Source organism: Malus sylvestris, chromosome 10, assembly GCF_916048215.2.
Source record: "Malus sylvestris chromosome 10, drMalSylv7.2, whole genome shotgun sequence".
NCBI classification, from domain to species: domain Eukaryota; kingdom Viridiplantae; phylum Streptophyta; class Magnoliopsida; order Rosales; family Rosaceae; genus Malus; species Malus sylvestris.
This window is the reverse complement of record NC_062269.1, coordinates 36,492,345-36,747,798: the sequence shown is the minus strand read 5'-3', so window position 1 is coordinate 36,747,798 and position 255,454 is coordinate 36,492,345. Positions and strand designations below refer to the sequence as shown.

Genomic DNA, 255,454 nt, shown 5'->3' with positions numbered 1-255,454 from the left:
CACAATAAGATCAAATCTATTAATATGTTGTTGATAATCTAATGAATATTGTCAAACTTTCAGTATTTCGAAATTTCTGTCATATAAAGTTAATTAATAGCAACTAGTAGATAATTAAGAAAGAAAAAGCTGGTGAACGCACGCATGATGATAGTTGGCCAAACTCAATGTAGACCTTAGCATAACACACACACCTATAAACGGTTAGCAATCAACAAACAGTCAGACAAAGCAAACGTTAACAAACATCGTTCATGCATGAATTGATGATTGCTCATTGTAATTCAATGTAAATTCGAAAAAAAATTTGAACTCAAAACACAATAACTTTTTTTTTGTCCAAATACAGTAAATTAGAAAGAAAGACTTTAAATATCTTTTTTTATTATTTCTTATATGTATAATTTGTTCAAGATAACATGGATTCCCATTATTGGAGTGCACAGTACAGCCCATGTTATGACTTAACAGTCTTAACTGTACAAATTTAGGCCGCAAAGATCCATTATTTTACCAAAAAAAGTTGATTCCCAATTGAAATCACACTCCCTTTAGATCCCCTAATTTAATAAAAGGAAAACTAATGAAAAGGACTTTAAAACTTTGAGTTTTAACGATAAGGACAAAATAAAGGGTAAAGTGAATAGTACCAGGATTGACTTTTTAGTGTAAAAATGTGGTTTTTCGTTAAAGTTAACAGTACCGGGTGCTTTTCGTTAAAGTTCCCTTTAATAAAATCTGCCTCAATTTTCAGCTACCACCGACATTAGTTGTCATCTAATAAGAAACAAGTTAACCTACCTCCACATATTTGACTTTGAAAACTTTTTTTTTTAGGACCAGTAGTTTAGTTACAGTAATTTATTTTTCCTGCTAAAATAAAAATGACTCATAGAAACATTTTAGTATCTCTCTGGCCGGACTAGATCTCTCCCTCCAATTCCCCTTCATTCCCTCTCCTTTTCTCACACTTACCACTTTATCTTTCTTTAAGAAGTCAACACAAGATGTTAACGTGTCTTAATCGTAAGCATTCAAATAGGAAGAGAGGGAAGGGGAGGGACAAGAGAGAGGAGAAAATCATACACTCTTGTGACTACTGTTTGTACCAAACTTGACCAATCCCGAAACTACTGAGTACCGGTCAACGTTATACCGTCAAAGACCCAGAAGAGTTTCCCTCCAACCAGGAGGCCAATCACAGCGCGGCACGTGTCGACATCAGAAGCCAATCATAGCACGACACGTGTCAACATCAGAAGCCAATCACAACACGACACGTGTCAATGTCTGAATGAAACTAGAAACTCTCTTCTATAAATAGAGATCATTCTCTCACAATATTTCCTGTCATTTGTACTAAATCATTTACTAGTACTCACTAAATAAGAGCTTGAACATACGTACTTGTGTAAACCCTTCACAATTAATGAGAACTCCTCTACTCCGCAGACGTAGCCAATCTGGGTGAACCACATACATCTTGTGTTTGCTTCCCTGTCCCTATCCATTTACATACTTATCCACACTAGTGATCGGAGCAATCTAGCAAAAGTTACAAACTTAACATTTTATGTTGTACCAAAGTCCCACTGATTTTGTGCATCAACAACTATCATTCTTACGATTTACCAACATCAAAATCGAAACAAATTAAAGCATGGAAAAATTTGAGAAACAAGTTAATTTTACCTGATTGTTTTTGCAGTTATTTTAACTTTTGGTGCTAAAAGTTTAAGCATTGAATATTTGTACCTAAGAAATTAAATATTGTGTTATTAGAGTACAATGTGATTGCATAATTTGAAATCAATGAGAATCTACCAATTTTCAAATTTACCAACTGTAGGGAAAAAAAATATACCAAGAGATAAAAGTTCATAAAGAAACACTTACGAAATTAAATTCTAGAAGAAAAATGACTCCACATGTAGTGCAATAACAATTGTTTATGATTTGTGTTTTTTGACATTTGCTTTTGTTGGTTTGGTATTTTCTTGTGATTGATTTGAATGTTCTGCTCATCGTCGTTGATTGATAATTAAATTTATAGATGCGTTAGAACATAAACTTTAAATGTTTTTAAAATGTAATGGAATTTTGAGAGGCATATTTACAAAGAACCCATTAATTAATTAGTGTTTTGAAATGGTAAAATTGTAATTGAAAGTTAAGCAGGAGGGTTAGTGCTAATTAGAATCCATCACAAAAAGGAGAGCACCAACAAGTTATCCTCCAAAAATCAAGTACAAGAATAAAAGGCCTTTCCCACCACCCAAATGTCGAGTTGAGAACTTACTCACCTTCCCAACCAATCAGCCTTTAAATAAAAGGTGTCTTTTGGGGGGTGATTTATATTTAATTAATTCACTTGATGCAAGGACTTGAGGGCAATATGAAAGAGAGATTTTTTTTTTCTCAAAAAAATTTACAAGAATTCTCTCCTTTTTTTTCTTTGTTCCCCTTCCCTCTCCTCTATTTAACTACTTATGATTTCATCTTGTAGAGAGATAAAGAAGAAACAAGAACAAAAAAAACTGTGAGAGGAGGGGAGAGGGAATCCTCATCCCTAAAAGAAATACTAGTTGGTGGCAGTCGATCTACTTTTTCGTGGACTAAAAAAAACTACAGAAGCATTTCAATTTCTCTAGCTTTCATCGTGTAATTCATATGTGTTAGGAATCAAACTCAAGACATGTTATGTAAAATACGAGCCTGAAATTCGTTCTCGACCACTAGACCATCTATGGTGGTTATTTAAAAGGAAAAGGGATCCTCGGCGAACCCCTTCCACAAAATCCTTCTCATCAAATCAAACAATTTGGGCTCTTGAAATTTGATCCAACGACTAAAGCTATTATAACTTTTAAAGTGGATCCGTGTTTTTAACCGTTTAATCCAATTTCAAATGTCTGAATTGTTTGATAAGGATGATTAGATGGAAATAATCCACAAAGGATTCCTTTCCATTTAAAAGATTTAATTAATGGGATTGAGCCTTATTGGTCCGTACGGATCAGGATGTGTCTCTTTCCTAACGATCCTTATCATGTAATTAAATATTTTTGTTCTTTTTCTTTAATGATGTTTGGTGTATATATAATGTGGCAGCAGTCTATGGGTCAACTATATGAAACTATGATCTCTTTGCTGGAAAACAATTTACAAAAGGGGGAGATCAATTATTTTGATTTATTGAGCAACCATACTTAATCAAAGGGATAAAAAGTTTTGCATTAATGAAAAGAAAAGGAATTATAATTTACTTAATATAGTCTTTACTTTTGATTTAGGTACGTATATTTTGGGGTAACAAATGGAATTGATGACATAAGTAATTATATAATATAGTGTTGGGGATGACAATTTAACCCGTCAACTTGGTTCTCGCATATAACTAATTCGAACTGTTCAGTTTCAAAAATTAAATTTTGGGTATTTTACGGTTATGAGTAACTACCAGATAAATTTTTCAGTTTTGGATTCAATTCAATTATAGTTATTGTGGTATCCACCTCGAACCCATATTTGAAACCGAACTATTTTCATTTATAAAATATATATATATTATATAGAGAAATGAGTTATAAATAGTCATCCATTATTAAATATGATAGTTCGTGCTAGTAATTATATGCTTATAATTATCAATAACATAAATTAATATTATTTTATTATATACATTTTATCAGTTGTATTAATAATAGTAATATAGTTAATCTTATTTTTATTTAAAATTCCCTATTTACTTAATAATATAAACAAATATATAAATATCATAGTGGGAAAAACCGTTTTTCTATGGAAATTTGTTATCCGACAAGTTCGTTTACAGGAAAAATCTATTAGGGGTTATTAAGGTTTCAAATTCAAAAAAAAATAAATGGGTTCGAGTATGGAGATGACACATATGAACTCGATCCGACCCGTTGTCATCCATACTCTAATATGACAGGAACAATTATATTTTTATAATTGTGTTTGGTGAGACAAGCTTACAAGACCCACATTCTCATATATGCACAAATCTACGAAAATCCCATGTAGGACAGTCAAGTTATTGTACTTTGGAATGGAGTGGTGTTATTTTTACCGAAGTGCATTATTCGTGTCCGTTTATGTCTTTTTATATGTTGCTATCATGTTTCGGTATGATAATGTAACTAAAATGAACGTAACGTTTTCACTTGTCAATAGTATTACATGTTTACTTTTGCAACATACATAAACTTTTTTAATAGGTAGACAAAAAAAACATCTACTACGTCGATTAAGCTAATTTTAAAACATTATAAATTTTGATTTTAATGAAGTTTTCTTTGAGAAAGAACAACATTGTAGCAATGTAGGCCAAAATTGTTATAGATAAGGAGGTATTTTTTATTGTATAATGTTACAAATAAATTTTGTAGATTTTAAAATTTTGAGAAGTTTTGCATTACATACTGTCCTGCATGGCTTAAATTTTATATATTGAGATTTGAAAAACCCGAATACTTGGAGTGTATAATAATGCCAAAATTCATAAATATTATACATGCATAATAAAAAATCATGCTTGATTTTGACATGTGGATTTATCTTGAAAGTTAGAGTCAGACTCAAAATTGTCACTTCCTCTTAGAGTTGTTATATTTAGGTCTAACAATTTTTTGTACGACCCGTTGATTAAATACAAAGTGATATGAAAATAACAAGTTTTTTGTCAATATTTTAACGAGTTTAGCCGTTATTGAGTTACCTATTAAAGAGTTAGGACGTTATCAGATCACCGATAAGATATAATTTGCTAGATATAAACAGTAAGCATGATAATTTCTTGGATGACCCATTAACTCGACACGAAACGACGCCACTCGTTAACAAATCGAGTCGCTATCGGATCACCTATTAATAACTCATTAAAATAACGTGTTTAATACAATACGACCCATTAAAGACAACATGTATAACACAAAAACAACATAAACAAACACGACTTCATTGTAGTGCACATTTGGTATCGGGAAAGAATGATAAGAAAGATACCACGCTGGATTTGTCCGGGAAGGGTTTGAAACTAGAGTACAACGTATATAGTTTATCCAACCCTTCATTTCTAGGCACTAAGGTTCAGTAGTTTAAACACATTGTATAATCTTTGTGCTTAGCTAATATCGGGTTGTCAATTAGGCCGGAATGTCATGTGAGAAACATGAACCGATTTCACCTTAATCGAAGATGTAATCGACTATGCATTCGAACAAACAGGCCAAAATGGATTCATTACTAAGTTTCATGCGACATTGATATTTTCTCAAACTTAACTACCCAGGTGGGTACCGGGTACCGGATTTTGCTGCGGCGGGAAAAGCCTACGCCATTCGCAAGGCCATTTTGGCTTGTATATCGCTCGGCTTTAACAAAATCATCATTGAATCTGACGCAATGGTGATCATAAAGATGCTCAGGAAGGAACTGCCTTTTGATTTTAGTCTGGATTGTATTCTTGGTGATATTGAGGTTCTAGCACGCAGGTTGACGTCAGTGGTGTTTGCCTTTGTGTCTAGGGAGAGCAATTATGCGGCTCACTCAGTGGCCAAGTATGTGTTCAAGCTAGGTAAAGAGTTCTTTTGGGATTGTATTGGCCTGGATTTTTTGTTCAATACTCTTGCTAAGGATGTAAACATTTATATTCGTGTTTAATGCATCTCTATCTTTCGGGAAAAAAAAAAAACTACCCAAGTTACTCACAAAGTGACTCAAGATCAATGGACTCATCCAATTATCTGAATGTTATGTTATCATATGAAATTGTCTTGATACTATTAGAGCACCGCCACCCATGTTTCCGATGGAGGCAATTTGGCCAAGAGCTTGTGCCCTTTTAGCTACCCATGCAAGAATTGTCTTGGCTTGTGTCTTTGTAGCTGCCAAATTGCAGCAGTGGGGCTCACCCACAAGCACAACCTAACGTCCTTGTAGACCGTTGGATTTCCAATGTTTAAAAAATTAAAAATTAAATGTTGTCCCACTTGGCACAATCTAATGCATTTAAACAAAATTTAGTAAATCAATAGCATGTATTAATTCGAATGTAAAAAAATCTAAAAAGGTACAAATGTTTTCAACAATACACTTATAATTAAACACACTTAACAAGCCTACAAATTTCAACCATCTTCTTCATTTGCCTTTTATTTTAATTAATTATGTTTGTTTGTAATGTTATGATCTGTTTTGTATTTAAAGATAAATTACGGAATTAGATAAAGAATTTTATTTTCAAATAACAAACTTGCTAAGTACACACTTAAGAGGCATAAAACATAAAAAAAGGGGACAATTTCATTGTCCTTATGGGCCTTACCCTTACTTTGTCACTGCCCTTCTACCAACTACTTATATTATAATTTGTTGTGATATTTTTCGATATTGTATTTAGGTCTAGCATCAAAACAGTACTAGGCATGGAAATCATAATTCATACCATTGCCAAAGTGATGGCAAGGACGGTAGAGAATAATGAAACAACTATTTCTTTACTTAATTTCCCATGATTAAAACGGAACCATTCGCACAGTGTCATATGCTTTTCTTTATGTCAGACAGCTCAGTAGTTTACTATTACAAATTAGACATTATTTTTTTTATAGAAAATGTGAAAACTAAGGAAAATTGCCAGTTGCACATAAAGCTGTTAAATTGGGTTGTGTTTATTCTATTCGTGTCATATTCGTTATCTTAACGAGTTTTTAACAGGTGTCATTTAGTAATATGATTTAGTGGTTGTCCTCTTTACTTGTAAGTCAGAAGTTTTAGGTTCGATTCTCGTCAAAAATGAATTTGAACCACATTATTGTTAGCCCATTGTGAGGCCAAGCCCACCCCCTCCCCTTAGTGTAGATAATATTGTTTGTTCAAAAGAAAAAAAAAACGAGTTTTTAACAAATGACCCGATATCGACACGATTTGTTAATGAGTCATGTTGTTTCGTGTCGGGTTAACGGATCGTAGAAGGAATTATCATTTTTAATGCCTAGATCTGGCAAATGATACTTTATTTAGTTCTTAACAAATAACCTAATAACAACTCCATTTGTTGATGAGTTCTTAAACGGATAATCCGATAACGAGCTGACTCGTTATCATATTAACACAAAAATTTGTTATTTTTGTATTATTTTATATGGATTAACGAGTCATATAAAAATTTGCTAGATCTGGTTGCACACAACACAAACACTAGTTATCCAAATCATAGTAGTATGCACAGTCTCCTCCGACAGTAATTACGAAAAAACGAAATTAACGTACATGTTTAGATTAATTAAAAACAAAAAAAAATTGATTAATTTATTAAGAGGGCGTGTTCTCAGAGTTCCATGCTCAATCACTTGCCGGGTAAAAAGAAGCCAACATTAATTTAATCCCCCAAAGAAAGAAAGTACCCACTTTATGCTTCTGCACTACTAATTCCTTTATGGAACCGGATCCCCTCCTCGTCCTTCAAAATTAAACCCATTAATCAATGAATTCGGACCATTGAAATTTGATCAAACGGCTACAATTATTATAATTTTTAGACAGATTTCTTATTTGTAGCCGTTTGATCAAATTTCAATAGTCCGAATTCATTGATGAGGGGGCTTAGTTTTGAAGGATTTGGAGGAGATCCGGTTCCTTCCTTTATCTAGCCCCAATTATAAAATTAAAATATAATTTACAAAGAAACATATACAATTTCGTACTAAACAAAAGCCAATCTCATATACCATATACTATTAAACAAATGTAGACTTGGGTTTAGCAAAATTGGCGAAAACAATGTGCTTCATTTTTTGCACTCAAGTTTACTGCTCTAAATGATATTGGTACAATTCTTTTGTGGTTTGTTAAAAAAAATCAAATAATTATTTTATTAGTTGATAAAATTTTGGATAATTACCACACGAGCCAAACAATTTTACATTTAACCACTCGAATTTCATGTTATACTGTAATTTGGTTCCCTAACTTCACGAGAACCATTTTTTAAGAACTCATATTTTTTTTTTCTTGAATGAACTCTATTCGAGTGAAAGAAAAACCGTAACAAAATGGGTACGTGTTCTTCTTGCATTTTATTGCCATTATTTAATAAAAAAATATGTGCGAAAATTGGCGAAATTATAAGTTTGAATCGTAAACTACTGATTTACATGAGTAACTTCACAAAACTGAAAAAGTTGAACTGCATGCAATTTATCCAAGTTTTTCATAAGTTAATTAAGCAAGCATATGATATGAGGAAGAAAAAAGGTTGATGAAAAAAGCTTACGTTAAAGGAAGTGGAGATGCAGAAAAGTTGGATTATTTTGAGGGATTAAGATTCTCTCTCATCCTCTTTCCATCAGCTCTCATTCATTTCTCTTATATTCTTTATTTTATTTTTCTATTTTTATAAAAAATTAATATAAGATGTTGACGTAACTTAATCGTGATTGTTATAAAAGAGGAGAAAATGAGACGAAAAAAAAAAAGAGGAAAGTATTCTTCTTCTATTTTGAGTTAACCTAAGCAAAGCCAACTTGTGTGTCCGTGTGTGAGTGACAGACTTTGTGAGTGACACGCTCGAGAGAGAGAGAGAGAGAGAGAGAGAGAGAGAGAGAGGGTTTGAAGAAGGAGGAGGAGGAGGAGGAGGGAGAGAGAGAGGAGGCAGGGGCGCGTGTCGATGTGTAATGCATCAATACATATGCGTTGGGGTGAGATATCGATGAGTGGATGAGAAACAGAGACCAGAGCACGTGTCACGGTCTTCGTGAAGCAGTAGCCCCATCGTGCAATGCATCTTCATATGCTGCTGCTCCTGACTCCTGATGCTGCTAGTACTGTTGCTATTGCTTGCTAGTTGCTACCTGCAGGTGCAGGCACAGGCAGCTGCTCCTCTCTGCACTGCATCCAAGCACTGCTTTGCTTTCCTACTTCTGATGACTTCTGCTTTCTTTCTTTCTTGCTTTGTACTTGTTTCTTTTTTCACTTTTATTGACTGCATTTGTACCCCCTTGCTAGTGTTTTTTATTTTTCACGTTGGAAGATCAATTATTTTTGGTGGTGTGACAGCGAACTCCTCTAGCTTTTCAGACCAAGAGTATGATAGCATGAATCTAACCCACCCTATATATGGTTTAGTACATTACACCGTCAATACTCTCAATTAGATTGTTAACCACATAACATGTTTGATTATTTGACAAAGGAGTACTACTTTTAGTGCTACCAAAAGCCACAATGTTCTCCTTTCAAAAAGGAAAAGAAAAGAAGCAACAATGTTCTTTTCTGATTCCAATTCATAAACAAGGAAGCGAAAGCCAAACTATAATTGCAATCGCAATTCATTTGAATGTTCTATCATCGAAGCTATATATATCATGATAACATTTCATTTACTTGATCGCTTTAGCCCTTTTAGTTTAAAGAAAACATGTGAGACCATAAAATATGATTGCATGAAAACATGTCTTTTAAGTACATAATTACCTTTTTCGGTTCTCCCAAAAGAAGAGATCAGTTAAGTATCAAACCTAAGAGGAACTCTACCCCTAAAAAATGAGCAGGCTCAAAGGCCATTTAATCCAACTAAATGAATAGTAATTGACTGCAATGAACAGTACAGAGCCAAGTGCATTTTATTAAAATATTATTAATTTTTTTTATAGAAAACTTCATTTTAATCCTTGGCAAAGATGACTTTTTGATTAAAACCATGAGTACGATCAAAATCTAATTTTAGTCCCTTGATATATTAATAACCTCATTTATTAATTATATTTTGATTTTTTAATTATTTATCTTTTTCTTTCTAATTTTTAATGTATTAATTTTATTTCATTCTAATTTTTATTTTCATTTCATTCATCGTAATATATTTTGTTGTGAACATTTAGATAAACTAATTTTTGTTATACAATATATTTTGATGTACTTTATCTTCTTCATTTAGGTATATTAAATTCATTATAATACATTTCGGTACATACATTTAGGTACACACATTTTGGTACATACATTTCGATACAAACATTTAGGTACATTAATTCAATATAATACATTTTCGGTACTAACATTTCAGTGCATACATTTCGGTACATACATTTAGGTACATTAATTTAATATTAATACATTTCGGTGCATATATTTAGGTACATACATTTAAGTACTAACATTTAAATATATTAGTTCAATATAATATATTTCGGTACTAACATTTAGGTACATTAATTGAGTCTTTCAAGTTTGAAGAATGTTAAATAAAATTAATAAATTAAAAAACTCTTTTTTGGTCAAAAAATAAATTAAAATTTGTGTATTAATAAATTTAAATATTTAATGGGAGACATTAAATAAAATGCACATTAATTATTTTAAATTAAGGGCACATTAGGGACTAAAATCAATATTTAATCTAACACCAGGTTTTTTAAATGGACATGCGGCTTCATTGCAGCAGTTCACATTTTCGGGGGTCGGAAAGACTCACAGAGACATTTTAGCCTCTCCCTAGCCATTTTCGTGTGATTCATTAGCGTCAGAAATCCAACTCAGAACGTACCGTGTGAAATATAGGTTTAGAATTCGTCCCAAACCACTGGATCATCCCGTGGTAGTTATTATTATTTTTTAGAAAGGCCATGTATTCTGCTGTCCAAGGGACCAAGAGAAAAAAAGAGAGCTCCAATTAGTTTAATGGGGCATGCGCCTGACTAATTGGATTGATTATCTGTTAATCACAATCTTAACAAACATGCTCAATCATGTACGCGCGCACAAGCTTACTCATTAATTAATAATATAAAGTATAAATATTCTCTCCTAAGCCCTAATAATATCTATGTGGGATTGTACGAACTTCATACTTCTTTTAATATCCAAATTTAGTCTTAAATGGCTTTCTTTAGGAGATACAAAGTTGTACAAACTTATATCGTGTGACTTACAATTACAACACAATTTAAATGGTCCGTCACAGTTTTCTCGATCGCAGTTTTCTCCCTCCCTTATACTATAGGTCCTTTCGAGTATAAATGGTATGTCATTTTTTAGAAGTCTGGCTCTACCGTTGATTGAATTTGACATTTGCACATAAATTGCACCTTAATTTGATCATATACTTAAACTCAAATAATATGCAACTCGCACCAATAAAATATTTTAATGAAATTGGATCAATATCAAATTTTCTATAAAATAAAAGAGGATAAGTGAACTAAAAGAAAAACATCTTTGTTAAAATACAATATTGAAATTCTAGAAGAGGTTTTCCTTTTGGGAAATATGTGACGGGCAAGTGAAAGCAACATGTGGTATAAAAAGCTAGAAAAACAAAATACAAAGATAAATAATTAAAACCTCTTTGTTTATGACCGGTTTGTCTAGTAGTATTCAGTCATCGCTTGATTAAAAATTTACAATTTATGTTTCACCTCATACAAATACACAAACAATACATATAATACACATTTAGCGAAATAAATATTAAGTTACAACCTATTGCGAGGTTTTATAAGCACGTTGTAAAAATATAAATAAAACGTCTGCCACGTTCAACCCTAACTAGATATTTCCAGTTTGGTAGAGAGCAATCTGTTCACTTGTTTTACAAGTGGTCCAAATCCAAGCTTGGGAGTTGACTGCTTCCTCAGCCTCAGGGGATTTTTTCTGCTTTTGTAGTCAAAATTGGACCATGCATTTGCCTGATCTGATGAGCTTTGGTTTTGCTTTCAAAATCATGACATTTAAGAAAAAGTCAAATTATAACGACAGAGATGCATAAATAGTGGTTATTATTTCAAGGCATAGGGAGAATACACATTTGACGTAACGTATAGGAAGAGCAATCCTTTTAGGGGAAACCCTACATGCTTAGTTGAATTTCACCTAAATGTCTGGGAATTGACCCTAGTGGATAATGGTTTGTTAGATTTGCTTAATTTTGATAAGATTTTATGCCCCTACAAATTTTGACCCAGTCCACAACGGATAAAAGTTAGTCTAGGATAACAGGGCTGATGTTCTTCAAGAGCTCACATCAGCAGGAAGATTGACACTGATGTCTGCTAATTGTATTGTATATGTATGTGGTTTTTGTATCTTTAGATAAATCACGTAAAGGGAAATCATTCAAATATATATATTAGTTGAATTTGTGAATGAAGCAAGCTAGTTAAGATGGTATGTTCGTATTCTGAACAACAATTTTATGAATTAATAAACGAGCATTGTCACTTGAGGGACAAAATTTTTAGCAAACGGCATGTAAATTTGAATGCTTCCATTGCATGGCAATAGGCGCTTATGCACTTGAAGAAACTATATCCCTTATCGGAGTATTTTTTTTTTTTTTGTCAAAACCTTATCGGAGTATTAATTATTAATAATTTTATTACATGTTATGTTATCAAACTGCTAATATTTTTTTTTTAAACAATTCTCACAATTAACAGTTTTATTATACAGCCACTTAGTATTACGGTTTAATGATATTCATCTTCACTTGTAAGTGAGAGGTCTTAAGTTCGATTCTCGTCAAATGTGAATTTGAACCACATCATTGCTAGCCCATTGTGAGGCTAATCATATCTCGTATCCCTTAGTGTAGATAATATCGTTTGTTCAAAAAATAAAAATAAAAACAATTTTAAAATACAAGCACAATATGTCCGATTCTTTTTTTTTCTTTCAAAAATACGTCCGACTCTTTGATAAGCAATATTTTCTTGCTTGTATACTTTCATTTCATGTACAAAGCAATTATTTCATTCTATGCATGCAAAGTCGAAGTTTTAAGTGCGATTACCATCTTCAATTATCGCTTGTATTAAAAGTGGTTTAACCTTTTTATTTACTTATTTTAATAACATCACTAGGAAAAGGTTTACAATATGTGGCCACTCTTCCCAGTTCCAAGTTCTCACCCCTAAACCATCATTTTCCGTGGTTTAAACTCCCACTTAAAAGGTCAGAGATAACAATTAGTTATCAACAAATTCGACAACCTCATGATTACAATAAAATGTGCACCAATCAACAAACTCCATGACTTTGATCATTTTTCATAATTTATTTTAGGGTTAAAATTTGGTAGGTCAGAGCTTTCCCATGGTCGGATTATGCAATTTCTAAACACACAACCCCCACCCCCCCTCCCCAAAAGGGGCCAGTATCTCAAAAAAGGCTTCAAATACTCTTATTGGGCTAAGTCGGGCAGGAACCGCCCAACCCGGATTGTTTTGGGTGGAATGGATTACAAAAATCCCACACATGATACTGCAACATGTACGAAAATTTGACAATTTGATCCAAATTTGGGAAGAGATAAAAGTTAAACAAAGTTGACATCACAGTAATTAAATTGAATGACAATTATGGTAAAACATTCATTTAACTCAGATCATTCGCGCTCTAAACACCTCTTTTCATATCCCGCCTAACCTTTTCCATCTCTCTTCTTCTACTCTTATTTCTCTCATCTATCTCTAACAAAAACTTTGAAAATTAAAATGATATTTTTAAAACTAAAAACAAAATAATTATCAAACGGAACTCTCGTAAAATGTTACTCTTTTGGTTAAAATGGGATCCCACAAAGGCCAAGCAAACAGCAAACGAAAGGGAAAAAACTAGCTCACTAGGCACATACAAACGGCCTTCGGCCTTTCAACTTCAACTAGTTCATCGATCCGAAGACTGAAGGATTATAACCGATATGAGAGGGGGTAGATTCAAAGGAGCATCCTACATCAATGGAGAAACTCAACTTAATTAGTCTGAAAATCTGCCGCAGTGTTCTTTTTCAAAAAAAGTCTTCCATTTTTAGAAAAAGTCGATGAGTAATCTTTTCATCACAACTAAGTATATTGTATTTTTGTGAGATGTGATCAATTAATGCATCGAGTCACAAATGATCTTCATTACGAAGAACAATGTTATCACACGTCACCTACACAAATGTTTGTGAATGCAGACTGCTGATGCAAGAGAGGCTCACATTACATCAACGATGCACACCGATGCTAACAGAACTTATGTTCAAAACTTCAAATATATGGGGGAAGGGGGGGGGGGTGGTTTTCAAAGATGCATGATGAACTTGCAAGAACCCTAATTTAGCACCATCAATTATAAACCGGCCATATGCAAGTTAAATAAAACCAATCTTTATATATAGCATTTTCCAAGTTTAACTGTCCTGTATCAAAGGAAACCCGCAAAAAATGTAGCTCCTAAATCTACCAATATAACCAATGAACAAAAATATAAACCGGGTTGGTTAATTTTGAATCTAAATTCATGCATAGAAACCTCTAGTACTTTCCCTCTTTCACAATATACAGCTTGCAACCAAAACGAATTAACCTAAAAACTTCCCTTCAAAAACCCTAATAACTTCCCGATCGGCCTTTTCCAGAATGCCCATATTTGTTGCACACAAAACTTCATCGTTATCAAACTCTCATGCTTTGTAATTATAATGGACGCAGAACTTCACCTCACAAAAAGCCTACCTGCCCTAATCCTACGCAGAAACTCATCAACAAGCAGCAGAACGGACCCTGAAATCGACGATGAACATCGGTACACAAGTTTGAAGGACATCATGTTGAACTCACCGCAACACAGCACGACAGTTCCGGAGGAAAACGACTTCGAATTCGACCCTTCGAACATAACAATTCGGAACAAGCTGGTGAAGAGTGCAGCTTCGGCGTACGTGCAGTCAGCTTTGTTGGCCACCAGTCGGAACCAAAACTTCATTATGAGCTTCTGGGAGAGGGCATTAGGGTCACGCTGGTATGCTTTTGTTAGGAATCCTATAGACGCTTGTTTTCGGCCTATTTTGCAATTTTTAGCTTGCATGGTTGGGAATGTGAGGAGTACGTTGAACAATATTCCAATATCTTGAAGCTATATAATTAGTTAGCAAATATGATTAATTGATTAATTGATTAATATTGATGTTCTATAAGACGACTTTTTTTCCTTTTCGGATTTTTAACCGATAATTTCTGCCTATTTTTTTCTTCTAGGGTTTCAGTTCCCTTTGTATGTAACATTATTCGGTTTGTATTCTAATTTCTGAGGTACATTATATGTAATTGTAATATACTTCTGACGGTTTGACATAATGCTTCTTAATTTACTTTACAAGTTGAAGATTCGAGCTTATTCAACTCAAAAATACTTTCGTCAAAAATATTTTCAGTCATTTTAAAAGCATGGTTGTTTTTAAAATGACTGAAAAATACTTTTGTCAAAAACGTTTTCAGTCAACTAAAACAACTTTATTTCATACAAAATAAATTCCACAACAACTTAAATTAGTATGGGAAGTAAACCTCAAACGTAAAATTGACACAATTGAAATCATGGTTGTTTGTATACAGAGGAGGTTGAATTGGTGGATTATCAGTCACATCCCATACAGACATGCCATTGGAAATATTTTTCCTTGTAACCGGAACACAAATGATACATCACGTGTTTTTATACAAGTGGTGGGAAATTGTATTTTTTAAGTTATTAACTTTTTAACACACATATCCCACCGTTCGTATAATGACACATGGTGTACCACCTCATGTTCCTATCACACTGAAAAATCTCTCCATTCATTGGCTGAATTAAACGGGAATATTTCCAGGTATTTTGTCTTGGAATGGCATGGATGTACATATATAGTCCTCGGGTTGCCCCCCCCTTGAAAGTTGATGGCAGCAATTGCATGAGTGCAAGGTATGCCTGTGACTGTGAGGTCATACTTTCTGCATGAACAAGTCCTTTCCACTATAAGGCCATGTTGGATTAAGACTGATCCTCTCCAAGTACTGTTCCACCAACCATTCTTGCTTCATGGTCCTGTTCACCCAAACTCCAACATGTGTGATGATCCAGCAAAGTTTTTATCTGAATACTTGTTGAATTCACCATCTTCCCAGCCTTGCAAAACCAAAGCCAATCTCCATTACATTATGCATCAACCTTGTATCTCTTATTCCTTGGGAAATGTACATTCCACAGCCATGAATCAGAGAATGTGTCCTTACAGCCTTCTTGAACTGCTTTGCTTCTCTAAAAATATCAATCAAACACTCAACTGCGGGTTCTTCGTATCAGTCTTCTCATTGAATTCTCGATAAGTAACATGCTATATGCCTCATTCCTCCTCTTCTCAATGCAGACTATGAAGACCATCACCGCTGTAATCAGGCTCATGTACAACTTCAGCATTAACCTCAACATCTTCTTTCATTTCCCTAACCTCCTCATTTGAATTCCCTTACTTCTCATGACCTTGCCCTCCTCCTCATTCCGTCAAGAACTGCATCTTCTTGTCCATCGAAATCTCGATCGACATACTGCATAAACTCCCTATGATCTTCATCTTCAGGTACTCCTCCTCTACAAAGTCACTATCATCTTCATCATCCAAGTGCTCAGATTCACCCTCCTCATCCACTTCAACATCACCACGTGGATCCTACATGACACTTTTATTTTGTCTGCATGTCGAAAATTTGGCGAGAAACACTCCCCTAAGGTGGGCTCCGCATGTGCCACATCAGAATTTAACACGAATCGTAACGACAAGTTGGACCAATGTACGATATTGGTACGAAAACGGGAGTGGTTGTATGAAACTGAAAAGATTGAAAAATGTTGTGTGACATTAAAATTAGGCTAAAAGTTGAAGGGCAAATTACCCTTAGCTCATTGCATATTCAGATTTGGGCTTTAAAACCATCTCAGGCATGGATCGAAAAACACTAATCCAACCCAATATTTCCTGACTCGGCCCAGCCCAGAATTCTCACCTCCTTCCCCAATCCCGCTGGCGCCGATTTTTCTCGGGCGTTTCCCACGCGCCCGCAGTCGGCCGTTGATTTTCCCGGCACTTTCCTTCTCGCCCACAGTTACGCCGCCTAATCAAATCAAATAAATCACCCCAAAAACCATCAAACAAAACTTACCGCTCTTTAATTCTTCCCAATTGAAACTTACCCTCCTTATAAATACATTTCCTTCCCAGCTAAGCTAGCAGAGATAACAAAACCAAAAACCCAGATCCCAGAATTTTCCTTCTCATTTTATCGGTAAACAAACAGGGTTTTATTGAGATTTATAGGCTTTTTCTCACAATTTTTGTTGCATTAATGGTTGGGGCGAAGGGAAAACCGAGGCGATGGGTTTGGGTCGTCGGGGCGGTGATCGCCGTCTTCGTTGCCGTCGCCATGACATCCGTGCGTGCTCCGAAGATATCGTTCTTTGGACGGTCTAACAAGGCTTGCAATTGTACTCAGGTGTGGTTTCTTGCACGTTCTGTTTGGTTGCCGAGAAAGTAGAGGGAAAATTTCATGAGAAAATTGAAAAGTTTGTTTTTGGTTGTGAAAGTTTTGAGCTTTAAGTTATTGGTCATTGTAAGTAAGATGGTATGTTGTTGAAATTGTTTAATAAGAATTGTGCTGAATTTAAATCCTGCTTTACATTGATCAGATGAATGGTTGGTTGTTTGAATATGTGCAAAAATTGGACTTGATGTTAGTGAAAGTTTAAATTTTAATTCTGTTGGTTGTTAAAATTGGGATTTTGTTATGATCTGTGTAGGAAACGCATAAGTATAGTGGGATAGTGGAGGATTGTTGTTGTGATTACGAGACCGCAGACCATCTTAACAAGGAAGTTCTGCATCCATCACTACAAGAACTTGTCAAAACACCGTTCTTCCGGTATTTCAAGGTTAGATGATTTGTATACATTGGCTCGATTTGCATGTTTGAGTATCAATTAATCGAATATTTGATGCTTTGCTGCTGTATACGATTCTTGAAATTTATTATTAGCACTCGGTTGTTCTGCTGTGTATCTGATTTGTGGATTTGTATTAGGTTAAGTTATGGTGCGACTGCCCTTTCTGGCCTGATGATGGTATGTGCCGTCTGCGGGATTGCAGTGTATGCGAATGCCCAGATAGTGAGTTCCCCGAGTCATTCAAGAAACCCTATCATGGCCTTCCAGTGGATGATCTTGTTTGTCAGGAGGGAAAGCCTGAAGCAGCTGTTGATCGTACACTAGATAATAAAGCTTTCAGAGGATGGACAGAAATAGATAATCCCTGGACAAATGACGATGAGACAGACAATGGTTTGTATCCTTGCTTTTCCTTCTCAACTTAACAGTTATGTTTCGTATATGTTAGCTTATGTTTGCGGTTGAATGCCATTCCTGCCAATTGTATCTTCTTTGAAAATTTTAAAATATTTTATTGTGTTTGCAATGATTAACTGCACATTTAAATTTGCAGCTGAGATGACATATGTGAATCTTCAACTGAATCCTGAACGATATACCGGCTACACTGGTCCATCTGCTAGAAGGATATGGGATGCTGTCTACGCAGAGAACTGTCCTAAATGTAAGATATTTTCTCCTTTTTTTTTTCACTCTAGTGAATGTAACTAAAATGTTCTTGTCTATTGTTTCTAGACATGTAAGTTAGTCGATAAATGCTTATTAAAGCTTCTTAAAAGTTGCTCTACTTGCACAAGTTTAGTGGGAGCTCTTAATGAGCCCTTTTGTTGGACTATTGCGGGCACTATAATCATATAACTTGGGTTCGCCGGGATCTTTTGATATCATTGTGTCCATTTCCGGTTGTACTCCATTCTACTTTTGGTGTCTATTCATTAGCAGATTAACTTCTGTTGACCGTAATTATGTTACGTAGTGGGTTTCGATCTTCCTATTCAAAATGTTTGCATGTGTTTTTCAGTTGACTAGTATGCTTATTTTTAAAATTACAAGTTAGCAGTTCTTCTGAGATATATTTCAGTTTATACACTTAGTGTAAATATTTTGGACAGTTGCACTGCATGTTTCATTGTATTTAAGACTAAGTATCGTGTTCATTTTCAACTTCATCTCTAGATCCATCTGAAGAGTTATGCGCTGAAGAAAGAATTCTGTACAAGTTGATATCTGGTCTTCATTCCTCTATTTCAGTCCACATAGCTTCCGATTATCTCCTTGATGAAACTACACAGACGGTACAAGTTCTGATATATCATTTCTTTTAAAACTTACATTTTATGCAGACAACACAGTTTCCATGGTTTCTGAAACATTTCATACTGTTTTTATGTAAAGATCTTACTTCTTTTTCTTCTTTCTAAAATTTCTGTTTCAGTGGGGTCCAAATCTCTCATTGTTGTATGATCGGGTCCTAAGATACCCAGACCGTGTCAGAAACTTGTACTTCACGTATCTCTTCGTTCTCCGAGCAGTGACAAAGGTGGGTGTAAGCTAGAATCCTTTTCAAAGTATTATGTTATTCTTACTGGCAGGGATACTGAAGCATACTGAGTCTACTGACAATAGTTTTCACTTTACGTTTTCATATTGTTTATCTTTCTGAGACAATAATATCAATCTTGGTCAAATGCATTCAGGCTGCAGATTACTTGGAACATGCTGAATATGACACTGGTAATCCTACTGAGGATCTGAAGACACAATCCTTGGTGAGACAGCTACTCTATAATCCCAATCTACAAGCTGCTTGCCCTGTCCCATTTGATGAAGCTAAGCTGTGGAAAGGCCAGCGTGGACCTGAACTAAAGCAGAAAATACAGAAACAGTTCAGAAACATTAGGTATCATAGCTTTTCTTTTGGCCTTACTGTCTTATATATAGTGGTTGATCATGATTATCATGTTCGTAGAAAATGTTGAAGGTATCCCAAATTTTTAACTGGCATCATGTAAGTAGTGCATTGATGGATATGAGTGTGTGTATGTTTTTTGGGGGCGGGTGTCTTCAGAACCATATCATTTAAGTGACTAATTTAAATGTTTGCATTATCATTGTAGTGCATTGATGGATTGTGTCGGATGCGAAAAATGTCGACTTTGGGGGAAGCTTCAGGTCCTTGGTCTTGGCACCGCACTTAAAATCCTCTTCTCTGTTAACGGTCAACAAAACACTGTTCAAACTGTAAGTATCTCGTTAAAAGCTAATTCTGTATGGCACTCGGTTGAAGAAACATGTTTCCTGCAGTGGTATTTAGTAAGGTCTCAAAAGTTTGCTAATGGACCCTTCTTTTCCCTGAGTCTTTTGCCTTTGATTTAGAGCTATTTTATGGTAACCAAGATTTTTTTGCTTATCTGATCGACCCTAATTATGGTAGAGGTTAAGATTCTAGTTGTGATTTTATGGCTTATCTAATGGATCCTAATTATGGAACTCGCAGTAAGCCATGTCGACATCATTTCCTAGTTTGTTAAAAATGACATATGGCACATACAAACTTACCATCAACATCAAGAGTGATTTTTGTGGGAATGGACCGTATGGTCATCTCTGTGACTCCTGTGTTGCGGACCGCAGGTGCATCTGCATCCCACATGAAGATTCAAATACTACTTGTCATTTGTACATAATTTGTAGGTGTAATCGAGTGTCCGACACACTCTGTATTTCAACTGAACTCTATTGTATTGTTCTTCAGCTGCACCTGCAAAGGAATGAGGTGATTGCCTTGATGAACCTACTAAATCGGCTCTCAGAATCTGTCAAGTTTGTTAATGAAAAGGGATCATCAACCGAAATGCTCGCAGAAGGGCAGGTTTCTTCACCCACCACCCCAAATTGCCCCTTGCAAAGGATGTGGGCGTCAATGTTTAATACACCATCCCCAAGTTGCCCGTTGCGAAGGATGTGGGCGTCAATGCTTAATACACCAGCCCCAAGTTGCCCGTTGCAAAGGATGTGGGGGTCAATATTTAAAACACCAGCCCCAAGTTGCCCATTGCAAAGGATTTGGGCATCGTTAAATCGTAGGTAGGTAACTTGATGTTCAACATGTTTGATCTCCCTTCCTGTTCTAGCTCTTCGATTTTTGTTGTTGCTAAGCGGATTACCCATGTTTTCGCAGGTAAGGAGAACTAATTGGCGAGACATCGAAACATAACATCTTCAAAATCGTTTAAGAAACAGCAAAGGGATATAGGTGTTTACACAAACGTAAAGGAAAACAACGTGAGCATTGTAAATTTTGTACTTCACTGAATTTTGAACTTTTGAAATACAATTACCCTACTTGACCTTCTTGCGAGGTAATGCCATTGTTATACTTATTAAGTACCATTCTTGTGAGGGCATGTTTGCGCCTTCTTTTGGAAGGTCTAAAAGCACTTTCTAACAATCAAAAGCACTTCCAGGTGGATAAGTGCTTCCAACTGAAGCAGTCCCACACATGCCCTTTGTTTCATCTGCAACATGATTATTGGCTCGTTTGGATGTGCTTTTAAAATACTGAAAGCGCTTTTAGAGAATATATTTTTTGGTTCCAAAAGCACTTAAAGTGCTTTCTGCAAGAAGCACCAGTTATGTGCTTCTTCCAGGAAGCACTTTAAGTGCTTTTTAAGCATTTACTTGTATTTTTATTAAGGATTGATTCCAAAAACATTTTCACTAAAAGCGCTTTCAGTTATTTTAAAAGCACATTCAAACGAACTCTATATATTGGCAGTTTTGTTTCCTGCTACTGGAGAAATTTTTCGAAGTGTCCAGTATTCAAACGGGTACGTGTCCAAAGCGTCTAAAGAAACCCGACACTTGGAAAAATCCCTCCTGTTACTGGCATTTGATGCACTCAAACAAGATACATTCTGACAAATAGCATTCATCTGATCCACATTTGAAGTAAAACCTACACAAAACTAGACAAAGGAAGCTCCCTTGCGATTACCAATTTTTACGAACTGCTGCTTCTGCAACCGTTATGACCAAAATAACCGGGCATTTTTCGGGCATCGTTCGAAATTTACATTCGCCATATGAGATGATAAACTTTTGTATCCTGTGTTGTGCCTAAACAAACCGAAAATCGGGAACTACGCTTCAAGGAACTTTTCTGTGCATATCCGAGAGTAAGCTGCTAACAACAGTATCAGTGTCTAGCGGGGGTCTTTAGACGCTTGGGGGGCCGCATTATCTCCTTCTTCATATCCTCCGGAGGTTTCAGGTCAATAAATGGCTGCAACCATATTCAAAATCCACCAAGAGTGAGAACCAATTGAAAGGAAATCATCATTATACGTAAAACTTAAAACCAGCAATCGTGACATACATCAGCGAAATTCCTTAATCGAGAAGATTAATGAGAACTAAGCAATTTTTTCAACGCGTAATAAGTTTCCGAGATATACTTCACACCATAGAACGGGAAAACTATTCACCGTAGACCTACCAAACTCCAACCTACTCTATATAGCATTATCGCCTTAAGCCAAGAGTCAACAACGCGTTACTAGCCAAGCCCCATGCGGACCAGTCCCGATGGGAGTGAGTCTAGGGATGGAGAGAGTGCTTATACTGGGGTTCGTTCTAATCAAACGAACCCCAGTTTCATCAGAATACTCAGGGAGCAAGAGTAACATCTCCCCGCCACCCATTTCAACTCCATTAGCAGGACAAGGTGGGGACGGAAAAACTGACCCTCCCTTTGCTTTGTTGCCGTTCCTAGACAAACTGTTTAATTCGAATATACAGATCACTTTATGAGGGAAATAGACCGTACTGTCAAATTAACGGATTCCATAATGCTTAAACATGCATAACGTGTTCATCAAATGAGTAACAACAAATCGAAAGAAACTTGTAAATAAATAAGAGCGCATCGTATCTGACCTCATCCGATTTCCTTTGAAGTTCCAAAATCTCTTGACAGTATGCAAGGCACTCTGCATGGTATGCAGCAGCTAACTCTTTTATCAAAGCCTTTCTTTTGATGATGCCATTCACTTCAAAAAATAATATGACAAAGGTTAGGTTCTTTCTAAAGGTTCATTACAATGTCAGTGCTCGGAACCCACAAGGAACAAATAACAAACCCCACTTTAACCGTAAATGGCAAGAACAGCGCATTTGATCTGAAGTTTTCGAAGGAGAGATAGCACTTGAATTGGGGAATGAATTTCAACATGTGATTTGGACGCATGACAAATTATGAGTTCGTTTGGATGTACCTTTAAAATAATTGATAGCGTTTTTGATGAAAATATTTTTAGAAACAATCTTCAGTAAAAATGCTAGTAAATATTGGAAAACCACTTACTGTGGTGTTTCTTGTAGAAAGCATTTTAAGGCTTTTGGAACAAAAAAAAATTTCTTTAAAAACACTTTTAGTCATTTTAAAAGCACATTCAAACGAACTATATATCATCAGTTATTGAAGTATCGACGCATTTTCTGAGCTTCATATCAAAACCATCACAAAGAGATTGGGAAAGATTACAGAACTCTCAATCATAAATTACATGGAAATATGTGAAACATAAGAACAAGGATTCATCTTTGTTCCTACATCCTACAGGGAAATACATTACTTTTAACACAGACGTAGTTACACAAGAAACCCCAATCACTGACCCGATATTTCAAATATAAGAAGAACTCGCCCGACATAAAATTTAACAGATTGACAAACTCTAACACGTAAACCTTAACTAAATCGCATTATACAACCTGCAAAAACCCAACTTAGATTCTGAAATTCCACACCTTTCAATAAACCCAGATTGCATAAGTAAATAAATAAAAAAAAAAACAGATGGAAAAAATTCAGGTACATAAAAAAGGCATCTTAAAAACATTAGTTGCAGAAAGAGAGAGAGAGAGAGAGAGAGAGAGAGAGAGAGAGAGAGAGAGGGTTACTTCGACTGGGATCGAACGGGGGAGGAGGAGGGGCGGTTTGGGTGGAGGGTTCCTGAGAGGTCGCCTGGGAAGAAGATGGAGGAGCTTCTTCTCCTTGTCGCTGCTGCAGTTGTTGCTGTTCTTCTTCTTGACCCATTGGGTACGGGGTCCCTTTCCCTCTCGGAATTCCTAGAAATCCTCTCCGGCCAAATCACACTAATACGAATAGCTCGGAATTACCAAAGGATGTTTATGTTTATGTTTGTAAGTACAACATCGGTAAACAAGTTAGGTAAGCCGACAACATTGTACGGCGAAGGTGCCACCCTGACCCTTCTACATCTCTTCTTCCGTTTGCGGTTTATGCCATGGACACGGACACGGACACGGACTCACGACCGTTTCCTAGTATCCCCTGGAGTCTCAAACATGTTGTGTTTGTTTGGGCCTCTCACCTGTCCTTTGGGCTTTTTGGGTCAAATTTTTGTCATTTAAAAAATAAGAATTTTTATCTAAAATGATGATACGATTGATTTAACTCTTTATTTTGATTTTTAAGATTTGAAATTAATAGAACTGGTTTCCGAGTTTGTCTATTGTCAAGCATTTTTGTAAAAAATTATGTTAATAAAGACCAAAATGATAAAAATGCTCTCAATTTAATAAATAATGAGCCAATGATTTTTCTTTTCACAAAAAGAAAAAATAATAGAAATTTTTCACGTAATGATCAAAATAATTGACGATAAACAAAATCAGAGATTACTATTGATTTCAAGGTATCGTTTGGTATGCAGACGGGATGAGACGGGACGGACGGAGAGGGAGCAAAGATGCCCTCGGATGGAAACAAGGAGGAAGAAGAAGGAGACATAGAGGTTATAATTTTGTGTTCCACAGATGTGGAACGAGTCGTTCTAGGGGGTGAGGCAGAACAAAAATTCACCCAAAATTCGTCTCGTGGAACAGTGCGTTCCACAATTTTAGGCGCACCAAACATGGGACGGAATGCCTCATCCCACTCTGTTCTGTCTCGTCCCACGTACCAAACGGTACCTAGGTATCGTTTGGTATGCAGACGGGACGGAACGGAATGGGACGGGACGGGATGAGACAGGATAGAACGGAACAGAGAGGGAGTAAAGATGTCTTCGGATGGAAACAAGGAGGAAGAAGAATGAGACGGAGATGTTATAATTTTATGTTCCACATATGTGGAACGAGTCGTTTCAGGGGGTGAGACGAAACGAAAATTCACCTAAAATTCGTCTCATAGAACAACGCGTTCCACCCGTTTTAGACGCATAAAACGTCTCGTCGCACTCCGTTCTATCCCATCCTAGGTAACAAACGGTAACTTAAGGACTAAAGTGAGCAATTACGTAAATAAGATGGAACATATTGGCCAAAAAACCGAAAAAAATAATTCCATGTAAGAGTAAAACCCTTCTCCCTTTCCCTAAAACCCTCGCAGACACACATCAAGCAAAATCAGCAGAACCGCCGGCGCCAATTTCCACCATGAGCCTAATCGCCGGCTCCTACGAGAAATTCATATGGGGCTTCAAGCTCAGACCCCTAAACCCTAGCCCCGATTCTCAATCCCTAACCCTAACCCCTCTCTTCTCCTACCCCTCCCACCTCTCCTCAATCACCTCCGTCGCCACCGCTGGTTCAGCCGCCGCATCCGGCGGCACCGATGACACCGTCCACCTCTACAACATGTCCTCCGCCACCTCCCTCGGCTCCCTCCACGACCACTCCGCCACCGTCACCTCCCTCTCCTTCTTCACCCCTCCCCACCTCTCCTTCCCCCTCAACCTCATCTCCGCCGACGCCGAGGGGTCCCTCTGCATCTACGAGGCCGACCCCTTCGTCCTCCTCAAGACCCTCAAGCCGCACAGGAAGGCGATTAACGACGTGGCGTTGCACCCGTCCGGGAAGCTGGCGTTGACGGTGGGGAAAGACGAGTGCTTGGCGATGATTAATTTAGTGAGGGGGAAGAGGAGCTTCTATTGCAGAGTGGCCAAGGAGGCAAGCTTGGTGAGCTATGATTTCTCTGGAGAGAAGTTCTATATGACTATGGAGGAGAAGGTGATGGTTCATGAGGCTGAGGATGCTAAGTTGCTTTGTGAATTCGAGAATTCGAAGCGGGTTCTGTGCATTGAACCCGGTGAGGTGAGTTTTCGGTTCCGGGTTAAATTTGTATCCTTTTTGCAATTTATGGTCTGCACATTGATAATGTGAGTAATCAGTCTTTAGTGTTATCTGCTGATCATAAGCACTTATGCTAGAACTTGTTTTATTATAAGCACAACAAAAGTTTGGTTAAAAGTCCAACTGCTTCCAGGAGAAGCACCTCTTTTCTGAATTGCAGGTGCTTCTCTAGAAAGCACCAAGCCAAACACTGCCATAAGCGCCTTTGGTTATCTTAAGAGTGCTTCTAGCCCTTCCAAAGGCATTCCCAAATTGAACCCTACACAAAGCTATATGTGTGTGTTGTATATGGGGTAGTTCTGTTGGGTTCAACCCATGGGGGAAGTATTTATTACCCATTATTATACTGCCTGTAAACTTCCATTTGTTTAAAGGAATTGCTCCATTGCGTTGCTTTTTGGTAAGATCTTTCACCTTTCAGTTTGCCTAAGTTTACATTTTAATGTTTGACAGAATGGAATTTTATTTACCGGTGGTGAGGACCGGAGTATTACAGCTTGGGACACAAACAGTGGGAAAGTTGCATATCGCATTGAGGGTGCACATCCTACCCGTGTGAAGGGAATTGTTACGCTTACAAGCAAAGCTGGTGCTGAAGTCAATGAGGATCCCTATCTTGTGGCATCTGCCTCGTCAGATGGGATTATACGTGTTTGGGATGTTCGCATGGCTGTTACCGAGAAGCCAAATCCATTGGCCGAGGCTAACACAAAATCAAGGCTTACTTGTCTGGCTGGATCATCTCTTAAATGTAAGATTTCTGCTTGTGTGCTTGCTTGATTTAACTTTATTGTTGGATGTCATGTACAGTGAATTATTAGTTGTATTGTTCTAGACAGTTGGATTTGCTTGTGTTGTACTGTAGTACGAAAAAAAAAATTAAATGATTTTTTTTGAGTTTTTAATAATTTTTTAATAGAAAATGGGTCTCGGATCAAGCCACGTCAACAATTAACTGAGAAATTAACAGAAAAACTGATGGAGGTATGACATTGACACAAATTCGTAAGATGAGGTATGACATTGTCAATTTTAAAAGATGAGGTATGAAAGTGTCGTGACACCAATAGTTGAGGTAGTTTTTTGTACTTTACCCTAATCTTTTTCTCCCGAACAGTTGGATTTGCTTGTGTTGTACCATAGTACCTATCTTGATTTTCCAATTTACCTGCTCCGATGCTGCAATGTGAATATGCGATTATGTTTATGAATGTAGAATTGTTCTGTAATTCTTGTTTCAAGTGGCCAGTTCTCTTATTATTCTCTCGTTCCTTCTTGTACAGCATTCAAACGGCCACAGGTTGGAAACAGCGTTCCAGAAGAGAAACACGATGCAGAAACATAAGTTATAACCAAATCAAACTAGCTGACCAACGGAAATTGGCTTGACGGTCTTTGTAATGGCTTCCTGTGCGTGTGCCTGTTTGTTTATCGGCGTTGCTGAGAAACTGGAAGCATGAGAGTTGTTACCGAAAGTGGCGTTGGTTGATCCAACATATCAATTTTGCCTTGGAACTTGTTTAGATCGATGTTAAAGCATTTAATCGTGAGCTTATTATCTGTATTTCTGGATTCTGTTTGAGTTTTGAGTAAAACTTTATGGAAGTAAAATCAAAACTTAAATGTGTTTAAGAATTTAAGTGAAGGCTAAAATGTTCCTCCAAATCCAATGTACAAATCGGAATTTATGACTGTTTCCATACACTATCTCTGTCTCTTGCATCCTTGATTTCCCACTCCAGGTTTCTTAATATGCCATATATACCGTCGGATCTCGGATGAGAACGGTCCGCTACTCGGAATTCATGTTGACGTCCGTTTATCTCTACCCAGCTCAGTCCGGGAGTTTTCTTCAGGCCTATGTTTCTGAGGGAACTCCTCATCTTAGCAACTCCATCCCACTTGCCAGCTGCAGCATATATGTTGGCAAGCAATATATAATTTCCGGGATTTTTCGGTTCCATGGTTATAAGCTTCTCAGCAGCGAACTCTGCAACTCCAGTCTCCGAATGCAACTTGCAAGCGCTCAACAAAGGCCCCCAAACCCGAGCATCCGGTCTGAAAGGCATAGATTTTACTAGCTCTCTGGCTTCGTTGACATGTCCGGCACGCCCTAGCAGATCCACCATGCAAGCATAGTGTTCATGGCTTGGTTGGCAATCGTATTTTTCAACCATCTCCTTGAAACATTCCTTTCCTTCTTGAACAAGACCTGCATTTACACAGGCTGTCAGTACTCCTAGAAAGGTTACTTGATCTGGCTTCAAGCTCGAGTTCTTCATTTGGTGGTACAACTCGAAAGAACGAGACCAGTCTCCATGCTTAGCATACGCGCTAATCATAGAATTCCACGTGATTACATCTTTAGTGTTGATGTTTTCTTCGTCAAAAAGCTTCCGGGCCATCTCTATGCATCCACATTTCGCATAGCTGACTAGAAACGCCGTATTAACAGATGAAAGCGAGTTGAGGCTGAGTTTCATTGAGTACCCATGAAGGTACTTTACATTCTCTAGTGCCCCAAGGTTCACACAAGCAGGCAAGATGTTAATTACTGTAATGAAATCGACAACTAATCCATCAACTTTCATCTTGGCGAAGAGAGAAAGCGCGTCAAGACTCTGATCATGGGATACATATCCTTTGATCATTGCACTCCATGAAACCACAGTCTTGTTAGGCACCAAGTCGAAAATCTTTCGTGCCGAATTCAGATCATCACAAGCACAGTACATGTCAATAAGAGAATTGTGAATAGAAACTTGATAATCTGAACCATTTCTTATCACATGAGCATGCATTTGCTTGCCCCAATCAACAGCTCTTAACTGCGCAATTGACGAAATTGCAGGGATTGCAGTGAATAAATCAGCTCTAACCCCTGATCTTCCCATGCATCTCAATAGCTCAAGTGATTCCTTAGGATGCCGATTTCGAGCATAAGCTGAGATCATTATGTTCCAAACAACAGAGTCCTTGTCAGGCATTGTTCCAAACAACAATTCTGCATATTTCAAATCACCCAACTTGGCATACATAGACAACAATGCAGTATTCACAGACAAATCCTCACACAAATTTCTCACAACCACCACGCAATGAACAGCCTTTCCCGCCTTCAGTGAGTTCAAATCCACACTTGATCTCAGCAAGTTAATCACAGTAACTGAATTAACCGATTCAAGCTCAAGTTTCTCCATTGCTTTCCCGCTTTGCGAAGCCTCAGAAATCGAAAAATCCAAACCACCCTCCCAAACAGACATTTCATCAACCACCTCTCCTGCATTCCCAAATCCACCATACCTTCCATACATATCAACCAAAGCAGCACCCACCAAATCATACGAATCAATACCCAATTTCACCACATGCCCATGAATCTTTCCCCCAATTCTAGCATCCGAACACGATTTCAAAACAAAACGGTAAGTATATCCATCTGGGTAAATTGATTTCATGACCATTTCGTTGTAAACCAAAAGGGTTTTCTCGAATTGACCAAACTCCGACAGCTTTCTAATGATTGCGTCGTAAAGAATCGGACTTGGATCGGTGACAGAGTTGAAGACCTGTTCGGAACGACCGAGGAGGCCGAGGTTGGCATAGCGGTCGATGAGTTGGGAAGAGAGTGTTGGGTTTTGGTGCAGGCCCTGAAGGACGAACCTGGCGTGGATTTGCTGGAGCTTTCTGGGTTCGGTGCAGAGGCTGAAGAGGGAGGAGAGCGTGCTGAAAGGGGTTGTTTGGGTAGCGGGAAAGTGAAGGCATTTGAGGCGAGGGCTGTGGAGAATATGTGGTGACCGTTGAAACATGTCAGGCAGAAGTGAGGCCAATGGGCATATTCTTGGTGTGCTGTAAAAACTGCCTCCTGCTTCACAGCACAGTAAACTCCTAATTTTTTTAAAAAGATTTAATCTCCATTTTTTTAATTTTTAAACAAAAATTTCATGGCTGAAAATTCGAAATATTTCATGTTCGGGAGAATTTTAGAAAATTCTATTTATTTAATGGAAGCATAAGGAACACATAAAAAAACACATAGCCACACAACACAATATATCAATCTTAATTAGTTAGAAAATCCGTTATACTTATATGTGCGAGAATGAAATTTAAAATCGGGTATATCGACGAACACAACTATCTTAATCAATGTGACATCACGTATGCACGTACCGATTTCCAGATAGAAGAGGTGATGATGCTTTTTGAATAGTTTGAATCAAGTGGAAGTAATTTAACATCAACACTCACACAAATTATCAAAATCTCAAGCGATTTCAAAATTGTACTTGGAAAAATAGAAAGGGGGATCTTTTTTTTTGTCCTTTTCTTTTCTCCTCTCTCTCTCTCTCTATATATAATTTATTTTTTTATGAGGAAAATTTCTCTGTATCCTTGTACTATAAGATGAATGAAAATTTATTTTGGGTGAAATGCAAGTTGGTCTCTATTTTTAAGTAACCTACATGGAAAATGCTACAGATACTATATTGGTGTACCATTTAGCGTGACAGATGATGTATACTTGACACATCAATTAATGAATTCATCACATTGACTAGTGATTGTAGGAATCATTTGCCATATCATGCAATGCACCAATGTGGTGTAAATATGTGGCTTCACAACGACGGTACGAATTTTCTATTATCCTTCCTAATTTTATGAAAATTGATATCCCTTTGAATGAAAAAAAAAAAACAAAAACATTTAACAAGTTTCATGGATTCCATTGGCTAAAAAAAAACCATCATTTGAAATTTCGTTTTAAGACATGTTCAAACATGGATTTGCCTGCAATATATTGGTTGGTTCACGTTTCCAAAACCCATCCTTCCTATCCCTATTTTTGGAACCCTAATCATCCTTTGAGCCCTATATAATCTATGTCACTCTATACCATTAATTCCCAATTGAAAAACGCAATAATATTGACGATCAATTCCCCACACCAATGATTTGCTAGTTCCTTCAAAACCTCTCTTCATTCTTCTCCTAAATTAATTAAAACCCTTCACCCGAAAAATCTTCCAAAAAGAAGAAGACGACGAAGAAGAAGAAGGAACTAGCAAGTGATCTTCAAAATAAATCTTTATACAAAGAGTTTGGAGAGAAATAAAATGGGGAAGGGGTTCAAAAGCATGCAGAGTTGGGGAGAGGTTGCACCGGCGGCCATTTCGACATCCCACAACAGAAAATCTTCCAACTTTACAAAACTAGAGCCCATAATCGAAGAGGGGTCGGAAGGGAGCTTCCAAGGTGTGCAGAAGGGGGTGTTCTTCTATGCTCTTCCTTTGTTCCTCTCTGGATTTATGTATATCTTGTTGTTCAATGAATTTGTGGTTTGACATATATATATATATTGGTGCATGAAAGCATATATGTGGCGCTGGGTAACCATCGCGTTCACTTCATTGTCTCTTTTGATTAGTCTGATGATGTGCTCACCAAGCCTTTTTTTATGCAAAAGTAGAAGATATGAGATATCTAGCAAATGCATGCATGTCATGTATTAGGAAGAAACATATTGAAACAAACAACATGTTGCAATGTGAGGCATGAAATGGTTTTTAGCCAAATATTTTTGTAATAGTGCCATTAATTGAAAAAAGAAATTGGCTTCCCACAAGGTACAATATTTCTTATCTCTCTCCCCTCTCAAAGCCTTAAATATTCTGGTCATAAATGAATTGGTTAACCTAATAGATTCTTTAAGGAAATGAAGAAATTTTTTGTCCTAAGGTGAGGCGACAATAAAAATACTATGAGGAAAATTCATTCATTTCAGTCCCATAAGATAGTAGAATTAATTCTTCTAATCCCCCAGAAAAATAAAAATCGTACACTTCTATCTTCATTTTTTTATTCATCACACATTGAATTTTATGACATATATACCATCCAATCAATCCTAGACACGAAACGAACCATAATGATGACTTGGGATATATACTACATTAGTGATATATTTTTCTTCATCAATGCTTTAAGGTGCATTTGGTAGGCGAAAAATAATACATGGAAAATAATTTCTCATATCTTTTCTGGAAAAAAAATTGTATTTTTATTTCGTACTAGGGATAAAATTGAAAAAGAAAAGTACGAAGAGTAATTATGGGCATATTTGGTTTTTCAACAGTTAATGAGGATAATATTGTCCTAAACAAATGTGATTGATGTTCGAAGTGCGTAATAAATGACGGGAATAAAGAGTGGGGAATATGCAAACCCTCCATCCCTCGTGGGTTTTATTTTCCCACCTCATTTTTCGGCATTAATTACGTTTTTTTTTCTTCCAAGCCTGATTTACTAAACATAGGAAAACAAGTGGTTTTCCATTCCCAAACCAATAAATCGATTGCACAAACACACGAGTAAAACCCCTAAATGGCTACCACACGCACAAAACTACAAATGACATCAATGCAAATATGTCACTAAACACGATAGACTCAACATATCCAAATCAGCATATACACCGATCGTCACTGAATAGAGATGCGACATAAAGTTATCATCGAAGAGCAAGACCATGTAAAGTCATGTTAAAAGACAAGACGACATACAGTCATCATGCGATCAATACTTTATACAATAACAAAATTTTAAGATTGAAATGCAAAATGTTATCAATTCATGAATTCAAAGAATCTGCCTTTATACTTCCAATGTGAATGCCATGAGCATGTACATTGCAATGAAATTAATCAATCTGCTATGATACATAATCCGGATCCATTAGCAATTAATCCTAAATATCTTCTGAGACGAATCTACCCTCGATCTTTCAAATCTATTCCATGTACACCAGTCAACAATCAAACATCATATCTGTACAATAGGAAATAAGAAACACAAGAAACAAACACTGGAACCAGAAACAACGCCCTCTTTGAAAACGGTAGAATTTCAACGTTAATCTGAGATCCAACTGGTCCTGCTTCTTCAACAATTGTCTCCAGCTCTGGACATTTCGAAGATTTCTGATGAGATATGAAAAGGGTCGGTGCAACTTCACCCCAGTTGTGCATGTAGCTCACCTCCTTCACCATCATGATCTCTGTGAGATAATACAGTTTCTCCAAATTAAGCACCTTGAAAATACAGAAAATGATCAATAATCTTGTAAGATTACTGAGAGAGAGGTGGAGAAATTGAGTTTGTAGGAATTGATTTGTGCAACGTTCTATATATACTGAAAACTGATCCGAGATTATGGAAGGTGGGAGCTGGCAAATGACCATGGTGGATCAATCGTAGGGTGACACGTAAGGCATTAAGTTTGAAGAAGTCTAGGAACTTTCGAAAATTTGCAAATTTCTCGTTTAACAACGTCGTAATTTTCACAAAGCCACATGTTAGAAACCGCGTGCGATGCCTCAGCTATTTGGAATTATACAAGTGTTAGGTACACAGGAAAAGTCGACGGAAGGAAATCTAGAAGACTACAAGTTTGTAACACAACGATTTTGTATACATATCCTTTCTTTTACAATTTGCCTATCATATGGCGGTTTTTTATTGTTAGAAGTGTTTCTTTCTCATGTGAAAAGTTTGTAATTCGAGTGATTAAAACGTATACATATTCCTATTTGTACGAAAAAAATATAAATAAAGTTTTTGGGTACTTGGCATATAACAAGCCATGAAGTTCACATTGTATTCTATTGACATTGTAACTTTAATTTCTCACTTTATATATAGAGATAAAAAAAACGAAATCCCCTAATTGCCAAATAAGATAGAGCTCAATTTAGAGCATTTTAACACGACGGCTAGTCAAAATTTGGTTAATTTTACTCAATGACACACAAGTTGTTACACCTCACTCCCAATTTAATTTATATTTTCACTAAGTTTGAGGTTATCTTGCTTTTAAAATTATTTTTGGGTCTTAATTGGTGAGCCCGTGGGGCCCACCTTTTTTTTTTGTTCCCCGGTCACTCTCTCATCTTCCTCTCACTTTCTCTCATCACTCTACAACTCACACTCTCTCCCTCTCACCCGTGTTCTCCCTCCTTGCACACCCTCATCTCCCTCTTCATCAATCACCACAACAACAACAAAACATCATCACTATCACCCTTGTGTTCTCAAAAACCATAAGGCCTTGGGCCTTTCTCCCTTAGGGCCTTCGGCCTGAGTAACCCAAAACCCCAAGCCCAATTCCTAAACCCAAAACCCATCTACCTAAATCCTAAACCCTAAACCCATTGCCCTAACACATTAACCTAACCTTTAACCCTAGCCCAAGTCGTTACTAAACCCTTTAACATTTTAAACCCTAAACCCTAACCGGCCCATACCTTTTATGGGAAATAATATTCCGCCAGGGAATATTCTCTGGAATATTCTAGAGATATCATGTTGACATTTTACGAAATTTAACCAGGACCTTTCTTAGGGTAATTCGACGTCCTGAATCCGTTTCCGACGTCTGTTTTCCCAAATTCAATTGTTATAATAGACTTTTATTAATTGGACCATTTTTGTGCTTATGGGCAATTATCTGTGGGGTTTTCTTCTTCATTAGGTTGCATGGCTTTTCGTTGGCGAAATACTGTGAGTAGACCCCTTCTAAAAATACATGTTTTAATAGTAGAAATGCATACTTGAAAAGCATGATTTGATGATTATGTTTTATGAAACGTTTTGTGAGATAACATGCTTATTGAGGCTATTTTGAATTATTACTATTTTTCCTATAACCCGTGTTCTTATAGAATATCTAATGGATGACAATATGATATTTAGAACATGTTTAGAACACCTCTTAATAGTATAGATGATAGATGACTTTATACTATGAAGTTGTTTTTCAATATACATATGTTCAATGGTTTTGTACTTACCTAGTGGTCCTTATTCCGCTACGGGACGTAGGGATAGATTTCGGTCCGTCCCGGGCGACGGTTTGGTGTTGGCATAGGGCCTAGAGTGTGTTTCCTTTGGCTATTTATCACAGGGACAGGGAGCCGGCATGGGGCCTGGAGTGTATTTTCCTCTGACTGTCTGCTCAGAGACGGGGAGCCGGCATCGAGCTTGGGGGTTATCGGACATTCACTAGTGATTATTATATATACAAGTTATGATTTGAGACATTTCACGGCATGCTAGGTTTCGAAAAACCTATGTTTATCATGATATATGTGTTTTCATAAAATTTGGGGGTTAGTACATTGATAACTGTTTGATTACATATATATATATATATATATATATATATATATATATATATATATATATATATCAACTTGGTCCACTCATGTTTGTTTTGCGCCCCCTTCAGGACTTAGAATCGAAGCATACAATCCCGACGTCCAGACACTTCCGCATCAACATCTTTGAGTTCTCTCGGTGTAGGACCCATTCCTTTGTTAATTCAATTTTTATATTAATTCTTTTAGTGTTATAGATTAGATGTGTGCTCTGAACAGGTTCCTTAAATGCATATTCTCGATTCTTTTATATTTATAAGTCTTATATATCCCTTGTTTTCAACATTTGCACTCAATAAAATAGCTTTCGTCACTCTCAGGTGTCGGCTAGCACGTGCCTATCCTAGTCTTCGGGGAATATCAGGATCGGGATGTGTCACAAGTAGCCACTTTTATAATGATAATGCTTCTCCAATAGTTCTATTAATTGAATATGTAATTGTTTTTTATTGAGATCGAAACATTTAAGGGGGAGAGATAATTCACAAATCTGATTCATAGATCGGTGAAAGATTTAAATTTAAGTTCAAAGTAATAATGTTCTTATGAATTACGAGAGTTAGGGGGTAAAATTTGAGTCGTATTGTGTTCTTGTCGTGTTAGTTTGATTTCTTTCAAGCATGACATATTTAACTAATCATGTCAAAACTTTAACTTTAATCTCTGTGAGAGAGAGAGAGAGAGAGAGAGAGAGAGAGAGAGAGAGAGAGAGAGAAAGAGAGAGAATTCAGCAATGAAAGAATCGTTTATAATGTGCAAAATGTATCATCACTTTTTTAGAGGTGAATAAACCTCAGATTCTAGTCTGCGAATGGATCCATTCGACATACAATTTTGCCTCTAATGGCCATATCACACAAGAGAACTCCCCATACAGATTAGGCAATCTGTCTACAGAAGATGAAGTATGTCATTAAAGAAAGAAACACTGGAAAGAGAAACACCACTCGTTTCGGTAGAATCTCGAAGCTCTGGTATTCAGATCCTTCTTCAGCAATGGTCTCCAATTTCGAAACGTTATTCGAAGGCTTCTCGTGGGGGATGACAAGAGCCGGTGCAACCTCACCCCAGTTGTGCATGTACCTCATTTCCTTTGCCATCAAACCCATATCTTACTAAATTTATAATTCTTGAGGTGGAAGGTAATATTATATATGTTCTCTTGCAGGAATTGTATGCTCATGAATATTATTGTGTTGGAGAAAAAGGACTTGGTGAAGCATGGTATATATAGGTGAAGGTTCGTGAAGGAAGAAGGGTGCAAAAATAGGAGGGTGGTGGGTGGCCCTGCTGCAGCAATCAGCGGTTGACAAGATGCCAAGTCATGTGATGAGCAAAACGATCGGAGAAAATGTAGGAAACGATAGATTTCAATTTTAACAGTTAACAGCGTATGCAACCCTGAATGGCAAAAACATGTTACACCTCACAAGTCGTAACAAATAAGCGCGTAATTGCCAAATTGGTAAAATTACGTAACCCTAAAACCGCTTGTATGGGTTATGCACGGACACGTGGACGGTGTAGACCCAAAGTGCATGCATCTAGCATGGCATTCGTAGATTAATTATATAAAGGAGTAATGTTAAGTAGATTAACATTTTATACCAAATTTGTAAATTACATGATGTATCACCAATATAAAATAAATACATTAATCAATACTTAAGTAATAATTCAATTATCAACAATCACTTCATATAATTTATAAAATTTAATTTAAATAACCACTTCGTACTATGGTCTAGTAATATTCCTCTTTACTTATAAGTGAGAGGTCTTATGTTCAATTCTCGCTAAAAGTGAATTTGAACCACATTATTACTAGCTTATTATGAGATTAAGCCTACTTCTTCTTCTTTAGTGTACATAATATTTTTTATTAAAAATTAGTTAATTTAAATAAAAGCTCTCCCGAGCATTATCCTTATTCAAGGACATGGAGATTTTTCTCGACCACACAATAACTAAAGCTAGTGTTTGTGAGTTGGCTCGATCAAATAATTTCAGTATATTTTTCTTACACTTGTTGGTGAGTTGGCTCGATCAAGTACTAGATTATTTAAGTACATACATGTGAAAATGATGCTATATTAAAAATTTTGGGCCACATTTAGGAGAAAGATAGTGTTTTTCACACTCTCGTTAATTTTTAGTCATTGATCTTTTTCAATTCATTCGATCCGACGGTCGAAAATTAAAAAGAGTGTATGACAAGTAAAAATGAGTATGTGGATAACACTATCCTTGAGAGCATGGATCTCCATCAATAGTCAGAGATGCATTATACATGATATTACTGTTAAGTCTTCACGTGGTTTTTAAAATTGAATTGATATAGATAATTAATTAATTCACTAAAGTTAAGATATATTGGAGATGGAAGTAAATGATTTTTTTCTTCTTCAGGAATTAGAATAAGGCATTAGGCATAATTATGTATTCTTTCATATTCTCCCATTTTGAAGAGAATTGGAACTAATAAGTTTTTTCAATGAATAATCTGTCTTTACTTTTAAGTTGGCCACATTTTTATCACTTCCTTTTTTCAACATATTTTAAATATATTAGTTTTCCATTCCAATGCAATCTTAGAGACCAAACGATCAGGGAGTTATTGGTTTTTCTTTTATCTTCAATAACATTAGAGACACTAAGAATTATACTAATTTTTGGTTACCAACTGATGTGGAAGTATTTAATTGATGTGAATAAATTAGTTGCAAAGTAAGGTTAAATTAAAAAAAACAAATGAAACATCATATGGTATCTAAAAATTTAGTGCGAGAACCTCGAACATATTTCTGAACTAAGTTTGTTTCCATATGGTTGCGAATTATTGTAGCTTGTGAAATAATTTCTTATCCAAAAATCTCCGCACAATTATAGTAAAAAATGAATTAAGGCAATGGGCAAAATTAATAGAGGGCAAAATTAATAGAGAAAATAGGCTGGGGAAGGGGCACAGATCAGATTATTACAAATTAAATACTGCTTAATTTGTGATTTAATTAGGCTTAACTAGGAGCATAAATGACATAACCAGTTTACAATGGAAAAGGCTTGTAGCCAAGCAATGAAAGGATAAATGGAAGCATACACTTTTGGCTTAAGCTTAATAAAACGGTTGAAAAGAAAAATTAATTAGCTAATGGATCCTAAATATATTTAATTTCTTTTCTAAGCACAGTACTGGCATGCAATTGTAGGGCGAGTGCACGATGGAAGGGGCTTGTCCATCACTTGCAAGAAGCAGGCTGCCGAAAAGAATGATGATACCGGTGAAGAAGGCACCTGAGAACACACCTCTTCATAAATCATATTATCGCCCTCAGATTCTTCCTCGTGTATTGTTTCCAAAATTTGCACCCTGCTAGAATTTTTAAGTAGTGGAAGAAAGCGAGAAGGTGCAACCGCAGATAATGGGGTCAATGAGGAAGTTTCAGCAGTGTTGGCCATTCTGTTATAAATATAATAAGTAGGTCGGACCAGATTTTAGAACCTCAATAGGCTAAGCTTAATTTGCATATGAATATTGCAGAGGGGGGAGGAAGGATAAGTTGTGGGTTTGGTATGCCATGGTCGGTTTATATAGAGGTCCTGATGTGGTTGGAATTGAACAGGTCTATTACTTGATCATGCAGTAACTAATTTTGGATAATGGATGTTGTATATTGAAGTTGAAACTTTTCAACTTGCTCCATTTCCTTTTTTGTTTTGTGGAAATAGAAAGCAAGTTGCTTTCCAAACAAGTAGCTCACAATTACCTTCCTACTTCAATACCATTATCGAATACTTCTAGATATTTCTGAGTTTTTTTTTATTTGTTTCATTGAATTTTGGGTACGATTGTTGGAAAATAATTTTTTGAAGAGAGTGTTGGAAAATAATTAAATTAGGACACTGTTTTTTTTTTCTTCCGTAAGTTAGGAAGTTGGTTTGTTTTTACGTTAGGGCTTTTTTGATATTTTATGTACATGTTTTTTTAGTGGGAAAAAGATTATGGTTTATTCCCTGTTTTTTATTAGGGTTAGATTGCTACTCTATTTGTTTCAGAATTAAGTCTTTATAAATACAGCTTGTAATTTAGTAGAAAAATGAAGCCTTCACACGATATTCTTCTTTCTTATGTGTCTTTGAAATAAAATTCAGAGTTTTGCAATATCAGTATCTCTTTCTTTTCATCATTTCATCATTTGTTAACAACGTTCCTTTACAATTGACTACACTCTGACTCAATAGTGTTGAAAGATCGTCGTGCTTAACCTAAATCTGTTTTGATTAATGCCTCATATATATATATATTATATAGGAAAATATGAATTCACGTAGTATAATATATTTGGTAAGGGATTAAACTTTCGTTAAAGGTCGTGCAGGTTAGGACCTATCATTGTCTTCTCTCCGCCGCCCCATATGAACTGAGCAGCCTGAGCTCAGATGTGATTCTTCAACTAGTACAACTTTATTTGAGGAAACATTACTATAATTAAAAGAGAGAAAATCATAACATGTATTGACTGTAACTCTGTAAAATTAACACGCACATGCATCTTCCTCTGCAAAATTTAGAACATCTACTGATCATGTATTGCATGGAATTAGGGTTTGGGGGATTGAAAATCAGATGTACACTTTGCTGCCAAGTTTAGAAACCGCGTCCATCGCTTGGTAAGCAGATGAGCACGAGTACTTTATGAATTGAATGGAAATCTTGAAGCTATGTACGTACTCTGTCTTCATCAAGTCAGGTCTTTTTAGTTTTTATCCACATAAGTCATTGGAGTCATTTGACAATTTGGGTAAGGGGGGCCCGACTGATGTCCGTTCTCGATCACACAGGCTTATTACAGACCAACATGCTGTACCAATTTCTACAACTTTATTTTAGCTTTTCGCATTTATTGGTGCCCTACTTCACACGGCACACGTACGTCAAGATCGTCGTATGCAGAGGCAACCCAAAGACAAGGCGAACAAGACATATGTTTTGAGTCTCACTTTAAATTAGACCTCATTTATACCCTTATTATATGTCTTAAAATTTTCCTCATTAACGAACAAAGTTATTCAAATAGCCAGATAGATGTATTGCATTTCTAGACCGCATTAGTGAACCACATTATGCAACTAATAACATCATATTATGATCCATGGGTGTTGGCACATCACGGATCATTCACTATAATATGGCCCCTCTGGCATTATTATCAAATTACTTCACTAACATATTGTTAAGATATATTAGTCATTGGTCACACTACAAGTTGATCTGTTACTGATCCGGCGGCCGACATATTAAGCAGGGTTTGAAGTACATCAGTAAATTCCTTTCTACTATGCTTACAATGCAGTGTTCTCTATTCATGCCGTCTTAGGTCATCATTCCTTTGTTTTATCACGATAAATAAGGCAAATGCCACGTCCAGAAAAAAAACTAATTGGAAAGAACCAGCAGAAAAAAGGCCCTAAATGTCTGATAGGATGCAGACGAAAAGGGAAAGAGCATGGAAATTGTTAGAGCAAGAATATGAGTGTGGACCATTTGACACTTTTCTCCAAGAGTAGTGACTGTTCATGAGTCGGATAAGAAGCAATTTATAAGCATGGAAGAGAAATAATGTATGAACTTTGACCAATGCCCGATTATGCTTGGCAACCATGTGTAGTGATTAGAATTTGAGAACATCCATATATCCCTTTCCCTTTGAGCATTCTTGTCCAAATTAGCACTTTCTAGCATGTGATTTGTAGGACCATGTATAAGTTCATCTGTATGCTTTTTTGCTTTGCAATTTTCTCCAAGGATGTATAATTGGGCTAAGGCTAGCATTTTTTATTTAGGATCATGTGCTATGGCTGGAAAATCAGGCTGAGCAATCGATCAAGTTCCAATTAATTATAGATTGTATCACAATCATCTAAAATGTTCTTCACTTGAATAAAAATTTGAGAGTTGTATTACGGCCAGTCGCTCACATTTGTAATAAAAAATTTAAGAAATGTGTTATAGTTAGTTAGTTGTGCCAACAATACTGGCTCAACCTTTAGAAATGTCATAAAACCATAGTCGAGTACAAGAATTTCTACATTCATGAGTCAGGGTTTCACTCGAAGCAAAACTTTCAAAAAGTTGATTAATAAAATGAATGTTGGAAAAAGTTCCAAACTCAAATCTTCTTACTACATAATGATACAAGAATTGGAAAGGATATCTATCCCATCAACAATCAAAGCGAATCCTCCTAATGTAAGAGGATTGTCGTACGAGAACCTCACCTAGCATTTTGACAGTAGATTGAGTGTTGGATTACACACAAATCAGTGGTATAATGTAGGTAGGGGAACAAGTAGGTTTCCCTATAGAGGAATACAAGCATTATCCTTTTTTTTAACTTTCTTTGCAAGTGTGAGCAACTAAGCTCTGAAACCCTTTTGAGTTTGCTGAAGTTTCCCACCACACCGGGAAGGCATATGCAACTACGATAGCGGCCATCTCCTCCCCACCACTCCTCCTGAAATGGGATGGGATCACTACTTTCGTACAGCTATGAAGGTCGAGGGCAATAAGACGATTTGAAATTGCCTGTAGCTGCGAACTCAGCTGTATCTTTGATTATAGGAGCAGAATCCGTTTCGAACTGAACTAATACTGAGAGTGCGCCTGGGCTTCTTTTTTCAATTGAGCTCAAGGGCAAAGTCCTCCTTCCTGGTATACGACGCCTTAGGTCAATCAGACCCACTGCTTTCAGACGGGCTTGCTGGTGTGCTTGTGTTTGATGGATTATCCTGTAATTAATTGGAGCTTGAAAGTAGGTTTTCCCAGGTAGCCCTTAATCAAATCATATCCTACTCTATACCGGATGAAAGATCTGATACATGTTCAAAACTAATCAAACTCCAAACAATTATAATCACTAATTAATCATGTTTAAAAGCATGCTGTTACATAATTTCATGGGCTAAATAAACTGATTATCCTGATCATTGTCAACCTAACAAACACGGTACGTACCGCGTACTGGTAAGTACCATGAGTGGGATATTTTCCTAACTTGTCAACTGATAGGATTTTTAACGTCTATGCAAATAGGGTCAAAATCATTTGAAATACTTGCCAAGGATATTATAGTATAGATGCTCATGTAAGGTCGTTCTCCTCAAGGACTATTTGGATAATTTATGTAGAAACAATTCCTAATCAAATACTTAGAATTAAAAATTGAGAAAAGAGATTATGAAATTGAGTAATATTAAAAACGAATTCTAATTAAAAACTAATATGACAAAAGAAAAGAGTTTTAAATACCTATTTATAAAAGCACTAGGGTTCCACCATCACCTAGCAATCCTATGTATTTTTACCAATTACTTAATCTACACATGTCACTTTGAAGGTTAGGTTTTCCTAATTTATATTATACTTGGAACCTCCAACATAGAATGTATATCTAACATGCAACCCGTCCGGACGTTCAGATCAAATCTGAACATGAGAGACTCATTATGCTTTATGAAAACCCTTTGAAAAATCATGCAACCCTTAAGAAGTGGTGTTCATCCTAAGTGAAATTACAATTATTAATCACAAGAAGCCAACGTCAATTTCAGGGAACCTTCTGACCAAAATTGCATCAAATTACTTTTCTAAAGATCCTAATAGTGATCAGGCATTAAGACAATTAGATAGTTTTAATCACGGTGATTAATAATTTAAAGCATGCATGCAATCAATCATAAGCAATCAAATAAAAATCACATATTCATGCTAATGGTCAAGGCTTTGCCCTAGCAAAAGAAATTAGTTACGCATATTCATAATTAAAATCATAGAAAATATTAGTAAGAAAATGATTGAAAACACCTTAAAGTAGAAAATCTCCAAGAACCCTAGCAATTCTCTCTGTCTAGCATAAAAGAAAGCGTAGGAAAAACTAAGAACGGTAAAACAATATATTTTCTAAGCCATCACACAAACCCTAAACATAGGTCTCTTACTCCAATTAGGAAACTAAATAATAATAAAATATCTTAGAAAATAAAGTCCTAATTAAACTAGGATAATCTGTCAGCTAACTGTACAGCCATGTTTTAGCATCAAATATCCTCCAAATCCGGCCCATGAGAGCTTGTTTTGAAGATTAGGACGTTTTGAACACATCTCTAGAAGGCCACGAACCCATCCGATGTCATCTTGGGCTCCAAAAACGTAATTCAAACCCAAAACGTCACAATTTCAGCACTGCGCATCACTCCTTTATTTTATTGTCAGAAAATAACCGTTTGGTGGAAATATCTGATATTTTGATAAGATCAAGTTAACTGACTCATGAACGTCTTCCAACTAAAATTCCTCCATTTGACCACATTTTGCTCCAGATGAAGTTGAAAGTCCTATATTATAAATACAATTCAAAATATCAAAATTCTTCCAAAATATTAACCAAAATATACTAAGAATAGGGTTAAATATATAATATAAAATCTACTCATCATCAACCCAGATGAATTTGAGCCAGCCAAATGGTTGGACCATTATTTTCTCGGAAGAAAGAAATTTTCTCGAGAAAATTTTGTCAGCATCACTGTGCCCAAGTCAGGCCGACTAATCCGAAACGTGGCACGGCAAATGGCTAATCCGGTTGCGTGTGGGAAAAGTGCAAATTTGGAAGCCATCGTTCCCAACAAAGACCCTATCTCTCGCAGATATCTGACTCCCACCCAAGAATCGACACCTACCAATACATGGGTCCGACGTCAGCCCTAACAATTAATGTTAAAAGCAAGTGGCGGCACTAGCTATTAAAACATGATTTAACATTCTTGGACTAAGACCTGTGGGCTTAATTACTACAAACCCTAACAAATTTCATCTATATAAGTTTGCGTTCTTATGCTCGTATGACGGCAATACCTTTTTCTTCAACACATTTCCCTCTCAGATTTTCTTCTCTTCGCTCTTTCTTGATCACTTCTAAGTTCTCAATCGTTACTATAGTTTTCTTCAACTTTTAGTGAAGAAAATGGCGAATTCACGGCTAGCAAGGTTCGTCACAGAAGTTGCGCCACCACAGTTTGTGAGTGTGATGAGGCACAGAACTTCAAAGGTGTTGGATACAATCTATGAGGAGGAGAGAGAAAATGCTCATACCCCAAACAATTCTCTCACGTCATCATCATCCAACGGTTTTGCTCATTCCTCTTCATCATCGTCATTGTCGTCGCCGTCGTCGCCACCAAGTTTCGCTTCTGCTTCTTCCGCCAGAGCTGAGTCGAAGTACTTTCTGAGGAAGGTTCGTAGGTCTTTGTCGGTGTTTGGACACTAAACTTACACCTTTGAAGTTCGAGCAAATAAACCGTGAAGCTCGCTAGGTAGCCTTGAAGGCGTTATTTTGTGACAAGTATTTGAGTTGCAGCCGTGTTTTTTAGGCCCTATTTTATGCCAACAGGATCCTCTCCGGATGCTTTTGGTGAGGATCTTGGAGATCCGTGAATCGTGTTTATTTATCGTACATCGTGCAATCAGTTTTTATCAAGTACTGTTTATGTTTATTTTTAAATAAAAATATTTAAAATGATTTCTGACCTCACAATGTACGATGAACGGACACGATTCATGAATCTCTGGATCCTCACAAAGAGGATATGGACTTTATTTTATGTTCTCTCTTTTTCTTTTTTCGGTTCAACAAACATGGTCATGGAGAATTTTAGCGAGATGACCAAACCAGCTGTGCTGATGAGAGATTGTGAAAGGACCTTTTCTATTAGGCCAATGGAGGAAATATAAAATATAATACAGAAATTGAGAGGCAATATTAATTATGCTGTACAGAATCACTAACTATTTACTTTTCCATCAATCAATGTTTCATATATATTTGCTCCTATTCGTTTTGAGAAATATGAGGACTAATGCATCACATCCTCACACGCTGATTAAAATATCAATGTGAGACTCTTGAACATTCATGTGCTTCTTTCACCGACGTGGGAGTACTCGTTAACCTTAGCTCCGTATCAAACTATACGTGACTGCAAGGCCCTGCTATGTCATCTGAACCAACCATTTACGACTAAGAAGGTAGCAAAAATGTTTTGTTGATAAAATTACCCCGCCCGAAATCTTCTCTCTTAGGCAGAACTTGCTTCAATTCAAGGATGCTCTATTTCATTTCCTTTCACCGCTTTCTCTTCCGCGATGTTTCCATTTCAACAGTCTCCTTCAATTTCTCCAGAGCTGTCACATTGAGAAAGAAAAGAAAAGATATGATAAGGAGGCATTGTTGGTCTAAAGTCATTCGACTAAATCTAGCTGGTGTCCATGTAAGCTCAAAACCATTAGAGATAACACGTAAATTCGATGGAGGCCAAACATTGTAATGGTGGAAGCCATTAGAGCGAACACCGATATGATTTAAAAACCATTGACCCAAGTATAGTTCACCCAAACCAGTGTATTTATTTGTTATAAAAAAAACTATGCAGTGCAGTTAATCTATATAGACATGAAGAATAAGCAAAGCAATTACCAGAATCATAGATAGAGTGGAGTGGTTCAATGTAACTAGAAGGTACAGAGTATTTAGGGCGAGAATTATTCTCAGCTTTGCGTAATAGCTTGTTGAAACGCTTAACCTGCAACGAAAGGAGAAAATTACAAATATCCCAACTTATAATCGATAGTTCAAGTAAATGACATGTAAGCTTAATCTGAACAACGAGCGATAGTTAACACCTAAATGACTTTCGTTCCAACCATGCGCTGGTGTGCAAGATCAGCGAGTAATTTGTTATGAGCTAATATATTCGATCAAATAATAGGACTAAAAAGGGCAGCAAAGTGAGCCAAACAAACCCAAACTCTGAGCAGGTCGTCCTCTGAATGATTTTACTTATTCGAGCTCAAGCCTGCATCTAAATGAAAGGTAAAGTACATATGATCATTGGGAAATTGATTACTCACATGGGCCAAACCAAGGTTAATATTAATCACCTTTTTCGAATAGACCTCGGTTGATATATAAATTCGTTCCAAACTCAAAGCAAATATCTACTTTACATGACAAGCTCACAACGAGTAGACACTGACCAAGTGGCCCATTTAAGTTGTAGTTGGACATAGAAGAACGAAGGAAATACAAAAATAAGAGAGAGAAGAAAAACATGGGCCTTGATCTGAAATGCACGTTGAGGTGGAGATTAACAAGACAATGCATACCTCATCTTTACACAACAGTGTGAAGCTACTGTTGTGCGAAAGCGTCAAATATAAAACCAATAAGCTAATATGGCAAAATGTGACAAGACAAATAATTCAAATGACACAAGGATTTATACTGGTTCGGCGTAAGCCTACGTCCAGTTCAGAGACAGTGAGGAAATTCCACTAATATCAAAATGGAGATTACAAATAGAGTTGAACTCTCAAACCCAATATCTCATATACACCTAATAGCTCTCGCTCATACAAAGAACAAATGGAGAAGAAGAAACACATATCAAATTCTTCTCTCCCAAAAGCCACAAAATGTAGCACAATATCTTAGAACGAATGATGTCACAAATGGAGGATAGAAAAACAGTAACCCACCTCTTCTTCTCTCTAATCTACCATTCCCAACCCCCAAAACCAAAGGCATAACCAAATGCTTTAATATAAACAAAAGGAACAAACATCATAATTGCCACTCATGTGGCCACATCATAAAGGAAAACCTCCTAATGATGTTCCCACATCATTATGTCCTTCATTCTTTTGGTTTGTTTAATAGCCGAAATGAGAGTTGGCTTGTTGTCCACTTGGCCACTAATTTGGCCACTATCCAACAGCTACGACCAGTTTGGCCTGCTCTTGCTGTCCGACCTGCACGGTGTATGAATGTCTTTGCGTACGGAGGCATATCATAATTAATGACATTCCTCACCCCTTCAACATCCATTCCATAAGTCATTGAATCAGATGAAACGAGTACTTGAATCTCCCCTTTCCGGAATGCCTTCAATGCCTTGCTGCCATAATTAATCAAATATTCACAATCTTATCCCTTTAAATTTATTAAATATCCAGGAACTTACCTTCGTATAGATTGGCGTTGAAGGCGTGAATACTCCTTAATCTTGAAAGGTAGATGATCAAAAGAGTTCAACAATGTGCATAGACGATGAGTCGACTCATCGCCCACTTGAAAGGCAAACAAGACAATGTGTGCATGATATGAGCTTAGAAAGAGGCTTTGCCATTACATCAAATAGGACACCACTCTATTTATCCTAAACGCTAAATTGGTAAAAGTCGCCCTTACGTACAAAAACATATACGGAGCCAATCTCATGTGTTTACCAATAGAGTAAAGATGGAATACCAGTTTGTAGGACCGTAAGTTTTCTGGAAGCTGATAACACCATTGTCCGGTTGTCAAGAATAAAGGATGATGCAGGTCAAGCTGAGCAAGCTTTCTTGGATCCTGGTTTAGCGTGGCTGAAATAACCATCTTCACAAGCCTGGGTAGGATTAGTGGTTGAGAATGAATTTTAGACACGACACATTCTAAATTTGATTCTTGGTGCTGTGAATCGCACGATGATAGTCAAGAGAAGACCCTGTGAGCCAGCACCCAGCAGGGTGGAATGCCGTGGCAAAACTATCAGCCGACCTTATTTTTAAGGGTTTATTGGCCAAATCTGGATCGATTTTCTTTCAATTTATTGGCCAACTCTGGGTGGTGGTCGCATAAAGATTATCGTCGACGTTGACTGTCCTTCCGGCTTCGGCTTGGGGGCTCCACCATTTTGGCGGGCCATGAGACCGATATTTGATTTTATTCTAAATTTTTACAATTAATTTTAGTTTTTGAAATGTTTTGTTGGTAATTTGCCGGTGATAAAACACACCATCTTCCGGGAACGAATGTTTCAACAAGAAGAACGACCTTCAAATCAACCTATAAAACTGGAAAATTGTGAATTATAACCCACGATTTTCATTTGCTTAAGAAATAATAAGACCGGTTCCAAATCGCTAATAATTTTTTTCGATTACCATCCACAACAAATCTCACAAAAACTCAGAAATTGCATTTTTCTAAAAAATTGTGAGTTACAACTTACAACCCATGGTTTTGGTCGGTTTTGCAAAAATCTTCAAATCCATAATAAAACTTTTTTTCATGGTGTTTGCGCATTCTATGGGTGGTGAAAAGAAATATATACATTCTTGATCCAGACTCGTAACCGTTTAAATAGGAAGGGAGGGAAGGGTAGAGAGTTTAGGAGGGAAGAGAATCCTAATCCTATAAAATTTCCAACAAGAAATGTAACGAGGTTCTAAAATACATGTACTACTTACTATGCCTATGATGCACACTGAACTTGAGACTCCAGCACAACTCTCGCAGCTTCTACGGCCACTTGGCCACCAACGTAGTGTTGCCGGCAGACAGGCATGTAGACGTCAGCCCCGCCAATGAGTTCAGTCTGCAACTCCTCCGTCTTTCTTAGTGTAAAGAAAGCACGTTTCCCACAAAGTTCGCATCGAGCAGTTAACTTGGTTACAGAGTCAGCAAGGGGAATGATATCTAGCACAGAACCAAAGCTCCTCCTGCCATCAAATTTAGAATTAGAAGGGAACAACATTCTCCGAGTGACAAGGAAAACTGGTCATTGCAAAGTCACGAGAACGTCAACTGGTGGAGAAATCAAACAATTACCTTAAATAGTCACCATCTAGTCCAGCGACTATCACTTTTTTACCATCATGATCAGCAGCTTCAGAGCAGAAATCATACAGGTCTTCAAAGAATTGAGCTTCGTCGATACCAATCACATCTAGCTGTCACCGCATATTGGTTATGAGTGGATAATATGAATCATACATGGCAAAAAGATGTAATCATTTGAAACATGAACTTTTGTAATCATTAATCAAATAACGGAGCTCAGATACCTTATCATATGCCTCAGGGGTAAACTTTTGTTTGAACGATGATAAATCTTTCAAAGGCCAGCATGGCAACTTGACCCCGTCATGTGTCACAATTGAATCCAATCCATATCTTGTATCCTTGATCGATTTGATTATAGCAACATTTCTGGCAAACGGTTAAACAAAGGAATTAATGAATGATATGCAGGAACTAATCAATGATATATAATATTCAAGCAAAGATTTGGAACGATCAGCCCTTTGCTTACAAAGAAATCAGAAACCATTACATCACAAGAAAATCCGTGCAGATACTTGGAATGTGCAAGTATATAGATAATGTACAATATCATTCAGTGAAGCACTGAAAACCTAAAGGAGAAGAGTCAGAAGACACTCGGTTTCACGTATCAGTGTCATGCATGGGGTACATGTACTGAAATCTGAATATAAACAATATTCTCTCTCTTACATGCTTTTCAGCTTCCTAAAAAATGAAATTTCTCGCTTATGACACCGTTTAAATGACTTTGCATGAGTATATCACTGCATATTCAACTGGTGTTTCAGACAAGACCGAGAATACCTCTCAATCATGAAGCTCTTAGATAGATATTTTCTGTAACATGAATTAGCTTCCCTTTACCGAGGAGCACAGGCTGAATCCTTTAGAGAGAAATCAACCAATTTAACCATTTCATAAATCTCTTCGGATTGTTTGTGATATGTATCAGCCTTGAGAAAGAAATGGACCTCCTTTTGAACCTCTATTTTGCTATAAGCGGGTTCCTTTACTAACCCTGATTCCTTCATCATATCCCTAATCTTAGAAACATTGTCCCACAACCCAAAAGTGGCATAAGCATTAGACAAGACCACATACTTCCCAGCATTCTCTGATTCCAATTTGAAGTACTTCTTCAATGCAAGTTTTAACAAGTCTCTATCTCCATGAATTCTACAAGCCCAAAGAAAAGCACCCCATATCACTGAGTGCTCCTTCTAAGGTGAGTTTGAAACAAACTCATAGGCTTCTTCTAACCGCCCAGCACGTCCTAAAATGTCTACCAAGGCTGCATAATGTTGTGCTCTTGGCTGAATTCCATAATCTCTTGTCATGGAAGAAAAGTATTCCCTGGCAATCTGGCATCGTCAACTAAACCTCCATGACTACAAGCAGAAAGAACTGAGATAAAATTAACATAGTTTGGTCTGAAACCTTCACTCTTCATCCTATGAAAAAGATCTAGGACCTCTACAACTCTTCCATTCTGACCATACCCGGATATCAAAGCAGTCCAGGTAATGGCATTCCTATTTTGAGAGGTATCAAATACCCTATGCCCGTCAGATATATCACTACATTTACAGTACATATCCATGAGGGCACTACTGACTACAACATTTGTCAATTTGGCACTATATCATGACACCGTGGGCTTGCTCCATGCTCCAGTGTTGCTAAAAAGGCATACGCTCTGAAGACCGAAGCAAAGGTATATTGGTCAGGGATCAAACCACTCTGTCTCATCTTGTTATAAAGACTCAACCCCACATCCTCAAGCCCCTTTTGCACATATCCTGCAATTATTGGGTTCCATGAAACCAAGCTTTTCTCAAGCAACATATCAAGCAAACTGTGGGGCAGTTCCTAAATCCCCTGATTTTGCTACAAAATCAATAACTTGGTCTTCAGATATTCGCTAAGAACAAAACCCACAACAATCATTTGCGCATGGATTCGCTTCCCCTTCTTATACTCTTTCCCAAATATTTTCTGCCAATCTTCCCTAATAGCAGAGTCCCTTGAGTGTTTTATCCAGTTGGGTATGCTTTTGAGGCTTGACCTGAAAGCTGGAATATCTTACTGGTGATATATGTACTCAATCAAGAGACCCGAGACATCGGTACAAGACACAGAGACTGAATGTGCACCCCAATTACATGTAAATGAAAAAAAAAGCCGCCAAACACTTACATTTAATTCTAATCTATTCTCTTCATACAAAATTTCCATAAAACTCAGCATACAAGCTCTGAATTGGCAGTTGCAGAAAAAGGGAGCCATTAACTCACATGGAAGAACAACTCACATTCAATATACAAATTAAGAAACTTCAAATTTCTCCGGCATACTACAGATATCATCCAAACATTCAAAATCTTAATAGCCAGCCAAATTATTCCTCTTCATCACAAATGGAAATTCGTACTTTTGTTTTTTTTTGTCAACATAAAATTTCAGACTTCAAAACCAAAAAATGCAACAGAATAAGTGGGGGAGTCAAACCTGCCGTCGCCTATCTCGGACTGAACTTTGCGAAGAAGCGTGGTAGTCTTGCCGGCGAACATGGGGCCGACGATGACGTGAATCTCACCGGAGCGCTGGTGAGATTCCGCCTCCATTTGCAGACAACGGACGTTCTGAGGTGAAAAAATGGATCTTTTGGGGAGAAAAATATTGGGTTTCGGGAGGAGAAGATTGGGTTTTTGGAAAAGGGTTGGAGGGCTGAAAGAGCAAGACTTGGAGGAGGAGGCTAAAGATAGAAGGGCGAAAGGTGTGGTCTTGGAAACGTGAGGGGCGGAGGAGATGAAGGCCTTCATTCTCGAAATAGCTAACATAACATCTACTTGGGGTGGGTGGAGAGACAAGGCCGGAAGGAGATGGAGAGCGAGAGAGAGAGAGAAGGGGAGGGTTTTAGGGTTTTGCTTATTTCAATTTTATTCGAGGAAAAAAAAAACTAATTTGCCGTCGGAGAATGCTCTACTGCCGCACTGCGACTGCCGGAATTTTTTTTTTGGAGGGAAGGAAACCTAGGCAATTAACCGGAAAAAGTAACCTAAAGACATTTCCAACGATGACTCGTTTTAGCCCTCTCATCCTTCAATAAATTAATATTTTTATGAACAACGCAGGGTTAAATTTCTTACAATCTCTAATCGAGGGCCAAAGGACCATAAGGCTCATTTTAGCCTTGTCACAAAAACCATCTTCAACTAAGGGTCAAAGGGTTATAGTATGAAATATGAAGAATTGAAATAAAATGAGATAATATAGTATGGAATGGTGAAAAATATGTAAGAGATGGTGTAGGAAAAAATTAGAAATTAAAAAAAAAGTCCAAAAAAAAAAAAGTGGGTTGGGCATAAATGAACAATGTCAAACCATATCTTATACCATCTCCAACCGATGGAGCCAAAGGGCTATATGCCAAACATAGCCATTTGACGAAAAATCATCTCCAACCGAGGGGGTCAAAGGACCATCGGCCAAACATAATTTATTATTTTAATTGAATTAATATGGTTACTTAAATTAAACTACCATATTAAAATAAGGTTTTCCAACATATTTTGAGTATCACTTGTCGTCAAATGAATAAGCCTCCTAATTTCTTATCTTTATATAATCTTAATAATTTTTTGAATATGATTTCGAGTGACATATGTCACTAAAGTAGGTAACTCTCCAGATTTCTTATCTTTATGTGATCTCAATAATTTTTCGGATAGGATTTCAAGCGACACGTGTCGTTAAAGTGAGTAACTCTTTAGATTTCTTATCTTTATGTAATCTTAATAATTTTTCGCATAAGATTTCGAGTGCCGTGTGTCGAGATATAATTGGTTGTGCAAATTTTAAATATGATTCTTATTTAGGTGACACTTCTTATCTTTAGCTTCCAATGTTAATATATTGGCTGGATATTGGAGTAGAATTCACACACCTTTAAACACCTTCACTTGTTTGAGAACTGCCCCTGACACTATCTTCTGAGACCCATCTATAAGCCCTGCAAAGAGCTTCATTTTCTTTTCGGGTCCAAGCCCTTCCTTTCATTGTAGATGTGACCATTTGAAAATTATTGAAAAAAATAAAGGAAAGATTATTGGAAGAGGTAAGAGAACATAATGTGAAGAATTGAAATAAAATGAGGTAATATAGTATGAAATTGTGAAAAGTATGTGAGAAATGGTGTAGGAATGGTTTAGGTATTTATAGGAAAAAGATTAGAAATTTTTTTTTTTTAAATTTGTCTAAAAAAATTCTAACGGTAACCTAACAGCAACATGACGTCAACTAGTTGTTGCTAGCTAGCGTCATGCTAACGCTAGGTAGCTGTTAGTATTCAAATGGGCTGAGCTGAGAGTTGGTAAAATGTCAAGCTTAACATTATGGCGTTGAAGGGTCAGCAAAATGTCAAGATTAACATTATGGCGCTTAAGGGTTAGGCTATAGGGCTGACGAGGCTGGTTGCTCTTGGCCAGCCATTTGGCCAATTCTCTCATTTTTGGCCAGGTGGGGACCATGAGTCATTTGGTCTAGCCCTTGGGTGGAGATGATTTTCGTATAAAAAAAGGGGCTCTTTTTAGGCCTATGGCTATTTGGCCAAGTCGGTTGGAGATGGCCTAAGTGTTCGAAAATGATTTATTTTTTATTCTAGTGTAAATATATTGGTGTATTAAAAAAAAGGTAAAAGACTGTTTACTACTCTTGTTGATGCACAAAACCGGAGGTCTTAGAACAATGTAAATCCGACCGTGAATCTGCATTTAATGTAAATAACACAAGATGTATCGTGGTTCACCCCAAGGTTTGGGCTACGTCCACACTGATATTGTATTTCTGAGGGAGAAAGAGAGAGTCTCTGTAATGAATATGAGAGGCTCTGAAAGTGAGAGCTTGAGGGGATGATGAGCCTTAGGAATTAGTCTCCCCCAATTATGAGGGTAAGGAGTCTTTTTATAGAATAAGGGCTCCTCACTTATTACATATTTGCCCTTCTTTTATTACATAATTACATTTAAGTCTCCCGAGTATTTGTACGAGATCTAAATACGGAGGCCCTAAGTACGATACAAACAGTAGTCCCCCAAGTGTTCAGTCAAGAGAGTCTTTTAGCTGAATACTTGAAATTAAGTTCATGTGTAGGCCGAAGTAACTAGATGTCGTCTTGAACTGGTACTTGATATGAGGCAGTGCTCAAAGTGAAATGATGTTCAACTATAAGTAGCACATGTTGCAAAGCTGCTCAGCTTGTGGCTTATGTTTCTTTGGTTGGCTCGGTTTGTGGCGCTTGAAGGTGAGGGGGTCCCTTTTATAGAATAAGGGTTCACTCCTCAATACATAAATGATGGGCTAGAGTTGATGCTCGCGGCGAGGCGGTTACTCAGTAGGCGGCGATGCTCTCTAATGGTGGTGAAGGAGTCCCTTTTATAGAATAAAGGATCGCTCCTCAATACATAAGTGATGGGCTAGGAATGATGCTCACGGCGAGGCGGTTGCTCAGCTGGCGGCGTTGCTCTCTAATGAAGGTGAGGGGGTCCCTTGTATAAAATAAGGGCTCGCTCCTCAGTACATGAATAGTACATGAATAATGGGTGCTCTTTAATGAAAGTGATAGAGTCCCTTTTATAGAATAAGGGATCGCTCCTTAATACATAAATAATAGGCTAAGTCCCCCAAGTATTTTTCATGAAGCCTAGTTGAGGCCCAATATATGGTACATAATGTAGTCCCCCAAGTTTTCGATCAATAGAGTCTGTTGGCTAGAGACTTTAAATTGAATCCATGTATGGGCCGAAATGGCGGTTGTTCGGAGACGGTATTTGTATACCCTGCACTGAAACTTTGTAGGTGAAGCTTTGCAAGTGAAGCTTTGAAGCTAGAGCTCTATAAATGAAGTTTTCGAAGCTGGAGCTTTTGTAAATGAAGCTTTTGAAGCTGAAGTTCTCTAAATGAAGCTTTTGAAGCTGATTGACATTAGTGAGGCCCATGAATGTTTATGTTGATTGACATGAGTGATGCTCATGGATGTTGTCATGAGTGATGCTCATGAATGTTAACATGAGTGATGCTCATGAATGTTGACATGAATGATGGTCATGAATGTTTATGTATGATTGTCATGAGTGATGCTCATTAATGTTTATGTATGAATGACATAAGTAATGCTCATGTATAATTTGGAGTACTTGGCGTACTTTTGATCACCTGGTTGGTGGCATAAATGAGAGTGGGTTTTACATTTCATCACCTGGTTTGTGGCATGAATGGCTAGTTGCCAAATGATATTAGAGTACGGGTTGTACATTTCATCAATTGGTTTGTGGCATGAATGGCTAGTTGCCAAATGCTATTAGAGTACGGGTTGTACATTTCATCACCTGGTTGGTGGTAATAGTGGCACGTTGCCGAATAATTTTGGAGTACTGGCGTACTTTTGATCACCTGGTTGGCGCTAATAGCGGTGGTGTGCCGAATAATTTTTTGTAGTACTAGGTGTACTTTTGGTCACCTGATTAGTGCTATTTTGGGCTTATGGGCCTTCGTTCTCCACACAACATTCCAGCCCATTTATTTTGGGCTTTGTCGTTTTTTTTATTACCCTCTGATAGGGTTTATACAGATGTCTTCGACAGATAAGAAAAATAAATTACATCATTCAAAAATAAATCCGACCCTTTGTTTTGCTTTTGCTTTCGGCCTTGGACATGTCGATTAATGACATGATTAAGGGCAACAGGGGTAATCGTGACAGAAATAGAAAACATCGTGGTAGGGGTTCTCGTGGCCTCGGTGGAGCACGTGGCTCCTTTAATGCTAAAGGGATGGCCTGGATGCTTTCGGCCTGGTTGCTTTTCTTTTGCTTTTGCTTTTCCCCATCTTTGTTTTTCTTTCTTTTGGCTTAAAGATTTCAATCCCCAACTTGCAAGCATCTTTACCATCTGACACGTTTTCACCCAAATCGGGTGATTTGAGAAATGATGTATGGATTCGGTGCGCATAGTGATAGGACATGTGCCGCAAGCTCTTCTCTTTGCCCACCACCGCCAGATCTGAGCTACTTTATTTGCCCAAGATAATCATGTTCACAACATTTACGTTGTTGTTCAGCTCGAACAACCTCGAGCCGTAGCCGCTCTCTAGTGTTTGGCTTGCTGGAAAGTTTAAGAAAATCCTGAGCAGTGATGCTCATGAAAGCCTTGGCAAAAACAGCACCTTCTCCATGGCAGTCCACCAATCATCCCAACACGGTCCTTGCACAAAACAGTTATGTAGCTAGGTGCTGTGTGTAACGCCCCTGCCTCGAATTTTTTTATTATATTTCGGCAAATAATCATAGTAGGCCCAACTAAAAAAAAACATAGCTAATTTATTTTCTTTCATAACATCCCTCTAAGTCCAAATTACTTACTATTACAAGTTATCCATATTTTCTTAAATGCCAAACATACCTTTAATTTAACAACTGAAATCATTATTATTAGTCATCGTTCTCCAAATCATTCTCTTCATCCTACATATATTCGATAATAATATTCATTTACCAAGATATATAATCTTGCTTCCAAATTAGAACTATTTCCATCTCTTAGATCAAAATCCATCTATATACTAATTCTCGAATACTTAAACACATTTAATTTTATGGCTGCATCTAACGTTTTGTTATACTGCCTACGTACCCTCAATAGGGATCAAGTCATTCGTAGTTCATCAATTCAAATTTAAATAAATTATGAAATTCCAACTATTTCTAAAAATTCTCAAAAAATACAGAAATGAAGATATCAAAGAGTAGAGCAAACTTTATACCTATGGCCAAGCCCAATTTGGCCTGGAAATGCTCCAATTTGCCTTAAACCCATTGGAACCCTAGAATTTAGGTGTCCCCGATTTGTTATCTTCGGTACTCCGCCGCTCCAAACAAGGCTTGGGCTTTGTTCTAGGACTCAAGAGAAGTCTAGGTGGTTGTAATTTAACCAAAACATTTCAGATTTTGATGGATTTCGAGCAAAGAAGGTCGCGGCACCGGTGTGTTCTTTCCCAAATTTCAAGACCAAATTACATGATTTTTTTGGGTGTAATAGGAAGAGGGAAGATCGTGGAGAGGTTTCCAAGAGGCGGTTTGATGCAATTCACCATAAAAAGGGGTGAAACCCTATCGAAAATGTGTATGGCGCCGACCGGGTCGGGTCACCAAGACCCGGGTCCCGATCCCCCGTGTCTCTCCTCTCTCTTTTCTCCTCCTTTCTCTCTTCTCTCATTGGTCACCTCTCATCCTCCCCTTTTCTGATTGGCTCATCTCTCTCTCATTTCTCTCCTTTATCTTCCATCTCCACCGCCTAACTTTCTTACTTTTAATCTGGGCCACACACGTGGCCTTCTAGATTTGGCTCCAAAAATCTGGAGCATTCTAGTAATGGTAAATTTACAATTTTATCCCCGACTTTAAATGTTAATAACTTCTTCATTCTAACTCCGTTTCACGAATGGTTTGCGTCTACGCGTTCGTGAGGTCGAGCTTTATTCAAAAATATAAATTTTGACCTCGAAAGGTCTACGTATTTTAAATAATTAAGGTCCAAACTTTAAACCTCGTCACTGGTTTAATTTAAAACTAAACTTACACAAACTATTATAAATTCTTGAAAAATCATATAAAAGCTAAAAAATACAATACGTTGATTAATAGAAATTCTGACAACAAAACTTTAAAAGTTCTTGATTAAATTCTTCATAATCATAAATCGATTTATTTTCGATTTTCTCCACATATTCATATATTTAAAATTTTCAGGGTATTACATTCACCCCCCATTAAAATAAATCTCGTCCCCGAGATTTCAATCGTCAAGTCACGATAAAGAACTAGTAGTATTTCCACCATTTCTTTTATGGTGAATAAAATTATAACCTCCACCTACGATTTTATTCAAGTTTAAAATAAGTAAAACAACGAATTATAATCGTGATTATTACTCTCATTCTCATATCCCCAACACATTCATTGTCAAATTTAGTGTAAAAATTCTAACCATACCTATTGGTAAAATAATTATCCACATTAAGCCAAAATTTTTCCAGGCCTTCATTGGTTATACACAGCCATTACCACAATCCCTCTTCTAAATTTTTTTACCAACATCAGAAAATACCCATTGGCAGCATAAATATTATAAATTTCCAGCCATAACTATTCTCGACCAATTAAATACTGAAATTCCAAATCATCCACTAGTAACCTAGTAGGACTTTCAAGCCAAATCTTTATAATTGACAAACCAAATATCAACAATTTCAACCAAATTCTAACCACAGCTCGAATAATTTAGTGAGTTACATGTCCAGGATACTATCTATATGTCAGCAACCAAAGGAGAAATTTTACATTTTACTACTCATAACCATACGAATATATATATGCTTCAACAATTTGGTGCGCAACATCAATTTCAACAATGTTAACTTATAACCATGGCAACTCACCAATCAAATTTATAATTCTACTTTCCCATCCATTCCTTTCATAAACAATTTCACATCTCACACCACCAAAAATTCGTGGATATTAAACAAACTTAGAATTTCATTTCATAGTTTCATTCATACCTACCACCATTCTAATTATATTAGGCAAATCATAACCATAGTTTATAATTTCATTGCCCAATCAATAAATCACAATCTCTTCCATAAATATTAAAATGCCCAACCAAAATTTTCATGGCCATCAGATTTTTTTTTTTTTGAAATTTCGAGCTATACTTATCATTATCAAAACAATTATTTCACCACCATTTTCTTTTACCTCCATAAGTGACTAGTAGGCAGAAAATATTGTATTATACCCGACCAATATACACCACTCTTCCCTTTTTTTTTCTTTTTTTTTTTTTTACATCCATGGCCCTTCTCGCCCAATTTCACATTTACGGGTCATTGTGCCCAAATTTCACATCTACGGGCCTTTTTCGCCCAATCACATGTCCACGGGCTCCTTTCGGCCCAATCACATATCCACGGGCTCTTTTCGGCCCAATCACATATCCATGGGCTCTCTTCGGCCCAATCACATATCCACGGGCTCCTTTCGGCCCAATCACATATCCATGGGCTCTCTTCGGCCCAATCACATATCCACGGGCTCTCTTTGGCCCAATCACATATCCATGGCTCTTTTCTTCTACTGGCACAGGTATAATGCAATTCTTCCATCTACTTGTCACCATTCCACCATCATTTTAGCATTTCACATTTTCATAATGCATAAATAAAATCAATTCAATTCTAGGTTAAACCAAAACCTTAATCAAATGCTCATCTTCAAAGCTATAACATAAATACGATATTTTAAAATTTTCCTACTCCCATTCAATTCAATTCAAAGCATCACAACATATACATTCCACAAAAGTTCCTCATTGTTCAAAGAATTTAAAGGCTAATGTACTATCAATGCAAATAATAATTTCTACTATCACTATCTCATATTCATCATGAAATTGTCTTCACAAGCACAATGCAATCATATATGTATTTCCTATACCATAATTCTTAATATAAATTTGACCCTAAATAAAGGTTAACCCAAAACCTTAATCAAATACCCAACATTAAGGCTATTACAAGAAATGTGACATTTCAAAAATTTCTATTCCCATTTAATTCATTTCATGACGATTTACAATGCATAATTTCCACCTAGGTTCCTCATGTTTCATAGAATTTAGGATATAATGCAATATCAACGAGATCCAAAATTCACATCCACAACTCAACAATATCTTATAAAGGAAAGTAGGATCGTTTGCTCTGATACCATTTGTAACGCCCCTGCCCCGAAATTTTTTATTATATTTCGGCAAATAATCATAGTAGGCCCAACTAAAAAAAAACATAGCTAATTTATTTTCTTTCATAACATCCCTCTAAGTCCAAATTACTTACTATTACAAGTTATCCATATTTTCTTAAATGCCAAACGTACCTTTAATTTAACAACTGAAATCATTATTATTAGTCATCGTTCTCTAAATCATTCTCTTCATCCTACATATATTCGATAATAATATTCATTTACCAAGATATATAATCTTGCTTCCAAATTAGAACTATTTCCGTCTCTTAGATCAAAATCCATCTATATACTAATTCTCGAATACTTAAACAAATTTAATTTTATGGCTGCATCTAACATTTTGTTAGACTACCTACGTACCCTCAATAGGGATTAAGCCATTCATAGTTCACCAATTCAAATTTAAATAAATTATGAAATTCCAACTATTTCTAAAAATTCTAAAAAAAATACAGAAATGAAGATCTCAAAGAGTAGAGCAAACTTTATACCTGTGGCCAAGCCCAATTTGGCATGGAAAGGCTCCAATTTGCCTCAAACCCGTCGGAACCCTAGAATTTGGGTGTCCCCAATTTGTTATCTTCGGTACTCCGTTGCTCCAAACAAGGCTTGGGCTTTGTTCTAGGATTCAAGAGGATAGGTGGTTGTAATTTAACCAAAACATTTCAGATTTTGATGGATTTCGAGCAAAGAAGGTCGCGGCACCGGTGTGTTCTTTCCCAAATTTCAAGACCAAATTACATGATTTTTTGGGGTGTAATAAGAAGAGGGAAGATCGTGGAGAGGTTTCCAAGAGGTGGTTTGATGCAATTCATCGGAAAAATGGGTGAAACCCCATCGGAAATGTGTATGGCGCTGACCGGGTCGGGTCACCAAGACCCGGGTCCCGATCCCCCGTGTCTTTCATCTCTCCTTTCTTCTTCTTTCTCTCCTCTCATTGGTCACCTCTCATCCTCCCCTTTTCTGATTGGCTCCTCTCTCCCTCATTTCTCTCCTTTATCTTCCATCTTCACCGCTTAACTTTTCTTACTTTTAATCTGGGCCACACACGTGGCCTTCCAGATTTGGCTCCAAAAATCTGGAGCATTCTAGTAATGGTAAATTTATAATTTTATCTCCGACTTTAAACGTTAATAACTTCTTCGTTCTAATTCCGTTTCACGAACGGTTTGCGCCTACGCGTTCGTGAGGTTGAGCTCTATTCAAAAATATAAATTTTGACCTCGAAAGGTCTACGTATTTTAAATAATTAAGGTCCAAACTTTAAACCTCGTCACTAGTTTAATTTAAAACTAAACTTACACAAACTATTATAAATTCTTGAAAAATCATATAAAAGCTCAAAAATACAATACGTTGATTAATAGAATTTCTGACAACAAAACTTTAAAAGTTCTCGATTAAATTCTTCATAATCATAAATCGATTTATTTTCAATTTTCTCCACATATTCATATATTTAAAATTTTCAGGGTATTACATTGTGAAGCGTTTCCAACGATGGCAGCGACCCCGTTCAGCTCCTCCAGTTTCTCTGCCATGGCAAGCTCGAGAACAGGGCCGCTATGAATTGACAACGTAAGCCTGCTGTGATTCCAAGACGTTTTTTCCCGATCGCCGGAGTAGATCTTGTTGCTGAAAAGGACGAGCAGTCTTTAGAGCCGGAGTAGGAGAAGAAACTCCGGTCACACCGACACCAATGAAACCACAGCGTTGGAGATAAAGGTGACTAAAGACGACGAGACAGACGACGGCGTTTCCTCATCCTTTGTCGCACACATGCGCTGTTTACTGTAGCAGTAGCTGCGGAGAATTTTGGAAAACCCTGAGAAAATCTGATTTGGTTCGTTGGGTATAATCCTAGAGAGAGAATGGGAAAAACCCAGATGAATTTTTGGGATTTGAATGAAATTAAACTCAAAGGCGAGGGCATTATAGCAATCTGAAAGCAACCCACATCGTAAAAAGTTGAAATTTTTGGAAATTAACCAGAAAGAAGACTGAAAGATGAAGGGTTGAACATCAAGAAAAAATACCCAGTTGAGGAAAAAGAAAGATTCTAGGGGGCTGAGAAAAACGGGAAAAGGATTTATTGGCTTCGTTGCTTTCAGTTTTGACAACATTGAATCTTTGGTAATTGAGACTCTTCATGTTGTGGCGCAATATTCTACCAGGACATTGAATAAAAGCACCCAAATTGCTATTGATGTCAAGAACTCGAAGAAAGGCAAGCACTTCAATGGAAGTTTTTTTTTTCTTTTTTCTGAGCTCTGGGCTGGCCCGGTTTACTCCAACTCTCCCCCACCGAGTTCGTTGCCAATCCCCAAGTTTTCAATATGTCCCAAAAGAACCGTGTCGCTCGAATTGCCCAAGTCGCCTGGGGGACTACAGATTCACGGTGGAGACGAAAAATTGAGAAAGAACCGACATAGCTTTTCGTGTCGATTTCCACAGACGACGCCAAATGTTGATGCATAAAATCGGAGGTCTTGGAACAACGTAAATCTGACCGTGAATCTGCATGTAATGTAAATAACACAAGATGTATCGTGGTTCACCCTAAGGTTTGGGCTATGTCCACACTGATATTGTATTTCTGAGGAAGAGAGAGAGAGAGCCTCTGTAATGAATCTGAGAGGCTCTGAGAGTGAGAGCTTGAGGGGGTGAGGAGCCTTAGGAATTGGCCTCCCCCAATTGTGAGGGTAAGGAGTCCTTTTATAGAATAAGAGCTCCTTACTTATTACATATTTGCCTCTTCCTTTATTACATAATTACATTTAAGTCCCCCGAGTATTTGTACGAGATCTAAATACGAAGGCCCTAAGTATAGTACAAACAACTATCATGTTTCGTGGTTTTCAACATTTAGTACATCAAATTTTTTTCGTCCCAGAGTCATACCTAAAGTGTTAATTTTGGGACAGTATCATACATCTGTTAGTCAAACTGTTAATTCTCCCGTTAAGTGATGAAAGGGCGCCCATGTGGACAATGACTGGGCGCCACATGTGATTAAAAATATTAAAATAATTAATTAATAAAAAAAATCATCCCTTCTCCCCCCCCCCCAACCCTCAACCTATAAGAAGAAGGAGGAAGAACAAAAAAAAACCCGAAGAAGAAGAAGAAGAAAGGGAAAAAAAAATATGCAACCCAGAATGAGGAAGAAGAAGAAGAAGAAGAAGAAGAAGAAGAAAAATCTGCAACCCAGAAGGAGGAAGAAGAAGGAAAAAAAACTGAATTTGCAACCCAGAGGAAGAAGAAGGAGTAAGAAGAAGGAATAAGAAGAAGAAAAAGGAAAAAAACAAAAAAAACAACGGAATCTGCAACCCAGAAGAAGAAGAAGAAAAAAAAGGAAGAAGAGGAAGGAGGAAGAAGGAGGAAGAAGAAGAAGAAGGGAAAAAAAACGGAATCTGCAACCCAGAAGAAGAAGAATGAGGAAGAAGAAAAAGGAGAATAAGGGCAAAAAAAAAAAAAAGAATCTGCAACCGAGAAGAAGAAGAAGGAAAAGAAAAAAAAAACGAATCTGCAACCTAGAAGAAGAAGAAGAAGGAATGAGGAAGAAGGAAGAAGAAAAAGGAAAAAAAAAAAACAGAATCTGCAACCCAGAAGAATACGAAGAAGAAGGAGGAAGAAGGAGGAATAAGAAGAAGAAGAAGAAGAAGAAGAAGAAGGAAAAGGCAAAAAAAAAAAAAACGGAATTTGCAACCCAGACAGAATAAGAAGAGGAAGAATGAGGAGGAGGAAGGAGGAAGAAGAAGAAGAAGGAAAAAAAAATAGAAAACTAGATTTTAGTCCTTAAAAATGATTACTTTTAGATAAATACCGTAAGTAAGATTAAAAACTAATTTTAGTCCTTTGACTCGTGTCCAAATCATCATTTATATTCCACGTCATAATTAATTTCTTTTATGTAATTTTACTATGTTTTGTCTTCCTATATTACCCCTAAATATTGCTATTAAATGGTTCACAATTGAATGATTTTTTTTTAATTCAAAATGAGCATCCGGCATTTAAAGATGCAACATCAAAGGAATTAGAGATTAGGCTTCTTGGAAAAAAAGATTAGGCTTTTGCAATTGAAAACGGGATTAGGCAAACCATTCATGTATTGACTGATTTCTTCACACACATCTTCTAATTACGATTTTCCCCTTTTTCTCATCATTTGTAGTAGGTCTCTCTCTATTGTCTTTCTGTTGGTTTTGAATGGTATATGGCTTGTGTATCTATGTGGATTCCAACGATTTGCAACGAAGAGAATGGGTTGAGTAACTTTTTTGTGGCATTGTGCTTGTGATATTTCTTATTTTATTAGTTTTTGTTGTTATTTTGTGTTGGTTGATTTTATTATCGGGTTTTGATCATTTTTTCAGTGTATGAATTGTTGAGTTTGGAGTTGGGTTTGATCTATTGCATCTATACTCAATTAGGTACGATAAGTTAGACACATTTGATTGGGTACTATAATGTAGATGCATTCGATTAGGTATTATGATTTAACGTTCAATTAGGTACTATGATTTAGGTGCGTTCAATTAGGTACTATGATTATGTGTTTTCAACTAGGTACTATAATTTAGGTGTGTTTAGTTAGATACTAATATTTAGATACATACACTTTTTTTGATGTATTATACATGTGATACCTTAACTTTTTTCATCTTTTAATTTAGGCATGATGATATGAAAAATCTTTTTAGGCACCATAATCATGGAAGAAATCAAGCATAAATTAATCAAAGTCAAAATTAGTTCCTAATAATTTGGAACATTACCAAGAAGGTCGAATAATTAATTACAGGGGCACAATGGGAACAAAAAGAGCCATTAAAGAGTTTAAAAATAACAAAATATGAGTTATAATAATCATGATGACATGGAGGACTAAGATTAGATATCTAATCCTACACCAGGTTTTAATGAAAAATTAATCTAATACAAGGATTAAAATTCATTTACCAAAAAAAAAAAAACTGAATCTGCAACCCAGAAGAAGAAGAAGAAGGAGGAGGAGGAGAAGGAAGAAGAAGAGGTGGGTGATGGGAGGGTAGGCGCGGGTGGGATTTGGGGAAGATGAAGGTTTTTTTTTTTTATAATTTTTTTATTATATTTATTTATTTATTTTTAATTTCCATGTGGATGACACGTGGCACCCAATCATTGTCCACATGGGTACTACATCACAGTTAACAGGAGAATTAACAATTTGACTAAAGGATGTATGAGACTGTTCCAAAATTAACACTTTAGGTATGACTCTGAGACGAAAAAAACTTGATGTGCTAAATGTTGAAAACCACGAAACATGAGGGTAGTAAACAGTCTTTTACCCTAAAAAAAATGTGTTGATCTTTAATATAGTAGAATTTTAAATCGACCTTTGGTTTGATTCTAGTCCCATATGTTTCAATGTTAGGTTTTAAATTTGGAAAAGTTTTGTAGTTTCGATTTTGCAGTGCAGTCCTTGCTTATGTAGATGATGAACTTTTAGTGACAAGATGAAAGTGAATGGCAGAACCAATTCAGTTTTGACTCGCTTTAACATGAAATAAATAAAGAGAAATGTTGATGGCATCAAAACTTTCATTTGCACATATATTAAATAAATATAAAATGAAATAAAGACAAACCAAGTGTTGTTTCAACTTGGTTTGCTCACACGGCCCCACACCACGATTAATCATAGCCAACATAACACAACGTTTATTGACTAGTTTGGAAGTATTTTTATAATAATTGTTCTTATAATTTTTATTGACTAGTTTGGAAGTATTTTTATAATGATTGTTCTTATAATTTTGAGATGAGTAGCTGACTAACTTAGAATAAAATTAAGCTACTCCTCTCAAAATTAAAAAAAAAAAAAAACCAAAACAAAATTAGCTACCAAAGAACACGCGCATTTACACTACTTTAAAATTATAAGAAGACTTACCAAATGTTGGACAGCATAAAAATAAGAAAGAATTATTAGTACCACTCCAATTAAAAAAATGCACTATTAGATTTTTTATATACCAATAATAGTTTACAAAAAAAAAACGTTTGAGAAGTTCAGAGAGAAGACAATGGAAAGATGATTTCTCCAAATAGTTTATTAACAAAGGTTATGAAACGTTTGAATGTTTATCTTAATCATACGGTGATTAAGAAATGCATAATTTTTTTAGAATTGTTATTGGCATTTCAAAAATTTTATTATACACTCCAAACTTTCTATATTTAGAAAGAAAAATACACTTATGAAGAGTGTAGAATGAGATTTTTGGAGTGCCAATAACATTTCCCAATTTTTTAACCTTAAATCTAGTCTAATATTACATAATGAGATTGAAATATTAAAGCCGCCATATTCATTGAATCATTGATTCTCCTTTTTAATGCCATATCCAAAAAAGTCTATCCCATCCGTTAATAAAATTCTCTAAGTTAATTAATAGAGGGTAAAAAGACAATTTAATATTCTATTCACAATTCAATAAAAAATCATAGACATTAAAATAATTTCATATAAAAATAATTTTATTGTTTTCAAATCATCTCTCTATAAAATTCAACGTTTTCTTTATCTCTTCTCCCTCAAAAATGAAAAAAAAAATTCAATAAAAACTAAATTAACCCACATTTATCTCCTTATTGCTCCTATAAAATTTTAAAAATTTTCACACAGAGTGTATGCATAATCACTTTTTAATTTTAGTGTCAAACATAATATTTTTGAAAAATATTTTTTTTTGTATTTTTTATTATCACATACGACGTTTTATTGAATTGGCATCCATTGTGGATTCAACTCCCACCCATTTTTTGATTTCACCAATTTTTCTCCTCGTACTACAAAATAACACACTGCTTATTTAACATTATGTTAGGGAGGCCAAAATTCTAAATTAAATTTTGTAAACCAAATAATATAGTTTTTTTTAATTATTTTTTATTTTATAAAAAAATGACAACTTGTGGTAAGTCATGATTATTCATCCCTTCCAAGGGCCGGGAAGACTCGCAGAGGCATTTAAGCCTCCCCCTGGCCACAAGTCTGGCTTCCACACCAACCAAATAATATAGTTGTAGATAATTGAATTATTACTTAAATATCAGTGTTTTAAAAGGCTCGCCTTAAGGCGCGCTTAGGCGGCCTCTGAGGCTGGGTGTGAGGGTTGGCACCTTTGTTTTGAGGGAGTGGGCAGAAGGTGTCGCTGGCGCCTCTGAGGCATGCCTCGAGGCGTCTTTGTTTGGTTAAAAAATAAAAAAAAACAAAAAAAAACTCCCAAACCCAAAACAACGTAGTTTTGGGTAGGATTTTAACTGCCTCATAGCTTTTCCTTGCATTATAGGTCTCTTTGCCTGTTTTTCTTGATTTCACGAGCTCTTTCTCCCGCGCGCTTTGGTGAAAGCTGCGACACTAATCTTCGACAACCTTCTGTAGCACTCGTCGCAAGCCTTCGGCAGCACCACCGCCACCCCCCCAAGAGATAGCACCGCAACACCCAGAGACTGCGTCGCCGCTAGCACTTCCACAAATCCCGAATTTTTACAACTAGGGTTTCTGATTTTTATTTTTTTATATAATTGACGTGTGTGCTGTCTGAGTGCATCATTATATGTGTGCTCATTGTGTTTTTCATCCTCTATTATATATATAATATAATATATGTGTGTGTCATGGTGATTATTGATTAATAATCTTTTTTTAATATAATATATGTGTATGCTCAGTGTGTGATTAATATTTATGTGCTATGTTCACAAGTATTATAATTAATATTGCCGTGCATTGTAATTACATAATATATAGTTCCATTGATTAATTGTAATGCTTGGTTAATTTTATAATGGATTTGGATGATATTACCATTTAAAATTTTACAAAGTATAATTTTCTATATAATTATATATAATATATAAAATAATATATTAAAAAATTTAGGTTCCGTAAAGCTTCGCCTCATGTCTCACGTCTCACTCCTTTCACACCTCACGTCTAGACGGAGCTATCCATGAAACGTCTTGTCTACACCTTCATCTTTTAATACATCTTTTAATACATTGTTAAATATTAATTAATATATTTATTTTCATTTCATGACATATTATTTAATTTAAAATTTTGATGTACCTAATATTAGGCTTAACGTTATCGCCCTATTAGAAAAAGACACCAGAACGGATCCGCGAAGAGGTGGCCTGCAAAACACCCGATCCCAACTTCCAAGGTTGAAAAAGTAATTCAAAATATCCACAGATGCAACCTTCCTCGTATAGAAACGAAGTAGGCAAAGCCACAGTCCCTCAGCGTGACGTGTCCCCCAATCATCGCCCCAGAATATTCGCTTTTTGGTTAATTACAAAAAACCCCGCGGTGCCATTTATTTCCAATTTTTCACCCAAAAAAGCACAAAACCAAAAGCTCCAAAAAAAAGAATCAATCATCAAATCCACCGTCCACGGCCCTGATTCAATCTCCTGGAGATCTCCGATCCCTTTCGCCCCACAAAAGCTTTCAGATTCTCTGCATGCATCGCAATCCGTTCGATTTTTGTATGATTGGAAATCCGAATTGATGGGTTTCTTGTCGGATCGGACGGTCAACGATTCTTCAACCTTTTCTTTCTCTTTTGCCTCCGAGTCTCCTTCTTCTTTCCCGATTTGAACCGCCGAATCGCGTCTCGGATTCGTTTGTCTCTGCGGATTAAGGATTTCGGGTTTTTTTTTTCGGATTAAAATTCAGGAAGGATGAGCGTGACGAAGTCTCAGGTTTGGCAGCCTTGCAAGAAGAAGAGGTAGTTGGAAGAGGGAGTGCGGACTGGAATTTTGAGAGAGAAATTTGGAAGATTTTAGAGAGAGAAGCGAGGGGAGAGAGAGGGGTTGGAGGAGATGGCGTCGAGGTCGAACACCGGAAGCAGGACGCGGGTCGGGCGGTACGAGCTGGGTCGGACTCTCGGGGAGGGGAATTTCGCCAAGGTCAAGTTCGCGCGCAACGTCGAGACAGATGAGAACTTTGCGATCAAAATTCTCGACAAGGAGAAGGTCCTCAAGCACAAGATGATCGGCCAGGTTTGATTTTTTTATTTATTTTTTCAAATTTTGTTAATTTGATCAGTTTTATTTAATTTAGCGTTTCGTTGCATGTTAGTTGGATTATTTTCTGGGAATATTGGATGACCCGCTGTTTGGTTGCTGAGAAAGTGATGAAGGAATCACGGAAAATGAAAAATATTTTATTTTTTACATATAGAGGGAAAAAAAAGTCAACTTTGAAAGATTGGCGTGCTGGATAGGGTTTGTCGTTTGATGACCTGAACATTTTACTGTTTGATTGCTACTGCTTTATTGACTTTTTGAATTTGGAGAAATTTGTTGACTTTCTTGACTCCGAAGAAATTTAGAGGGGTTTTTGTTTTGTTTTCCGATATCATCAGTTAAGCAAGCAAAACGAGATTAGGGAGATTATGGTTTTTTGTAAACATATTTGAGTTTAAGTTCGACAATTTGCATAGGATATCATCAGAATTGAACTAAACTTGACGAACATCAGAATTGAATCGACATAATTTGCTATTGGCATACCTGTTAGTAGATGTTATGTACCACCTCCAATGATTGAAGGTTGAGTTCAGATTAACTTCAACCACGAAAAACAAACCGATCACATGGTCTGACTTGATGGATTTGCTCGGCACCCTCACCTTGCCTTGCTGATTTCTTCAGCTGCAGCATCTAGATTCTATACGCACAAATCTAATTGAAATTAGAAATCGAACAATTTACACAATCATTTTTCTTTGAGGGTACAATCCTAATTCTGATTTCTGATGAATTGCAGTCATATCCTTTCCTTTTGCAGATCAAACGAGAAATATCAACAATGAAACTAATTAGACATCCGAATGTCATCCGCATGTATGAGGTAGTCAAATCTGATCTTACATTGCTTTTGGATTCCTAATGGTTTATATGTATAAGCTAAGATGAATTACATCTTTGGCATAGACTTATACATGCGTTTAATCATTATCAGAACAAACATTTACAATGATGTGGTGGTCATTGCAGTTGGATTTCTTTCTATTTCTTGTTTTCTTTTTGGTTTGTGGCATAAGTCATGACAACAGTACAATGTCCACTGTCAATATTGTTAAGTGTGGGCGGATTTTTAAAACCGTGATTTATTTAGTACTTACAAATGACTTTTGGATGTATTTATGCTGTAGGTGATGGCTAGCAAGACGAAAATATACATTGTTTTGGAATTTGTGACTGGTGGAGAACTATTTGACAAAATTGTAAGATAGTGCATATTCAATTGAATTGCTGGACTTTCTATTTACTTCTGATGATATATATAATCAGAATCCTTGCGCTATTTGTATTGTCAGGCAAGTAAAGGAAGATTGAAAGAAGATGAAGCAAGAAAGTATTTTCAGCAGCTTATAAATGCTGTTGATTACTGTCACAGCAGAGGTGTTTTTCATAGAGACCTAAAGGTGTGAATTATCGTTGCCCCCTTTCATAGAGACCTAGCATCTACATATGTATATATGATAATTTTTTTTGGCGTAATAAGTTCAGATCTATTGTTTGCAGGAAGTTTGGATCTATAGTTGCCCTGTGTGATGTATATATTTTATAGTGTACCACTAAATTGATTTTGTGGTTGTCAACTGCAGCCAGAGAATTTGCTGCTGGATGTTAGCGGGACTCTTAAAGTTTCAGATTTTGGACTGAGTGCACTACCTCAGCAAGTTCGAGTGAGTGCTATGCTTTCATGTATCCGTTCAAATTTGATAGTCAGGATTGGATGGCTTCTTTTAGCAATACCTATCTCATACTTTTAGTCATAAGCATACCATGGTGAATAATTAGGCAGCCAGTTTCACACGTTCATTTCTTACAGATTGTGTGAGTGATTATCTTATTCCTTTCATTCAGGAAGATGGATTGCTTCACACGACATGTGGGACACCAAATTACGTTGCCCCTGAGGTATATTAGCGTTTGCTCAGACTAGCTAGTTTCCCATTTTGTTACCCTGTTCCTCTTAATGACATTTTTTTTTCTCTAGGTGATCAACAACAAAGGGTATGATGGTGCGAAAGCGGATTTATGGTCTTGTGGTGTGATTCTTTTTGTCTTAATGGCTGGCTATTTGCCTTTTGAAGATTCCAACCTCATGGCATTATACAAAAAGGTGATTCTCTCTCTTTTTCTCATCACTCGTAGACCAACGCATGGCGATGGAGGAAAAACAGACAGCACAGCCATAAAATCGGTCAATATATGGCTCTGTTATCTTTGTCTTACACGATTACATCTATCGTTTTTGTGTGGTCACCAGATATTCAAGGCTGACTTCACATGCCCCCCATGGTTCTCCTCGAGTGCAAAGAAGCTAATCAAGAGAATCTTGGATCCTAACCCCTTGACAGTAGGTCCCTGTCGCCTGTCCTTTTTAACTTTATACAATAGATTTGTCTGTTTTTCGGGCGTTTCAGTTTCTTTACGTTATTATTTATATCTTGCATTTACTGTACAAGCTAATTTCATGCAACAGAGAATTACAATTGCTGAGGTCATTGAGAATGAGTGGTTTAAGAAAGGGTATAAGCCACCTAGTTTTGAACAAGTTGATGTCAGTCTTGACGATGTGGATTCTATATTCAATGAATCAGAGGTAAGAGCGAGTCATTATGTATTATGATTTATTTTGGTTCATGATGCCAGGGCTTGACTTTCTACTCGATTCTTCCCAAGCACAGGATTCTAAGAACCTTGTAGTGGAGAGGCGAGAAGAGCGGAATGTGGCACCTGTCACAATGAATGCCTTTGAGCTTATCTCTACATCCCAGGGCCTGAATCTCAATAGTCTTTTTGAGAAACAAATGGTACGGTTAAATTTGAAAAAACAAACGTAAATTTGTTATTTATCGCACATTGTTGGTTTTCTGTTTGCTTAATTGGCAGGTTTTGACCTTTCCTCTCTAGTTCTGTTTATTTAGTTTATTCATAAACATAAAATCTAAGGAAACAGCTGACATTTCTTTAACAAACCAGGATCTTGTTAAACAAGAAACAAGGTTCACATCCAAACGCCCGGCTAATGAGATCATTTCTAAAATTGAGGAAGCTGCAGGGCCTTTGGGTTTTGGCGTAAAGAAAAATAACTTCAAGGTACAATGGCTATTCTCTTTGCATTTTGATTTTCTCTCTCTGTTACTGGGAAAGTGGGATCGTAACTGGTAAAATTCTTTAAAGATGAGGAAAATTGCACCGTTATGTGACATATCTCCATGTCATATTTTATATCTCAGTTGAAGCTGCAAGGTGAAAAAACAGGACGTAAAGGCCATTTATCTGTTGCAACAGAGGTTTGCCGCTTTCATTTTCATTTTTTGTTCAGGCGTTTCACTTCTTTTTCAAAATTTCCCTTTACTGTTCAATTCGGTTGATGTGCCTTTTAACAAATGGGTTACAAAATGACTTTCTTTTCCAGATTTTTGAGGTGGCCCCCTCACTCTACATGGTTGAGGTCCGCAAGTCTGGGGGAGACACTCTGGAATTTCACAATGTATGTATTGCAACGTTGACACACTCATTGATCTAATAAGTATATTCATCTAATTAAGAGCAATTATGGAGAACTACACCTTGGAAGAGTGTCCCTACAGGATTGGACGTTAATCCCCTACAGCATTAGAGTTACTGCACATCTAGCTGCAGCTTGGGCATTCACACAACATTTGAAACTGCACGTATCTTGCACCATTATTTGTTCTGTGATGTGAAATTTTGTCTTCTGCGTATATTTAGTCGATTGTCTTGTATTTACAGTTCTACAAGAACCTGTCGACGGGGCTGAAGGATATAGTGTGGAAATCAGCAGATGAATCACGGAAGGAAGCAGATGATGGTAAGTATCACCTCCTAATCTGTCTAAATTCTAGGATCCATCACAGCGCAAAACCCTCGTACACTTCTTTCTCCCGCAGGTGCAGCCGCAGCCGCAGGTGCAGGTGCTGTGCCATCTAGGTGATTGACTTCCTCTGCCGAACATGTTGATGGGGTTTCTTTGTTGAATGCTGTTTCTTTTTTTTCGAGTTTGTCGGTGAACATCATCGGATGTCCGTTGTCTATCGAGTATAAACAGTATTATGGGAGTATATACAGTATTATGTATAACTAGTACTTGAGGTTATCTCCTTTGAGTGACCGTGTCATTCAGAAGTCAAATGAATGCAGTACACTTGTTGGGGGTTGGATCTTTTGAGAGAGAAGAAGATTCAACGTCAAGCTAGACTCTCTACAATTGAAAAACATTTGAAAGTTGGATAATATGAAAACATATGCAAATTGTATGTACTTTTTGGAAAGTGTATCCTCCTTGGAGGGTACAGGCAAAAGGAAAAGGATCCGATCCGAACTAGGGATACCGAGATACCGTGATCGTGATCGTTTATTGTATATTGTACGGTTAAAAATCATTTCAAAATTTAAAATTAAATATAAATAGTATCTAACGAAAACTGACCGCATAATGTACGATGAATGATCATAATCACGGAATCCTTAGGATCTCTAGAAAAAAGGATCTAGCGAGGATCCTTTTCCCTGGCAAAAGGTAAATTCCAGGTGTTTTACCTCAAGAAGTCTTGTAAAACCGATGAAGAAGTGGGTCGTAAATTCAAATCATAACTTGTTTGGAAATACGTTTAAATGATTGGAATCAATTTTAGAGAAAATGTTTCGTGGACTGAAAAATACTTGAAGTGTTTTTTGTGCTTGTTGCAGGAAGCATTTCGAGTGTTTTTTTTTTCCAGGATTTACTTGCACTTTTACAAAAAATTGGTTTCAAAATATTTTTACCAAAAGCGTTTTCAACTATTGAAAATACTTCTAAACGAGGGAATTGGATCCCCTCCGGACCTTAGTGTTTAGAGCCTAAGGATCAATTCATCTAGGGCACTGATTGGTGTGTAAAAGAAAACATAGCTGTTGGTTAGTGTGTGCTGGGCCAACGAAATAAGTTAATGGAAACATTTGGATTCAACTTGTATGGCCTAGATAAGTTGATCCTTAGGCTCCAAACACTAAGATCTGGTGCGGATCCAATTCCCTAAACGAGTTCTCAAGCTACTCTGTATGAGGATTGAACCTATCTCATTTATAAATAAAAAAAAATATCACACTAAAATAAGAATTTATATAGCATGAATACACTGTCATGTGTTGTTGCATGCTAACGAAACAATAGTAGCACATAAACACGTACACATGTTTTTATATCATTAACACGAAATACTACGTAACAATGTAACTAGATCATGTAAGTCATTCTCTACTATAAATCACTCGCTTAAAGTAAATCGTATTATAAAAGATTAATAAGATAAAATTTAAGGCCTACTAGGCTGGTCTAGCCAATAAAAAAACACTAGGCTGGTTTAGTCACGTTGTCCAGTCAAATTGGGGCCGGATCCAGCGTTGAGGGCGGCGGTGGATGGGTCCACCCAACTGCAAAGCCGTGATTCAATGCTACCAATCTTCAAACTAACTTTCTTATTTAAATTTTGTCACTTTTTCGTACAACGTGTATTTTGCTAGGAGAGAGGATTTTCGTCGAATTTTCTTTACGAGGATGCAGAGATTTTTCAATCACATCTATTTATCGTATATTTTTGTCAGTTATTATTTATATTTAATTTTAAATAAAAAATATAAAAATTTCTGACATCACGATATACGATGAAATATAATTTGAGGATATTCGGAATCCTTACAAAGAGAATCCGGTAAGAATCTTCACTCTTTTACTAGTACTCATAATTATATTATAATTCTCATTCCCTTTCATAACTTAAATTTTAGGTTATTAATTAAACAGTAATTAATTTTAATAAAATATGCGCGAATAAAACTGAAAAAAAAATAAAATAAAAAGATAAGCGTAAAAATGTTGCTACAACTCCATTTTCTCCCGGCCTAATTAGAATAATAATCCTCGTAAAAATAGGATAGTTATAGTGAAAACAAAAAAGAGATTTAAGCTCATGCGGTGCAGTTTGTTAGAATTTAGAGTAAAAATTGAAAACTTTGTCAACTTTTAATTGTAAGCACCTGAGACCTAAAAGAATAAAGTTAGCCTCACATGTAAGCATCACGTACTAACAATTAATAAAGAGTTTCGTTTTAGCCTCATATATGTGGTTTACATGCTAAAAATTAATTGAGAATTGATATAATTTTCAAGTTTAAAATTAAATCCTAACAAATTTTACCGCAGGAACTTAAATCCTAACTTTTTTTTTTTTTTAAAATCACGAAAGTTATCTTTCGAGTACCTTTCACTGGGGACTAATAAGCCTTTTCACCAAAGCGGAAAAGGAAGTGAGAGTAACGCTTACGCGCCGCACCACACGCATTCGGTACTTGGTATAAAAAAGGAGCTGCCAGTACGAACACTCTCTCGTATCCTCTGCTTTCGAAAAATCAACAGGAGCAATGAGAGAGGAGGTCATCAGCTCCGGAGGGAACATTGATCCTGCCCCTGCTGCCAGGTACCCTATCCTCTCTCTCTCTCTCTCTCTCTCTCTCTAAATATCCGTCTTCGTTTTCCTCCAATTTCTCCTGCTGATCCAATTAGGGTTTTGCATTTGCTTGCTGTTTGGTTCGAGCTGCGAGTGTAGTGTTCCAATTTGTATCAATTGGTGCAGTTAGTGTTAGGATTTTGGTCATATCTGTGACGAATTGGTCGATTTGTGCCTCTGTATGGTTGCTTGGATAGTGGAGATTTGAGCTTCATTTCCTAGTGTTGCGTGATTTTCAGCTTAATTTAATCAAACGTGTTGTTCATTTTTTGGTGAAAGAATTGATCTTTGGTTGATTAGAATTTGTTCTGTGTATTATTGTTCAATTGTGGTTAAATATGTTTGCTTTGTGTATGTTAGTTCGGCTGGGGCATCGTCGCCGACTGTTCCGGCAAATGTGGGCAGTGTAGACGGGTCTATTCATGGACAAGGCTCCAAAGGAGCATCTATATCTTGTGTTGGTTCGCAACCACCGGTGACTTCTTTGAGCACCAGTGCTGGCGGTGGTGGGGGTGGGGATAGTTCTGTTTTTGGATCATCAAGGCTGTCGTGTAGACCTTGGGAAAGAGGCGACTTACTGCGCCGCTTGGCTACTTTTAAACCTTCAAATTGGTTTTCAAAGCCCAAGGTTTGAACTTTTGCTGCTATATCCATACACTCAAGTCTTTCTGTACTTAATTGAGTTGTTAATACTTCCATTTTATTTTAAGTCATTTAGAACACACACACACACACACACATATATATATAGATACATGCATCTATAGTTATGCTGTATGTACATTTAATATATTATTAATATTATGTTACATAAATGAAATACGTTTTTGTTGACTCATCATTTAGTAAATTTCTGCTAAATTTTTTGGTACATTTTGATTCTCATATTAAATGTTATATACAATATATCCCTTGAAGTGAAAATATGGTATTCTTGGACAACTCAACCTTCAACTGTAAGCAGTTGAACATACATTTCCCTCCAGAAATCTTTCATTTCGTGCCTGCAACAGGCTCAGGACAATTTCAAAGCATCTAACTTTTGCTCATTTCTTTCAGGTCATCAGTTCATTGGCATGTGCTCGGAGAGGTTGGGTGAATGTTGATGTGGATAAAATTGCATGTGAATCATGCGGTGCATCCCTTGGTTTTGCTTTGTTGCCATCTTGGACTCCTGACGAAGGTTGGCTATAGCTGTCTTAGGGGATTTCTAGTAATTTAAATTTAAAACAATGTCTTTTAAAATACATGTTTATAATTTGTATAAACCTATTTAGCCTCCATTTTATATTACGGATTACATCGCAACTCCCTAAATATTTCTGAGAAGACTTTCTGGACAGCTTCTGATTCTTTTCTGCTACATATCATGTGCATGGTAGACTTATTATTTATGATTTTACGCATAAAACGCTGTGGTGTTGCTTTTGGCATGTCCATTATACTAAAAAAATGTACGAAAAATTGCTACAGTCAGCTTAGGATGACTTCTTATGTTATTAAGGCATTATATTATTTTGGTTGAAAGTTGTTTTTCAGTCTTCTACATCCATATATATTTCACTTGCAAAATTAACATCTAAATGAGTAGCTGTAGTCCAAACTGTGGGTGCAGTTAAATTCCTTGCTTATAGTTAGGCTTCCTTGTGACCTTGTCTAAGCATCTGAAGGACCCTTTGGTTTGATCCAACTGGATTTGTTTTCTGTTTTGGGGTAAGTGTTTGTTTGGTTTAGTGTGGTCCTGCCAGTGCTTTTAGTTGGATTTTCCTACTGGACTTCTTGAACATCTTGCTCTATACTTCACTTTTCAGCTGTTAATAATTTCTCGTTTCTTATAAAAGTATAATGATGCTAATCTTCATTTTTAGAATATGCTATTTTTTTTATTTGATCAGAAATTGTGTTAAGAATTCAATGATATCTGCATAAGCTTGTCTATTCCTACTTTTAAAAATTTTCTTGTTCTGTCCTCTTCATTTCAATGCAAAGTTCAAAATGCGGGGGATGCCTTTGTCAAGCAGCTGGATTCCGGTCACAAAGCTGCTTGTCCTTGGAGAGGAAACAGCTGCCCAGAAAGCCTGGTGCAATTCCCTCCTACCCCTCAGTCTGCTTTAATTGGGGGATATAAGGATAGATGTGATGGACTTTTGCAATTCCACTCTCTACCTAATGTAGCTGCATCTGCAATTGAGCAAATGTTGGTTTCTCGGGGTCTGCAGGTTGATCGCTTTCTTATGGCAGGGGAAGTAGATTTTAAACCAGAAAGTATACCAGAACAGGAAAGCTCCCGAGATGGATCAATCTGTTTATATTCTCGTGTAAGAGTTATTTATAAACTTGTCCCTCTTTGTGATTTTGTTGTATTGGTCAAATTACACTGAAGTATATGTTCTTCTAATCCAGTTCCTTTCTATTATCAGGCTCAGAAGCTTATAAGTCTTTGTGGATGGGAACCACGATGGCTTTTAAATGCACAAGACTGTGAAGAACATTCTGCCCAATCAGCTAGAAATGGATATTCTCTTGGGCCGACGTATGCCCAGGTCCATCTTTCACAAGAACCTGGACCAAGCAAGAAAGCAGTCTCTGCTTCTGCTAGAAAAGATGCTGGAAAGAGTAAAATGTTGGTTAAGGAATCTAGACGTGATCCCAGATCACCCTTACTAGATTGCAGCTTATGTGGGGCTACAGTTAGAATATTGGATTTCTTAACCATTCCTCGACCTGTGCGATTTACTCCCAACAACATTGATATTCCTGACACAAGCAAAAAATTGGGATTGATACGTGGCGCAAGTGCAGCCAGTGGAATTAGTGGTTGGGTTGCTACTGATGATGCAGAGAAAGAACAGACTGAAGACCGTGACGAAGTAGCAACAACAACTGAGGGGAGCTTGTTTCCAAAAACAGATGTTGATTTGAATCTTACAATGGGAGGAGGTTTTACTTTTAATCGGTTTGGCAGACCAGAAATGTCAGAAAACATTCAGGACGCAGATATGGGAAGGGATCTGATGATTGGGCAACCTGCAGGCAGTGAGGTTGGTGATCGAGCAGCTTCATATGAATCAAGGGGTCCCAGTTCTCGTAAGCGGAGTTTGGAAAAAGGAGGCAGTTCTGTTGATAGGCCACATTTAAGGACACAGCACGCTGATAGTTTTGAAGGAACTGTCATTGATCGTGATGGTGATGAAGTTACAGATGGTGGACAATACTCAGCTGGGCCTTCAAAACGTGCTCGTGATTCAGATATGTTTGATACGTACTGTTCATCTGGTGCTGGTCCCAGTCATTCAATGGGTCTTGATATTTATGCTGATGCTAATAGAGTTGCTTCGTTTCCGCAAGGTAGCGACCAATTTGGAATCCATTCAAATATGGATTCAGCACGTGCATCTTCAGTCATTGCAATGGATACAATCGGTCACGGTACAGATGACGACTCTATGGAAAGTGTTGAAAATTATCCCGGAGATGTTGATGATGTTCATTTCCCCACTTCTAGTACATATGGAAATCTGGACATGAATGATACATCAGAATTGAATTATAGTAATCAAGCTCAGCAGAGTGTTGGTTTCCAACCCGTGGCTGATGTAGTTATTGGGGAAATAGGTGTCAGTAGTACAAATGATGGGGAGGAAATTTTTAACACAGAAACTGTGACTGCTCAGGCCAGGGATGGTATTAGTTTCGGGATTAGTGTAGGAAGTGTTGGAATGTGTGCTAGTCATGAAGCTGAGATTCATGGGGCTGATGTATCTGTCCATAGAGCAGATAGTGTAGTTGGCGATGTGGAACCTAGAACAGAAGATGCTGAAAATCAGGGCCAGACAGGTGAATCTGCCCCAGATCCTGGGCTAATGGATGAAATTGTCCCTGATGAAATAAATAGGGAAGATCCCCATGGTGATAGTCAGGAGATGATATCTCGATCTATAGGGAGGGCTGATAGTGGCTCAAAGATTGATGGTTCTACTAAGGCTGAATCTGTGGAAAGTGGTGAAAAGATTAGTCAAGGCTTCAAGTTTGAGAACAGTGCCCGCCCTTCTCTTTCATGCAATGCTAATGTCTTCTCCAATTATCGGACAACCAAGGAGGTTAAAAGTGCTGGTAAATCTTCATTTACGAACAATTGTGTGTACCAAGAATCAGAGTATGCAGTTGCCAACGGGCTAGGTAAAATTTCTAGTAGGGCAATTATGCATATTTGTCCATCTTTTCTCACTGTTCTTCTAACAAAACCTCTGACAAATATGAAGACATGACTTCTATTCGTTCTTGTTCTTATTTTTGAGGATTAGGATGATTTAAGGCTTTAAAATTGTAATGTGATATTGTGAATGACTCCATCCTAAAAAAAAAACACACTTTTACTGCATATTTTGCATTTATTTAGTTATACCTATAAAGGAGAATGATGTTCTGCTCAGATGTATTCATTTACTATTATTTTGATTACTCTATTTGGTTATCCAGGACCTCCAAAAGGTGAAAGCAATTATGAAGAACCTATGGAATTTGATCCAATTGGCCATCACAACCAATTCTGCCCCTGGGTCAATGGGAATGTTGCTGCTGCAGGCAGTAGTAGCTGTGGCCATGGTACCAGTGTTGATGCTGTTGCACTTTGTGGTTGGCAGCTAACCTTAGATGCCCTTGATGCTCTGCGTTCACTGGGGCAGGATGCAATTCAAACATTACAGTCCGAGTCAGCAGCATCTTTATACAAGGTTTGTTTCTTTACATTTACACTTTGGTGTTGTAGATCCTGCATTTATACATGGTGTTGTACGTACTCTGATGCTAATCAAGTACACCATATGAATAGATGAATGCATAAAAAATGGGGTGGTGCTATCCACACACCTCAATTTCCGGCCGTCGGATCAAATGAATGGAAGAAAATCAAAAGACATAAATTAATAGGGGGTGTGTGGATGCAGCACCCATAAAAATAACCAATCATTTGAACAATTTCTTCTCGTTGCATTATACACATTGATTGCATTTGTACTTGCAGGATGATCACCAAACCCCTAGCCAGAAACTCCTTCAAAACCACTCTATAAGTCGAAGCCAGGGGCAATATTGAGAGGAGAAATGGAGCTATTTCCAATTAAAGGTAAACATTTCAGTAGAACGAAGCTCTTTTGGTAGTCTTGAAAGGATTCATAGTCATATTTCATTAGCAAACACGTGGTTTTATATCTCTGTAAATCTGCATCAAGAAGTTACAGTTTGCTGAAATGATTATAACTACCCACGAGGGGGTGAATATCGTGGGTAGGAAACTCAGTTTCTGTTGGTGCTGGCTACTAAGTAAGATAATTATTATTGTTTCATTACAGTTCTGTAAAATTGGTGCTAACTGCACAGCTAAAATGATCTGCATCTTCTATATATTACAAAACCAACAATCTATTTCTTTGGCGCTTTTTATTTTAATATATTTGTTTATGCGTTCCTCGCAGGATCAGAAACCTCGATCAGTGTCGAAAGAAGATTGAGAGCAAAGTTTCACTAGTTGCAACTGGAGCCGCTCCCCCTATTCCCCCTCTTTACGGCGGTGTAATTTTCATAATCGCCGCAATTTTAGATGCGATTTTGTTCTGGTAAGAATTTTAGAAGCATTCTCATGCAGAGGAGTTAACTTCCTTGTCTTTACTTTCGTTAAAGGTTTTTGTTTATGACTCATCGAACGGACATGTTTGAACAATCATAATTTCCTGAATTTTGCTGTAATGTTGTTATAACGTCTTTAGACTGCACGTTATGGTGAACTGTGATAGTGACTGTCAAGTGAGATTTCTTATGGGCAGTGATGGGAACCCTTCACTTAGCCGACCCCACTTAGTGGGAAAAGGCTTTGTTGTTGTTGTTGTTGTAGTGATGGGAACTCTTCCTTTGCTCCACCGATGAATAAATTTTATTCCGCGTTTGTTCCAATTCGATGTTTTGAAGCATTTTGTTGTTTTGCAAATGTTGTACTCAAACACCACTGATAATTAGGGGAGGCTAGATTTGGGAAATAGATATCCTCACATCCTTGTTTATTTCCGACTCCTGATTATTCCAAAGCCAGAAGTAAACATGGATGTGCAGGGAGAAAAAATGGTCTGCGTGAATCACTTACCTTTAGATTTTCATCCACTCTTTTCACTCTGTTTCCATTGGTATGCAAGGTCTGGATTTAATCCGCAAACAGTCTTTGAAATCCAATCTCAACCAATCAGATTCAACCAGACTGCCAGGTGTTACTCCCTGTCCACCCATACAGTTAAAAACTTGGGAACTTTAACGAAAAGCTTATGGTACTGTTTATTTTAACGAAAAAGTACATTTTTACACTAAAAAATCAATTCTGATACTATTCATTTTACTTTTTATTTTGTTCTTATCGTTAAAACTCAAAGTTAGTTATTTTTATTAGTTTTCCTTAAAAACTTCCCAGCGGATGATATTTCAACAGAAAAAAAAAAAAAAAAAACTCTCTCCCTCCCTCTCCGAAAAAAACCATGCCATTTTCAGCAGCAGCAGCTCTGCAAGGCTGCAATCATCTCTCTGCTGCTCTTCTAAATCTTCTTCTACTCCCTTCAATTCCCAGGCATCATCATCTAATCTAGACACCCAATTGGCTGCAAAACCCAAAAGCCTGCTCCACAAGCATCCTCTCTACACACCCACCCACATTAAACTCTCCCTCCAATTCAAAGAGAAAATCCTGTGCCTTGAAATCATGGGAGTTGATGCAGGCAAAGCCCTCTCCGAAAACCCTAATCTCCGCTCTGCGACTCTCGACTCCATCCGCTCCGTCATCTCCTTCCTCCACTCCAAAGGCATCCACCAAAAGGACCTGGCCAAGATCTTTGGGATGTGCCCCAACATCCTCACCTCCAGCATCAAGTCCGACCTCAACCCGGTTTTCGCCTTCCTCTCTGAAGATCTTAAAGTCCCGGATAACAACTTCCGAAAGGTCATCAACAAGTGCCCTAGATTGCTTGCCTCAAGTGTGAAAAGCCAGCTCAAACCGGCCCTCTCTTACATCCAAGGACTTGGATTCAAAGACCTGAAAGCCCTAGCCTACCACGACTCTGTGCTGCTGGTTTCCAATGTGGAGAGGACATTGGTTCCCAAGCTGGAGTATTTGGAGGGCTTGGGATTCCCAAGAGAGGAGGCTGTGGGGATGGTGCTGAGGTGCCCTGGATTGCTGACCTTCAGCATTGAGAACAACTTCCAAGCCGAAGTTCGAGTACTTTTCGGTGGAGATGGGGAAAGGGTTGGAGGAACTGAAGGGGTTTCCGCAGTACTTTGCTTTTAGTTTGGAGAAGAGGGTAAAGCCGAGGCACATGGAGGTTGTGGAGAGGGGAGTGGAAGTGCCTTTGCCATTGATGCTTAAGAGCCGATGAGGAGTTTAGGGAGTTGCTCAGGGAATTAGGGGGTGGATCAGATGAGCATTGAGCACTGCTCATTGTACAATGTTATCCAAAATGTATAGTTTCTTCTAAGCTTGTAAATCGTTTAGTTAAGAGCGCATTTATCATGCACCCGAGATTATGTGTTTGATTCTCCCTTCTTGACCACTAAAATTTTAATATAATTTTATTTTTACTTTTTACACACTCTTTTAGTTTTTAGCCGTCGGATCAAATGAATTAAAGTAGATCAATGATAAAAAATCAAGAAAGATGTGCGAGGTAAAAATTGGTGAATAATATGCGGGGTGTGGAAAAATTTATAAATTTTAAATTGTCTACATTATGGTTTGGTGAAATTTCTGATCACTAAAATATGATTTTTCATAAAAAATGGATGTGACATTAAATTATTATGACTAGCTCATTGTATGGTTTAATTGAAACTCCTCACTCTTTTAAATGTAAAAGTATCATTGTCTATAAACAATCAGTCTATCTAAAGTCCACAAGTCGAGCAAATGATGAATGGTTCTGGTGATTAAGATCTTTCTACGTGTAAACCCTTTTCATCTAATAAAAATAAAAATATCATTTGCACTCTTTTCCTTAAACCCTAATAGGAACCTTCCCCTTCAAAATAATTGCAACTTTTGCAGCATTATTGACACTTAATTGTGTAAAACTAGGACCCGGCTTCTCTGTCCTCCCAGTTTCTATACACTCTCATCTTCTCTTATTTTTTACGGTCACGATTAAGTCACGTTAACATTTTATATTGATTTTTTTTTTAAATAATAAGATAAAAATTATTGACGTGACTTAATCATGACCGTATAAATAAAAGAAAATGTAAATATATGGAACTGGAGGGCAGAGAAGTCAGGTCGGTAAAACTAAACCTTGAGTAGGAATTTAGGAAGCAAAAGGGCCGTCGTCAATTCGTCACATGGCTGTGGCGCTTACACATAAGCCACACACCTCTCTCCTCCCTTAGGCGTTCCTTCTTCTTCTTCCACTTTGACCCTCCTCTCCCAAAAAAACCCAAAAAACTCTCTGAAATTCTCTCTCTCTCTCTCTCTCTCTCTCTCTCTCTCTCTCTTAAAGTTCGTCCCTTTAAATCGCTTTCAGTTTTACTGCGACAGAGAAAAGAAAAGTATGTTATTTTCGCGGGGATTTTCTCGGATTCAAAGAAGCAGCTTCAATGGGTTGTGTCGGTGTTTTCTTTCCCATCGCCGGGACCCGCAGTTCGTTGCCGCCAGCGCTTACTCTCAGTCGCTGAGTGATTCGACCCAGAAGGTAACTTCGCTCCGTAAATCTCTGAGATTGAAAGTTTTGGGAATGTGTTTGTATTATGTTATGTTTCAGGGTTTTGATTGGTTGTGTGTTGGTAGATTATGGGTTGCAGAGAGTTCTTTTCGTGGGGCTTGCCGCCGGTTTTCCATGTTTCGAAGCACCAAATTCACCAGCAAAGCAGCTCCATGGTTGAGGTGAGGTTTTTGGGTATTCATATTTATGGTTGTTTTTTAATTTTCCCACACGCCCATTTGAAAGTTCAATGTCAAATGTATGAAAGCATGACAATTTCGAGTTTCCGGGGTGTTATTTTTTTTAATTGAATCCTGGCTGAGTATGCAAAAGTTTAAGTAGTTAGTTTATGTGAGATCAGCCTCTTGAGCGAAATGTATGAGATGTTTATTGTTTCTTGTGGCCAATTACAAAGTTGGAAGTAAGTTTAACTTGTTGTCGTTGTCAAGGTTCAAAATTCTCATGTACCATTCTCTTAGAAACTTTAGTTTTCTTTCGTCATAGATAATTTTGTTTGTCCACTCTACCAATGTGCTTACATACTGATTTTCAGGAACCACTTGACCCATTCTCACTTGTTTCCGATGAACTGTCAATTATTGCGAACAGGTTGCGGGCAATGGTAGTTGCTGAGGTATATCTATTTTCTGTCTCCTTGGATTTGATTGATTTTACGATAAGGACATACATGTTAGAGCGGAGGGTTGATCCTGATGGTTTCATAAGATTCAAATGTTATATCATATGATCATGGATCAGATTTGTTCTTTATTCCAGGTCCCTAAGCTTGCCTCCGCTGCCGAATACTTCTTTAAAATGGGGGTAGAAGGAAAGAGGTTTCGTCCCACGGTAATATAAATAGTACTATTTCATTGTTTCACTTTCTCTGTTTCACAGAATATCAAGATGCTGTATACTGGATATTTTCGTGCTATATATTATTTAGTAAATTGCCTTCTGTCTTGTACTCTTAGGAGAATCCGTTGGAATAGATAAGTGGCTGAAGATTATTGTTCTGTGTCTAACATGCAAACTCTTGATCCCAACTTTATGTTTTCAGGAATTATGATTGTCGTCAAGGTTAAAAGTTGCTCAATTTATTCTATACGCAGGTCTTATTGCTGATGTCAACTGCTTTGAATATCACTGTACCTGAACCTCCTACGCAGTTGCGAGAGGCTTTGTCAACAGAGCTACGCGCAAGACAACAATGTATAGCAGAAGTTACAGAGATGATTCATGTTAGTTATATCATTGCTAGTGGTTTTGTTGGTATCGTTTTTATTTTAATATATATGCTACATAGTACATATTACTAGAAAAAAAATCGTTTTCTAGTGTACTAATAACATGCATTGTCTGTGGGGAATCCCTAGATTCATTCGTGTCCTTCCAAAACTGTTTTTAATGGGTTGTTATAAATTCTTTCTGAGTTGCACTTGTTCGAATTAGAACTCCTTTTTCCCCTAAATTTTTGGTAAGCGTAAATGTATCATCTTACCTTTCCAGCCCAGCAAGTTATCTACAGTAATATTATTAACTTAGCATGTACTGTATCAGTGAATTTCTGTGAAAAATCTAGTTACACTTGATAGGAATGGTATATGTGTTATAATGTTTAATGAGTAAGTTGTTGACATTGAGGATATGATATTGTTCTCAAGATTGAAGCCAACAAAAGCTTGTAATGTAACTATTTTTATGTGTCAGGTGGCAAGTCTTCTACATGATGATGTATTGGATGATGCAGACACAAGGCGTGGTGTTGGTTCATTAAATTGTGTAATGGGAAATAAGGTGTGCTTTTGGTTCCTTTAAATTGGTCAAATTGCCTTTTCTTAGAAGAACATAATTCATTTTGACACATTTCTTCTTCTCTCTTCAAAAGTTACTTACATTTTAATCAAAGGTATAGGGACGAATGTGTTTGTTGGAGTTTTGGAGAGTTTCTGTGATAATTTTACATATGTATAAGAGTGTCCATATGCATCACATTTAGCATTTAAACAAGGCCCATATCATGTTCTAGTCGTTGGATGATATCCAACAATCAATATGATAAAGGCCCAGAACATGAAGGAATGGTATGTTTTCTATTAAACCCTATTTGGGACAGCTGCTAGTTATGTAATTTCCATTCCTATAAGAGCTTATTTTGATATCTAAAAGGGGAAGGGGACACATGGCTGCTGCTGATCACCCCTCCCGCCGAATGATATTAATTATTGCTAAACTATTGAACATTTTAATAGAATGTGAGATTGATTGCAGTACTATATCAATTTTTTCCCTTTTTTCTTTCCGTTATTAATAATGATTCTGCTTTGGGAACATACAGAGTTATGAATGGGTTTTGTAAGATATGATACTCATCTTTCCACTATTGAATGCAGTTAGCTGTTTTAGCAGGGGATTTTCTGCTTTCCCGAGCTTGTGTTGCACTTGCGTCTTTGAGAAACACAGAGGTACGGATGGATTATTATGTACTAATATACTGAGATGAGCAATAACACGTGGGACTATATTTCATGCTTTTTGGCTCATATTGTTTCTGATATTAGGGATATGAGAGACTTGGCTACAAAGGTCCACATATTCGATATGCTGTTCTGGCAGACTATGCTTAGAGGAGTTTTATTTCATCCCTATGTTGAAAAAATGTTATTTAGATTTAACGCATAATCTTGATTCTTATTAGCCTATAACTAGAAAGTTTATTTGGTGGGGTCAGGCTGCAGGGAGGTGGGGGTGGGGAGGGAGTGTTGTCAGTTCCTTAATGACTGGGATTTGGGGCTCATTTTGGAATGGTATATTGCCAAAGTCCATACTATCTTCCAGGTCGACCTCGATGCCCTTGCTTATTACTTTTAGCACATTGCAATGTTCCATGTCATGTAAGCTACTACGAAAGATGTGGAGCAAGAATAAAGTATCTTAAGGCCAAACAAGTAATACGAAAGAGAAAAATCCCTGATATATTTTATTCAATCAAATGGGTCAGCTCCTTATCTTGTCAAGCAAGGCAGTTAATTTAGTTTTGCCTCCCCCTTCCTTCTTATGAACTTTCACACTCGGGGATAAACTACTGAATCAATTTTTTCATCACCAAACACGACAACCTTCAACATTATCATCCACCAGTGAAGTATGAAGGTGATCTGCCTGAAATTTCAGCAAGTCTGGACATGGATCCCATACCTTTTCATAGTCATATTCCCAAGTATCACAGACACAAGGATGCACATTCACTTTAGTTGTTTTAACATGTTTTTGCATCATTTTTGTGCATTTGTAGGTTGTATCATTACTGTCAACAGTTGTTGAGCATCTTGTGACAGGTGAAACCATGCAAATGACTACCACATCTGATCAACGTTGTAGGTACACTGCTCTGCTGCTTCTGTCATATGTTTACATTTTTGTTTGCTTTTTTCTATTTGCATGATACATGATGTGAGTAGATGTTTAGGCCATGTAGTGTTTGTAAAACATTGACATCTTGATATTTGTTTCTTTTCCCTTGAGGTAATAAACTACTATGTTATAAAAGTATATCTATAGGGTGGCATTATTAGGTTGGGATTTGGCTTGTCTCGTCTTGTATGTAGTGTGCTGCTCATCTTTATAGTTTTTGAATAAAGGTCGTACCCAGTGCACAAGGCTCCCGCTTTACGCAGGGTCTGGGAGAGGTGAATGTCGGCTAGCCTTACCCCCATTTATGGAGAGGCTGCTCCCAAGTCTCGAACCCGAGACCTACCGCTCATGGGCGAAGGCACTTGCCATCGCACCAAGTGCGACCTCTTTTATAGTTTTTGAATACATGAAAAAATTCTTGAATAATGCCACTTAGGGGTGAGAATTGGGGATTATATAGAGGAAAAAATTTAAGTTGGGGGCTATTACAACTTACAACGAAGCGTGTTGTACAGAGAGCGGAAGTGCGGGAGATAAAATAGGCATGCATTATTCATACTTACAATACTCAATCTTCCATCTGCAAAAGCTTCAATTAGTTGAGTGTGAGCAAATCATTGTTGATGTTATGTATATACACGGATTTTTTTTCTATAGATGTCTTGATTCAGGTTTCTTTAAGATTTAAGTATTGCTAATTATGATCAAATTTGGAATTTGTTGCAGCATGGAATTTTATATACAAAAGACATATTTCAAGACTGCATCACTGATTTCAAATAGTTGTAAGGCAATTGCCGTTCTTGCTGGGCATACAACTGAAGTTGCTACGTTGGCTTATGAGTATGGAAAAAATCTGGTGAGTAAGCTCTTGGAATTCTTTTGTCTAATTTTCTTGACGAGCAAGCGTAATTCTAGGATCTTTTTATGATTTTAATAGTCATGTTCCAAACAGAAGCACATATAGAGAGAAATAATAATTATATGCTCAAACAATGTATATTTTCCGATGGTTTTTTGACATGCATGTTCTATTGATGGGTCGATGTGCGTGTGTGTGTATCAAGCTGACTAATTTTTTTCCTTCAGGGATTGGCATTTCAATTAATAGATGACGTTCTTGATTTTACGGGCACATCAGCTTCACTTGGAAAGGGCTCTTTATCTGACATCCGCCATGTAAGTGTTGATTGGTAATGGAATATTTCTAGAGTTTTTCTATTTAAACACCATCTCTCATCTGACTTCACCCCAATTTCTTTCTACACCCCCTTAAAATTTTAAATTTTAACTTCTGCTCAGTTCACCATATTATTCCAAAAACATCCTTAAACATTAACACCACCCCCACCAACAGATACATGACATGTTTGGATGTGTTTTAGTTGTTATCAATCCCGATTCCAATCGAACATGAATTGCCCCATTTCTATATCAAACCCTAATCACTAAGTTCAGCAGCCACCTGGATTCCTATCAAGTACGAACTCAAGTAAGTTTTATAGGTTGATGTGTTGATAAGTATGAACTCAAGTGGTACAGAAAGATGAGCGATAGAGGAAGATGAAGGTTTTTATTTTGTTTTTAAAAAAGATTAGGGTTTGTGGGGTCTAAATAGATATATGTCTTCTTTTGTCTTTTCATACAATTAAAAATTTAAAACAAATTAGACTTAAGTGGTGGCGTGAACTTAGCTAGGATGTGGTGTTTAAATAGAAAAACCCTATTTCTGTGTTTGAACACGTGAGATTTGTCTCTCTCCTGCTCCTCACTGAGCTAGGTACATCTCATGGCTGAGTTTGGTAGCTTAAAGTGAGAGTATATCTGTGTCTATCAGCTTTAAAATGTTTTGGTTTTTCTAATTTGCAATAACAGTATTCATCTTTCATTCTTTCCTTTCTTTTCCATATTTGCACGCTCAACAAGCTTGCTTGCTTGCATTTTCTATGAAGAAAATGCATGGTGCACTTGACCTTAAGATACTATGTATTTCATGGCCAGTATTTTAGCGTGTTGAAACCAAGTATCAGTTTTTCAGTTCATAGTAAATTGAGAGAAATCCTCAACCATTCTAAATCACGTCATGCTATGTTTTCAACTTTCATGATTGAGAGCCCCCTTACTTTTTTGCTTATTTGTCATAATTTTGTGCTACTATATAATTGTTTTGTAGGGCATCGTAACTGCTCCAATATTGTTTGCCATGGAAGAGTTTCCTCAGTTGCGTACAGTTGTTGAACAGGGCCTTGACAACAACCCTGCAAATATTGAACTCGTAAGTTTGCATAGTTTGCTTCACAAGTTTTATTACTGTACTGTTTTGTTTTAGTGTGATTGTGATGCGATTTCATGATGAATGCGATCTGGTTTTTCTTTTCGTTGAAAGTCTTTCCTGCAATTCTATTATTAGTAGCTGATATTGAAAATTTCTACAGCCAATGGCCAACTTTTCTTTTAAAATTCGACAGTTTTGACTCATTTCATTGGTCAAGAGTTTGGCATGTCAGGTGTTTGGAATTATTTCTAAATCCGTCTTGGCAGACGTCAAGCATGATGTAGTAATCCCTTTAAAAAGCAATATTAAGTAGTGCAAAGACTGAGACTAGTTCTCAGTAAGTGCTGTTGTGGGCTAGTTTGGCATTGTTTCGAAGTACTACCCGTCTAAACCTGTTTCTGTCGTCCAGCTTTAGATAGATCCATTGTGGTCTTAAAACTTTATAATGTCTTAAAACTATATAAGAATGGAAACAGCAACCCTAGTTGCCATCTTTTTATCTGGTTTACTTGTAAGTTTTACCGGGTACGCCTTATATACTGCTTTTGGGCAACCCTCTCGACAACTAAGAGATCCTCTGTTTCCTAATTTTCGCCGCTCTTTAAATGTCCAACTCTAACCAGTATTGTTCATGAAATTTTATTAATGAGAGGTGAAAAGCAGAAAAAGGAAACAATTTTTGAATGAATATAAATGGTTTAATGCAGTCGTTTTAGTTTTATTATGTTCAATTCTTATTGGTTTTCATGGTATATTTCTACAGGCTCTTGACTATCTAGGTAGGAGCCGCGGAATACACAGGACAAGGGAGCTAGCCACAAAACACGCAAACCTTGCCGCAGCAGCAATCGAATCTCTGCCCGAGAGCGAAGACGAGAATGTCAGAAAATCGAGGAGGGCACTCCTAGATCTCACCCACATAGTCATTACAAGAACCAAGTGATGGAGAAGATCTGGCACCATATTGACATTAATAAGGTGTCGAAGTTCAATTATTTGTCATTGCCCTTATATTGAACTTCATTGTCCCCATAAGGACGAGGGACCATTCGGTTTTCTTCATCATATTCTTTCAATCATTTCGTTTTCTTTTCCAAAATTTGTTCCACCGACTACATTTCGTTTTGTAAAATTCACTTTACCCTTAATTGTGTAAATTAAACTCTGGAGTAATTAAGGATGATATCACACACAACGTCCCCAGATTCTGATCAAATGATGTAATTGGATCGTATTCGGCTCGGCTTAAAGAATGAAGCTAGCAGCGACTTTCGTCTCTGATTTCCGATGTTTGGAGGATGCTTAGAGTATTTTGGAGTCTTGTTTTGCCTTTCCTGGTTCTTAAAATGTTTAAATGTTATTCATCGGCTTCTCCGAACGAAAATGGCATGCAGAACTACAGCGTCTAGAGCCTGGTGATCTCTCCAGTTTTCGTTACTGGTGCTCATCTTGTTGATGCTGAGCAAGTGCAAATTTAGATGAAGGTTGTGAGAAAATGGGTTACATAAACGGAGCGAAACACCAAGCAGCCAACTATTACAATCCATGTGTAATCGTTAGTGGTGGTGTACCCGTGTCATATAATTCATTCCTCCATACAGGAGGCCAAGGTTTTGTCCGTGGTTATATGCATGGTCCTTCCGCCGATCGTTTCTTAGAATTTCTCCTTGCGAGACCACCTTTCTAAATGATGATTTTACAAACGTAATCAAAGTTAATAGAACATTGAGTAGAAATATGATTTTCTCAACACGTCTGGACGGTCCGTACAGGACGGGACTTTGTATGAGAGTCAAAAGGGACTCGAAAATAAAATATACAGATACAAAAAACCAAACGCAGTTAATCGAACAAATTAATGTACATATTTTCCACAAGGAAAGGATAGCGGCCGAGTTTTCATACAAAGTTGCTGATGCTTATTCTTCACTTGCAACCTTGGAGTAAAAAATGAGTTCAAAAGGCAATAGTAATTCAGATCATCCACTAAATAATGAATACATCTTTGGAGATGAACACAGCCCATGCATCCTACAGTTCCCACATCATTACTTGTCAGAATTAGTCTGACTGTTCTTTGTTAACGATTAGGGTTAGTAATTTATCCCTCGAGGCGGGGGGCTGTTTTTTCAAAATGGACCACGAGGTTTTAGTTCTCGATAGAAAACCAAATATTTATTTACCTGGAGGATGGTGAAGGCCTTTTCAGCAATATATTTTTGAGCAGATGTTGCTCCTCTTTGTTGCAGTTTGTCCGGGTGGAGGCACAGCCTTGCTTTCTGATAGGCTTTCTTCACCTGTGAACTTTCTTTTAGGCTTGTCAATGGAATTGCATACCATCCACCGTTGGGCCACACAATCTGATCCCCAGTAAACACCACACAAAACAAACCATGTAAGTCAGTGGTCGATCCTCCTATTACGGATTAATCAGAGTTTGATCCGCATGCATAAACGTTTTCAGTTGTGCTTTCAATAAGTTACATATTCGCACGTAAGAAGAAACAAATCTTTATCCGTAAGGAGCCGAGCAGTGCTAATTATTCGAAGTAAATCCAAAGATCTTTACGTACATGGTGTAGCGTCGAAAGCAGCATACGAATGTTGGATTCCTTGCCAGATGACCATAACCTTATGTCTCCATCCAAGAGCTCCAATTCCAACTGTAATAATATACAAGACACAAAGCATTGCCCAAACTTATGCTATTATTATTCCAAGTACAAATTTATGCAGCAGAATATCATGCAAGAAGAGAGAGCTTACATCTTTCTCTGAAGGTTTCCTTTCGTCTTCAGTTATCCGTGTCCTTTCCTCTTCATCCTACCCAACAAGTTGATGTTGGAAAAATGATAAATAATGTATATATAATATACACATAGAATACAGTTCGCCCCGTGCCTTCAAAATTAACCAAAATAATTTACCTCTGGAGATTGAGTCAATTCAACAAGTAGTTCATCTTGCTGCTGATGATCTGAGTACTCATCCACATTAGGCCTACCTGAATGATCCATATATATATTACAAGGTAAACAGCCAATTTAGTCCTTGAATTATCACCTTAGTGAAAATTAGGTCTCTAAACTATTTTTTTAGAAAAATTAGTCCCTGAATTATAAAAATCTGCCAATTACATCCCTAATGTTATATTCGAAGATACTATATTCAATTTTTCGTCAATTTAAGTCACGTTACTTGCATGTGATACACATTGGAGGACAGATTGGTAGTTTTTCGTAAAGAAATAGTGTATGGAGTTAACTTTGAAGGATAAATTGATAGTTTTTTCATAAAGAAATAGTGTAAGTTAACTTTTGAGGGTAAATTAGACATTAAATTCGCAACCTATATGAAATGTTAAGGGCTTATAGACAAGAAAATGATGGTATTACACTCTAAAGCGTGTCAAGTGACTTAAGGTGAAGAAAAATTGGATAAAACAGCTTTGAATATAATAGTAGGGATGAAATTAGCAATTTGTAATGAATTTAGGGACTTATTTTACCGAAAAAATAATTCAGAGACCTAATTTTCACTACGGTGATGGTTCAGAAACTAAATCGTGACTTCACCAATATATAGTTAGTACTCATGCATAATTTGAAATTCCAGGGTTTAGGATTCAAGGTTTCGGGTTTAGTTTAGAGAGTAACAAAAATCACCTTCATCCATCGACTGCTGATTGTCTTGTTGTGTCAAGCTCCCTTCTTTCTCGGAATTACTGTGTGTTTGAAACCTCTCTTTAGCCCATGCTATTGCTTCTTCAATACCAACTGCTTCTTCTCTTTGCTGATCAGAATTGATCTCAATCACATAAGAGCTCATCACTTCATCATCTTCTTCTTCTTCTTGTTCCAATACCCCCACTTCTTTCTCCCGCAAAACGCGATCCCAAATCCCGGATTTAATCTCATGTTCTTGGCAGAGTGAAGAGACTGCTGAGGATGGTGAGGGGAGCTCCAGATCATCCACAGGTAATTTGACGCTTCGACACGAATTGGGACCAACACTAATGGTTTCTGGGGACAAGACCTTCCTTGTGAATCCGAAATTGTTGGAGCTCCTGAGCTTTTCATCATATAATTTTTCCATGACTTGGTTTTCAGTGAAGGAAAGAGGGTTGCAATGCAGAGCTGATGTGCCTTGTTTCTTTGGGCGTTCCTCTGTTGGCTTCATAGTTGATGAGTTCCATCGACATGGTACATTTAGTGGTCTGTAGCAATCAAGAATATGTTTGAGTTGAGAAAACTCATTGATAATTGGATTACTAATTTTTTTGAAATATAAATTGGATCTTAATCTTTTGATTAAGAGTAATGCCGCCACTTGGTACTACAATCTAGTGGTATTCCTCTTCACTTGTAAGTGAGAGGTTCTAAGTTCGATTATTGCTAAATGCGAGTTTGAACCACATTATTGCTAGTCCATTATGAGGCTAAGCCCACCCCTCCCATTTATTGTAGATAATATCGTTTGTTCAAAAAAAAAAAGAGTAATGCTATAAATGCTGCATTTTTGTACTGCGTCTGAATGCCAAATGATGTATACTGCGATAAAATTATTAAGATTTAATTGACGCAACATGTACGCATTGCTTAACAAAAAAGAAAAAAAGGGCTTTTAGATCCAGGTCCATAAAACATAGAGTATTTTTAGGAGTGACTTCAGTTATCTAATTATATGTTTTTATTTCTTTTATACTCCTTTTATATTTTCTAAAAATATTAAAAATCAATTAAAATCTTTTAATATTATGCATTTTTCAACTCCAAAAATATCTAATTAATATCTTATAAACAAAAAAAAAAATTAATATACTAACATAAATCTAAAAAAATTAATATACTAACATAAATCTATCTACAAAACATTCTACCCTAAGTCAAGTAGCAAAATATATAAATGTATATTATACCTATAAGTGAGATATGAAACCTAACCAAAAGGTAGAAAAAAACATAATATACCTACAAGCAAGACACATTAATCTGTGACAGGTTGACTATGAAAAAGAATTTGTCATATAGGTAGATAAATATAATTAACCTATGATATAAGTTGATTATAAAAATTAAAAAAAAATCTATAAATGGGTTAAAACAGGAGGAAGAACAAGAAATAACAAAAAAAAATATATATAAAAAGAGATAATCAAAGAGATAATTAGGAAGAAATTTGATTTTTACAATAAGTTTTTTCTTTTAAGAGATAATTATTGATAATTAAATAATTAAATTTAAAGAATTGAACTTATTTTAATAAATTGGACCATTCATACAATTAGCTTAAAAAATTGGAGTTATATCAAGTTTCCCCAAGAAAAAAGTGCTTAAAATATTTTAACTTAGTTAACTTCACCCAAATGGTAAAATATTTGAGCTATTTTATCCAACCAAAATCTTAAATTTACTTGGTACCAACCCAATAAATCCAAGTCATAAATAAATTAAAACACTAATAATAATTCTTAAGAATAGTTATTTTTTATTTAAAATCCAAATATTTTGGCCAAAAACAAGATTTAAATACCCTTAGTATTTAACCAAATTCAAGGCAGAATGAAAGCAAATATAAAGCAATATCAAGGGTATAATCGTCAAACTAAATAACAGTAGCAAAAACAGTTGGCCGTACCGCGAACTGACACAGCCACTACAGCAAACTACCTGAGCTTCGAAGCGAAGGAGGAGAATGCCACGTCATCTCCGATGACCGGCCGGAGAGGACTCAGCTCCTCGGAGCTCAGTACCGAAGACGAGTTCGATTTCGCCTTCGAGTTCGGCCTCGAGCGCTCTCTCGACTTCCGCTGGCGGCCATCGTCGCCCGATCCAAAAATATCACAATAAAACCCCTCGTTCCTCGCCGGAATTCTAAACGCCGGCAAGCTTCCCCCGCTATTCTTCGCGGTAGAGCAGAAATTTGGCGGCCGGAAAATCTCCTCGTGGAAGGAAGTCGAGCCGCGGGAGAGTTGGCGCGGAAGTACGCTCCGCGGCGGTCCGCCGAATACGTCGGCAAAGTCGTCGGGATCAAGCGTCATATGGGAGTCTTTGGCGGCCGCGGCAGCAAATATAGAGCTCGTGGAGGCGTGCTCAGCGGAGCGCCGCCGCGGGAGGCCTGGCATTAATCCCATGCGCATGCGCCACGACTCGTCCATTTTTCCGGCGGATTATATATACAGAAGAAGGAAGAAGAGATCGTATGATATATATGATATGAACAAATGGAACTTTGTGACAAAGTCTCCTACTTTTTTATATTTTGGATGGGGTTAGTTGGGCCCTCTAATTTCTTTATGAATGTGATGAGTTTTGTGATGATTGGAAATGTTGATGATGGAATGTGTTACTATGAATTCTATGTCGGAAAAAGAAGAGATTTTACATATGAAGTTTTTGGGATATTTTTATATTGCCAATTAATTTTATGGTGGAATTTTAATTTTCTTCGCGGTATCAAAACGGTTGTTTCATGTATGAATGTATGAAGCTCAACGATCACACGTGATCTACATTAACCGATTTGTGTTGTCTACGTGTTAGGCTTGCAAATTCGTCACACTTGAGGAGGTGCACTGAGAGTAATGAATCTCACATCGAGAAAAGAAACGACATTGCATGTGCTTATAAGTAATTGAGCTACCGATTGGTTTTATGGTGAAATCTCAACTTTTTTTATGGTATCAGAGCATGTTGTCTCATGTGTGAAGTCTAATGATCATGAGTGCTCTACATCATCCGATTAGTGTAATCTACGAGTTAGGCTCAAAAGTTTGTCACACGTTAAGGAACTCTAAACCCTAGAACCTCAATTTTCTTCAAAAATGTAATGTGTGAAGGATGGTGTGATGCACAACACAGGCTCATTGCTTCTCTGGAAATTAGAGGGGAATTCGGTTGATTTCGTAGAAAAAAATAATTTCTACACGCTTTTTTTATATTTTCTTTGTACATATTTATGGATTTTTTTTTAATTTATATAATTTAAAAGTAAAAAGTAAATAAGATACGCAAAGAAGGAAAGAAAGAAAAAATCATTTCTTATGGGGTTTGCAATTCATTGCTTAATTTGTCCTCACAAAGATCATCCAAGGTCATTTTTTACCAAACTTTTCTTTTTGGATTTTGGGTAAGTTTTATGCTTATGTTTGTTGAATCCCACTATTTTTGTATTTTCCGAACCTAACACCTTTGGTTGGTAAGTGATTCCCTTTGCAAAAAAGAAATTTAATTAATTAATTTATAACTAATTAATATCAAGTAAGTGAGAACTTAGGATTCGAATTTGGGGGTAAACCTCACAAGCCAGTTGTACTATTTAGATATCAAACTCATTACCAAGTGCGATAAACTTGAAACCTTCAACTTCAAGTGAAGAGTATTATATCACTAGATCATAGAGTTAACATGAGTATGCCCTGTTTTGATATACTGTTTTGTTGCGTAATAAGGGATTAGCTTAAAATGACATTTTTAATACCAACTCTCTTCAATAAAACATAAAATGAAAATGTTTGTTGAGTGTTGACGTAGAGAGCTATCTAGCTTAACGAGAGAACAAATTTGAGTTATAGTTGTCCAATTACATCATTTGTAAGACACTTGTTGTTAAAGTATGATATTCTCTGTATTGTATGATTCTTGTGAATCTCATCGATTCTATATACTATTAATTAATATGAGAGTTATTGTAATAAAAAGAACATACCAAAATTTTTCTCTAACTTAGCTAGTTATTTTTTGAAAAGGCAATAGTAGTTGACAATGTATGCATGGTGGAATGAACAGTTTTGACTATGCTAGTACAAAACTTGGTATGTACAAGTGCAATTTCAAAGTCTCAATTCGGTTTGTGAAGCGTGGACAAAACCCAATCATAAGATACCACTTACTACATGTCTTATGCTTTATGCTAATAATTAAACAAAGAATTAACTTCAAAGTTAATTATCAATCAAGGATAAATTTTTCACTGCATCGGAAACACAATATGACATAACAAGCTTCATAATACAATTAGTTGGAATTTTTTTTCTTCAAGTTTCCAACCAATTGTATTATTACACTTGATGTAGCGCTCTGTGTTATGGGCACATTGAAAAGTCTCTTCCACTCAAGAGTGGAAGGGAAGAGAAGTTTAGAAGAAAAAAAACAAAGAGGAGTTTTAACGAAATACTCATAGTACTGTTCACTTTAACGAAAATGATATTTTTACTCTAAAAAGTCACTTATGGTACTATTCACTTACAACACAATTTTGTTATTTTGATTAAACTCAAAGTTTTAAAGTCTTTTTTATTAGTTTTCCTAAAAAAGGGAAAGTATTAAGTGTGGATAATAATTGACTAATATTCTTGTTCAACATCAAAGATTTGTTGTCATGTATGATTAAAAAAAATCAGTAACAGAGGGAAGGGAATGGAATATTGGAATAAAATAATTAAAGGAAAGCAATCATGAAAAGCACTTTGATGGCCCTTTTTTACGTCTTTTTCCCTTTTTGCATTACATATGCGGTACAACTTAAGAATCTTTCTGAAAAATTTGAGACTTTTGGCCACATGGGTTTATACTTAACATACATGACTGAAAATAGAATGATTATATAGTGCGGTTAACTGCATTTTCTTTAATGTAAACGTGTCTTTGAAGGCAAAGTGACTTACTTACAACGGAAATGCACACCCTTCTGTGTGTCATCTCAACAGGAGCGAGAAGACACGGAAGGGGTCTTATCCGTAGGTACAATAATATAAGTAGTCCTTTTTTAAGGGCCACCTTCAATCCATTTTAATATTGGAGGCACAATAATGTCAGCCTCCTCAAGCTTCATCAATTATGCGCCCCTTAATTATTCTAGTGCTCACTGTAAACAACTGGCTTAAGTTGCTCAAATCAGCTTGATCACACATATGGTCGCCAGTTTTGCTGCGAAAATTCTGCAATGCAACGGCATGTGGGATGCATCGCTGCAGTGGACGTTCGTAATTCCGGTGCATCACTTACACCGGTGTACTGTAGGAGACGTCTTGCTGTTTAGTGTGTCAAGTTCTGCAGCATCGCTTCTTTTGAAGTACCTCAAACGGAAAAATAGTTGAAAGATCAGATGCCATTGTCCCGTTCAGTTTCGTATTACATCGACTAGAGAAGCAGCAATCGAGCCGGCCAGGCACGAAAATATGAAACATCAACGAAAGTAAATTCATCAATCCAAGAAAAACATCTCCAGAAAAAGGAGGAAGAAGAAGCAAACGTACTGGTGCAGACGTAGTGCACACGCGATTACTGACTGTTACGTTGGAAAAACCCGAAAAAACCAAAAGCTACGCTCTGATGATTTTATGCATTATGCATGTAACATATGGACTTTTTCTTCCGTAAGCAGTAACTTGTTCCCCGATGCAAGCAGCATCCAAGGAACTGAATGAAAATATATACCAAATCAAGGCAGTACATACTACATACTATGTCACATCCCGACCCGGGTTCCACCACATCCCGTGCCCGCTCCACCACCGTAGCACGATATTGTCCGCTTTGGGCTTACCATTCCCTCACCGTTTTGTTTTTGGGAACTCACGAGCAACTTCCCAGTGGATCACCCATCTTGGGAGTGCTCTGGTCTCCTTCTCGCTTAACTTCGGAGTTCCTACAGAACCCGAAGCCAGTGAGCTCCCAAAAGGCCTCGTGCTGTTAGGGATGGGAATATACATTTAAGGATCACTCCCCTGGGCGATGTGGGATGTTACAATCCACCCCCTTAGGGACCCGATGTCCTCGTCGGCACACCACGGCCAGGGTTAGGCTCTGATACTAGCACGCCCTGATTTTAGGATCGGGGTGTGTCATACTACATACTACGAAACAAACGTTTGTGCATTCTTAGGGACAAATATACGGTAAAGACCGGACACGTTTCACAACAGAATCCACAAGACAGGCATACTTCCAACAAGAAAGAACTGAGTCTCAGATATTTTACATGGCAGGAGACGACGCGGGCAGAAACTAAACGCAAAGCCAGTGTTTTAGTTCCACAAGTTTCGACAGGTAGCTCAAATAATGCACTAATCAACATGGTAATGCTGCAGAAGTTTAAGAATACGCAGCAGCAGTAAACAAAGGCTACTCACAGAGCTGAATGAGATACTAAGCTGCTGATGCATGCAACAGTAGAATCTTTGGCAGCGGATGGGCTGTCAAGCAGACATTGTTTTATCTCTTCAAATAATGCAAAAGTGAAGCCCCACAACATAGTTGCACTGAATGTCGATATTCAATAATGAGATAGGTCACAGTAAAGAAGAAACCATTCTGTTGCAGCCGGGAAACCCTTTTGGATTGATCGAGACAGAAAAATCAACGGATCCCTCTTCAAAATTAAGTCGCCTAATCTCCGCTAATCAGCTCTTAGGAGTTGCACCATTATGAGAAGTTTGGTTCCATTTCTTGTGGAATCTCATATTCCATTCACTGGAAAAGAAGATCTGCATCAACTTTTAGCCACATAAGCTTCCTTTGTTTCCAAACATTGAAGTACCACACATTTTGGCGCAATAATAATTCAAGCACTCGTTTAAAAGACTAGGCCTGCACCTGTTACACTTGTAGTTTCTATTTGCTAGGTGCTCGAAGTTATTCAGAGTAAATTAAACACTCAAACGAAGCCATTCACCGAAAGCTCACAAAAGCACGTCTCTGAAAGCACCAGCTGTGGAAGATACATGTAGCTCCACTCTTGCGAGGGCCACAAAATTGTGGATTTAGTTTTCTTACTGCGATTGCATAAGGGACACAGAGGCTCTATGGTTAGTGCATACGCCTCTCTTGACTTGTTCACCGGGGTCAAGTAAACGACTTCCCTATCCAAGGCCATACTCTATTACATTTCATGAATATGCAAGATAAGTTCACATTCTCCAGATAGAGAAGAATGCTAGGAAAACACGGAGACAATATACGATTGAGAAACCAATAAAGATAAGAAGGCCCTACCATACTAAAGCCCTTCATGAGAGAACATCAGCAGCAGATGATGCTGTATGGAGAGAAACGATACTTTTTGCAGTCTGATCTCAGAACGGTTCTCTTTAGCTTTGCAAATGTTCCTGATGTTGGTTTGATATGCATCCACGCTCAACAAAACGTAACATTAGGTTGTCTGCCTCTTTGGAGTTTCCATCTAACATCAGTCTCTTGGTCACCTTCTCACATAACTTTAAATCAGGAATAAGATTCCGGTTGAACATTCGACAAGCCACTTTGTATGCTGACAGAGGATCCCCTTTTCTTAAGTAACCACCCATAAGAGAATGGCACGTCTTAGCATCGACTCTAGAAGCTGTTCTCAACACCTTACCTAATAGTTTATCAGCCTCCTCAAGGTTCCCAAAACTACAAAGCTTCTCAATCACTTGATTATATGCTGTTTTGCAATTTTGTCTTAAGAACATCTTCTCCAATAATTGTAATAACTCGTCAACCTTACCCATTTGACAATACCAGTGGATGACTGTCCTGTATGTTACTGGAGTCGGATCCAACCCTTTACCCAGCATCTTCTTCATAAGTTCGGTCGCCTCTTGTATTCGACCATTCTTTCCCAACGCATGGATCACTGTTGTATAAGTGACCGTGTCTGGGTGTTTGTTGCTCAGATACATGTCATCAAGCAATGACAAAGCAGCGTCCAAGTCATCCTTTTGACAATATCCATGAATCACAGTTGTAAAATTTATAACATTAACTGCACATCCCTTACTTAGACACTCCTCCATGAAACGTTTAGCCTCAGTTATCTTCCCTTCTCGGCAAAGAGACTGAATTAGTAAATTAATTTCAACTGGGTTTGGGAAAAAACCCATATTAACCATCTCTCTGACGATATCACAAGCCTCAACTAATTTCCCTTCCCTACGGAACCCATGCATCACAACACTATAAGTGATGGCATTCGGAGTCCACCATTCTTCCTCACTCACTTTCATCATCTCTCTTGCCTCTAATGAGTTTTGACTACGACAAAGCCCGTTTAATAAGGCTGTATATGATACGGTATTAGGCCTGCAACCATGCTTGTACATGTGTTGAAGCATCTTTTTAGCTTGATCCACCTTCCCAAGCCGGCAATACCCATCAAGAACAGCAGTGTATGTTACAACATCCGGAGTGCAACCTTTTGAGAACATTTCATTCACAATTTCTTTTGCCTTATCAATCCTACCGTCCTTACAGAATGAATGAACTATTGCACTATACCCAACCTTATCAAACCTAAGTCCCCTCTCTTCAGCTTCCCTTAAAAACTCAAGAGCCTCATCTCCATAACCGTGCTTAGAAAGCACATGGACAAGATTATTATAAGTGACCTGGTCCGGTAACAATCCACTGTCCTTAATCATCTTCTCCATCAATCCCCTCACTTCTTCGACCCTATTCTCCTTACAGAGGAAACCCATCACAGTATAGTAACTAACTTTATCCGGCGCGCACCCTCTTTTCGGCATTTCATCAATCAGCTCCAATGCATCCTGGACGCGATGCACATCACAATACCCCTTTATCAAGCAATTATAGGTGACAACATCTGGTGTAATTCCAACAAGTTGCATCCTTTCCAACACCCTCAAAGCCTTCTCCAACTTATTCCCCATCACCAAAACATGAATTGCAGTGTTGCACATTGACACATTAAGCTCAACTCCGGCCTTCTGCATCAATGTCAGCACACGCAGGGCATGCCTCAACTTGCCCGCCCTGCTATAAGACACCATCACACAACCAAAAGCTTCAGGGCTACGCTCAATTCCTCTACGTGCCATAAGACGGAGAACCCTCTTAGCACCTTGACACAACTTAGTCTTGCTTAACACCTCAAGCATTGCATAGTACACAACTGGGCGATGCTTATACCTCCACTGCCTATCAGCCCAATAGAAAAACTTCAAAGCAACTCTCTCATCACTCTGAGACTTCAACACGGCGCAAACTTGCCTCGGCTTCAAGCTTCTTAACAAGTTCTTTAATTCCCCTTCAAGCTTAGGGCTCCAACCTGACCTAAACTCAATTAACCTACAAACCTCTCTCACCAATGGATGCCTGAATTCCTCTTCATATCCATCAACTCTCCTAAAGTTTTCGCCTTTTTCGTGAACCCGATTCGACGAATCCAACACCGTTAAATCCCCATCACCACCACCACCACCGTCATCATCCTCATCACCGCTACTCTCTTCTTCTCCACCGTCAGACCCTTCAATGTCATAAAAAATACCAAACTTTTTGCTCTGATCATTATCGCAACCATTCTTCCTACTCCCTAAGAGACTCAAATCCCCGAAATTTTCAGAACCCATTTTCCTAGCTCTATCATACCCATTACTTGAATCTCCCAAACCATCAATATCAAAAGAACGAGCTTTGAATTCAGAGCTAAAACCAGAACCTGGGTCGGAGTTTCTCGAGGAAAACGATGAGAAAAATGCAGCGAGCTCGGCGAAGATCAATGGGTGCCCAGGAAAATGGCTAGTGGGCTCACAGGCAAGCGCCTTTCCGGTAGTAGAGTTATGAGGTCCGACGCGAGTTACAACAGTTCTAACGCAACGGCTACGACCAGAGAGCATTGCAGTTGCTGCAGAAGCTCTGAAATGTGAAGAAAATATGAATGGAAACAATTCGAGATTAATGAGTAGAAATGGTGTTTTCGTTTGGGTGTTTATTGTGCAGGAGGAGGAACAGCCGCGTGGGTGGGCGGGACGACGGCGTATCGATGGTGGGCTATTGTCTCACTCTCAACCCAGGCCCGTCCACAGCAATATCCATATTCTTTTGAGCCCATATCGTTTTACGTTTCCCCTTAAAGGCATATTTAGCGGGCAGATTAGGATGCGATATAATCAATTAAAATGGATTTGAATCTTTATTACCATTTGATGTGAGTAAACAACATTACGGTTGAGATACTATTTGAGATTTCAAATCCAAGGTAACAAGGTGTAGACATCGAAATTTCGGTAAAATAAATGTTGATCAATAATTAAAATTTCAACGTTTATGTGTCACATAAATTTTACACATAGCATGTGACTAAACGAAAAATCAAAATAAATCGGAAAAGTCATCAAACAGGACATGTGTCAACACCTGGCAGAAATGATTTATTTCATCTAATTATTTAAATCCAAAAAATCAAGTTTTGGAATTCTATAAATAGGAGGCCAAGGCATTCATTTTAGACACCAATTCATAACCAATTCACCTTACACCTCAACCTTGAAGCTTTGAAACTCCAAAGCTCCCAAGCAAATCCCGAAGGATCAAGAAAGCTCTCTTCGTTCTTTGTCAAATCCTCATTCAAAAGCAAGCCCCAACGGTCCTTGAAGAACTTCCACTAATTCAAGATCAAGCCCTCCCTCACGGCCCTTGAATAAAGTGTTCATCATTCATCATTCGTTCATCTCTAGATCAAGCCCCGACGGCCCTTTGGATCAACGACGTCAACAAATCCGCACAACTGTTTATCCCAAGATCAAGCCCCGACGGCCCTTTGGATTAACAACATCAAATCCACCCATTACAAAGATAGAATCAGAGGCTAAATTTGTAGAAGAGATTGTAACCCCTAAATCATCAATACAAATATTATTTTGTACACGTGTTCTTGTCTCGTTCATCGCAGGAATTTTCGTGTTTACAAATTTGGCACGCCCGGTGGGACCATCTCTACCTCTCATCTCTATCTTTGACTCCGCAAAAAGCACAAATGGCATCAAAGAAGGCTCAAGTTGTTCTCGCAACCAATGCAAGGAACAAGAGCGTCATCACCGCAGGCAGTGTCACTTCGGGCGTCATAACTCAAAGCAAGGCAAGAGCTCTTTCTGCCGCCTCTTCCACCCCTGCATCAACTCCGCCGAAGGAACAAGAGCACCTGAGGCACGAACCTGTGATCACCCTGGCCTCGTTAAGGGCGCCAAGGAAGGAAAGCCCAAGGAAGTACTCTGGTTTCATGCTTTCCGATGCCGACTCAAGCAGCAATTCAGCCATGCAAGTCATGACTACTGGAGCGACTTCAATTGATGAGCAGCTGGCTTATATGAATGAAGCGATCGCAAGGCTAACACGGATTGTGGAAGAAAAAGACCAGTAAATCGCCGCACTCGTCAACCAACTAGATGTAAAGCCCAACGTGAAAATCGAGCAAGGGGATGGTTCAGTAAAGAAGGAAAACGACGAGGATGAAAAGCCTCTGGTGGAGAAAATCGATGTGAAGCCGGAGCCAGGCCAAACAGAGGTACTCATGGGATCTCTTTCTATCCAACAACTGCAAGAGATGATCGCCAGCACCATCAAGGCACAGTACGAAGGAAGTTCACATGACTCCGTACTATACTCAAAACCCTACTCCAAGAAAATTGATGCGTTGAAGATGCCAAGGGGTTATCAGCCACCAAAGTTCATGCAGTTCGATGGAAAGGGAAACCCGAAGCAACACGTCGCCCATTTCATTGAGACTTGCAACAACGCGGGGACAGAAGGAGATTACCTCGCTAAGCAGTTTGTACGCTCGCTGAAAGGAAATGCCTTTGAGTGGTACACGGACCTAGAGCCTGAGTCCATCAACAGTTGGGAGCAATTGGAAAATGAATTCCTCAACCGCTTCTACAGCACCCGCCGCACCGTGAGCATGCTAGAGCTGACAAGCACAAAACAATGGAGGGATGAGCCAATCGTGGACGACATCAACCGATTGCGCAATCTAAGCCTCGACTGCAAGGACAGGCTCTCAGAGATCTCTTCGATCGAGATGTGCGTCCAAGGCATGCAATGGGGGTTACACTATATCCTTCAAGGCATCAAACCACGGACATTTGAAGAGTTAGCCACCCGTGCCCACGACATGGAGCTAAGTATTGCCCATCACGGGAAGAAAAAGCCGATCACCGACTTCAAGAAGGATAAGGTGTTCTCCTCAAATGTAGACAAGACTTGGAAGAAGCCCCCCAAGGAAGCGTTCACCGTCAACACTGCGCCCGTCAAGATCGCCTCCGCGCCTATCAAGATCTCATCCAAAACCAAAGCAAAGGAGATAAAGAGATGTGAGCCTCCTCGCACCCAAGAAAGGTACAAAAGCACCTTAAGGGAATTGAAGCAGAAGGTGTACCCTTTTCCTGACTCAGACATGGATGCAATGTTAGACGACTTGCTAGAAAAGAAGGTAATCAAGCTACCCGAATGCAAGCGGCCTGAAGAAATGAATCGCATAAACGATCCTAAATACTGCAAGTACCATCGAATCGTGAGCCATCCTGTGGGTAAGTGTTTCGTCCTCAAAGAGCTCATCATGAAGCTAGCACAACAAGGGCGAATCGAGCTCGACCTCGAAGACACGGCCGCAACACATACTACTACAATTGCATTTGGATCTTTCGATCCCGTACCTTTCCAAACAACACTTGACCGTTCCTATCAATGCTCAAGTTGCACGGTACCTTCTGCACAACCATCGCCGGGGGCAAACGAACATGATGCACATACCGAGGATGAAGAAGGATGGACATTGGTGACCTACAAAAAAATAAGGAAACCAAAACCACAAGCCACAAGACCAAAGGTGGAACAAGTGAGAAAGCATCGTCGCCGCAACAGTAGGAAGCCCAAAAGAAATGTAAAAGTTGATAAGCCAACGTATGCTGGGGAACTTATGGAGCAAGAGCCACGCATTCCTATCTCCTTGCACGAGTACTTCCCGAATGACTTCTTCCAGCAGTGCACTATCGCTGCATGCCACATGGTCGAAGTAGAAATGAAAGAACCTTCAAAAGGCAAAGATATCACCATTGAGGGAGAAAAAACTCTCACGCTCGAAGAAGGTCTGCCAACATACTTTAGCATTGAGGAAGCGCTACGATTGCCAAATAAGATGTGAAGAGCATTAGCAGCGGTCTTGGAAAGTCCCAATGACCACGAAGCACAAGAAGGCAAAGACGAAGGCTTGAAGCTTTGGCCACATGAATGTGCCACATGCTGTGCTATCGAGGACGCAATCCACTTCACCGACGAAGACTTACTGCTAGGATCCAAGCCTCACAACCGTCATCTCTTCGTCTCTGGGTACGTAAGGGAGCACAAAGTCAACCACATGCTTGTGGACGGTGGATCAGCCATCAACATCATGCCAAAGTCAACAATGAATACAATCGGCATCAAGGCAGATGAACTGTCCCTAAGTCGTCTACTAATCCAAGGTTTTAATCAAGGAGGACAAAGAGTGATGGGCATGATCCGAGTGGAGATGACTATTGGTGAACTCAAGTCAAGCACGATATTCCACGTGATTGATGCAGGAACTTCCTACGGCTTGCTCTTAGGAAGGCCTTGGATCCATGCGAATGGAGTAGTACCGTCCACCCTTCACCAATGCTTAAAATTCTACCGAGAAAGAGTGAAGGTGATCTATGACGACACTAAACCATTCACCGAAGTCGAATCACATTTCGCAGACGCCAAGTTCTACATGGATGAAGACATGGTGCCTGAAGCTCTTCCAAAAGAGATCAAAACCATGGGTAAAGCAACACCTAAAAAACAGGAGTGGCAAGCCATGCCTAAGAAGCAAGAAGGAGAAGTCATGCCGTCTTCAAACAAGAACGATGGTGTGCTTGTGCTCGTAAATTTCTCGGTGTCTTTATTTCTTGTATTTTATTCTGTTCAACTGAGTGTGATTTGGTGAGGTTGTAATCTGAATCTCGTTTCCGCACTGATAAACGGGCCAAGGCACAACAATTGGTATCAGAGATTCGTTGGAGGTCCAGATTTGTTGTTCACCATAAAATTTTCAGTTGAGCAGTTTAATGGGAGAGACGGTTTTACTCTTGGTAAAAGAGAGTAATGGAAGCCTGAAGAAATGAAAGCCGTGTTCATGGATGCTTAGATCAACTGCGAAAGTTGATGTTGAGGAAGAAGACAAAGGCCTATTTCTTCTTACCTCACTTTCATATTCGTACGAGAACCTTGTGAAACTTGACTGCATGGAAAGATACAGCAAGTTTGGAGCAGGTGCAAGCTTCTTTGGTGTGAAATGATACACAAAAAAAGATGACCATGAATGATGGTGGGCACAAGACTGCTTTAGTTGTTCAAGGTTGGAATCGTGAAAGAAAATTGGAAAGAGGATCTGAGAGAGACAACAGGTTCAGATCCGGTTTCGGAGGCAAGGATCCACAGTGCTACGGTACAAGGCCGGGTTATAGCAAGTTTGTGGAGGAAGACTTCGAGTATGCCCTCTAGGTGCTCGAAACAACACTTCTCCTGGTGATGTTTAGTCTCGAGTGTTGCAGGGGTTTTGCAGCAGGTGGAGCTATAGGATTCACAGGTGATCAGATGGTCCTGAGGTAGGAGGAAGTGTGGGAATTTTGTCTGGCTCGATGGGTTGTTGCTGGAAACGGGCGCGCTGACGAGTTTCCAGGTTGCAGACAATGAAGAGGAGGAAAACCTGCTGGAGGAGACGAGGATGTGTCGAGATCCTATCTGAAGCTAAATGGTGATTTTTTTAGCTTGCAGCAGCTGCATATGCATTGGCAGTGACTGAATCGGAACAGGACCAATGAGGTTGATTCATGGTGTGTATGCTGGTACGTAAGGTCAATGAGCTTTGGTGATGGGTGCAAGGATTTTTGCATGGTGTATTCGCCAAGGTGGAGATTGTTGTGATTGGCTCATATAATTTTGAGTTGGCAACAATTTCATCTCAACCATGTGGAGTGCTAGCTACTTTCGGCTAAAGAAAGGGACAAAGGAAAAGGGAGACATCTACTTTTGGCTAAAGAAAGGGACAAAGAAAAAGGGAGACATCATCATGTCTAGCCCTTGATTTGTGGCATTTTCAAAGGTGGTTTTCTTTTGTTGTTATAAGTGAAAAGGGCTTACCGAGTGAGAGGGTAAGCATCATAGAGCATTCAAGGGGGAGAGCATTCGGCTCTCCCATGAGAAAGCATGGGCATGGGTGAGAGAAAATCAAGAGAGCTAGAGTGAAAAGTATTCTAGTGAAAGAACTCTTGGGGTAGAGTGAGGCTCTTAGAAAAATTCTATGAGTGGGTGTACAGGGGATTTGGGATTGGGTTATGTCGATTTAACTCATGTGTACTTGTACTGTTATTCTCATAGTGAAGAACAATATCTCTCCAGGGACGTAGGCAGGATTTTTGCCGAAAAAAAAAAACAGAAGATACTACTTGAAAACTATGTCCCCAAAACTACGAAGACGATCTTCAAGTAAGCCTTCCAAAGTCTTCAAAGTCTCTGCCTCGGTGGGAGACAAGATGGGCAACTCCGTCATGCATTTCTCTCGTTCTAGGCGTGAAATCTCCTCCTGGTACTGAGAAAGTGTAGTTCCCTGCTCCGCGAGAACACTTTCAAGTTGCGATGCTTCGATTACCAACTGATCTCGCTCTCTCGCCAACGCATCTAGACGCTCTTGGACAAAAGTTAAAAAAGTATCTGTAACTTGATAATTTCCCGAAGCAGCTTGCTGAAAAGACTGGACTTGAGCCAGTGACGAGTTTATTGTTGCTAGCTGATGAGCTCTAACATCTGGACTCAACTTCTCCAAGGAAATAGCACGCAAGGAAGAATACTCAGTCGATGCGGCCATAAGTTCGGCAATCTTGATCTTCAAGGATGAAGAATCAACTTTAAGGTTGTCAATCACAGAAAGAAACTTCGACAAATCCTCATTGAGCAACGTAAAGTCTTCCAACGGGCATTTAGAAATCATCTTCTCTATATGGCTCTTGATATCCATTGCCGCACCAAGACTGATGCGATGGATGACTTGCTCAGGACCGCTAAGGTTCGGCCCTCTCAAAGAGATCTCAGAGCTAGCTGGCAAATGTGTTGGACGCATGACGGGTTCTTGCATACCTTCACCTACACATGGCAAACTTGGGAAGTTCGACGGATTTGGAACAAGCTCTGCACCAGGCGGATCCCCGATCTCCCTGTCTGTAGGTAGTTCGCCCGTAAATAGCATCTCCGTATAGGAATAAACATCTGCAGTTGCCAAATCAAAAGAACAAGAAGGCCCAACCTAAAGAAGACAAGGAAAGATGTTAGAAACGAAAGCTAAAATGATGAAAGCATAAGAAATCACGAGAGAAAATAAAGTACGTACATCTTTCTCAAATGGCACACGGTCATCGAGTAGAGGAGGTCTAAACACTTCTTTCCTCTTATGACGAAAATTGACATCACTGTCAACCTGAGCATCCTCAAGTGGTCGCTTGTTTGAAACTTGTTGACGCTGTTGCAAAATAAATCCATCTTCATGCAAGTTAACTTCATCTCCCGCCTCTTCAGAAGCATTTGGATGTCGAGGAGACAAGCATGGGCGTTGAGAAGCTAAAGCTACAGGTCTATCTTGTAAGGGAGCCACACTGGTGCAATCAAGAGCTACCACTTGCATAGGAACCACATGACAGCCCTCTCTCGACATATCATTGCCCGAGTGAGAAGAATTGGTACCACTTGCCATCCCCAAGTTCTTATAATATACCTTTGACCACCAATGAGCATAAACGCGGGTCACTGGATTACTCTTGAACTTGTCATTGGCTGGCAGCGTGATAACAACATTTGTACATGCATGGGTACAAGACTCCCAATGCATATACACGGCTTGCAAGGATGCTGATTGGTTCTTTTCCTTCAGTTTGCCTGGCAAGTTTTGGACAAAACCAAATTGCCTGCTGAAACGGTGGGGACTATATGGCTGAACAATGCATCGGTCTTCTTGGCGCAAAGAAACAAACCCCGAACGAAGACTTATAAGATAAGACAAGTCTGACGAGCGGAGATACGAGTTATCTACGATGCCTCGCCGCACCGAGCCAACTCTCGCTAGGGGGTCCATCCTCAAATCTTCATAACTTTCAAATAGCGCTCGTGCCTGCAAATCATCAAGGCTCTTCGCGGAGAGCACGCCAGAATACTTCGCCATCAAAGGCCCCATCTTGGCTGCAGTCGATGAAGAAGGCCTTGACTTGTCTAGAGTCGTCAAAGAAAAGTGAGTGCCAAAATATTCACCGAACCAACCATACACATAGTGGTAGGGAAGCACCGCAGCACGATCTTCAGTGCTTGCCGAGTTCGAAACAATGCTCAAGCCATTGTAAATGTTGGCTAAAACCGGAATAGCAAGGCTAAAAGACTCACCTGCAGCCATCTTGCTAGCAATTTTGAAAACTCCAGGACGAATTAAGTTGACGTCGCCTGTTGGGAAAACAAACTTACAAAGCCAGCAAGCTAAGAAAGCAGCTAAGTAAGACTCCTCCACATGCTCTGATGCTATGCCAAGATCCTCAAACGCTCTCAACTCGTCAGAAGAGCAGCGCCTGGTTGAGCCAACAACACCAGACGGGTCTGAGTCTCCCTTTGGCGTAGTGGTCTTGTTACGGCCATTTTTGTTCAAAGACTTCTTATACCTCATGGCCTCCCAGTACCAAAATCGGATCCATGAGGAAATCCTCACGCCTGATTTACCTTGAGCGTCCTGGAAAAGCTTGTGATACGCCCAAAACAAACAGCGGCAACTCGCAGGCAATCTTCGGCTATTGCAAAGAGAAAGTTCCTCCGCGCTGGGAACGACCTCGTCATAAAACTTACCTTGGATTGGCAAGTCTCCTATCCTGTGAAGATCCCAAAGTGAAATTGACATCTCCCCTTGTACCGTGTGAAGTGTGTTGGTCGCTAAACACCAATGCTCAAAGAACGCACGAATGATGGAAGGGTGACGATCATAACTAAACAAAGATGCGTACACAGCGTGGTAAAAGCCCGCTTTAGTAAGCACATCTTTAGATCGGCTTAGGACATCTTCAAGCCACTCCCAATAAAACTCATCAAAGACGGCTTCTCCAGTAGTCGACAGGGTACCATTCCAAGCCATGGCTCCGCTGCGAATGTGATCACCAAGAAGCTTAAACGAGGCCGGATGATGGTCACGAGCATGGTGCGAATGGTTCAAAATAAGAACCCTCAATGTGCACGCCTTTTTCTTCGTATTTGGTTGAACAGTGTCTACCACCTCCCAAGATACTTTAGAAGACCATGACTTAATATGCATGGAATTGTCTTTCACAAGAAAAGCAAGCGTCTTAGGACCAGTTAGTGGCGGGTAAAGCTTCAACGTTGTTCCCTCATCTTGTGAATCGCCTTCCTTCGCAAGAATGGTGATGGTGTTGTTCCTAAAACATTTGAAAAATACCATGACCGCAAATCAGCCACAAAACTTGAGCAGCACGACAAAGATGGCAGCTACAGGATGGTCCTTCAAGGCACGCTACAATGGCAAAGGAAACCAAAATGCTACGCAATCGCACTACGTAAACCCGCAGCGATTACGCAAGCAGTTTCTTGCACCGCATATCGACGTTACCGCCAAGAGAAAACTGTGGTCAAAAGGCACTACACAACGAAACCTCGTTGCAATCTCTTGCACAGCACCACACGGCAGCGCGCCACCGAGGGAAAACTGTGGTCAAAAGGCACTACACAGCGAAACCTCGTTGCAGTCTCTTGCACAAGCACACCCACGGCCTGCTACCACGGCTCTAAAAGCTTCGCGAAGATCCTGGCGTCAAGCTCTGCCTTCTCAAGATTAAAGATTCCTGACTTTACAAACAAAGAAATCCATCAGTGGGGACACACACATTGTGTAAAAAAAAAAAACACATTATATTATGTTATATATATATATATATATAGACATATGTGTGCACGGTTTGGTGATGGGACAAGTGCACGGAATGGAGATGGTCACGGGACGATCAACTTCCATATATATATATATATATATATGGCTTGAAAAGACGCAAATGGTGATGGTGATGGGACAAATATATATATACATATATGCATGGCTCAAAAGATGAAAATGGTATGCACGGCTCAAAAGACATATATATATACACACACACACACATGTGACTCACCAAGTAAAAGCAGCATGAAGGAATTGCAGAGGGCAAAGCACATTATATTACATATATGTATGTATGCACGGTGATAAAGCAAACTACAACAGCAGCTTTCGGTATATATATATATATGTATATACTTTTGTGACTCACAAAGTAAAAGCAGCAGCGCAGGATTGCTAGACAATGGTGTAGTGGCGATACAAGGCAGCAAGCAACGCAATGGTTGAAGCTGTATAATGAGTGTACAAGCAAATGAGCAATCCTATATATATATATAAAGGTCCCCGGAGAAGCAAATGAAATGATGTGGCTATTCAAAACGCAGGTCCGTGACTGTGCAAATAATAGTGACTGTGCAAATGACCACCTGTGCTTGGAAAAGAAAACCAGAATGAGAAGTAATGATTGTGCCAGCATCACCGAAAGCAAAGAAAAGAAGTGATTGACAAGCACCATCCAAAGGAAATGATAATAAGCAAGCAAGTCAAGAATGGAGAAATGGATGCCAGCACCACCGAAAGCAAAGAAAAGAAGTGATTAACAAGCACCATCCAAAGGAAATGATAATAAGCAAGAAATACAGGTCATGATGCATGCTACTATTAGCAAGTCAAGAATGGAGAAATGGATGCATCAGGCACCATCTAAAAAAAAATAAAAAATAAAAAAAAATTGGTGGAGACATAATGATTGAATGGAAAAAAGGTTTCCGTCATTAAAAAAAAAAGTGAAAAATGGTGGAGACATAATGATTGAAAGGAAGAAGGTTTGCGTCTAATAAAAAAAATAAAAAAAAATAAAAAAATAAAAATAAAAAGGTGAAAAGGGTGGTGGAGACATAATAGGGGGTAAAAGAATAGTGTGCATCAGGCACCATCTAAATAAAAAATAAAAAAAAATAAAAAAAGGAGTAACACATCTTAGTCAGATATACGTTTTAGCACAACATACTGAATAGAATAAAGCATGTCCATTGATATCTCTAAGAAATTACAAGTGCGCAAAAAAAAAAAAAAAAAAAGGAAGCCTTCACAAATGTCACTTATATGAAGCCTCAGTACTTGAAGCCTTAGTACTCGGCGGAACCCTGGAAGAGGGAGGCACTGGTGATGGATTATTCGGGGCCGCAATACTTGGTCGAACTCCAGATGACGAAGGCAAAAGGTGCCTCTGGAATACATCCACAAATCTCCGATTGTCACTTTGAATCCGACCTTCGGAGTCCAGCAACTGATCAAGCTTCCTCTTCATGTTCGTCGAATAATTATTTGCAAGCACGTGCAACTCTCTATTCTCGTGCTTCAGCTGTCTGATCACTTGATTAAGACCTACCACCTCGGCTGTCAATGATTCAATCTGGCGAGTTCGAACAAGTAAGCGTTGGCCTATGTTGGAAACAGAGTTCGCACACTGGACACTGAGAGCCTGGGACTCTCGAACAACTAATTCATCGGACCGTCGTGAAAGTATCTTATTATCTTTAAGAGTGATAAGGTTCCTAGCTACAACCGTAGCCGTTGCTGCATCCCTCATTACAGAGTCTTCAACTGTAAGAGGGCCATTAGAAGATGAGAAGGACGGGCGCCATATATTACCCTGACGCGGTGCACCTGCATCATTGCTGAGACTCAAATCTAAACAAATATTAGATGGGTTAGCCATTTCCAAAAAGATGGTAAAAGAAAAGGGTTGGAGTGAGTAAAAATCTCAGAAATACAGCAAAGACAATTTTCAAAGGCGGGCAATCTTCAAAGTGTGCAGGTTGAAAACGATTGACACCTCTTTAAAAAGAAGAGGCAACACAACCACTTGTTCAAAAAAAAAAATCGAAGAGACACCGCTCTTCGAATTTCAAAACCCAGATTTTCCTGCGTAAAATCCGTCAACACTTTTCAGACGCAGTTTCAGCTTTCGGCTATCACGTGCAACTTTGCCAGAGATCACTAACAAAGTTGAAAACGTGTGGAGTCCATCATACCCACCTACCCGACTTTTGGCCGACAAAGCATGGGAGACAAGGCCACATCCACCCTACCACTTGCTGTTGAGAGCTCACCATATAATTCGACCTCCATCCTCTATAGCAAGACACATATCCAACTTCTCTTCTTCCTTGCCGAATGCATTCGCAACCAAAACTAAGTTTTCTTCCTCCCTGAAAATACAAACGCCTAACTCTTCTTCCTTACCAAGAATACATCTCCAACTAAAACCTCTTGACACACTCAGTTTTCTTCCTCCCTGGAAACGCCTCTTCAACCAAGTCACACCGGAGCAAAGGTATCTCATATCACTGGGGTTGAGAGCAAGAGTATCTCATAACATGCTTTCTCCATTTCCTTTCATTTGTCCTTATTCTTACCTACAAAGACAAGGATAAAGAAAGCAATATGTCGGAACCTCCACTAAAGCTCCTGGTAAGGAACCGACTGCTTGGAACCTTTCCTGATTGTTCACCTAGCACTGCTCTCGAAGTACCCATTATCTCAACATCTTATACTTCTAGAGAAGATACCACATCTGCCGGGAGAACAGAAGAGGCGAGTGAAAATGATGCATCGAAGCATGTGGAGACAAGCTCAACAAATACATGTGCTGATCATCCGCTACTTCTTCAAAAGCAAAAGTATCTCATATCATCGGGGTTGAAAGCAAAGGTATCTCATATCATGCTTTTTCCCTATCTTTTCCTTTGCCCTTGTTCTTGCCTGCAGAACAATGAGAAAGGAAGCAATCAGTCGGAACCTGAAATTAAACGTCCGATCAGGAACTGATTGCCCGGAACCTTTGCCTGGTTGCTTACCTAGCGTTGCTCTCGAGTACTGATCTTCAACTGTTGACGGATCTCGAATTTCCTCTGCAAATATTTCAAAACAGTTGATATGGTGTTGGCTCTTTACACTGAAGCTGCCAAGCATGGATGAGTGGCTGAAAAGTGATGCTCTGAAGGACCATTTAAAGGCAAAAGGTTGCGCACCACTTCGGCTAGGCGAAAGAAACAAGCAAAGAAAAACGCAGCACGATGAGCCAGAACAAATCATTATGGCAGAACACCCTTCTCGGCAGAACTGCATAATCCAGACGGAATGGTCTAAGTCAAATCCAAGCCTGCCATCGTTGCTATAATCAAAGAGCTCGATAAGCTTCAACAATCTTTCACTGGCACTATCGCCAAAGAGCAAAGTCTCGATAATCCTTAAAGATCAAGTCACCAACTGGAAGAAGAGCCCATCAATCTTGAAGATCATATCGTTGACCAAACTGCTCAGGGTTCATATGAAAATGCTGCGAACTTCCTTGATCTTTCAAAGCATGCATGTCCTGAAACTGCTTGTGGTCATGTTTAAGTTCGAGATCAAGCCTCGACGGCCCTTAAAGAAATCACAAGTCCGATTCAAGATCAAGTGGCCACCACCCTTGAATCAAATCCAGTTCAAGATTAAGTCTGTGGAAAGTCCTTTGGAGGAAACCAGAAAACCCTCCAGCCCAATTCATGAATAGCCTGTCGAAAGTCAACAGTTGGAGGAAACCACCCAACCCAGTTCAAGAATAAGCATGTGGAAAGTCAACAATTGGAGGAAACCAGAAAATCCTCCGAACCAGTTCAAGATCAAGCCCCAACGGCCCTTGAAGAAATTACCAACCCAGTTCAAGATCAAGCCTCAACAGCCATTGGATCAACATCTGCAATAAGGGACTTCAAAACGCATCTTCTACACATGACAAGCACATGTATACGACGCGCCTTGAAGTGGGGGCATTTGTAGACATCGAAATTTCGGTAAAATAAATGTTGATCAATAATTAAAATTTCAATGTTTATGTGTCACATAAATTTTACACATAGCATGTGACTAAACGAAAAATCAAAATAAATCGGAAAAGTCATCAAACAGGACATGTGTCAACACCTGGCAGAAATGATTTATTTCATCTAATTATTTAAATCCAAAAAATCAAGTTTTGGAATTCTATAAATAGGAGGCCAAGGCATTCATTTTAGACACCAATTCATAACCAATTCACCTTACACCTCAACCTTGAAGCCTTGAAACTCCAAAGCTCCCAAGCAAATCCCGAAGGATCAAGAAAGCTCTCTTCGTTCTTCGTCAAATCCTCATTCAAAAGCAAGCCCCAACGGTCCTTGAAGAACTTCCACTAATTCAAGATCAAGCCCTCCCCCACGGCCCTTGAATAAAGTGTTCATCATTCATCATTCGTTCATCCCTAGATCAAGCCCCGACGGCCCTTTGGATCAACGACGTCAACAAATCCGCACAACTGTTTATCCCAAGATCAAGCCCGACGGCCCTTTGGATCAACAACATCAAATCCACCCATTACAAAGATAGAATCAGAGGTTAAATTTGTAGAAGAGATTGTAACCCCTAAATCATCAATACAAATATTATTTTGTACACGTGTTCTTGTCTCGTTCATCGCAGAAATTTCCATGTTTACATAATAATTTTGTAACTCGTTGCTCGACATGGATTACAAGTACACAATCTATTTTATCCGACTCATCAAACTGCCCTAAAAGTTTTTACAACCCACTATTCCTGTTTTCTAAAGTATTAAAAAAAAGAAAAAAAAAAGAAAAAGAGGATGACTGAGTTACAGAAGTGACATTCGAGGATCTTTAAACCATACATATAAAAATAATTTTAATTACAATATAAAAATCGATTTTAGTTGTGACTTTCTTAGTTTGTTGAAATTTAATATAAAAAATTTCTCTTGTTATCACATTAATTTATCATTTTTTTTAGGGAACTTTAACGAAAAGCACCTGATACTGTTCACTTTAACGAAAAATCACATTTTTACACTAAAAAGTCAATCCTGGTACTATTCACTTTACCCTTTATTTTGTCCTTATCATTAAAACTCAAAGTTTTCAATGTTGTAAATATTATGTGGATGGTCCACATGAATAGTTTGTTACTATTTATGCACAGTATTTTCACTATTCATTTGTGGAAAATTTGTAAAGTGAATAGTGCTTTCTTTTGTTTATATAAAGGAAGAATAGATAGATGAATGAGAGGAGTTCACGGGAAGGAAAGAGAGGAAGGAAGGAAGAGGAAGAGAGAGAAGGAAGAGGAAGAGAGAAAATAGAGGAAGATGAGAGGAGATAATAGAGAGAGTTATCTTTGTACTCCTATTATTTCAAATTATAATGAAAGCACCATTGCTGCCCCGAGGACGTACTCCAGTCACACTGACTGTAGAGGAACCTCGTAAATTTTGTGTCTTGTTTCATTTATTCCACTGCACCCACAGTCGATTTTACAACACGTTATCAGCACGAGAAGCTCTCATGTCAGTGGAAAGCACAACGCCACAAATCCTGTTCACCTCCTTCAGCTGGAATCTCACAGATAAGAAACAATTTTCATTTCATCTTCAAATCTCTGTACAATTGATTTACTTGAAGCAACTATATATATTGTTGTATGACTGTATATCATCATTTGCAGAAGCAAAAGAGTACATACTCAAAATTCGTAAAGAATTTGACAGCCATGTAAATAGCCTCGGAACTCTAACTTGCGGACCTCGGATTGAAATACTTTCTTCTTGAAAGTTGTTCGTCTGCTCAGTATCTACAACATATCAAAATTTCAGAAAATGTTAACGGTGCAATCGTGGCAGATGTCTGAAATACCAAACCAGTTTCCAATTTCCGCAGAAAACTGGGCAGCCACCTTATGAGTACCAAAACGCCATTTCGATAGCTCAAATCGAAATTGTTTCTTCACGAAAGTTGTTTGGTATCCTCTTATCCATATCATACTAAATTTTGAATTAAAACTAACGGTTAGATCTTCTCATAAGTTGCAGACACTCTTGACTCCAAAACTTATGGGAACCGTTTCGACTTTTTCGAAACTCACCAGAGGAGGAACACCAATTGGAACTTATTGTTACTATTATTTACTGAGTAACCAAAATGACTTCGAACTGTGAAATAATAATAAAAATAAAAGAGATGAAACAAAAGAAGTGGCAGACCAAGAAAATGAAAAAGCAAAACATGAGGACTTAATCATTGTATTTTCTGTTTTGGCATATTTATGTGCATGGTGTTGGTTTAAAGCCCATGTCACAAGTTCTATTTATTTAAAGCAATTTATTTATAGTGGGTAGAATTATTACCCTTTGCTTTAAAGCTTTGATATTTATGTGAATGGTGCTGAATCAAAGCCCTTGTCACAAGCTTTATTTACTTTAAAGCAATTTATTTACCATGGACGGTTTTACCGCCTATTGCTTTAAGTTTTGATGGTGCTGAATTAAAGCCCTTGTCACAAACTTTATTTACTTAAATGCAATTTATTCATTATGGCTGGAATTACCATCTATTGCTTTAATTTATTTATTGTACTTATCTTTTGTTACTATGAGTATATACAGGACCTGAAGTTCCTTGATCAGATCAGAACCTGCAGTTTCTTGATCCTCATCATATAAAATGATTGGACCCGAAGTTCCATCATACAAAAGGATCTGGCATGAAGTCCATTGATCCTGAAGATCAGGACATGATGTTCCTAGATGAGTACCATTAGTTTGAAGTGCCGCAGTGCCTTAACTTAATTGTAATAAAAGCCATAAGAGTCTCAGTTTACAGACTATTAAATAAGGACCAGAAGTTCCTTATGTCCATACTCAAAATGGTTTAGCAGAAGCCTTTATTAAGCGAATGAAATTGATTTCCCGCGCTCTGCTCATGAAAACGAAATTGCCAATTTTCTACATGGGGACATGTAAACTTTACATGATGCATTATTAATTCGGTTGAGATATGTTATCAACCATCAATACTTCTCAGTACAACTCGGGTTTGGGAACCAACCAAACATTATACATTTACGAGTTTTTGGTTGTGTTGTCTATGTGCCTGTAAGACTACCACAACGTACTGAAATGAGGCATCATTGCAGATTAGGCATTGATGTTGAATACCATCTATCATTCAATATTTGGAATTCTTGATTGGGGATATGTTTACCGCATGGTTTGCATACTGTCATTTTGATAAGACAATTTTCCTGCCATTAGGGGGAGAAAATAATATCGTTCCAGAAGAACGATGAGAAAATATCATTCCAAAAGAATGATGAGAAAAGACCGTTCCAGAAGAACGAAGAGAATTTGTCTTATTTTGATTCACGAAGCAATCAATGAGAAAATGAAATATGAATAATTGAATGATGCAACGAAAGTGATGAAATCATATATACTTACTGCAGATGTGCCTACAAGAATTGATGTCTCAGTTGGATAAAATAATGAGACAGTAAATGATTTATCTGTTGCACGCCTGAAGCATGGCAGATTTTTAGACTCAAAAGGTTCAGTTATTCGAAAGAAGAATAATATGGCACTACTGAACTATTGCATTCCCGAAGCATAACTGTTGCATGCCAGAAGCATGACAGTCACCGCATGGATACACGTCCCAGATAGGACAATCCACAGACATGGGAATGTTGATGTCTCATACATGAAGCATAATAGACATATAGGTTCCAATGACTCAACTCCCGGAAGTGGAGATTAAAATCCAAGCTCTATAACACTCAAGAGGAGGTTATGATCCACATTCTCTCAATTATGACTATCCTGGAAGAGATAGCGTCATGCCCTTGAAGAGGCAATGGATATCCAAAGAAATGAAAAGCTTTTATGCATGCGCATGCACATGAGAATATGGGATCACGGATTGATGATAACCAATGGTAATTTTGGTTTTTACAAGTAGCTACTAAATTCATCAATGAGCTGTGTTAATATTGAGTCACGTTCTTTTGTTTGTCGACAAAAGAAAAATTATTGGCCAAAATGGAGAAAGGCAATTCCATTACAAATTTTGTAAGAACGTGGGCAAATGAACCTATATATATTTGAATACAATACAAATAGCCAAAGAATGTTAAACCAAGGAGGTTATATATGGGCATTTGTAATATAGTGTAATACACTTACATGATATGACACAAGGTTGTAAACGAGTTCATATGAATGGAGAATTATATACGAAGGGTTGTGAGTCGCCCACATTATATTTCCATAAGTAAATCCCTCAAGTATACATGGGAGCAAATTGCTCTGTATAAATTCCAAAGGAAAATGTGTCATGAAGTGTAGAAAACCCTTGAAGGATTCAAATTGCTTGAAGTAAGCCTCTGAAGGGTAAAACATAAAATATGTACTCAATACCAATGGATGATATAAATTGCCTTAGTGAGTACTATCATTATGATATTGTTGCAACATACTAAAATCTCTTGCAAGAGTCAATAACATTAAATTATAACTCTTGAAGAGTTGATGATATTAAATTGGGACTCCTGAAGAGTCTAGAAAAAATTATAAAGTGTTGAAGGAATTATTGTCTCGAGCTGCAGATCGAACAATCTACCAACACGAATCTTATCCATGATATTTATGATATTAAAAGAACCATATGGTTTGAAGATTATGAGTTGAATACTCATATGATGAAGACACTAAGAATAATCATTTATCTTCGTGAGGGTAAAGATAAATTAATATTTGGTCCAGAAGTACCACATCTTAGTGAAGTATATGCTTTATTGTATTTGGCACAATACATTGAATGAAATAAAGCTTATTTATTAATATCTCCAAGAAATTACAGATATATACATACACATGAGTTAAAACAAACAAACAGGATGGAGCCTTCACAAAGGTTGCTCATGTGAAGCCTCAGTACTCGGAAGTACCCCAGAAGGGGGAGGCACTGGAGATTGATCATGTGGCACCCCAGTACTTAGCAAAACACCAGAAGGGGAAGGCATCAGTTGCTTTCGGAATCTAGCAACGAACCTCTGGTGATCACTTTGAATCCGACTTTCGGATTCCTGCAGTTGGACGAGCTTTCTTTTCATGCTCGTAGAGTAACTATTTGCAAGCACGTGTAACGCCCTATTCTCGTGCTTAAGCCCTCTGATCTCTTGTTTAAGACTTGCCACTTCCGCCATCAATGATTCAACTTGGCGAGTTTGAGCAAGTAGGCGTTGGCCCATATTGGACACAGAGCCAGCACACTGAACACTGAGAGCCAATGAGTCTTGAACGGCCGACTCTTCAGACCGTTCTGAAAGGATCTTGTTATCCCTTGGAGTGAGAAGATTCCTAGCTACCACAGTAGCGGTTATGTTATTCTTCATCATAGAGTCCCCAACCGTAAGAGGACCATTAGAAGATAAGAAGGACGGGCGCCATATATTATCCTGACGCTGCTCGTCTGTATCACTCCTAAGACTCAAATCTAAGCAAATGTTAGATGGGCAAGTCATTTTTCAGAAATGATGAAGGAAAAACAGAGGTCAAATAAAATTTCAAAGGTGCAAGATAGGGGAAATTTCTACAAGCAGCAACTTTCTGAGCATACTCTTGAACACAATTGATGTCTCTATAAAAGAAGAGGCAGCAGAGCCACTTGTTCAAAGATCGATGAGGCACCGCTCTCCGAATTTCAAAAGCCAGATTTTCCTGAATAAAATTCGTTGGCATTTTTCAGACGTAATCTCAGCTTTTCAGATATCGCGTGCAACTTTGTCAAAGATCTCTGACAAAGTTGAAAACGCGTAAATCTTACTGTTCTATTTACACCACAGTTGCTGACAAGAGTAAAAGCACAGCACCACCACTTGCTATTGAGAAATCTCTATATATGTCGACATCTGTTCTCCATAACAAGGCAGACTCGCAACACTGCAAGAATACCTAACTCTTCCTCATCTCCGAGAATGCATCTTCAACATAGCATCTCGAAATACTCAGTTTTCTTCCTCTCCGAGAATACATCTTCAAACATGTCACACCAGAGCAAGATTATCACATATCTTCAGGGACCAGAGCAAGATTATCTCATATCATGCAATCTCCCTGTCCTTTCCTTTGTCCATGTTCTTGCCTGCAAAGACAAGGATAAGGAAAGCAATATGTCGGAACCTCCACTCAAACTCCCGGTAAGGAACCGATTGCCTGGAACCTTTCCTGATTGCTTACCTAGTATTGCTCTCGAGTAGTCATCTTCAACGGTTGGAGTTGGGTCTCCAGTCACCAAGAAGTGATGAACCATCCAAATGCAAAGGTTTGCATTCCACTTCTGCACCAGGGGACAAATCCTACAAGAGAAGATGCCACATATGCATGGGGGGGGAAGCAGTGAAAATACTACTTAAGCAAGGGGAGCAAGTAAGGAAAGTGAAAATGATACATTGGAGCATGTGGAGACAAGCGCAACCAACACGTGCTGATTCATCCCCGACAAAGTCGAAGAAGCTCTTCACGGTACAATTTCATTCAAGATCAAGCCCCGAAGTCCTTGAAGAAATCACAAGTCCGATTCAAGATCAAGTGTCCACCACTTTTGAATCAAATTCCGCTCCAGATAAAAGGAGTAAATTCCGATCTTCGATGCTAGTCTAGCAGAAAGTCCTACAACCCAGTTCAAGAAAAAGGCTGTGGAAAGTTAACAATAAGTAAAGCAACTCTTTTAGCAACTCTTCTTACTAAGAGACTAAAGCAGAACAATCAACGATCAACCTAAATGATTTGTAATCAGGGAGAGATACTCATCAGGGGGAGATACTCATCAGGGGGAGCATCCAAGACAGATCAAGATTTTAACGAGTTAATCGAAGACTTGTGGCCATCCAAGGGGGAATGTTGTAAATATTATGTGGATGGTCCACATGAATAGTTTGTTACTATTTATGCACAGTATTTTCACTATTCATTTGTGGAAAATTTGTAAAGTGAATAGTGCTTTCTTTTGTTTATATAAAGGAAGAATAGATAGATGAATGAGAGGAGTTCACGGGAAGGAAAGAGAGGAAGGAAGGAAGAGGAAGAGAGAGAAGGAAGAGGAAGAGAGAAAATAGAGGAAGATGAGAGGAGATAATAGAGAGAGTTATCTTTGTACTCCTATTATTTCAAATTATAATGAAAGCACCATTGCTGCCCCGAGGACGTACTCCAGTCACACTGACTGTAGAGGAACCTCGTAAATTTTGTGTCTTGTTTCATTTATTCCACTGCACCCACAGTCGATTTTACAACATTCAAATCCTTTTCATTAGTTTTCCTTTTTTTTATGGCAGTATTTAGATTAAAATCTCATGGTGCTCTTCAACAGTAAGAGAAAAGAAAAGGTTAATTTTTTAATGCGCCGACATAATAACGTAGTATCGAACTCTATTTTGCCACTCATATTTCTCCAACCTACCACCCTTGGAAACAACAGGAACCAATAGATCTCGGCCACGTAGACAAATACCCACCCTACGTAACCGTTAACATTTCCCGGGCCATGTCGCCCCAAATATTCCCGTATTCATTTCTTCATTCCCTCTTCGCCAGTTCTCTCGCTCTTCCTCTCTCTCCCTCCCTCGCCCCCGAAGACCGAAACCCTTGTCTTCCGTGTAGGAGACCCCAATGGCGGCCGGGAACCAAGACGGCGGTCGATCGGCGCTGATCTTTCTCGGAACCGGGTGCTCCGGCTCCGTTCCCAACGCAATGTGCCTGATCCAGGCCTCCGATCCCTGCCACGTTTGCGCTCAGGCGCTCTCCATCCCCCCGGACCAAAACCCTAATTACCGGTAAATTTGAGATTTAGATCTGCCTTTTTGTGGTTGTTTGTATCCCGAGAAAGTGAAGGAAAGTGGGAAAAAAAAATCAGCTTTTGAACGATTTGTGTTTGCAGGTGCAATACGTCGCTTTTGATTGATCGTTGCGGAAGCGATGGTAACCACAGCTACATATTGATCGATGTCGGAAAGACGTTCCGGGAGCAAGTGCTTCGATGGTTCACTCGCTATAAGATTCCGAGAGTTGATGTTGTGAGTTTTGTTTGTGCACATTTTTGTATGACTAGTTATGATCTTCGTGTAGAAAATGTTAAAGGGGATATTTTCATTAATTAAACTTAATTGACAGTACTAGGGGTGGGTTTAAAAAACCGAAAATTGAAAAAAACCGAAAACCACACCAAACTGAAACCGAAAAAACCGAACCGAATTGAAAAAATCGAACCGAACCGAATTCTTTTGGTTCGGTTTGATTTTAGTGATCTAAAAATCGAACAAAACCAAACCGAACCGAATTAATTAAATTAAAATTTTTATTTAATTATTTGTTTTGGGTATTATTTTCTAAATCTAATTTATAAGTTAAAATGTGCTAAACCCAATATGTTATCAAACTTTAAGCTCAAAATATTAAAAAAATGCCTATAAAAACTCTAAACCCTAACCTATTATTTATCCCCCATATAAGGTTCTGAAACCAAACCTCCTCCTGAAGTACCTACATCCATCTCCATAGCACTGTCTACTTCTGCCCTAGCTTTCTTTTCCAAATCTACTCTCATATAACATGTAACAGAATCCATAAACATTTTTTTCGGGTAGATTACTTGGGTAATTTGTGATGGAAAAGAATCCAACACACACTAAATAAATCCACCCACGCATTACTTTTACTAATCAAGTTGTCAACATGCAGTTATAAGCAAACAACCTTGATCTTTGAACAACATCACACAATTTAACTTTTCTAAGTCATTTGTACGATTTTTGTGTTGTGAGGTTGTTAGTTTGGACTTTGGAAGACTTGATTGATGATTTTAGTTCAACTTTAAATGTTTATTTTTATTGTCTTTGATTCTAGTTAGAATGCTTATGTTATGATTGTGTTGGATATGTTAAAATTTAAAATTTCAATGTTTTTCATTTTTTGAAAAAAAAAACAAAAAACAAAAAAACGAAACCGAACTGGAAAAAACCAAACCGAAAAAAAAAATGAACCGAACCGAACCGATTTAAACCGAACCCACCCCTAGACAGTACACAATAATATATATATAGCCACAAATGCTCATTACATCAGTACCCTTATCTTCTACACCTAATTACACAAATACCACAATTAACTATTTACTGTTGTAACTAACTTGTGACTGGTTTAGCTCTCTCAATACACCCCTGCAAGCTGAGCTTGGGATCAACTGAGGAACCAAGAGGAAGCTTGGATTTAAGATACTGAAATCAACTTTTGGAAAGAGATTTTGTGTGAATGTCGGCTAACTGATCCTTACTACAAACAAAGTTAACCTTGATGAGATTAGCCAAGACCAACTCTCGAATATAATGATAGTCAATCTCCACTTGTTTGGTTCTGGCATAGAATACCGAATTAGAAGCAAGGGAGATTGCTGAAATATTGTCACACCAGAGGGTAGGAACCTGAGAGAGGGAAACCAATGTCACAGAAGATTTTGCATATCCAAGTCAGTTCAGCGGCAGTGTGTGCAAGAGAACGGTATTCTGCTTCCGTTGATGATCGTGCCACAATAGCTTGTTTCTTGGCACTCCAATTGATAAGGTTAGATCCCAAAACGACATTGTAACCACTAGTGGAACGTCTATCAAAACGACAGCCAGCTCAGTCTGCATCTAAGAAGGCTGTGAGATTAGTTGCACCCTTTTTGAACCATAGTCCTTCAGACACAGTACCCTTGAGATAACGAAGAACTTGTTTTGCGGCTTGCATGTGTTGGTCTCGAGGAGCATGCATGAACTGACAGATTTGATTCACAGCAAAAGAAATATCGGGACACGTCCATGTCAAATACTGTAAACCACCTACAATAGATCCGTACTCAATTGGATTGGACAAAAGAGGACTAGTGTGATCCAATTTATTAGAGCCAAGTGGAGTGCAGCAAGGCTTTGCACCATCCATAAATACTTGGTTTGATGAAGGAAGAGACCTATGGATGATCGTTGAACCTCTAATCCTAGGAAGTAGTGCAATGGACCCAAATCTTGACTAGAAAAATAGCATTGATTTTTTTAATGAATAGATTGCATAGGGAAGAGTCAGGTCCAGTGACTAATATGTCATCGACATAAACAAGTACCATGACAGGAGTTGTACTGTGAAGAACAAATAAGGAAACATCTGAGGAAGATTGCTTAAAACCAAGCTGAAGAAGAGCTTGAAACAGTTTGTCAAACCAAGCTCGAGGTGCTTGTTTGAGACCATAAAAGGATTTTCGTAATTTACAGACATGATGTGGCATACTGAGATCAGTGAAACCTGGAGGCTGCTACATGTATACATCTTCCTTTAAATCACCATGAAGAAAGGCATTACTTATGTCTAATTGATTTAAAAACCAATTGAACTGCACAACAAGTGACAAAATGACTCTAATTGTGACTGATTTAGCCACAGGACTGAAGGTTTCTTGAAAATCAATTCCTTCTTGCTGATGATACCCCTTTGTAACCAGATGAGCTTTAAATCTCTTGACAGTACCATTAGGTTTCTTCTTTATTGGGAAAACTCACTTGCAGCCAACAACATTGTAGGAGGAAGATGGAGGAACAAGTGTCCAAGTTCATGTTGATTGTAAGGCCTTGAACTCATCTTGCATGGCAAATCTCTAGTGAGCATGTTTAGATGCTTGCAAATATGTATTTGGAACAAAGCCAATATCAGATGGAAGAGGATGTTTGGTAGCTGCATATACTTTGGGCTTGAAGATACCAGCTTTAGAGCGAGTGATCATAGGGTGAGTATTGGTAGGGGGTAGGGAAATAATTGGTGCATTGGAAGTGAGTGATGCAGCATGCGGAGATTCTGTATGTGATGCAGTATTTGTAGGAATGGGACCTTGAGAATGACCAATGTGTGAACCTGAAGAAGAACAATCAGAGTTGGATCTCAAATCTAGAACTGAAGATCCAGAAGGAACACCAATTCTATTAGGAACGGAGAACTGCAGATCCATGGGAGCTGAAACAGATTCTGAAGAGATAACTGGACTGGTGGGAGGAGACTGGAAATGATATGTTGCTTCATCAAACTGTACATGTCAAGAAATGTAGATACGACTCGTGACTAGGTCAAGGCATCGATAACCCTTATGTTGTAAACTGTATCCCAGAAAAACACAGCTTTTGCTTTTAGCGTCCAACTTGGAATGAGTATAAGGTTTGAGCCATGGGAAACATCTACAGCCAAAGACTTTAAGTCGGGAGTAATCTGGTAGCCTGAAAAATAGCAATTCCCAAGGAGATTTAGAGAGTCCAGAGATTGGTAATCTGTTAATAAGGTACACAGCCGTGGAGAAAGCTTCCACCCAATAGAGATGTGGAATATTAGAAGCAACAAGTAATGTTCTGGCAGTTTCCACAATGTGTCTGTGCTTTCGTTCAGCACAACCATTTTGTTCAGGGGTGTGAGGACATGTTAATTGATGAACAATGCCATGAGTATGAAGAAAATACTGAAACATAGCACCAATGAATTAACCCCCGGAATCTGAATGCACAACCTTGATTTTATTTCCAAGTAGATTTTCCACATATTGTTTGAATACAACGAAAGTAGAATAAGCATCAAATTTAGCCTTTAATAGAAATAACCAACTATATCTACTGTAATCATCTACTAGCAACAAGTAGTACTTAAAACCACTAGGTGAAGTGATGGAGGCAGGACCCCAAAGATCACAGTGTAACAATTGGAGGCTTTGAGTAGTTGTAGAACTAGCAGAGCCAAAAAGAAGCTTGTGACTTTTAGCTAAAGCACAATCTGAATAGAAAAGATCACCAGTAGTCCTGCCTTTCACCACAAGCTTACTGCCTGAAAGAACCTTGCGAAAGATAGAAGGAGATGGATGACCCAATCTTCGATGCCAAATCTGTACAGGAGCTTTGACACTTATGAAAGTCGAGGGTGATGAAGAAGTGGGATGACTAGAGCCTTGAAAATGATAGAAACCATCTTTAACTTGTCCCCGCAAAAGCGTCTTCCCCAAAACACGATCCTTTACAGTGAATCCATCAGGGTCAAGAGTCAAGGCAAAATTATTATCTTTTAAAAATTGGTAGGCAGATAATAAGTTGTGTTTCATAGCAGGTACATGTAATACATTACTCAACTTAAAAGAAGTATGAGATGTATTTAAAGAAGAGGTACCAATATTGTGAATAGACAGACATTTACCATCTCCTATATAGACTTTGTCTTCACCAGTGTAGGGAGAGGCGACTGAGAGATTGGCAATGTCATTTGTGATATGTGATGTGGCGCCAGAGTCTAACAGCCAAGATGGGGATAGTTTGGACGAGTAGTGAGCACAAAAAGCTGCAAGTTTGGCTAGTGGCACCCGTCCAAAAATCTCAGGATTCATCCTGTCAAAACAGTCAATGGCTTCGTGGCTGGTGGAGCCACAAATTTGACATGTGTTCTTGTGAGTAGATGAAGAGCATTGGTTGGTAGACCGGGAGCCTAGATAAGAGGCACGAGATCGACCTTCACGATAAGTACCAATGTAGTGTCCACGATTAGTACGGAAATTGCGATTGCCTTTGGAAACATTGCGATTGTTTCTGCCTTGATTAGAATTGTACGGAAAGAAGATTGAAGAGGCTGACTATATGCAGCAAAGGCCTGTGGAGAAGGTGTTGGCAGTAAAGGTGCCTGAGATTGGATAGAGAATGCCTAAAAGGGCTCAGTAGCAGCGGTGGACAGAGTTTGCTTGTGACGAGCCATGGAAATCTCTTTTGTCAGCAACAGACCATGCAATTCATCAAGAGATGTAGAACACAAACGCAGCATGATGGAGTCAATAAAGGACTCAAATTCATCAGGAAGACCGTGAAGTGTTGCAGCAATTAGATCACGATCAGATATAGTTGCGCTAGCAGCATTGAGAGAATCTGAAATTTCCTTGATTTGCTGTAGATATTCCGAGATCGATTGAGAGCCTTTTTGAATTGATCGAAGACGAGAGCGAAGCTGGTGGACATGAGCTTCAGAAACTCCACCAAAACGTTGTTCAAGCTTCTGCCAGAGCTCTCGAGATGTGGAAACACCTACTGTGAAGGGAATGAGATCTTCAGATAAGGTCGAGTTGAGCCAGATCAAGAGATTTTGATCTTTTTCAAATCACTGCTCAAATCCTGGATTCAGGGATCGATCAGGAAGAAGTGGAGCCGGACATGGGTCAGTATCGTCGATGAGACCAAGAAGTTTGTGCCGGCGCAAAATCGGAGCAAATAACGCACGCCATGGGAGATAATTGGTGCGTTTGAGTTTGATTGGCACCATGCTACCAATATTTTGAATCGTAAGAGACATACGAGTTCTGAGGTTGAGAATTTGCAGAAAGATTAGGGTTTGGTAATGGTGATGAGTTAATCGGAGACGAAGAGTGAGAGGGGGAAGCCATGATATACAGAAGCAAGATTCGAGATTCGAGAAAAGAGAAATCGATCAAGAAATTGAGGGAGAGATCGATCAAGAAATCGATCAAAGACAAAGAGCACAAAATCGATCAAGAAATCGAGCGAGAAATCGATCGAGAAATGAAAGCAGTGAGAAGAAGAAAATCTAGATATCACTGACTCAAAGACGCCATTACCGATCAAGAACAGTGATCAGAATACCAAATCAATGAAGAACTTCGATCAAATTGAACAGAAATAAGAGAAACTGAGTGGAAGAAATGGAGGATCGAGGAATGCCGGGAGGTGTTTGGCGATGAAACCATGTAAAAAATGTTAAAAGGGATATTTTCATTGATTAAACTTAATTGACAGTACACAAGAATATATATAGCCATAGAGGCTCATTACATCAGTACCCTTATCTTCTACACCTAATTACACAAATACCACAATTAACTATTTACTGTTGTAACTAACTTGTGACTGGTTTAGCTCTCTCAATACTTTGGAACATTTGGCCGATTAGCATCAATGGTTTAGAGGAATGCATGTTTAGCTTTGACTTGGATACTTTTAAAAGAGTTCAAATTTATTTACGCGATGTACATTTACTTTTCACACTGTGGGATTCCGAAAAGCAAGAAAGAAAAGAAATTGGTTTTGTTTGGAAAGCATTGTGGTGCGATATGGTGGTGGGATGCTTGCTTTCTATGAATTATTTGCTAGAACTTCAGTAGGGTGCCAGATTAGGAAGAGGTAGTTTCATGGTATGAGTGTGCGGAACCATCTCGAAGTGGGGAGCTTACAGAGGTTAGGGGTGCTTTTAATCTAAACTATTTGAAAATTGATAGAATTCCCCCAATGTGACTGTAACTTGTCTTTGGAAGACAGAAAAAATTTATCAAGTGAAAATGGCGAGTTATTTGAAAGTAAGTTGTGGATGTTGGTTATGTTCATAGATTGTAATTGCAGTTTTGTATGTATACAATGAATTTTTGTGCACTAGAAGGTCCCTGCAATCATATGCGCATGAAACGTGGTAAGAGTTGGGGATGGAATGAGAAAGTGATAGGAGTGTCGAAGAGAGGAGCGGGTATTTGACAGAGATCAAAAAGTAAACATGTTAAAACACTGGGCAGTTGAACTGAAGATTGGGTTAGTGTGTAATTACCATTTGTGGCTGGAGTATATCGGGCATTGCATGTACATTCAGCATAGTAATAGAGGTTTCTTCAGTAATAACATAGATAATACGATTACTGTTATGTCCGAGTTTTTATTGTTGGGTATTTGAAAGCTTGTAAATACAGGGAGTTTAAGAACTAATTTTTCACCAACTGCAGATTATTTTGACTCATGAACATGCTGATGCAGTTCTTGGTCTGGATGATATACGTGCCATTCAACCACATAGCCCCACAAATGACATTGATCCTACTCCCATCTACCTAAGTCATTATGCAATGGAGAGGTACAATATTTTGGGTGAACTTGGATACTGTTCTGCTAAACTGCTTGGTTCAAAAGCTAAGTTTTGCTTGTTGCTTAATCTGGAAACGGTTGCAAGTAGTGCAATGCTTATGACCGTATGATTCTTTGATGTTCTTTATGGTATTTTGTCGCTCCATCTCTTTTGATGGAAATAAATCCTTGGTCTGCTCTGATTACATTATAGACTTAAAATCTAGGATTCACATAAAAAAAAATGTAACTGTGGACTGAGGAATATGTAAAAGAAATTACTCTCGCCATTATATCTGATATTTTTGTCTTTCCATTTATGTGTAAATTCTATTTACAAATGAAACTTATTGTGTCTGTTTTACCTTTGAATAGCGTTGCAGTGAAATTTCCTTACCTGATTAAGAAAAAACTTGTTGAAGGTCAAGAAGTGAGACGAGTAGCACAACTTGACTGGAGGATAATTGAGGAGAGTATTGAAACACCGTTTCTTGTGTCAGACCTACAATTTGTTCCTTTGCCAGTTACTCTCATCAAACCTTTCTCAGTCATGGCATGAAAATCCTATTTCTTGTTATTCTTGAAGTTTCTTACTGCTATTCCTCATATTAGGTGATGCATGGGGAGGATTATATTTGTTTGGGTTATCTATTTGGTGAAAGATGTAGAATAGCGTATATATCTGACGTTTCACGCTTTCCTGCAAGCACGGAACATGGTGAGTATTGCTTAGTTCCTTGGTAAACATTTTAGTGTCAGAGCACAGATCATGGTGAGTATTTCTTATACTGTCAGAGCATTTTGTAAATATTTTAGTGTTATTTTCTGAATAGATTAATAGTTAGGGAATTTTATTGTTAGACAAAATTTCCCAAATGATTGGGCTCAATCGTGATTAAGGGAAATATAAACTATGTTAGAGTATTTGAAGATAAGATCTTTAGGATTCCCTTCTTAGAACACCTTATAGCTGAGTTCGTATTGACCTTCCTACTCTTTAATCTGCCAACAAAGCATTGGGAAAACCCTTTACTCAGGAGAGTATAAGTACTCTGAGACATTTTATCATTTCCATTTTAGTTTATTCTTTGTCAATAAATTTGGATTAACTTATGCCGTGATAAGGATGAGTCTGTCACCTTTTACAAGAAAAATGACTTCTTAAGTGAATCGGTTGCTTGGCTATGGGGATTGTTCCTTACGGAGAAACATTTCGTAGAAACTTTCTCACCTTTAGTAGGGAGAATTAGTTCTTGGCATAAAACGCCTTCCCAAAACATTTGATCCTTTGAACATGCCCTTACTTGCTTCATAATTGTTTTTGTCACTTGTTGTAAATCTTGATCTGCTGTGTCATTTACAAAACATTCTCTGTGTTTCTTACCTTTTATTTGGAAAAACCATACATATGAAACTTGCAGTTATTTCGAAAGATGGAGCTGGACAGTTGGATCTTCTTATCTTGGACACACTATACAAGGTCAGCAGAAAGTTTGTTTGCTCATCTTGCGTTTCCTGTTATTATTAAGGCATATTCTTCATAATCTGCTTTGCCTTTTGTTTTATTGCAGACTGGATCCCATAATGTTCACCTTTGCCTCCCACAGGTTGGTCTGATACACTAAAAAAAACATCTGCATTTCTTATAGCCAATTGTTCATGGCAGCGACTATATAATGTTTGCAGACTCTTGAAGCTGTGAAGAGGATTTGTCCCAAAAAAGCCCTTTTAATTGGAATGAATCATCAGTTTGATCACCACGTAGACAATAAGTTTCTTATGGAATGGTCTGAGAGGTTATGGAACTACTTTTTGCAATTCACTTTCTGTACAGGTAAGAAATATCGTTACTTAAAGAAACTTACGCTTTCAACTTTTCTGTTGTTTGCATATAGGGAAGGGATTCAAGTGCAGCTTGCGCATGATGGTTTGAGAGTGCCCGTAGACCTATGAAAGGTGCGCCGTGAAACATTAGGTGAATTTTGGTATTAATGCAAGTACGTATTTGAAATGCAAAGATTAATGAGAACTCAATTAGGTGGGCAGATGAAAGTAACCCAATCCCTTTTTTTATCTCTACTCACTCGTGGAGTGATTTTCTTCGTTCAATCCTTTCCTCAACCTCCCTCCACTCAGAACCACATGCATCTTCTGAGTCTACAAGTGACATGAATAGTGGGATTCCAACTGAACAGCGTTAAAATCTTTTGAACTAAATTTTTTTCCCGTCTCATGTTACCTACGGAACCACGGAAATAGAGTCGAAAGATGCACAAAAAAAGGCTCATACATTTTTATGCTTTACGTGCAGGTTAATGCCGTTGTACATGAAGATGAATATACCATATAACAGTTTCCATCCCCATGTTGATGGGAGGAAAGCAGATGCATGCAATATTCTTGAAGTCCATACTTGTTGGTTGTATCAACCAGTGTCTCTGAAGAGTTAGAATAATTTTACAAGGATTTTAGAACAGTTTGTTCACCAAAACCCACTTCACTTCGACGGCAGACGGAAACTTTACGCTCACCAAACTTGTAGCCTACATTTACGTTAATACAGTGTGATGTTACAGCATTTGATCATTAACTATTTCAATAATCATTTAATATTGAATGATTACGCATTCTGGTTAGAGAGAAACTTAGCTACTACTGGGCACTAGCATGCGGTAATCTAATCCAGGTTCGCATTGTCATGTGTTTTAACTTTTCTACATGACAATGTGGAATTTGACTTAAGATATTGTTACAATGGTATTTCCGTTGCACGGAAGTTCTTTTCGTTTGGTTTAGGTTTCGAAACTCGAGCCAAATGTTGTTCCAATGCGAATGCGATTGGTTTCCTCATAGCTGGAGCTGTGGATTGAGTGCGCAACAGTAGTAGAAGCGAGGCGCTTTCAGGAATCTGGACAGGAAGGCCATCTCCATTGCAGAGGGCTAAAAGTCCAAAAGTTAAAAAATAGTCTAATTTGTCCAAAATTATTTCGAACTGATGGCTGAATTATAATGTTATAAAGCTCATCAGGTCATTATTCGGTCAAAAAGGGCATCAGGCTAGCCAAATGTAACTCCCTTCTTTGCTCTTTTTTAGGGTTCAACTCCTCAGTTGCAATAATTGATTCAAATTCAACGGTCAGATTTGAAAACATCATATCGTAGTTTAATTAAATTAGTAAATAAATGTAATGTATAAGCTTAAAACCAATAAATTATTGATGGGCTATGTTTATTCTATTCGGTTGGAAATGATATATGAACATGACATGACACTGTTCATTTAAAAAAAATTCTTTTACAAAATTTTAGTTTTGGACAATGTTATATTTAACCATTTCGATTGGAAATAACTTAAGAACACTTCCAGTGTATAAAAACTCGTCTTGACAATAGGCAATTTAATTCCTTCAAGCGAATAGTAACCGTTCAAGAGACTTGTCCTTGGCAAATGGTATCTCCTTTTTACTCAAGTTTATAAATGGTGGGTGGTTGTGATGATTTCAAATTAAATCTTCTAATTGACCGGTCAAACTCAAACCCTTACTTTGACTGCCAAATTTCTCAAACTAATCAAAATTTTCATCGATGACGGTTTTTCTCTATGGGGAAGGAAGGACCACCGGACTTTCTGACTGCCACCGTCACTCATTTTGTAAGGCCGATGAAGACGTGCCACTTGTGAATTGTGTCAATCAGGACAGAAACAGCTCACTAGTTCTTCCAACAACAAGATCCTGCAATTTGTTGACCCACCAATACCAAATTACCAATTACCAATTATTTTCTCAATACTATTTAATAGTAACAAGCTTCATATGTCTCCACGCATGTCTTCTTAACGGTGCTGCGAATCCGCAAATGATCAATTGACCCTTTATTAGAACGAAGACAGTTTTAGATTCGACTGATAACTTAACAGAGATGTGAGAACGATATGTATTTATAATAAATTTGATACCATTTGTAGTTATCGTGTCTTGTTAACGTTGGTAAGAGCTTGTTAAGGGCTCTTGTAAATATTATTGGTCAATCCCACTTAGTATTACAGTCTAATGATTTTTTGCTTCACTTGAAAGTTAGAGATCTTAGGTTCGATTTTTACCAAAAATAAATTTGAATTATATTTTTATAATTAGCCCATTGTAAAACTTAGCTCATTTCTTCATCCCTTAATGTAGATAATATGGTTTGTTAAAAAAAAAATATCATTGGTCGCCAAAATACTGGTAAGTACCACCATTAGATGCCTAATTTTTGCCACGGTTCCTATGCTTTTATAACTCAGAAAAGTTTGAAATTTATTTTTTCAAACATTGTCGATAATGTTTTCTTTATTACTTGAAAGCACTTCTAGTACTAAGGGCTTGTTTGGATATATTTTTAAAATGACTGAAAGTGCTTTTAGATAAAATATTTTTTGATTTCAAAATCATTTAAAGTGTTTTCTGTAAGAAGCACCAGTTATGTGCTTCTTTCAGGCAGCACTTTAAGTGATTTTCCAGAATCTACTTGCATTTTTACTAAGGATTGGTTCCAAAAATATTTTCACTAAAAGCGTTTTCAGTCACTTTAATGTACATCCAAAAGCTTTAAAACAATATAGAATCATGGATGATACATGTATCCCCTATCTTTTCTGCTATCATGTATGTTAAATTTGGAACACAAAATTTCAACATCTACAACAGTGTCAACACATCTAGAAAGAGTCAAAGCATGCACAAGACCAACAACCACTCCAAGTTTGCCATGCTTCCAACTTCCAAGTCTTTTATTTTTTATTATTTATTTATTACTATTATTACCGATAGCCATCCCTTTCTCCGTTTCAAACCAAGCCAAAGAAGACCAAAGAAACAGACTGCGATGCCCCTTTGATCAAGTTTCATTTTCTTTCTAACAACCTCCATAAATAACTCCACACTTTCTCTTACTTTCTCGTCGAACTTTCTACTTTCTAGTCATCTCTTAGCTTTCTGCTTTTCTTTTTCTTGCTAACCAAACAGAAAATAAGCTGCAGAGGAGGAGAGATTAGAAATGGCGTGCTTTGTGCCCTTCAACAGTAAAAATTTGGACATTAGCATGTTTGTGTTCAGGCCAACAATTGTGTTCGTCGATGACCTTCTTAATGCTCTCAAGCAATTCTCTGTGTGCACTGAGTCTCTTGGTTGTGTTCAAAGTTCCATCTTGCAGAGCATCCATGGAAATATGGTACGTACACATTTATATATCAGATGATATTGTTTACCCTATTTTATATTTAAAATACTTGTTTATATTCGTCGAGATAATTCGATCTTAATTAAACGGGTTGTTTTTTTCTCCTTGATCATCATTAGTTCATATGGTTTGGAGCGTGGCTGAAGAGATCATGTGAAAACAAAGATTCATTGACTGCAAGCCTTGTAAGTCCATTTCCTGTTAATTACTTATATCTTGTTCTTATATATTCTCTCTCTCCTCTCTTTTCTTTTTATTTTTAGTTTTTTGTTTAATCTCAAAACAGAAATTAAGCTCTTTTCCTTAAATTATACTTTCTAAACCTCCAAATTTTCGAAATAAAGATTATAATAATTTTATATGTACTTTCTCAGCTCGATGTATATAGATGATGTGTCAAGCGTTGAACCTGAGCATAAATTTTGAAGTAAATCCAATAGCCAATGATATATCAAATATTCAAACTTACAAATCCAATTGCTAGATATTTATAAATCCAATTGCTAAAAATTGTTATGCGAATTTTGACTCATCATCCTCACTCTCGAACGGATCATGTGTGGTAACTGCATCTTACACACAAAGAGCTCGTTTAAAACTACTTTTAAAATAATTGAAAGTGCTTTCTATAAAAAAGTTTTTGAGACTAATGTTTAGTAAAAATGCAGGCGAATCCTGAAAAAGCACTTGAAGTATTTCCTACAAGAAGCACTTACAGGGAGTATTTGAAACTCTTTTTTTTTCTAAAAATGCTTCTAGTCATCTTAAAAGTATTTCCAAACTAGGACTTTAGTATAGAAGTGCTTCTATCTCCACCACACATTAAAGAGTGCAATTAGTCTAACATACGCATGAAGAAAGAAATGCGCATGTAACACACTCAAAATGTACGTGTAGTGTTGGAAATCCAACGAATAAGAGAACCTCTTTACCCCTTTATATAATTTCGAAGATATCAGAATTTTGAAATTCAGTACCATTAATTGGAGGTTTAATGATCCCACGCAGCTCTCAATGTTAACGAATTTATCGAACATGGCTATCTTACTCGATCACTCCTTCTTCGACGCGTATGCTGGAGAATCAAGAGACGGTTCTTGTGCAGCAAAATTTCGCAGAGGTGACACTGTATCACTGAGCACAGCCCTCATCAACGGCGGTGACATAAACAACGTCTCTTACGCATGCTTAGCGTTGTTCAAGTCAGGTTTTCAAAGGATGCAAGGCGTGACAGCCGGTGTTTGTTTGAAATGCCAAACCGGGCCAAGAATTGCTTCTCTCTTCGTGTGGAAGTCTCTGCACTATTGTTACTCATGGATTCTAAATTCCGACCAAAGAAAAGCAATGCTGCCCTATCTAGAAAGCGTCTCGATTGAGATTAAGTACGACATTTTTCGAGTAGTCTATGTCAGCGGCGACAGTGATATGAACCTGCAGGCCTTATATCCTCCTCATCAGATGTTAGAATCAGCTGCTTGCGAAAACAAAGAAGAAGGGCAGCTCATGCAAAGTACTTCCACAGTATAATCGTACGACTGAATTGAATTAATATATATATGATGAGTGTATTATCTGGCCATCGATCATATCAATTTTTTTGTAAACCTACATATATTTATAAATAAAATAAAATATATAATATATAATATATAAATACACACGATTGTTACGAACCCTTTTCTCTTTAACTTGTATGGCAAGCAATACATATATTGACGCAGCTATGTCTTCTGGAAGAATAATATTTGGCTTCTTAATGCTCACTCTTGGGGTTAGCTCAAGTGGTGAGGGAAAGGTAGGGGCAATGAGTTAGGATTATGCATCATAAGTTCAGAGTTTGATTCATTCCAATGTAATAAAGAAAAATGTTCAGCTTCTTACATGTAATTACGTGTCATCTATCACGCTAAAAAGCAAATTACAATTTTCTACACATTTGAAGAGTAGTTTGACATCAATGTGCAAACTGTTTAATTAGGGACCCAATTAAAAGACCTCGCCTGCCAATTTAAAGATAATAAGAAGTTAGGTTTGGATCTGGCTTGCATATTAGAGATTTAAATCTGCATTTGATGCTCTTAGCTGGGATAGTCAAAATTACGAAGCCATTTCATGACTTTTCAATCATTTAAGGACCCTACTGGAAAATATCTTGGAGAAATCATAACCAAACTAACAAATTGTCAAACTTTCCAAGGCAAATCACCTTTATTAGGTATCATATCCTTTGCTTTCTCTATCCATCTTCAAGAAGCTAATGCCTGCAATGAACTGCAAAGGCCCATAACGCATGATTATAAACCCAGAAATGAGAATTTCCCCTTTCCTAATTCCATCTTCAACGAGAACCACATCCAACTTTAAGATAATAAGAATGATGGCTTGAAAACACTTTTGCTCATAAGTACAACAGGAAGTGCTTTTAAAATAAAAACGTTGAATGCTTTTTTACTAAAATTTAGGTATTTCGTAGAAAAACACTTGAAAGTGAAAGCATTTAGCAAGTATTTCTTTAAAATTCACTTATATGAGCCACAAACATTTTAAAACTTTATGCTACACACATATATATACAACTTTCGGCCGTCAGAAAGCTATTTTAGTATTTTTATAAATAGTCTTAAACAAGTCATTAGTTTGCAAACCTTCAATGACTATAAATTAAAGCTAACCCAACCTTATCCTTGTGTCAAGAAAAAAGGGATCGAATTAAACTTATATTAATGAAGCAAAGTGCTTTACATATCAAAACAAAGCTATTCCCTTACAACTTTCAAAGATTGGAGAAGAAAAAGTGGCAATTACTTAGGGGACCAAAATAAAATAAAGCTAAAAGGTCATTGAGCCTTTTGATTCAAATAGGGTCAAAACAAACGTAGTATTCTCTGCTACAAAAGGTCTAACGCACTCCCTCTCTAGCTTGTTCTTTTTACTATTAAATCATTCATACCGCAATATGTGCAACTATTGATGCCTTTATTTTCTATGGTGGGTGCATGTTAGGTCTTTGCCCTGGTCTACAAGTCCTACAACCAAAAGTTAAAAAAAAGTTTGAATTATGTGACTAAAGGGCGTGCAATTCAAAATTTACTACTATTGTGCGGGTCTTTTGCCTATAGATCATATGAAATATGGCCTTCATTTTTCTTACCATTTCCAATTGTGAATTCTTTTTTGTTAATGACAGAGATAAATGTCTAACAATGACAAACTACAAAAAAGCATAACGAGGTTTAAAAATCGTAGCAACGTGAAACACTAAAAGGCGTCGACAAGAGGAAGGTTATAGCGAATCGTCTTGCCTAAGCCTCCTCGGGGTTTTAATATGGAGTATCCTTTGCCTAAGCCTAAGCCTCATATGATTTGTCGATAATTGAGTATCCTTTGCTATACGTACCCACCTAACATCAAGGTTTAGGCTTTTCATAAATTTTCATTGCTATAACCGTTTCATATTACTCCCTAGTAACCTTTCGGTTACTTTCCTCATTCCCTCTTGTACAAAGATAAACAAAGAGGCTATCCATAGGGCATGAACAAGTTAGTTAAAATAGTGTGTTAATTTGTTCATTGAATCTAAGTTCGAACAATCTTCTTCCAACACTTTAAATTAAATTGGAATATCACTTGAACAAAAGAAAAATATCTTAACCAGGTAGAAACTAAGCTATATATGTAATCCAATAATCTTCACCCTCTTGATCAGTCTCTTTGCGTCATTGTGATGAGCTTTTGAACTAATTCGAATACTCTCAGCTCAAGCATATTTACAGAGAGAAGAATTTTGTTGCAAACTGTTTAGCCAATTGGAGCTACAACCTTGACATGGGTCTTCGTTTTTTTGAAGAATTTCTTATTTGGATTTGTGATCTTTTGTTTGATGATATTTGGGAGTTGGTAGGAGCTGCCTAGTTTGTACTTCTCAAATAGTTTAGTGTTTTCACGGTATTCACCACCAGATTACAAAAAAAAATAAAAATCAATATCAAATATTTTTATTGCTAGTAAAAATATCCAGTGTAAAAGTAAGAAAAATTTGAACGCAAGTTTAACGATATCGAAAAACAACTCTTTTAAAACTTCATAAACCCAAAAAAGTTTTCAATAAAATAATGATAGGGAGATCAAATTTTCAAATAAAATTTGCAAATCAAATAATATGTCACCAATAAAAAATAAAATAAACATGTTAATCAACACTTGAGTAGTAATCCAATCATCAACAACTACATCATTTTACTTATAAAATTTCATTTCAAATTGTCTCTCTAGCATTCCCTTTGCTATGTCACAATCACAATAAGAATATCAAACACATGATTGGTTTTTGGAGTATGATATATGAGCAGTCCGCAGAAGAAAAAAGAGAAAAACGAGGGAAACCGACTAGTTTTCTGTGGACTTGGCATGTGCAGAATGTGGTCAGAGAAGTAGGCTACAGATTAAGCCAATTTTTCAAAGATTTTGTAAGCGCCAAGTGTTCACATTTCGTCCATGGATGCTTGTAATGGACTAGTTGACAAGCAAAACACATCATGTGAGTAGGGTTACAAGTCCCAATCCACGGATCGAGCACATTGCAAAGAGTAATGCCAAATTGCCAATACAAACTCTGTGAAGAATGTTTCTTGGTTCAAATTATTTTCTTGATGAATTACAATCGTAGGTGTAGGGCTCATGATTATAATATAAGGGATCCCTAATTACTTTGCCTCCTGGGGCTTTGAGCACTAAATTTTCATTCTTAGCGAATAATATAATATAAAAAATATTATTCGTATCATATTTTTCATACTTTATTTTTATGATTTTTCTAATTAAGATAAATAAATGACTAAAGAATCGAACCTTAAAGTGCAAAGATAAAGACTAAATGGCTACTATAAGCCTCTTATAACTTAAGAGATTCATTAGTGTGTTTCTTTTCTTAAAATGAGATAATTAGTGGGAAACTACGATTATTCATCATCTTTGAACTTTCATTAGTATGTTTAAAATTGCATCTTTTGATACGCCACTATAGTATACGATATCAATAACACAATACTATGTATTTTAACACGTCTAATAACAACGCTTATTGAGTTATTGATTTGAAATATGCGGAAAAAAGAGTAACTATTTCTTCACATGGTAAATGACACCAAGATTAGGGTTTATGATAGGATTATAGAATTCTGAACCCTACAAACAACCACAATGAAGTGACCCATCAGATGTGACTGACACTGTTCATTCACATCCAAATTTAATAATAGTCTTGCTTTGGTGCATGTGTTCACCAAAAGTATATTTGACACTTTGACTGCTGACCTCACCCCTCCCCCTAATATATTCTTCCATTCACATCTATTCAACTAATCGACAATGGCCACCTCCGCGATTTAAGTTTTAACAAACCATTTGGCATTTTCCCCTTTAGTCTGAGTCCAACTTTGTTCTTCCCTTTTGGCATCCTTTAGTGGACTGAACGTAGTAAGTTGTAATCAATTAAAACAAATTTGAGTTCGATCTTTTATTAGTTGTATTAAAATATAAGATGAACTGAATTAGATATGATACGTTATAAATTCATTTTAGAAAGTGAGCAAATGGTTAGTTAAACAATTATGCAGCTATTAACCACTTCCACTATATTATCCCGCGATTAAGGGAATTAATTTGATTTCTGCTTCATCAAGCATTCCAAACAAATTATCTAATTGGTTTTCTTAAAAAAAAATCTAATGAAATGACAGAAATATTTAAAAATAGGAGGACAAATAATAATTAAGGATATAAGTTTGAAAAAACTGTGGCAGACAGTCTTACATTTCCGCAGATTATCATTTGCTAAATACACACATAATCTGAGGAAAGGTAGAAGAAGAAGAAGGTAAGACTGAACATCTAATTATGTGGTACATTTCTGGCCATGCCATCATCATCCATGTCCAAATATAAGCCCGTGATCATTCAGTATATAAAAAAAATTGAACAAAAATATGTATTTGTGATTATTAACATTTTTTTTTGTAAAAACTCTCGATTACAATAATTAGTTAAGAGAAAGCTAATTAAATACGTCTCTCTCATGTGCCACATCATTATCCTCACGAATATCATCAATGATACACTGTATGACTCACTTGTTTCTTGTTCTTGCTTTAATTATGCAATAATTTTATGATTATTTGTCGAATCTTTGATCAAGCTACGTGATGAAAAATATGGATAGATGGATATACCTCCATCTGTACGGTTGAATCATCTCATGTTTGCGGTTAGGTTCAACGTCACATTTAAATTTGAGATGAAATAGAGAAATATGAATGAAAGAATATTAAGAAAAATTGAAATTACCAGTGAGAAGTAAAAATAAATACGTGAATAGCAACAGAAAGTAATCATTTGTTACATAAGCTTGATTGATAATCATCAAAGATTAGGGCCCACAAATTAGGTGATTAGATTAGATAGATTGACAAGTAATTATTTTTTTCACCGCCATTTTCTTAAAGCAAAATGATATTTTGGGCCAAAAACTGAAATCAAACTAACCTAATCGGTTGGGTTAAAATTGCAATCAAAACCAACCAAGCTGGGTCTAAAATTGATCAGGTCGATTAACCGACAATGGCAGGTTGGTTTTGATCGGTTCTCGGTTGTGTGAAGGCGAAAATACATAACAAATGTCTTTCCTAAAAGCTATAGAACTTAGCACTAATATGAGTGATTGGTCAAGAGAAAGCACAAATGAAGCAGCCCAAGAAGAGCACCAAAGCAGCAGCTGCTGTTGCCTTCTCCAAATGGTGCCCTCTATTCTTCTCCAAAGGAAATCTTAAACTAATCAGGTTTTATTTTCATGTGGTAAAAACACGTTAACTCGTAAATAACTAACAATTTATATTACTACACGTATTAATTATGATTAAAAAATAAAATTAAATATATGTTGATCGATTCGATTAACTGCACCCTAAAAATTTGAGAAACCAATTGCCAAACTGATTGCCAAACCGATTAAGATCGGTCCTGTTCAATTAAACAACCAATAATTAAAAATATAAAAAAAAAACCAAACCAAACCAAACCAAACCAAGCCACCAACACGATGCGGACGGTTCAGTGAGTTTTTTTTTTTTAAATGCCCATCCCTAGTTTATATGCAGAGCAAACTGAAATTCCACTTTTCATCATTGTCACTGTTCAAAAACACTCTGCCTTTAATCATTTGATTCATTTTCAAAAATAGAAAAATTAATTAGTAAATAAAATTATGATACAAAGGAAAATAATAATAATTCTATGAGAAAATGGGCAATTCCTCGTTGGCTCTGGTGGAAAGCCCGCCAACTATAATTTAAAGGGAAGAGAGGTCCGCCTGCAGATTGTTGGCACGTCATGTGGTCCCCGGTGATGGTGGGGTCAATTGATGACGTGTCAGGATCAGAAAGAAGTACAGCACGGCCTTGTGCTGTAGAGGAGCACAACTAAACCAAACAAAATCATGCGATCTTATAACTAGAACAGTGAAAACACGCCTGTCTCTGAGACTCTGTCTGCCTACCAAAAAAATACAGACAGTCAAAATACAGAGAGAGAGAGAGAGAGAGAGAGAGAGAGAGAGATGTATTTCCCCCAATTTAAAGGTCCCTTCTTTCTTTCTAGTTCCTCCTCAGAATGATATTCTAGAGAGCAAAGAAGGTTCTTTTAGAGAGAGAAAGTTAGAGAGAGAGAGAGAGAGATCTAATGGAGTACGAGAGGATACACAAAGTTCAGGTAAATTCAACAAAAACCCATGTTTTCAACTTTTTTATTTTCTTTTGGAGATGAATGGAGCTTTTTCTCTTTGGTTATGGACTTTTTCTGAATGAATTTTTACTTTGTGGGGTTGTTTCTGAAATGGGGTGGTGGGAAAAATGAGAAAATGCACTGAAGAATCATGAATTTTGTTGAAACTGGCTTTGCTGTAATATTTATGTGCTCAATCAAATTTGGGTTCCCATTTGCTACTTCATTGTAATATTACTTTATATTTCTGTAATAATTGTTAATTTTCCTCTTTATTTTTTTTTAATTTTAAAAATAAAATGAAACTCAAAATAATGCTATTTGGTTCGAATTTGAGATGATTTAGAATGACTGAAGTAATTTTATTAATTGGATTTGTTTAATCAGTTTATTTTGTTCACAAAGATCTCAGCTTTTAGCATCTTTTTTTTATTAGTGGAATGAAGGGTAATAATTTTTACTGTTTCTTTTTTGTTTGCCTTCTCAGACTGGTATAATTTCTCCCAGTAAATTGAGGATGAAGCTAATAGGGCCTCACCATCACAAAAAGAAGGATGGATCAAACAGCAACTCCTCAAGAACTTCGCCCTCGAAGCTTGATGATTCTGAATTCGTGAAGAATAGCTTGTTAGACCCCATGAATGGCGATGAGGAAGGTTTGTCTCACTTCTTTTGATTTGAAAATTTGTAACACGAGCGTCGATTAATCCCAGCTTAGCTCTCGAATGGCTTTTACGCGCATTGCCGAAATGCTAAACTGTTTACTGATTAAGTCTTGTGCTGTCCAGTTACATCTTCCAGTTTGGAAGTTCTGTCCATGAATTTGTTGAGGGAAGCGGCATTGGACGTTGGACAAAGCGATCAGGCTTCTTGCCAACCAAAGGAGTCGTTGCCACGAGAAAATAGTGATGCCGGTCGTGTTAAATTGCAGCTTTATGCAAAGGGTGAGAGTGGTAATTCAAGCGCAATTCACCCCGTGAGAATGATGGATGACGAAAGTCTTGATTATGATAGTAATGCTAGTTCATCCAGTTTTGAGTTTCATAAAGGGGAGAAGTCGGTACATAAGCACCTTTCGAGAACGCTTTCAAGAACTATGCCATCTAAGTGGAACGACGCTGAGAAATGGATAATGAGTAAGCAAATTGTTCAAGCTAATTTTCCCAGAAAGGGTGCTTCACAAAACCAAACAATTCGTTTGCCGGTGACAAATATGGTGAGGGTGGTTCCGGAGTCTGCTAATTATGATTATAAGCCAAATGGCAGAGGGGCAGACACAAAGCGGGTTGATTTCTGTCAGCCTTCATCGCAGATTGGATTAGATAAATTCTCTTTTGTTCCTTCGGAGTCTCAATTGAGTTCAGGTCAAGCTTCTGACGGGAATGCTTTGTTTGATGAATCCACACAAAGTAAAGATTTAATGGAGGTAGGTGATGGGAATGCACCGTGTTCTAAAAGTACTGTCGCAAATACTGCAGGTACGCTTTCATTGGCTTTAAGAACCTCATGTGGTACTTTGTTATGTAGGAGTTGTATTTCTTTTCGATGAAAATTTTCAATGCCTATATCAAGAGATTCGTTGTTGCATTACTTATAGCTTCCTTGTTCGTAGACTTCAAGGTGTATAGCAGAGGCAGAGGAAATTGACATTTTGCGTTCGGTTTATGTAGGCACTGCTGCCATAAGAGCAGTCTCAATGAGAGACATGGGAACAGAAATGACACCTATCCCAAGTCAAGAGCCTTCAAGGACTGCCACTCCCGAAGGGGCAACAACCCCACTCCGCAGCCCAATCTCTTCAATGCCGTCAACCCCCCGAGGAGGTGCACCGGCTCCCACACCTACCACTGATGGGGAATCACAGCCAAACAACAAGAAGCAATTGTCGGAAGAAGAATTAAAGCTCAAGACAAGAAGGGAGATTGTAGAACTTGGTGTTCAGCTTGGTAAGATGAACATTGCCGCTTGGGCAAGTAAAGATGAGCAGGAGAAAAAACTTTCTGCTGAAAAAACTGATACGGCAGAACTTGAGCGGATAGAGTATGAAAAACGTGCAGCTGCCTGGGAGGAAGCTGAAAAATGTAGACATACAGCAAGGTTTCTTCTTTAACCCAATAACCCCCATACTTTAAGAACTTCAATTGGATCACCTTTTTTCGTTGCTTCCTATAGAGTACTGTTATGCTTTGGTACTAGAAACCATGTAGATATATTCTGCCATCCTAACATGACTAGAGAACGCTAACATTTCTCAGATACAAGCGCGATGAAATCCAAATCCAAGCATGGGAAAGTCGGCAGAAGGCAAAACTCGAAGCAGAGATGCAGAGAATAGAGGTATTTAAGTTATTTTGATTTTGCATCATTAGTCAGCAGAACTGTTCTATTTTCGAGTCTGAAACCTTGGTCGATATTTCTGTTGTATTGTATTGAACTGGTTCAGTGAGCTCCATTTATTAACTTTATACCTGGCGATTGGGAAAGTATTATAATTTATGCTTTTCTTGACTCTCAAGTAGTGTTTCGTACTCTCAAATTATATGTTTTTGGTAGGGAGGATAACTTATTTGTCATAACTAATTCCGGAGTACTTTTCAGGCTCAAGTTGAACAAATGAGAGCGCAAGCTCAATCCAAGATAGTGAAGAAGATAACACTAGCAAAGCAAAGATCCGAAGAGAAACGGGCAGCAGCTGAAGCCAGAAAGAATCAAAATGCAGAGAAAACTGCAGCTCAAGCTGAATACATCCGCCAGACTGGACGAATGCCATCATCTCATTACAATTGTTGCGGTTGGTTGTGGTAAACCAGAAACAAAATATAGAAGAAAAGTTTCATACACCGCTTGTGTTGTACATGTTCAGTACTCATTAGTATGATTGAAGGAGTTTGTGTGTAATATACAAACTTTGTATCGAAAGAGCAACCAATGTTTTTGAACATCTACGTTCCGTCATTGTCTTGCACTATCTCCCCCAACTTTATGAGATTTGATGAAAAGAAGAGAACAAATAGGGAATGTTGAGACTCTTGAGAGAAGAAAAATCTGAAGCAATTTTATACTAGTTAGACTTATTTTAGCTTATATATGTTGAAGGCAGAAATTCTCTCTTTCAAACTCTATCGGTGCCCATCAGAGGGTGTGAGTGGCCTGTCGACGAACAATATTGAGTCCTCGAATGGCTTCTCACACCCACACAACTAGGATGCGCATAGAAGACTACCTCAAATTGAAAGTTGTTGTACCTTAAATTAAGCCCACTACCATCAAACTCTTAAACCTATTTCAGCCCAGATAGGAGCATTGTAGAAAGTCCTAGGCTCCTAGCCCTAAGAAAGGTTCTTGGATCTAGGTGTCCCCAGTCCCACTTGAAATTCATGGGACATCTTCCAATTCCCAACCCAACTTTTGATGACATAAGTATTCCTACCTCACATGACAAAAAGCTTATACCTTTGTGTATTGTTTAATGAAACCCCACATGCTTGTGCACACCCCTAGAGTTGGAGGGCTCTTTTATATTTGGCACCCCCAATGCCCAAGGCCAGGCCACTTAACCTAGACACCTCTAGGCATGCTTCAAACATGGCTTAACATACATTTTTCAGCATCCACTTTTTGGAACTTGTCTTTCTTACCAAACAACAATTCCCACCATAATCTTACTTTTCTGAGTTGCTTATGTCTACATGAGCAATCCTTACAAGCAAAGAAATATTTATTTGTGCCACCTATAATCATTCTGATTCTTTACTTTTCTGCATTTAATAAAGGGAGTTTTAACAAAAAATCCGTGGTACTGTTCACTTTAACGAAAAACCACATTTTTACACTAAAATATCAATCCTGGTACTATTCACTTTACCCATTATTTTGTCCTTATCGTTAAAACTCAAAGTTTTCAAATATTTTTCATTAGTTTTCATTTTAATAAAACTAGGTATCAAAATTATTTTAATTTTTAACTTCTCACGTGTTAATAAAAGCATATAATTAACTTTTTGAACACATGTCAGCAAATTATGACACATACACAGCCATTAGCACACGACCTCTAACCCGACATACTGCATAAATGATTGTACTCATGCTAGCTCAACTCTCACATGGTGTTACCATCACACTATGACACCACAAAGGTCGTACTCAGTGCACAAGGTTCCCGCTTTACGCAGGGTCTGGAAGAGGTGAATGTCGGCTAGCCTTACCCCCATTTATGGAGAGGCTGCTCCCAAATCTCGAACCCAAGACCTACCGCTCATGGACGAAGACACTTGTCATCGCACCAAGTGCTACCTCTATCACACTATGACATCACAATTGGAAGAAATTAAAAAGAAAAAAGAAGTCCAATAATTAAACGTCGAGATCATATACAAATTTTCTCCTCCAAAGACTTTTGGACTGAACTTCAATTCAGGCAGACAATAAAAGGGTTTCTGCTCATCTTGTCTGTGTTTTCTGTGTTTAAACAAAGATGAAGACTTTGATAATCAGTGATGGTGTGGATGACAGAGCATGGGGTCATGTACAAAAGTGATCATGCAAATTACAATGCAAGTTCAATAAAAAAAGTCACTGCCCTATAATTGTATGCCAACCGACCTTTTAAAAGGGCAGGGTCCTATTATTGTTGTGGAGGGTGCCCTACCTTTGTCACCGTTCCATCCATCAAAATGTCCCATCTGTGTAGGTAGCCCCACAACATGCATAACCCAAACTTCTACTCGGGTCCACTGGTCACCTTAGTGGTAAACTTTTTTGACCGTGAAATCTTTTCATCTAATCAATCTAGTTTGAAATAAATTTGATTTAATGATTACAAATAGAAGGATCGTTTAAAAGTAATAATAAATGTAGCCGTTGGATCAAATTCTCACGGTCCGGATCCTGAACTATGTGAATTTGGTCGAAATGAATTTGCTCCGAATCCCTTTCCGTTAAACCTGAAGTTAAACGTCTCTTGTTCTTTGGGAAGTAGACGTACAGTACATGTATTTATTTAATACATTTGTTATCTAATACGTAAATGAATGTACTATAACCAAGTCATATTCTTTGACCTTCTTTTGAAGCAAAATGCTCATTTGTTCGACCCTTTATTTGACTATAGAAATATACATGATTGACAATTTATTAAACTTTTTTTGTATAAATGTGTATGTTCGAGTTCGATTCTTTATTCGACTTCAAGTACGTGGATTTTTTTAAAAGGAAAGAGTTAGAATTGAAGAGTTTGGCAAAGTTCATGTAAAAAAAAAAAAAAAAAAAACGCTCATGACTCATGGTTGGAGAATTGGAGATTACTCACCAACCCAATTTATAAAATTTCAATTAAAAGAAAAATTGAAAAAAATAGCGTTTAATTTTGAGAACATGCATGCCGACACAGTAAGGGGCCCATTGTGAAAGAAGGTTGATAAACATTCACAGGAGCCTCGCAACTGCATTAGGGACCTCCGCCCCCAGATGCACGTGTCAATGGCTTGACCTTCGCAGTGGACAAGTCACGAGAATGGCTTAGAATTACGGATAGAATCATTTGCAAACGACTTAAATTCGCGAGAAAATTAGGCAGAGATATATCTCCATTACCTCAAATATTCTGCTTTTAAATGCACAAACGAAGCGCGTGTAGATATGAAGTATGAGAGAATTAGGTATTTTGATATGCATGTAAAGCATTCACTCCTGCAGCCGAAGTTCAGAGTTCAGCTCCTCCTCCGTCAATATCGCTTAGAGAAAGCCATGCAGACACGAACTTACAGTTCATATGCAACGAGAGAGATTAATTGAGCAAACAAGGGGCTTCGTCTTCCCCACAATTTGTAAACTGCACCAGAAATATACTGTAATAAACCTTTTTAAGGCTATTTTCACAAACATTAATCTCCTAATACAACGTTGAACGTATTTCGATAGAAGGAAATACTGAAAAAAAATACGTACCATTTAATTACAGTATTGGCTTATATATAAACAAGGCTTTAAAGCTAAAGTATTAGGCTGCCCTTCCAACTCGGGGTTGCAAATAATATTACAGATGAGAGAATGGTATCTTAACCGGTTAAGTTGTTCAATACTCGAGTGACCCCACGGACGTTATCCCGCTGCTCAAGTTTCTTGAGTCCTGCCGGCTTCCATAGTCGTCGCAAATATTGTTTGGGGGCCTCTGATTTGGGACTGACTTTAGAAGTTCTAGGCCTCGTTTTCCCATTTGCTGCACTTCCTGTGGTGATAGTATTTTGATACACCACACGCTATTTACAAACTCCCTGGTATCAGCATAAGAACAATGAATCAAGAGTCGGTTAATCGATAACCGAATTCAGACGAAACTAATTTAAAGGTGCACCGGAAAGTTTACTGTCAAGTGGTCAACATTTCAATAGTGCCTAAATATATGCAAGTCATTCGCTACAAAAATTGGAAGCCTAGTCCACATGGAAATTAAGTTGTTCTTACTTAGAACAGTTAGCAATGACAGAAATACTCCTTGTCTTAACTCTTCACAACTTACAGCTAGTCTCCGAAAGTTCAGACTCAGGTGGACTCATGCATTTTTTTATCCTACAATTCATAGCTAGGAGCCTAGGAGTATTTGCCCGAGTTTGCAACCAAACAAAATTATAGAAGTAGGAACTCACGGCCAGGGGTCATCCCCGAGGAGAAGAACATCGTTCTCCCGGTCAACAAATACAAGCTGCCAGCCTGATCTCACAGGGTCATCCAATTCACCTTCAAGGCCAAACAAACGAGCAAGCTCGTTACGTAGCTCTTGATAGCTGCTGAACTTGGTAATGTCCAGAGACCTTCCAAAGGACCCTGACTTATAAACCTGCAAATAATTATGGTTTTGATTAAAAGACGAGAACATATTAAGGCATCTATCATATCACATGTGGTCTAGTTGAAAATTATTGAACTATACAAAATAATTTATAAACCTTAACGAGGCCACTGCAACTTACCTTAACAAAATTTCTGTTTAGTGGGTCTCCACGGTCCGCATTTTCTGGAGACTGCAGGAACCTTGATTCATCAATACAACTAGGTGTAACTGCTGGATTAAGTGAAAAATCTGTGCCTCCAGTGCTCATGTAATTAGAAGAAGGAAAATGCAAGGTCGTAGAATCACAATTGCTGCCAACTCCTCTAAGGTTTGACATCCCGCTCTGCATTATAAGAGGTGAGGACTCTATATTGACACCGAATAAAAGATGGCTTTGAGGATCGGTACCACCTTCTTGGTCTAGTGAGCACTCTCTCCCTGGAAAGGGTGGCAATGAAATAGAATTCTGCGACATAGTAATATGGGGAGGTCCCAACTGTTCCGCTCGAGGCAGAATACATTGAGTAACTCCAGAGGAAAGAGGATCAATCGTTGCTCGCTTTGATGGCCAGCCATCAGAAGATATTAATTGATTGGTTCTAGGCAGGTTGAGCAGGTGGGATGATTCATCCTGTGGAAATGAACCCATGAGACTGTGCAAGGGAGATAAAATGGTGCTGGTTGCAGGGTTCCCATTAGAATCAGAATAACTCTGTTGCTGGCATAGCGATGTGACAACTTGCAAAGATGGTGACTGGGATTGAGAGGCGGAAGCAAACTGAGTCATGGAAGAGACAGCACTTGGAATCTGCTGATGATCAACTAATTGCTGCTGCTGCTGGTTACTGAAAGAATTCTGATGCTGGAATTGCTGCTGAAGAAGGTGAGACTGAGTTTGCACCTGAGGCTGAGACTGGCGATGGTGCTCTTGAACACCTTGGAGAAAGAGTTGTTGAGATTGAGACACTTGCACCATCTGAGGCTGCATCAAGGCAGCAGACCTATTAGGAAGGCTTTGGGGCTGCTGGAACTGTAGATGGGATGTAGGTAGCAGTCTGGAAGGATCTACTGCCCTCATCTCTTGAAGTGCAGCAGCAGCCATAGCTTGGTACATGTCTGGTTGCAAGCCAATCATAGAAGCATCAAGTCTTGGCTGCATCCATGGTGTGATCCCCATGCCAGAAAAGCTCAGCGATTGCATTCCACGGTCTCCATTATTTCCTTGAAGCCACATAAGTTGAGAATTCATGCCAAGGTCGTTGTCCCTCATACCTGAGAGAACAAAGATTTTCTTGCTGCCTCAATGCTAGAAGATATAAACTCGGGAGTTGAAACTAGCTATATGTAGCAGTAAATGAGCATACCATTGAAAGAAGGTAGTCCAGGTGGCCACGGCCGCTTAAGCCTGAGGGGGAACGTAGATGGATACATAGGAAATGTTGTTAATGGTTCAACCTCCCACAGTGAGACTCTTGGCTGTCTCTCCCCAGCCGTGGATTCATCCCAACCCACCTGAATTAAATTAAAATTTTCCCATCAATGTTCCAGCAAAGTTGCAAAAGATGTAAAACAATATTCTGAATGAACTTAAAAAAAAAAATTAAAAAAAAAAAATCAGATTGTGATATTCAATACTTATCTATATATTAAGAATTATGGAACAAACCTTGACTGAGCGCCAATGTGAATTAGGCCATCGAGCTGGATCTAGGTCACTTATGCCAGTTATTGTTCCCATGTAGCTGATAATGTATAATTGTCAGATATCAACCAATAAAGTTTGTAACTTCTAGAATAAAATAATATAAAGGAGGCTAGCAGTCTTCGATGTACCGAAAGCCCTCATATTCTTTTGTCTTATTCTTGTTTATAAATCACCACCAACACACCCAACCCATAAATTTTTTATGTTATTTTCAGAACGAGATTACAAGCATCCAAGACTTGTTGAAAAAAAAAAACGTTTTGGTTATAACATCTCGAGGAAATAAATGTAGAACCTACCGGCGGACACTTGATTCTTCTGTTTCAAACAGCATCCGAAAACGCATGCCAACAGAAATGCATGTATGACAGACCGCTTTAATGTACTTGGCCAGGGGAATGACAAACTCAGATGGGCTCGCCCTGCACGAAAGGTGTTGAAGTTTCAAAGTAATAAACCTAAAAAAATCTGGTATCATCAGACTATATAGACTCATACCTTGGATTATAAAATATGGTGAAACGACTATTTGTTGCAGCTGCATGAGCTGCAGCAGCAAGAAGTCCCAAGTGCATGCTATCGCTTGATAAAACTGATGAAGGCATCACAGTTTGTGGTCGGTTAGCTCTCCGGATACCAAGGAGTAGCTGATTCTTTTCATTCCTGCAAGCAGGTAAAAATAGTATGAGCATTGCAAAATAATACATTATTTATTTGACCAAAACAAAACAACACAGCAGAGAACGGGTGAACAGCCTACCAGATGAAAAGGACTGAGTCTCCAGCAACAAGTCTTTTTGCACTTACGAACACGCTCCAACCCGTTGTAAGGAGGTGCCTTTTGGGCTGGCCTGAAATAGAAAAAAAAATCAACGAACATGTCAATATTCATTTTATAGAATGAAAGGCTATGTAACATGATATTCTCACTATTCAAGTCGGGAAACTAAAAGAAGTCATGAAGAGAGGTTAAAAATATTTCTTCATTTTTCGCGAAAAATGTCCTTAGAAACCTCACCTCGAAAAATGTGTCTAAACTTCCATTCATTATCATGTAGATCCCTTGCAATTAACTCTTGTGCAGGTGGTTGTTGGGAAAAATCCTGCCAACAAAAACGATATCAAAAACAAGGGAAAATCCTATAATTTGCAGACAGGAACATTAAACATCATTTCACAGACCACGTGCCAGAACTATTGCACAAACCCTAGTAATGCTCAAAAGTGGTGGTCGTACTGCATTTAGTTAGAGAATTTACCAATGGAGGAAACACTTTTTCAGCTGCCCGGCGAGGGACAGAGAAACCACCATGAGTACTTGTGTCACTGGCTGTCAAGGTTTTACAAAAATAATTTGTAGGCTGTTTGTTTGGGCTGCCCAACCCTGCTGGAAGGTAGCCATCCTTTTGCTCTTGCTGCAGATGAAGGTTAACATGTGAGAAAGCGACCAATGGTTCCAAAAGCCAATCAAGGTAAAGTGGCATACCGGATTTAGAGGTTGCAAGGTCATCTGTGCATACACTTCATCTGTCTCAACATCTGCCTGAAGTTAACAACATCGAACCTTTAGAAACCATTATATCGGAATATTAAGAACCAGAACTACCAAACCAAACAAGCCTTACATGCATTGTCACATTGTGGAGTTGACAGATGAGCTGCGGTGGCAAGCTTGGATAGTTAGGAATATGGGCGTCCACTTCCTTGTTGGTTGATGCCGCAACCTACATTTTGAAGCATTTCAGTTTGCATATGAGGAAAATGAGCCAAAAAGTAGAACATTTACAGAAGATTCATCACCCAGAATACCACATTTGTTGCCCAAAAAGTAGGCAAAAATAAATTTATCCTTTCGCTAACATAAATTGACGAATAAAAACAACATGCCACTAAATTTGCAAAAGCAGAACTGACAAATTATTTATACAAACCTGTTCGCTGTGACCTTGAGGAAAATAAACCACACGGCTTCCAACAGCGGGCAAAGAAACAAGAGGGCCGGCACAAGCATGCCAAAGTTCAGAATTCAAAACTCGCTTCTCCCCTGCAAAACGGAGTTCATGAAAACGAATACCAATCAAAGCCAACACTTGGATTCAGAATTCGATTAAATCTACCAATTAAAGAATACAAAAAAAAAAAAAAACTAAAATCTCATCTCTGAGATTCTTTTTATAAACGGAAACAGTTTTCCATCAGTGTATGGACTTCTGGAATTATGGTAAACTTCCAAATCTCAGACTAATTTTTTTAAGTTTACCACGATTGCGTCAATCTATAAAATCAAACCCCAAGCACAAGAAAGAGGCAGAAAAAAAAATTAAGCCGGATTAAGACACTTCCAGCTGAGAAATGGAGGAAAGAAAAGAAACCAGAGAGAGAGAGAGAGAGAGAGAGAGAGCTTAATACAATTGCTAACTTGGGTTATGAAGTTCTAAAATCTAATTTCCCCCCCCCCAACAATTTCTGGGCAACCAAACAGAACTATCAACATCCCAAATCTAATTCATACAACATGTTATAGCTATAGCTCGGTTTAAAATCCTGAAAAGAAAAAGAAAATACACACAAAAACAATTCTGCAAAGCAACATTAATCGACCATACCTTCCTGGGATTGAGGACTAAAAGCAGCAGATGAGAGCCTCATTATTTGCAGAGATTCAAAAACTATAGAAGCCTCCAAGAATTTGACTCCACAAAAAGTTATTAAACCCAGTCACAATCACAACAACTTAACACCAAAATTCACCCAAATTACAGGACAATCCTTTTCTTCCCCTGCTTTTTTTTACTGCAAAATATCATATTTGACCAGCAAACACACATCCAAGCCCCCCAAAGAAACAAACTTTCATGCAAAACTTTACCAGGAAATCACAAAAGCATGAAGCTTCACATTCATGCAAATATAAATAGAAGAACCCTCAATTCCCCAAGTCCTGAAACTTCAACCGAAACCGGTTTCGTTTAAAAAAACGATCAATTTCAGCTTCATTCGCACTTAGCCAGCCTCAACCAAACCCCCCAAAATGTCCAATCTGCAACTAAAGACTTCATACCACAATCTTCAACAAACCCACATCACCATTTGTGACTAACAGAGCTTCAAAGTCACAGATTGTACACTTCCAGTCCCCGATAGTCCAATCTAAAAAACCAGCAATTACAGCTAAAAAACCAGCAAAACTCAGAAGCCTAAAACCCCAGAACTGCTAACAGAATCCCCAGATCTCAGCCTCAGAACACCAAGTTGCTTGTGCCACCATGAAAGCAGGAAAGGACCAGATCTCAAACTGCAAGGAACCCAAGTGAAAGCAAGGTGCAAACAAACGGCCTGTGCATTATTCTAAAGAGGAAACTGAGAGCTACGCGATGATCAACTCTGCAGAAAATAGGCTGACAGATGACAGAAACAGAGACTGTTGAGGAAGAATATATGCACAGATGGAGAATCCAAGAGTTGGGTTTGCTTCCAAACTTTCCAGTAATGGAAACACAAGGTTTGCTGCTGGGTGCGGTAAGCGGTGGTGGTGGTGGTGATTGTTCTAGTACACTACTAGTGCTTGCTGGCTTTGTCACTATTGCTTTACCTCTCTCTCTCTCTCTCTCTCTCTCCCCCTCTGCTTCAGTCAATCAAGGCACAACCGCCATTATTTTTTGCTGTCTTTTTTATACCAAGGGAACAAGTTATTAAAGAAAGACTTTAGGTTCAGGATGAGAGAGAAAGTGTCAGATTTTCAGAGGAGAAGGTTTAGCTGATTTTCCTTTTTGATTAATTTGTTTTCTTTGCCTGCCTATTTTTGAGCTTTGAGTTATCAAATTAAAAAAATGGGCACAGTGGTGATGATTTTTGCAGAAATAACCTTGAAGTTTTGAAAAGTTAAATTGTGGAATAAACTAGGTAGCAGGGTTGCAAGAAAATATGTTGCCTTTAAAAATTACAAGTAGATGCCCAAACATACAGTATGTGTGAACCATTTTATTTTTTATTTGTATTAAGAAGTGATTAGTTTCTAAAATTATGAAATATGAGACAATGATGGGGTCATTTCTTCTAACATGGGCATATTTTTTTTATGTTTTTTAAATAGGATTTGCTATATTACATGGCTGTGTGGTTGGTGTAAAAATAGCAAAATTACGTTGCATGTAACTACTAAATTGCCCATGTTTTTTTTTTTTTTGTTCAATTTTGGTGAAGAGATTAGAATGGTAATTTTTGGTATTTTACTTGACAAACAGGTACTATAAGTTGGTAGTTTAGGTAATCTTATATACTCTAATTTACAGAAGAAGAAAAAAACTCTAAATTAGGTATAACATTGCTTTTCTCAATTAGCCTGACTTGCGGTCATCAATTTTTTTTTTCTCCATTTCTCCTATCTTGTCCTCACTCATGGAATATGAGAAATAGAAAGAAGATGATGATGTATACCTCGTTGCACGATAAATCAGTCATTTGAAGAGAGATATAAAAACATGAAGACGTATGACTAGTTAAACGTTAAAATTTTGTATATAACCGATTGCATGGTAACAATTTTCGAGTGATGTGAGAAATAAAAAAAAAATATATATATAATCCTTCAAATTATCAAGAGATTAAAAAGAACAATGCATAGCCAGTTAAATGCCTCATTTGATGTGAGAGATAGAAACATATGGATGTAAGACTAGTTACATGGTAAAATCTCTCACGTGAGGTGGGAGATAAAAAGACAAAAATGTACAACTAGTTGCATAATAAAATCTTTCGCATGATGTGAAAAATAGAAAAGAAAATTCTTATGTATAACTAATTACACGGTAAAATTTCTCATGTAAAATACGAGGGAGAGAAAGAAGACACAATGTATAACCAGTTATGTACTAAAATTCCACCACCCATGGCAGTAAAAAAACCAGTTTGAAATTGGTATATAGTGCATGGATTGATTAGATGGCACTATACATTTGAAAAGTATGGTGATAGGGTGATAGGGTGATTGTTAGTGGCTATGGATTGCAACTTGCTAAGTATTTGCTGAGTCGATATCCTTTTCAAATCTTTGTGTCTGGAAATCAAAAATTCAGAAATCTGAACCTGAGTTGATATCTTTTTCGAATCTTTGTGTTTGGAAATCAAAAACTCATAAATTCGAGCTTGAAAGATATATATATATATATATATATATAAACATTTAATTTATATGAGATGAGCTAATAGAATGAGCTAATAAGAATTACAAAATTTAAAATTAGTTAATCTTTGAATTAATTGCATCCGAACACAAAAATTCGGAGAAAATCTCAATAGTAATTGGTACTACTCACTCACTAGACTGCTCATCCACTCAGTAATCATGCACGGTCGAGATGGGCCAACACGGATTCCATCTACACATGAAATTATGAAAGTGCTTAAATTAAATTCTGCCCATATTATCTCCACTACTAAACTTCAAATTTGGCCGCAAAGTGAAATGCAATAATAGGCCTAGCCAGCACAAGAAATTCCAGGCATTTCATCGGTATAATCTGGCTTTAGATATTATTCTTCGAAAAAATTTGTTCATGTTGAAAAATAGTCGACATGACAGTTACAATTGAACTGAAACTCATTTGTATGAGTTGCTTCTTAGCAGGGATCTTGTTACACCATAACAAAAATAGGACGATATGACTTATGCAATAATCATGTATTAATCGTATAGGACCGTCATGTTCTAAAAAGCTGCTTGTACATATGCTTTGTGATTTTAATTTGGAATTTTTAAGTTATATGCGATCTAACACAAGATGGGTATTATGATACAAGTCTAATCATGGGATGAAGCATTTACCTGACCTACAATATGACTCCAAAAATATTCATAGATTAGAGCCTTTTAAGAAAATCTAGGGAATTGGATCCTCTCCTGAGTAAATGGTGGGGATCCTCATGACCACACAACACGGGCTATTGAATTTTGATTCAACGGTTATAATTATTATAACTTTTAGAGTAACCCTCATGTTTGTAGCCATTAGATTAAAATTCAATGCTCCGTGTTGTGTGGTCATGAAGATCCCCACCATTTGCTCAGGGGATCCAATTCCAAAATCTAGGAGAGATCTTTAGGGAAAAAATAATATAAATTATGGAAGAATACGTCTCCAACAATAGTGGACTAGGTGGAGTGGGCAGCTATGATCATTTGTGACTTTTAAAAAAAAAAAGGTTTTTTAGTCAAAATGATTCAAAGATTTGCGTAACACATAATTTTGATTTTTGAGATTTAAAATCAATAGAAATGGTCTATGAGATTGTCCACAATTCATTAAAAAAAAACTCCGTTAAGTTGCGGGTATAACATATAACTTTGGTCTCTGAGATTTGCATAACACATAATTTTGATCTCTGAGATTTGTATAACACATAACTTTGGTCACTGGGCTAAGAATGTCTATTATCCATCATTTTGGTCATTCAATTAAAAAGCTTAGGGATCACTTAACGGAGTTTTTTTAATGAAAAGACCAAAATAATGGATGATAGACAATCTCATGAATCACTTCTATTGATTTTAAATCTCGGATACCAAAGTTTATGTGTTATGAAAATCTCAAGACCATTTTGACTAAAAAGCTTAAAAAAAATATAAAGTCTACAAGGATAAGGAGGTTGGTTTACAAGAATGGGAATAGGTTACCATCGGTCAATGGGATTAAGATCCTCTCTAGACTGGTTTCATGTAGATCTTGCAGACCAATTGATCATAATCTTTGGTACAAATCCAACGGCCAAAAGAGTCTTCTCCTACAGTCACGTGATCCGCTTCTTCCTTCTACGTTTTGGGCTGGTTTGGTATTGCTGTGCTTTGAAAAAAAAGCTGTTGTGAGAATAAGTGGCTGTGCTGTGAGAATAAGCGGCTGTGAAATAAATCAGCAGAGTGTTTGGTAAACTTTTTTGTAAAAGTGCTTTTGGAAAAAAAAGCAGTCTGATAGTGGGTCTTTTCATTAAAGGAGCACTGTAGTTATGTGTGCTTTGAAAAAAAGCCAGTTTTCCAAAGCTACAAATGGCAGCTTCAGTTTTTTCCTTTGATTTCAGCTTATTCTCACAGCAGCTTCCAAAATAAGCCATTTTTTTTTAGTTTACCAAACACCAAAAACACTCCCAGTTTTTTTTCATAGGAGTTTTTTTTTAAATCACATCAACCCCAAACTGAGGCTTTGTCTCTCCAAAAGTCCCTCTTATGCTTTGTTTGGTTGCCAATTAATTAATGATATTTCCAAAAAAATTGAAATTTTATGACTCTGGTTCGAGACTCTCAAGTTTGCTTGATTTTATATGATTAATAATCTGTTACTGTGACTGTTCAATAAAATAATTTTATTCTGATAATTTTTTTTTCTCTCTCGCTCATAATGTATCGTTATTGTGGAGAAAAATGTGAGAGAAATTGTGTCTTTTGAGAACCATCATATTCAAGATATTTCAAAGATGATATTTCAGTTCATATCACGATATTTCAAAGATGGATTTGGATCCTCTCCTGAGCAGAGGGTCTGAATTTTGCTGATTAAGCAACACGAACTGTTGGATCAAAATCCAAAAGTTACAAACCAGAAGGCCCTTTAAAAGTTATAATAATTATAGCCGTTAAATTTTGATCAAACGGTTCATGTTGCTTGGTCAGCAGAATTTGGACACTTTGCTCATAAGAGGATCCAAATCCTTCAAAGATGACATAGTTTGTTATTTTTATTTCTTTAGGTCCACCTGATCCATGGTTGTAGGGATGGCCTAGTAGAGATATATTAGATCATAGTCCCCATCTCATTTAATTCATACAACTATACATGGGACCGTATATAACTTGATTTCTATTTTTTAACATGGTCTATATGTTATTTTATTTTAATATAACCTAATCATATAAAAGCATTTGGTAAAAAGTTATAAGGTCGGAAATTGGATGGTTCAAAGTTTTCGAAAGAAGAAATATATATTTGTTAGAATACACAACATGTAAAGATGATATGGTATTTATGTGACCTTGTTAAATTTGCTAGAGAGCTTTTAACCTAATAAAAGGAAATGCCATGCACCTAAAACTATTACTATTCTCTAAAAGCAAGTCCACCCCATCCCAATTATCCACTCAATTAGGCAATTGAATCCTCGAAAACTCAAAAAACTATCTCCGCCATAGTCCAATTGATCGGGCTACTCGTGGGCCCAGAACAACCAGACTAAATAGATGGGCAGGAATAGTCTGAGTGGGTGGCTGAGTTCATTTGACATTAGGCTAACATCAATGATACTGAATCTAGACTTGTCTAATTATTTCATGGTGGAAGAAGACAACTGGCTTCGCAATGACATCTCTCATACAAGGTGTACTTCTCATGGCAAGGTATGCAATGTGATTATTGATGGGGTTAGCTTCGAAAATGTGATAACTACTACTATGGTGGAGAAGTTGAATTTGAAAACGGTGGACCACCCACGACCGTACAAGCTCTCTTGGTTGCGCAAAGGGAATGAGGTAAAAGTGAATAAAAGGTGCTTAGTTCAATTTTCTATTGGAAAAAAGTTATAAAGAAATTACATGAACAAGTTCGAGAACGTATCATTAAGCAAAATGAGAAGTATCAAAGGCAAGCCAACAAGCATAGGAAGTCGGCAGCTTTCAAAGAAGGAGATTTGGTGTGGGTTCATCTTCACAAAGGAAGGTTCCCTTGATGCAAGCATGGGAAGCTGAAACCACAAGCTGATGGTCCTTTCAATTCAAGGTGCTCAAACGTGGAGGAGACAATGCTTACAAGATTGAACTTCCAAGAGACTATGGAGTATCAACAACCTTGAATGTTGGTTGCAAAGACGAAGAGAACTCAGGGATGAGTTATTATGCAGCGGAAACGTATGACACCGAATCTAGACTTGTCTAATTATAATATGGTGCATTTATCATATTTAATTCAAAGATGATTCATGTTTTCATTTAAGTTCATGTTTAGTATTACATTATGCTTAGTAACCTATTCATGGAAGGTTGAAGGTTGTAACCTTTTCATGAAAGGTTGAAGGTTGTTCCATGCCTAGACTATTTAAAACCACTACTCATGCATGGAAATGGATCATTCAGAAATTAAGAATTACTTTTAAATTTGGTTTAGTGACGAATGTTTTTCTTCCTATATGTAAACTACTCTTATCTTTTTGGTGGATTCCTTAAAGTGACGAGTTGTTTATCTTTGAGTGTTCACTTGTGGTTTCTCTTTGATCTCCATTATCTGGTGTCGGTCAACCAAGTTATTGATTTTTTGCGTCACTCCTTCAACGCGGGTCCCGAGAAATCCAGCAACTGTTGGTTACGAGGACAGACATGCATCTGGAGCAATGGATCTGAGGAGAGTTGTGAACCTACTTCTCCCAGTGGATGCCGCCCCGGGAGGTGGAGTGGCGACTCATATATAGAAGAATGAACTCTTACTTGAAATTCCTAATACAATTCTTTTCTTCCCGATAAGTCTTGTATCAACATTGCATTTTGCGGTGCATTTTTAAACACATAAGACGTAGTACGAGAGTATGACCATTCTACGGAACATATGTACAGAAACACCTAACAAAGGCAAAAGGACGAAACCTAACCTTTCACCGAGGAGTGAGGAGAAAAATGGGTCTCAAGGGATTATGACGTGACATGACCACAAATTATTGCCTTTCCTATTGGTCGCTGTTGACCGTACCCTGAACTATACCGCGGACAATACGTTACCCCACACGTACTACTACAATTTTACTACGTGCAGCTATACTACTACAAACGACGTCAGTGGTAGAAATGTAATTTTGGACCTTCACCACCATCCTGTTGGTTGTCGGCATTGTTTTCCTCTTATTTTTCTTGTTTTGGATTTCAAAGCTACAGTGCTAGATATTATATATAATGTGTGTGTGTACATTTTTTTGTTCTTCTTGTTGGTGGATATAAAACAAATCTCCTTGAATTAGTCCTCTAGTTTTGGTTATACTTTTGGCTTTTTAGTTTGAGTGTTCATAAAATACAGTTAGAACTTGGTAGTTATAATGTAGTTGCTTGCTTGCTTACAGCGAGGATGTTTGTATATATAGATAGATGGTACAGAGACGGATCTCGGAGTTTTATTTTGATTGGGCGAGGTATAAAAGCTTGGTGTGGTGTTTTTGCCTAGTTTACTTGTTCGTGGGAGGGTGTTAGTGATGATGGCTAGAGGGATTGAAGAAAGAAGTTTGGATAGAGAAAAGAGAAAAAACTGAACAAAGGTGACCAAGACTCGTTGATTTCTGTGGTGGGGGTGGGGCGGGGTAGCCGACGGTGTGGGTGGGGGTCGTAGGTGCCTGCTAGGGTTGTGGGGGTTGTTGGCTGATATATTATTCTTTATTGCTTCATTTTTATTTACACTTCACACACAGTTAATTGGGATTCAATCAAGTGGATATGTGTAAACCTTTAACATTGATGTGTCATATCTTAAAACATTAGATTAATAAAATGGTAAAGATTTAATGAAATATGAGTAAATGAGGAACATATGATGAATACGAAATGTGTAAATGTAGATATTCGAAATTCTACTGTGACTTTAGGTAATAATTATCATTAATATTAAATCAATTAAGTGGTAGGAATTTGAATTCTAGCTAAAGACCAAAAAGTCCAAGTGGAGAATATTACCGTCCCTTTCAAGCTTTAATCGGATTCCTAATCAAGGCCTGTTTAGATTTTAATATCCAATGAAGTTTATATTCGGTATTTAACAAGAAACCAAGATTCTTAAGTTTTTCCTTTTGTTTCATCCTCTCAAATTATTAGCAACAAGAAAATTAAGAAACCTTTTCTTTGAGGAGTGTGCATGTTATTAAAAGTTCTTCTAACATTAGAATATGCATAAAGATATTTATTCTGCATGCTACCTCTATATGATATAATGATCTAAGTCAAAATGTAATAAAATACAAATATGGTTTATATATTATGTTTAGAACTTACTCATCTTTATTTCACAAGATTAAACACATGAACTTTAGTTTACCATCTAAGAGGTCTTAGGTGAGATTGATACCTAAATATAAGAATTAGCACCGTGATTTTTTTTTTTATACACTATTGTCTCACTTGTGTGAGTTCAATACGAGTGAGTTATATATTAAATGTGAGACCATTTTACTTTTTCTTTTTGCATATTTTATGATTGGTCTCTTCTTTTCTCTCTTGTCATTTATTGTATTATTTACATTCATGAGTTCAGTATATTAAACTCATAAATAAGAATCACTCTCATTACACTTAGATTTTCTAGCTCATTGTAGGAGCTTGATTTTTATATTATTGGTAGCATTCTCAACTTTTTTTAACTCAATATGAAAGGCTTAGTATGGATATTGATGTATTAAAAAAATTAGAAAAATACCCTTCTTACCTTACATTGAGAAAAAGGTTTTGCAAGTGAGAATTAGTAGGAACATGACAACTAAATTAATCCCTTAAAAGTGCGTTTATTTTATTTTAGGGCAAAAGACTGTTTACTACCTTCATGTTTCATGGTCATACCTAAAGTGTAAATTTTAGGACAATCTCATACATCCGTTAATCAAACTGTTAAGTCAGCTGTTAACTGTGACGTGGTGCCCATGTGGCCAATGACTTGGCGCCACGTGTCATCCAGTGGAAATTTTAAAAAAAAAATTATAAAATAATATATATATATATATATTATAAAATAAAAAATAAAAATAAAAATAAAAAAACCGAATCTGGGCAGATTCGGAAGAAGAAGAAGAAGGAGAAGGAAGAAGGAGGAAGAAGAAGGAAGAAGAAGAAGAAGGAGAAGGAAGAAGGAAGAAGAAGGAAAAAAAAAAGGAAAAAAACTGGGCAGATTTGAAGAAAAAGAAGAAGGAGAAGGAAGAAGGAGGAAGAAGAAAAAAAAAAAACTGGGCAGATTCGAAGAAGAAGAATGAGGAAGAAGAAGGAAGAAGAAAAAAAAAACTGGGCAGATTCAAAGGAGAAGAAGAAGGAGAAGGAAGGAGGAAGGAAGGAGGAAGAAGAAGAAGGAGAAGGAAGGAGGAAGAAGGAGGAAGAAGAAAAAAAAAAACTGGGCAGATTCAAAGAGGAAGAAGAAGGAAGAAGAAGAAGAAAGAGAAGGAAGGAGGAAGAAGAAAAGAAAAAAAACTGGGCAGATTCAAAGAAGAAGAAGAATGAGAAGGAAGGAGGAAGAAGGAAAAAAAAAACCGGGCAGATTCGAAGAAGAAGAAGAAGGAGGAAGAGGAAGAAGAAGGAAGAAGAAGAAGAAGGAGAAGGAAGGAGGAAGAAGGAGGAAAAAGAAAAAAAAAACTGGGCAGATTCGAAGAAGAAGAAGAAGAAGAAGAAGAAGAAGAAGAAAGAAGAAGAAAGAGGAAGAAGAAGAAGGAGGAAGAAGAAAAAAAAAATGGGCAGATTCGGAAGAAGGAGAAGGAAGAAGGAAGAAGAAGAAGGAGAAGGAAGGAGGAAGAAGAAAGAAATAAAATAAAAAAAAAAAAAAACGAATCTGCTACCCAGATTCAGTCAAAGGAAGAAGAAGGAAGAAGAAGAAGAAGGAAAAAAAAAAAAAACGTTTTTTTTTTTTAATTTATTTATTTATTATTTTATAATATATATATTTTATTTTTTTTTTTAAATTTTCACGTGGATGACACGTGTCGCCCAGTCATTGTCCACATGGGTGCCACGTCACTGTTAACGGCAGACTTAACAGTTTGACTAACGGATGTATGAGACTGTCCCAAAATTTACACTTTAGGTATGACTCTGGGACGAAAAAAACTTGATGTACTAAATGTTGAAAACCACGAAACATAAGGGTAGTAAACAGTCTTTTGCTCTTTATTTTATATAAAACTTATAATTGTTAGGGTATTTTCTAATTTTATATCATTTCAATCGTAAATATAGATTTACATAAAATTATACAAAAAGGCAATAATTAAAACTATGAATTTTATTGTATTATTGTGCCGTGTGGAATTTGAAAACTTTCAATTAGTAGTACGCACCTCTCAATCAGTCAAATCTTTAGTACGAGAAGTTTCAAAAACATTTGGATAAGAGAAGCACCACCGACTCGTGTTACTTATCAAGTGCATTGTATAATTACAAAACATGCAATCGATCTTTTTCTCCAGAAGCTGGAGGAAGACGATAGGTAGGAGTTCAGTTGGGTCCCTTTGAGTGAGCCGAATTAACGACCTAATTGTATGGCCAGAGTTGCAAAATTTTAAGATTCAAACAAGGTGTCTTGCAAGCAGATCACACCCCACCAAATTCGTGGGTCCTCAGCACGTTCTTTGATGATCAAGTTTTGTATTTTTGTATTTTTTTTTGTTTTGTTTTGAAAGAGAATGAGATTTTTTCTTAAAACCAACACAAAATACATACATTATTGCTAGTCTTCTATAAATCTTAATAATATGGTGTGTTTTCAGTATGGGAAGTGTGATCAACAAAATATGAAATGTTAATAAAACAACCTATTAAAATAAAAGAAGTTTTCTATAATTTCATGCAAAGCATAACTAGTCCATCTTGTACGTTTTACAATCTTTTTAAGTAGCTTAAGATAAACTCGTTTAATTTTTTAATTCTTCAAAATACATTTAACTGTTAAATTCAATTATATGCGCTATACATTGATGTATTCAATTTTCATAGCAGAATATCTAAAAAGTTTGTTATGATTTTTAACTTCATTTTCCATTCACAATAATAATTAGAGAGTTTTAATAAAACACTCTAGGTACTGTTCATTTTTAACGAAAATTTTACATTTTTACCTTTTTTTGATACCATTTACTTACACCTTATTTGTCATTTTTCATTAAAACAAAAGTTTTGTTTTGAATTTTTCGTTAGTTTTCCTTAATAATTAACACCAACCATAATTTTTAAGTGAATAAACACTTAATACTACGGTCTAGTGGTATTCTTCTTTATCTGTAAGTGAGAGATTTTAAGATTGATTCTCGCCAAAAGAAAATTTAAACCACTTTATTGCTAACCCATTGTGAAACTAAGCTCACTATCTCTTAATATAAATAATATCGTTTATTTAAAAAAAAAAACATTTAGTATTTAAAAATAAAAAATAAAATAAAAATTAATTGAGTGAAAGAGGAGCGTGCCAGCGTTTAAGCTTGTAGGGCTTTTGATATCGATATTCTTCCTCTGGGGAGAAGGAGGACAAGCGATAGGTGAGGCGTCAAGAGAAAAAGCGACAGCTCACCTCCTAGATTTGTGGGTCCCGATCAATTCCTCTCTCTAGATTTCCTCGTTTACCTTTTTGACGCGACGTGATTGGAATATGGGCTCCCCCCACGCTCGTCTCCACACGCGCGTGGCCCCAGACGCTCATCATTCATCACCATCCATGGTAATCCATTGCTCTCTCCTCTACTACATACCTTTTTGCGTTATGCATTATTCTATCTCCGAGATCAAATCTTCTACACTTAAAATTGTATCATAATTATTGACTCACATGTACTTATAAAATTCAATTTTCTTAACTGTATTATCATAAATTTAATATATGTCAAACATAATTAAGACCACAAAGAGGCCACGTTCATTTTAAATATAGAAGATGTGATCTCCCCTTCCCTTCCCCTTCCTTAATAAAGTCTCCAAAATGGAGGCAGATTGTCTGCCCTTCTATTACCATGCCCTTCCCATTCCCTCTTACATTGTGCGGTCACGGTTAAGCCACGTTAACATTTTATATTGATTTTTTTATAGAGATAATAAGACATGTTAACGTGACTTAACCATGACAGCACAATGTAGGAGATGATGGAAAGAGCATGGTAAAATGAGGGCAGACAATCTGCCTCCCTCCAAAATATGTGGATATTCTCAAAACTCATGAAGGTTGACTCGACATGAACTTTACCTAATATTCCAAACAAAAAAAAGTGTATATTTCAAGTGCTTCAAGAGTTTTCAATAGAAGAATACTTGGCTACTCAAACTTGTTGGTTGTTGATTTATAAAATTTCATGTTTATAATTGAAACCGTTTATATTATAAATCATTCTGTAAATATCGTATTTGCAAAAAATCAATTAAAACTAAGGTTGTTTAGTCATTAAATTGTATCAATACAGATAAATGGAATTGATAAAGGTACTACGAACTTTCTATGTATATGCTACAATGGATTGACTAAATAACCTTAGTTTTGATTCATTTTTTTCGTGATGATCTTTACAAAGTGTTAGTAGTTGGAACAAGGATAGTCGGTGGACCACATAGTGAGACGGACCTAAGCAGGCTACTATAATTTGTTTCTTGATAATTAAGGTAAAATTTCATCTCAAATTTCTTACACAATTCTAATTCTAAACTAAATTAGCCAAGGCTTTTGTGTGCATGCAACTCTTATTTCCTATTGGTGATGGTGATGATGGAAAGAACCATAGCCCATGCTCAAAAAGCTTTAGAATTGATACAAATCAACTGATCAAGCCCAAACATTTGTCTTGCTTGTACAAGTGCATAGGGGAATAGTGAAAAAGCACAATGTCAATTTGGTATGACCAAAACCCTAATTTCTTCACTAATAAGAAGCATTCACCCATATGATATTGACCTATTTTGTTTATTGTTTAGTTAAAAAAAGTTGTGTTACAACTTCATGTCAAGTGTTAGTCAACTTCGAGCTGATGTATTTGTGTTGAGTTCGAGTACACCTTTAATTAGACATGATAGAAAAACGACAAGACGACACAATTAAACTTTGAAGCATATGATCCTAATTGGACGATTAGAGTTTACACTAAGCAAATGAGGAATATGGAAAAAGTATATAACATGACATGCAAATGGGCAGGCAAAGACTAACAAACAGATGATTAGCATGGAGCCCATGTGTTAATCATGATTAAGTGTGGGCTGTAACCAAGAACATACACTAATTAACGAAAACGAAAGGTCGAAAGGCCGAAAGGGCACTTAGTTAATGATGACGATTAGCATAATTAAAAAGGATTAAAACCACTAGTGAGGACTGTGGAGGGAGTGTCCCTTCTCAAAAATATGATCGCATCCAAACAGCATACAATGCTGGAAAGACACAAACACAGAATCAAACATAGTTGACCAAATAGAAATAAAAATGGTGGGAAGGGAGGGGGGCAAGGCAAGAAAGCAAGCCAGCATTACTTAGATTTGTTCTTGACCATGTTTTGGGTGACAGAAACTGTCGTCATTAGTAAAATCTGCTTTGATTAGTTCTGATGTTTTGCTGCCAGCAGCATCCCTAATCATTTCTCCATCATCTCTTACTTTCAAGTCAAATATTTATATATATGTATGTATGTATGTGTGTATATACAGACTATACAGTAATCAAGGTTTGTGTCCCGATTAGTCAAAATCTAATTGGGGACATAAGCACAGACTATACAGTAATCAAGGTTTGTGTCCCGATTAGTCAAAATCTAATTGGGGACATAAGCAGAACCCTAATAATAATGTGTCTTCGTTTAGGTATTAGTGTCTGCATAAACCTGCTTAGGGTTTATACTCAATGCATGATCAACAAATAAATAATAAATGATGTATTTCTCTTTTATATAAATAATACTCTACTTTAACGAAAATCAGGAATTAGACTAAACCACAATACGAGTTAGTTACAGTTAAAAATCAAATTAAACATAAATATTATACGTTATACGTTCTCATTAAGAATCCGTGCATATATATTTTTAATGATTTATTAACATATTTGATCATTTGGGGTCCAACTAAGAATCTGTGCTCATACCTAATGGGTCCACTTCATAAACCCATCAACTTTGACCCCTGAAAGCATGAAATGTTTTTAATTAACTTGTTCCAAAGCTTTAAGTTTTGGTTTTTGTATATTGATGGCTGAACCTAAACAGAATAAGTGGGATCCAAATGATTATTATATTTAATTGAGTGTTAATGTGAAGCAAAGAAGAGGTTAATATAATTAAAAGCACTTTTATGATCTTGCAGAGGCATCAGATAGATAGTGTAGGCCAGAGGGAAATTCATTAATTAATTAAGGTGAATTTCAATTAGCTAAGCACCTGAGCATCTTGATTAGCAAATACTTAATTTGTTCTGGAAGTCACTGAGTGGGCAATTTGCTGACGTAAGAGAATCTAACCTGATGCCAAAACCTAGAAGAGCTTTTGCTCTCGTGATCCAGAAATATTTTACTTTAATCATCACATTTTACGCAATATTATATATCATAACATATACTTTGTTATATTATTTATTCATGCATGAATTAGTAACACTCTGCGACGTTAAGAAGCTAATAGTCAAAAGTTTCTCCTCGTTGTTTATCTGTGTTCTTTTTTGCTGAATATTTTAATATATGTTTTCTTGCACGGAATCGTTGAAGACTTTTTGGTTTTTGTTACTGAAAATTATGAACCGATTCTTTTCGATTGGCCTGGCTTTTTCTATACAACGTTGGACGATCCATTTATATGTGGGCCGTTGTATCTTGTAAGGCTCACACTTGCATTGCCCCTGAAGTCATGGACATAAACTAGTTTGTCAAACAGTATTTCTGGTTTGGAAAAATTATTATGGAAACTTTTAATACAATAGAAGTGTTTTCAATCCCTTAATATTATAACACGTATATTAGTACACAGAAAACCCTAAAAATTCATCCCATCATACCACATCAACCCATGCAAATGGGATATAACCTCTCAATAACGAGGTGACAATTTTTTTTTTTCCTTCTAAAAATGAAAAAAATGATGCATGTCTCACTAAAGAAGTTTTTATTTTTTTAACAAACGATATTATCTACACCAATGAGGAGGGGTGGGGTTAACTTCATTATAGACTAGCAATAACGTGGATCGAATTCACATTTGGCGAGAATCGAACCTAATACCTCTCACTAAAGAAGTTTTTGTTTTTTTTTTGTTTTTGTTTTTGTTTTTAATAAACGATATTATCTACACCATTTACACTAAGGGGGAGGGGTGGGCTTAGCCTCATAATGGGCTAGCAATAACGTGGATTGAATTCGCATTTGGCGAGAATCGAACCTAATACCTCTCACTGAAGAAGTTAAGGCTTCACTGTAAAACAATTGGCAATATAGGAAGAGTTCAACTACTTATAAGCACATATAGAGTCTCTACTTTTTCCGATGTGGGATTCACTCTCAACACGTCCTTTCATGTGTGACAACTTTTTAAGTCTAGCATGTGGACAACATAGATTGGGTGGCGTAGAGCACGTGTGACCAGCTTTGATAACATGAAGAAATCGAGGCTCCACAATAAAACTAATTGGCAATATGGAAGAGTCTAACTACTTATAAGTACATGTAAGTCCCTCCTTTCCACAATGTAGAATTCATCCTAAACTCCTGTGAGAACCTGTATTTTTAAAATATAGAACAAATGGTATTTTAAAACTACTATGATATTAGTTTTTGCATTTTGCTGTCAACTTCTAGTCGATAGTTTCTTACAATTAGCAAGGTGTAGTCTTGCAATTGAAGTCTATCCCATTTTGCCTGGAGGTGTCCAACACTGAGATGGCTTCCTTCATAGTCCAACACGCAACACTTCATTTTCTTAACAGCTATTATATTTACAACGAGGTGTGAGGTTTTGAGACATTCCATTGACACCACCAGCTTCCACCATTGTTGGCAAAGCCACGTGTGTTAATTCCAAGTCATCTACCCCATGCACAACGACACCTTGAAACCCACTTGTCAACTGGCCATTCGTCAGTTACATTTCTATCCCTAGATATAATATATTTTACACTGTAGGGAGCGGACCCTTTCTACTATAAATAGAGGTTGCATTTCATTCTTTTATTCACCATTTTTTAGGAAACATATGTTGGCTGCTAGGAAGCCATGCATGTATGTCCGTGTATGTGTGCGTGTACATACACACACACACAAGTGTGTGTGTATACATTATATATGTTAGAGAGAGAGAGATTAGAAAATAAAATAAAGTAATACATGGCATTAGAAAGTGATGAAGGAGCTTGCTCAAGTATGTGGAACTTAACTATTTTATAGTGACGTGGATAAGTAAGTGGAGCTTAGCTATTCTGGTAGTTCCATGGATCTTTGTTTTATCTTGGAATCCAGGTAGGGGAAATATGGCAGACCTTTACGGAGATTGGCTTTATTAAATTTCGTGAAGTATTATATTATTATTATCGATCTTGTATCTGGTTTACTAATTGGACAAATACTGCTCTTGCGTGTTTACTTGTTATTGGTTATGGAATTATTGCTGGAATGCTATTCGTTGAGAATATACTGTGATATATGTGAAAGATGAAATGACATTATTTGTGCATGATTCATGTTGATGTGGCTGGAATTTCAGTATTTAGATTGGAAGTATGGAAATGAGGGTAGTTGGAAAGGATCTTTTGTGTAGTTGAATCTATTCATTGTGAAACCAGTTCTAGGCGAGCCCGATGTGCACATTAGAATAGGATCGACGGGAATTGTTAATGTGGGTGATTTGGGCTGGAGATCAATGAATTATATAAGATGACTAGCAAAAGGGGTTTATGAACTTGGGATATCATATGGGGGTTAGTTTCTATAATAGAACATTCGAACCACCTTTGCAGGGGTAAAATGTATGGTATGGGACATGCAGGTCTGCGTGTTTTATTATATAAATTAACAGGGATTACCGAAGAGGTTGCATTGCATTCATGCATTGTTATCATTTATAATTTGATATTTGGCTATGTGATTTCATGACACTTAATTTAATATTGTCAATTTACTGTGATAAGGTTATGTCCCTACCGAGCTATGCAGGTTTAAGAACTAAACAGTCAAAAAGGGTAGACGGGATGAGATCGGATTAAGTGTGAGGATATAATTTAGTATTTATTTATTTTAGTCTTGTAGAGAATCCTGAATTATTTTTATAAGAGGAATTTCATATTTTTCCACCTATCTTCACTTTCCTTTTATTTAATTTTACTTTTAGCTTGCGCGCCGGATTCAGATTCGAGATTTTTCCTATTGACCTCGGGTCCGGGGTTGTGACAACTCCATAAATGGAAAATTATTTTTGTATATTATTTTTCTCTTTTTACAAACCTCTAGTTATACGACCGATCCTACTTAATGGAATAAAGCTTTGTTGTTCTTTGTGTTTTTCTCTTTTTACAAACCTCTTATCTATATTTTTCCATTGATTCTTCTTTGATTTATTCCATCCAAAGACCAGAAATAAACAGTGTTATGCAGAGAGAATAAAAAGGCGTGTGCGCTTATAAAATTGTGTGAGAGAAGTTTCCCTGCAAGAAATGCACGGGGACTTTCTTAGAGTTCCGATCACAATTCCCCTTGATCATCAGTAACTTTCATTCATATAGAAAATTGTGTAACTTCTGTCTAATTTATATTTAACTTAGTTTTACTGCTGGACTACATATTGCACGCACCTACATCTTCATCGCCTACTTCTCTGTGAATCTCAAAAAGCCAAAATCTTCCAAAGAACGTAATTTTACACGTCTTCCTCAAAGTCCATCAGAAAATCAGTTAAGTTCTCTGAATCGTCTACAGCTTCTTCCAAAGACATGCCGTCGTTCTTTTTTGGTTTATCCTGCAGGATTGAGAGAAAAAATTACTTAGGAAATACATTTGCTTGAAACGGATAAGAAATGGTAAGCATGCAAATGCAAGTTTAACCAGCTAGCGTTCGATAATCTTTGGTTGCTGTGCACAGAGATCCCAGACCATCCACTACAATACAAGTACGTCATAAAACCCGATATTGAAATAATATCATATGGCAACCAGACATTTAGATAAATGACATTTGGATATGTCAAAACCACCAAAAGTTTTAATACGAAAACATGCCGCAAAACTGAGAAATGAGAATCACCTTTGACTTGGTAAGCTCAGGAGTAGTTTTCAAAACACTCCAGTTGCGTGTGATTTTCTCTCCTTGTTCATCAACCTCGGTTTCACTATCTTCTCCTTCATCCTATTATAAACAGTTCAAATAAGATTTCAGTTTCATACATAACAACCATAACTGGATTACAAGTATGCTGGATAACTACATTTAACCAGCATCAGTGTCGGTGTAAGAACATGCAATATGGAACTGATGTATCTGAAGCAATTAAACTTACATCTTCACCGATGTCAACTGCTTGTGCCATTGCTTCTTCTATATCAGGCGCCTGCCATATAAGAGTTAAACAAAGAACAGCTGGATTAGATGTTTTGCTTCCACACATTCTATTACGATTCAAATCTTCCAATCAAATAAAGTTTTTGGCAATAAGCTACAATAGACATATTTTGACATTTGGTTGCAGACATGATCAGTGTTTATTATGTCGTCATTATATCATCGTTGTGTTGTTGTTATGTCAGTCATGATGTGTCATCGGGATATCATCAAACTGTTGTTGTTACTAAAAACCGATCATTTCTGCAAACCAAATGTCACAATATGTTTACTGTAGCTAGTTTCCCTAAAGTTTTGTACATTTACTTTAGGATTATAACCAGAATATGCAGCAGGTCTTTAACGAACAAGGGCAGGATCTCATATATAAGATGCTCTTTGCACTATAGGGGTTGAATACGATAATGGTTGTCACTAATTAGGAAAGGCATTGCCCGAACTCAGGATAGGTATATCGTATCGATGCTGAACTTTTTATGAATGCATGCATGAGCCTTTGTTTGTCAGTACACTCCACATGTGGAATCGTTGCACAGCGGAGAGGTGGCAAATCAACCCATCGGGTTGCTAATGCTTAATGGGTAATCATTAAGACCCATTCAATTTGATTTCACCCCAATGGGTTGATTTGCCACCTTAGACAGCCCTTTACTGGGAGTTTACCACCCAGGCATTATGCAGTGAACCTATCTGTTGTGTTGATTTTTAGTCCAAATGGACAAAAAATGACACATTTAAAATCCATAGTATCACTCAAGGAGCTGACCCAAAGCTCACAAGGAGAAGAGCAAGCTCTGGAAAATTGATGACTTGGAGAAAGACTAATAAAGCTTCGTTTAACAATGGAGTGGAATCGAGAGAGTATTTTCATATGATAACAAGAAATAGTTCACTGTGTGCACATTCTCTGTTATTCGAGTTTCTAGACAGATAGTTCATCAGACTAACTAAACTTTACACAGTCAATTGATTACCTCAAGCTCTTGAGTCTTCTCTTTTGACAGAATTTTCTCAAGCTCCTCCCTTGATATGATTTTTTTGTGCTGATTACAGAGCAGGAAAGTAAGAAAGTAAGTAAAAAAATAATGATACAGCAGATGCTATAGAAATCCAGTAAGCCAAATAATAAAAAGAAAAAGAAAAAAAAAAGGGGAATGTGAAAAGTGCTGACCTCCTTCAGAAAAGACAGCATATCTGGTGTCGGTTCATGAAAATCTGCGCCTCTGTAATCAATCACTTCATCTGGATCTTGAATATAGTTCACAGTTGGGTAAACAGGATCTCCGCCCCATACTGCAAGGCCAAATAAATTAGTCAACAAACTAAACCGCATCATTAAACATGTTTAATGAAACTACAGTGTAACTGGTGAATAACAGATGACAAACTAAAGTACTGAATTAAAAATGTACAAGAATGCATCACTTATCCATTTACGATAAAATGAATTAGAAACCTTTTTTAAATGAACTGAACTCTCTCAGGGGTCGAAATGATTAATGGTGATATAAAGAACGTATTTCATGATAATAATGCACAAAATTATCAGCTTTAGAGTGAGTACTTTGCTTTATTTGATCTTCTCGCATACGCATTGCTAAGGGGTCCCTACGTATACGGGTATCTGTTCCCATCATTATGCGATACTCTCGATCTGTTTGATGAGAAAACATTTCAATTAGTTGGGTTGTTTCATTTTCACCAGTCTCTTCATAATGTTTCTGAACAGCTTCTCGAGAAGTGTCCCTTTTCCACGCTTTTACCCATTCCGAATAGTATGCAAGTGGACCTGTTCTATCCAGTCTCTCTTGTTCCGCTTGAAGCCTACAAATTCAGCAGTTACTTGAAAATTCCATATAAGGAAAAGAAAAAAAACTCCATAGAACTTTTAAGTGAATATTATAAGGTCACAAGGCAATCACTACATGTAAACAAACTAAGACAGAGAAGCAGGTGCAAGGAAAAGCCTAACCTAAATAAATCCTAAACTAAGACACAAACCACTCTAAGTTGACAATGCAAAAGTCCCAAGAGAGACTTCCATAAGCAAAGGATTCGAAAACCAAGAGCTGAGCACTGGAACCATCCTTTCCTCTCTTTAGTTTGATTAATGTTTCTCGATCGTTATCACTCTCCTTTATAGTTAATACAATACTGTCCAAAAGATGACAAAACCAATAATCAATATTCACCAGATCCTAGTTTTCTTTTGCTTCAGTTACATACATAATCCTATACTACATATATATGTCTGCTCATATAATATTATATTTGCATATACAGAAGATTACTATATTATTCATCAATTATACCTTTCTTCCTTGAAAAGATGTCGTCTTGCTCTGTAAAGTGAAGTTTCAGTCAATGTTGGATTTTCACCATAAAGCTTTACCTGCCCAGTCTCTGCCATTGCTTTGAGGAAAACCTGAAGAAGTTGAAAGACAATATCAACGTGAAAGTCAAAGACCACTTTCCTTCTGATATTCCAGTTCCCCAGTTAGTTTATGAATTGATTACATGGGCGCTTTAACAACAAATGAGCGTATATTGATATCATCCATATATATAATACAAGCAGCATTGCTTTTTGTGACAACCTCATGTAAACAAGATCCAAATGTTGAAATCCAAAATGATATGCATGGTTCAAATCACCTATACATAAAAAATTTGGCTTACAAATCCCTTGAATATGGCCCGTGAGACTTAAATCATAATTTTCAAATTAAATACAACATTATCATATTTCTCCATTTTATATACGGAAGTACTAACCGTTTCAGAATCGGGTCGTCTCCTTTGCCATCTGGACCAATTTTCTTTCTCTGGTTTTCTCCAGTTCCACCATAGTTCATCACTTGTGAGTGGCTCACCTAATGGCTTCTTTGTTTCTGGATCAATAAAGGGATGAGGACGTCCGAGTTTCTTGTCCAGGTCAAATCCTGTTTCTTCTTCTTTTTCAGGTTCAGTCTGATAGACAACATATTCAGATGGGGTATCTTTAGGATCCTCTAGTGCGTCCTCTGAAGTTTCTGGTTCCAGCAGTTCCACTGCCACTGTATCACTTGACTCTACACTTTGCTCTGTAGATTCACCGGCAGCAACTGATGTTTTATTCTTCCTCCTCCTACTTCCAGGATCTTTACCATAAGATGGTGACCCAACTGACTTACCAGTGGGCTCAGGAGCCCTGGCAGCCCTAACTCGACTAGCTGTGCCTTCAGGCCAATAATCCTGCCCTGGAATGCTGGCACGAGCACCAGATGCAGGTTCAAGCTGCCCAGATGTTGAGTCCATATAACTATCGTAGGGTGGACGCTCAATAGAGACCTCTTTGGAGGACTCATCATCCTTCTCACACTTTATACAATGAAGTAAAGGTGCCCTCTTTGGCAATAGATTCGAGCCAACTCTAACTTGGAATAATCCAACTGGAAATGAACTTACAGTTGATGCCTGTACTATGCACATAAAATTATATATGACCAAATTAGCATGACGATAAATGGCTAAAAAAACCAATCAAGCTAAGAAGGAAAAGTTTAGCGGCAATGAAGTGTCTTTTATATTACAAATCACCCATGTTTAATTACTAAAGAAATCATTTCACATTGAAATAGAGATTGAGTATCGAAAGCCTAAAATTCAAGCAACACAAATAATAAAAATTAAAAGAAAAACAAGAAGAAATCCATAATAACCGGAGAGGCGTAGACACAAACACATATGTGTATATGTAAAGTTGAATAAATTGAGAAGAATATAAACCTTGAAGTGATTGAAACATGGCTTCCCAGAAGCATGGCTCTGTGCTGAGACTACACCTATCAATCCCCTATCTGACAAAAGCACACCACCAATTGTGAAAAAAACGATACAAAAAAGTTTAGGGGGAGAGAAGGCTACCCCATCTCACGGCCAGCGGCCAGGCACACCACAAGCCGCTTTGAGGACTTCATACAAAATTATATTCGTTATTAAATAAGAACAAATGAGCACACCTTGATACAGCCAAGTTCCTGGTAGAGATGCCATTTTTCACTTCAACGCAGCATAAATATCACCAAAATCTGAAGGAAAAAAAAAAAAAAAAACCCAATTTGACAAATTTACACTATAACTGCTTTAATTGCAAAGAAACCGAAAAGTTCTAATCTTGCACTACAAATCATTTTGTAACAAAGAAAAAAGTGGGAAAAAGGTACAACTGAAATGAACTGAACTGAACTTTGAGGGAATGAAATGCACCTTTATATTCCGAATTTTGAAAACTGGAGTTGGAGAGCTTGGTTCAACTGCGGGCTAGCGATTCGTTTCTGTAGAGACGAAGGTTTGAATTGGTGTTGGGGATTAAAGTTCGGAGCTTTCGGTTATGGGGTCACCCGCCCCAGAGTGGGAAGTGAGGACGGAGAGGGCGACTGAGAGACAGGGTTTTGGAAAATTGGATAAGGGGCTTTGCTTTTATTTATTTAATTTTCTACTTTAAATAGTCCAACATGACTTTACTTAATAAGAAAAATCTTCAAACAATATGATTTCACGTTGCTTATCACGTCAAATAATTGTGATACAAAGTTTTTATCATTTTGATAATTTTCTTTTGGATACAAGACATTCGTCACGTCATTTGTAAAACGTTTAAGTTTGAGATTTATAAATTTTAAGTATCATTCTCCTTGGTTCTAATCAATCGTAGCGTTGTTTTAATATTTCAATTCAATTATACAAGGTATTGTTAAGCAACATATTAAGTTGCAGTGTAATATCACAGAGAAGACGAAGAGGTTTTAGAGATAGAAAGATAGAGAGAGACAGAGAGAGAGAAAGAGAAATGAATTGTAGTTATGATGTAAACATTACAGAATTACTCTAGTTACAATTGTTATATAGTCTTCCATATATCTTATTCACTAAGACACCTTATCCTTCTTATAACAACCACACTGATCTTATAATAACCACACTAATCTCTTGACACTTGTCACTGTATCTAACCATCTATTATATATACTGTTAACATCCTCCCTCAAGCTCAGGAGAAGGACCACGAAGCCTGAGTTTGCAGCAATGAGCACGAAAAAGTGGTGCAGATAGGCCATTTGTCAGAATATCAGCAAATTGCTCATTAGAGGATACAAACTAAATGTGAAGTAACTGTTGGGCAACCCTGTCGCGAACAAAATGGACATCAATCTCAATATGTTTGGTTTGTTGATGCATCACTGGATTACAAGTCAGAGCAATAGCCGAGAGGTTATCACAAAACATAATGGATGGAGTCGAAACTGCAATCTGCAGAAAAGTAAGAATCTGTCTTATCCAATCAAGCTCAGCGGCTGTTGTAGCAAGTGCACGATACTCAGCTTCGGTATAAGAGCGAGAGACAATGTTATGCTTCTTTGATGACCACAAGATGGGATTACAACCCAAGAAAACAACCAATCCTGTTGTAAATCGTCTATCATTCGGATCCCCTGCCCAGTCCGCATCACTAAAAGCATTTAATTCCAAGTCGCCCTTAAGATATTGAATACCATAATGTTGAGTACCGTTAAGATACCGTAATATCCTTTTCACAGCCAAGTAATGGGACTTCATGGGACACTGCATGAACTGAGCAACTTGATGCACCGAAAAAGCAATATCAGGTCTTGCAGCTGGTCTTGACATTGGTAGTGGATATAACCCATTACTGCACTGGCCCTTGTACAGAATCCTCCATGTGGCTTTGTCCTGAATCCAGAAATTAAAAGCATCAAAGATTAGCCAACAATGGTTATCTAGACAAATTATGTGCACAGACAACAAATTCTGAGTAATGTTAGAAACATAGAAAACGGAATTAAGCTTTAAGTTTTGAGTAGGGGTATGAATGATAGAAGAACCAATGTGTGAAATTGGTAAACCTGCACCATTCGCAGTTTGAATTGTCTTTGTGGATAGGAATGGAGTAGCCAATGATAGATTCTGTAAGTCTGCAGTTAGGTGATTTGTTGCCCCTGAATCTGTAAGCCAGAACTGCTGAGATGAAGCATTTGATGTTGGAGTAGATGAGGAAGAGTTTACATGCATTGCAGTCATTTGAGAAGTATAACCAGAAATATTGGCATTTCGAAAATGACAGAACTGAGCAGTGTGATTCTTCTTGCCACAGATTTGACAGCCATCAACTACAACAACATCAGTATTTCGAAACCGACAGGTATCAGCAAGGTGACCAATTTTTCCACATATTTGGCAGGCTGATTGTGTTGGAGGAGCACCAAGAATACCAGGAGCAGTAGTTGTGTAGGTATTTCGGGAATTCCCAAATCGAGAATGAATATTATAGTTGAATTTTCCTCGACCCTTGTTCTTGATGTAATTATTCTTGAAATATGTATGTTGCTGAAGTGAGACACCAGAGACACTAGAAGATTGATGTGTTGAATATCCGGGACTTGGATTGGCAGAAACCCCTTGACTATGATCACCAGAATACATATAGGGTGAAAAAGAGGAATTCTTGGAACCAGATTCAGAGTTCTTGGCAATCATTGCAGATAGAAATGGCGTAACAGCTGTATTCTCAATCATTGCTTCTTCAGCAAGCAACTGAGACCTCAGATCTTTAAGAGAAATAACATTATCTCGACCTCGAATGATAGATCGGATGGTATTATATTCTCCTAATAAGCCATTAAGAGTTAGAATGACAATATCATCATCCTCGAAATGGACTCCGGCAGCTGCCAAATAATCATGAGCGACCTTGATCCTCTGCAAGAATTGAGATATAGAATCAGGGCCTTTCTTGATATTCTGTAACTCAGACTTCATTTGGAATATGGTTGCACGAGTAACAATAGAGAATTGCTCATTGAGACGAATCCATAGATCCCGAGCATTGGTGCTTCCAATGACACATGAAATAGCGGATGGAGAAAGTGTTGGAAGTATGCCCACAAAGCCACTAATTTGATGTAATAGCTTTTGGAATACTTAATGTATTAAACTTTTATATGTTTAATGTAGGGCAAAGCTTATTGTTAATCACTATTTATTGTATCATGTGTTTAAGCAATAAGGGAATCCAAGGGATGTATTTGATCTAAGAGACAAGTGATCTAAGTGAGTTAGATTATCGAGACCATTCTCTTATGTTCATTCCTAAAACGTTCCTAGCCATAGGATTGCCAATTGGGCATTGACAATCCGCTAAGGTTAGTATGTGTTATGTTGACTCAAACGTGAGTATGAACTAGTCTCAAGTCATTTGGTGTTGGACACTAAGACAAACACATAGGTGCTCGAAAAAGGTAATCGAGTACACTGAACGACGATCAAAAGAGAGTTCGAACATACATGTCATGTATGAACTCTAAAGTTACAATATGCAAAGTAATCCTTTGACCTGAGGCATCATAGATGTCTAATGGTTAGGTCCTTGATCTTTGATCATGTCAACGGCATTCCTTCGGATTGTCCACGGCATTGTTGGGGTCAAGCTATCTAGTCATGTAGGCATATGAATGCACAACAAGGGATCTCTAACCTTCCATGGTGGAGGGAGAATACTCTAAGATATGATTCTAAAGTCTTTGGCCAAAGCAAATGAATATGACTTAGGAAGTTTGTTCCAAATCATATTCAAATGAATCATATAGGAAAGTATCACATTGGATAGTAGACATGAAACAAACTATCACTTAAACAATGTGATTAAGAGTATTGTATTAGAGAATGACCGTATTGCATTGTAGTTGTAACTGGATAGGTTCTCCAATCAATTCTACTTAGCTTGGGTAACCATGATATGCTGCTAGGTGTCACTCATGGTTTGTGGAAGCCCTGAAGATTAGCAAACACTAATCTTAAGGGAGAATTGAAATGTGGTTTCAATTCACAATCGATCGTTAAGAGTAACATCGCCCACTGCCTCGCTAATTGGAACCTAATGGATCGCACACCACATAAGGATGTTAGTGAAGAAATTATATGAAATGGATAAGCAATTAAATGGTTTAATTGAAGAATGGTCAAAGTTAATTAATTAGTTAATTAATTATACGAAAGGTTCGTATTGGGCTTTTAAGTTAGTTTGGGCTTCGGGGTCCAAAATTGTTTTGGTCCACTAGGCCCATTATGTTTAAGTTGTATGATAACTAAAACAAATATGGGCATTTAGCCCAATAACAAAAGGAGGCCGGCCATAGCAAGGGTAGTGGGAAATTTTGCTTAATTGCAAGTTTGCCACTAACCTAAGAGATGAAGTATAAAGTCATCTTTATAGCTTTGTTTCTCATTAGGGTTTTCTAATAGAAATTGGGTGAAACATTTTTCTCTCATTTTCTACATAGAGGCCGGCCACTTATAGGATTTTTACTAGCATCTAAAATCTCTCTAAGTCATCCATATCATCTTCACAAGATACAACCTTGGTGAAGAGACTTAGAGACATCAAGCTTTTGGTGTTTTGGAGAACAAATCCTTTTTCCTCAAATCATCAAAGGAGCACTAAAGGGAGGAAAACACAAGGAGGATTCAAGGAGCTTGGAGGTGACTTGAAGGCCCTCCACTTGGGTGAATCCCTTGTGTAAACAAGGATGAGCTTCAAGGGTAAAGAATCACTAAATCTTTACTTCTCTTTAATGTTGTTAAAGAGTTTATTTTGGTTCACCATATACTAGGCTTTGAAAGTCATGGGTTTTATGAATTGTTTTTGGATGCATGTCTACTTTAAAGTGTTAATAGCTTGCATATGTATTCAAATGTTCATACTTGTTCTTAGCTAGGACAAAATTTTTCCTTCAGAAAGGGTGACAGTAATAAGCTGCATCAAAGCTCGATCATGCATCTTCCAGATCTTGTATGCGTCTGTTTCAATTCGGGACGAGGAATCTCCAGAATCTATATCAGAATCGCCAGACCCAGAAGAGACAAATTGTGCAGGACAAGGACTAGAACCATCCAAGAACCCCATAAATCCATGACCTTCAAGTAGTAGTTGCATCTGAAAGTGCCATGTGAGGTAGTTGGAATCATCAAGCTTCACAGTCACCGACGTAGGAACGATGGAGATAAGATAGGTGATAGGCGATTGCACAATTTGTAGTTGATTGGCAGTCACCATTGTAAATTGTCGAAGAAGATTTCTCACAGGAAATGTATCGAACACGTAGAGGGCACGATTGCTCAGACGAAGAATCACAACCCGAGGAACTATGAACACTTCCCAGATCAGAAGAACACAGCAGAAAAAGAAAGGGTCTTGAGCGGCGGAAGCAAAAAACCAATAATTCCAAGATCAGAAGAACCTTTCAAGCAAGTAGAGCTTGATCGGCGAATGATACCATGTTAAGCAACATATTAAGTTGCAGTAGTGTAATATCACAGAGAAGACGAAAAGGTTTTAGAGATGGAAAGATAAAGAGAGAGAGAGAGAGAAAGAGAAATGAATTGTAGTTATGATGTAAACATTACAGAATTACTCTAGTTACAATTGTTATATAGTCTTCCATATATCTTCTTCACTAAGACACCTTATCCTTCTTATAACAACCACACTGATCTTATAACAACCACACTGATCTCTTGACACTTGTCACTGTATCTAACCATCTATTATATATACTGTTAACATGCATTTCTCTCATCTTTTCTTCTCTCCTTGTGATATAAAAATTAACACTATGTTTGAATGATGAAATTTAAGATTACTAAGAATTTTAAAATGACAGGATTTTATTTCTATGTTTATGAATTCAAATAAAAAAAAATAGTGCATGTTAACTTATAAATTATATATCCAAATTCTAAATTTATTTCTTTTGTTCAAACATTGGATGAGAGACCGCTTTTTATAATTAGTTAAAATTTTATTTAACAACAAAAAGGAGGTTGGAAGTTTGTTTAATTTGTTACAACAAAAGAGGAGCATGAAACCGTGACATCATGGTGTGGAGGTTGGTGAAAGGAAAATAAAAACTCAAAAGAAAGGGAATGAAATCTACCGACCAACATTTCCCGTTTGAGTCAAATATCTTCTTAATTTCTCCCAATAAAATTTCCCTCTTTAATACAACATACCCTCCCTACCTTCCCCCACCCCCTTCTGCTCCTCTGCTCTGCGATCTGCCAATCTGCCAATCTGCCTAGGGTTTTTCTCGCCCATCTGCATTTCCATTGCGGGGTCTGTTCATCTGGGTCGAGATCGAACTGTTTGGAGAATGCCGGTGAGACTGTTGACATTTTTAGCTTTTCTGCGTTGAGATTTTTTGATGGGTTTTCTACTTTTCCTGCATAGTGTTGCTGAATTGTGACGTTGATTGGATTCTTGAACTCGATCTCTCCGAACCCATTGGGGGGGTTCGAGTTCTCTCACTGTATGATGCTTTGTGTTTCTTGCCATTGTTGATTTGGATTGTATGTTTTGGATTTGGTTTCTTCTTGAGGATTTTGAAAACTTTGGTTTTGGAGTTTTTCTTGGGTTTGGAGCTTGAATTGGGTTTCTTTTTGTGATTGAAGAAATGGGTATTGGAGGAATTGTTCGGTGGTGGTGGTTGTTGTTGTAGATTATATTGTAGTCTGTGTATTGGTTTCGTAAAGATGAAGAGGCTAAAAGTTGAACCTTCAGTTGCGAGGAGGTTCAAGTTGCAGCATTTGTTGTTTGGTATAGCGGCATTGTACTTGATCTTCATATCCTTTAAGTTTCCCCAGTTTCTTGAGATAGCAAAGACGCTGAGTGGTGATGATGGATTGGAATTGGTCGAAGATGTGGATTTGAGTAAACCGTTATTTAATTCTGTTTATAAGGACACTTTTCATCGCAAATTGGAAGACCAAAACCAAGATGCGCCTGTGAGGCCTAGTAAGGAACCTTTGGAAGAAAGTAAAGGTGGATCTAAGCCTATAAAGCCACTACAATATCAATATGGTCGGATCACTGGTGAGATTATGAGGCGAAGGAATAGAACTAATGAACTTTCGGTGCTTGAGAGGATGGCAGATGAGGCTTGGACATTGGGTTTAAGTGCTTGGGAAGAAGTGTGTAAACTTGATGGGAAGGAGATTGGAGAGAGTTCTATAATTGAGGGAAAACCTGAGTCATGTCCTTCATGGTTATCAATGAGTGGGGAAGAATTGGCAATGGGAGATAAGTTGATGTTTCTTCCTTGTGGGCTTGCTGCAGGTTCTTCAATTACGGTGGTGGGAACATCCCGTTATGCTCATGAGGAGTATGTGCCCCAGCTTGCAAAGTTGAGGAGGGGTGATGGAACAGTTATGGTCTCGCAGTTCATGGTTGAGTTGCAAGGGCTGAAGTCAGTAGATGGGGAAGACCCGCCAAAGATACTGCACTTGAATCCACGATTAAAAGGTGATTGGAGTAAGCAGCCAGTCATTGAGCACAACACCTGTTACAGGATGCAATGGGGAACAGCTCAAAGGTGTGACGGCTTACCATCCAAGAGCAATGAAGACATGCTAGGTAAAAATTTTCCATTGATTTAGAAGATAAAGTCCTTCCCTTGTATTTCTGCAGCCATGATATTTGTAAAAAGCATGAAGATTCATGAAAGTACAAAACTAAATAAAAAAACATGAGTCTGTATGAATAATACTAATGCTGTTGATTCTGAAGATTATATATATAAACCATTGTCTATACCTTTTGGGTTGTGACATAACTTTAATGCACATATGTGGCAGTTGATGGATATGGGAGATGTGAAAAGTGGATGCGGAATGGTATGGACTCAAAGGAGTCCAAGACCAAGACTACCTCATGGTTCAAACGATTCATAGGGCGTGAGCAGAAGCCAGAAGTAACATGGCCATTTCCGTTTACAGAGGGTAGATTGTTTGTCTTGACCATACGTGCTGGTGTGGATGGATTCCATATTAGTGTTGGGGGGAGGCATGTCACTTCATTTCCATATCGGATGGTATGTCGGATAAATGAGTAACTTACTTAAAGTGCTTATGCTTTGCCTCTGACATTGCACGGATGTGCTAAGGCCATAGTTATGATTAATGATCATATCTGTTCTTAAGCATCTGGTTGTGTCATTTCAGTTTTATTTCTTGTATTGTTTTCCTATTCCTTCCCATCAATAGTGATGCACCTTTTTCTAATTATTTTTATGCTTTAACTTTAGGGTTTTACACTTCAAGATGCCACTGGATTAGCAATTAAAGGAGATGTTGATGTTCACTCTGTTTATGCTACTTCTCTTCCCGCTTCTCATCCAAGTTTCTCACCTCAAAGAGTACTGGAGATGGCAGAGAAGTGGAAAGCTCGTCCTTTACCCAAGAGACCTTTTCAGCTGTTTATTGGGGTTCTTTCTGCTACAAATCACTTTGCAGAGCGCATGGCAGTGAGAAAAACTTGGATGCAATCATCAGCAATCAAGTCCTCCAATGTAGTAGTCCGTTTCTTTGTTGCATTGGTAAGTTTATTGCTTTTAGCTATTCAATAATTGATTTTGTATTAAGAGTTGAGCAGTCAGGTCCCAGGATCTGGTGTGCTGACATTTTTACAAGATTATATCCTTTCTATTGCCAGAACAAAAGAAATCTTCTCCATTTATAAGGCTGGAGAACAAATATTACATAAGTCCTTTTTTCTTTAGAAGTATAACGTCCTTGAGTATTTATATCTCATCATGCATGAGAAGATATAGGTGTGGCTCTAATTGGTCAAAAGTGTGCGATTCAGTCTTCCAAGCTTTCTGTTTGTTATCTATTTTGAAGTTCTAGCTCCAATTGTAAACCTCTGTTTATGCTTGTAACTAATTTATCTGCTCCTTTCAAGCTTGGATTTGTTTGTGTTAAAAGATTCTTTGACTGAAAGAGAAAGAAATTCTGGATTGGTTCTGTTTCCCTTTCATAACGTCAGACAGGCCAGATTAATGTCTATATTTTATTGCGTAGATGCTGATGTAGATGTGTTTGAATTGTATGGGCTCAAGTACCTGATATGGAATGTACGTAGTAAAGTTGATTGGATGAAAGAAAACTACTTGTTCTAAATGGAATGAGTTGATTCAAATTTTATACCTGCTTCATTTTACAATTATATTTTAGAAAAAAAGTGAATTGTTCCTACAGGCGCAGGGCAGTGATAGCATGACCCACCCTTCAGTGGGGATTGACTTGAATTTTAGCCTTAGGGTTGTAACCTTTGAAATTTGCCTAGCAATAAAAAGAAACTAATTTGAATTACGGCACTCAGTGGCTTGTAGATTGATGAGTTTCAATCTTATATTGAAACTGTTTCTGTTTTATATGAATCTGTTCCTTCAATATTTGGTTTTACTAATTATTAAGTTTTGCAGAATCCAAGGAAGGAGGTAAATCAAATGCTGAAGAAAGAGGCTGCTTACTTTGGTGATATTGTTATTTTGCCCTTTATGGATCGATACGAGCTTGTTGTTCTGAAAACCATTTCTATTTGTGAGTTTGGGGTGAGTTCAGTTTATTCTCCAGTATTTCGTCGTTCAGTAAACATATTACATATATATTGTTATAAATCAAAAAGGTTATGTATCTATAATCTAGTAAACCATTCAACTGGGCCTTTTTTGAGTTTGTATTCGTTGTATTGAAAAGCTTTAACATCTTGATGCAGACTCAAAACGTGACAGCTGCATACATCATGAAATGTGACGATGACACATTTGTTAGAGTGGACACTGTCTTAAAGGAAATTGAGGGCATCTCTTCTAAAAAATCCCTTTATATGGGCAATCTTAACCTCTTGCATCGCCCTCTCAGAAGTGGAAAATGGGCTGTAACCTATGAGGTATGCAAGTTTGCGTGCACCTCTACTTAGTTTTCAAGTCATCCAGTTATCTGCTTTTGTTTAAGAGTTGCATTTGATAAGCTGTCTTGTGGGTTTTTGGAATGTCAAGAATGGTCCATCCTGTTTAGTAGGAGCTTCTTTTCTTACTCGTATATTCGGAAAATTGGATATAGTGGTTGGACCCCAGTCAATTACAGCTCCATGGTACCAATAGAATCATATTGAATGGACAAGAAATAATTTCCATGCATAGGGCTCCTTCCCTATTGTTGTCACTGTTATCTAATTGTAATTCATTTTTAGTTTTCCCCTGAGAGGATTAAAAGTTTTCAAAGAGGATGGACGTTAATCCCTTTATGTTTGTGATTTTTTCTTCTACTCTTCTTTCTCTCTCCCTCTGAAGCATCATTGTCTGTTGTGACAGGAGTGGCCGGAAGAAGTTTATCCTCCATACGCCAATGGCCCTGGATATGTAATTTCCATTGATATTGCTAAGTTCATCATTTCTCAGCACGTTAGTCATAGGCTAAGGGTAAGTTACTAATTGTCTGGCTTATTACCTCTGTTCGGAGGATGATTTCTTTCGTTTTCCTTCAGTTCCTGTTCAAAATTAATATGCATTGACCAAAAGAAAAGCTATAATATATGTGGTTGCTGAAAGATGTGTTTGGTTGCAGCTTTTCAAGATGGAAGATGTGAGCATGGGAATGTGGGTTGAGCAATTCAACAGCACCACAGCAATTGTCCAGTACTCCCATAACTGGAAGTTTTGTCAGTACGGGTGCATGGAGAACTACTTCACCGCACATTACCAATCGCCAAGGCAAATGATCTGTCTTTGGGACAAGTTGGCTAGAGGTCGAGCTCAATGCTGTAACTTCAGATGACACCGAGCCGCCTGCTTCACACTAGTAGATTGCAGCACTCTTCACCCTTCTTTCTGGTATCCTCACGCTTGTGCCGGTTTTTATCTACTAGATTCAATTGAAAGCACGAGCTCCTAACGATGAATCGCGAGAAATGATTTTTGTCAAAAAATGAATCATCGAAGAGTAGTATAGATTGTGTTGTAAAATGGGGCTGCTTGACAAATTCTCCCCACTACCACTAGATTGTACATTATGCTCGTAATCTTGTGATTTAACAAAAGATGTAGAATGTCTTATCCATTTGTGGTTGAGCAATTGCACCTCCCATCTTGATCATAAAACTACTAGTCACCATCTACCATGGCATCATATGCAGCATTTCGCTTCGATGTCAACAGATTTTGCATTCGAATTTTGAGTAAAACATTGTGTTACTTATTTTTATCAAATCAACATGTGAAGGTTTTTTGTTGAGATAAAGTGGATTTCAAATACTCAAGGAAAATGTGTTTTTCTTTTTCCACCATCCTTTTTCGTAATACAAATTTTTGTTCTCTTCAAATTCAGTGTATGAAAAACATGCTATATTTTGCTACTTAACATTATAGTTGTAAGATGGAGATTCTAAGTTTGACCTCGTGAATGGTAAGTTCGATATCAATTTATTATGAATGACCAATTCTACAATACACCGGTGTATCTCATCCACGTGTGCATTTTAGAATTCTCAAATAGAATATCGTTGTATATAAATGGGACAAAAAAATCAACCACTGTGTAAATAGGTCAAGCTTTAGTTTTGGTGCGGAAATTAATCTCCGCCGGGAGAGAAAGTCTTTGCCTTTAACTATCAAAATATAAATTGGTGCCCAAAAGCGAAGCCATGCAAAGCACAAGCAATCTAGAACAACGTTCCCAAAAACATGGAGGAAAACCAAAGAAGCATTGGAAATATTGTGTCAGCTAGGAGTTTGATGAATTTCATTCCCCTCCAAATGACTCTAGAAGCTGCCATTGAGCTAAATGTCTTCAGCATCATTGCCAAATCAGGCCCTGCAGGATCTCATCTCACTGCAAAAGAAATCGCTTCCCAAATTCCAACTTCGAATCCAAATTCAGCCCGGAATTTGGACAGAATACTAAGAATGCTGGCCGTCCATTCCCTCCTCTCGACATCTCTAAAACCGTCTGCGGATGATGAGGCATTACAAGACAGGGCTTATGGCCTCACAAAGGAGACACTTTGCTTGGTGCCGGATGAAAATGGAGTCTCATTAGCTCCATTGATTAGTTTCAACTGTGAGCTTGACATTGTGAAGAGCCTTTCCATGCTCAAGGATTCCGTGCTCGAACCGGAGATTGTGCCCTTCTACAAGGCTCATGGAATCACCATATTTGAGTACATGTCCACGAAAGCTGAGCTGAGCCAGTTGTTTAATAAGTCCATGGCAGAGAGTTCTAACCTAAATTTTGATGAGGTGTTGAAGGTTTATAAGGGTTTTGAAGAGGTGAAAGAGTTGATGGATGTTGGAGGTGGAATTGGAAAAACCATTTGGAAAGTAGTTTCCAAGTATCCCCACATCCATGGAATTAACTTCGATTTGCCTAATGTTGTTGCTCAAGCTCCTCCTGACCAAGGTTAGTAACTTAGTATCGTGAATTAATTAGAAAATAGATTTTATAATCTTGTCTTTTATTTTACTTGTTTAAAGGAAGCAAGATTACACTCAATTATGGATGAGAACGTCTTGAATAGTGTTAGGAGGGTCCTCAAACCATAATAGATCTTTGTCAATAGTAAACTTGACTTTAATATGACATGTATCACACGTAAAATTTCCTCCTTTATACATTACAGATTAATAATGAAACCAAAAGATTAGAAGGCGGTAGGTTTGTTTTTTTTATATTCAAACGCTGAGTTTTGCAATAATAAATAATCTCAACAACTTGAGTTAAAAGCCTCTTACTTTGAAAAAACAAGAAAAGAATTATAAGCCTCTTGCCGGATACGATTATTTAGTTGTTATCATCATCTCATGTACACTTCTTAATTTTAATCAATTTGACCCCTAATTTGGTTATATAAATCATTATAAATACATACAGGTGTGAATCATATCGGTGGAAATATGTTTGAGACCATACCAAATGCACAATCAATTATGCTGAAGGTATGCATGGTTTGCTTCTAGCTTGTGCTCGTTTTAATTGTTCTTTTTTCCCATGAATTATTGAAAATTAATTTATCATCAACCCAGATACAATCTTATACATGGTTTTCAGTGGGTGCTCCACAACTGGGAAGACGACCGGTGCAAGAAATTATTGAAAAGCTGTTGGGAGGCACTACCAAAAAATGGGAAGGTGATAGTTGTGGAATTTACAATTCCAGAAGTATTGGAGAATACTAAAGCAATGTTGAACATAGTAACGTTGGACATCTCAATGATGGCATTGCCTGGTGGTAGAGAAAGAACAACGGCTGAATTTGATAACTTAGCAAAATCTGTAGGTTTTGTGGAAACAAAGATTTTTCCAATCGCACAGGGGATTTGTGTTATGGAATTTCTCAAGAGGGAAGAAGCATGATACAAATAGTAAACAAAACAATGTGTCTTGGCTTATATTTTTGAGAATTTTAACGAAAAGCTCACGGTATTGTTCACTTTAACAAAAAACCACATTTTTACACTAAAAAGTCAATCTTGGTACTATTCATTTTACCCTTTATTTTTTTATTTTCGTTAAAACTCAAAGTTTTCAAGCCATTTTCATTAATTTTCCTTATATTTTTTTATTCTGCATTAATCTATTATCTTCAGGTACGTTAATTGCTACTGTATCTATTTTTCTAATCATATGCATGATCTAGTTTTGAAACGAGCAGAAGAAGTTTATATCCTGTTTTTCAATTCTTTTATCTGAAAACTGTTACTATATACAAAATACTAAGGATAAATTACAAAAAACCATCTCAATTATTAGGATCAGGACAGTATCATACCCCATCTTTTAAAATTGACAATGTCATACCTCATTTTTAGAATTTGGTCCAATGTTATACCTTCCGTTAGATTGGCCGTGAATTTCTCAGTTAAATGCTGACGTGGCTTGATTCGATGCTCATTTTCTATTAAAAAATTAATAAAATATTAAAATAATAATTTACCCTTAAAAAAAAAAAAAAAAAAACCCCAAACACCCATCTTCCCCGACCCATTCCCCTTCCTTGCAACCCAAATCCAAAGCCCAGATCCCTTCCCTTTCCTTGCAACCCCCGACCCCTTCCCCACCCACGCCAACATCTCCCCCAAGACCCACCTCTCCCCACCCTTCCCTGCAACCTCACCGTCCTCCAGCTCCTCCCCTCCTTCGTCAAGTTCTGCAAACCCCTTTCCACCGCCTCAGAATCGGCCCAAGATTCTTATCCGTGAAACTTCGACGCTCCGGCCAGACGCCGGTGTCAAATACTCTGACGATGACGTCGGAGCCATAGTTCGATTCCGACCACAACCCCCTCTGGTTCCTAAGCCCCAAAAATTGTGGGGATCGAGTAGTGTGGAGACTCCGGCGGCGGTCCTGGATCACAACAACACACTGAAGGGTGGTCGGAGATGGCGGAGACCTGGTCGGGAGTGAGAGACACAGAGAAGCCGTGGAAAACGGTGTCGTAGACGTGGAGGATTTGGGGCAGGTCGGCGAATTCGAAGGTGTACCAGTGGTAGTGGGTGGGGAAAATTGAGGGCTTGGAGTGGCGGTCGATGCGGAAAATGAAGGTCTTGAGGGTTTGATCGGTGGCCTGCGGGGCGATTTGGGCTGAGAATTTGAATACTGTGAGGTTGGACTGCTTCCATTGATTCGGCCTCGGAGGCTTCGATTACGAATATGGGTAGGTCCATTTCGGGAAGAGGGGTGGGCGGCAGATAATGAGGATGTGGGTTGACGTGGGTGGGGAAAGGGTCGGGGGTTGCAGGGAAGGGGGAAGGATCTGGGTTGCAGGGAAAGGAAAGGGGTCGGGGGAAGATAGGTGTTTGGGTTTTTTTTTTTTAAGGGTAAATTATTAATTTTTTAATTTTTTAATAGAAAATGGTCTCGAATCAAGTCACGTTAGTATTTAATTGAGAAATTCACTGCCACGCTAACAAAATGTATAATATTGGACTAAATTCTAAAGATGAGGTATGACATTGTCAATTTTAAAAGGTGAGGTATGATATTGTCGTGACCCCAATAATTGAGGTAGTTTTTTGTTATTTACCCAAATACTAATTAAATACACATTATTCAGTCTATAATATATATATATATATAACCCATTAAAACATGATTTAACCCTTTTTAATAGATTATACTTGAGTACTACTCACATTTTAATTTTGTGCAATGATATTTTAACACATGTTTAATTGTTATAAAAAAGTAAATTATAGCAATGGTCCTTTAACTTTAACTCAATTGGAGCAATGGTCCCACAACTAAAAATCAAATACCATTAGCCCCTCAACTCATCAAAGCAGTTATGGTCCCTCAACTAAAAATCCATTACCATTAGTCCAACTTTAATCTAACTGGAGAAATTGTCCCTCAACTTTAACCTAATTGTAGCAATTGTCCCTCACTTAACCCAATTGTAGCAATTGTCCCTCAACTTTAACTCAATTGTAGCAATGGTCATTCCAACACAACTCATTTTGACAAAATTCTGACGAAGTTAACAAAAATGACCATATCTACACTTTTTGATGAGTTGAGGAACTCTAATTGTAGCAATGGTCCTTCCAACATAACTTATTTTGACAAAATTCTAACGAAATTGACGAAAAGAACCATAGCTACACATTTTGATGAGTTGAGGGACCAATGATAATAGATTTTTAGTTGAGGGACCATTGCTCAAATTTGATTAAAGTTGAAGGACTATGGCTACGATTTACTCTGATAAAAAATAATGGACATGTTATTAATTTTTCTTTGGGATTAATAAAAAGGAAACACGTGACATTTTTTTATTGAGCCAAATCAAAAAGTGAGTATTCATTGATAATACCTAAGTATTTTCCTTTTCAATAAGCAAAATTTCTACTCAAACTACATTAAAGAGTGGAAAGATAATTTGAATCTGAAACACAATGAGTTAAAAAGACCGATCATAATCACTGTGATAATCCACCACTCATGCCTTGCATTAGACATGCCCTAATCCATAATTCTTTAAAATCTTCAAAGCTGGTGACAACCTTTCATTTCGTGGCTACCTCTAGCTAGTCCAATGCCCACTTGAATTCGTTGATATATATTAATTAGGGATGTGTAGTCGGTGAATTTGCCAAATATTACACGAAATGTTGGTGAATTTGCTAAAAGTCGTGGCTAGTTACACGAAATTAAGGGTGATAATTATAACCCTTACTAATGGTCTTACATGTGGGGGTCCTTCATTTCTTCTCCCTTACTAATGCTCTAACGGTATTCTACCTTCAACATTCCATGGACAATGTTTGAGAGTTTCCATCCCTTCCTTCCAATTTGTCTTGAGTTTGGTGGGTATTTTTTGTCAAAGAGTTTGAGACGAAGAGTTGGAAAGAGTAATTAACGAAAAATATGGAGTACTTGGAGCTAACAAAAGATACGTCGCAAAACCGAGCGCTGTGATGTTCTATAATCCATATAGCCGACCTCACCTAGTGAGATAAGACTTGATTGTTGTTGTTGTAAAGAGTTTGGTGAGTTACCTACCTAAAAACCTACTATTCTTGGAGGCCATATATGGTTAGGCGCCCCTTAGCTAAACCCAGCTGGCTAGACATGCTCACCCACTTTTTTCCGCTCAAAACGACGTGTATCATGCATGCAAGTGTATCTGTATATATAGAGAACTGATGCTCGGAGCCAAAATAAACAAGGCAATCCAACAAACTAAAATTGACTGAGAGCTTGAAAATCCAAAAAAAAAATAGATGGAAAGCCAGGGATTAAGTTTAGAAAATTACATCTCAGCTTGGGGTTTGACAAATTCCACCTGCAATCAAATGGTTCTAAGAGCTGCAGTTGACCTAAGCACTGCAAATCATCCAAATGCAATGTTGAGTTTGGAGAGAATGCTAAGGTTGCTGAGCGCAATTGCCTCCTATCTACATCTCCAAGGCCATGCCCCAGATGATAAGTCCAAGCAAGAAAGGACTTATGCCCTAACAAAGGACTCGCTTTGTTTTGTTTCCAATGAGAATGGAGTTTCTCTAGCCCCAATACTAAAGCTATCATCGAGCACTGAGTGCTTGAAGAGGGGTGCGATCCTTTCTACAAGGCCCACGGAGAGACTACATTCGAGCATATGTCAAAGAGACCTGAGCTTGGTCGATTGTTCAGTGAGGCTATGACCGCTTACTCTGCTATATGTTTTGATCAAAAGGTATTCACTGAATATAAAGGTTTTGAAGAGGTGACAGAGCTGATGGACGTAGGAGGTGGCACATGGGTAATTCTCTTGCGAAAATAGTATATTTATATATCCCTACATCCATGGTATTAACTTCGATTTGCCTGATGCTATTGCCCGTGCTCCTAAATATCAAGGTTAGTATATCCAAAGAGAACTGAAAACTGAAAACCAATTGAAAATTAACAAAAGTGGTTTTCGGTTTTTGGTTTTCAAAATTTGGCTTGATTTAAGTTCTCTATTGTCATTTTTTGAAAAAGTGAAAACAGTTACGATACAAATTTTTGGAAAAAACAAGAATTGAAATAGAAAACTGAAAACTAAAACCAAAATATAAAGAATTGGCTAAAGCTGAAATACTTAAACAAATAGCCTTTAATTCACACACTTTCTTATTTGAATTATGGTCCAAATGCAACAGCTACAGATCCTATTTAACTATTAGTTGGCTCACGTTCTTTACTGATTTCATTTATATATAGGTGTGAAGCATGTTGCGGGAAATATGTTTGAGTCAATACTATTAACCTACAGAAATGTAGTGAGAGGAAGAAGAGATTCAAGAAATTTAGAGAGAGAAGTAGAAACCATAAACTTTCAGTATATCACTTTTCTTCATTACTAAGCAATCTCCCATACAACAGTATTTATACCCTTCTCAATATTCTAAACAAACTGTCTAACTAACTCTCTAACTAACTCTCTAATCTGCATACAAGTGGCAGTATCTCAGCCACACAATATATGTCTATCAAATACCACATGCTCAGTCGATAATGATGAAGGTTCGGTTTTGCTTACTTTTAGTATTTATTGAAGAAAATGTTAGCGGGACTACATTTTACCATCTCTTTAATAGAGATGGCCTCTGTTCGTATTAAAAAAGTAGTACGATGTGGACGTCGTCTCCTTAGCATTACTCTTCATCAAAACTACTTCATGCATGTTCACAATATGAAAATTTGATTTACCCTTGTGCTTTGCACTGGGTACTTCATAACTGGGCATGACGTGTGCATTAAGTTGCTGAAAAACTGTTGGATGCGTTACCGGAAACTAGGAAGGTAATAGTTGTGGAATTTGTAGTACCTGAAGTACTGGAAAATACACCAGAAACAAGGAACACACTCGCACTCGACATGACGATGATGGCCCTTTTTCCTGGGGGCAAGGAGCGAACAGCAGTTGAATTTAATAACCTAGCAAAATCTGCAGGTTTTGTTGGAACAAAGCTTTTTCCAATTTCATATGGATATCATGCGATTGAGTTTATCAAGGGTAAACCATTCAAAAAGTAGTGTGCATCTGTGTGTGTATTTATATACACCACATCTCTTTCCTTTATAATGTGCTAGATCTCGGGTTTCCTTGGTCCTAAAATAAACTCTTGTACTACAAAAAATTTATGAAACTGATACTCAAATAATAGTTTTTGTGATAGGTGACACATATTTTGTTTATGTCGTAGTATTATTATGTAATTCAAGATTGCTCATGAGTAGTACAAGAAAAATTTATTGATATAAAAAATACAAGTTACACTTAATTAGAAAAAACAAAAATCTTACCTCCCGTAAAATTAGAAACGAAGAGGGAACAAATGACTCTTTTGCAACTTGAAGAAAATAAATATAAGAAAAGAGGGAGAACAAAGAACCAAACTTCCTCTAATACAAAACTTAAGAAGTCACTGCAGCCAAGCGACAATCACCAAACCATATTAAAAAAAAAAAAAGATTACTTTAACAAAAATAGGATCCCACTTTTCTTGTGTCTTACTGGTGTGTCATCATTTGAGCCACAAAAAATAGGAATGCAATGCATTATTGAAAGGAAAGGGCCATCAAATCCACTAAATTCATCAATTTGGACCCTTAAAATTTGATCTAACGGCTAAAAACAGAGATATATTTCAAAAATAATAATAACTTTAGCCGTTACATCAAATTTCAAGGACCCGAATTGATGAATTTAGTGAATTTGAACCCTTTCCTTATCGAAAGAGCTTACTAGAATGGAACCCCACTTTTCCTGTATTTTACGAAAAATAGGAATGCAATGCATTATTGAAAGGAAAGGGATCCTCAAATCCCTTCCATCAAATCCACTAAATTCATCAATCTGGACTCTTAAATTTTGATCTAACAGCTAAAAATAGAGGTCTCTTTAAAAAATTATAATAACTTTAGCCGTTAGATCAAATTTCAAGGACCCGAATTGACGAATTTAGTGACTTTGATGGAAGGGATCCGAAGCAGATCCCTTTCCTTATCGAAAGAGCTTACTAGAATGGAACCCTACTTTTCCTGTATTTTACGAGAAATTCTGCAATGTGTTTGGAACACGGGATGATACGTTACGTATTATTATACAAGTGGTGCAATACTTGTATTAAAAATTAATAACATAAAAAAATAAAATTTCTTTCTATTTATATAATGACACGTGATGTACTATCCATATTTCGAACAAAATGAAAAATTTCTCGTGTTTCACAGGTAGTTTTCATTGATTTTGTGTGGGATCAATAATTGGAAAGCTTTCAAGTCTGCTTGCTTATCAACCAAGGAAGCAATCATTGTTTTCATATTGAATCATAGCATACAATAAATCAGCTAATAGTATTAAGTACAGTTGCTCGTATGCATGCAAGCATAAATGAGTTTAACCGCTAATGTATTGAAGAGTTTGATGGATCCAACCGTAACAATCCAGCTGAATCATCATCCACTCACATAATTAACGTATTGTAAAACATGTGAGTGGCATACGACTTTCATCTGTTACTACGATTGGAAATTGGTCCTTATAATATATTTAGGTTATCTCTAACCGAATGGTCTAGAGGATCAGAGAGTCGAAAATAGCTTGAAAATTGTCTCCAACCGAGGGCTAGGCCAGATGACTCGTAGGCCCCATGGAATCTGAAAGGGCTAAAAGGCCAGAGGGCTAGCCCTTTCCAGCCCCGGGCTGGCCATAATTTTGCTTAAAACTGTCAGATATAACCGACATGAATAATTTTGTTTATCGCCATAGTGTCGGTTATAACCAACACCAATAGTAATTGCTAGATAGGAATAATTTTGATTAATTGCAATCATGTCGGTTATAACCGACACGAATAGTATGAAAATTTCAGCTAGCCGTTGCATTCAATTATTATTTTTATTTATGAATTTAAACCTTTTTTTTTTCTATAACTTCGTATAACTTTTATTTTACAAAATTTGTTTCATATTTTTTTTAAATTCTATTTTTTTTTCTATAACTTCTATTTTACAAAATTTGGTGCATATTTTATTTTTTTAAATTCTACTTTTTTTCCTATAACTTTTATTTTACAAAATTTGTTTCATATTTTTTTTTAAATTCCATTTTTTCCTATAACTTCTATTTCACAAAATTTGTAGTTTTTAAATAATAAATTATGTTTGGCTCTCGGTTGGAGAAGGAGATAAATATGATTATGTACTGTTTATTAAAATATTAATATCTTGAAATATCAGATGGTTAAAACGAGTCATTTGGCCAATCCTCGGTTGAAGATGACCTGACTATTTTTAACATAAACTAGGTAAAACTTGCCACATCCATACGTGGGTCGAACTCCTTCGGTCCAGTCCTTCTCATACAACAGTCCTTCTCAACCTCCATCCTGTGCTCCCACGTGTAACGGCCCCACGAGTCTCTTGTGCACTGCGTGGCATCAAATCACAATCTGTAAGCTCTGCAAAAACCGACAAAACAAGGAGGAGGATTGTCTGCCCTCCAAGTTTCGGTGCCCTTCCATGCCCTCCTGTTTTGTGTGGTCACGGTTAAGCCACGTTAATATTTTATATTATTTTTTTATAGAGATAATAAGATAAAAATGAATAATAATATAAAATATTAACGTGGTTTAACCATGACCACACAATCAGAAGGCATGAGAGGGCATGGAAACTTGGAGGGCAGACAATCCTCCTCCACAAAACAAATACGCGGAAACAACACTGACTCGTATCGGACAAAAACAGAAAGAAATCAACTTATCCGAAACTGGGTCCCTCCACGTCAGTTGGGACCTTTGCAACGGATTGCGTTACGAACGCGCAACGGTCATAAGTCACGTACACTGTTTGTCGGCAGAGTACTTGTGTTGACACGTGTTGGATGGCATTTAAGACAACTGGTGGTTTGCATTTGAGGAGGAATACTGACGTTGAGGTGGCATGGTACCCAAGTTCCAACTAATACCTAATTTAAAGCCGTAACTTTCGTCAAATGACAACTTTCGCAACCTAATATTTTTTTTCTTTTCTAACGGGCGATATTATCAACATTAAATAAATAAAAAAAGAGTTTAGTTTACATTTAACGAGAATTTAAAAATTTTAACTTACAAATCCCTTATTTTATCAATATACTGCCTTCTTCTACACATTTATATCTATCCATAATGAATAATAACTAATAATTAGAACTCATAAAAAATTTATAATCCACTCATCGAAAAAGTTTTTCCCGTATTAAGCACTAACATATTTTAGAGGCCCAAAATTTGAACAGCAGCTTTCGATATCTGCAAGACCTGGACAAATTGACAAAATAAAAATATTTAAATTATTATTATTATTGTTTTATTGTCAAAAAAATATAGATTAAATTATTGGAAAAGAAGATCTTGAATCTCATATATTTACCGTTTCAAAATAGAGGTAAGGGCGATTTTGTGGACACTCCAAAGTAGGGCTGAAAAAAATGAACCCGACCGAATCATATCGAAACCCGACATAAAAAAAGAAAAAAGCAAACCGCGCCGATATTATCTTGTGGACACTCCAAAGTAGGGTTGAAAAAAAAAACGAAAAAAGGAACCCGACCGAGTCATATCGAAATCCGACTTAAAAAAAAAAAGAAATGGAACCGATATTATCGAATCATTTGGTAACTGAAATTAAACACTCTTGAAACATCGGTATTGAAATTAAGATCACCGACGTAAGTTTGGTAATATCGAACCGAACTGAATATAATAAAAATGAACACAAAGTCTATAAAAACTTTCATTTTAATAAAAAGCTCATTTTAAAGGTATAGTAAATAGTAACGGTTAAAGGTAAAAATATGGTTTTTCGTTAAAAGTGAACCGGTAGTGTTTTGTTAAAACTCCCTAAAAATTATACATACATGAAATTAGAAATTTTGAAAAGAATGAGGGATTTTTTTTTTTCAAAGAGTATAATATTATTAGTTACGAATTGAAATGTTTACATCATGTGCCAGAGTATTAAACAACCACTTCGGTTCAAAACAATCCCACCTATGACATCCCCCACACGCGTGATGTGAGTTGTCACCAAATGTGTAGCTCCATTACAAGAGTGAGGGGTGAAAAGAAACTCAACTGAACTTTGGTGATTTTGAATTGGAATTATGGTTTTCGACTTGGGGATTTTGAGATTGAAGTATGGTTTTCGAATTGCGGTTGAATTTTAGAATTTAAGGGTTTAAGAATTTGATAGTCGTTGTCATTTCTTGTGTTGCATAAGCTGTTTCCAAAATTTGAAACCTTGAAGCATTTTGAAACCTCTTGCAATTTCTCCTCCTCATTTTTCAATAAAAGGTCGTACCCAGTGCACAAGGCTCCCACTTTACGCAGGGTCTGGGAGAGGTGAAGTGGGAGCCTTGTGTATACTTTTTCTTGCATTCCTCCTCTTCTCACACGGTTATTTTCTTTAGTTACTAATACCAAGTTAGTATATTTAAGAAAAAAAAAGAGCTATTTGACACAATTTAATCCCAAAACCTATATGATTAAAATAAACCCAAAAGACACATGTCCAAGGGCTATTTGACATAATGCAATCGTAGAAATGGGTGTTAGTGGTGGAAAGGGTACATGTTTTCCTTAATACGAAAGACTTCAAATACCAATTATGGGTTTTACTTATGATTAAAAAAATCTCACAAATATAATTGTTAGATGCCAATACATAAAGCAATAGGATTTTTTTCCCCTTCTAATCTATCTTCTTCTTTATTTCTATTTAAACGTTATGATAAAAATACGTCAACATCTTATTTTGAATTGTTTATACAAAAATAAAAGATAACAAAAGAGTATAAGAGAAGAAAAAAGAAGAGAAGGAGATGATAAAAGAAGGGAAAAGAATTCTACTACGTAGAAACAGAATCACAAAAGATTGTTTTTTAAGTCGAAAAAGCACTTGATCGACGTCGCTCACCAAACACTATCTTTAATCTTTAATTTGAAAAGTCAAATTGAAAGGCCAGCCATTGCCACTGCATTACTGACATATTATTCTTCTTCGTAAATGATTTCGACTCTTATAGCCGAGATTTTATATCTAATTATGATTTTTTTATTCAGTAATTTAGTTAAAATCTCAACCCAAATGTCTTTCCACAATTTTTTGTTTGTTTTTGTTTTAAAAAAGATAAAGGCCCTAAAGTTTAAAAGTTTAAAATGACTAATAGATGAGCACATGTGTGTGTGAATAATTTTATTTTATTTTATATTTTTAACTAAGGAGTGTGATTAGTTTGTAAATTTTTTAAAAAGAGTATGAGATGATGATGAGACAGTTTATCTTAATAAGGGCATTTTTTTTGTCATAGGAAAAATAGATATATAATTGTCATTTTCTCAAAAAAATAAGGGTAAAATATGAAAAATAGGGATATGATTGACAAAATTAAGGGAACTTTAACGAAAAGCTCCCGGTACTGTTCACTTTAACGAAAAACCACATTTTCACACTAAAAAGTCAATCCCGATACTATTCATTTTACCCTTTATTTTGTCTTTATTGTTAAAACTCAAACTTTTCAAGCCATTTTCATTAGTTTTCCTCAAAATTAAAGCCTCTTCAACCTCCCATCTCCTCTCACATTCTCCTCAAGTGCAATCATTTCAGTTCATTTAAACTATCAAAAAGATACATGTCCAAAGGCTATTTGACATAAAGCAATCGTAGAAATGGGTGTTAGTGGTGGAAAGGGTACATGTTTTCCTTAATACGAAAGACTTCAAATACCAATTATGGGTTTAACTTTGATTAAAACATCTCACAAATATAATTGTTAGATGCCAATACAGAGCAGTAGAATTTTCTTCCATTTTAATCTCTCTTTCTATTTAAGCTTTACGATTAAAACAAGTTAATATCTTACTTTGAATTGTTTATACAGAAAAAAAAAACAACAACAAAAGAGTATAAGAGAAGAGAAGAGATGATAAAACAAGAGAAAAGAATCCACCCACATACAAAAAGAAACAGAATCACAAAAGATTGTTTTTTAAGTCGAAAAAGCACTTGGCCGACCTCACTCACCAAACACTATCTTTAATATTTAACATGAAAAGTCACATTGAAAGGCCAGCCATTTCCACTGCATTACCCGCATATTATTCTTCTTTTGTAAATGATTTCGACTCTTATAGCCGACGTAAATGATTTCGACTCTTATAGCCGACGAATTTTATATCTAATTATGATTATTTATTCAGTAATTTAGTTAAAATCTCAACCCAAATGTCTTTCCACGTTTTTTTTATAAAGATAATGAAAGGCCCTAATGTCACATCCCAGTCCAAGCCCCCATCACATTCCGGGTCTGACTCCACTGTAGCACGATATTGTCCGTTTTGGGCCCCGACCACGCCCTCACGGTTTTGTTTCTGGGAACTCATACAAGAACTTCCCAGTGGGTCACCCATCCTAGGATTGCTCTCGCGCGAACTCGCTTAACTTCGGAGTTTCGATGGAACTCGAAGCTAGTGAGCTCCCAAAAGATCTTGTGCTAGATAGAGATGAAAATATACATATAAGGCTTACAAGATCCTCACCCATGGGCACACGAGAACTTCCTAATGGGTCACCCATCCTGGGATTGCACTCGCGCGAACTCGCTTAACTTCGGAGTTCTAATGAAACCCGAAACTAGTGAGTTCCCAAAAGGCCTCGTGCTAGGTAGAGATGAGAATATACATATAAGGCTTACATGATCCTCATCCCCTGGACAATGTGGGATCTTACACCTAAAGTTTAAAATGATAAGGAAAATACTTAGCTCGTTACTTTTACAATGTAAGTTGCGTAAGTATACGCATTACGGTCAAGTGGTATTCTTGTTGAGAGTATGAATCTCACACTGGAGATATAAGGAACATTACATATGCTCATAAGTAATTGAGTTACTTCATATATTGCCAATTATTTTTACGGTGGAATCTTAACTGTCTTAAATTCCTCTTCATTTGAAAGTGAGGGGTTTTAGGTTCAATTATCGCTATAGATAAATTTGAACTAATTTTTTTTTATACCTAAATCATTGTGAAGTTGAGTTCATACGCTTACTCTTTAATGTAAATAATATTTTATTTTTTACGTATTTGTTAATTTGTGATTTACAATGCATGTGAAATACCTCCTCAAACCAAAATTCTAATATGCTTATGTGTATAGCATAATGAAAAAAAATTATCTTATACCTCATCTTTTAATTAATTTCTCAATTCATGTGGACAAGAGAGTGGCCTTACGCTTGCCACGTCAGTAGTTTAACGATCAAATTGATGAATTTTCTAATAAATGTATGACATTCAAACGAAAAGCTCTATACAAAACGTCAATATCAATACATAATTGTAACTATCTTTTTTTTTTCTTTCTTCTATTTAAAGGCACCGTCACACGTTTGCAGATTACCCGTTTTTACCACCTTAATGTTTCCTGCAAGCAACATTTTCATCTTTGGAAATACAGAGTCTCCCAATCTCTCATAATAAAAAGTAATTACTCCACATAATTAAAAACATGTACAATGTAGTTTGTGATTGTCCATATGATACCGACCTTTCATTATTTAAATTAATATGTGTCGATATCATTGCAATCAACAAATTATATCCATATAAACATAATTAATGGTACGTGAACCGCTTCACACATAAAGTTTTTAATATATTTTAAGGCTCAGATGGAGCCACACCAATTTAATGGAATTTTATAGAGTGATTGTGATGCATTCTATTCCTACTTTTGTCATTTCAACTAAAACACTTCAATTCCTTGTCCCTCAAAAATAAAAGAGGTGCACTTTTCTCATCACTTTCAAGTGATAATAATATTTATTATTTCATTTACAATAATTAGATAAATTTAAATTTTGATATTTATGTTTATTTATTAAATATATTTCGAAATTTAAACTTATCTGATAGTAATAAATAGATTAGTAGTTAGCATAACCAATTCTAGCAAAAATATTTTCAAAATAAAAAGTACCAACTAATCAAAAGGGCCCCACAACTTGCCAATTATGCTTTAAGATATTTTCATTTCTTGTCATTGATTTAGGTTTTGGCATTTGCATTGCCTTTCATGGACTTTAACTTCACAACCTCCAAAAGCTATCAACCTTCCTTTAATTCTCTCCCTCCTCCTCCTCCAACGGTTACTTTTCCCTTCCTCTAATTTAATGTCCTCTAACGTGTCTCTCTCTCTCTAACCCTCCATTTTCTCTCACTAGAACTTTCACTCCAAACTGCTTAGAGAGAGAAAAGCTTGAATCTTTGGCAATTTAGAGAAAACCCCAGATGGATCTCAGTTCGTTCTTGACGTCCTTAGGGACTTCCTTCCTCATATTTGTGGTTCTGATGTTTTTGTTCACATGGCTTTCGAGAAAGCCTGGGAACACTGTGGTTTACTATCCGAATCGGATCTTGAGAGGGTTGGATCCGTGGGAGGGCGGGTCCATGACCCGGAACCCGTTTGCTTGGATCAAAGAGGCTCTGTATTCCACTGAGCAGGAAATTATTTCCGTGTCAGGGGTCGACACTGCTGTGTACTTTGTGTTCATGAGCACTGGTTTGTTTGTCTCTCTGCCATTTTAACTGTTTGACGGTTTTCGAATTTACTTTGTCTCCTTTGCTTTTACCATCTGTTTCTGGGTTTTGTTCCGTTTGCTCAAAAGTTTGAAATTGTTGCTGCTTTGTGGTTGTTTTTGTTGGATGGACTAATTTAGAAGTTTTCTCTCAGATTTCTAACTTTTTTACTGCTGTAAATTTGGATAGGTGAAGTTTGTTTGATGAAATTGGTAAAGTTAATTTCTTTCTGGCTTTGAGAAGTGAAATCTGGAACTCTTAGAATGGTTTCAACGTTTCGAACAATATTTGTATTACGGAAGAGTGTGTACCAGTTTTGCTTATACTCTAAAAACTATGGATTTGTGTAAAATGAAGGGAATTTATGTCATTGGCACCTGACCACAGTTGTTTTACAAGAAAAATGTTGCTTTGGAATTGATAATCTTCTACTTCGCTGATGATTTTCGATACCATACTTGCGTAGTTATGACTGAAGTAGTAAGTTATATAACAATTTTGACGAATTATTAACAGTTTCAATCTGTCTGGGAGAATTTGAAACCTTGGTTACATAATACATACTGAATTTCTGGAGTTTTAATGTACTTGTTTTTGTCTTTACTTCCTGCGATTATATTGCTTCCATGTTTTGGAATAACAGTATGCAATGGTTGGCCTAATTTATAAAGCCAGAAATCTCAAGGTTCTAACTTTCCTATTTGATGTGGCAGTGTTGGGTATATTGGTTTTATCTAGCATTGTTCTGCTACCAATTCTTCTGTCAGTTGCTGCCACCGAAGAAGCGCATAAGTTAGCCGACGCAAGCGTAAGCAATGGCACTTTTAGCGACCTTGACCACTTATCCATGGGACATCTCAAGGTAAGCTACAAAACATTTTCATGAAATGTCTTGGTCTTTTTTTCTTTTCCCTTTGATTTATTGCAGCTGTGGTTTTTTGTATAATTCTCTCAATTGAATTGTATTCTGAGTGCTGATTGCATTTACACATGTCTTTCTGTATGTGCAGGAGAAGAGTCCTAGGTTGTGGGCATTTCTAATTGGTGTCTACTGGGTTTCTTTTGTCACATACGTCTTGCTGTGGAAGGCATATAAACATGCCTCCAATCTGAGAGCCAGTGCTCTAATGTCTCCTCAAGCGAAGCCAGAACAATTTGCCATTCTTGTCAGAGACATACCTGACGTCCCCGAAGGTCAAATTAGAAAGGAACAGGTCGATTCTTATTTTAAGACCATCTACCCTGATACATTTTACAGATCATTGGTTGTCACAGACAACAAAGAGGTATGCTTGTTTTTCCCCCTTTTCTCCTCATTTTGCGCCTTTGTTAACTGTCATATATATCTCGGAACATCGCTTAGGTAAAACGACTGTTTGATGGTGTGTTCCTCATTTGAGTAGTATTTCTCTTCCATTCATATTAACGCTATTCTTATAGGTGAACAAAATTTGGAAAGAGTTAGAAGGGTATAAGAAGAAGCTTGCGCGCGCTGAAGCAGTTTATGCAATATCGAAGGAAACTGGCAAATCAGAAGGAACAAGACCCACTAACAAAACTGGGTTCCTTGGTCTTTGTGGGGCAAAAGTAGACAGTATTGATTACTACACTAAGAAGATTAATGAATTAACCCCAAAACTGGAGGCTGAACAGAAAGCCACTCTCAGGGAGAAGCAGCAAAATGCCGCTCTAGTTTTTTTCACCAGTAGGGTGACTGCAGCTGCTGCAGCTCAGACTCTACATGCCCAACTTGTTGACACGTGGATAGTCACAGAGGCTCCTGAACCTCGTCAACTACTTTGGCGTAATCTCAAAATCAAGTTTTTTCAGAGACAGGTGCGGCAATATGTTGTGTATATCATTGTGGCTCTGACCGTATTATTTTTTATGGTTCCCATTGCTGCTATCTCTGCATTCACAACTCTGGAGAATCTGAAGAAACTTCTTCCGTTTCTAAAGCCAATTTTGAAGCAAAAGGCGATTAGGACAGTGCTAGAGGCTTATCTACCTCAAATTGCACTCATACTCTTTCTAGCTTTCTTGCCAAAGTTCCTTATGTTTTTGTCGAAGACTGAGGGAATCCCTTCCCTGAGCCATGCAGTAAGGGCTTCTTCCGGGAAATACTTCTACTTCACTGTCTTCAATGTTTTTATTGGAGTTACCGTAGGTGGAACCTTATTCAGTACATTCAAGAGTATCGAGAAGGATCCTAACTCTATTGTTGACTTACTCGCAAGCAGCCTCCCCGCCAATGCAACTTACTTCCTCACCTTTGTGGCCCTGAAGTAAGTAACAGTTTATGTCTTCTAGCTCTTATTTTCCATATCAGTAACCGAAACAAGATTGCAAAGTACTTTACTATTTGTCCACTCTATCTAAATTATGCCTTTATTAGTGAACTGGTTTTTACTATTGCTTTGATGACAGGTTTTTCGTTGGATATGGTCTTGAACTGTTCCGACTAGTTCCTCTGATCATTTTCCATATAAAGAGGAAGTATCTCTGTAAGACCGAAGCTGAGTTGAAGGCAGCTTGGTTTCCTAGTGATCTTGGATATGGGACTAGAGTACCTGGTGATATGCTCATCATTACAATTGTCCTCTGCTACTCTGTTATTGCTCCGCTGATTCTTCCATTTGGTGTGCTTTACTTTGGCCTTGGATGGCTTGTCCTTCGAAATCAGGTATCCTCAGCCTTTTTCAAGCTTGCAAGTCTTTAGTCGAAAAACTACTGAAATGATATACAACTTAGCCTACTTGTTTCCTAAGCAAGCCTATGCTATCGAAAACTAAAGCTTTTGTTGTTTCATCGAGCAGGCACTCAAAGTTTACGTTCCATCGTATGAAAGCTATGGCAGGATGTGGCCGCACATCCAAGTTCGACTCATTGCATCTCTGATACTGTACCAAGTTACCATGTTTGGTTATTTTGGGGTGAAGAAATTCGTCTATGCACCATTCTTACTTCCACTTCCTATCTTGTCCTTGCTTTATATCTTCATCTGCAGCAAAAAATTCTACCATTTTTTCCAACACACTGCGCTTGAAGTTGCCGCACACGAACTCAAGGAGATTCCTAACATGGAGCAAGTTTACAGAGCTTTCATCCCACCGAGTCTGAGCTCCGAGAAGCTAAACCATGATCAATTCGAAGACGCTCAATCCAACGTTTCGAGGACCGCAGCATCGTTGCCCTAATGTATGATAGCGCTTTATAGTTAGAAGTGATTTCGTTTGGATTTGGAGTGTCATTTGTTTATATAACATGTGATTAGGAAGCACAAGCTTGATTGAGTTGGTTGGTTGTAGCATCTTGGATATATTATTCCTTGCAATGTTTGTGTGGTGATTTTTATTTTTTTTATGGTTGTTGTAGCATCTTGGATAGAGGTCGCACTTGGTGCGATGGCAAGTGCCTTCGCCCATAAGCGGTAGGTCTCGGGTTCGAGACTTGGGAGCAGCCTCTCCATAAATGGGGGTAAGGCTAGCCGACATTCATCTCTCCCAGACCCTGCGTAAAGCGGGAGCCTTGTGCACTGGGTACGACCTGTTGTAGCATCTTGGATATGCTATTCCTTGCACAAAATAGTAATGACAAATGTGAGTGAATATCAACTACCTATATTTTACTTTTCGCTAAATACCAACAATTTTACTGAAAATGGTGAAAATTAAAAAAAACACCGTTCTTTCGAAACGTATTAACAAATACCATCTATAAAATGTTATGTTATCAAGCGGTTAATTGTGAAAAGCACAAATATATTTTTGTCTACCTGGTGTTACTCTACCTCCAATTTCTAAAATTATCCTCCTTCTCTCTCTTTCTTCCCTCTTCTCCTCTCTTCAACCCAAAATACCAAATTTAATACATGTATTTATACATACAGTAACAATCACAACAAAATGAAATTGGTAACTCACTTTCAAGAAGTTGGGGAAAGAGATTATTAGGTTATGTCAGCATAACAATCAATATCTAGAAATTTAATATCCTAGATATTTGTAAGTCTTAACATTTGTTATTGCTAATTCATTTGTAAGTTGAACTCACCAAGTTGTTTAAGATCACGGAGCCTGCAGTAAGTGACACTAATATCGCGGAGCCTGCAATAAATTACACATGCTAAACAATTTGTTTAGTTTAGTTTAGTTTTTATTTATTATTATTATTTTTCTTTTTTGAAAAGAGTAACGATATTCATTTATTGGAAGAGAATAAGTACAAATACAAATAGGAGAGAGTATGTATACAAGGGTCTCGATAAAAACATGCCCGTGATTTCAACCCGAACTAGAAAAAAAGAGCGTCACACACAAATAGATTATGTTTAGTTTTGAAACCAAATTACCGAGTATTTGAGTAATTGGTATAATGCTTATTATTAACTTAGAAAATTAAATTGGATTTAATCAGTGCAATTCTCAAAATCCCACAAAATTCTCAAAATCATAAAAACAGAAAGAAAAAAGAAAGTAAAAGATGGGATCACATTTTCTCAGTTACCAAACAAAAACTTATGAACAACCCTTGATTGTTACATATTTGCCTTTATAATAGAAATGATGATGATGAGAATGTTTTTAAGCATATATAGCCTAACAAGATGAACTTATATGGCACTGAAATGTTTCAAATTGCACTTCCGACTAACGTCTCTAATCATATCAGATGGTACATAAAGGAAAAATAGTATTAAAAATGACATACGTTGCACAACCTATAAGTTGGATGACAGATCTAAAGAGGAGGAAAGTGCAGTTGATGGGCAATCCAACGAGCCCAAGCTATACAAATTTCTTAACTACTACAGCAATTACGTTTCCATAATCTTAATGACTTGTAAAGATGTATTGCAATTACTATGTGAACTTTAGTAGGCTTTTTATACTAGCATTCCACAAAATGTTGAATGCACTCCACATTGAAATTTAATATTAAATGATTTATTTATCCTACTATGCAATGACAATTTTGACCTTATTAGGTTTATAAAAATAAAATAAAATCTAAATACATCACAAATCACTTTTAACGTATTATTTATCTTTTTCAACTATCAAAATCCCTCTGACCCTCTATTGTTGAACAAAATCCTAACCAATGAAACTACAAACATGTTGATTGAGAAAAATTATTTTTGACTAATGAAACACGAAATCGATGTTTCGGAAGCTTCACATGAAGTATGACTTCATATTTTTTTATTGTTTTAGTGATTTTGATGACATTAATAATTATTTAGTCTTGCTTTTGCTGCGTTGTTCAAGCTTCTATGTTCGTATTCATCTTTTAGGGATCACATGGATTACATGAAGAATTAAACACTTAAAATTACCACAAAATATTAAAAACAGACAACTGGGTTTTAATGGTGGAATTGAAAACAACCCACATACTCTTTAAAGCGGCATCTTTTGTCAAAATTTCAGTCGACATTTTTTGTCCAAATTAAAAGCTTTATAAGATTTGAGAAATGTGGGGTGTATAGAAAATATGGGGTCGTACCCAGTGCACAAGGCTCCCGCTTTACGCAAGGTCTGGGAGAGGTGAATGTCGGCTAGCCTTACCTCCATTTTATGGAGAGTCTGCTCCCAAGTCTCGAACCCGAGACCTACTGCTCATGGGCGAAGGCACTTGCCATCGCACCAAGTGAGACCTACTGCTCATAGAAAATATGGGGTGCATGTAGAAAATGTAAGGTGTATATAGAGAATGTGAGAGTATTATGAGGAAGTATGTGGGGTGTATTAAATTAATTTTTCATTGAAAAAGCAAATGTGGGGGGTGTATTAAGTATGTGAGGTTTATTCAACAATTTGTGAGGTGCTAATATAATAAGCCCTTTAGTATTGTATAATGTTTCAATCAGTTGAATGCAATTTTAAATTAATTTTAGTATCACATTCTTTTGGGGGTGTGAGCAATCTCTATAAATCCTTTTTTCCAATTTTTTTTCTTCTTAAATAAACAATATTATCTATATTAAAAAGGTGGAGAAGTGAGCTAAGCGTCACAAAGAGGTAGCAAATCCTCTGTTTCCATTTTAGATTGTGAAAGAAAAGGGGATACTGGCATTTACGTGACCACTGATAATCAATACACTTTGAAAAACATTATTTTCAGTTTTCTTATTTTTTTTCTTTTCGGTTGCTTATTACTCACCTTCGCGTCTAGGGCATGATGTCTTTATTTAAGATGAAAAAATGGGTCAATCGTCTTGTTATTCTCAATCAATTCTTCCGGGCCTCTCTACGGGATTGGAAGCAGTATTCATATCCAGATATTTACCATAATGTTTAGCTTCATAGTTGTGCATTTTCAATTGATCTTCTCTTTTGCTCAATCTTGCAGAAATATTACCTTAATTACCTTTATGAATCCTACATCTATTTCATATCTTTGAAACATATATGACACATTAGTTCACCCTCGAAGTAATTAACTTGAACCCATGCAAAAATTATAGTGATTATATGACAATATTCCCTCAAATACAGAGGACCGATGCAATCTTTTACACACTGAACCGGCCTCCTATCAAACAAAATTCATACCGAAAAAAAAAAAAATCAATAAAACCAATATAATTAACACCCAAAAAACATACAAAACCCCCCTAATTTTATGAAATACAGTTAAATCAATAATACCCAAATGACTAAATAAGAAGGGGTGAAAGCAATAAAACCCAAATGAAAATTGACATGCAATTGTTCTACGATTCACCTGAGTTCAATAGAAATCATTTAGGGGTGATCCGAGCCACGTTGTGCCCAGATTCGAAGAAAATTAGTCGGACAAACCGGAGTGAGTTGCGAGGAGAGAAAGTCGGGATAAAAAGAAGGAAAAAGAAAGAAAGGAAAAGCAAAGGGAACGGAAAGAAGCAGATGACTAAAGGGCATTTTAGTCATTTTCTTGGACATATTGAAATATAAAAAAGAAAAGAAGCAGTGAGACAAGGGAAAAACAGTCAAATCACTATTGGTGAAAGAGTTTTTTTTATTTTTTTTAATTTTTTTATTTTTTATAACCGGATTTTAGTATATAGTAATATCATACATGACTTTTTATTTTTTTGTCAAAGGATAAATTTTATTAAATTCTAATAGAAACGTCTACATTTTCTGCAATAATATTAAAAGAAATTCAAGATCATAAGCATCTCACAGGAACGAACAACCACGTGAGGTAGCATAGAAAGCCACTGCATGGGCATCGAGGTTACCACTCCGCTACATACATAAACTTCACCTCCCTAATCTAAGATGCCAAATTCTAGATATAAAAAATGAAGCACTCAAAGTTTGCATCAATTCAGCATTCCCCATTTATCATGTTGATAAAAGATAGAGCATCAAGCTCTATATATCTCTACCATCTCATAATGCATGTCCCACACATCACCAAAGCTGAACGAATTGCAGCCGCTTCCACCATAGCTGCATCATTGAAAAACTCACATCCCACCCCACCAGCCATCTGCAAAAGTCCCGCAAAATCTCACACCACCCACCCATAGCCACCTAACATTGATTTCCCACGCCATGCCTCATCATAGATAATTTTCAAAGTCCCAAAACTAGGACGTTTCCAGCAAACTTGTTGCCCAGCAAAAACCGACGTTGAAGGTTTCCCGCAGCGCTCATTCTCCCTTGTCTTTACCGGCTGGGCATCTCTAAACTCTTGAATATGGCTTCGTGATAAATCGATCGCATCCTTTGGGGTTTTATACGTACCTTCAAAACCCAATGCATTTCGACATTTCCATATTCTCCAAAGACCGAAAACAACTTCCTGTAGCAGCTCTTCTCTTACCCCTTCATCCTTAAACCGTGCTTCAATCTTCTTCCAACTTTCCAGAAAATCCACCCCTTTGATGGCATCCACATCAATCTGTAAAGGCCAGCAATACCAAAAGACCCGACTAAATTCACACCCAAAGAACAGATGCTCATCCGTTTCCTCGATCAAACGAACCACAAAACGCATGTCGTCTCCACTCACATCCTCATTCGGGCTAGATTCCTTCGCATTGCCAAAGTATTGTTGCAATACCTCTATATAAAAAACTTCAGTTTATTTGGTACTCTTAGCCTCCATACATCTTGCCAAACATGGTCAGACACCATACTAAGACTTCCCATACCCTTCCTATCCAATTCCCCATTCGCTTGAAGATCCATAGCCACTTCTGACCGTGTACTCTCTATTCCTAAAATAATGCCAAATTAGTTTATCATGACAACCATCTAAACTAATTGGCAACCCCAGTATAAGTTTTGCTTCCTCCTCTTCAAAATAGTTTAGTACCAACTCCTTTTTCCACGATCCCGTAGAAAGCTCAATTAACTCCCCTACCATCACCGGCTTCTCCGCATGCCTAGACCGTATACGGAACGTACATAACTTTGGAATCCAAGGATCATGTACAATCCTGATACTCTGCCCATCTCCAACCCTCCATCTTAGCCCCCGCTCCAAAATACGACGTTCCTGAAGTATACCTTTCCAACCCCACGAAGATCGCCTCCCTTGTTTTGCCTCCATAAATGGTCTATCCGGGTAGTATTTTTCCTTGAGAACACGAGCCAACAATGAGGTGGGGTTCATCATTACCCTCCAACCAATCTTAGCAAGAAATGCAAGATTGAAACATAAGAGATCCCGAAAACCCAAACCACCCACTTTCTTTGTTCTCTTCATTTTGTCCCAAGAAATCCAATGCATGCCGTTAGTCCGTTTATTTCCACGCCACCAGTAATTTGTAATCAGCCTCTCCATATCTTTACACAATTTGGCCGGTAGTTTTAAATAAGACATCACATTTTTCTTCAAAAAAAAAAAAAAAAAAACAAAAAAAAAAGACATCACATAGTTTGGTAAGGCCATAGCTACCGCCTTGATTAAAATCTCTTTCCCCGCCAAAGAAGGAATTGTTCGGCCCATCTCAAGTTAAGCAATGGCACTTATAGTGACCTTGACAAGTTATCCATGGGACATCTCAAGGTAAGCTATAAAACATTTTCATGAAATGTCTTGGTCTTTTTAGCTGTGGTTTTTTAGAATAATTCTCTCAATTGAATTGTCTTCTGAGTGCTCATTGCATTTACGTATGTCTTTCTGTATGTGCAGGAGCAGGGTCCTAGGTTGTGAGTGTAAACACGGTAATTCCTGCGATGAACGAGACAATAACACATGTACAAAATAATATATGTATTAATGATTTAAGGATTACAATCTCTTCTGCAAATTTAGCCTCTGATTCTATCTTTGTAATGGGTAGATTTGATGTTGTTGATCTAAAGGGCCGTCGGGACTTGATCTTTAGGATGAACGGATGATGAATGATGAACACTTTCTTCAAGGGCCGTCGGGGCTTGATCTTGAATTAGTGGAAGTTTCTTCAAGGGCCGTTGAGGCTTGATCTTGAAGGAGGATTTTGACGAAGAACGAAGAGGGCTTTCTTGATTCTTTGGGATTTGCTTGAGAGCTTTAGAGTTTCGAGGCTTCAAGGCTTTGGTGTGATGTGAATTCTCTTCCAATTTGGGAGTAGAGAGAATGTATGTAAAATCCTCCCTCTTGCATTGCTTGATGGAGAAGCCTATTTATAGGCTTTGAGAATGAATCACCACCATCCATTTGTTTGGTGAAGTAAGTGGATGTTGTAGGTGGGATGAGTGTGTGTTGTATGTGAAGTGAGTGTATGATGTAGGTGAAATGAATGGGGGTTGTAATTTTAATACAATTGTCAATATTTATTTCACCGAAATTTCAATGTCTACCGTGGGCATTTCTATTTGGTGTCTACTGGGTTTCTTTCGTCACACGTCTTGCTGTGGAAGGCATATAAACATGCCTCCAACCTGAGAGCCAGTGCTTTAATGTCTCCTCAAGCGAAGCCAGAACAATTTGCCATTCTTGTCAGAGACATACCTGACATCCCCGAAGGTCAAATTAGAAAGGAACAGGTCGATTCTTATTTTAAGACCATCTACCCTGATACATTTTACAGATCATTGGATGTCACAGACAACAAAGAGGTATGCTTGTTTTTCCTCTGTTTTCTCCTCATTCTATGCCTCTGTTAACTGTTACATATATCTGGAATCGTTGCTTAGGTAATACGACTGTTCGATGGTGTGTTCCTCGTTTGAGTAGTATTTCTCTTTCATTCATATTAACGCTATTCTTATAGGTGAACACAATTTGGGAAGAGTTAGAAGGGTAAAAGAAGAAACTTGTGCGCGCTGAAGCAGTTTATGCACTATTGAAGGAAACTGGCAACTCAGAAGGAACAAGACCCACTAACAAAACTGGGTTCTGTTTGGGTTAAAACTAAACTTTAGGCCCAAGGATGGAGTCGGCCCAAAAGGGGGCCTAGAGGAATAGAAGATCAAAACCCAGCCGAAACTTGGAAAGGCAGGAAAGGGCCTTTTCTGACTTGATACAAATCACAAAGACCACTTGCCTACCTACCCAAAAACCAAGTGGTGTAGACTGATCAGACTGCACAGCCCATAAAGTACTTTATGGTGGCATTACATGTAATAAAGCTGATGAGTCATCACCCTCAGACCGCATTCGGGCAAAGCTGTTGCTACATGGAGCCGAGTCAAGTCGTCTATAAAAGGAAGAAGAGAAGACAGGAGCAACGACACTCAAACAAACAAACAAAAGCGCAAACTCTGCTCAAAAGCCAGATTTGCCTTTCAAAACGAAGCTGTAGTCAGCAAAGCCTTCATCCCATTCGGGACCAGCCTTTATCCCCCGCGGGATACTCTTTTCTCTTAAACTTTGTAATAGCTCTGCTACCCTGCTCTAACTTGTTGTAGTATCGATTCACCCTTTTGTATTCTCCTTCCCCCTCTCCACCTCTAAGCTTTCAGACCTTTGACAGAACCACAAAGATAGGGACCTGCAAGACGATCAGCCTTAATTGATAAGGTTTAATCTTGCCCGACCTGCTTTGTTCTGTCTTTGTCTTCTCTTTCTTTAAAGTCTAGCAATATGTTGTATATTTTTAGTTATATGCAAGTCTGTTCCTAGCAAAATCACTATGACAAAGCTTTCTCAATACTTGGATCCGATTTAAATATATCTTCGATGCTTAAATCAGATCCAAGTCCTAAGCCCGCAGGCATGTAAATCTGATTAGTTTAAAAGTCCTTGGCCTCAAGGCATAAAAAAGAACTTTATGTGGACTTAACCCATCCACGACAATCCTTGATAAACGAGAAATCCGAAGTTACTTGGGGCGCAAGTAATCGACCTACCTTATAGTTTTCTTTCTATTATATCATGATTATCATAGAACGCTTAAGGATGAGATGGACTCTAATGGAAAGCCTCAAGGCCTATACCTAAGGCCTCACAAAGGCATCCATTTGGATTCATCCTATTCAGCGATCTTAAGAGTCTAAGCATAAGAATGAACTCTGATGGGAAGCCTCAAGGCCTACACCTAATGCCCCACAAAGGCACCCATTTGGGTTCGTTCTATTCCTTGGATTCGGGTAATCAGAAATATAATAGTTAGAAGACTCCTACAATCACAAGAATAAATATGATGTGTTCGAGCCTTGGTTTAGTTATTGATGGGAAGCCTCAAGGCCTACATTTAAGGCCCCACAAAGGCACCTGTTGTAACTAACACGGTTTCTTGGATACATATATATATATATACAATGAAAGAACGACAACCATTTTACATCTGCCATGCTAAAGATGGCAGTGGCACGCCTGAGCACCTAAATGTTAACCTTGATTGTGAGCCTCAAGGCCTATACCTAAGGCCCCACAAAGGCACCTCTCAAAGTTAACGATGTCCTTCTCTTTCAGCCTTGCCCGAAGAGCCTTGCCCGACGAGACTTGCCCGACAACGCCCAGAAACGAAGCAGAAGCCCGACAGCAGCCCTCAACCGGCGCCAACCTCCAGGGGAGCTGTGTGCTCGTCGGCCAGGAAACATCCCCAGCGGAAATTCCAGCCACGAACATATTTTGGCACGCTCGGTGGGACCAAACTTCCAGATCTTGCATGTCCAAAAAGAAGAACCATAAACTCGATAAAAGGAATCCAAAGGAAGGTCTTCTCCAAATGGCAGGACAATCAGAAAATCCTTCTTCCCCATCCGGACAGGTTGTTCCAGATAGCCCGACTGCATCTGAAAGATCACAAAGAAAGGGAAGCAATGAAGAACTACAAGCTACAATGATCCAAGTGTTAAAAAGAATGGAAAGGATCTCCCTAGAAACAAAGGGAGAAGTAAGCAGACTTTGTATGCTCACAGGGAATCTACAGAGAAGGCTTGATTTTGAGTTCTCTACTCCAAAGGGTGCTCAAGGAAGTGGAATGAGCCAGGTTATCACGAGAGATGAGCCAATCATTCCCTTATTTCCACTACTAGAAGAAACAGGAGATATGGGAAAGAAAAAAGTAATTCCTGAGGGAAGTCAACCAGTGATGGAGCCGATCCCGGAAAAAGAGTTTCCTAGTTTCCCATTATTATCATTTAATAAAAGGGGGCAGAACGAACAGGAAAGGATGAGGTACGGAATGCCAGGTATGATGGGAGAAACTAGTGGAAAGGAAACTACCACTACTGCGTCAGATAAACCTCCACCCTATAGACCACCCCCGATGGTCAATAAAGGTGGAGGATCTAACTGGAGAAGGCCCGAACCAAGGAGAGAAGCAAATACGGGCAATGACCGGAGCCCGAAGATTGGATCAGCTATCCTCGGTTATAATGATAATTTAGCCACTCAGCAACTAAGGGAGGAGTTGGCTGAGTTAAGAAGGACGGTGACTCAAAACGCCTAGCCGCGGGCTCGCCCAGTATTCAGGATTACTTACTAGAAGCCGTATCCTGAACATATCGACGAGCTAAATCCATTCTCTCTCAACTTCAAGATGCCTGCATTCCCTACCTTCACAGGTGAAGACAGCAGTGTGTCTTCCAGAGACCATATTTTCAAATTCTCCAATCACTGTATGGCGTATGAGGACAATCCAAACTACAAATTGAGGTTGTTTGGAAATTCGTTGGCAGGATTGGCGTCTCAATGGTATTCTCTATTACCCCCCAACTCTATTGCCAACTGGGGGCAAATGGAGATGGCTTTTCATGAACAGTTCTACAGGATAGAGCCAGAATTGACCATCAATGATCTAGTGGAGGTAAAACAATACGATCATGAATCCACGGAAGACTTCATGATGAGGTTCAGGAGGACCAAGATGAGATGCCAATTCCCCGTCAATCAAGCACAGCTCATATCCATTGCTCAAAGGGCTTTAAAATTACCTTTGAGAAAAAGGTTTTATGATGCACAGTTCAGTGAGCTACAAGAACTTGTGATTGCTGCCACGAAGTACGAGAGGTTGTTGCAAGAGGAACAGCAAGTGAAGCACACTTCTAAAGTCCCTCATTTCTACAAAAGCAAGGCTACTATTCACCATGTGGAGGTGGGAGAAACCAGGCCCGAACACGAGGATGGTCGTGAGGAAGAAAATATAGAAGTATGTGCTGCCGAAATGACTACACCCTTCAAACGATTGACGATCAAAGGATTAGTCCAACCTGTCAAGGATCAGAAGATCGTGATGAATGATGGTGGTTTCGTCCCCATGAAGCCCCCAAAATATCAGAGCTATTCGTTTGATTTAACCAAGGCACCAGAGATCTATGAAGAGTTGGTGCGGGCAAAAGTAATTTTGCCCGACAGTGCCAAAAAGATGCCCAAGCCCGAAGAAATCAGGGGGAAAAAGTATTGTAAGCTGCATTATACCTTCAACCATTCTATAGTTAATTGTGTCCAGTTTAGAGATTGGGTACAAGATCTTATAGTGAAGGGTAAGCTGCTACTTGATTCACCCCAGGCCAGTATGATGGTGGATACTAACCCTTTCCCGGAGGCTCCTATAAATATGATCAACCTCATGTTTAAGGAGTCGGGATCATCAGCTGAGTAAGAGTGCCATGAGGGGGACCAGAGGACCAGGGGCAGGTTCTAAGGTTGTCAACAATAAAGGTAGAAAAGCAAGTAGACAAGGGGGCAAAGAGTTGCCCGAAGCTAGTTCAAACAGAGCAAAGCAGGAAGCAAATTATATATCCATTCCAATACAAAAGGGAGTCACAAATCATTCTACTCTAAAAACTTTACATCTTTACATAGAGTGATTACTCTGGAATGATATGTTCGCATGATGGTAAAAATCCTACTAGGTTCGGCCAAAACAGTATGGCTATTTACAAGTTCGGATTTGGCTTGTTCTAGCTCCAAAGTCGCTTCTTCTACCCCTTCGATTTGGTGTTCAAGGGTATCTAGAATAGTTGCTCTTTCTGCCTTTAAGGCAATCAGTTGCTCTTCAAGCTTCTGGATTTCAGAAGAAACCACTTTAACCCTTTCTTTGGTCTGCATGCTTTCTTCCATCAGCCGTTTAACTTGGGTAGAGGAGTCTGATTCTTTCTTCATGAAGCATTTTGCCCGGTTAGCCTGTCTATCCGCTCTCTGGTATTGTTCCATGAGAGCCCGCAAATTCTCAAAGAAGGAGAGAAAAGAATCGTGCTGAGGCTTGGACAAACGACCAGTTTTGAAAAATTTAGTTATGACCTTCTCAAGATCACAAAGAGCCTTGAGACTAAATGACGCGGTGAATTCTTTCTTTGCCCATTCCTGAAAGATTTGCTTTTGCTCCAAAGACATGGAGGTTGCTGAAGGCTGCGTTGAAGATTTCAACCGCGTCTCAAGTCGCCCGAGTGCTTCAAAGAGTTTGGGCAGCTTGGCAGGATCAGAGGATGAGAAAGGAGGAGGGTCCAGCCCGATAGTTCTCTCCGATGAGACAATGCCTATTGAGGGGGTAATCTCTGCCTACTTAGTCTGCTCAACTCCAGATGGGGAGGTACCAATACCTCCAGAAGATAAATGAGGATGGGGGCGCTTTGATTTACGAGCTAATGGAGGAGGGGAAGTTTCTTTTGAAGCTTGCTACAAAAACCAAAAGACTCGGTCAAGTTGATTCAAATACAGGTTGAAGCGAATGAGGTTCTGGAGAGAAGAAGTTTACCTGACTCAGCCCCGGGGTTTCACCAGAGAATGTACTGACTCTTGGTTGGGAAGAAGGTTCTTCACCGCCAGCAGGAGGAGCTGCGCCTGAACCTGTGCCTGCATCTTGGATATATCCAAAGAAAGCAGTAATTATCAGCAAAAGGGTCACCAGAGGAAGGAGCAAGAAGAAGACATTCCAGTACCTGAGTCTGATCTGGAGGAGGAGAAAAAGGTTCATCAACTATCGGGCAAGCAAACGCCTGTGAAATGGCAGCATCTGAAGTAACAGGGATCTCAGGAACTATGGGTTCCTTATCTGAGACCACTAGTGAGGGAGGTGGCTCATACACTGGAAACGGCTGCAGGAAACATGAATAGGAGTTAATTGGGTAGCAATGTGCAGAATTTCAATAAGGAAATAATAACTCACCAAAGGATCATCTTCATCCACGAAGTGTAGTATCACTCATGTGGACGGATCAAATTGAGAAGAAGGGGTCGCATCTAGAGCGGTAGAAGAGGCCATAGATCTCAGAGGAGGTCCCTGACTAGGCAAAGAGGCAGATGCACCAGCCTAGGAAGACAAAATAGAAGAAGAAAAAGGCCTTAGCCATTAGATCCATAAATTGGAGAGAGATCCAAGAAGTAAGGGGAGAGAAGTACCTCAGCAGGACTGGTCTGGGAGGGAGAAAGATTTTTCTCTCGGGCAGGTTGTGGAGAGGCCTCGGGCGAAGAGAGCGTTTCCTCTCTTGCAGCCTGAGTCAGAATAATCAAGTTTAGAGTTGTATGAAAGTCAGAAATTATACAACAATATCAGCCATAGCTCGAGTTCTCGGAGGGCGGTGTTTCGCAATTCTTCGGCCTTTTTAAGCATAGCAGCTCTTAATGGTTCTTCCTTAGAAGCAAGGATTGGTCTTTTAGATGCTTGAGGTCCTGTTGATCGATAAAAGGGACAATTAGATAAGGGAGAAAGGTAGCAGTTTGAAATAGGAGAAAGAAACTCACTTGATGATTGTTGCTTCTTTCTGCCTGCCTCATGAACTGGAGCAGATGGGATTGATGATTCAAGAGGAATAGTAATCCTTGCCCGCTTACTCTTTCGAGTAAGAACTGGTCGTGTGGTTGCTGGACGAGGTGCAGGATCAGGGTTTGAATCTTTAGTCATAGCTGCTTTCTTTCGCTTGGGGGCTTTAGTGATTATCCTGGGCGTTCCTTCAGCTCCTGAATCACTAATGGATTCTGAGATATCCGTCCCCTCCCCAGCTTCTCGTCTCTCAGCCTCTGCGGCAGCACCATGAAGAATTGCAGCATCAACAGAATCATTCTCCGATTCAATGGCTTCAGATTCTGTATCCACTGGAGCTGCAGGATCAAGCAAATATGAGGGAAAATGGACATCGGAGGGAAAACAAAATCAGATGGAAAGAGAGGTACCTATTAGAAGTAACCGGTTTTTCTCTTGAATCATTTCCTTCCAATTTGCAAGCTCGCCCGAGCCAGGATATGATTTAAGAGAAAGCTGGTTGAAGATGCGATCGTGATTCACCTTTAAATCTCCTCCATACTTTCTAGTCCATTTATCCTCCCACCAAGATGAAAACAACGAGGTGCATTCAAAATTAAGAACAATGGAGTGTCGGGCTGCTTGACTCATTACATCCAGGCTGCGTCGGGCGGCTCGGAATGTCACTTCAGTTGGGGTTTGTAACCGGAATGAGGTGCCACAATGGACAGAGTCGAAGAATGGGACAGGTATAGCTTGCCTAAATCCTAACTGCCGGCTGCAGAAGTTAGGATGGTACACCTCCAGGCCTCGATCATATCTATTGCCCCGAACCCCCCAGGCCAAGTCTCTTGGTTGAATACAGCTGATAAATTTTTCTCTAAAAAAATGGGGTAGCATCCTCACCAGGGGCATCTTGGAAGGCTTGGTCAGAGAACCAAGGGTATCTCCTCAAGACTGACGCACCCCATTCCAAGTCTGATCGAGTCCTGCAGACTCTGAAAAAGTAAAAGCAGGCGAAAGTGGAATGGTCTGTAGGAGGAGCTGCTGCTAGAATTCAGGCAGGAGCCACACCCTCTGGAAACTCTAGATTGGCAGCACGAAATTCTGGAAAATACCATTGCAGCCAAAGTTGTATCATCCAGATTGGTTCGTTCAAGTTGGTCTCAAAGGGCTCATCCCGAGTCATTTCGAAAAGAAGGTGATAGAGATGGGAGAGAAGGAATGGACCTGTGGCTACATCATCAAAATTGTGAAGAACCTCCACCAAGGGGATCCATTCTACCCTCACTCCCTTAGATTTGTTGGGGAAGACATGCTTGTTGAGCCAGTAAAGGAGAAAATACATATGTTCTTGATCTTTGTCAGCCCGAGGGGAGCCTGCCCCAAAATTTTCCTTTACAAAAGGAATGAATCCTTTAAAGGAGGTCCCATAACTCTTGAAAGTGGCGGAGTTATAGCTCAGAGGAAGGAAGGTGGTAGAAGAACTCGAACTCTCGGTGGTAGAAGACGGAACCCAATCTTGAGTAACATCTACTGTCCTGCCCGACGGCCTCACCCCGAAGACCTGGGCCATATCGAGAATGGTGGGAGACATGGGACCCATACGAAAATCAAAGGTATTTGTGCCCGTATTCCAAAAGAGGAGAGCAAAAGTGAGCAATTCGGGCTTAGGGACAATAGAAGTCTTCGAAAGCACAAGTAATTCATAAATACCATTGCTCATCCATTTTTGCTTGAAGAAGGGCTCCAATTCATCAACCCACTGGGCCCAGGTAGGATCATTCATCAAGGGAAAGCCTCGACGATGTAATGACCATTTAGAGGAGGAGATGCCCGACCCGGCCAAATAGGGATTTGGGGTAAACCAGTTTCCCCTAGGCATGTTGTCTTCCACTACTAAGGGGACTCGAGAAATCCAGGCGGGACCCAATGACTGTACCCCATGCATCTCGAAGAATAGTTCAAGGTGTAAACCTGCCCGCGGACGATGCAGCCCGTTGAGTAGACGGCGTAGGGTGGCGATTCCGTCGCCGGACTCATAAGATGGTGGGGTTTGGCTGGATCCTGAAGCCATTTGATGAAGATAGAGAAAGAAAGAGGATAAAATGCAACCTTGTCGGGCAACAGAGAAAAGTGGTGGGGAGAAGTAGGGATTCCTTTCGCAGAAGTGCAATCGCAAGGTATTCGTGGGTTTAATAAAGAATCTCTTTCAATTAATATTGGCGCCTGGAATTCCAGGTTTAATATCAATTGAAGGGGGCACTGTTTGGGTTAAAACTAAACTTTAGGCCCAAGGATGGAGTCGGCCCAAAAGGGGGCCTAGAGGAATAGAAGATCAAAACCCAGCCGAAACTTGGAAAGGCAGGAAATGGCTTTTTCTGACTTGATACAAATCACAAAGACCACTTGCCTACCTACCCAAAAATCAAGTGGTGTAGACTGATCAGACTGCACAGCCCATAAAGTACTTTATGGTGGCATTACATGTAATAAAGCTGATGAGTCATCACCCTCAGACCGCATTCGGGCAAAGCTGTTGCTACAGGGAACCGAGTCAAGTCGTTTATAAAAGGAAGAAGAGAAGACATGAGCAACGACACTCAAACAAACAAACAAAAGCACAAACTCTGCTCAAAAGCCAGATTTGCCTTTCAAAACGAAGCTGTAGTCAGCCAAGCCTTCATCCCATTCGGGACCAGCCTTTATCCCCCGCGGGATACTCTTTTCTCTTAAACTTTGTAATAGCTCTGCTACCCTGCTCTAACTTGTTGTAGTATCGATTCACCCTTTTGTATTCTCCTTCCCCCTCTCCACCTCTAAGCTTTCAGACCTTTGACAGAACCACAAAGATAGGGACCTGCAAGACGATCAGCCTTAATTGATAAGGTTTAATCTTGCCCGACCTGCTTTGTTCTGTCTTTGTCTTCTCTTTCTTTAAAGTCTAGCAATATGTTGTATATTTTTAGTTATATGCAAGTCTGTTCCTAGCAAAATCACTATGACAAAGTTTTCTCAATACTTGGATCCGATTTAAATATATCTTCGATGCTTAAATCAGATCCAAGTCCTAAGCCCGCAGGCATGTAAATCTGATTAGTTTAAAAGTCCTTGGCCTCAAGGCATAAAAAAGAACTTTATGTGGACTTAACCCATCCACGACAATCCTTGATAAACGAGAAATCCGAAGTTACTTGGGGTGCAAGTAATCGACCTACCTTCTAGTTTTCTTTCTATTATATCATGATTATCATAGAACGCTTAAGGATGGGATGGAATCTAATGGAAAGCCTCAAAGCCTACACCTAAGGCCTCACAAAGGCATCCATTTGGATTCATCCTATTCAGCGATCTTAAGAGTCTAAGCATAAGAATGAACTCTGATGGGAAGCCTCAAGGCCTACACCTAAGGCCCCACAAAGGCACCCATTTGGGTTTGTTCTATTCCTTGGATTCGGGTAATCAGAAATATAATAGTTAGAAGACTCATACAATCACAAGAATAAATATGATGTGTTCGAGCACTGGTTTAGTTATTGATGGGAAGCCTCAAGGCCTACATTTAAGGCCCCACAAAGGCACCTGTTGTAACTAACACGGTTTCTTGGATACATATATATATATACAATGAAAGAACGACAACCATTTTACATCTGCCATGCTAAAGATGGCAGTGGCACGCCTGAGCACCTAAATGTTAACCTTGATTGTGAGCCTCAAGGCCTATACCTAAGGCCCCACAAAGGCACCTCTCAAAGTTAACGATGTCCTTCTCTTTCAGCCTTGCCCGAAGAGCCTTGCCCGACGAGACTTGCCCGACAACGCCCAGAAACGAAGCAGAAGCCCGACAGCAGCCCTCAACCGGCGCCAACCTCCAGGGGAGCTGTGTGCTCGTCGGCCAGGAAACATCCCCAGCGGAAATTCCTGCCACGAACAGGTTCCTTGGTCTTTGTGGGGAAAAAATAGACAGTATTGAGTACTACACTGAGAAGATTAATGAATTAACCCCGAAACTGGAGGCTGAACAGAAAGCCACTCTCACTCTCAGAGAGAAGCAGTAAAATGCCGCTCTAGTTTTTTTCACCAGTATGGTGACTGCAGCTGCGGCAGCTCAAACTCTACATGCCCAACTTGTTGACACATGGACAGTCACAGAGGCTCCTGAACCTCGTCAACTACATTGGCGTAATCTCAGTATCAAGTTTTTTCAGAGACAGGTGCGGCAGTATGTTGTGTATATCATTGTGGCTCTGACCGTGGTTTTTTTTATGGTTCCAATTGCCTTTATCTCTGCATTCACAACTCTGGAGAATCTGAAGAAACTTCTTCCGTTTCTAAAGCCAATTTTGAAGCAAGAGGCGATTAGGACAGTGCTAGAGGCTTATCTACCTCAAATTGTACTTATACTCTTTCTAGCTTTCTTGCCAAAGTTCCTTCTGTTTTTGTCTAAGGCTTAGAGAATCCCTTCCCTGAGCCATGCAGTAAGGGCTTCTTCCGGGAAATACTTCTACTTCATTATCTTCAACATTTTTCTTGGAGTTACGGTCGGTGGAACCTTATTCGTTACATTCAAGAGCATCAAGAAGGATCCTAACTCTCTTGTTGACTTACTCGCAACTAGCCTCCCCTACAGTGCAACCTACTTCCTCACCTTTGTGGCCCTGAAGTAACAATTTACGTCTTCTAGCTCTTGTTTTCCATATCAGTAACCGAAACAAGATTGCAAAATACTTTACTGTTGGTGACAGGTTTTTCATTGGATATGGTCTTGAACTGTCCCGACTATTTCCTCTGATCACTTTCCATATAAAGAGGAAGTATCGCTGTAAGTCGGAAGCTAAGGTGAAAGCAGCTTGGCTTCCTAGGGATCTTGGATATAGGACTAGAGTACTGGTGATACGTGTGGAGCCAAAAATAATCATAAGGCGACACATGGATTTTTGGGTGAAGATGATAAATTTACCCTTGAGGCATACCAGATCTCCTACATGCGAGCAGTGGAGAATCATCCATCAACCAAATCAGGAGTACCCAAAATAGGTAACAAGTTTAAATTTGTCTCATCCATCCTCATTCCATAACCTTCAAAATCTTTCATACAAATTAGATTAATTAGGCAAATTAATGGATTAATTCCTAATTAATCCATTAATCACCAAATTAATCACAATTTTCACACAAAATCCTCTAAGGTCCGGCCACCTCATTCTCTATATATAGGACCCTATTTCTTCTAAAAAGTGAGGACCACACTCTTGCAAAACTCTTAAAAACTCTCAAAATACTATTCTCTCAAAATTCTAACTTTGGTATCGGAAGTTCTTCGGCAAAAACCCCCCCAATTCATCGCATGAGATTCTTGGTCTTAACCTAAGGTGTTAATTGTTTTGTAGATGCAATTTTGTCCAAGAAGAAGAAGGCGGAAATTTGCATCCACAGTACGCTCATCATTACAATTGTCCTCTGCTACTCTGTTATTGCTCCGCTGATTCTTCCATTTGGTGTGCTCTACTTTGGCCTTGGATGGCTTGTCCTTCGAAATCAGATATCCTCAGCCTTTTTCGAGCTTGCAAGTTTTACCAAAGGGATATACAACTTAGCCTACTTTTTTGTTCTAAGCAAGCATATGCTATCGAAAACTAAAGCTTTTGTTGTTTCAACGAGCAGGCACTGAAAGTTAATATTCCATCGTATGAAAGCTATGGAAGGATGTGGCCGCACATCCAAATTCGACTCATTGCATCTCTGATACTGTACCAAGTTACCATGTTTGGTTACTTTGGGGTGAAGAAATTCTACCATGCACCATTCTTAATTCCACTTCCTATCATGTCCTCGGTCTTTAGTTTCGTCTGCAGCAAGAAATTCTACCGGTTTTTCCAACACACTGCGCTTGAAGTTGCTGCACACGAGCTCAAGGAAATTCCTTACATGGAACAAGTTTACAGAGCTTTCATCCCACCGAGCCTGAGCTCCGGGAAGATAGACGACCAGGCTCCGTGAAGGTAGACGATGATTAATTCAAAGACGCTCAATCTCACGTTTCGAGAACAGCATCGTTGGCCTAATGTATGATAGTGTTGTAGTGTAGTTACTAGTTAGGAGTGATTTAGTTTGAGTTTTGTGAAACTAGTTTGCATTTGGAGTGTCATTTGTTTATATAACATGTGATTAGGAAGCACGAGCTTGATTGGGTTGGTTGGTTGTAGCATTTTGGATATATTATTCCTTGCAATGTGTGTTTGGTGATTTTTTTTTTATTTTTTAAATTATGACTTAGCCGAAAATAGAGCACAATGACGTTTTAGGATTCAACTCACTTAGTAGAAGGATTAGAATGAAGATGGTAATTTAGAAACTTTTCAATTCTAGGTTACGTTGTTGTTGGAAAAAGATAACAAAGTGTTTTCATACATTTTCAAACAAACTTGGAGATCTTATGTTGGTTAAATTTAACTGAAATAAAAAACAGAATATTTTGTTGAAAAATATGCAATTTCGAGTAATTAAACCTTATTAGTACCTAATGAGGTAATAGCGTACTTTTGGTCTCGAGTCAAACAATACACCAAAACAGAGCCAGTGGTACCAACAAATGTATCTGTGGGAGTTTGAACTCGGACTAAGGACTCCAATTCTTTGTGCTTGCTTTTTACTATACCAACCCCATGGGGGTTGTTTTGATATAAAACCTGAACTCTTTTGACTGTGGCTTCGTTTGAAGGGTTATTGTAAAATAATTCCATATTTTATCAGTTAACTTGTTTTTTTAGTAAAACGATATCATTATTGAGTTAAAGTTAGTTGTTAGAAGGAAAAAAAATTAGTAGAAATCGAAACTGCACTAAAACTCAGTAAATCAATTATAAACTCAATTGGCAAAACCCTAAAAAATAAATAAACCCAAGGAAAAAAAATATAATTTCAAAATAAAAGTAAAAACAAGGAAGGCTCACAAAATTCATGTACTTTCTCAGTTTATAGTTTTCAATTGGAGCCTTAGAACATCTCCAAATGAGACGTTAATTTAAAACATCAAATTTAAATTTGATGGCTGATTTGACAATTTAAGATATTATCAATATTTTCCTTCCATCCGGTATGTCAAAATTTATTGCTTCATTTATGTTTTTTTTTAAACAAAAATAATAGAAGTTGGGTTGTTGTTGGTTTAAAAATAATAAAATAATACTTAAATATGCTAGCATATAAGGTAAGGCAACTGAAATGCTATGGAAATAACAAAAATTGAATTTGAAGCCAACTTCAAATTTGACATATCTTTATCTATGTAAGCTTAAGCTTCTTTTCTATGTCATTTTTTATGGAGTAAGTGATTCGTCATTTATTATTGTTATAAGTCTATGTAGTATTTTTGACATCCTTCTTTTCCATGTCATATTTGACAGAGTAAATAGGATGTTATTTGTTACCGTTATAAGTCTATATGGTAGTTTTCACATCTTTATAGAGGAGGTGGTCTTAGGACCAAAAACCCACCTAAAACCCTCAGCCAACAAATCAATGCCGCCTCCAGCTTCACCGTCTATGCCACCGGAGATGGTGGTCCACAACCGCTTCTTAGGGTTCCTCATATGGCAGTCCATCCCCTCCATCGTCATCTTCTTCCTCTTCAAAACCCTCTCATCAGCCGTCCCCTCCGCTTCTCCCTCGGCCGCCAAACCCCCACTCACATTCCCGTTTGCCCCATCGATATTCGCCCTTTTTACGTTTTTGACCTTCCACCTTTCCCAGGTCCTCTTCTCGTTCTCGCTCTCCCTCGTCTCCTCGCCCTACCCCCACCGCCCTGCTTCTCTTCTCCAGCTCGTTCTTGGGCTCGTTCGATTCCTTTCCATTCCGGGCGGCCCTGATTCGTCAGAGACCCCGGATTCCCGGGCCCGGGCTAAGCTTTCGGTCGGTTTCCTGATGTTTTTAGGCGCCGCGGCGGTGTCAGGGTTTGTTGCGGTGGCTTCGGTGTGTGGGGGGTTTGGCGATGGGGTTTCGGCGATTGGGAGAGTGGGGTTTAGGGGTTTAGTGATGGGGTTGCTTTATGGGCTGTATTATGTGTATAATCGCAGGTGGGTCTTGGAGTTTCCCATTATTCAGGTCAGTTTTTGGCTATTTTTATACAAAGTTTGAATCTTTCTCTGCGTAATGTGATGTTACATGAGGTGTGTTAAGAGAAATGCATAGCTGAGTACAAAAATATGCAGTTTATGTGATATGATTTTTCAGTCTAGGAGATCAGATCACCAAGATGGGTTAATTTTTTATCTTAGTTGTTATTTTGAATTACGGTCCTGGCCTAATTCTCTCTACTTCTGTTTTGCTGGCTTGCAATGCATTGCGCGTGGAGGCAAGTTCAATTTACTGGTTGAGATTTGAAATTGCTGTTTGCACTCATTTACTAAGTTTTCTGTCATAAGAAATTCTTAGCCTTGCTTTGATTTTCTCATGTTGTGTTTTGCTTTCTACTCACACAAGTCATGACTCTTACACTACTTGTTTATGTCAACAGCGTCCTCCTTTTTTCAGCTTCAAAATGGGGCTTCCTTCGGCTATCACACGATCCTTGAAGCTTTCCTTTGTGGCGTACCTTTTTTCAGCTGCTCTGCTGGTGTTTCTGCCACACCACAATCAGAACCAGGCTACAACTGGAAAGTTTATTGCTGAGCAGATCAGACTCTACACTGGGAGTTTCATAGTGTTACTATGCTGGGAACTAAGTCACCATTTACATCGGGTTGGTTCTTCAAACATATCAACATGTTTGTTAATTTTCATTAATACTACTGCAGGTACTTGAAAGAAGCATTGAATTAGCTATTGTTTTTATGACTTGTGTTTATGATTATTTGAATATAGAAGTTTGTGGAACATTCTTGCTTGTTTTATTAACCCCTTCAAATGCTTGCTCTTCATTGGATCCTCTCCCCCTACAGTTATAAGAATGAATATAACTTAAAAGTAACAGAAGTCGTGACTGGAATATAGAGCTTCATGCAGCATTGACCTGTTCAATTGATGAAGAATATTTCTTGCAATTTTGTGCTACTTTAATTTGGCCCATCTTATATGATTGCATTAGGAACCTTGTGGGTCTGGTGTTAGTATTGAACATTCAGACATCACTCCATGGACATGCATATCAGTGTTTCTTCTTAGTAGCTTTTGATGGGATTTTAATACGAATTAGATAACTTCTCTTTTTTCGGATGTGAACTTTACTACTTAATGACACTAGAAAACCTACGTCTTGGTCATATACCATGCTATATGGCATACTCTTTATAAATCACACAGCTTGATCTCTTGTTAAAGAATCTGAATACTTGGTGCTATTTGTTTGCCCCTTTCCTTTTATAGTTAACCATGGCTGTCTTCTGATTTGAATCTATATGTGTTTGAAATTGTGTTGTAATGCAGGTGCTTCATACAAAGAGATTCGTATTTGCACCACCTAAAGGATCAGCAGCAGCAGAAACAAATCCAAGTGAGATTCTCCTTGCAGCTCTGGAGGAGAGCAGTCCTAGTTCTCTTCTTCAGTATCTTGCCTATCTTGATCTCTGTATGGTTTGCGAGAATAATGTGGATGCTTGGAGAAGAGCTGCATTTTTTGAGGAAACTGGTGAAACTTACAGAAGAGTTATATCTGTATGCTTGCGGCCTCTGGAGCAGCTTGCATCAAAGATGGGTGAAGTCTTGGAAAGTTCCGTTGAAAACAGCTCCCGAATATCCAGTCAGTTACTGCCCCCAACCGACCAGCGACTAGACTCAAAATACTCTGAGCCTTTGGATAACTTCCAGGTAAACATATCGGTTCTTGATTCTACTTGTGGATATAACCTACACCTGTGTATGTCTTCCTACTCCGTTTAGTCAAACTGTGAACTAGCATCATCTATGGAGAGTAATAAATAATAACTTACTCATCTTTTGTGGCAAAACGTTACATGAGTAAATGCTGAGCTTCACGAACTACTTGTTGATATGATGGATGAAGGGCTGAATTTTGGAGGATTGAATAACATTAATATGCCATTTTCTCCACCTGAAATTCTAACAATGCATTTTAGTATTGTTCTACGGGTTTGGACCAGGGGCAATTGTTCTTAGATTGGTACAGTTTGTTATCTATAGGAGCCAGTACGTCACAAATGATAATCGGTATGCTAATTGGCGGCAACTTGCAGTTATGCATGTGAAGAGAATGTTATTGAATATTTGGAATAACTTTCAATTGTTTTTCTCATCAACTAAAAAAGTCTAATATATACTCTTTTAATGCAGTTGTATGCATGGTGTGCGTGGACAGCTGCCTCGCTAACTGCATGCTCACACAAAGAGGACAGATACGGGGTTGCCCAGATCACTGGTAGTAACGCTGCTGTGATGTCAACGCTGATTTCTTGCCTTCTTGCTGTTGAAACATACATGGGGAAGACGACCACTTTGCAGTCTGCTAATCAGTGGATGGGGTTAACCGGTTTTAAATTGAGAAACTCAAGCATGGCCAATACTAGCATGAGTAAAAAGAGAGCCAGCCCGCTTCATTCAAAAGCATATGCTGTTGCTGATGTACTGAGGAACTCAATCTACCAAATTGTGTCTGCTTTCCATGATCAGATGGCAGCAAGCAGTGCTAAAAAGGGCATTCTTGAGAAGGATTGGATCGTTAGGGGCAAGCCTCCTTTCGGACCACGCGAACTTCTCGTGCAGAAACTGCTTCAATTCCTCGACTTTAGAGCTAGCTAATTGCTTATTAATTTGCTGGGATTCAAGCCTCTTCCTTTAATCATTGGACTTACTTGCGGACGCATACGAAGAGCTGGTTTTGTTTCTTAACCCCAAACATGATTGGTGGATGGGATGAGCTGAAGGAGATGGCATCGGATTTAGTACAAAGAAATATCAAATTTGGATCTTATAAATTGAGTTGTATGGTTGATAGGAAGCACTTGCATCAACTAGTATACCGAAATAAAAAATTTCCGGTTTACTTTGAATTATTGCCTATCGAACCTAGGACCAGCTGTATGAAATACTCGCTCAGATTCTCTCCAACTACTAAAACATCCCGTGGTGGTTAAATTATTTCCCTCGTACAATTAGAATCATAATTATGGATCAACTAATGGGAATGGTCTTGGATAATAATTTTTTATTAGTCAGTCTTAGACTTTGTAAATGCAGAGTCTCTAAACCTTCAAAATTTATCTTATGATACGTATTTAACTTCTCCATTATCATGATCCCATGAGGTTAAATTTCTAGTTTCGCCACTATGAACGTAGAAATTTGGAATCCAAAGTCATTTATAATGATAACCATGACGAAAATAACTGGAGAATAACAACCAAAGCTGCCATACAAGAGTCGAGGGCGACTGTAAACTCTTGTTCGGTGTGGGATTTTATTGCGAGACCACTCCGATTAATGGATGAGAATTTTGCACACCATATTGGACAAGGCATATCATTATTCTCTAGCCGAACAAATTAACAAAACGTCCAAAACTCCCGGCAGAAGCAATCGCCCACCCAGTTCTCATATTTCAAATCATTTGGTGTTTGCTACCTTCCCGTGGCGGGTAGAGTGTCCTGTTGGCCTAGAGCTAGACTCAATTTTCTCGTATAATCAACTACTTTAGGATAATGCTGTTCCACACCTTTTTTTTTTCTCTCATACATATTTGTTAGTTTTTTGTGATTAATCTTCTTCAATTCATTCTATTTGAGGGCCGAAAATTGAGAGGGTGTGTGAGAAGTAAAGATAATTGTGTGTATAGCACAACCCTTATTTTATTGCCCTACTAATTAGGTACAAACCCATATTGTTAAGCATATAAAAAGTGAATGGTTCACAAAATTATCTTAACATTTGAAAAATAAGTGGAATAAAACTATGCGTAAAAGACTGTTTACTACCCTCATGTTTTGTGGTTTTCAACATTTAGTACATCAAGTTTTTTTCATCTCAGATTCATACCTAAAGTGGAAATTTTGGGACAGTCTCCTACATCCGTTAGTCAAACTGTTAAATCTGCCGTTAATTGTGATGTGGCGCCATGACTGGGTGCCACGTGTCATCCACGTTTTTTTCTTTTTTTGTTTTTTTTTTCTTTTCTTCTTTCTTCTTCTTCCTTCTTCTGCAATTTTTTTTTCTTCCTCCTCCTTCTTCCTTCCTCCTTCTTCTGTCCCCTTCTTCTCCTTCTTCCTTCTTCTTCCTTCTCCTTCTCCTTCTCCTTCTCCTTCTTCCTCCGAATCTGGGGATGTTTTGTTTTGTTCTTATTTTTTTTCTTCTTCTTTCTTCTTCTTCCTCCTTTTTCCTCCTCCTTCTTTCTTCTTCTTCTTCTTCCACCGACTGCAACTTTTTTTTTTCTTCCTCATTTTCCTTCTTCCTTCTTCTTCCTTGAATCTGGGGAAGATGAAGGTTTTTTTTTGAGGAAGATGAAGAAGAAGGAAGAAGGAAGAAGGAGAAGAAGAGGAAGGAAGAGGGAGAAGAAGAAGGAGGAAGAAGAAGGAAGAAAAAAAAAGTTGCAACTGGAGGGAGGAGGAGGAAGAAGAAGAAAGAAGAAAGAAGAAAAAAAAAACGAAAAAAAACCTTCATCTTCCCCAGATTCGGAGGAAGAAGAAGAAGGGGAAGGAAGAAGGAGGAAGGAAGAATGAGAAGAAGGAGAAGAAGGAGGAAGAAAAAATAAAAAAAAAATATAAAAAACCTTCATCTTCCCCAGATTCGGAGGAAGAAGAAGAAGAAGAAGGAGAAGGAAGAAGGAGAAGAAGGGGAAGGAGAAGAAGGAGGAAGGAAGAAGGAGAAGGAGGAAAAGAAAAAAAAAAGTTGCAGTCGGAGGAAGAAGAAGAAGAAGAAAGAAAAAACGAAAAAAATGAAAAAAAAAATTTCCCTACATTTGGAGGAAGAAGAAGAAGAAGAAGGAGAAGGAGAAGGAAGAAGAAGGAAGAAGGAAGAAGAAGGAAGAAGGAGAAGAAGGGGAAGGAAGAAGGAGGAAGGAAGAAGGAGAAGGAGGAAGAAAAAAAAAGTTGTAGAAGAAGGAAGAAGAAGAAAGAAGAAAAGAAAAAAAAAACGTAGATGACATGGCACCACGTCACAATTAACGGCAGATTTAACAGTTTGACTAATAGATGTATGAGACTGTCCCAAAATTTACACTTTAGGTATAAATCTGAGACAAAAAAAACTTGATGTATTAAATGTTGAAAACCACAAAACATGAAGGTAGTAAACAGTCTTTTAGCCTAAAACTATTTGTTGGACAAGACATATCATTATTCTCCAGCCAAACAAATTAACAAAACGTCCAAAACTCTCGGCAGAAGCAATTGCCCACCTACTATATGTGCCTTGATTTGGCCCTTGAGAGAATTGTACTACACAACAACGTACTAAGATATAAATTTTGATTAATTCTACTATAGGCAAAGTACCTGAGTTTGGCCAGATTCTTATTTCCTTGTTAATGTTAGAGCATTCAAGCCTTGCAATGCATGCAAGTCTTAGTATTACAAAAGAAAGTCCTTGGGATGGGCAGATGGGAAGCCTTTCCTTCATTAGTGAAAGCTAAAAGGTTAGGAGAGTCTTTCCAGGACTGTCGATGGTCTTGGATTCCAAGATCAGCCAATATGATGGCGGACTCTCTGGCGTCGCATCGGTGTGTGGAGATGTGCGATGTTTCATGGGTCAATAGACCCCCATCTTCTCTGGTTTTTGTGCTCCATAGTGATGGATTACCCTGTCGTCCGTAAGGTTTTTTTGGGTGCAGTGGAGGGGGCGACATGCTAGCTTGGCTATTATGTCTTCCTTGTAACTCCCTCTTCTGTCCGCTGTTTCTGTTTCTTTCCTGTTTGCTTGCCTTGTTGTGGGCTTTCTCTGTATTTCTGGCATCTTTGCCTGGGTAATGAATCCCTGCTTCCAAAAAATAAAAACAGAAAGTCCTTGAAGATTTTACTCACGTGTGAGGCCAAAATAAGGCGAACACATAATTATATTGAGTGATGTGGAGCACATGTCGCCAAATTATTTGTGTGATCGGATTTTATTCTAAAATACATCTATATAAACAAACCAATACATATATCCTCGTACCTTGGAACTCAAGTACTACTCAAAAGCCATTTTGATTTCGTCTTCTACGTAGTGTTTTCGTAATTAAGTTTTAGTACGTCCTCAATATCCAAATGGGTAGCTTAAATATTGACAATCCACCTGAAAACAACTCTGTCCACCACATGACTAAAGACCCTCTGGACCTTGTGGCGTTCAGGAGACAAGGACACATGATGATAGACTTCATTGCAGATTATTACCAAAACATAGAGAAACACCCGGTTCTAAGCCAAGTCCAACCGGGCTATCTCCGAAAACGTTTACCAGAATCTGCCCCATATCACCCTGAACCCATAGAAGCCATCCTCCAAGATGTTCAGGACCATATTGTTCCTGGCATAACACATTGGCAAAACCCTAACCACTTTGCCTACTTCCCTGCAACTATCAGCACGGCAGGATTCCTCGGCCAAATGCTCACCACGGGATTCAATGTCGTGGGGTTCAACTGGATGGCATCACCAGCTGCAACTGAGCTTGAAACCATAGTCATGGATTGGCCTGGAGACATGCTCAAACTTCCCAAGTCTTTTCTTTTCTCTGACAATGGTGGTGGTGTGTTACATGGGAGTACGCATGAGTCCGTAGTTTGCACCATGGTAGCTGCAAGAGATCAAATCTTAAGTCAAATCGGTAAAGAGAATATAGGAAATTTGGTTGTGTATGGATCAGATCAAACACATAGTGCACTCCAAAAAGTTTCTCAAATTGTTGGAATCCACTCGAAAAATTTTCGGGCCATTGAGACTACAAGATCATCATCATTTGCACTCTCACCCGAATTGCTACAATTGGTGATTTGTTCAGACGTGAAATCTGGGTTGGTTCCATTTTATTTATGTGCCACAGTAGGAACAACCGCAACCGCTGCCGTTGATCCATTGGGGCCACTATGCAATGTTGCAAAAGATTATGGCATGTGGGTTCATGTGGACGCTGCATATGCCGGGAATGCTTGCATTTGCCCTGAGTTTCGTCATTTTATTGATGGAGTTGAGTGTGCAAATTCGTTCAGTCTCAGTGCGCATAAATGGTTCTTCACTACTCTCAATTGTTGCTGCCTTTGGGTTAAGAATCCAAGTGCATTGACAAACTCAATGTCTGTGAATCTTGAGGGGTTGAGGAACAAGGCCACAGATTCAAAGCAAATGGTGGACTACAAAGACTGGCAGATAGCCTTAACCCGAGGGTTTCCGGCCATGAAGCTATGGCTTGTGCTTAGAAACTATGGAGTGGAAAACCTTAGAAACTTTATTAGAATTTAGAAGTGATGTAAAAATGGCCAAGCGTTTTGAAGGGCTTGTGGGGATGGAAAAAAGGTTTGAAGTTGTTGTCCCGAGGAATTTCTCTTTGGTTTGTTTCAGGGTTTCACCGTCGGCAATTAGCAACAAGACTCCAATTCCAAGTGATGAAAACGGTGTAATTAACGAGGTAAATTGCAGGTTACTGAAGGCCATCAATGGGTCAGGTCGTGTGTACATGACTCATGCTGTGGTGGGAGGTATGTATGTGTTACGTTGTGCAATTGGTGCAACTCTCACGGAGGAAAAACACGTAGTCATAGCTTGGAAGGTGGTGCAAGAGCATGCAGATGCCATCCTCAGCATGTATTGCTAGATATGTCTAGGGGTGTTTTGTATTAGTAGAAATTCAACAGCGACTAAACCCTTTATATCAGGGATGAGTTGTACTTTTTCTTATACAAATAAATAAAGTGGGATGCACAATAATTTTTTTAAGTGACAATCGAAAAGTTTATTGCTGAGTGGAATGTAACATGATAGGTGTTATCACAAGTGCCAACCGAAAAGTTTCCAATCTTGTTATCATGAAAGTTTATTTGCTAAGGGTTCACTACAAGAAATGTTGGCATAGGGCAAGGCTTTCTTACGCAAAGATGGTTTTGTTGCCTAATGATCTTTAGAAACTATGTTATAGGGAACTCTTGATGGTACGGTGCGCACTTGGTGCCTAATGCTCAGTGGGCACCTTTAACAGATGTCTAACATGCCATATCCACACTTCAAAAAAGGTGCCCTATGCCAAGATTTCTAGTAGTGGTTTAGGGTCCAGAGCTTTAAATGTTTCTGAAAAAGTTGATTAATACATGTAAAATTGGCATACAAGAAATAAAAAGATGTTTAGATACTCCATACATAACTAAACGAGAATCACAATGAATGTAAAGGTATGCAGTAACAATTTTTTCAAATTGTGGTTCCCAACTCATCTTAATACATGATGAAAGTCTCTTATTTGTTAAAAACATATATAGGACCTCCAGAACACATAGTACGACTGTCACATTAAGTGGGATCTAAGAACTACTACAACGATTAACTACTGCTTATTACCAATAACAACAATTGTCGTTGCAAAATGTCAAAACCAACCAGCCAACCACTGCTACAACATAAGTAATAAACTAGAAAACCAATGGAGAATGCACATCGGAAGAAAGTCTTTGCTCAAGAACATAATTTTACAATTCAATCACCTCACCAATCAGAGTTTTTCTTTAAGCTCGAAACCAATCCCTCACCAACTTATAGTGTTTGGCTACACTTGCACATCTTCGTGGAGTCTCATAAATGGAGTTATCTTTCAGTATGTATCTTCACCTCTGTGCTGGACTTACAAATTAAACTGCAAAGAATGGAGGGGAATAGAGGAAATAAGTAAAGAAATAATCATTTAATTAACAAATCACGGGAGTAGTTATACAATGTACTGAAAGACATTCCACAGTTCTAAACCCCTATGTTGTAGCAAATTCAAAATTTTCCTTCGATACATATAGCATCTTTCTATGTTTTTGTCATGATGTCTTGCATTCATCAACAAAATTATATAAGATAAAACCCGAAGGAAAACTACAATATACAAAAGATAAAGCACAGAAGTATATGAGTACATCTAACGGTTAAAACACTGGTAATACCGAGTACTCCAGAGCACACAAGAAGGTCCCGTATCAAGGGCAAGAGAGAGTGTCTCTGTCAAGGGGCGGCTGCTGTCAAGAGAAAGTGATTGTGCCAGGAGAACCCAGCACAAAAGGGTGCAAAGGTTTAAGAAAACACCAAATTAATGAATGTAGGAGAAACTTGAGAGCCAAAGATTGTTACTCATCATGAACGTGTGAGAAATTTGATAGAGTACAATGGTGTAGTTGGAGCTCTAGGTTGTGAGTGGTTTATGTGTGAGCCTTTCCAATATAAAAAGGATAAATTACAAATACAAAGCATGCACAAAACTGGGCTAAGAGCTTGCAACTCAAGTGACTAAGGCAAATTCAAACTTCTATTAAAATTCAGGACAAATTCAAAGCACAGAAACAAACTTTCTCACCACAATGAGCAAAGAAAGACACTCTTCTCTCCAAAAAGGGAAATCGAAAAGAAATTTAAAGAACTGATTTTGCACAGCAAATACGTAAACACGTAGACCTTGAAGAAATGATAAAGGGCAACAAACTTACGAAGAGTACACTGGTGATCAAATATTGTTTATGAATCCTAAGAAGCCCTCTACGATCGAAGTTTAGGTCATGTTTCGTATCCTTTTGGTTATATTTTTTTGTTTTTGAAATCAAGGAGTATTAGCTTCAATATTTACATTCATCATTTCTAAAACTATAAATTGGTTTCAAATTAAATACCAAACAATTGGTACTTCAACTACCCTTTGTAAGAAAAATAAAGTAAGAAGTCCATATTTCTAATCAGTTTTGTTCCCACACACACTTTGGCATGCAAATGATGCGTTACTGACGGAAGAATATGTATCAGATAATAGGGCACAGATTATATATTTTGCCAGTAAGAATCCATATATAATGCCAATTATCGTCAAAAAAAATCTTACAGAATTGAGAAGGTGATATGGCTACAAGTTTAGTCGTGGAACATTAATTCGAATTGCACGTCAAAGCATTATATAACATTTGCCCGTTTAAGAAAAGCATACGTCTAATTCTGAAGCACTTTCATGGGCACAAACATAAACCTAAGACCACAATCACTTAATGCAAATATAAACAGTAGAAAACTACCAAACAGGAAAAATAACCAGAATTTTAATTTTTTTATTTTGGTGTTGGAACTGTTATTGACACTTCAAAAAGAATCACACACTTCTTTCTATACAAATTTTATTCGTATGTTTATAAATTGAAGTGCAGGATAATCATTTTGGAGAGCTAATAACAACTTTCTTATAATTTATAGTACAATTTTACTCTATCGATCAATGGATGAATTAATAAAGTGTACTACGTACATAGTACATACCAAGGATGGGCAATTGTTTATTGAAGAAGGCAGGCATGCAACGGAGAATCTCAACTCTCCTCGCCTTCTGATTTCTGCTGTGATTCCTGGGCCGGGTGTGGTTGGAGCATCAGCCGAGCCTGAAGCTGATGGTCTAGGGAATTCTGGTGATGTGCAGCTGCTTCTTGTTGGATCTGGTTATAATGGTTATTATCAAAAGCTCCACCCAAACCCAAGGAACCAGACACCACACCGGTACTAGCAGCAGCTGCGGGAATCTGACTAAACCCATTTCCATTAACCAAACTCGCTGCGGCGTCCATCCCATTGATATTGAACCTGACAAGCTCTTGCTGATGAGCCTCGAACAATTGCTGCTGATGTTGGTCGCGAATCAAAAGCTGGCCTCCCCTGCAGCCCTGCTGGGGCGGAGGGCCAGTGGCAGCCCCCAACAGAGGGATCATCAATGCCTGAGGGCCAACATAGGCATACAGATCTTTCTTGGCATTGTAGAGATCAGTCTGGACTTGCTTAAGCCTGTTCTGGAGAAATGAGATGAAACCAACACAACCATACACCGGGTCCCGAAGACGAGCCTCTGCCTCATAGGCCAATGACGTCACCGCATCTTCACGGTATGCAACATTGAGTTCGTTCAGGATCTTGCCGACGTTGCTCGCACCGTAAACCGTGTGAACGTTTGCGAATTTTTGAGGTTGGTCTGGTGGGAAATAGGGGGCGAACACGCATTCTTGCGTGCATTTTCGCCGTTGAAACTTGCACGCAGCGCACGGTGAATGAGTGTTTGACGACATTTTTTTTAGGTTTTACTTGATTTATCACAACAAACTGCAAAGAGGAATTAACAAGAACAAGAATCAGTGATCATTTCATTTGCATAAATTAATGGTCAGAGAACGATAAATATTCATAAAAAGAATTAAAATCCCTAAAATCCTAATTGAATACACCCCTTGGGATTAAGAAAAGGAAAATAATTCGTTCATAATCAATCAACCCTAAATTTAATACATTTATTTATGATCCTTATTCTTTAACCCACGATGAGAATAATTTTAGAGTTCTATAGCTAAATTTTGAGTCTATTGGAAAAAGAAAACCCTAACCTTTGACAAAAAAAAAAAGAAAAGAAAAGAAAAAGAAAGCCCTAACCCTAGCTAGGCAATCAAGAAAGCAGCGAGGAAGAATTTTTTATATAGATAGGCGAAGCGATATCTCCACAATTTCGAATTCCCTTTGTTGCCTCCTCGTCTTTCTGTCTTTCGATGAGAAGAAGTGAGATGAATTAGTTAGAGGGAAGTGTTTAAGAGAGTGAAGAGGGGAAGCGAGAGACTGGTTATTTTTTCTCCTCCGGGGCCTCTGCTACTGATAAGAAATATAACTGGCAGAATCTTTATATATGGTGTGTGTGTGTGTGTGTGTATATATATGTTATATATGTTTGTTAATGGGTGTTGTTAGTAGCATTCCAAAAATTTCTTATGGGGAGTTCACATGTTAATATAGAAAATACTTAGGCAAAATAATGTGTGTGTGTGTGTGTGTGTATATATATATATGTTATATATGTTTGTTAATGGGTGTTGTTAGTAGCATTCCAAAAATTTCTTATGGGGAGTTCACATGTTAATATAGAAAATACTTAGGCAAAATAATATATAAGGTATATACATATATATAGTACGTACCATATTAACCATATGAAACATGATTATAATAAACTTAACAAGACATTCCATATTCCTCTTTCTGTTCACGAAATTTGATTAGGGACGTGATGAGAGTTTTCAAGTCTCTATTCCGTATCAAGCGCAATTAAAATGGCATTGGCACCAATAAATGCTATGAAGTTTGCCTTGTTGCCAAAAGTTGTCATCAACAACACTAGCGGAGCCAACGCGGAGGCATTGGCATCCTTTGACCCCAATAACCTTGTCAAATTATCCCTTTGAAAATTTTATGAACCCGTATAGTAGCACTGCAACAGCAGCTTTGCAGCAGCACGTTGCTTTGTAAACTTATCCCAATAACCTTTTACTTGTAAACTTATCCTTTTCTAAACTTATCCCTTAAAAAAAATTAATACCTTTCTAATTTAACAAAGCTACGTCGTTTGCATAATGAGTTTTCTGCGTTGAAAGGGATTAGTAGCCTTGCACAAAAGTTGACGGAGACAAAGAGGGACCGACAATATCCCTTGGTGTACTTGCTAGTGAAATTAACATTGATTTTAACTATTGCGACTGCTTCATTTGAAATAGTTTTTTCGGTGATGAAAATTATGAAGAATCCACATCTTAATAAGATGGGTTGAATGATAGTTTGGTTGTATACATTGAGAAAGATGTTTTTGGTTCTATTGATAAAAAATTTCTAATTCTATGTTTCTAAAATATGAGAACACACCGCGGACAATTATAAATGAAAGTATGATGAAATTTTTAAAGCTATTTTTTGACCCCATGTTTTAAATTCCTGGCTCCGCCACTGATCAACAACATAAGTTTGATTATGATGAGACCGTCAACTCTATTGTTAAAGGAACCCTTGTCTTTAAATTTAAAGGCTTGTGATGCATATATAGATGCGTTTACCCTATAAATGAGCATCATTTAATTCAATATTTTCACACATAAGCTATAATGGAGCATCAACTAAAGTGCTGTTATGAAAGTTTAGAACAAAATTTTAGGGTTTCATTTTCATGAAAAGTGACTACCCATCGTTCAGCTGTGGTAAATCAATTAAAAGGCATGTATTTACGTCTATCCTGGTTCGGTACGGTATGAATCCCTTCCAATTCCTATTAAGGCAAATTTATGGAGTGGCCTTGGGGTTGTCTTGAAATCCTATATGGGTTTTCTTCCTAATCCTGAAACGTTTTATTTGAATCCAAAAGTGGGTTACATAACCCATATCCCAAATTTCGTTTGTAGCGGAAGGCGAAGGTGAGACTTGGGATCTTCATATCTTCTTTGGGTCTCTGAATTTTTGTTTATGCTCTCATCGCAAGAACCCAGCAGAAAAAAGGGAGATTGATGAAATTGAGGTTCCATCATAAAGTCAATTGGCAATATGGGAAGTAGTCTAAGATCATATAAGCACATAGCAAACTTTGTGTTTCACCGATGTGGGACAACTCTCAACACGCCCCCTCCCACGTGTGGCCAATTTTCAAGCCTACACATGGACAACACAACAGGGTGACGTTGAGCGCGTGTGACCGTTTGGCTTCACACGATGACAACTCTCAACAGAGATAATTGAATATCAAAGTGCGCAACGAACAAGACTAACAAAAATAATAGGAATATTATTAAACAAACAAGAATGCCGGAACGGCTACAAAACCCTACATTGTGAATAACTTGTTCTCTAATGATAACAAAGCACTCTATTTATAATAAACTAACCCTAACCCTAATGCTAACAGGTTAGGCCCAAACTAAACTTATAAGAAAACCCAAACAATATAATACCTAAAATACTAATATATTCCAACACCCCCCATCAAACTCATGACGGTATACGACATGGGTTTGCAAAAAAGCTGATGCGGATTAGCAGGCATGCAAACTTGACTTGACTTGATTCTTGACTTGACTTAACTTGATTCTTGATTGCAAATTGGCAAACTGATTCTTCATTCTTGATGGCAAACTGATTTTGGTTCAAACTGGCTAGTGTTGAGAGTATGGAGAAAACCCGTCATTAAACGGACGAGATTTCCATATCTCAATTGTAACAACAAACGACGAAAATTAAAAAACAACTATCACTTTAATGATCACGAATCCAAGCACTCGAGTAACAGTCACAAACAATTCCAAACAGGTTAACAACTTGTGTGGATCTAAAAACTAGCTTGACCATTTTTTTTCCCTTTGCCCGTGTGGGCCAAAACCTCAAAACGACCATTTTTTCTTCTCCCCCCCCCCTTTTTTTTCCTTCCTTCTTCCTTCCTTTTTTTCCTTTTGTGCGAACCTACAACATCAGCCTTTTTTTTTTTGCGGTGTACGGTTGTGGACGGATCCAGATCCAAGGTGGGGCTGGGGAATGCAGAAATCTTAGTGCGATGAAGCATTTTCAAATTTGGGTGTAAGACAAATTCACCAAATTTTTTTTTTCCAAAACAGAATTTGTTAATGAACAAAACCAGAGGGGTCTTGGAACAACATAAATCCGACCGTGAATCTGCAAGAAAGTAAAGAACACAAGATGTATCATGATTCACCCCAATGTTTGGGCTACGTCCACACTGATGTTGATATTGTTTCACTCTGAATGGTGAATATACAAGAAGGCTAGAGGCAATGTGCTCGCTAGCTTATTTTCTGTGTTTGCCCTCTCTAAGATGTTTTCTCTCTTCCCATGGCCTAAACCTTGACCTCTCTTAATGAGGAGAGTGAGGAGTCATTTTATAGAATAAGAGCTTCTCACTTATTACATATTTGTCCCTTCATTTATTACATAATTACATTTGAGTCCCCCGAGTATTTATACGATAATACAGAGGCCCTAAATATGGTACAAACAGGCTCCGTTGTACTTAGCTCATTGTATTTAGATATGACATCTTCTTCACTGTTGATCTTGGTAAATATATAGCATCGCGCCTACACGCAACCACTGAATTGGTATTAAAGACGTACCCTGAAGGTACTACGAGGGCAAATCCCAATGCATCTCAACAGATCCAACCCCCCTAATCCTCGAAATGATGTTTGCCTTGTTTGTTATGTTGATGCAAGTTACTTATCAAACCCGCACAAGGCAAAATCCCAAAATGGTTATGTCTTTACCGTTAGGGATATCGCAATATCTTGGAGGTTCATGATATGACCTTAGTTGCGAAATCTTCGAATTGTTCCAAGACTCACCTTACTTCACTACGCCACAAGTGAGACATGGTTATGAGTTCTTGTTGAGCATATTCGAAGTACTTGCTTTGTTTTCATTCATCGTTGAGTCCCAACGACGATCCATGAAGATTATGCCGCATGTATCAACCTGACCAAGCCATGATACATCAACGAAGTCAACCCCAAGACATATTGCATCCACATCTACATTAGCAAAGCATCAGGAGATTGAACTCATGCAAGCCAATCCCAGACAACCTTGTCGACCTCTACATGATGTCACTGCCGAAGTTAACCTTCCAAAAGCTTGTCCGAGGAATTGGCATGCCTAACTATTCATAAGCAATGCTTGTAGTTCTCATTTGGAAGTTATGTCAAACTCAAGAGGAGTATCCAGAAGTATACTCACTTGATCTTAATGAACTATTTTTCCTTACGATTAGAAACATTTTTCCCACTGGGTTTTTGCTACCTAACTAGGTTTTAATGAGACACCCATCCTGGGTTGATCATACCCTTGTGAGCTATTCTACTTGTGTCCAAAAGACGTATAGTTTTGACTTAATGCAACTTCTCACTTTTCTCCTTAGTTTATGAGTTTTTCTCCCACCTTGGGTTTTACCATAGCGAAATTTTGTGAGTTTTACTTTTTATGCATTCTTCCATTGATTTGAGACTTGCATTCACTCATTGTGCCGACAACTTCATCAACTGTACTTACTTCATCACTGAAGACCTGATGCGCCATTTACTTGAGTATTTACACACTCAATGGGGAGTGTTGCAGTCCTATTAGATTAGGAATGTGATTGTGTAAATCCTAATAGATATGTGACACACCCCGACCTAAATCAAGGCATGATGGACGTCATGTGAGGGTGTCGTAGCCATGTGCGTTGTGCGGAAGTGAATGTGATAAGATAATGTGGGTAAATAAAAACCGAACTAGCTACTCTACACTAGGTAAGTATATAAATATGAGTGGAAGTATTAGAGTGTAGATATACATAATCAGAGCGTAGGTACCAAAGTGCAATCTAACGGGCTAAATACTAATTATACAGGATATGAAAGAAAACCTTACATTGATAGATATCTGTCAGAACCGCTGTATAGTCCTTGTGAGCCACCAACATGAACTTCTAACTAGAACCTAGAGGGGCACAAAACAGAAAATGTGAGTAGGCAAAAATAAAACTTTTCAAAACCATTTCACTTTCAAAACATATAACCCCTCACCGTAAAATCCAAATAATTTTCCTAGAAAATAATAATACGTATGCATATAGAAATCCTACTTGAGAGTAGTGAAAAAAAAGCATATGCCATGTCAAGTATCTTAGCAATGAAATAAGTAAGTCAGGTAAAATGAATCAATATAAAATGACCTTCCAGCCAAAGTCACCTAATGTGACCTGTACGGCTGAGTCTATAGCTCAACAATCGAATCATGCACATGAGTCAGAACCACCTAATATGGTCTGTACGACAGTCTAGGTATAAATAAATATGTTAAAGTGCTACGATCATGTAAAGGCTGTGCGAAATATCGAAAGTCACCTACGAGTCGGAATCACATAATGTGGTATGTACGACAGACTGACACATGCATTGGATCTAAAGTGAGCATGTGGTGCGAGAGGTGAACGATCACGTGAAGGCTAGGCCTCGAGTGGAGCACTAACACCAGGGTGCAGGACATAAATCTCTAAGTGCATCAACTCATAACCAATTACTATGCAACCATACCATCAATAAGTATTCACCTGAACTTACCTAGGCCTCTGCAACATCATACAATATTATGTAAAGCTATACTTAAGCATATGTTAATATGTAAGCCGTTGATGCACAAAACCGGAAAGGTCTTGGACCAACGTAAACCCGACCGTGAATCTGAAAGAAAGTAAAGAACACAAGATGTATCGTGATTCACCCCAATATTTGGGCTACGTCCACACTGATGTTGATATTGTTTCACTCTGAATGGTGAATATACAAGAAAGCTAAAGGCAGTGTGCTCTCTAGCCTATTTTCTCTCTTCTCATGACCTAAGTCTTGACCTCCCTTAATGAGAAGAGTGAGGAGTCATTTTATAGAATAAGGGTTCCTCACTAATTACATATTTACCCCTTCATTTATTACATAATTACATTTGAGTCCCCCGAGTATTTATACGAGGTCTAAATACGGAGGCCCTAAATATGGTACAAACAGTAGTCCCCCAAATCTTCAGTCAAGAGAGTTTTTTGGCTGGAAACTTGAAATTCAGTTCATGTGTGGGCCGAAGTAACTTGATGTCGTCTAGAACTGAATACTCAATATGAGGCGGTGCTCAATGTGAAATGATGCTCAACTAGAAATAGCACATGTTGCGAGGCTGCTCGGCTTGTGGCTTATGTTGCCTTGGTTGGCTCGGCCTGTGGTGTTGAAGGTGAGGGGGTCCCTTTTATAGAATAATGGCTCACTCCTCAATACATAAATGATAGGCTAAAGTTGATGCTCGCAGCGAGGCGGTTGCTCAGCAGACGGCGATGCTCTCTAATGATGGTGAAATAGTCCCTTTTATAGAATAAGGGATCGCTCCTCAATACATAAGTGATGGGTTAAGAGTGATGCTCGCGACGGGGTGGTTGCTCAGCTAGCGGTGATGCTCTCTAATGAAGATGAGGGAGTCCCTTTTATAGAATAAGGGTTCGCTCATCAATACATAAGTGATGGGCTAAAAGTCTCTCTCTAATAAAGGTGAATGAGTTCCTTTTATAAAATAAGGGTTCGCTCCTCAATACATGATTAATGAGTGCTCTCTAATGAAAGTGAATGAGTCCCTTTTATAGAATAAGGGTTCGCTCCTCAGTACATAAATAATGGGCTAAGTCCCCCAAGTATTTTTCATAAGACCCAGTTGCGGAAGCCCAATATATTGTACATAGTGTAGTCCCTCAAGTCTTCAGTCAATAGGGTATGTTGGCTGGAGACTTCAAATTTAATCCATGTATGGGCCGAAGTTGCGGTTGTTTGGGACGGTCTTTGTATACCATGCATTGAAGCTTTGTATGTGAAGCTTTGAAAGTGAAGTTTTATAGGTAAGGCTTTGAAAGTGAAGCTTTGAAGATGAAGCTTTTGTAAATGAAGCTTTGAAGTCGAAGCTTTGTAAATGAAGCTTTCGAAGCTAATTGACATGAGTGATGCTCATGAATGTTTTTGTTGATTGACATGAGTGATGCTCATGAATGTTTATGTTGATTGACATGAGTGATGTTCATGAATGTTTATGTATGATTGACATGAGTGATGCTCATGTATAATTTTAGAATACTGGACGTACTTTTGATCACCTAGTTGGTGATAATAGTGGCAGGCTGCCGAATAATTTTGGAGTACTGGACGTACTTTTGATCACCTGGTTGGTGATAATAGCGGCAAGCTGCCGAATAATTTTGGAGTACTGGACGTACTTTTGATCACCTAGTTGGTGATAATAGCAGCAGGCTACCGAATAATTTTGGAGTACTGGACGTACTTTTGATAACCTAGTTGGTGATAATAGAGGGTGAACCTTAAGTGATGGATGGAGGTTGGAGTTTGAAGCTATAGGGCCTGGTTCTTTTAGGCATATGGGCCTTCGCTATAACATTCCAGCCCACTATTATGGGCTTACAGACTTTTTATTTATTTATTTTTTATGATTACCCTCTTGTGGGGTTATACAGATGTCTCCAAAATATAAGAAAAGTAAATCACATCATTCAAAAGAAGAAGAAAAAAAACTTCTGGGACTTGGCAACAGCGAGATTTCTCCCTTCACATCAACCTCAATGGTCCAGCTGTTGGAGGAAAACTTCACGTGGAAATAGGTTTGGTCAGCAAGTATGGTCTCTCTGTGTTGACAAAAGCCATCATCAAGTATACCAACTTGACTCTTTGTTTGAAAAATATATCCCGGCTTTCTTATTTTTTTCCTGATCTTTTTTTTTCTTCTTTTGCTTTCCACTTTTACTTTCTTCTTTGGCTTTACTGGTGGTCGATGCCCAAGGAATCTGAGGAGTCTACATTGGATGCTTGCAATGATCTCCCACACTTGCATTTACAGCTTATTGGCTTTCTATTTTTGCTTTCTACTTTTGATTTCTCAGAAAATGATTTTACATGGTTACCACCCTACAAAAAAGATGCAGGGAATGGGTCACTGAGCTCTCTGAATTATTGTTTGTCCTACCTCACATGGTGAAATTGAGTGGAGCTTTGGTTCGAGGAGAGTATGGGGCCTGAGTGTGCACGAGAACATAAAGACACTGTATTTCCTGAAAATTGGCTTTGCAGTCATCAACAAGCAATTTGATTAGCTCGACGAGAAGATGAACCGTCTCGATCCGGTTTAAAATCGAGGAAAAGAGCAGAAACTGGGAGTAAAATCTCAACTCCTTGAAGCGGACTCTGATATCTTTCTTCTTGAAACCTCCGAAACCGGTGAAGCCGTCGAAGTAGCTGCGGCTGAAAATGGCTTCGTAAAAGACGTAGGCCTCGAGAAAGAATCAGGCCTCACTGGTGCGTATGAACTAGCCGAAGTAGAGCTGGCCGATCCGGCTAGCGATCTCAACTATTTCCCAACAGTTCAGGCCGGCGACGACGAGCTTAGAGCGATTCTCCTGTTGGTACTTCCACAGGCGCATGTAGGCCTTAAAGACCTTGCGAAAGTAGTGCTGGTTGTGGAGGCATCTGTAGGCCGAAATGGAAGAAGGGGATGAAATGCTTTTGGGTGTCCTGCTAATGGGGATGAGTGAAAGGAAGGCTCTGATCTTCAGATTAGAGGAAGAGGCTGCTCTGTCGTATTCTTCAATGAGATTAACGAGATCCTCATCGGACTTGATGGATATGAGGGCGTCGAGATCCTTGGTGGGCAGTTGACAGTGCAAACTGAAGGCCGTTATGGATGGCCCATACAACTCAATCATCTTGGAAGACAGTTAAAAAAAGGAAATAAAGCGGGGAATGACAAGGACACGGGTTTCCCCGTTGAGGTAACGGAGCTTGCCGTCGGGGTAACGGGGGAGGATTTTGCTGCAATAGCTGCAGAGTAACTTGATGTTGATGACCTTGGTGAGGTCAGGTGAGGGTCCGACCATGCTTACTATGGTTTTGCTTTGACTAGTAACGCAAGAGAGAGAATTTTTCAGATGAAGCGTGTGGAAGGAAGAGAGATTTTAGGAGATGGAAACAGTGGAAGATGAAACAGCTCTATAAATTGGAAGTTTCAGAGAGAGAGATATATGTGTCTGTGTCTCTGTGTGGATTTTGTAGATCCACGACGAAGGTAAAAAAAATGAAAGAAAACCGACAAAGTTTTTTGTGTCGTTTCCCACAGACGGCGCCAAATGTTGATGCACAAAACCGAATGGGTCTTAGACTAACGTAAACCCGACCGTGAATCTGAAAGAAAGTAAAGAACACAAGATGTATCATGGTTCACCCCAATGTTTAGGCTACGTCCACATTGATGTTGATATTGTTTCCCTCTGAATGGTGAAAATACAAGAAGGCTAGAGGCAGTGTGCTCTCTAGCCTATTTTCTCTCTTCTCATGGCCTAAGCCTTGACCTCCCCTAATGAGGAGAGTGAGGAGTCCTTTTATAGAATAAGGGCTCATCACTTATTACATATTTGCCCCTTCATTTATTACATAATTACATTTGAGTTCCCCAAGTATTTATACGAGGTCTAAATACGGAGGCCTTAAATATGGTACAAACATAAGCAAATATGACATGGCATTTTAACGAAATTCCATTTTAAATAGTTTCTGGAAAACGTAGAACATATATATACGTATATTTATAAAACCAAAAGGTTACTCACAGGTACATAGTTGGGTCGTAACCCCCAAGTCTCGTCTGGCTGCGCTTGTCCTCCGAAAACGTCTCACCTGATGCCATTAAATATATGTGGGTACAAGACGTGAATCTCCACTTGACTATCAAGAAGCTGAGAAACCATTGAAGCCAATAATGGCATATAAGAGCTAAATAAGCCTCCGCCATAATCTTCATTCGAAGACTTATGCCCAAAGTATTACAAATGGAAATACATCCCAAACGAGGATTCCATAGCTCTTTGGCTTGCTCCCATGGACCGTCTAATCATGAAAGATATTGCCCGAAGCACACCATGATTACGTCCATGAATGAGTACAATTCTGAAGTTTATAAATCTGATCGATTTTTTACTAAAGAATAATTTTCTCGTCCTTCCTTGCTTCTAACTTGCTCCTGAAGCAACAAGTGTAGAAAGTGGAAGTTTACCAAATTCTCGGATCTAATTACTACCATAAACATATGGTAGAATCAGGGTCTGCCAAGGTGTGGCATCATGCCCAAAGCGTGATTCTTGGCACCTAAGACCTAAAACTTCAAGAATAAGGGATGTTGTTCTGAAACCTTAACCCTGCAGAATCTATTTCCGTCTAGATGGAATAGATCATTGGTTATGCACCTGTTCGTGCCTCTACCAATGTTGTTGAGGAGTACCATTCTCATAGTCAATATGTGAGATCAATTTTGCTCCACTGAACACCATTGGAAGAGTAGAATTTTGACATGAATGACCTTGTTGGCCGAATCCACCCTAGTAACTTTGGTTTACTTTGTGAACACTTTTCCATGTTCTTGGATTCAAGTTTGGCGTATGTTTTAGTTATGGATAATCTTATTGATATTGTCCTCGAATATGAGTTAATTGAATCATGTTTCTTAATACATGTGACCGATTCAATTAAACACGTGATTAGGTAGGATTGTGGAAAAGTTAGTTGTCTGGATGAATGCGTACTACGCTTACTAACTTTACACCTAAATCACATCTCTAACAACGACTTCAGGTCCATCCAACCTGATTAAGAGCATTTGGCACGCTCCTCGTCGTATAAATGGTACTAAATTACCATTTAAGGGACCTTAAATTCTCCCCGTCGTTGAGTTTTTAAGGATATTCGAGATGACAATGATCATCAATGAAACCATTAAAGAAAATAGAGTGAAAAATCTTTGCACCACCTCCAAAAATGAGCCTGAAACTTTGATTGGGGCTAGTAGGTTGTCTCCCAACTAGAAACACACAACATGTGGCCGACCTAGAGCCTAGTGATTAAGCAGTTTACTTGTTTTGGCACGACCTTTTGGGACACTTAGATCAAACAATGATGCTACTACGCATCTCCTTACCCGAACTAAGGATCTTGTGCCTACAAGCACACTTTGCCAAGCCTGATCATTAGGAAAATTGATTTTTATATCATTTCTCGCAAAGATACGAAATCACCCTTTTTTTCATAGTGGATTCAAGGGAATATATATGGACTAATCCAATCAAAATGCAGACCATATAAATACTTATGGTTTTGGTTGATGAATCGATAAACTGGTCGTATGTTTGTCTACACACATTGCTGGTAAACCTCCTGACTGATTAAGGGCTCACCACCCTACTTATCCTTTAAGGTCTGAGAGACTGGATAATGCCAGAGAGTTTATATCGACAGTTTTCGATAAAGTATTGCATGTATTTTGGGTTTATAATTGAACATCGAATTCTCATGTTCACCCCAAATAGCCTCGCCTAGTGATCATAAAGCGCAAATTTAAATGATCGCCCGGATTTTGGTGAACGTACCAAGTTTTCGGTTTTTGCCTAGGGCTATGCAATCTTGTACGCAACTATGTTACCACCCAACCTACTTGACATTACAGTTGGTTACTGGGTATGAACCTGACGATTTTCGTATTTACCCATTTGAGTGTGCATTCCATGTGCTAAGTCGCATTGCCGCAACATACCAACATAGATCCTCAAAGAAGGATGTGAATCTTTATCGACCATGATTCTCCTTTACACTAGCTATCTTAGAACCCTTGCATGCGATCTCTTTACCGTTTATTTACGGGTTGTCACTTTAATGAAACAGTCTTCTCGCCGTTAGGGGGAGATAAGAATGTCAACTTTCCTATAGATCTGCATGAATTTGCGTGGACGTTACCCATTATGTCTCATCTTAATTCCCATACCGCACATGTATAATAAATAAGTGCGATGAAATTCTAGCTTTCAGAATGTTGCTCCATATGCATTCATCTGATCTAGCTAAAGTGACAAGATCATATACTAGCTGCAAACATGCATGCAAGGATAGACATACTTAACGGACGTCAAGTCAACATCCTCGAAGGGTGTGTCGTCCCTATTGGACGGTTTGGATGTCCCTGTTGGACGATCCAGTACACCGGTGGATAACCAATCAATCTGTCTTGGCCTAGAGCACGACAGATCACTCAATTCGTAAGATTCACTTCCCTAGAAGAGAAAGACACGACACAACAATGAATCTAAACTTGATAGCTGTTTAAAATCATTTTCATCTTATGTGATTAATCTGGATTACTCTCGAGACATGAAGTTCTTGGTCCAATATACTAGTTTGGGTGAGCTAAATGGAATTGAAATGAGATTACCATCGATGATGTTTTCACTTATATGGTAGCTACCAACATAAATGAAAGGTGACGATATCGAACCGTGTTCCATTGATTAAGTGACAACGTATAACTGATTGGACAACCGAAGTTACAATCCAAGTCAAATTCCTTACCAAAGTGTGTATTGGACCTGTCGTTCCTACACTGCCCAAGGTAACCTTGTTGTGTTACAAGTGGGAAATGAAGCGTTATGAGATGAATGAAATAGTGCGATATGATGCACGCCTTATGGCGCAAGGTTTCTCTCAAACGTCCTGTGATTGATAGCAGCATTATGAAATGTGGTTAGTGTTTTCTCCATGGGGATATTGATACGGAGATTTACATGTAAGTTCCCGAAGAATTACATGGACTGGTTCAAATAGTTCCAAACCATGGAACACATTCTTAACTTGTTTAAGGCGTTCACTTACAATTAGACGGATGTGGTATACCTGTCTAAGTGATTATTTAATCAGTCAGGGATATGAATTATGCCATTGCGTGTTAAACTATGAAGTCTTATTCCAAATTGCTAGAGTTACAGTTTATGTCGTTGACATACATCTCACTAAGACTCCGGAAGAGCTTGAGAAAACTGTCTCGCACTTGAAGATGGAATTTGAGATGAATGATCTTAGGAAAACTCGTTTATACCTTGACCCGAAGTTCAAGCGTTGTTTTGGTGGTACCTTGGTCTACCAGTCGAATAACACTCCAAAGGTGTCACCTTTGAGTATACCTTTGATTGTCCATAGGTTATATACAAATGAGACCCTTTGAAGAGGTTATGGAATCTGAAATTCCATATCTAAGTTTAACTTTGCGCTTTATTGTACTCAGCTCATTGTATTTAGACAGGACATCTCCTTCATTGTTGATATATTGGTAAAGATGCAGTACCGCGCCTACACGCAACCACTGAATTGGTATTAAAGACGTACCCTAAAGGTACTACGAATTTAGGCAAATCAAATCCCGATGCATCTCGAGCGAATCTAACCTCCTGATCCTTGAAATGATACTTGCCTTGTTTGTTATGTTGATGCTAGTTACTTATCAAACCCGCACAAGGCAAAATCCCCAAATGGTTATGTCTTTACCATTAAAGATATCATAATATCTTGGAGGTCCATAATATGACCTTAGTTGCGAAACCTTCGAATCGTTCCAAGACTCACCTCACTTCACTACGCCACAAGTGAGACATGGTTAGAAGTTCTTGTTGAGCATATTTTGAAGTACTTGCTGTGTTTTCATCCATCGTTGAGTCCCGACGACGATCCATGAAGATTATGCCGCATGTATTAACCCGACCAAGCCATGATACATCTACGAAGTCAATGCCAAGACATATTGCGTCCACATCTACATCAACAAAGCATCAGGAGATTAAAGTCATGCAACCCAATCCCAAACAACCTTGCCGACCTCTACACGAGGTCACTGCCGAAGTCAACATTGCAGAAGCTTGTTCGAGGAATTGGTATGCCTAACTATTCATATGCAATGCTTGTAGTTCTCATTTGGAAGTTATGTCAAACTCAAGGGGAGTATCCAGAAGTATACTCACTTTATCTTAATGTACTTTTTTTCCCTAGGATTAGGAGCATTTTTCCTACTGGGTTTTCGCTACCTAACTAGGTTTTAACGAGACACCCATCCTGGGCTGATCATACCCTTGTGAGCTCTTCTACTTGCATCCAAAAGTATAGTTTTGACTTAATGCAACTTCTCACTTTTCTCCTTAGTCTATGGGTTTTTCTCCCACCTTGGGTTTTTGCCACACTCTCTTCCTCTCTCTATTGCCCTCCATAATTGTTCAGTAAATTATGCCTACAACAAAAATAAAAATGTATGATAAAAAATTTAGCCATAAACATAAATATACCAAATGTAACGTTTCTAACACTAAATGAATATATTTAGAAATAAAAAAATATTATTGAAATTACGTTTATTAAAATCTAAGGACCTTGATAAAAAAAATTAAAAATGAATAAGGTTTTAATCAATGTAATAGGAAAAATAGGAATGAAAACCTTTTTTTTTTTCATTATATAATTCAGTTTGGTTCAGTATTATTGTACTTGTAGCTCAATAATTCCAATTTCTATACCAAAGTTTTAGGAATGTTTCAGTTTCGGTTAGGAATGATTAGGTATTATTGGTTTACTGAATGATTTGGTATTATTGGTTTTGTTTTTTGAAAGTCGAGTTCAATATGGTGCAGACGGGTTCCTCATTTTTTGGTTTTTGTTTCAGCCCTACCTTGGATTGGAGTGTCCACAAATGTCCCATACCTCTAATCGAAGGAGTATGATTCTTTTCCATTCTATTTTGATTCTCTTCCTTTCTGTTCTTTTACATATTGTTTTTTTTGTCTTCTTAGCTATTAAAAAATTAACACAAAACTTTAA

The 255,454-nt window shown here is 37.8% G+C and overlaps 20 protein-coding genes, 3 long non-coding RNA genes and 5 pseudogenes across 34 annotated transcripts; 15 read left to right on the top strand and 13 right to left on the bottom strand.

Moving 5' to 3' along the window:
• Positions 1-16,865: 16,865 nt before the first annotated feature.
• On the top strand, positions 16,866-21,129 carry LOC126586555 (endoplasmic reticulum oxidoreductin-1-like). Its single transcript, XM_050251406.1, has 10 exons — positions 16,866-17,315; positions 17,620-17,751; positions 17,901-18,156; positions 18,317-18,427; positions 18,940-19,058; positions 19,199-19,303; positions 19,461-19,663; positions 19,881-20,004; positions 20,519-20,850; positions 20,945-21,129. The coding sequence occupies exons 1-10, from the start codon at positions 17,169-17,171 to the stop codon at positions 20,946-20,948; spliced, it is 1,533 nt and encodes a 510-aa protein (XP_050107363.1). The 5' UTR covers positions 16,866-17,168; the 3' UTR covers positions 20,949-21,129.
• Positions 21,130-21,627: 498 nt separating this feature from the next.
• Positions 21,628-24,095, bottom strand: LOC126586556 (uncharacterized). The gene is made up of 3 exons (XM_050251407.1): positions 23,728-24,095; positions 22,702-22,814; positions 21,628-22,048 (listed from the first exon to the last, which is right to left on the bottom strand). Exons 1-3 carry the CDS (start codon positions 23,861-23,863, stop codon positions 21,962-21,964), a joined length of 336 nt encoding a protein of 111 aa, XP_050107364.1. The 5' UTR covers positions 23,864-24,095; the 3' UTR covers positions 21,628-21,961.
• A 1,023-nt stretch (positions 24,096-25,118) lies between these two features.
• Positions 25,119-27,588, top strand: LOC126587120 (uncharacterized). Its single transcript, XM_050252093.1, has 3 exons — positions 25,119-25,884; positions 26,377-26,674; positions 27,207-27,588. The coding sequence occupies exons 1-3, from the start codon at positions 25,228-25,230 to the stop codon at positions 27,266-27,268; spliced, it is 1,017 nt and encodes a 338-aa protein (XP_050108050.1). The 5' UTR covers positions 25,119-25,227; the 3' UTR covers positions 27,269-27,588.
• LOC126587119 (pentatricopeptide repeat-containing protein At1g11290, chloroplastic-like) lies at positions 27,530-29,779 on the bottom strand. Its single transcript, XM_050252092.1, has one exon. It carries the CDS (start codon positions 29,730-29,732, stop codon positions 27,609-27,611), a length of 2,124 nt encoding a protein of 707 aa, XP_050108049.1. The 5' UTR covers positions 29,733-29,779; the 3' UTR covers positions 27,530-27,608.
• Positions 29,780-46,474: 16,695 nt separating this feature from the next.
• LOC126587984 (uncharacterized) lies at positions 46,475-47,772 on the bottom strand. The gene is made up of 2 exons (XR_007611289.1): positions 47,507-47,772; positions 46,475-47,153 (listed from the first exon to the last, which is right to left on the bottom strand). It is a non-coding gene; the product is annotated as an uncharacterized LOC126587984 (long non-coding RNA).
• Positions 47,773-48,333: 561 nt separating this feature from the next.
• On the bottom strand, positions 48,334-51,894 carry LOC126587982 (thymidine kinase a-like). The gene is made up of 4 exons (XM_050253098.1): positions 51,356-51,894; positions 49,087-49,231; positions 48,851-48,972; positions 48,334-48,741 (listed from the first exon to the last, which is right to left on the bottom strand). The coding sequence occupies exons 1-4, from the start codon at positions 51,685-51,687 to the stop codon at positions 48,495-48,497; spliced, it is 846 nt and encodes a 281-aa protein (XP_050109055.1). The 5' UTR covers positions 51,688-51,894; the 3' UTR covers positions 48,334-48,494.
• On the bottom strand, positions 49,378-51,133 carry LOC126586490 (pentatricopeptide repeat-containing protein At4g16470-like; annotated as a pseudogene).
• Positions 51,895-68,102: 16,208 nt separating the features above from the next.
• On the top strand, positions 68,103-73,076 carry LOC126586744 (CBL-interacting serine/threonine-protein kinase 23). The gene is made up of 15 exons (XM_050251685.1): positions 68,103-68,774; positions 69,565-69,627; positions 69,932-70,003; positions 70,097-70,204; positions 70,388-70,468; positions 70,650-70,703; positions 70,783-70,908; positions 71,056-71,145; positions 71,272-71,391; positions 71,477-71,602; positions 71,772-71,888; positions 72,029-72,085; positions 72,211-72,285; positions 72,549-72,627; positions 72,707-73,076. The coding sequence occupies exons 1-15, from the start codon at positions 68,595-68,597 to the stop codon at positions 72,748-72,750; spliced, it is 1,392 nt and encodes a 463-aa protein (XP_050107642.1). The 5' UTR covers positions 68,103-68,594; the 3' UTR covers positions 72,751-73,076.
• Positions 73,077-75,117: 2,041 nt separating this feature from the next.
• Positions 75,118-81,046, top strand: LOC126586123 (uncharacterized). The gene is made up of 8 exons (XM_050250824.1): positions 75,118-75,271; positions 75,662-75,929; positions 76,361-76,484; positions 77,291-77,619; positions 77,722-79,480; positions 79,781-80,034; positions 80,325-80,426; positions 80,776-81,046. The coding sequence occupies exons 1-7, from the start codon at positions 75,216-75,218 to the stop codon at positions 80,394-80,396; spliced, it is 2,862 nt and encodes a 953-aa protein (XP_050106781.1). The 5' UTR covers positions 75,118-75,215; the 3' UTR covers positions 80,397-80,426; positions 80,776-81,046.
• A 197-nt stretch (positions 81,047-81,243) lies between these two features.
• LOC126586125 (transcription termination factor MTEF1, chloroplastic-like) lies at positions 81,244-82,919 on the top strand (annotated as a pseudogene).
• A 743-nt stretch (positions 82,920-83,662) lies between these two features.
• Positions 83,663-90,994, top strand: LOC126585612 (solanesyl diphosphate synthase 3, chloroplastic/mitochondrial-like). The gene is made up of 12 exons (XM_050250069.1): positions 83,663-84,015; positions 84,111-84,206; positions 84,578-84,658; positions 84,802-84,873; positions 85,137-85,265; positions 85,735-85,821; positions 86,418-86,489; positions 87,320-87,405; positions 88,165-88,297; positions 88,528-88,617; positions 89,612-89,713; positions 90,477-90,994. The coding sequence occupies exons 1-12, from the start codon at positions 83,875-83,877 to the stop codon at positions 90,654-90,656; spliced, it is 1,269 nt and encodes a 422-aa protein (XP_050106026.1). The 5' UTR covers positions 83,663-83,874; the 3' UTR covers positions 90,657-90,994.
• Positions 90,995-91,555: 561 nt separating this feature from the next.
• On the bottom strand, positions 91,556-96,007 carry LOC126585611 (uncharacterized). 3 transcript variants are annotated; one of them, XM_050250067.1, is made up of 7 exons: positions 95,383-96,002; positions 93,379-93,929; positions 92,641-92,717; positions 92,480-92,536; positions 92,287-92,376; positions 91,897-92,073; positions 91,556-91,744 (listed from the first exon to the last, which is right to left on the bottom strand). In XM_050250067.1, the coding sequence occupies exons 1-7, from the start codon at positions 95,868-95,870 to the stop codon at positions 91,700-91,702; spliced, it is 1,485 nt and encodes a 494-aa protein (XP_050106024.1). In that variant the 5' UTR covers positions 95,871-96,002; the 3' UTR covers positions 91,556-91,699. The 3 variants fall into 3 exon arrangements, with proteins under 3 accessions (XP_050106024.1, XP_050106025.1, XP_050106023.1); XM_050250068.1 differs by having other exon boundaries at positions 91,556-92,073; positions 92,641-92,690; positions 95,383-96,007; XM_050250066.1 differs by having other exon boundaries at positions 91,556-92,073; positions 95,383-96,004.
• Positions 96,008-99,627: 3,620 nt separating this feature from the next.
• On the bottom strand, positions 99,628-100,451 carry LOC126585626 (uncharacterized). The gene is made up of 2 exons (XR_007610599.1): positions 100,309-100,451; positions 99,628-100,199 (listed from the first exon to the last, which is right to left on the bottom strand). It is a non-coding gene; the product is annotated as an uncharacterized LOC126585626 (long non-coding RNA).
• A 119-nt stretch (positions 100,452-100,570) lies between these two features.
• On the bottom strand, positions 100,571-103,401 carry LOC126585603 (pentatricopeptide repeat-containing protein At1g09900-like). The gene has a single exon (XM_050250060.1). The coding sequence runs from the start codon at positions 103,332-103,334 to the stop codon at positions 100,803-100,805; it is 2,532 nt and encodes an 843-aa protein (XP_050106017.1). The 5' UTR covers positions 103,335-103,401; the 3' UTR covers positions 100,571-100,802.
• Positions 103,402-113,708: 10,307 nt separating this feature from the next.
• On the bottom strand, positions 113,709-122,844 carry LOC126585619 (uncharacterized). The gene is made up of 2 exons (XM_050250085.1): positions 121,411-122,844; positions 113,709-113,722 (listed from the first exon to the last, which is right to left on the bottom strand). Exons 1-2 carry the CDS (start codon positions 122,018-122,020, stop codon positions 113,715-113,717), a joined length of 618 nt encoding a protein of 205 aa, XP_050106042.1. The 5' UTR covers positions 122,021-122,844; the 3' UTR covers positions 113,709-113,714.
• On the top strand, positions 117,596-119,515 carry LOC126585625 (uncharacterized). Its single transcript, XR_007610598.1, has 2 exons — positions 117,596-118,462; positions 119,106-119,515. It is a non-coding gene; the product is annotated as an uncharacterized LOC126585625 (long non-coding RNA).
• Positions 122,845-123,994: 1,150 nt separating the features above from the next.
• Positions 123,995-134,057, top strand: LOC126585613 (putative hydrolase C777.06c). 9 transcript variants are annotated; one of them, XM_050250078.1, is made up of 10 exons: positions 123,997-124,330; positions 124,435-124,570; positions 131,317-131,444; positions 131,810-131,957; positions 132,047-132,152; positions 132,856-132,914; positions 133,006-133,041; positions 133,121-133,221; positions 133,330-133,390; positions 133,746-134,057. In XM_050250078.1, exons 1-9 carry the CDS (start codon positions 124,167-124,169, stop codon positions 133,385-133,387), a joined length of 936 nt encoding a protein of 311 aa, XP_050106035.1. In that variant the 5' UTR covers positions 123,997-124,166; the 3' UTR covers positions 133,388-133,390; positions 133,746-134,057. The 9 variants fall into 9 exon arrangements, with proteins under 9 accessions (XP_050106030.1, XP_050106029.1, XP_050106028.1 ...); XM_050250079.1 differs by having other exon boundaries at positions 133,330-133,409; XM_050250077.1 differs by having other exon boundaries at positions 133,330-133,431.
• Positions 134,058-136,288: 2,231 nt separating this feature from the next.
• LOC126585617 (uncharacterized) lies at positions 136,289-138,327 on the top strand. The gene is made up of 3 exons (XM_050250082.1): positions 136,289-136,645; positions 136,774-136,839; positions 137,663-138,327. The coding sequence occupies exons 1-3, from the start codon at positions 136,472-136,474 to the stop codon at positions 138,179-138,181; spliced, it is 759 nt and encodes a 252-aa protein (XP_050106039.1). The 5' UTR covers positions 136,289-136,471; the 3' UTR covers positions 138,182-138,327.
• Positions 138,328-144,244: 5,917 nt separating this feature from the next.
• Positions 144,245-147,366, top strand: LOC126585607 (uncharacterized). The gene is made up of 6 exons (XM_050250064.1): positions 144,245-144,415; positions 144,915-145,083; positions 145,216-145,905; positions 146,098-146,524; positions 146,683-146,764; positions 147,026-147,366. Exons 1-6 carry the CDS (start codon positions 144,386-144,388, stop codon positions 147,230-147,232), a joined length of 1,605 nt encoding a protein of 534 aa, XP_050106021.1. The 5' UTR covers positions 144,245-144,385; the 3' UTR covers positions 147,233-147,366.
• Positions 147,367-150,274: 2,908 nt separating this feature from the next.
• LOC126585602 (auxin response factor 6-like) lies at positions 150,275-156,752 on the bottom strand. Its single transcript, XM_050250058.1, has 14 exons — positions 155,571-156,752; positions 154,896-155,008; positions 154,590-154,688; positions 154,451-154,507; positions 154,224-154,379; positions 153,983-154,067; positions 153,725-153,815; positions 153,463-153,627; positions 153,264-153,386; positions 152,926-153,001; positions 152,624-152,771; positions 151,399-152,531; positions 151,075-151,265; positions 150,275-150,702 (listed from the first exon to the last, which is right to left on the bottom strand). The coding sequence occupies exons 1-14, from the start codon at positions 155,611-155,613 to the stop codon at positions 150,504-150,506; spliced, it is 2,679 nt and encodes an 892-aa protein (XP_050106015.1). The 5' UTR covers positions 155,614-156,752; the 3' UTR covers positions 150,275-150,503.
• A 16,608-nt stretch (positions 156,753-173,360) lies between these two features.
• LOC126585608 (protein PLASTID TRANSCRIPTIONALLY ACTIVE 12, chloroplastic-like) lies at positions 173,361-178,690 on the bottom strand. Its single transcript, XM_050250065.1, has 11 exons — positions 178,471-178,690; positions 178,224-178,292; positions 177,991-178,061; positions 176,998-177,678; positions 176,535-176,647; positions 175,787-176,046; positions 175,394-175,515; positions 175,197-175,265; positions 174,161-174,211; positions 173,908-174,009; positions 173,361-173,622 (listed from the first exon to the last, which is right to left on the bottom strand). The coding sequence occupies exons 2-11, from the start codon at positions 178,255-178,257 to the stop codon at positions 173,524-173,526; spliced, it is 1,602 nt and encodes a 533-aa protein (XP_050106022.1). The 5' UTR covers positions 178,258-178,292; positions 178,471-178,690; the 3' UTR covers positions 173,361-173,523.
• A 5,478-nt stretch (positions 178,691-184,168) lies between these two features.
• LOC126585605 (hydroxyproline O-galactosyltransferase GALT2-like) lies at positions 184,169-189,215 on the top strand. Its single transcript, XM_050250062.1, has 7 exons — positions 184,169-185,689; positions 185,911-186,146; positions 186,360-186,650; positions 187,539-187,667; positions 187,832-188,005; positions 188,430-188,537; positions 188,683-189,215. The coding sequence occupies exons 1-7, from the start codon at positions 184,810-184,812 to the stop codon at positions 188,890-188,892; spliced, it is 2,028 nt and encodes a 675-aa protein (XP_050106019.1). The 5' UTR covers positions 184,169-184,809; the 3' UTR covers positions 188,893-189,215.
• Positions 189,216-204,711: 15,496 nt separating this feature from the next.
• On the top strand, positions 204,712-208,564 carry LOC126585604 (CSC1-like protein ERD4). The gene is made up of 6 exons (XM_050250061.1): positions 204,712-205,188; positions 205,919-206,067; positions 206,216-206,491; positions 206,646-207,490; positions 207,633-207,888; positions 208,022-208,564. Exons 1-6 carry the CDS (start codon positions 204,918-204,920, stop codon positions 208,400-208,402), a joined length of 2,178 nt encoding a protein of 725 aa, XP_050106018.1. The 5' UTR covers positions 204,712-204,917; the 3' UTR covers positions 208,403-208,564.
• A 5,369-nt stretch (positions 208,565-213,933) lies between these two features.
• Positions 213,934-227,327, top strand: LOC126584525 (CSC1-like protein ERD4; annotated as a pseudogene).
• Positions 220,058-220,782, bottom strand: LOC126585623 (proline-rich receptor-like protein kinase PERK2; annotated as a pseudogene).
• Positions 227,328-228,722: 1,395 nt separating the features above from the next.
• On the top strand, positions 228,723-232,353 carry LOC126585606 (uncharacterized). Its single transcript, XM_050250063.1, has 4 exons — positions 228,723-229,365; positions 229,778-230,002; positions 230,686-231,066; positions 231,550-232,353. Exons 1-4 carry the CDS (start codon positions 228,784-228,786, stop codon positions 232,012-232,014), a joined length of 1,653 nt encoding a protein of 550 aa, XP_050106020.1. The 5' UTR covers positions 228,723-228,783; the 3' UTR covers positions 232,015-232,353.
• A 3,098-nt stretch (positions 232,354-235,451) lies between these two features.
• Positions 235,452-237,119, top strand: LOC126585609 (phenylacetaldehyde synthase-like; annotated as a pseudogene).
• A 487-nt stretch (positions 237,120-237,606) lies between these two features.
• LOC126585618 (protein ASYMMETRIC LEAVES 2-like) lies at positions 237,607-241,018 on the bottom strand. 2 transcript variants are annotated; one of them, XM_050250084.1, is made up of 3 exons: positions 240,822-241,018; positions 239,655-240,497; positions 237,607-238,013 (listed from the first exon to the last, which is right to left on the bottom strand). In XM_050250084.1, exon 2 carries the CDS (start codon positions 240,461-240,463, stop codon positions 239,720-239,722), a length of 744 nt encoding a protein of 247 aa, XP_050106041.1. In that variant the 5' UTR covers positions 240,464-240,497; positions 240,822-241,018; the 3' UTR covers positions 237,607-238,013; positions 239,655-239,719. The 2 variants fall into 2 exon arrangements, with proteins under 2 accessions (XP_050106041.1, XP_050106040.1); XM_050250083.1 differs by having other exon boundaries at positions 237,607-238,026; positions 239,670-240,497.
• Between the last annotated feature and the right edge of the window lie 14,436 nt (positions 241,019-255,454).

Excerpts from the sequence above, each read along its gene's own strand:
- LOC126587119 (XM_050252092.1), bottom strand. The coding sequence starts at position 29,732 with ATGTTTCAACGGTCACCACATATTCTCCACAGCCCTCGCCTCAAATGC.
- LOC126585604 (XM_050250061.1), top strand. The coding sequence starts at position 204,918 with ATGGATCTCAGTTCGTTCTTGACGTCCTTAGGGACTTCCTTCCTCATA. Across the intron at positions 205,189-205,918 it reads CTTTGTGTTCATGAGCACTG|TGTTGGGTATATTGGTTTTA; the intron begins GTTTGTTTGTCT and ends TTGATGTGGCAG. Across the intron at positions 206,492-206,645 it reads TTGTCACAGACAACAAAGAG|GTGAACAAAATTTGGAAAGA; the intron begins GTATGCTTGTTT and ends CTATTCTTATAG.
- LOC126585617 (XM_050250082.1), top strand. The coding sequence starts at position 136,472 with ATGGCGTGCTTTGTGCCCTTCAACAGTAAAAATTTGGACATTAGCATG. Across the intron at positions 136,646-136,773 it reads AGAGCATCCATGGAAATATG|TTCATATGGTTTGGAGCGTG; the intron begins GTACGTACACAT and ends GATCATCATTAG. Across the intron at positions 136,840-137,662 it reads ATTCATTGACTGCAAGCCTT|CTCTCAATGTTAACGAATTT; the intron begins GTAAGTCCATTT and ends GATCCCACGCAG.
- LOC126585618 (XM_050250084.1), bottom strand. The coding sequence starts at position 240,463 with ATGTCGTCAAACACTCATTCACCGTGCGCTGCGTGCAAGTTTCAACGG.
- LOC126585613 (XM_050250073.1), top strand. The coding sequence starts at position 124,167 with ATGGCGGCCGGGAACCAAGACGGCGGTCGATCGGCGCTGATCTTTCTC. Across the intron at positions 124,571-131,316 it reads AGATTCCGAGAGTTGATGTT|ATTATTTTGACTCATGAACA; the intron begins GTGAGTTTTGTT and ends CACCAACTGCAG. Across the intron at positions 133,042-133,120 it reads TTCACCTTTGCCTCCCACAG|ACTCTTGAAGCTGTGAAGAG; the intron begins GTTGGTCTGATA and ends TAATGTTTGCAG.
- LOC126585607 (XM_050250064.1), top strand. The coding sequence starts at position 144,386 with ATGGAGTACGAGAGGATACACAAAGTTCAG. Across the intron at positions 144,416-144,914 it reads AGAGGATACACAAAGTTCAG|ACTGGTATAATTTCTCCCAG; the intron begins GTAAATTCAACA and ends TTGCCTTCTCAG. Across the intron at positions 145,084-145,215 it reads CATGAATGGCGATGAGGAAG|TTACATCTTCCAGTTTGGAA; the intron begins GTTTGTCTCACT and ends TGTGCTGTCCAG.
- LOC126586555 (XM_050251406.1), top strand. The coding sequence starts at position 17,169 with ATGGTTGGGGCGAAGGGAAAACCGAGGCGATGGGTTTGGGTCGTCGGG. Across the intron at positions 18,157-18,316 it reads TGACGATGAGACAGACAATG|CTGAGATGACATATGTGAAT; the intron begins GTTTGTATCCTT and ends TTAAATTTGCAG. Across the intron at positions 20,005-20,518 it reads AACAAAACACTGTTCAAACT|CTGCACCTGCAAAGGAATGA; the intron begins GTAAGTATCTCG and ends ATTGTTCTTCAG.
- LOC126585603 (XM_050250060.1), bottom strand. The coding sequence starts at position 103,334 with ATGCTCTCTGGTCGTAGCCGTTGCGTTAGAACTGTTGTAACTCGCGTC.
- LOC126585611 (XM_050250066.1), bottom strand. The coding sequence starts at position 95,870 with ATGGACGAGTCGTGGCGCATGCGCATGGGATTAATGCCAGGCCTCCCG. Across the intron at positions 92,718-93,378 it reads TCAGCAGTCGATGGATGAAG|GTAGGCCTAATGTGGATGAG; the intron begins GTGATTTTTGTT and ends TGGATCATTCAG. Across the intron at positions 92,377-92,479 it reads GGAAACCTTCAGAGAAAGAT|TTGGAATTGGAGCTCTTGGA; the intron begins GTAAGCTCTCTC and ends ATATTATTACAG.
- LOC126587982 (XM_050253098.1), bottom strand. The coding sequence starts at position 51,687 with ATGTTAGCTATTTCGAGAATGAAGGCCTTCATCTCCTCCGCCCCTCAC. Across the intron at positions 49,232-51,355 it reads TCCGAGATAGGCGACGGCAG|AAATGTTGCTATAATCAAAT; the intron begins GTTTGACTCCCC and ends ACCGTTTGCCAG. Across the intron at positions 48,973-49,086 it reads CCCCTGAGGCATATGATAAG|CTAGATGTGATTGGTATCGA; the intron begins GTATCTGAGCTC and ends ATGCGGTGACAG.
- LOC126585608 (XM_050250065.1), bottom strand. The coding sequence starts at position 178,257 with ATGGCATCTCTACCAGGAACTTGGCTGTATCAAG. Across the intron at positions 175,266-175,393 it reads TGCTGTCTTTTCTGAAGGAG|CACAAAAAAATCATATCAAG; the intron begins GTCAGCACTTTT and ends CTCTGTAATCAG. Across the intron at positions 173,623-173,907 it reads CTGAGCTTACCAAGTCAAAG|GATAAACCAAAAAAGAACGA; the intron begins GTGATTCTCATT and ends TCAATCCTGCAG.
- LOC126586123 (XM_050250824.1), top strand. The coding sequence starts at position 75,216 with ATGAGAGAGGAGGTCATCAGCTCCGGAGGGAACATTGATCCTGCCCCT. Across the intron at positions 76,485-77,290 it reads ATCTTGGACTCCTGACGAAG|TTCAAAATGCGGGGGATGCC; the intron begins GTTGGCTATAGC and ends TTCAATGCAAAG. Across the intron at positions 77,620-77,721 it reads CAATCTGTTTATATTCTCGT|GCTCAGAAGCTTATAAGTCT; the intron begins GTAAGAGTTATT and ends TTCTATTATCAG.
- LOC126585619 (XM_050250085.1), bottom strand. The coding sequence starts at position 122,020 with ATGACTTGCCCATCTAACATTTGCTTAGATTTGAGTCTTAGGAGTGAT.
- LOC126587120 (XM_050252093.1), top strand. The coding sequence starts at position 25,228 with ATGAGCCTAATCGCCGGCTCCTACGAGAAATTCATATGGGGCTTCAAG. Across the intron at positions 25,885-26,376 it reads TGTGCATTGAACCCGGTGAG|AATGGAATTTTATTTACCGG; the intron begins GTGAGTTTTCGG and ends AATGTTTGACAG. Across the intron at positions 26,675-27,206 it reads GGCTGGATCATCTCTTAAAT|CATTCAAACGGCCACAGGTT; the intron begins GTAAGATTTCTG and ends CTTCTTGTACAG.
- LOC126585602 (XM_050250058.1), bottom strand. The coding sequence starts at position 155,613 with ATGAGGCTCTCATCTGCTGCTTTTAGTCCTCAATCCCAGGAAG. Across the intron at positions 154,508-154,589 it reads TCCACAATGTGACAATGCAT|GCAGATGTTGAGACAGATGA; the intron begins GTAAGGCTTGTT and ends TGTTAACTTCAG. Across the intron at positions 152,532-152,623 it reads TGGACTACCTTCTTTCAATG|GTATGAGGGACAACGACCTT; the intron begins GTATGCTCATTT and ends TTGTTCTCTCAG.
- LOC126585605 (XM_050250062.1), top strand. The coding sequence starts at position 184,810 with ATGAAGAGGCTAAAAGTTGAACCTTCAGTTGCGAGGAGGTTCAAGTTG. Across the intron at positions 185,690-185,910 it reads GAGCAATGAAGACATGCTAG|TTGATGGATATGGGAGATGT; the intron begins GTAAAAATTTTC and ends CATATGTGGCAG. Across the intron at positions 188,006-188,429 it reads AATGGGCTGTAACCTATGAG|GAGTGGCCGGAAGAAGTTTA; the intron begins GTATGCAAGTTT and ends CTGTTGTGACAG.
- LOC126586556 (XM_050251407.1), bottom strand. The coding sequence starts at position 23,863 with ATGGGTCAAGAAGAAGAACAGCAACAACTGCAGCAGCGACAAGGAGAA. Across the intron at positions 22,815-23,727 it reads CCCGTTCGATCCCAGTCGAA|TGAATGGCATCATCAAAAGA; the intron begins GTAACCCTCTCT and ends TATTTTTTGAAG. Across the intron at positions 22,049-22,701 it reads TTCAAAGGAAATCGGATGAG|CCATTTATTGACCTGAAACC; the intron begins GTCAGATACGAT and ends ATATGGTTGCAG.
- LOC126585606 (XM_050250063.1), top strand. The coding sequence starts at position 228,784 with ATGCCGCCTCCAGCTTCACCGTCTATGCCACCGGAGATGGTGGTCCAC. Across the intron at positions 229,366-229,777 it reads TGGAGTTTCCCATTATTCAG|CGTCCTCCTTTTTTCAGCTT; the intron begins GTCAGTTTTTGG and ends TTATGTCAACAG. Across the intron at positions 231,067-231,549 it reads AGCCTTTGGATAACTTCCAG|TTGTATGCATGGTGTGCGTG; the intron begins GTAAACATATCG and ends CTTTTAATGCAG.
- LOC126585612 (XM_050250069.1), top strand. The coding sequence starts at position 83,875 with ATGTTATTTTCGCGGGGATTTTCTCGGATTCAAAGAAGCAGCTTCAAT. Across the intron at positions 87,406-88,164 it reads ACATCTGATCAACGTTGTAG|CATGGAATTTTATATACAAA; the intron begins GTACACTGCTCT and ends AATTTGTTGCAG. Across the intron at positions 88,298-88,527 it reads ATGAGTATGGAAAAAATCTG|GGATTGGCATTTCAATTAAT; the intron begins GTGAGTAAGCTC and ends TTTTTCCTTCAG.
- LOC126586744 (XM_050251685.1), top strand. The coding sequence starts at position 68,595 with ATGGCGTCGAGGTCGAACACCGGAAGCAGGACGCGGGTCGGGCGGTAC. Across the intron at positions 70,004-70,096 it reads GAGAACTATTTGACAAAATT|GCAAGTAAAGGAAGATTGAA; the intron begins GTAAGATAGTGC and ends TTGTATTGTCAG. Across the intron at positions 70,704-70,782 it reads CAAATTACGTTGCCCCTGAG|GTGATCAACAACAAAGGGTA; the intron begins GTATATTAGCGT and ends TTTTTTCTCTAG.